At 43.2% G+C, this 240,419-nt stretch overlaps 7 protein-coding genes across 13 annotated transcripts; 4 read left to right on the top strand and 3 right to left on the bottom strand.

The window, feature by feature from the left end:
• Nucleotides 1–1,795: 1,795 nt before the first annotated feature.
• Nucleotides 1,796–4,509, bottom strand: LOC139415053 (gap junction alpha-10 protein-like). Its single transcript, XM_071162814.1, has 3 exons — nucleotides 4,426–4,509; nucleotides 2,816–4,200; nucleotides 1,796–2,702 (listed from the first exon to the last, which is right to left on the bottom strand). The coding sequence occupies exons 2-3, from the start codon at nucleotides 4,175–4,177 to the stop codon at nucleotides 2,664–2,666; spliced, it is 1,401 nt and encodes a 466-aa protein (XP_071018915.1). The 5' UTR covers nucleotides 4,178–4,200; nucleotides 4,426–4,509; the 3' UTR covers nucleotides 1,796–2,663.
• A 1,112-nt stretch (nucleotides 4,510–5,621) lies between these two features.
• Nucleotides 5,622–32,471, bottom strand: LOC139415051 (CASP8-associated protein 2-like). 3 transcript variants are annotated; one of them, XM_071162811.1, is made up of 11 exons: nucleotides 31,992–32,471; nucleotides 31,582–31,671; nucleotides 31,177–31,254; nucleotides 30,937–31,040; nucleotides 30,729–30,803; nucleotides 29,142–29,257; nucleotides 26,219–28,950; nucleotides 19,513–21,526; nucleotides 18,685–19,467; nucleotides 17,614–17,713; nucleotides 5,622–6,632 (listed from the first exon to the last, which is right to left on the bottom strand). In XM_071162811.1, exons 2-11 carry the CDS (start codon nucleotides 31,634–31,636, stop codon nucleotides 6,570–6,572), a joined length of 6,120 nt encoding a protein of 2,039 aa, XP_071018912.1. In that variant the 5' UTR covers nucleotides 31,637–31,671; nucleotides 31,992–32,471; the 3' UTR covers nucleotides 5,622–6,569. The 3 variants fall into 3 exon arrangements, with proteins under 3 accessions (XP_071018912.1, XP_071018911.1, XP_071018913.1); XM_071162810.1 differs by having other exon boundaries at nucleotides 18,685–21,526; XM_071162812.1 differs by lacking the exons at nucleotides 31,177–31,254; nucleotides 31,582–31,671; nucleotides 31,992–32,471 and having other exon boundaries at nucleotides 18,685–21,526; nucleotides 29,142–29,334; nucleotides 30,937–31,034.
• A 45-nt stretch (nucleotides 32,472–32,516) lies between these two features.
• Nucleotides 32,517–93,746, top strand: LOC139415050 (midasin-like). Its single transcript, XM_071162809.1, has 101 exons — nucleotides 32,517–32,778; nucleotides 33,132–33,358; nucleotides 33,652–33,876; nucleotides 34,084–34,191; nucleotides 34,384–34,576; nucleotides 34,830–35,039; nucleotides 39,321–39,452; nucleotides 39,577–39,680; nucleotides 39,766–39,880; nucleotides 40,166–40,359; nucleotides 42,422–42,503; nucleotides 42,981–43,076; nucleotides 43,436–43,548; nucleotides 44,080–44,228; nucleotides 44,333–44,393; nucleotides 44,511–44,725; nucleotides 47,196–47,299; nucleotides 47,404–47,548; nucleotides 47,745–47,841; nucleotides 48,224–48,337; nucleotides 48,492–48,639; nucleotides 50,050–50,157; nucleotides 50,299–50,450; nucleotides 51,281–51,459; nucleotides 51,577–51,785; nucleotides 52,009–52,155; nucleotides 52,261–52,402; nucleotides 52,605–52,739; nucleotides 53,774–53,912; nucleotides 54,609–54,747; nucleotides 55,176–55,306; nucleotides 55,486–55,624; nucleotides 55,801–55,930; nucleotides 56,166–56,423; nucleotides 56,606–56,803; nucleotides 56,990–57,198; nucleotides 58,718–58,840; nucleotides 59,055–59,252; nucleotides 59,344–59,451; nucleotides 59,892–60,080; nucleotides 60,177–60,266; nucleotides 60,439–60,702; nucleotides 60,823–61,090; nucleotides 61,409–61,568; nucleotides 61,779–61,895; nucleotides 61,980–62,188; nucleotides 62,342–62,490; nucleotides 62,715–62,914; nucleotides 63,067–63,296; nucleotides 65,505–65,618; nucleotides 65,758–65,887; nucleotides 66,069–66,175; nucleotides 66,302–66,435; nucleotides 66,552–66,712; nucleotides 66,977–67,097; nucleotides 67,329–67,542; nucleotides 67,630–67,873; nucleotides 68,110–68,233; nucleotides 69,172–69,339; nucleotides 69,575–69,789; nucleotides 71,548–71,953; nucleotides 72,753–72,865; nucleotides 73,002–73,671; nucleotides 73,797–73,958; nucleotides 74,134–74,416; nucleotides 74,635–74,873; nucleotides 76,067–76,162; nucleotides 76,497–76,591; nucleotides 76,826–76,950; nucleotides 77,172–77,330; nucleotides 79,620–79,803; nucleotides 79,955–80,138; nucleotides 80,377–80,530; nucleotides 80,753–80,899; nucleotides 81,022–81,148; nucleotides 81,715–81,820; nucleotides 82,015–82,130; nucleotides 82,339–82,743; nucleotides 83,294–83,520; nucleotides 84,454–84,591; nucleotides 84,906–85,096; nucleotides 85,343–85,504; nucleotides 85,717–85,851; nucleotides 86,048–86,186; nucleotides 86,429–86,607; nucleotides 86,716–86,850; nucleotides 87,034–87,172; nucleotides 87,333–87,607; nucleotides 88,675–88,827; nucleotides 88,906–89,007; nucleotides 89,161–89,359; nucleotides 89,502–89,669; nucleotides 89,762–89,916; nucleotides 90,004–90,093; nucleotides 90,217–90,332; nucleotides 90,533–90,707; nucleotides 90,917–90,990; nucleotides 91,101–91,215; nucleotides 91,397–91,463; nucleotides 91,951–92,093; nucleotides 92,310–93,746. Exons 1-101 carry the CDS (start codon nucleotides 32,683–32,685, stop codon nucleotides 92,493–92,495), a joined length of 16,614 nt encoding a protein of 5,537 aa, XP_071018910.1. The 5' UTR covers nucleotides 32,517–32,682; the 3' UTR covers nucleotides 92,496–93,746.
• A 156-nt stretch (nucleotides 93,747–93,902) lies between these two features.
• Nucleotides 93,903–97,037, top strand: LOC139415049 (LYR motif-containing protein 2-like). Its single transcript, XM_071162807.1, has 4 exons — nucleotides 93,903–93,999; nucleotides 94,599–94,709; nucleotides 96,169–96,309; nucleotides 96,396–97,037. The coding sequence occupies exons 1-4, from the start codon at nucleotides 93,937–93,939 to the stop codon at nucleotides 96,405–96,407; spliced, it is 327 nt and encodes a 108-aa protein (XP_071018908.1). The 5' UTR covers nucleotides 93,903–93,936; the 3' UTR covers nucleotides 96,408–97,037.
• On the bottom strand, nucleotides 97,028–129,548 carry LOC139415048 (ankyrin repeat domain-containing protein 6-like). 2 transcript variants are annotated; one of them, XM_071162806.1, is made up of 16 exons: nucleotides 129,349–129,548; nucleotides 116,111–116,447; nucleotides 109,093–109,191; nucleotides 107,639–107,737; nucleotides 106,985–107,083; nucleotides 106,371–106,469; nucleotides 105,808–105,906; nucleotides 105,234–105,332; nucleotides 104,552–104,629; nucleotides 101,410–101,514; nucleotides 101,188–101,292; nucleotides 100,754–100,915; nucleotides 100,295–100,447; nucleotides 99,797–99,910; nucleotides 99,314–99,608; nucleotides 97,028–98,932 (listed from the first exon to the last, which is right to left on the bottom strand). In XM_071162806.1, the coding sequence occupies exons 2-16, from the start codon at nucleotides 116,234–116,236 to the stop codon at nucleotides 98,292–98,294; spliced, it is 2,373 nt and encodes a 790-aa protein (XP_071018907.1). In that variant the 5' UTR covers nucleotides 116,237–116,447; nucleotides 129,349–129,548; the 3' UTR covers nucleotides 97,028–98,291. The 2 variants fall into 2 exon arrangements, with proteins under 2 accessions (XP_071018907.1, XP_071018906.1); XM_071162805.1 differs by lacking the exon at nucleotides 129,349–129,548 and having other exon boundaries at nucleotides 99,314–99,611; nucleotides 116,111–116,339.
• A 39,731-nt stretch (nucleotides 129,549–169,279) lies between these two features.
• Nucleotides 169,280–205,961, top strand: LOC139415045 (ubiquitin-conjugating enzyme E2 J1-like). Of its 4 annotated transcripts, none has more exons than XM_071162801.1 (9): nucleotides 169,294–169,558; nucleotides 190,347–190,412; nucleotides 192,077–192,150; nucleotides 193,401–193,532; nucleotides 194,179–194,263; nucleotides 197,312–197,417; nucleotides 199,603–199,729; nucleotides 200,189–200,305; nucleotides 204,452–204,904. In XM_071162801.1, the coding sequence occupies exons 1-9, from the start codon at nucleotides 169,528–169,530 to the stop codon at nucleotides 204,734–204,736; spliced, it is 1,023 nt and encodes a 340-aa protein (XP_071018902.1). In that variant the 5' UTR covers nucleotides 169,294–169,527; the 3' UTR covers nucleotides 204,737–204,904. The 4 variants fall into 4 exon arrangements, with proteins under 4 accessions (XP_071018904.1, XP_071018902.1, XP_071018905.1 ...); XM_071162804.1 differs by having other exon boundaries at nucleotides 169,357–169,558; nucleotides 190,313–190,412; XM_071162803.1 differs by lacking the exon at nucleotides 190,347–190,412 and having other exon boundaries at nucleotides 169,280–169,558; nucleotides 204,452–205,961.
• Nucleotides 205,962–206,537: 576 nt separating this feature from the next.
• LOC139415044 (gamma-aminobutyric acid receptor subunit rho-2-like) lies at nucleotides 206,538–239,827 on the top strand. The gene is made up of 10 exons (XM_071162800.1): nucleotides 206,538–206,777; nucleotides 208,191–208,300; nucleotides 233,051–233,118; nucleotides 236,140–236,363; nucleotides 236,574–236,656; nucleotides 236,767–236,907; nucleotides 237,189–237,341; nucleotides 237,521–237,729; nucleotides 237,927–237,950; nucleotides 238,076–239,827. Exons 1-10 carry the CDS (start codon nucleotides 206,656–206,658, stop codon nucleotides 238,388–238,390), a joined length of 1,449 nt encoding a protein of 482 aa, XP_071018901.1. The 5' UTR covers nucleotides 206,538–206,655; the 3' UTR covers nucleotides 238,391–239,827.
• The last annotated feature ends 592 nt before the right edge of the window (nucleotides 239,828–240,419 follow it).

The following is a 240,419-nucleotide window of genomic DNA, read 5'->3' as shown; positions in this document are numbered from 1 at the left end:
TTGTATATCGTCTCAGGGTGCCGAGCATTTTATTTCTCCATTTCTGAATCTGTAGCAGACTTTTGTACTTTAGCTGGTTTCTGGTTGTGTTTGAGTGTCTGAAAGTTTAGCTCACTTCTAACCTCTGGTCTTATACTCCTGAAGCTAATTTCTACAAATGCGGAATAATAAGCTTTGCACAATACAGATCAAAGTCATTAAGAGCTGCAGAGAGAGTACTCAATACATTGGAGTAAACATTCATATATATTGGAATTCTGTTTTGGTAGTAAATACAATTTATTTTTCTCTCTCAAGTTCCTTACCTCTGCAGTTTTTTACAAGCCAAAACTCAAAAAACAGTAATGTTATTTGATTTGTTAGCTGGCTATGGTAATTAGTTGGTGGATATTTGTTGTAAAGCTAGATGCATTGAATTCATTATCTTTTTGAGAGGCTTTTGTGCTGTATTCATTTCTCGTTTTGTTTCACTGTTTTGTTTGTTTTAGTTGTTTTTGTGTGCTGCTTTGAAAGAAAAAACACTGTCTCTCCAACTCCAAAGGTTGTTCTTTTGAAAAGATGAACAAAGCTTGCCTTTTTCACAAATTGCTCAACTTTATAATATAATATACTGGTATCCTGATTGAATGCACAGGCTGAGATCATTTTAGGAGTAAAAGAAAAGTTTGAAATGTTTACAAAACGGTATCACATGTCATGATGTGTTTATTACATTTGTCATGTAAATAGAATTTGCTAGGTTAAAATTGGACTGAAGGTTAGTTTTCTGTAAACAAAAAATGATGTGTTTTCTCAACTTGTCTTTTCATTCAACTGGGGATGTTTCAGAGTTACATGGATACAAGTGCACCTCCAATTTTTGCCTTAGAACTTGCAGAGGTCATAGTTCACATTCAAGTGAAGTGAGTGTATGCAGGGGCCTACCCCCCCCCCCCCCCCCCCCCCCCCCCATCCCTGAGTCACACCCAGTGCAGACCTTCTCACACTTATCTACCTGTGAAATCCTTCATACCTCTCATTACTGGTCAATGACTGTATCAGCCAACTTCATCAGGTGTTTTTTCTACATGCTTTTTACACAGATTATATGGATTATTGTATTAGTAGATTTTGGTTCATTATTTTTCATGTAAAAGCTCTTTTACATAATTTTTTCTCTCGTTTTTCTAGAACAGTTTTTTGTTAATATTGTCATTTTGAAATAGCTGTAATTTGCTTATTCTCTATTAAGAGTTCTTACCCTTTTCATTTTGAAATGCTACACGACCCTAATGAATTAAAATGACTTATTAACCATTTTAAACACGGTATTGTGCAAACCCCATTTTCATTCATTTCAATTGCTAGCGTTATATAAAGGACATTTTTGTCTAGACACCATTTCTGTTTATGAAATAAAGAAACATATCATGTGCATTATATGGTCATTTTTATATCTGCAAATGCAAAGACATTTGGTTTCCTTCATCATATATATAACACTGTACAACAGTATGTCATACAATTTTATACACTCATACTTGTACTGTACACTGAGTGTACAAAACATTAAGAAAAACTTCCTAATATTGAGTTGGCTGGATGTCCTTGGGGTGGTGGACCATTCTTGATACACACGGGAAACTGTTGAGAGTGAAAAACCCAGCAACGATATCAAGCAAGATGACAAGTGTTGAAGATAATGTATTTAATAGAAAAAACATCCATAAAATGGTTCATTAATAAATTCACATTTAGTTGAATTTGAAGAGCCATTCTATCTCCAACTTTATCATCATTCTGTACAGTAAACAATATCAAAGTGCTTCCAAAAATCATTCTTACATTTTGAGATAAAATATTTTGTATAGTGGAGGTTATCATATCCCAGTGTTTTAAGTGTATTAGCGATCACAAGCCATGAATCTTTTAAAATGTAAGAATTTCCTTAGAAGGCCAATGTCTCATCATTTGAACATGCTCACTTTAAGTCAAATGTCATTTTAATGTGCTTTCACTCATAAATTCCACAAAAATGATCTGAAATGTGATACCGCAAAGATAGCATGTGACAAATAAAAAAATAGAAATTAGAACTACCCATGCCAACATAATTGTACTAAAGCATTTACTTCTCGTCCACAATAGAGACATAGTAATGGCGTCTTTTTGTAGGAACTAACTCCGACATGGCTCGTTGGCCAAAGCCTTTTGGAAAAACATTTTATTGTTGTTGTTGAGGCATTTTGGATAAATGCCCGAAAATAAGGTATGTATTAAACACAAGCTTAGTAGGTCTAAAACGTTTTCTTCTATGAGATCATCTTCAACAGCTGTCACTTTTTGTGAATTTCAAAGCATTTATGTAATCAAAACAAGCACATAAAGGGTTCATAATTCATAAAGGTCATGTTAACTGACTGATATTATCTCATAGAACAAAAACGTAGAAGAGCTACGAAGACCTTATTTTCGGTGTTCATCCTAAAGCCCCATTCTTTCCCTATTCAATTCCCCCATTGGAATGGCTGAACGAAACAGTGCTAACTAATTTTCCAGTTTTTAGGATTACAAACTTGCGAGCTCTATACATATGTTATTATGAATACAATTAGGCAATTAGAAGGAAGTGTCGCTTTGCGATCAGGGTCCCCACCAGATCCTTCTGGTCCCTCAGCCAGTTCTCACTTTTTCATGATTGAAGACAGTTCCAGAATCATGCTCTGAAAGAGTGAAAACATGCAGTTATTTCATCTGAATCTTTAGAAATACATGATGAGAATCATACAATACATCCTCAATTTTGAAAAGCATGTTGCATAATGGCTGTAGTTACCATTGACATTCTTCGTCCACTGGCTGGAGGTGGGGTCATAGGTGGGCTCTCTCCTTGGGCGATACGCTTGGCCTCTGTGTCCGCCCCACTCCCGGAGTTCGGGCTATCAGAAGGACTGGCCAGGTTGGTCTGAGAGAGTCCCCGGGACATGAAACTAGCCTTCCTCGCCGTGGGATAGTGGTCACTGTCAGGTGAATCACTCATGTCACTGAAGTCCTGCAGAGCGCTGACCCGGCTCTGTTTGCGCAGCTGGTTCTGCAGGGCTGCTGGTATCTCCATATGGCTGGCCAGGAGTGAAGGAGGTGGCTGTGCTCCATTGTGCCTAGTTTGGCCTGAGCCTTTAGGCCTGTTGGAGTCATCACTGCTGCATGAGTGGTCCCTCTGGTCCAGGGTGTAGCAGCGCTCCACGGCCCCCAGCTGTCTAGGGTACTGCTCTGAACCGTTGGTGCCACCACCATCGTTGTGAGGAGCTACTGAAGGCATGTACAAGGGGACAGCATCCATTGTGCAAGATGTCTGAGTGAACTGCATCATCTTTTGGGGAGATGAGTTTGTAAGGACACACACCTGCTGGACCATGGAGTTTTTCTTGGACCTGTATACTATGCTGTCATCATCTGCACCTTTATTTCCATACAGACTTTGTTTGACTTTCTTCACTCCCAGGTGGAATATCTCGAGGAGATTCAAGAACAAAGAAACCCCAGCGATGACGAGCATGAAGATCATGAAAATGTTCTTCTCAGTTGGTCTGGACACAAAGCAATCCACACTGTTTGGGCAAGGCAATCTCTCACATTTGTACAAAGGATCTAGCCCAATGCCATAGAGTACATATTGTCCGACTATGAAGCCAACCTCCACCACCGACCTCGTCAAGATATGGAAAACATATGTGCGCAACAAGGAGCCCCTGAGTGGAGCTTTCCTTACTCTCTTCTGTTCCTCCAGCTTCCTCAGCTCCCTCTCTATCCTCTGTCTGTCTTCATGAACGGGCTCAGCGCCCTCTAGCTCTGCTTTCAGGAAAGCTTTTTTTTTGTGTCTTTCTTTTTCAAGGGCCCTCAAACGGTACAGTGCATGTCCCATGTACACCAGAGAGGGAGAGGACACAAAAATGATTTGTAACACCCAGTATCGGATAAGAGAAATGGGGAATGCATCGTCGTAGCACACATTCTTACACCCAGGCTGGTCCGTGTTGCAAACAAACTCACTCTGCTCATCGTCCCAAACATCCTCTGCTGCCACACCAAGTACGAGCATCCGGAATATGAAAAGGATGGTTAGCCAGATTTTTCCCACAATGGTTGAATGAATATGTACCTCTTCTAAGATACTCCCCAACAAGTTCCAATCCCCCATCTTCTGTTTCACATATCCTTATGCTGTAAAAAAATAAATAATAATAATAAAAATAACAATTTAACATAAACTTCCACGGGGCCATAGTATAACATAAATATCTTACAGTATAAGCAATTATTTCATAAAGGTTTACTGTGTATATTTTTCATGATTGCAAAACAATTGCTTTTTACTAAATTGATTGATCCAAGAAGGCAAAATAAAATAAAACATCTCAAAGGATTTAAGAGTTAGAATTAACTTACATTTCAACTAGGTTGTGTGTTCCACTTGCTTCAGAAAGAGCGGATTATTTGGTAGAATTAAACTTTTGTTTCCACCGATTGAAGAGATAGGCAACCCATCTCTGAGCATAGCTACAGTGAGTGTCTCTCCAATCTGTTGCAAGCAGGACTCATAAAATGCGAGGATCGATCCACCAAGCGACTGGACAATGACCTGGGGCTAGTTTTACCACACAATTGTTGACAGCAGGACACCACACAGACACAGTAGGACATGTTACCAATACTGCCAACCATCTCATGGCCATGCTCTGGACATCAATACATGTCAAATGCGTGCTACTTAAACTTTTCAAATATTTGTACTATAGGTTGTGATTATGTTTGAATATGATATAAATCTGCATGTGTAGTACAACTAATTGTATTCAACTGACCAAGTCAAAGGGACCAATCAATTGGGCCAGAAAGAATGATCAATGAGTCATGTCCCAAGTTAACTATTTCAGGTATTGGACTAGTCTCACCAAGCCTGCTGACCAAGTTCTGTTAATGTAATGAATTCCATCCTTATCAGATGACACAATTTGAACAAATTCACATTGTTGCCATTGATATTTAGGAGGCCATTTAGATTCCTGAAAATTAGTTAACCATTTAATAATTTTCAGTTATTAGAAACAGGAAAATAAATCCTTAGGGAATGTATGAAACACTTAATTTGACATTGCATGGTACTGTGTAGTTGCAATAGCCACCTTTAATAATACACCCAAATGGGATTCTAACCTCATGATCCCATTCCATTACCATGAAAGAGAATGTGTCCTCACAATCACTCTGAAATAAAGTTGAATGAAGTTTGAGGTTATAGCAGCTCACCACTAAGGCAAGTAAACCCTTAGGCAGTGACTTCAATTCCCATAATAGTTTCTGGATATGTATATTAGAGCATGTACTACTTTGAAACATTGCCCTCCAGAAGGATTCATTATTAATGAACTCTCCCATGACAGCTATAACTGTGAGAATAGGTGTGTTGAGCTATGACCATTAAGCTTTTCGTTTTAGCCGGAAGATATGCTGCTCTTTTCTATAAAACATCAGTTCAGAATGTGTCTAAAATATGCTGTATTCATTTGGGTGGTAAGTTAAAGTGAAGTTATTGAATTTGTGTGAAATAGAACATTTTCATTAATCAAAACCATGTTAAATAAATAAACTTTATTTTCAAAACCAAAATATGTACAATATAGGCTACACAATGTATATTTCTTAACCATGTCACTTATTCACAACCATTCAAAACCAAAATCAACCAAATAAAAATCTAAGCGGTCAAGAAATGTGTACTTGGTAAAATCCTTCATTTCTATAAACGTAAAAACTTGAATCATACCTAAAATGGAACATCTGTGGCTTATTTTTTCATTTAACTGAACATCTTGAAGTCAATGCAATATATAATACAGTAAAATGCACTTTCTGCCATGTGACAGAGTAAAGGTCACTAATTGTAGTTCCAATCTTCATTTCCAAACACTCCCAGATTATGTTTAAGTAGAAAAGCACACGTACAACATTTGTACTAAAGTTACAAGCAGCACAGGCTGCAATGCTCCATAAAAGCATTAGAGGTCATTCACCATTCTGTTATTCATAACAAAAATGGGTTAATTACTTGATTAAATATATGATTGCAGAAGTGTTTAACTCCTCATATGGTATAACCTTGCTAAGGCATATTAAGAGTTGTGAAGTTGAGATGGGATATTGCCCAGGATAAATATGGTAGATTAAACACAAAAAGGGATGAACAAAATCCAGTGCATTGAAGTCTGCTAAATCAACAGACGTATCAAAACAGTTTATACAAGTTGTATTCATTTAGGATGTGGGGCGATAATATTGAATATTGAAGCCTGTGTGGATTTTACCTCATGGATATTCAGATCCTTACTGACCACAGCACAAAAACACATTTCATTTGGAGTTCTAGTTGACTGTGTTCATTAGTTCCAAGTCCATTAATTACAGGCTTCACATTCAGATCTGCTTCCACTCATTCATCAAATGGGACATTCAAGTCTTGACCTTGAAACGTCTGAGAGTATAAGGAGCCTGGTAAGTGAAATCTTCATCGAATTAAAAAAAACATTCAGAAGTCAGTTTGCCATCTTCTCCTTCTTCTTAAAAAGCTTCATCAGTTGGGAAAATCGCTTTGCAATCTAAAGATTAAAAATAAACAGAACTGACATCAATGCTCAGCATTAACTACTAGTATCTTATATCAAAAACATAAAAATGTCATTATCAAAAAGAAACTCCAGTGGCATAATGGCCACAGCCTCCGGTGCACATGTACTGCTGCAGCATGTGTTCGAATCCGGCCCACTGCTATTTCAGCACACTCTCTCCTCTATCAAATAAACATGCAAATAGACTTTCAAAATATACTAAAGACAAAAAAAACGCTCTATGAATATACAGAACTGGGTTACAATTCAAAAGGGTTCATATAAAAAGGTTTGGAATTACATGAACAGTTATTTAATATTTGTAAATGCATTATAAACCATTAATAAATGGCTTATAACAAATTGGTCAAAATAGTGCCATAGCCTGTCAGTGTTTGCCAAGCAGTGAGACACTATTTACCTCGGGGTATTAACCATTTATAAATGCACTTACAAACTCAGATAATATTGAACCCTTATGCATCATCATGCAACCTTATTTTCAAATGGTTGGACAGTTAAACAATAGTTATTTTCTCACTTTTTGGTGTGATACACTGTTGTTCTGTCCCAGGAACATAAATTGTTGGTTTTCACACCAATGGTCAACTCCCATGATGTGTCATGCCCCACATTTGAAACAATGGATGATGCATTGGTACACTTATGTATTCCAGGAATGAAGGCCTCGTCTGAACATCTCAAGCCATATTATTGGGTCGCTGGTTTCGGAGAACTGCCCAATTTTGTGAGATCTGCCCATCTGTGAAACACACTTGAAATAAAGACAACATGGAACATACCCAGAATGTGTTGACACTGACGTTACAGTGCGTCGTGTGCAAAGCCCAGACGGAAAAGATTGTGCGAAATAAAAAACTGTTCACAAGATGAAAATGACGACAGAGAGAGGATAAATTCTCTATGCAGTTTGTTTCACTTTTGGATACAGAAGTTCTGCTGGATGATTTAGCAAACTGCTCAGCTAGCAAAGTAGCTAGCTATCTTGCTAGCACGTCTGTCCTAGCTAGCTAGGAAATGTTAGCTAGTTAGCATTAGGTAAAACTTTCTGCTAGACGATTTAGGACAAGATAATATTTGGCATAATATAGTTAGCTAGCTAAGTAGGTCACGCTTGATGGATAGTTAGCTTCGCTATAGCAGGCAAACTGTAGCCGCTAGCTAACATCAACATGGCAGAAGTTCCCTGGAATTTGTTTAGCTAGCGTTTTTGGATTAACACGCTAGTTAGCGAGTTGTCCCTAGCTAGGTAGATGGTAAATGAGCTAGCTTGCATCCTTTGTTAGCACACGTGACTCCAATTGTAAAGCTGCAATATGCATTTTTGGGGAGATTTGGGCGACCCAGGCTTGGTGTTGCATACAAACTCACTCTGCTCATCGTCCCAAACATCCTCTGCTGCCACGCCAAGTACGAGCATCCGGAATACAAAAAGGATGGTTAGCCAGATTTTTTCCCACAATGGTTGAATTAATATGTACCTCTTCTAAGATACTCTCCCCAACAAGTTCCAATCCCCCATTGAAAGCAAGTCTAAGAAGCTGTATATCTGAGGTCATTTTATGATTCCTGTTCTTAAGTTTCATTTTCGCGTCTTTTACTTTCGGTTTTGTACACCAACTTCAAAAAACAGCTGAAAATAAAATGTTTGGGTTTTTGAAATATATTTCACAGCAGTTTAGATGGTACAATTATTCTCTACACTATACATTGTATGCCTTGTCACAAACGGATATTAGGCAAACTATTAGAATTTTAGCAACCAGGAAATGGCGTTGTGATTTCTGCATATTGCACTTAAGACTAATTTACTAGTAGCTAGTGTATTAGCAACATTTTTGATAACACCTTTAATCTGTGGAAGTTAGATATTAGTGTTAGCAAGTAATGTTAAACACTAGCTAGCTATTATAACAATAAAAAAATATATATACACAATTCAGGGGGTAGATCAGCTTCAAAATTACAGATAGATTGTGGCTTCCATCAATGTAATAGTGTGCATTATTTCCAATCCAACATGATTATTATATATTTTTAAAATAGATGTTATTTTATTATTTTCCCCTAACGCTACCACCCCACCCTTAACTGGAGTAAACAAAATGGACAACACTTAGGCTTCTACTTCCAGCTTTGACATACATTTCACAGACACAGTATATTTTACAATAGTTATCTTTTGTTTGTTTTTAATCCCATCCTTCAGCTCCACTCAACCCCTGCCATCGATCTATGAACACAATCCAGCTGATTTCTAGTTTCCATATATTAAAAAAAAAAACTTTGCTGTTTTACAAAAGTTCTGAACCTTTCTATTCTCATAGATTCTACATACTGTAAATTAAAGAAACATTATTGCTAAACGTATTATTCAATTAATTGACTGACTTTTTAAAAATCACCCAGCAGTGCTATTTGCAGAGTTAGCTCCAGGTAAAAGTTGCAATTCTTCAGCGGTTCCTGAACCTGCAACCAAAAACAAGATGGTGCTTCGGAGTCCTTAGGAAACTATGTAGTATTTTGTTATGTATTATTTCTTACATTGTTACCCCAGGAAATCTTAAATCTTATTACATACAGCCGGGAAGAACTATTGAATATAAGAGCGACGTCAACTTACCAACATTACGACAAGGAATACGACTTTCTCAAAGCGGATCCTGTGTTTGGACCACCACCCAGGATAATGGATCTAATCTCAGAAGCCGACCCAAAACAAGAAGGGGAAGCCTCCTGGTCAGGCTCCGTAGACGGGAGCGGTGGGCGACGTGCACAAGTATATTATTCGCCAATCTCCAGTCTCTTGACAACAAGGTAGATGAAATTCGAGCAAGGGTTGCCTTCCAGAGAGACAGAGATTGTAACATTCTCTGTTTCACAGGTACATGGCTCTCAGGATATGTTGTCAGAATCGGTTCAGCCACCGGGCTTCTCCGTGCATCGCGCCAACAAAGAGTGTATGCAGGAGTGTATGCTTCATGATTAATGGCTCATGGTGTAATCATAAAAACATATAGGAACTTCTACTCACCCGACCTAGAATTCCTTACAATCAAATGCCGGCCATATTACTTCCCAAAGCGAATTCTCATCAGTTATCGTCACAGCTGTGTACATTCCCTCTCAAATAGACACCAAGACAGCCCTTCCTGGAACTTCCCTGGACTATGTAAACTGGAAACCATATATCCTGAAGCTGCATTTATTGTAGCTGTGGATTTTAACAAAGCAAATTTGAGAACAAGGATACCTAAACTCTATAAGCATATTGATTGCACTACGCGCAGGTGTAAAACATTCAATCACTGCTACTCTAACTTCCGCAATGCATACAAAGCCCTCCCTTCGGCAAATCCAAACACAACACTATCTTGCTCCTATAGGCAGAAACTCAAACAGGATGTACCAATGACTAGAACCATTCAACGCTGGTCTGACCAATCGGAATCCACGTTTCAAGATTGTTTTGATCACGCGGACTGGGATATGTTCCGGTCAGCCTCAGATAACATCGATCTATCCGCTGACTCAGTGAGTGAGTTTATAAAGAAGTGCATTTGAGATGTTGTACCCACTGACTATTAAAACCTATCCTAACCAGACACCGTGGATTGATGGCGGAATTCGTGCAAAACTGAAAGCACAAACCACCGCATTTAACCTTGAAAAGAGGTTTGAGAATATGGCTGAAAATTAACAGTGTAGTTATTCCCTCCGCAAGGCATTCAAACAAGAGAAATGCCAGTACAGAGACAAAGTAGAGTCGGAATTCAACGGCTCAGACACGAGATGAATGTGGCAGGGTCTACAGGAAATCACAGATTACAAAAAGAAAAACAGCCACGTCACGGACAACGCTGTCACGCTTCCAGACAAACTAAACACCTTCCTTGCCCGCTTTGAGGATAATACAGCGCCACCATCACGGCCAGCTAACAAGGACTGCACGCCTCAAACTCAATCTTTAAGTTTGCAGACGACCCAACAGTAGTGGGCATGATTACCAACAACGACACAGCCTACAGGAAGGATGGGAGGTCATTCGGAGTGTGGTGTCAGGAAAACAACCTCACTCAACGTCAACAAAACAAAAGGAAATGATTGAGGACTTCAGGAAACAGAAGAGGGAGCCCCCCCCTATCCAGATCGAAGGGTAAGTAGTGGAGATGGTGGAGAATTCCTTGGCGTACACATCACAGACAAAATGAAATGGTCCACTCACACACACACAGTGTGGTGAAGAAGGCGCAACAGCGCCTCTTCAACCTCAGGAGGCTGAAGAAATTTGGCTTGTCACCCAAAACCCTGACAAACTTTTACATATGCACAATTGAGAGTATACTGTCGGGCTGTACTACAGCCTGGTACCGCAACTGCACCGCCCTCAACCGCAAAGCTCTCCAGAAGGAGATGCACAACGCATCACCCGGGGCAAACTACCTGCCCTCCATGACACCTACAGCACCCGATGTCACAGGAAGGCCAACAAGATCATCAAGATCAGACGGCGAGGTCAGTACAGGTGCATCAAAGCTGGGACCTTAGAGACTGAAAAACAGCTTCTCTCTCTCAAGGCCATCAGACTACTAAACAGCAATCACTAAGTCAGAGAGGCTGCTGTCTACATTGAGACCCAATCACTGGCCACTATAATAAATAGATCAGTCACTTTCAACAATGTCACTTAAATGTTTACATATCTTCCATTACTCATTTCATATGTGCAGTTGAAGTCAGACGTTTACATACACCTTAGCCAAATACATTTAAACTACTTTTTCAACAATTTCTGACATTTAATTCAAGTAAAATTCTGTGACTTAGGATCACCACTTTATTTTAAGAATGTGAAATGTCAGAATAATAGTAGAGAATTATTTATTTAAGCTATTAATTCTTTCATCACATTCTCAGTGGGTCGGAAGTTTACATACACTCAATTAGTATTTGGTAGCATTGCCTTTAAATTGTTTAACTTGGGTTAAACGTTTCGGGTAGCCTTCCACAAGCTTCCCACAATAAGTTGGGTGAATGTTGGCCCATTCCTTCTGATGGAGCTGGTGTAAGGTGTGTAGGGCCACCTTGCTCGCACACACCTTTTTCAGTTCTGCCCACAAATGTTCTATAGGATTGAGGTCAGGGCTTTGTGATGGCCACTCCAAAACCTTGACTTTGTTGTCCTTAAGCCATTTTGCCACAACTTTGGAAGTGTGCTTGGGGTCATTGTCCATTTGGAAGACCCATTTGTGACCAAGCTTTAACTTCCTGACCGATGTCTTGAGATGTTGCTTCAATATATCCACAGAATTTTCCTCCCTAATGAAGCCATCTATTTTGTGAAGTGCACCAGTCCCTCCTGCAGCAAAGCACCCCAACAACATGATACTGCCACCTCCGTGCTTCACGGTTGGGATTGTGTTCTTCAGCTTGCAAGCCTCCCCCTTTTTCCTCCAAACATAACAATGGTCATTATGGCCAAACAGCTCTATTTTTGTTTCATCAGACCAGAGGACATTTCTCCAAAAAGTACGATCTTTGTCCCCATGTGCAGTTGCAAACCGTAGTCTGGCTTTTTTATGGCGGTTTTGGAGCAGTGGCTTCTTCCTTGTGAGCGGCCTTCCAGGTTATGTCGATATAGGACCCATTTTACTGTGGCTATAGATACTTTTTTCCCCGGTTTCCTCCAGCATCTTCACAAGGTCCTTGCTGTTGTTCTGTGATTGATTTTCACTTTTCGCACCAAAGTACGTTCATCTCTAGGAGACAGAACGTGTCTCCTTCCTGGGCGGTATGATGGCTGCGTGGTCCAATGGTGTTTATACTTGTGTACTATTGTTTGAAGAGATGAACGTGGTACCTTCAGGCGTTTGGACATTGCTCCCAAGGATGAACCAGACTTGTGGAGGTCTACGATTCTTTTTCTGAGGTCTTGGCTGATTTATTTAGATTTTTCCATGATGTCAAGCAAAGAGGCACTGAGTTTGAAGGTAGGCCTTGAAATACATCCACAGGTAAACCTCCAATTGACTCAAATGATGTCAATTAGCCTATGAGAAGCTTCTAAAGCCATGCCATCATTTTTGGAATTTTACACGCTGTTTAAAAGCACAGTCAACTTAGCGTATGTAAACTTCTGACCCACTGTAATTTTGATACAATGAATTCTAAGTTAAATAATCTGTCTGTAAACAATTGTTGGAAAAATTACTTGTGTCATGCACAAAGTAGATGTCCTAACCGACTTGCCAAAACTATAGTTTGTTAACAATACATTTGTGAGTGGTTGAAAAACGAGTTTCAATGACTCCAACCTAAGTGTATGTAAACTTCCGATTTCAACTGTATTTTCTACTATCTTTTACACCTTGCCTATGCCGCTCGACCATCACTCATCCATATATTTATATGTACATATTCTCATTCACCCCTTTAGATGTGTGTATTAGGTAGTTGTTGGGAAATTGTTAGATTACTTGTTAAATATTACTGCTCTAGAAGCACAAGCATTTCGCTAAACTCACATTAACATCTGCTAACCATGTGTATGTGACCAATAAAATTTGATTTGAAGTTTTGAACAGTACCAAAACAAAATGATTTAATGAGTGTCTCTTTGCAGCAAAATCTGCAGAGTTGGGATGGTTGTATCTCCCATATAACATTATATTGGTTGCAAGAATGTTGTATAATAATTTAAATAGAAAAACAAAGTTCTGAATCCAGTGTCGTTTTGTGTATTAGTTCATCGAATCGGTACATCGAAAATCTCTTCCCAACTACTTTGCAATCTATATGGCACAGCTGTCAGTTTCTTGGTCCTTTCATGTAACTGGTATACTTTTTAATTCATCACAATTTTCTTTAACCAATTGTGGTCTTTAATGTAGGGCCGACAGACAAGTTCCTTACGTTCTCCCCCTTCCACTTGCCTCTTCTATTTTTGCAGTAATTAAACAGACATGAAAATAGCAATATTTTGAAGATTTCATTTTCAAATAATCAAAGTGAGAGTTTGTAATCTGAATAAAGGGAAAAAGGCCATTCTTGAACATGGGGTGAGACATTCTTACTAATCTGCTAGAGAACCAGTTTGAATTTAAGTATAACATTTGAAGCCTTTAGTGAGAGGTCTAATACTTTAATATTTAATCATTTCTGCCCTCCGAATCCATATTCATTATATAACTAGGTCTGTTTAAATTGTCTGGCTTGCCTTTCCAAATAAAATTGAATATTTTTTGCTCAGATAGTGAAAAAAACAAACACAAAAAAAAGTTGCTAGGTGTAGGCAAGGCCATAAGCAAATAGGTAAACTGGGATATGACTAAAGAGTTAATCGGGGTGATTTTTCCACAAATAGACAGGTATTTTTCCACGCTAGCAAAATCATATCTATTTTTGCTAACTTTAAATTAAAATGTATGGGAGTGAGATCATTGAATACTGAGTACGCCCACATATTTTCATACAATGTAATACATTTTTTTATCTCCTGTTTCAGGAAGTTACATATATGACCTTCCACCCCCACCTGGGATATGGAAGCCTGCTGAAACGTAAATAAATATCACCTGGAAGCAGGAGCAACAGTGTGCAGCATTTTCCTTTCTGTTCTCCATGAGTTTGCCTACAACTCCAGCACCTGCGGAAAGTACCTGGATGTGCGCATGTTCTTCAGCTTTTGTCCACTTCACCGTCAGACCATTTTATTGGTAAACTACCCGGTAATGTAAAAGTTGGATTCTTTAGTGATCCAATACGTAATATAGTACATTTTTTGTAATTTCGTTATAATCCAGAGAGGTTAGAGAAAGTATCTGGATCCTCTGAGGCTGTGGAGAGATCCAGCTTGTGGATTTAAACGAAAACATGAATCATCAGGGTACAATGACACTTTTGTTTTTAGGCCCTTGGATCTGACTTTAATAGCTAACATTTAAATGGCCATAATAAATAGATATGGCGATAGTGGACAACCTTTATTTAATCCCATTGACAGTTTAATACTTTCTGAGAAGTAGACATTATTTACTATTTTACACCTAGGGTTACCATCCATCCATACACAACTGTTCAAAAGTTTGGGCTCACTTAGAAATGTCTTTGTTTTTGAAAGGAAAGCTTTTTTTTTGCCCATTAAAATAACATCAAATTGATCAAAAATAAAGTGTAGACATTGTTAATGTTGTAAATGACTATTGCAGATTTATTTTTTATGGAATATTTACATAGGCCCATTATCAGCAACCAGCAACCATCACTCCTGTGTTCCAATGGCACGTTGTGTTAGCTAGTCCAAGTTTATAATTTTAAAAGGCTAATTGATCATTAGAAAACCCTTTTGCAATTATGTTAGCACAGCTAAAAATGGTTGTTCTGATTAAAGAAGCAATAAAAAAAAAAACTGTCCTTCTTTAGACTTGTTGAGCATCTGGAGCATCACCATGTGTGGGTTATGAATTCTATGAATTCCAGGCCTGGTCTCCCATATTTTTCATAGTGTTCTATTGTTTCCAGTACTTGTCTTATATTATCGCCAGTGTATCGTCCATGTAAAAAACCTGTCTGATTAGGATGAAAAATATTTGACAATACCTTTTTAGTTCTATGTGCTATGCATTTTGTTAGAATTTGTGTGTAAGAGGCCTCCAATTTGTTTAATGGACTGGATCTTTATATTTACCACTTGGGTCCTGATTCAGTAATAATGAAATCAGAACCTGTTGAGTATCTGATAATCTACCATTTTTATAGCAATGGTTAAAACATTCTAAAACGGTCATCTGAGTCCACCAAAAAAGGTACAGTATAACTCAACTGGTATGCCATCCAGCCCTGGAGTTTTTCCTCCTCTGTAATTTGGCCTTCACATGAGTATTTCTGTACAGCTATTAATTTTACATTATTAATAGGACAAAAATCCTAACAATTAACTTTGGTTAGTGGAGATGGAGGAGACAAATGAAAATATATGGTTAAGCTACTTTGCTTCCTCTTTCAAAATATTGTTTGGTGAATCATGGGTGACTCTGTAATTTGTAGCAAGTTTCAGTACATAGTACTATGTTGAAGATTAAAAATTGTTTGGGGCATTTTCCCCCATATGCCATACAGTTCGCTTTATTTGTATAAAATATTACACTTGATCTTCTTGAATAAGTTCCTCCATTTCTTTTGGTTTTTATCTATGGTACAGATTGTATTGCTATCTGTACTGTTAGTCCCTCTAGTTCCTTTGTTAATATGAATTATTTTGACCTAAATTGCTTTTGTTTTAAAGATGAGTATCGAATTGCATGGTCTCTATTATTATTTTTTAGCTAGCAGTGGATAACATAACTAGCTAAGTATAAATCATGATAATGATAGTAGAGTTGTGTAGCTAGAGTGTCTATGCTAAATTGTCAAAATTCCTCCTCTCCAACACAAACGAACAGATGAAGACACAGAAGGGGACCATTGTATTTTAAATAGTTAACTGTTATCAATTTCTATTCTGACTTGTAGTGTTAAAAAGGGGAGAAAAAAAGACATCCCCTGTTAATCCGAATTAGCCTGGCTAATCAAATCAAATGTACTTGTCACATATACATGGTTAGCAGACGTTAATGCGAGTGTAGAGAAATGCTTGTGCTTCTAGTTCCGACAATGCAGTAATAACCAACGAGTAATCTAACAATTCCAAAACTACTACCTTATACACACACAAGTGTAAAGGGATAAAGAATATGTACATAAAGATATATGAATGAGTGATGGTACAGAGCGGCATACGCAAGATGCAGTAGATGGTATCGAGTACAGTATATACGTATGAGATGTGTATGTAAACAAAGTGGCATAGTTTAAAGTGGCTAGTGATACATGTATTACATAAAGATGCAGTAGATGATATAGAGTACAGTATATACGTATACATATGAGATGAATAATGTAGGGTATGTAAACATTATATTAAGTAGCATTGTTTAAAGTGGCTAGTGATATATTTTACATCAATCCTTCCATTAAATTACATTTTGTTCTTACTATACTGAACAAGAATTTAACATGCAACAATTGCAAAGATTTTGCTGAGTTACAGTTCATATAAGGAAATCAGTCAACTTAAATTAATTAATTAGGCCTTAATCATTTATAGATTATTTGAGAGTTCACTCAGAGCTTAGACATACTTACAGGCAGTCTTGGGTACTCATCACTACATACATGAGAAGATTCAACACTTTGTTAAACATGTTAAGTCAATGAATGGTGGGTGTGAAGACCAAAACACTCAACATTGTGAGAGGATACCTCCTCCAATGATCCACCAACCAAAGGTATTACGGTTACCATTTCACACCAGATCGTTCAACATACTTGGACTATCACAGAGAAGTGGTAAGTGTGTTGATATCATCTGTTAAATGGCAATATGTTAGAAATTATGATTGAATAATGTCCTGGATGTAAATCTGACCAGGGCATCAGGGTTTCAAAGGTGGGTCAAGACAAATCATGAAAACCAACCTCTTCTGTTCCTGAGACAGAGCACCAATGCATCACACTCAAGTGAGGAAATAACTATTGTTCAACTATGCAACTATTGAAAATAACATTGCATGATGATGCATAAGGTTTAATCTTATAAGCATTTGTAAGTGCATTTATAAATGGTTAATAGCTGGAGGTAAATATTTGCTCACTAATTGGCAAACACTGACCAGTTAGTTATTGCACTATTTTGACCAATATGATACTGTTTATTAACAGCTTATAATGAATTTACAAATTATTCAAAATGGTTAATAGTGTGAATAAAACCCCTTTGTAAACCCTTTACAAATGGAACCTTACTGTAAAGGGTTCCCCAGAATTGACATCAATGCTCAGCATTAACTACTAGTATATTATATCAAAAACATAGAATGCCATTACTATCAAAAGTACATTAGTAAAGACATACCTGAGCGGGTGTCTTGTTCAATTTCTCTGAAAGGGCAGAGAAAGTATCTGGAGAGGAACCTTTCATCTTCAGTGCGAGGAGAATATCTCGGTCTTCATCCCTTCAAGAAAAACAATTATTTTAGTGGCAATCATGACACTTGACACAGAGACTCTCCAACAGCTAACATTCAAATGGTACATAACAAAAAGGCATGTATTTAAAACTTCACTAGGGTAGGGGGCAGCATTCGGAATTTTGGATGAAAAGCGTGTCACAATTAAACTGCCTGCTACTCAGGCCCAGAAGCTAGGATATGCATATAATTAGTAGATTTGGATAGAAAACACTAAAGTTTCCAAAACTGTTAAAATAATGTATGTGAGTATAACAGAACTGATATGGTAGGCGAAAACCCGAGGAAAATCCAACCAGGAAGTAGTATTATTTTGAAAGGCTGTTTTTACATTGAAAGCCTATCCACCATACAAAGACTTAGGACCCAGTTCACTATCTCTATGGCTTCCTCAACATGAGACCAGTCTGTAGGCATTGCTTCAGGCTTTTACTCTGAAAAATTAGGGACAGTGGAAATTCCCAGACATGAACCAAGCACGTGATCGGGAGCGCGCATTTCTTGTTTACCTTTTCCATTGACAAAGATTTTGTCCGGTTGAAATATTATTGATTATTTATGACAAAAACAACTTGATTGATTTTAAACATCGTTTGACATGTTTCTACTATCTTTTATTGTACTTTTTTTAAACTTTTCGTCTTGGTGTTAAGAGCGCCCATTGTGCCTTTGGATTTCTGAACTAAACGCACCAACAAAACGGAGGTATTTGGACATAAAGATGAACTTTATCGAACAAAACTAACATTTGTTGTCTAACATGGAGACCTGGGAGTGCCACCAGATGAAGATCATCAAAGGTAAGTGATTAAAATTAATGCCATTTCTGACTTTTGTGACACTCTCCTTGGCTGGAAAATGGCTGTATGGTTTTCTGTGACTAGGCGCTGACCTAACATGCGCCCTGCAATTTCACTGGCTCCCACTTGTACCAGATAGGTTAAAGACCAACTCACCTTGTCCACGTCACCATCACTTCACCTTTTTTTACTATGATATTCTTGGCAGACAGGCTGTTGGGTGATGGGGTAGATTGGGGTGGAGTAATGACTTCACTTCTCTCCCTCTTGGAGCTTCCAGTCCCCTTTCCTTTGGGACTTTTTGAGGACTTCTTTTTATGCATGCTCCTCTCTGGGATCACCTCCCTTTTAGCCCGCTTTGCTTTAGTTTCCACATGGTGCTTTGTGCGCTTTTTCCCGGTCTTACCCTTGCTGTGGTCTCTCTCTGGTGTGTCTTCTATGATGGTGAGGCATGGCGAAGATAGCGCAGATGCTGTTTCGGTGCTTGTGGAAAGGCTGGAAAGGTAGAAAGGAGGACTGGCCTCTGAAAAAGGGGATTTTGAAGGAGTTTTTTCTGGGGGCTGATCTTCGTCTTTACCATGTTTTTCTTGTCCTGGTGGTGTTTGAGGGCTCTCAGCACCCCCATGATTGATGTCTGCACTTGTGGGGCTGATGCCTGGGTTGGTAGAAATTACTTCTGGGCTTGTGAAGTTGACACATGGGTAGGCACAGTTATTTTCTGGGTTGGTGGCATTATTTCCTGGGTAGGTAGAGTTGACACTGCCTGGGCTTGAAGAGTTGACTTCCTGGCTTGAGTTGATTCCTAGGTTGGTGTAGTTGACCACTTGTTTGGTGGAATTGATGTCTGGGCTTAAAGAATTCACTACTAGGCTTGATGAATTAATTCCTAAGCTTGTGGAGTTGACACTGCCTGGGCTTGAGAAGTTATTTCCTTGGTAGGTAGAGTTGACGCTGCCTGGGCTTGAGGAGTTATTTCCTTGGTAGGTAGAGTTGACACTGCCTGGGCTTGAGGAGTTGACCCCCGAGTTGGTGGAGTTGGTGTTTGCATGCCGTATCCTCACAATGAAATGATCATTTGACTTCTCCATCACTACTGCCTGCATGGGCAAGTGAGGCTTAAAGTGAAATAAGGGGTTAACAGGAGCCTCCCTGGTCCTGCCACCACCGCTTGATGCACCGCTGGAGTTGTCCGTGTCCAGGGCAAGGTGAATGTCCTGCTCTGTAGCGTCTTCCCCATCCATAAGAGCATCCTCACTGAAGTGTGCACTGATGACACTGTCCGGAGCAGACATGGGCTCGCCGCTGGCTGGGTGCAAAAAGCTGAGGTGATTGTCAGACTTGAGAGGTGAGGGAATTGTGAGAGACCCAGACAGATCTTCTGCCAAGATGGAATATGATCTATGCGAGAACACACTGGACTGTGGTGTCCCTCTGATTTCTGGTAGGCCGGAGGGCACCTCTAACATGCAACTCTCATCCAACAAAGATGGATTTAATGGAATTTGGACTTTTGAATTTGGAGAGGAAAACTTGATAGGTGAAATAGCTGACCATGTGGCAATGAGTTTAGAGGGAGTACCAACTTTACTTGGGGTACCAACGCCTAGGAAACGCTCCCTTTCTTTCAGAGGAGTACCAAGGGACCAGCCATGATTGTCCCCAGCTGAGACACTCGTTTCTAGCAGATCAGACCCTTGTAAAAGACACTTGAAGATCTCTCCCATCTGAGAGTCCGTTACCAGGTTGAACGTTAGGCTGGAGGCTTGCTGTTCTGTGAGGATTTCAAAGTCAGGCTTGTCATGGAGTGAGCCATTTTGAGACAGCCGGCGAACATAGGTTGCTGTTTTCTCAGCAGATGAAGAGCTGTTTGATGGTAAGATCTCTACCACGTTTTGCAAAGGAGGTTGGATAACAGGAGGATCTGAGGTTTGAGGCACCGATTCCATATCCTCTTCGAAGGACATTTTAATATTTTTGCCTCTTCCAAGACCTGTTTTGCAAGGGGGGACAGTCCGAGACCTGGTTCTTTTCATGCTGGTTTCAACACACTCAGTGAATTCCTTTTGCAGTCTTTTTGGTGCAGAAGTTCTGGTTATGGTCACTCCCTGCTGCATTTTAAGTTCAGTGGCCACAGATGGCTTGGGGGACTTCACAGGCAGCTTGGGTACACCCTTTCCAGAGAGACTGTCTCTTTTTTCTGCTCCTGCCGACTGGCTTCCGTTTGAGGATTTGCAAACACTTCTCAGTGCAGTTTGAATCTCCTTGAATAAGAAGTCTAACTGCACATCCACAAATTCCCACAGTTTCAACTTCATATTAAGTGGTTCTTGGTCAAAGATGCGGTTGACAATGCCATTATTTGATAACTTACTCAAAACAGAAATGATGATGTTCTTCAGTTTAACTTTGAGGTAATCTTCTTGGCTGCATAGTTTAGTAAAGCTTACACTATCAACAAAGTCTGTAAAAGAGGGAAAAAAGGACATGTCCATAACACCGCAGAAGGTTTTCTTAGGGAATGTTGAATGAAGCTTCATGTACTTTTTTCTGCACTCATAGCGAATCTTTGCAAGCATGGCCATAACCTCCTCCACGGTAGACAAGGCAGCATTGGGTAAAGGAGGTTGAACAGTTTTGTAGCGGGTTTTGTTTGATGTGGGGCTTCCAAATGGTGAAGTCAAGGTTTTACTTCCGAGTTTAAAATTTTCTTTGGCCGGCTTCTTTGAAAGTCTAGGGGATGACTTGAGAGTTGGTTGATTTTTATTCGTTCTTGTGGGCCGAACCGTCATGGGTGGAGAACTTGGCATGACTGGAGTTTCTTCCTCTTCACTTTCACTAACAATTTCACCCTCTTCCAGTTCCTCAAGGCTGGAAGGATGGACAGATGTCTCATCCACATCTCGTTGTGCAGCATGTGTGACAGAGCAGCCAGGATTGTTGTTCTCCTGATTCACTTCCAACTTCTTTGAATTAGAATCTCCAGTAGCACTGGGAAAATCTGGTCAAATACAATACATAGATTAGCTAATTAAAAGCATACCACGTCTACACAGTACAGTCAGTTTCATGGCGTTAAAGCAGTTGATTAGCATGTGTATACCTATTAAAGTTTAGACATGTACTGCCCTAATTGTTATAAGTGGATATAAAATGAAAGATTAATCTCTCATGTGAAGTTCAATCGTATCCACAGAGATCAAATGTGGACTTAGGCTTTTGCTCTTGCCAACCAGTACACATCTGATTTAACTAATCATAGACTTCAATCATGATGTTAAATCAGGTGTGTTATTGCTTGGTTAGAACACAATCCTGCACCCACACCAGCCCTCTGTTGATAAGAAGCCTCGCAACATAGAACACAACACACAATTCAATGAATTATCTGAAAGCCGATTCACATTTGCTGTACTGCTATTCTTGTTAATTAGTTTGACTTGTCTTCCTAAAGCCTATCTGAAGACATTTGAAATGTCAATCTACTGTGTATTAAATAAGGTTCAGGTGGTGGACCAACAAACAGAATTACCTGGATGAATGACGACAATATGACAATACCCCCACCTAAAAGTGCATGAGCCCAATAGTCATCTTCGTGTCTCTCTGATATCACTCAACCCTGATCTTGTGCTTCTCTCCATACATCAACAACTACCTGTCCACTCCAAACATCTTGGGAGAGAGTATAAAGGTCTCTAATTGTTTGTAATCTTGGTAAAGGCAACATGGTGAACCCATAAAACGCATAACTGTAGTTTGTGTGTTTTAATTAACTTAAAAATCAACCCAAAATTATTTATAAGAAAATTACTTAATGTCTTAAAGTAATGATTATATATATATATATATATATCTTTTTACTGTTGTATTATTTCTTTACTTACCTATTGTTCACCTAATTCCTTTTCTGCACTATTGGTTAGAGCCTGTAAGTAAGCATTTCACTGTAAAGTCTACAACCGTTGTATTCGGCACAAGTGACAAATAAACTTGATTTGATGGACTGTCATTTCTATTGGCTTATTTGAGCTGTTCTTGCCATAATATGGACTTGGTCTTCACACAAATAGGGCTACCTTCTGTATACCACCAGGACCATGTCACAACACACCGGATTGGCTCAAATCGCATTAAGAAGGTAAAAATAAAGAAAAAGACGTTGAATAAGTAGGTGTGTCCAATTTTTTTACTGGTACTGTGTGTCATGTACAGTTGAAGTCGGAAGTTTACATACACCTTAGCCAAAAACATTTAAACTGAGTTTTTCACAAATTCCTAGCATTTAATCCTAGTAAACATTCCCCGTCTTAGGCCAGTTAGGATCACCACTTTATTTTAAGAATGTGAAATGTCAGGAAAATAGTAGAGAGAATGATTTATTTCAGCTTTTGTTTCTTTCATCACATTCCCAGTGGGTCAGAAGTTTACATAAACAATTTAAAGGCAATTGAGTGTAACTAGAGTCAAACGTTTCAGGTAGCCTTCCACAAGCTTCTCACAATAAGTTGGGTGAATTTTGGCCCATTCCCCCTGACAGAGCTGGTGTAACTGAGTCAGGTTTGTAGGCCTCCTTGCTCACACACGCTTTTTCAGTTCTGCTCACAATTCCAGTAGGTCACACGATTACATACATTAAGTGGACTGTGCCTTTAAACCGCTTGGAAAATTCCAGAAAATGATGTCATTAATTTAGAAGCTTCTGATAGGCTAATGGACATCATTTGAGTCAATTGGAGGTGTACCTGTGGGTATTTCAAGGCCTACCTTCAAACTCAATGCCTCTTTGCTTGACATCATGGTAAAATCAAAAGAAATCAGCGAAGACCTCAGAATTTTTTTTTTTACACCTCCACAAGTCTGGTTCATCCTTGGGAGCAATTTCCAAACGCCTTAAGGTACCACGTTCATCTCTACAAACAATAGTACGCAAGTATAAACACCATGGGACCACGCAGCCGTCATACCGCCCAGGTAGGAGACGCATTCTGTCTCCTAGAGATGAGCGTACTTTGGTGCGAAAAGTGCAAATCAATCCCAGAACAGCAGCAAAGGACCTTGTGAAGATGCTGGAGGAAACAGGTAAAAAAAGCATCTATAACCACAGTAAAACAAGTCCAATATCGACATAACCTGATAGGCCGCTCTGCAAGGGAGAAGCCACTGCTCCAGAACCGCCATAAAAAAGCCAGACTACGGTTTGAAACTGCACATGGGGACAAAGATACCTTTGGAGAAATGTCCTCTGATCTGATGAAACAAAAATAGAGCTGTTTGGCTTGCAAGCCGAAGAACACCATCCCAACCGTGAAGCACGGAGTGGCAGCATCATGTTGTGGGGATGCTTTGCTGCAGGAGGGACTGGTGCACTTCACAAAATATATGGCATCATGAGGGAGGAAAATTCGGTGGATATATTGAAGAAACATCTCAAGACATCAGTTGAAGCTTGGTCGCAAATGGGTCTTCCAAATCGACAATGACCCAAAGCATACTTCCAAAGTTGTGCAAAATGGCTTAAGGACAACAAAGTCAAGGTATTGGAGTGGCCATCACAAAGCCCCGACCTCAATCCTATAGAAAATTTGTGGGCAGAACTGAAAAAGCATGTGCGAGTAAGGAGGCCTACAAAAGTGACTCCATTACACCAGCTCTGTCAGGGGGAATGGGCCAAAATTCAACCAACTTATTGTGGGAAGCTTGTGGAAGGCTAACCGAAACGTGACTCAAGTTGAACAATTTAAAGGCAATGCTACCAAATACTAATTGAGTGTAGTTGTAAACTTCTGACCCACTGGGAATGTGATGAAAGAAATAAAGGCTGAAATAAATCATGCTCTCTATTATTATTCTGACATTTCACATTCTTAAAATAAAGTGGTGATCCTAACTGACCTTAGACAGGGAATGTTAACTAGGATTAAATGTCAGGAATTGTGAAAAACTGAGTTTAAATGTATTTGGCTAAGGTGTATGTAAGCTTCCGACTTCAACTGTATGTATGTGCTACTGCTCGACTATTTTTTTTTTATATAATAATCTCGGTCGACCAAAGACCTTTCAACCAAACAATCGACTAGTCGAATAATTGGGGTCAGCCATAACAAACTCATCATTACACTATTGTCTTTCTAAATTAAAAATCAACCTCTTCACCCTCATCATTCAGTTCAGCCTAATTTCAATTAAACTGTGAAGTAAAGTGCACAATTATCGCCCATTCATCTATTTGTCATTCAGTGAGGAGAGATAGATGCATTAGCACCTGGCTGGGTACCAACATCCTACAGAACATTTTCTTGGAATAGGTGTGAAAGAAAAACAACTAAAAAGGCTCCAAATACTTCTCTGTTTGTGATTTCAAAATTCAGACAAATGAGCACTATTTTTTGGGGCAGATCGTTTTTGTAACTAAAAACAAACGTCAGTGGCCGTTGGGCAATGGCGGTTCTGGTGTTAATAATTACGCTTACCCTACCTAACAACTAATGCTCAGGTCTGCTGAGTGCAAACTTGTGAAAATTCTGTGCAACTTCCGCCAAGCGTTTACTGTGAACACTGAAGCTGTACCTGCTTTAATTTACTGTTTTAACAGTGGCCAAGTAGGCTACTGTGGTAAAAGGCCTCACATAACATTTTAACATGGAAATAGCTGTTCTATCATTCAGTCTACAGTAGCAGCCAATGTGTTGTATTCAATGTAGGACTACATTCCATGAGACTTTTGAAAAAAAACACGCAGGGCTTGACATTAACCAGTTTATCCAGTGGTCCTTGAGACAAGGAGGTGACTTAACATGTTGTGTTGTTTGATGCAAGAAACAACTTTACAATTTAAAAAAATATATTATTATTCTCTTACCATTATTACAGAGAATCAGACAAATTATGCTGCCCTCTGTCTATTGGCTACTTAGTTTATTCAAGCCTGTCTCAAAATACAACACCGGCCATTTAAGACATAAAAAAAAGCTCTGACTCGATCTTGGAAGATGTCTAGAAATGTTCAAGTTGTGCGCTCTTTCAGGAAGAAATCACTCCCACATTTCTGACTACAAATTAGCTAAAAATGCGCTAATAACACACTATTTAGCAAAGAATACGAACAAATGTGCACACGTGGCCACATGCAGCTCTCGCTTTGATCTCAAAATAAGAGCACAATAATTGTGACTGCTCATGCTGTAAAATAGTCCAGTTAAAAGTGAATGGCACTACTCCATATACAGCAATGGTTATTTGCATATAGGCCTACTGGAGCTCCGATTGGTTATGGCGCAGCAGTCTGTGTAGACTAGAGTATGGGCCTGAGTCGTGCAATAGAATCCTACTCTGATGTGCTCTGCCTAAAACAAAATATATTGCATAGTTAACTATGCAAGACTTAGTATGCAAAACTTTTGTTTCGGTATGTTGCATTGAAAGTGGCTAATACTGCGTTGATTCGGTCACAATTCCCACAGTAAAGAGAAACATTGATAGTGTTACCTAACGGGGAAAACTCTATAAAAGTTGAGGGAAGTTCAATCTCGTGCTTCTCTGTGCGGGCTGATATTTCTTCTGCTCTGCAGTTCCCGGGGGAGCTGTGCACAGCTTTGAGGGAACATTGCTAACAACGACATACCTTTGCATCTTCTTAACATTTAGCATAGAACAGAAATTGTTCAACTAAACCAAACCAAGTGATGCTTACCTTTGCAAAGACTCTTGAAGTAAGCAGGTTTGCTGTGACATGGCAGCTGCTGGCTTTTCGTCTTCAGGCGGACTGGGCTTGTGAGTGGGCTTATGGCATGTGGAATGACTTTTAGATTACTCAGTGTGAGCATCATCGAGTCCTCATCATGGGCCATCGGAATGGAGCTGGAGGGCTCAACATTCTCCTCTTCATTCTCTGTGTAGCTTGGCTCAGAATTTAGGTACTTCTTTGGTGTCTCTGCCAAACCACAGTTGTACTGCTCAGATGGTGCAACTTCTCCTGTGGTGCTACTCACCTTAGACACCCCAATACTGCTCAATGGTGAACTTTGTTCCACAAGAGTTTTCTCCTTCTCACACTCCACAGGGATCTCTGTAACATCAGTAATGACCTCAGACGTGATGCCGATATCTACCTCCATGCTAATCGTACTGGACACAGCATCCTTGGAAACATCTTGCCCCTCTGTCACATTTTTCTCCAGACTAGAATTAGTAATAATGGAAGCAGGCAGTTGTTGAAGGCCCTTAGGTTGGACAAAAGGTGTGCATTTCAGAGATTCTGATTGTTTTCCTGGACTACCTTCAACAGCAGGATGTCCCACACAGACAGCAGCAGGTGGATCTTGTGTCACAGTTTCAACAGCTTGGCTTTTACAGACCAAAGCACTGGGAGTTTCACTGTTGGACTTGTCAGTAATAATAACCAGTGAGTCTCCAGTTGAATGTTCATGGGTAAGTCCATTAGCAGATAGGCCAGTGTCGGTATTTGAATTGTTTCCACAATTCTCAGTGACAGTAGTAGTAGTCGCAGAGACAGCAGCAGCAGTCAAATCCTTAGACGTGCCAGTTTTTCTTTCTGAGTCACATTTTTCAAGTCTGCTCTCCAGTGGAGTTTTCAAAACAATGTCACAGTCTGGAGCTGAAACACAATCCTCCCTGAGAGGTTCTGGTGTGGTGGGTTTAGTCCTCTGACCCTCCATGGCCTCGGGCAGCTCAGGTCTTCCTTCGGAGCCATCTTGGACAGTACTGTCTTCTACTTCTAACTGGCACTTATGTCGCTCTTTGGCTACTGTGGCTTCAGACAGAGGCTTTTCAGCATCCTGACAAGATTCTCTCTCTGTATGTCTACTCTCCATACTTTCAGGTTGTGGAGGCTTTGAGATTTCTGAAGAGGGCTGTATAACTGGGTTCTCAAAGACCTCATGGGTGTCTACTACACTACTGTGGATTTTGTCTACTACAAGCAATTCTCCAAGATGAGGTTGTCCACTGTCTTCTGCTGACTGATCTTCAGGCACCTCATCAGGTGGTGTGCCCTCCTCCTGTTCCTTGACTTCAGCAGACTGTCTTGGTGTTTTAACTGGTGACAGGGTGAGGTTCAGAGTTTCCATGAAACTTAACTTTCTGTTGGGACCGTTTTCCTCTTTAGAGCTTTTCTCAGCCACTTTGGCCTCAGGTGGAAGCACTTCCGATTCCTCATGTGTCTTTTGCTCCCTGACTTTACCATTGACCATGTTCTTGTCCTTACTGACGTCCGCACTGCATCGGTTATGTTCCTTTGTTCTTTTTTCCTCGCGCTCCTTTCCTCTCTCTGTACAACTGCTTTTTCTTTCTCCTGACTTGTTTTTCTCTTTTCTGATCTCATCCTCTCTTTTTCTCTCTTTTTTCCTTCGATGGTCCCTTGGAGGACTTGTCCCTCCCTTGCGATTAAAATATTCACTGGATCGTTTAGTGAGACTGGCTTGATTTGAATAGGCATGCATTCTGTTTTTAGAGGAAATGTCTTTAATACTTATACTACGCTTATCGTCATCCTTATCAAAGCTAAGCACCTTATCATGTCGACTAGACCCTGTTGATAGAATGTCTGCACTGACTTTAGACAATCCTTTAGACGTACGGTAAGAGGAAGCAGTGCAATGCAAAATGTCTGAGTGTGGGCTTTTAGACTTATCTGATCTCCTGTGTACCTCAACATCTGAGGGATGAGGGTATCTGCTTTTGTTTGACTTAGAATCATATTTTCCAATATCTTTTTGTGCTCTGTGTGACCGGTTCCTCTCATCTGAATGAGATTCCTTATTTACATCTGGACTGTTTTTATGTCGCTGCTCCTTTGACTCAGACAGCCTGGGACTTTCACCTCTGCCTTCTCTGTGCTTGGTTTGTTTCGGCTTGTCTGACAGGCCTAGTTCACGTGTATGGTGTCTTTTTACGGAGTCCTTACTGGAACTGCTAACAGAAGAATATGTGCCTTTCACTGAAGCTTCTGAATCGCCTCTAGAGGTGACAGGAAGAGGTGGTCTGAAATTTCTTGCGTCAGATGGGGGTTGGGGGAGGACCACATCTCTGTCTTGACAGTGCAGCTGATGAAGATCCTTTACAACACAACCCTTAGATCCTGGTAGTTGAGTTGGTGGAGGTGGACCCGTATGATTCAGTCTGGTTGGAACTTCTGGTGGATAAGGCCCTGTAGGATTCAGTCTGGTTGGAACTTCTGGTTGATAAGGCCCCGTAGGATTCAGTCTGGTTGGAACTTCTGGTTGATAAGGCACCGTATGATTCAGTCTGGTTGGAACTTCTGGTTGATAAGGCCCTGTAGGATTCAGTCTGGTTGGAACTTCTGGTTGATAAGGCCCCATAGGATTCAGTCTCATTGGACCTTGATTTTTCAAGCAGTTCATCTGAGATTGATGGTGAGCAGCAGGACCTCTCTCTGGCCTGAAACTAAAAGTTAACATAAATTACACACATGCCTAGATTCACAGAGACCACAGCAATTATTCAATTGACCATATCTAATGGATACATAGAAAACATGTGTAGGCCCCTAAATAACTGTTTATTTGATGTACCCTGCCAACTACGAGTTACCGCTTCACAGGTGTATATGAAATATGAATGGTCAAGACACTTACCTTTGGCTCAACCTATTTATCTCCTTGTCCTTCCGCACAACCTCCATTTTAGCTGTTTTGATGAGCGCACAGATGTTCTTCTTCAGACGGCTGTTCTCAGTGTTCAGCGTTGTATTCTTCAAAATGACAACAACATCTCAACCACATACAGTAAGTGGTTATACTAACTGCAAGTCGCTCTGGATAAGAGCATCTGCTAAAATGACCAAAATGTAAATAAGAAACAGAGAGAACCAATGCAATCATTTGTCAATGTAGCCTTTCCGTCACCCACTAGTGCTGAACAATTAGTGCTTTTTGAGGTCGGTTAGGTTTTGGTTCGATTATTAAAAAATAAAATCACGGTTTTCAATTTCTATAATTTTTTCCGTGCATTGTGGGTTGAATGCTGTAACACAGAATAAAACGATGAATAAAAGTCCAATGATGGTAGTGACTGCCCATTACTGCTTATTAACCATCATTTATTCACATTACTTTGATCAAATATTTCAGTTGTGTATATTACATTTGTTTTAGTTGATGACTTATTATTACTATTTCATTCCAAGTCATAATCTCTATAGTGCTGCTGTCTATGCTGTCTGACAAAATCACTATTTTAGTAGTTCCTCAAAGTAAATAAGGCATACTTTTAGGAGGGGTTGAATACTTTTAGGAGGGGTTGGGGTCCAATCCTGCCTGAGGGTGGTTTGAGTAAAAGAAAACCTCAATATACTTTAAAATGACTAAACCTGAATCGAAACGGTATAAACATGATAGACTTCTATTCATACAGTTTCTTGACTGTCCAGTTCACTACAGTCAGGGAGCTTCGAAAATTAAAATAAAGATGGATCGAGGACTATTTTTTGCCAAATTTGAGGCAAGGAAATAACATTTTCAGTGTGGCCCTCCGGATTCGGAAGAATTCGGAAAGACCGAATGCGGAAGACCGAATGCGGCCCCCGGGGCAAAATTAGTTTGACAACACTGACTTAGATAACGCAATTTCAGGTAGAGATAGCTTGCGAAGCGAATGCTCTCTATCCTGCATTCTTCTGTCTCTTCTCTCTCTCGCTCAGTGTCTGCCCCACACTAACCTAATGTAGCAGGTGGAAAAGAAACACAGACTGGACAAGGCACTCAATTGATTATGGTCATTGTACTTAATACTGACGTTTTCTACGCTAAACTACGTAGAATAATGGCCTATTGGAAACTACAACATCACACAGTTCAGTCTTGATCTGATTTATCTGTGGAAAAACAATGTGAGCATTGAGCTCACAAACAAACAAAAAAACAACTAAATGGAAATAATTCAAATAATTGAACCACGGTCTGATCACTTAGTAATTTTTTAAGGTTTATAAACAACTAACATTTTGGTTAATCGCTCAGCACTATCACCCACAGAGAATAACAAAGGATTTTCAGAGGGAAATACATTCTTCTTTTTTTTAATCTAATGTTCAAATTCAAGTAAATGTTAATTGATTTATCCAATCTATTTCTGTAAAAAATATTTAAAGTACTTTTCCGCTCCTTGTATTTTAAGGGGTACTACTAATACATGATTGATACTTGATACTTTCTGTTACAAACCTTTGTTTCAATCTGCTGCAACCGCCTAAGTAACTCTTCAATTTGGCTTTGTGCAGCATTGTATCTTGTCCTCAACTGTAATGAGACATGGTTAGTTATTCCGTTCTAACAGGACCTGTCTATCAGTGATGAACAGCATTCCATTTTAGACAAAGCAAAGAGAAAAAGAAAATGCACACATGAATTGGATAAGGATTATAGTACAAACCTCATTGTAGGAAGAGTCTTTATCCTGTTGTTCCTCCGTTATGATTTCTTCATATAAATCCATAGAGCTCAGATTCTGTGGTGAGAGGAGTGTGCAGTTTCTTTCTGTAATAAGATTACACAAGCATGAAGCAGGCCATATTATCAGTTAGAACATGGATATCTTTTCTACTTCTAAAAATATATATCTGACTCAGACCATCTTGTGAAGAACCAATGTGTATGTTTGAGTGATATTTACCTGCATTTGGATAAATCCTCGGACTTGCCAAACCAGAATAAATATCCATAGAATCATCATCGATTGCTGCCACCGTATCTGTGAGGTAGAAGTTTTGCAAAGATACACAGCTGTTTTATTTATTTATTTATTTTTTTAACCTTTATTTAACTGGGCAAGTCAGTTAAGAACAAATTCATATTTGTTGGAAAAGCATTGCAGGTAAAGATGGTTGAGAATGCCAAGAGTGTGCAAAGCTGTCAAGGCAAAGGGTGGCTACTTTGTAGAACCTAAAATATATTTTGATTTGTTTAACACTTTTTTGATTACATGTGTTATTTCATAGTTGATGTCTTCACTATTATAGAAAATAGTACAAATGTAACTTTTGACTGGCACTGTATACATGTATAGCATTGTACTCACTGCAGTTGTCTTGACTGAGATCACCATACACTTCGTCCATCAAATCCCCCTCCATTCTCCCGATGCTCAATCAATGGCTCAGAGATGTACCTGGAAGAAACAATGCATAATTATCTAGTATGTTTGTATGTGTGTGTGTGTAGCTAGCTAGTTCATTGCGGAATCTAAATTAGCTACGTCGGCTCCTTGTACATGCACCAACGGATATAATGGAAAGCACAGCCCCAAGCATCAGCACATTTTAGCTAGGTAACAGAAACAAGCTAGCAAGCCAGTTAGTTTATTTAGCTAGCTAACGTTCGTCTGAGACCTACAAACCTAACTAGCTAGCTACAAACTCAAGACATGGATGAACATTGAGTCTGAAAATAGATTGCAATGTGAATTGAAAAATAAATAAATCCACTCACCATATGAAAATAGATTCGATGAATGTTGTTTAGAATTGTATTATTATCATCTGTTTACAATCACTGTCGCGCCAACCCAACGACAACCTTTTTCAGGGAGCAGGAAATAACGACATTTTCCCGCGGTCTGCAAAACAGATGCCAGCGACTCTTCCGGGACTCTCAGACATTCAAAGTAAAATTATCATATCAAATGATTTAGGCCAAAATCATACAAAGCCAAATTAGCTAGATTATTTCAGATAAAACACCTTATCTAAGGAAACCACAGCTTCTGACTTCAAAAAGTTTGCAATTTATCTAGCAAGCTGTCTGGTCTAACTAAGCTAGTTCGAGACCCGAGGCGTTTCACTCCGTAAATATTGTGCTGTTTGGAGAAAAAAAACTAGGTGTCATAGGTTATATTTGACTTCAAAAGCGTCAACTAACGTATGACTGTCGCTTCCCAACGCGTCATGTAAGCGACATCATTTGGACATTCGACCCGGAAGTGTTTCTGATTTACTCACATGTGGACTGGATTTTAACAGTGACGGGAACGTGCTTACTGTGTTGTGATACAATCTAGACAGACAAGCAAGTGATGCACCTCACGATTTGGTCAACGAAGAATATAACAACACATTACAGTCTTTATCGATTATCGCAAATTTCGCTGTGCATCTCTCTTACCTAAACGACAAATGGTACGATGGAAAATTTAGAATTGAGCCTGTCATCACTGGGTACCATATCCAGACATATTGACAAAAGTCACAACGAACTCAGCAAGTATTTAGCAAAACAGGTAAGATACATTTCTCCTTACGTGTTATAAACACAATAGTGTGTCATATGTTTCTTTTGACCTATTGATAAGTGATGCACCCTATATGTGCACGTGCATATTCCACCCTCTTAAATATGCATTTGTCTATTTACAATCCAAACAATTGCACTGCACCTACACCCCCATCTTAATAAATACAAACGTGACCTAATTACAATTTTGCTCAGAACGCTATTTACATGACATTGATGGATCTCCCTTCAGATTGGAGGGTGTAGACATAGCCCACCCATGCCAATAGTTGCCTGGCATGTCCTAATGAATTCAAATGTCAATCTTGACTTACCCCTGATATGTCTTTCTGTCTGTAGATATGGAGCCAGCAGGACAGACAGTGCATTCTGGCTTGTTTGGCTCAGCTTCTGTTGGAGAAGGACTATACTCTGCTGCTCGCCCGCCACCTCCGGCCCCTGATCCTTGACCTGCTGGAGAGGAACGCAGAGAGGATCAAAGCAGATGGCAGGATCAACCATGATCTCCACGAGCGCCTGTGTGTGGCGCTTAGCAAACTCCTCGGTGTCAGTCCCGATGCACAGGCGTAAGTAGTGAACCCTGCATGATCACTGATCATTAGACATGATGGAAAAACACTTCATAAACACTAGCTATTTTTTCCATTCTCTTCTAAGGGCTTGAAGTGGCATGAAAAAACTGCCAATACTCACTTTATATTTTACTCTGTCAGGGTTTGTATTTTTCGAGGATTATTATTAGTATTCTATGAGAAAGGCCAGTATTCAAGCAGTAGAAAATAATCTCTACTACCGATCAGCACTGGCCCACATCAACCACTACTTCTAACAACCTCTGTTGCACTTTCCTCATTGTCAGGTTTGCTGCGAGGTACTTCAATGATGCCCCTCCAGTGTTCCAGAGGCTCTTCTTCACCAGTGAAGAGTCCTCGTCTGTCCAGTACGGCCCCAGGAGGATGAAACTGCGGGACTTGATGGGCGCTACTCTCCGCTTCCTCCAGAGTGACTGTACCAAGTTCCGAGTCCTCTGGGACTGGAGTGCCTGCGTGTCTCAGCTACTCACCAGCGACGTCATGGTTCGAGGGTGTGTATCTACCTTGTCTACCATTCCCTCAGTATCTATTCTCTCTCAGGCCCTACGACAGACTAGCGTCCTGTCCAGGAGTGTACTTATACATCAAGCTGCCTCACGCTACAGAAACAGGCTGGATGCTTTGATTGATGTTTTTACAGCTGTCTGTATTCATATGAAGTCAAGCTTTAGTGATCTTCTGGATTCTTTCCCATTTAGTTACACTGCCCAGTGTCTGGCTCTGGTGTCTCACATGACTGATAATCAGAAAACCATCTTCTTGAGAAAGGTGCTGTCGAGTGACGAGATTCTGCACATGAAGATAAAGTACGTACATTTCTATTGGACTGATTTTGAACACTGTTGACGATTGGTGGACGTTGATTGAGATGGATGAATAAAGTTTTTTTGCATGTTATTATAATGCTCAAATGTAGACTTGCATGTCTTCACAGATTGCAGATATGAATACAATGTTCAGTTTATAACCTTTGCTTTTATCGGCTTATAAACACACAGGTCACTGGAGGAGACTCAGCAGTTGGAGGTAGAGAAGGCCCTGGTGCTTGCTAACCAGGGCACTGTAATGTGGCGCCAGGAGAAGGTAAACAAGTTCACCCGGGGCCAGGTGGTGTCAGAGGACCTGTCCCAGACCGTGGTGGCTGTCTGTGGGGTGGTGTTACCTAGGATCGCCCCAAAACAGACAGAGCAGGTAAGACTTCCTATCCTGGTCCCAGATCTGTTTGTGCTTTTGCCTACTCCATTGTTATTGGCAAGCTATTTGGCATGGCAATTCCATTAGTAGTTGGCAGGAGAGCAGGAACAGACTGGCAGCCAGTCTAATGACTTCCTGCTTAGATTTAGAGATTGATTGTTTGTGAAAGACTATGGAATATATGGTTCAAACTACATCAGTGGTGTTGATTTGATAGGTGGCATTACATTTGTTCTCTTACTAACTCTAGGGTAACCTAAAACATCTGGTGCTAGTGGACTCAACCTGCCGCAACCTGCGGAGACTGGCCATGGCCGTGGCATCCCAGAAGGCTGTTCTTTTGGAAGGGCCCATTGGATGTGGTAAAACAGCCCTGGTGGAATTCTTGGCTGCAGTGACCGGACATACCAAAACACCAGAGATTCTCAAAGTTCAACTTGGGGATCAAACTGACAGCAAAGTAAGTGCAGTGATCCAATGTAGCAATCTATAAAATATACAGTACCAGTCAAAAGTTTAGACATTCAGTTGAAGTCGGAAGGTTACATACACTTAGGTTGGAGTCATTAAAACTCGTTTTTCAACCACTCCACAAATTTCTTGTTAACAAACTATAGTTTTGGCAAGTTGATTTGGACATCTACTTTGTGCATGACACAAGTAATTGTTCCAACAATTGTTTACAGACAGATTATTTCACTTATAATTCATTGTATCAAAATTCCAATGGGTCAGAAGTTTACATACGCTAAGTTGACTGTGCCTTGAAACAGCTTGGAAATGGCTGTAGAAACTTCTGATAGGCTAATTGACATAATGTGAGTCAATTGGAGGTGCACCTGTGGATGTATTTCAAGGCCTACCTTCAAACTCAGTGCCTCTGCTTGACATCATGGGAAAATCAAAAGCAATCAGCCAAGACCTCAGAAAAAACGTTGTAGACCTCCACAAGTCTGGTTCATCCTTGGGAGAAATTTCCAAATGCCTGAAGGGACCACGTTCATCTGTACAAACAATAGTACGCAAGTATAAACACCATGGGACCACACAGGCGTCATACCGCTCAGGAAGGATACGCGTTCTGTCTCCTAGAGATGAACGTACTTTGGTGCCAAAAGTGCAAATGAATCCCAGAACAACAGCAAAGGACCATGTGAAGATGCTGGCGGAAACGGGTACAAAAGTATCTATGTCCACAGTAAAACGAGTCCTATATCGATATAACCTGAAAGGGCGCTCAGCTAGGAAGAAGCCACTGCTTCAAAACCACCAGAAAAAAAGCCAGACTACGGTTTGCAACTATATATAGGGACAAATATCGTACTTTTTGGAGAAATTTCCTCTGGTCTGATGAAACAAAAATGGAACTGTTTGGCCTTAATGACCATTGTTATGTTTGGAGGGAAAGGGGGGAGGCTTGCATGTCGAAGAACACCATCCCAAACGTGAAGCACTGAGATGGCAGCATCATGTTGTGGGGGTGCTTTGCTGCAGGATGGCCTGGTGCACTTCACAAAATAGATGGCATCATGAGGAGGAAAATGATGTGTATATATTGAAGCAACATCTCAAGACATCAGTCAGGAAGTTGGGTCTTGCAAATGGACAATGGCCCCAAGCATACTTCAAAAGTTGTGGCAACATGGCTTAAGGACAGCAAAGTCAAGGTATTGGAGTGGCCATCACAAAGCCCTGACCTCAATCCTATAGAACATTTGTGGGCAGAACTGAAGAAGTGTGTGTGTGTGTGTGAGCAAGGAGGCCTACAAATCTGACTCCATTACACCAGATCTGTCAGGAGGAATGGGCCAAAATTCACCCAACTTATTGTGGGAAGCTTGTGGAAGGCTACCCAAAATGTTTGACCCAAGTTGAACAATTTAACGGAAATGCTACCAAATACTAATTGAGTGTATGTAAACTTCTGACCCACTGGGAATGTGATGAAAGAATTAATAGCTTAAATAAATCATTCTCTCTACTATTATTCTGACATTTCACATTCTTAAAATAAAGTGGTGATCCTAATTGACCTAAGACAGGGAATTTTTACTCAGATTAAATGTCAGGAATTGTGAAAAACTGAGTTTAGATGTATTTGGTTAAGGTGTATGTAAACTTTCGACTTCAACTGTACCTACTCATTCAATTGTTTTTCTTTATCTTTACTGTTTTCTACATTGTAGAATAATAGTGAAGACATTAAAACTATGAAATAACACGTGGAATCATAAAATACAATTTAAAAAACCTTTATCTAGGCAAATCAGTTAAGATCAAATGTTCAATGATGTCCTAGGAACTGTGGGTTAACTGCCTTGTTCAGGGGCAGAACAACAGATTTTTACCTTGTCTGCTCGGGGATATGATGTAGCAACCTTTCGGTTACTGGCCCAGTACTCTAACCACTTGGCTACCTGCCGCCCCATATGTATCATCAATCATGTAGTAACCAAAATAGTATTTTATATTTGAGCTTCTTCAAAGTAGCCACCCTTTGCCTTGATGACAGCTTTGCACACTTTTGGCATTATCTCAACTAGCTTCATGAGGTGCATTTCAATTAACGTGTACTTTTTTAAATAATTGATTTTCTGCTTAATGCGTTTGAGCCAATCAGTTGTTGTGGCAAGGTAGGGGTGCTATACAGAAGATATCCCTATTTAGTAAAAGACCATGTCCATAATATGGCAAGAGCAGCTCAAATAAACAAAGCAAAATAACAGTCCATAATTACTTTAAGACATGCAGGTCAGTTAATCCGGAACATTTCAAGAACTTTTCAAGTTTCTTCAAGCGCAGTTGCAAAAACCATCAAGCTCTTTGATGAAACTGGCTCGCATGAGAACTGCCACAGGAAAGGAAGACCCAGAGTTACCTCTGCTGCAGAGGACTCTACTCAGCAAACTGGATGCAGTTTATCACAGTGCCATCCGTTTTGTTACTAAAGCACCTTACACCACCCACCACTGCGACCTGTATGCTCTAGTCGGCTGGCCCTCGCTACATATTCGTCGCCAGACCCACTGGCTCCAGGTCATCTACAAGTCCATGCTAGGTAAAGCTCCGCCTTATCTCAGTTCACTGGTCACGATGGCAACACCCACCCGTAACACGCGCTCCAGCAGGTGTATCTCACTGATCATCCCTAAAGCCAACACCTCATTTGGCCGCCTTTCGTTCCAGTTCTCTGCTGCCTGTGACTGGAACGAATTGCAAAAATTGCTGAAGTTGGAGACTTTTATCTCCCTCACCAACTTCAAACATCTGCTATCTGAGCAGCTAACCGATCGCTGCAGCTGTACATAGTCTATCTGTAAATAACCCACCCAATTTTACCTACCTCATCCCCATACTGTTTTTATTTATTTACTTTTCTGCTCTTTTGCACACCAATATCTCTACCTGTACATGACCATCTGATCATTTATCACTCCAGTGTTAATCTGCAAAATTGTAATTATTCGCCTACCTCCTCATGCCTTTTGCACACAATGTATATAGACTCTCATTTTTTCTACTGTGTTATTGACTTGTTAATTGTTTACTCCATGTGTAACTCTGTGTTGTCTGTTCACACTGCTATGCTTTATCTTGGCCAGGTCGCAGTTGCAAATGAGAACTTGTTCTCAACTAGCCTACCTGGTTAAATAAAGGTGAAATAAAAAATAAGTTCATTAGAGTTAACTGCCTCAGAAATTGCGGCCCAAATACATACTTCACAGAGTTCAAGTAACAGACAAATCTCCACATCAAATGTTCGGAGGAGACTGCGTGAATCAGGACTTCATGGTCAAATTGCTGCAAAGAAACCACGACTAAAGGACACCAATAAGAAGAAGAGACTTGCTTGGGCCAAGAAACACGAGCAATGGACATTACACCAATGGAAATCTGTCCTTTTGGTCTGAGTCCAAACTTGAGATTTTTGGTTCCAACCACTGTGTCTTTGTGAGATGCAGAGTAGGTGAATGGATGATCTCTGCATGTGTGGTTCCCACGTGAAGCATGGAGGAGGTGGTGTGGGGGTGCTTTGCTGGTGACACTGTCAGAGATTTATTTAGAATTGAAGGCACACTTAACCAGTATGGCTACCACAGCATTCTGCATCGATACGCCATCCCATCTAATTTGCGCTTAGTGGGACTTTCATTTGTTTTCAACAGGACAATGACCCAACACACCTCCAGGCTGTGTAAGGGCTATTTGACCAAGAAGGAGAGTGATGGAGTGCTGTATGTATCAGATGACCTGGCCTCCACAATCACCCAACCTCAACTCAACTGAGACGGTTTGGGATGAGTTGGACCGCAGAGTGAAGGAAAAGCAGCCAGCCAAGTGCTCAGCATATGTGGCAACTCCTTCAAGACTTTTCAAGACTTTTTTGGAAAAGCATTCCAGGTGAAGCTGGTTGAGAGAATGCCAAGTGTGTGTAAAGCTGTCATCAAGGCAAAGGGTGGCTGCTTTGAAGAATCTCATACAATATATTTAGATTTGTTTAACACTTTATTGGTTACTAGATGATTCCATTTGTATTATTTCATAGTTTTGATGTATTCACTATTATTCTACAATCTAGAAAATAGTACAAATAAAGAAACCCTTGAATGAGTAGGTGTGTCCAAACTTTTGACTGGTACTTTATATTTTTCCTGGAACTCTAGTGTCGTCCTCTGAGCGCATTCTACTGTTTTTGAACGGTTGATAGGAATGATCTAATCTCTTTGCTGCATTATTGCAGATGTTGCTTGGGATGTATCGCTGTACTGATATCCCAGGGAAGTTTGTGTGGCAGCCAGGTTCCCTGACACAGGCTGTCTCTAAAGGACATTGGATCCTGTTGGAGGACATTGACCATGCTCCTCTGGATGTGGTGGGTTTTTGCACAGCTGAATCACGCATGGAATTACATGAAGTGACCTGTTAATGTAGTTATTACTGTAGTAGTAGGTTCAAGGCTACAAGGTATTTTATCAAATGAGTTGTATGCCTTGCAGATATCTGTACTCCTTCCCTTGATGGAGAATAAACAGCTGATGATCCCAGGACGGGAGGACTGCATTGAAGTGGCTCCAGGCTTCCAATTCTTTGCTACGAGAAGGTAAGAATGTCATGTGGCCCATGTGTGACCCTATGAATATCGTCCTCCTTTTACACAGAAAATAACTGGGATGTTTTGTGTGTAGAATGTTCCACAGTGCCGGAGGCTGGTACAGGCCACAGAACACCCACGCAGCTCTCTTGGACAAGTACTGGACTAAACTACAGATTGGAAACATGACACGAGAGGAACTGAAGAAGGTGAGACGACTGAGGACATGATCCAATGGAGTCCACATCAATTCCCTGTGGTCTATAAAATGACCAGTGTATCCTCTGTTTCAAGTGTGTTTTTTTTCTAGCATGATGTACTACAGAATCCTAATCGCACTGTACTTTATAACCAGTTTTATCTTACTAATGAAGTTCATGAAGCTAACAGTCGTGTTGTTCTTTGCCTTTGGAAACTTGGATATAATTAGCAATTTAAGCATTGTTTTAATTATCTTTAAATCTCTCTTTAACTGTTGTTCTTTGCCTGTTCAGGTGCTGGTGAACCGGTACCCTAACCTAACGGTTGTGGTGGAGCGCCTCCTCGACATCTACTGCCAGCTGACTGGAGAGAGGCACCCTAACCCGGTGGCACTGGGCCACACAGACAGTATTCATGCACCAGAGGTGTCTCATCACAGGCTGGAGGACAAGACCACATCCCTGGAGGGGAGGGGACTGTCACTGAGGTAATGGCATGCTATGGCTGCTACCATGTTGTTATGTTGTGTTGCTACCATGCTGTGTTGTCATGGGTTGCTGCATTGCTATGTTGTTGTCTTAGGTCTCCCTTTATGTTGTGTTGTCTCTCTTGTTGTGATGTGTGTGTGTGTGTGTGTTGATCTGTATATATATTGTGTTTATTTTTAATCCCAGGACCCCATCCTCGCAGGAGGCCTTTTGGTAGGCCGTCAGTGTTAATAAGAATTTGTTCTTAACTGACTCACCTAGTTAAATACAATACAAATATATGCTCTTATTTTCAGCTCCCCCCTTTTATTTACCTTTAGCTTTTCTGTCTCATTTTGTAGCAATGAGCAATTTATTCATGTTCAGTTCTCATGGTTTATCTGATTCCCACCATAGGTGTCTATACACAATATTTTTTCCGCTGCTTTGAAAGATGACACTGTCTCTCTGCCAGTATGAACTGGTGATGAACTCATTGTCATGATTCCCTAGCTGCTCAGATCTACAGTAATGGTCAATCCCCAGATACAGGTAAACCCAGTGGCCCCATCCATCCCACCACATGCGTCCCAGAGCAGAGGTGGGTTGTGGGGTTTACATTAGGATCTGCACTGGCCCACTGGGAGATGAAATGACCAGGCAGCTAGCCCTCAGGACTTTAATTAGCTTTCCACTGGGTGCTGCTGCCTGCGCTCGATGGCCCATCGATTGGACCGTTATTTTCTATAGAGCTGGATCCACAGATGCTAGACGTTACACCAGGACAGCCCTTATCATTAGGTAACCAGTTCAGACCTGATCCTCTCATTTTGTGGAGGCCACTTGTTTTTCACCCATTTGTAAGGGTTCATACTGGGAATACCTGTGTGTACGTGTTGGGCTCAGGACTTTTCCCTTGGTGTAAAATCAAAATGTGAGCATGTTGTTCCATACGCCGCTGTGGGCCACTTGGATAATTATTATTTTAGAGCTGCATGCATCACTGCAGTTAATGTACATAATGAATGTTGTTTTCATTTGAGTTTGCAACCTGGCCTGCTAAGCTCTTATGTAGGTCAGGACAGAATGTAGGTCAGGACAGCCCTATTGGATCAACTGTTTCTCAGCTGAATCTTTTCTCCAATCATTGATGGAAAACTTAACCTGGTCCTAAATCTGTGTCCTTAAGCCAACTCCTCTGTTTATCATTGCCATATTTATGTAACCCAGGGCTCTTCAACCCTGTTCCTGGAGAGTAACCGTCCTGTAGATTTTCACTCCAACCTTAATCTAGCGCACCTGATTCTAATAATATAGTGGTTGATAAAGTGAATCAGGTTAGTTACAACTGTGGTTGGAGTGAAAACCTACAGGAGAGTAGCTCTCCAGGAACAGAGTTGGAGTGAAAACATACAGGCGGGTAGCTCTCCAGGAACAGGGTTGGAGTGAAAACATACAGGAGGGTAGCTCTCCAGGAACAGAGTTGGAGTGAAAACATACAGGAGGGTAGCTCTCCAGGAACAGAGTTGGAGTGAAAACATACAGGCGGGTAGCTCTCCAGGAACAGGGTTGGAGTGAGAACCTACAGGAGGGTAGTTCTCCAGGAACAGGGTTGGAGTGAGAACCTACAGGAGGGTAGCTCTCCAGGAACAAGGTTGGAGTGAAAACCTACAGGAGGGTAGCTCTCCAGGAACAGAGTTGGAGTGAAAACTTACAGGAGAGTAGCTCTCCAGGAACAGGGTTGGAGTGTAAACCTACAGGAGGGTAGCTCTCTAGGAACAGCTTTGGAGTGTAAACCTACAGGGGAGTAGCTCTCTAGGAACAGGGTTGGAGTGAAAACCTACAGGAGGGTAGTTCTCCAGGAACAGGGTTGGAGTGTAAACCTACAGGAGGGTAGCTCTCCAGGAACAGGGTTGGAGTGTAAACCTACAGGAGGGTAGCTCTCCAGGAACAGGGTTGGAGTGTAAACCTACAGGAGGGTAGCTCTCCAGGAACAGGGTTGGAGTGTAAACCTACAGGAGGGTAGCTCTCCAGGAGCAGGGTTGGAGAGCCCTTATGTAACTTCTACTCTATATTTTACAGAGACCTGCTGAAATGGTGTGAGAGGATCAGCAGTAACTTTGACAGCACCTCGTCTGCCACCGCTCAACATGTCTTCTTAGAGGTGAGCCTCGAGTCACAGCAGCACAGGCTGTCATTGCAATGTTGTCACCCTCCTGCCATTGTTTACTATGTTAAAGAAGCTTTCGGGCTTGAACTGTTGTTCACCACGGATAATTCTGAACTTGTCTCTTAGAACTCTGTGGCTACGTAGAACTGGCAAGGTTAGACCCTGTTAAGGTTATTACCTAATCTATGTTAGGATGGAAAATCCTTTAGCCGTAATAGGGCTCGATGTGTTCAACACTTTTTTCATGGCTCTTTAGGGTTAGCCTCCTGAACCAGGACTGACTGTGGATTGGGTTGGTTGAACAAAGCTAGTTTAGTATGAACTGCGAATAGATTCATTGAGTTAGCACAATCCATATTTGAATGGAAAATCAATGTAGCTGTAACAGTGTCAGAAACTTTTAACAATTTGCCGCCCAAAAAAAGAATGCTCTTGTTAACTGTACTGTTTTGCGGCTTTCCTCCCTTTTAGGCCCTAGACTGCTTTACAGCTATGCTATCCCGACCAGAGAGGAGGCTGTGCATGGCTGAGGTCATCGGGAGCAAGCTCAACATCTCCAAAGAGAAGGTAAGTCCAGCATCACTGGAAATGATGGGCCTCTGCTGACAGTATATCAAAACCAGTTCAGTACTGATGTACAAGTTTGTCGTACTTTAGGACATGATGTATGATCTACAGTCTCCTGACATAGAGCTAGTCCCAAATGGCACTCTATTCCCTATATAGGGCACTACTTTTGACCAGAGCCCTTTGAGTGCCATTTGCCACGGGTGCTTTATTGGACTCAGACATGGTGATGGTTGTTGACTGTTGACATGATGGTTGTGTGCATAGAAATAAGAATACATGAATGAATTCTTATTTCTAAGGTTAGAACTTCCAAGCCATTCTATTAATTCTTATTTCTATGGTCGTTTGCCTCTCAGGCTGCACATTTCTGCCAGATGTACCAGCCTGGCATCTCTGTCACAGAGCTGGAGGCCTTGGTGGGCAGAGTGACCCTGGAACGGAAGCAGAACGAAGTGGTCCGCATCTGCAAGTAAGTCAGCAAAATGTGTGACCCTAAATCGAATTAGTTGCCATCTGATGGACCGCAATTTGTTAAAGTCAATTAAGTACCCGGCCACATAAGGGTTAGTAGTCCGATATTTGCCTGGCAGCTGTCGCTTATGGAACACACTGAGTCAGGCTGCCAGCCCTGCCAGTCTGTGCCCGTAACCTGTCTGTTTAGACAATATGGACGTTACTGTCGCTTTGCCAGGCCCAACACTTACCCAGCCAAATAGACTCCCGCTGGTTGATTGAATAAACATTGAATTGATCCCTAACTACACACTTTGATAAACCAGCAAATATTCCAGTCCTCAGCATATGACTAAAATCAAAAACCCTACAGCAGAAAGGCACCTTTGGAAATCTACAATTGGGGGGAACAAAAAAGTATATTTGTTGATGAATGTATTATTAATAGATATTTTGACCTGGTTTCAAGTATATGCATTTTGAAATTGTTGTAGGTAAAATTTGAGTAAAAGTGTAACCTAACCTATGTGTATCTCAATGTGCACAGTGAGAAGCAGACATTTGCTGCCACGCGGCCCTCTGCAGTGCTTTTGGAACAGCTAGCAGTGTGTGTTACCCAGGGCGAGCCCATTCTGTTGGTCGGAGAGACGGGCACGGGCAAGACATCCACTGTGCAGTACCTGGCTGGAATCACTGGTGAGACGCAACACTCTGCCAGAAAGCTTCTCTCAGACAACATGGTATAGTGGGTACCCACTAACCAACACCTATGTTCCCCTTCTCTCTCGCTCCCTCTCTAGGACACAGGTTACGGGTGGTGAATATGAACCAGCAGAGTGATACAGCTGACCTGCTAGGAGGGTAAGGGAATTAGTCATTTTCTTGTATGAACTTACACCTATACCAGCATATTCAGACAGGGATATTACCCTGGCCTGCATTGGTACTGAGTAGGCATATTCTCTTCTCTGATCTAAGGTATAAACCAGTGGACCACAAGCTGATCCTGCTGCCCCTGCGTGAGGCCTTCGAGGACGTGTTCTCCCAGACCTACTCCCGCAAGCAGAACCTGACCTTCCTGGGCCACGTGCAGACCTGCTTCAGGGGCAAGCGCTGGCAGGACCTCCTTAAGCTCATGGACCACGTTTGCAAGTCGGCCCTCAGCAAGTCGGAGCTGCAGGAAAAAAACAATGGTACCACCACACTCTTTAGATATTGTTGGCATCCCCAAATGACACCCTATTCCCTAATGGGCGGCATGATAGCCTAGTGGTTAGAGCGTTGGACTAGTAACCGGAAGGTTGCAAGTTCAAACCCTTGAGCTGACAAGGTACAAATCTGTCGTTCTGCCCTTGAACAGGCAGTTAACCCACTGTTCCTAGGCCGTCATTGAAAATAAGAATTTGTTCTTAACTGACTTGCCTGGTTAAATAAAGGTAATATTTTAAAAAATGGCTTCAAAGTTTTCATACCCCTTGACTTATTCCACATTTGTGGTGCCTGAATTCAGAATTTATTACATTTTTTAAATAATGTTTTTATCTGCGTACAATACCCCATAGTGACAGTGAAAACATTATTCACATAAATAGTCACACCCCTGAGTCAATACTGTAGAAGCACCTTTGGCAGTGATTACAGTTGTGAATCTTTCTGGGTAAGTCTCAAAGAATTTTCCACAACTGGATTGTACAACATTTGCCCATTTATTCTTTTTAAACTTAATCAAGCTCTGTCAAATTGGTTGTTGATGATTGCTTGACAACCATTTTCAGTTCTTGATTTTTTTTTGTTCTCTAGATTTTCAGGTACAGTTGAAGTCGGAAGTTTACATACACTTAGGTTGGATTCATTAAAACTCTTTTTTCAACCACTCCGCACATTTCTTGATAACAAACTAGAGTTTTGGCAAGTTGGTTAGGACATCTACTTTGTGCATGACACAAGTCATTTTTCCAACAATTGTTTACAGACAGATTATTTCACTTATTCACTGAATCACAATTCCAGTGTATCAGAAGTTTACATACACTAAATTGACTGTGCCTTGAAACAGCTTGGAAAATTCCATAAAATGATGTCATGGCTTTAGAAGCTTCTGATAGGCCAATTGACATCATTTGAGTCAATTGGAGGTGTACCTGTGGGTATTTCAAGGCCTACCTTCAAACTCAGTGCCTCTTTGCTTGACATCATGGGAAAAGCAATCAGCCAAGACCTCAGAAACAAAATTGTAGACCTCTGGTTCATCCTTGGGAGCAATCCTTGGGAGCAATTTCCAAATGCCTGAAGATACCACATTCATCTGTACAAACAAAAGTACGCAAGTATAAACAGCATGGGACCACGCAGCCGTCATACCGCTCAGGAAGGAGACGCGTTCTGCCTCCTGGAGATGAACGTACTTTGGTGTGAAAAGTGCAAATCAATCCCAGAACAACAGCAAAGGACCTTGTGAACATGCTGGTAGAAACAGGTACAAAAGTAACCTGATAGGCCGCTCAGCAAGGAAGAAGCCGCTGCTCCAAAACCGCCATAAAAAAGCCAGACTACAGTTTGCAACTGCACATGGGGACAAAGATCGTACTTTTTGGAGGAATGTCTTCTGGTCTGATGAAACAAAAATAGAACTGTTGGCCATAATGACCATCGTTATGTTTGGAGGAAAAAGAGGGAGGCTTGCAACCTGACTGGGAATGTGATGAAAGAAATAAAAGCTGAAATAAATCATCTCTACTATTATTCTGACATTTCACATTCTTAAAATAAAGTGGTGATCCTAACTGACCTAAGACAGGGAATCTGTACTAGAATTAAATGTCAGGAATTGTGAAACACTGAGTTTAAATATATTTGGCTAAGGTGTATGTAAACCTCCAACTTCAACTGTATATTTTAAGTCAAAACTGTAAGTCGGCCACTGAGGAAAATTCAGTGCCTTGTTGCACACAGGATGCATGTTTTGGAATATTTTTATTCTGTGCAGGCTTCCTTCTTTTCACTCTGTTAATTAGGTTAGTTTTGTGGAGTAACTACAATGTTGTTGATCCATCCTCAGTTTTCTCCTATCACTGCCATTAAATTCTGGATTTGGCCTCATGGTGAAATCCCTGAGCGGTTTCCTTCCTCTCCGGCAACTGAGCTAGAAAGGACGGCTGTATCTTTGTTGTGACTGGGTGTTTTGATACACCTTCCAAAGTGTAATAACTTCACCAAGTTCAAAGGGCTATTCATTGCCTGCTTTTTAAAAAACAGTTGCCCTTCTTTAAAACCTCCATGGTCTTTGTGGTTGAATCTGTGCTTGAAATTCACTGCTTGACAGAGGGACCTTACAGATAATTGAATATGTGAGGTACAAAGATGAGGTAGTCATTCAAAAATCATGTTAAACACTATGAATGCAATAAGAGTACATGAACTTTAATTAATTTTAAATCCAGACTGTAACATAACTCAATGTGGAAAAAATCAAGGGGTGTGAATACTTTTGGAAGGCACTGTAGTGCATCATATAGATAATAGTGTTGCCATTTGGAAAACAACCAAAAGAAGTACCTTCATTCCTTCTTGTCTTGAATAGCTTACTCCTACTCTCACTGTGACAGAAATGTGAGTGTTGCCTTAGGCTGTTCTCAGTCTGTTTTTGTGTGCTGGTTTCCCCAGCCGCCTTGCTGCAGGAGCAGTGGGAAACCCTGGCCGTGAGGCTGGCTCAGACACAGCAGCAGATCAGAGCCTGTGAGACGGCACTGGTCTTTGCCTTTGTAGAGGTAAAGGTTTACCTAAATTGTCTCACTCTCTCACACACACACACACTACATATCCCTGTTGACCACCAACCTGCTGTGATTTTAAACCGTGTGTGTCTCTACAGGGGACTCTGGCCCAGGCGGTGAAGAAGGGAGAGTGGATCCTGCTGGATGAGATGAACCTGGCTGCAGCAGAGACTCTGGAGTGTCTGAGTGGCCTGCTGGAAGGCACCGCCGGCTCTCTGGTGCTGCTGGACCGCGGAGACACTGGTGAGGCGCCCGCTGCTCTCCATAGCATGTTATGACATGTTATAACACTTTATATCACTGTTGCATTACATGTAATAAATTGCATATTGTTATTGTCATGGCTTTGGTCATGAAGGTATTAACTGATTATGACCTTGGAAATATGATCACTTTGATGCTGCTACTGGAATTAAATGTCTTTTTTTTTGTTGTACAGAGCCCCTGGTTCGCCATCCAGACTTCCGTCTCTTTGCCTGCATGAACCCAGCGACTGACGTGGGGAAGAGGAACCTGCCCCTGGGCATACGGAACAGGTTAGAACAAGGGCTGAGCTGGCCTGGTGTTTGACTGAAATGTCTTTAACTTATGAGCATACTGGCAAACCTACTACCTTATCAGGATCTGGCAGCCCAACTAGCTGTTCAGGATCTGGCGGCCCAACTAGCTGTTCAGGATCTGGCGGCCCAACTAGCTGTTCGGGATCTGGCGGCCCAACTAGCTGTTCAGGATCTGGCGGCCCAACTAGCTGTTCAGGATCTGGCGGCCCAACTAGCTGTTCGGGATCTGGCGGCCCAACTAGCTGTTCGGGATCTGGCGGCCCAACTAGCTGTTCAGGATCTGGCGGCCCAACTAGCTGTTCGGGATCTGGCGGCCCAACTAGCTGTGGTTTGACATGCTGCTCTCTTTCTTTCCCAGGTTCACTGAGCTGTATGTGGAGGAGCTGGAGAATGAAGGAGACCTGCGCATCCTGGTGTCTGACTACCTGAAAGGCCTGAACCCCAATAAGAACGTCATCAACGGGATTATAAGGTCAGGGGTCAGATTAAATACTGTCCTCTGTCATATGCATCACGTGGCTCATCAAGTTTCCACAAAGTCACGTTGAATATCATGTCATATTGATTGCTGATTTGATTGATTAATTGATAGATTTGAATAAAAAAACATGTATTTGCTGCTGCAGCTTTTACCTGACGGTGCGTAAGGAGGCTACCTCCAAACTGGTGGATGGGACTGGACACCATCCCCACTACAGCCTGCGTACCCTCTGCAGGGCACTGAAGTATGTGGCAGCCAACCCCTGCTACAGCGTCCAGCGCTCTCTCTACGAGGTAGGAGGCCAGAGCTCTCCCAGCATTGATTTCGACATCCTTTATATTGACTAAATAAGCATACAGTACATTCGGAAATTATTCAGGCCCCTTGACTTTTTCCACATTTTGTTACGTTACAGCTTTATTCTCAAATTGATTAAAAAAACAACATCTCATCAATCTACACACAATACCCATAATGACAAAACAAAAACAGATTTTTATTTATTTCTGCTAATTTATTCAAAATAAACAACAGAAGTACCTTATTTACATAAGTTTGGAACCACCAAGACTCTCCCTAGAGCTGGCTGCCTGGCAAAACTGAGTAATCGGGGGAGAAGGGCCTTGGTCAGGGATGTGACAAAGAACCCAATGGTCACTTGGACAGAGCTCCAGAGTTCCTCTGTGGAGATGGTTGCCCTTCCGGAAAGTTCTCCCATCTCTGCAACACTCCACCAATCAGGCCTTTATGGTAGAGTGGCCATACATAAGCCACTCCTCAGTAAAAGTCACATGACAGCCTGCTTGGAGTTTGCCAAAAGGTAACTAAAGGACTCTCAGACCATGAGAAACAAGATTCTCTGGTCTGATGAAACCAAGATTGAACTCTTTGGCCTGAATGCCAAGCATCACATCTGGAGGAAATGTGGCACCATCTCTACGGTGACGCATGGTGGTGGCAGCATCATGTTGTGGGGAGGTTTTTCAGAGGCAGGGACTGGGAGACTAGTCAGGATTGAGAAAAAAATGAACATAGCAAAGTACACAGAGATCCTTAATGAAAACCTGCACCAGAGTGTTCAGGACCTCAGACTGGGGTGGAGGTTCACGTTCCAACAGGACAACGACCCTCAGCACACAGCCAAGACAACGCAGGTGTGGCGTCTGGACAAGTCTCAATGTCCTTGAGTGGCTCAGCCAGAGCCCGGACTTGAACCAGATCAAACATTTCTTGAGAGACCTGAAAATAGCTGTACAGCTATGCTGCTCATCAAACCTGACAGCGCTTGAGAGGATCTGCAGGGAAGAATGAGAGAAACTCAGGTGTGCAAAGCTTGTAGCGTCATATCAATGACGATTCAAGGATGTAATCGCTGCCAAAGGTGCTTCAACAAAGTAAAGGGTCTGAATACTTAAGTAAAGGGTAAAGGGTCTGAATACTTATGTTGATGTGATTTAAAAAATAATAATTTTTTAACGCATTTGCAAAAAATTCTAAACCAGTTTTTGGCTTGTCTGTATAGGGTATTGTGTGTAGATTGATGGGGGGAATATTTAATCCATTTTAGAATAAGGCTGTCATGTGGAAAAAGTCAGGGTCTGAATAGTTTCCTGAATGCACTGTATATTGATATCCTTAGTAACTTCATTGATTGGAAAATAGGTTCAGATGTGACCAGATTCTCCATCGGTCTCTTTTTCCAGGGCTTCTGTTTGAGTTTCCTTACCCAGCTGGACCGCAGCTCCCATCCAATGGTCCAGAAACTGGTGTGTCAACACATCATGGGGGGAAACATCAAGTGTCTGAAGCAGGTAATACTGCAGGCCTGTAATATGACTTTATTGATTCCATATTTGTATTAATTGAGATCGATGGATAATTAAGAAAAAGCTTAATAATTCCTCAATATGAGATTCCTCAGTAGACATGGTTCTCCCTGTGTTTCCCCACAGCCCATCCCGGAGCCCACGGGGCGGCCCTGCATTCAGATGGAGGGCTACTGGGTATCCCAGGGGGAGATGGAGCCAGCTCTGGACCCCAGCTACATCCTCACCACCTCCGTCAAGCTTAACCTGCGTGACCTGGCCAGGGTGGTGTCTGCTGGGTAGGAAAACTGAGCTCCCCTTTCTGTTGTCCCCCGTCCCCCTGGATCTATCAGTCAACCTAGTCAATACCTGTGGTACAGTCCTAGTAGCCACTGTCTGTTGTATCGTCAACCTGTTGCTGGCACAATGAGCGTCACATGAGTTGTATTGGCTAATATTGGTTGTGTCATCACTGCTGCCATAAAGATGACATGACTTTCTCACGTTGCTGCTGTTGTCGTGGTGGAGAGTAGTTGCCATGACCTCACCACAGATCAATCGTTCCCAGTGCTCAATTGTTTCTCTGCCCTTCATTACGAGGTTAATTTAGTCTTATCTGGACACATGGGCTGTGTCCCAAATGGCACCCTATTCCCTACACAGTGCACTAATCCCTAGGCTCTGGTCAGAATTTGTGCACTAGGGAATAGGGTGCCATTAGGGATGCATACATGACCTCCACACTTCAGTCCAAGGAAAATCAATTGCACAATTAAAAACAGCTAAAAACAGACACTACCCAATTCTACACGACCTCACCACAGGTCAATTCTACACGACCTCACCACAGGTCAATTCTACACGACCTCACCACAGGTCAATTCTACACGACCTCACCACAGGTCAGTCGTCCCCAGTAAGTACTTGATTGTTTCTCTGCCCTTCTTCTCTGGACACAGTCGGCGTCCCAAATGGCACCCTAGTAGTGCACTAGGGAAAGGGTGCCATTTGGGACACGTCCATGACCTCTACACTTGAGGTCAGCCAATTCCTCTTCCACTAAGTGCACATTGAAACACAGACACGAACCGGCTCTACTAGAAATATTCTATATTTGTTTGTTCTTCAGGAGCCACCCTGTCCTGATCCAAGGAGAGACCTCGGTGGGAAAGACCAGCCTGGTCAGGTGGATAGCAGCGGCCACGGGGAACCAGTGTGTCAGGATCAACAACCACGAGCACACAGACATCCAGGAGTACATCGGCTGCTACTCCTCTGACGGCAAGGGCAAGCTGATCTTCAAAGAGGGTACGGCCAGTTCTACACTGTAGCCCTGCAGTCAGTGTCTCACACAGACTGTTCTGTTCATGATCACGGTGTAATGTCTTCGTTTTGTGTGTGTGCCTCTGTATGTTTCCCCTGTAGGCGTTCTGATTGACGCCATGAGGAAAGGATACTGGATTATTCTGGATGAGTTGAACTTGGCCCCTACTGACGTCCTCGAGGCCCTCAACAGACTGCTGGACGACAACAGGGAGCTGTTTGTCGCAGAGACACAGGAAGTGATCAAAGCGCACCCCCGATTCATGCTGTTTGCTACCCAGAATCCTCCTGGTCTCTACGGAGGCAGAAAGGTACGTGTGACTCGGGCCATAGTGGGTTATTAGGATTATATTGGGATAGTGTAGTTTGGTTATTTCACAGCCATAAATAGTGCAAGACAAGCAAGCACACATTTTCTACGCTCATTGAGCACCATGGGATCTGTTCCTTCGGGCACAGGAATTAGGATGGTGATGAAAGTGTAGTTTGGTAGACCAGGTCTCAGCGAGTGCAATATAATTTCTCTCCCCTCAGGTGCTGTCCAGGGCCTTCAGGAATCGTTTTGTGGAGCTTCACTTTGACGAGTTGCCTAGTGATGAGCTAGAGACCATCCTCTGCCAGAGATGTAGTCTTCCAACATCCTACTGCTCCAAGCTGGTCAAAGTCATGCAGGATCTCCAGGTGACTGTCTCATATTTAATCTCCTTTCATATGTTAACTCATTGCCATTGGCAATAAGGTAATGGTGTGTTCTAATTTTATAACTCACTGTGTGTGTGTGTGTAGTCTCTTCGCAGGGGATCTACGGTGTTTGCTGGGAAACATGGCTTCATCACCCTGAGAGATCTCTTCCGCTGGGCTGACCGCTATCGACTGGAGGAGCAGACAGATGCCTCCCGCGATTGGCTGCAGCATTTGGCTGATGACGGTAAGGCCCAATAGGATCACAGCAGCAATTTTGTCCCATCTTATACGACAAACTATCATCTGCTTTTGTCTCTATTGCTTTCTCTGTCTGTTGTTTTTCAGTGTGACTTATGTGTGAAATCATGTTCTACTTCACTTCAATGGTAATGTCTTTTCACCTAAGTATTTAGGATTGTTGAAGTGTGTGTGTGTGTGTGTCTCAGGGTTCATGCTGCTGGCTGGGCGGGTCAGGAAGCCAGAGGAGGCCTCCACTATCCAGTCCATCCTGGAGAAACACTTCAAGAGGACGGTGAACTCTGACACCCTGTTCTCAGTGCAACAACTCACCACACAGTTTAGTAAGTAGAGCCTGGTTCTCTCTCGCACACACACACACACCAACATGCCCTTTTGCCCCCGACCCAACTGTGTGCATGACCCTGCTCACTCACAAACAGTTCATATTGGGGGAGTGTGTCAACAATACAGGAAAGCACTACTGTGACTACAACTGTTCTATCACAATACAGAATGTGGTATGGAGAATGTTCAACATGAATGGAGAATGTTCAACATGAATGTGGAATGGAGAATGTTCAACATGAATGTGGAATGGAGAATGTTCAACATGAATGTGGAATGGAGAATGTTCAACATGAATGTGGAATGGAGAATGTTCAACATGAATGTGGAATGGAGAATGTTCAACATGAATGTGGTATGGAGAATGTTCAAGATGAATGTGGTATGGAGAATGTTCAACATGAATGTGGTATGGAGAATGTTCAACATGAATGTGGAATGGAGAATGTTCAAGATGAATGTGGTATGGAGAATGTTCAAAATGAATGTGGTATGGAGAATGTTCAAGATGAATGTGGAATGGAGAATGTTCAAGATGAATGTGGAATGGAGAATGTTCAACATGAATGTGGAATGGAGAATGTTCAAGATGAATGTGGTATGGAGAATGTTCAAGATGAATGTGGTATGAAGAATGTTCAAAATGAATGTGGTATGGAGAATGATGAATGTGGTATGGAGAATGATGAATGTGGTATGGAGAATGTTCAGTGTGAATATGGTGTCTTATAAGGGCATGTAGGGAATGAGAGAAACCTCACAACTCTTGGCTGCATATACATAAATATGTACTTTAGCTGTTGAGACAACAAGGTACAGTGTATCACTATTCCCCATTATGTGGGGTCAATGGAGTGTGAACATGAATATTGAGTGTGAAGTGGATGGATTGTCCATCATGTAGTGTTGTTCTGGAATGATACCACCTCCCTTTGTAACATACTTATCTGCTAATGACTTTGATCAAGTTTAGTAGGCTATTTGTATTGGCCAGTGTGTCAGAGTTAATCTGGTTTATTGTGAATGGCAGGTCCGTTCGTGGACAGCTTCGCGGGCGTGCCTGAGGAGTTTCGTCACGTGGTGTGGACGCGGGGGATGAGGAGACTGGCCGTGCTGGTGGGACGGGCCCTGCATTTCGGGGAGTCTGTTCTATTGGTGGGAGACACTGGGTAGGATTCATCCTAAATTCCTGATTGTGGAAATCTCTCCAATTGTCAATTCAATCTGTAAAGCGAGCAGTAGGTGAAGTGAATGGGTTAGTACGTACTACAGAAAGACAACGCTCTCCTAACTGTCCACTTCTTGAAGCCAATACAGTAACGTAGTGGTTCCCAAACTGTGGGGCACGCCCCCTGGGGGGAACTCAGTCTGGGGTTCAACTTACTCTTGAAAGTTGTAATAGTATAATGCACAGGGGGCGATTTTGAAATTGAGTATTGCAGCATCAGTTTTCCTATTGTCATGTCAGTCATTGCAGACCTTAGAGAGCTATTTAACTTGTCAGAAAAATGTATTGATCAATGTGTCAGCTAACATTTTATAGCTAGGTTGTTTAGCCCGTAGATTTTGTAGATGTTCGAGTCACTCTAATCAAATTAGACATGACAAGATGTATGGAATTGCAGGAAATAAGCTGTAAACCTGCTAAATGTTATCTCCGCCAACAAGAGGGGTGTGAACAGTTTGTGTCATGAACAGTGCTTGTGCCCATGGAAGTAGATGTGCGCACGGAGTGGGGCGTGCGATTTTCCCCAATGCTGGAAGAGGAGGCCTGAGTAAAAAAGTTTGGGAACCCCTGCACTAACGTACTAGCCTAAACCCCCAGAAAGACAGATCAGTTAGAACATACTTTCTCCTCCCCCCAGGTGTGGTAAGACCACCATCTGCCAGCTGTTTGCTGCGCTGGCCGGACAGAAGTTCTTCTCCCTCAACTGTCACCTGCACATGGAGACGTCTGACTTCCTGGGGGGCCTGCGTCCTGTCAGACATACTGGGACACACCAGGTAGATACTACACCGTTAATGGTCACAATTTAAATGAACTGTAAATTATGAACCCTCTTTTTTTTAAACTTTTTTTTAACCTTTATTTAATTAGGCAAGTCAGTTAAGAACAAATTCTTATTTTCAATGACCACCTAGAAACAGTGGGTTAACTGCCTTGTTCAGGGGCAGAAAGACAGATTTTGACCATGTCTGCTCGGGGATTCGATCTTGCAACCTTTCGGTTACTAGTCCAACGCTCTAACCACTGGGATACCTGCCGCCCCTAAACCCTCATAAACCCTCTATAGGGCATTAAGGTTCTTCATCATTTTAAAACTCACAGTAATTGAGTAAAATAAAAAATGCTTAAAGTAAAATTATATTTTAGTATATGATACAGATGGCCAGTCCCACTGACCCCCCCCCGTCTTTGTGTGTTGGTACAGGCGGATGCTGAGGACGGCAGGTTGTTTGAGTGGCACGACGGGCCCCTAGTCCTGGCCATGAGAGAGGGGGGGGTGTTCCTCATGGACGAGATCTCCCTGGCTGACGACTCTGTGCTGGAGAGACTCAACAGGTACACACACGCTGACTATGTTCTAATATCCTCACTAGTGTACTGCTTAGAATCCCTGCCCAATACATCACTTCATTCTGAATGGTATACTAGTGTGGATATGGTAATAGAGCCGCTTTCTCACAATAGTTAGCGTATAACACTTCATTAGATATCGTTGACCTGTGACCCTGGTTCAGTGTCCTAGAGACGGAGAAGTCTCTGGTGTTGGCAGAGAAAGGAAGTGGAGATGATGATGACGTGGAGCTGATCACAGCAGAGCAGAACTTCCGCCTGGTTGCCACCATGAACCCTGGAGGAGACTTCGGCAAGAAAGAGGTAAACCATTTCAACAGACGAACCAGCAGGGCCAGAGTCTAAACCCTAAAATTACATCCTATTCTATTTCTGCCTCTGGAGGGTCATACAGGGCCACAGCCACTTCTGTTTGTTATGTAGATGAACAGTCCAACTTGTTAACATATCTCTGTGTGTGTGTGTGTGTGTGTGTCCAGCTCTCTCCTGCGCTGAGGAACAGGTTCACAGAGATCTGGTGCCCTCAGAGTAACAGCCGCAGTGACCTGGTGCAGATCATCCAGCACAACCTGAGGACCAGCCTCTCATTGGATGACAATGACCACCAAGGTACTCCTCTCCTCCACACACCACAGACAGAATACATCTCCTCATCTAGGAGTAGCATTTGATAGGCTAGAATAGTCTCCCTACCTGTACATATCTCATTTGAGTGTAAATCTTCTTAGTCTCAAATGTGTTCATAGGTACACACCGTACCTCACTGTATTATTAAGTTCATCCATTTCTATTGTACTTCCTTGTTGTAGCTATCTCTCACTATGACCTTTGACCCCCAACCCAGGAAGAGACATTGCCGAGCTCATGCTGGACTTTATTGACTGGCTGACCAACCAGGACTTTGGGCGGCGCTGCGTGGTCAGCGTCAGGGACATCCTGTCCTGGGTCAACTTCCTCAACTTGGTGTGTGAGCGTGACGCCGACAGCTTCATGACCATGGGGGACGAGGGCGAGGAGGAGGCTGAGTGGGACCTCCGGCTGGACACGGTCACTGCCTTCATCCACGCCGCGTGCCTGGTCTACGTGGACGCCATCGGCTCAGGTCAGACACCGGGACACTAGGTCACAGTACACTGCTTGTTGTTGATAGTGATGTTCTGGTGCTTTCGTAAGGACACCAAATTCCTAAGTTGTGCATGTGTAGGATGCTTCATGATGCTTAGTAGGCCTCAGTGCTACAATCACATGATCTCACGTCTTTCTCTCCTTCTTGGGATGTCACAGGGACAACAGTATCTGCTGCGGAGAACGCCCTTGTGGCGCGCAGGGCCTGTCTGAGATTCCTGCATACCAAGCTGGGTGGGATCACCAAGCTGGACCAGGAGATGCTAGACGCACTGAGGGTCTATGACACCAGCCTGCTCAGGGAGCCCCAGTGGGGGGATGACTTTTTTGGCATCGACCCCTTCTACATCTCCTCAGGTGGGGACACTTTGATCCTAGATTAGAACATGAAGCATCCCAAATGGCCATTGGACCCTGGTCAAAGATAGTGCACTATATAAGGAATAGGGTGCCATTAAGAACCCAACCCTAGACTAGAGCATGTTGTTTATAATGGATCTGTTTTTGTAAAAATGGAACTGAATGTTTCCTGTGTTCTGCCAGGCCCGGAGAGTGAGAGCAGGAGCCTGACGGACTATGCCCTAGCAGCAGGCACCACAGCAGTTAACGCCCAGAGGCTCCTGAGGGCCCTGAAGCTGCAGAGACCTGTGCTGCTGGAGGGCTCCCCTGGCGTGGGCAAGACCAGCCTGGTGGCCGCCCTGGCAAAGGCTTCAGGGAACCACCTCGTCAGGATCAACCTCTCGGAGCAGACTGTAAGAAACTGTTCAAACTTTCACTGGGGCTCTTTACTATGATAATGCAAATGTTGGATGTTATTGTCTGGATTACTATTTATTTGCATGTGTACACCTCAGGAGGTTGGTGGCATCTTGGGGAGGACGGGCTTGTGGTAATGGCTGGAGCATGATAGGTGGAATGATATCAAACACATGGTTTGATGCCACTCTATTTCCAGCCATTGTTATGAGCCGTCCTCCCCTCCGCAACCTCCACTGGTGAATACTATGTTGTATTGTTACATAATGTCTGAACTTTTTAAACTATACTGAACCAAAATATAAATGCAACATGTAGAGTGTTGTTTCATGACCTGAAGTAAAAGATCCCAGAAAATGTTCCATATAAACAAACCATTTATTTCTCTCAGATTTTGTGCACACATTTGTTTACAATCCTGTTAGTAAGCATTTCTCTTTTGCCAAGATAATTTGACAGGTGTGGCATATCAAGAAGCTGATTAAATAGCATGATCATTACACAGGTGCACCTTGTGCTGGGGACAATAAAGGGCCACTCTAAAATGTGCAATTTTGTCACACAACACAATGCTACAGATGTCTTAAGTTTTGAGGGAGCATGCAACTGGCATGCTGACTGCAGGAATGTCCACCAGTGCTGTTGCCAGAGAATTTAATGTTAATTTCTCTACCATAAGCCACCTCCAATGTCGTTTTTAGAAAGTCTAATACTGCCTCACAAATACAGACCATGTGTATGGCGTTGTGTGGGCGGGCAGTTTGCTGATGTCAACGTTGTGAACAGAGTGCCCCATGGTGGGGTTATGGTATGGGCTGGCATAAGCATCGGACAATGAACACAGTTGCATTTTATCGATGGCAATTTGAATGCACAGAGATACTGTGACGAGATCCTGAGGCCTATTGTCGTGCCATTCATCCGCCGCCATCACCTCATGTTTCAGCATGATAATGCACGGCCCCATGTCGCAAGGATCTGTACACAGTTCCTGAAAGCTGAAAATGCCCCAGTTCTTCTATGGCCTGCATACTCACCAGACATGTCACCCATTGAGCATGTTTAGGATGCTCTGGATTAATGTGTACAACAGCATGTTCCAGTTCCCGCCAATATTCAGGAACTATGCACAGTCATTGAAGACAAGTGGGACAACATTCCACAGGCCACAATCAACAGCCTGATCAACTTTTTATTTAAAGGTATCTGTGATCAAAAGATGCAGATCTGTGTTCCCAGTCATGTGAAATCCATAGATTAAGGCCTAATGAATTTATTTCAATTGACCGATTTCCTTATATGAACTGTAACTCAGTAAAATCTTTGAAATTGTTGAATGTTGCGTTTTATATTTTTGTTCAGTATAGAATTTATAGGTACATGTTATTGTCATATTGTACTATTATTGTTTTAATTGCATAATATTATGAAATGAAAAGCACCATAAGGGAGGAATTAAAAACACCAGAGATAGCACTCTAAACCGATGTATGATGTAATTTCCTTTCCTGACAGGATGTGACAGACCTGTTTGGGACCGACCTGCCTGTGGAAGGAGGGAAAGGGGGAGAGTTTGCATGGCGCGATGGCCCTCTCCTGGCTGGACTGAAGGCTGGACACTGGATTGTCCTGGATGAGGTATGGAATCATGTTTTTTTTATATTAACTCACCAGTTAATAGACATGTCAACTTGAGAGGGAATTTGCATTGTTTCAGATTACATCAATTCTTGAGTGGGACTCCAGAATAGAATAAAGCTTTAGGAGAAAAATATTGTATGGAGAAGAATACGATTTTGTATGACACAATTATTGGATAATGACGTATCTATTTTTCTCTACTTCTGTGCAGTTGAACCTGGCCTCTCAGTCCGTGCTGGAGGGGTTAAACGCCTGCTTTGACCACCGTGCTGAGATCTACATCCCAGAGCTGGGCATGAGCTTCCAGGTACAACACGAGAAGACAAAGATCTTCGGCTGCCAGAACCCCTTCACTCAAGGAGGGGGGCGCAAGGGCCTGCCCAAATCTTTCCTCAACAGATTCACTCAGGTAAGATATATAGTATAGTATAAATAGTATGGTTGAACATATATTTGAGTATTTTTGTGAAATTGTATTGGAATTTCAACTGTTTTCTCAGGTGTTTGTGGATCAGCTGACCAGTGAGGACATGGAATTTATAGGAGACTCCATCTTCCCAAACATTGACAATCAGATAATCTCTAAAATGGTGCAGTTCAACAACCGGGTAGGTAGAGGAGTCCTTTTACATTGGCTTCCATTTTATTTATTTCAAAACAACTGGTTGTTACTTGATAGGCTTTTTTGTTCTGTGACCATTGACTATTGGGAAGATTACATGTGTCCAATTTGACCCCGCTGTTCCAGCCAATGACACTGGCCACCAGCCTGTAGAGCAGCAGCTGATGTTCCTCACATTTATAACCATTAGTGGGGGGTGGGGGTTTACCACAGTCACTCTGGTTTATTTTGGGGACTTTTAGGTTTTAGGACTCCCCCAAATTCAGTGTTGGCCACCATATTTAGTCAACTAGTCATTTTTTGCTGTCTTAAACACCATTTTGCCCAGCCACTAACATTGCTTACCACTGTTCCCCTAAAAAGACAGTAAAAAGAACAATTCAGTTTCGATGGACAATAAAGTTGTATTCTATTTGATTTTGTAAGCTGGTCCTTGATGTATCTGTGGAGAGGAAGTGGGGTCAAAAAGGAGGCCCCTGGGAGTTCAACCTGCGCGACATGTTTCGCTGGTGTCAGCTGATGCAGACCGACCAATCACCAGGGTTCTTCAACCCGGGTCAGCACGTGGGGTTGGTGTACGCTGACAGGATGAGGACCAAGGCAGACAAGGCCCAGGTATGTAGACTACAACTCCTGTACATATGCACTATCTTTACTCAGTGGGTTTGTGTTCAAACTTCCTGTTTATCTCATCACATGTTTTGTCTTCAGGTGCTATCTGTGTTCAGGAAGGTGTTTGGGGAGGCCTTTGAGCCTTACACCGGATCAAGACAATTCCACATCACTCCACTCAATCTGCAGGTCAGTCATGTTGCAAACTCCATCCAGTTTTGGGTTAAAATATATTATCAAGTAATCCTTTGAATTAATCATATGTACTGGCTGTACATTGTGTCATATCTTTCATTCAGATCTAGCTATCCACATAGTGAATTAACCCTTGTCTTCATCCTCCTCTCTCTCTGTCATCCAGGTGGGATTCTCTGTCCTCCAGCGTAGCGGTGGATCCCCCGTGGCCCTCGACCCCCCTCTGTCTATCACCCACCAGGCACTGCGGCCCCTGGAGTCCCTGATGAAGTGTGTGGAGATGGGCTGGATGACGGTGCTGGTAGGCCCCACGGCCAGCGGGAAGACCAGCCTGGTGCGCCTCCTGGCCCTGCTCACTGGACACCGCCTCCGGGTCATGGCCATGAACAGTGCCATGGACACCACCGAGCTGCTGGGAGGGTTTGAACAGGTAACTACTCAAAGAGAGACCAAACTGGTAACTAAATGTAGTAATCCTTTGGGATTATTAACACTCTTGATATCTTAATATAGAGGGTTGTATTACAAGCTGGTTGGGTCTGTTTTCCAGGTTGACATCGTGCGGCCATGGCAGCAGGTGCTGGAGAACGTGGACTACATCGTTGCCATGGTAACGCGGCGAGGTCTGATGTCATTGGACGGGGCAGGGGTCCAGGACACAGAGTTCCTGCTGAAGACCTGGAGCCTGTTCTGTCGCTGGCTGAAGGAGGAGGGCCTGGAGAGGACCGGCGGGACGGTGACCTCCGAAGCCCTCAACAAACTGGAGGTCATCATCCTCCTGCTGCAGAAGCTCAACACCAAACTCAAGGTGTTCACAGGTAATGTCAGGAACAGGCAGCAACCTGAGGGTGTAGCTCTCTCTGGAACAGACAAACACTAGGATCATAGTGGTGGTGTATGAGTAGGGGATTTATGGACTGTTTGACGTTAAGAATCACAAACTTTTTGGTGCTAATGGGTAATTCTACGCTAGGTCATTCTACGCAGGAGCTGTGAGCAAACTAACCATAACATTTTGCTCACAGCACATGTCATTGCGAGAGTAAAATGTTTCCCTATATCTTCATGTGATAAACTCTGAATGAGTAGTATAAACACCATGTACTGTGTCCCTCACCCTGCCTCCCTTCCTCCAGACATGTCCAAGCTGCAGATGGACTTCACCTTGTTGAAGGAGCGTCTGGCCCAGCTGCAGGATGGCTGGAGTAACGGAGGCTTTGAGTGGCTGGACGGCATGCTGGTCCAGGCCCTGCAAGCTGGGGATTGGCTGCTCATGGACAATGTCAACTTCTGCAGGTGAGGAAAGCAGCCAATAGCAGGACCTGCATCTTAAATGATCACAATATAGCTAATTATACCACTAAATGTGTCACTGAAGGTAGTTGAAGATCTTGGTACAGTGTCAGTAAACAGGTCTTCTCACTTGTGTGAGGCTGGATGGCACCAGAGTGTGTTGCAGATGGTAAATGTAAGGTTAATGGGTGTTGTGTTTCTGTTTGTGTTAAGCCCCTCTGTGTTAGACCGTCTGAATGCCCTGCTGGAGCCCAGTGGGTGTCTGACCATCAACGAGCGTGGGGTCATCGATGGAACCACTCCTTCCATCACCCCACACCCCAACTTCAGGTACAATACAAAGCTTTGTGCACACACACACACCAACTCTGTTTGGACAGCCTAGTCTCAACTCTTCATCTCGCCTGACACTAGGCTGTTCCTGACTATGGACCCCGTGCACGGGGAGATCTCCAGAGCCATGCGGAACCGAGGGGTGGAGATCTACATCCCAGGGGAACACGAGGGGGTCTGTTGGGACACTCTGGACCTGAAGACTGTTCTCCACACCGCTGGTGTGACCGGAGACTGTGTGTGTGACCTGCTGATTGAAATACACACTGACATCAAAGCTACCATTTGGGGTGAGCTCTGAGGGAAACCTCTCCAAAATGCGTAGGATTTCAGTTGGACATCAGCAATGGTTTGCATGTTTGATTATTCCGATAAAACAAAGGTATCTATAGATGGTATGACTCCTCCAGTATGAATCTCTTCCTTTCTCTCTGTCTATCCAGATTCCCCTGCATCATGTGTCTCCTCCCTGCTCCATGCTGCAGCCCTGCTGTCCTGCCAGTTGCAGAGAGGAGTGGACCTGCCCAGTGCCCTGCAACACGCCTGTGGGGAGGCCTACTCCCTCTGCCAGCGCACTACCTCCATCCAACAGGTACCAACCAACACCACCTTGTCTATCATAGAACATCCTCTACTCCCACTGCTATAACCTCAACTAGCCCGTCTCTGTGATGTAATATACACTGACAACCAGCCTATATCTATCTATACAGTGATATCTCAGTCCAAGACCGTAGTTCTGTTCATATTATATTATGTTCCTAGTAGATTAATTGAAGTCAGTAATAAAGACTGGCGTTTTACATGTGGTTGCAGCAAGCCCAGGAGGTGATTGAGCGCCACCTGTCCATCCTGGACACAGAGGACTGGGGCAGCGGGCTGCTGTGTGCCGGGGTGTGGCCCGACGGCTTCCCCTCAGCCCTGCTCTCCACCGAAGACTCCTGCTTCTCCTCGGTCCTCCGCGACGGACAGGTCCTCTCCTTCTGCCTCAACACACTCAGCATGCAGGGCAAGAGGTGAGACTCATAGATCACAGGTTGGACATAGGTGTTTTTCCTGATCATGTGACCAGACCTGGAAAAACAGATTATAACTAAGCCCCAGAGTTGTACCCGGTCTTATTGCAGCTGTAATGCTAACGTTTAGCTTGACCTGTGTGTGTGACCAGGAGCCGTCCTCTGAGCCTGAGTGACCTCCAGAGGGCTCTGCAGAGCGGGGCAGCGCTGCACGAGGGCCTGGTTTTCTCCGGCGGCGTGGTGGACCTGGAGGAGGATGGTGACACCCTGCGCTTGCTGCCTACCGCCGTTAGGCTACTCACCGAGAGGGCCTCGCACTCAGACTGGATGCTCCGCACCGCCTGGCTCTCCAGCCTGGCCAAGAGCTACAAACACGCCCCTGGTACGGAGCTCATTCACTGCCCTTCCTTCAGCTTTTTATCTTTTTGGAGCTTTGTTACTCCCTACCAAATCAAATTGTATTTGTCACATGCACCGAATAAAACAGGTGTAGACCTTACCTTGAAATACTTACTTATAAGCCCTTAATCAACAAGGCAGTTCAAGAAATAAAGTTAAGAATACATTTACTAAATAAACTAAAGTAAAAAAAATGTCATAAAAAGTAACACAATAGAATTATATAACAATAACGAGGATATATACAGGGGGTACCGGTGCCGAGTCAATGTGTGGGAGAACAGGTTAGTTGAGGTCATTTGTACATGTAAGTAGGGGTAAAGTGACTATGCATAGATCATAAATAGTGAGTAGCAGCAAAACAATGGGGGGGTCAATGTAAATATGCCGGGTGGGTGCCCATTTGATTAATTGTTCAGGAGTCTGATGGTTTGGGGGTAGAAGCTGTTAAGGAGCATTTTGGACCTAGACTTGTCGCTCCGGTATCACTTGCTGTGCGGTAGCAGAGAGAACAGTCTATGACTTGGGTGACTGGAGTCTTTGACCATTTTTTGGGCCTTCCTCTGACACTGCCTAGTATATAGGTCCTGGATGGCAGGAAGCTTGGCCCCAGTGATGTACTGAGCCGTACGCACTACTATCTGTAGCGCCTTACGGTTTGATGCCGAGCAGTTGCCACACCAGGCGGTGATGCAACCGGTCAGGATGCTCTCGATGGTGCAGCTGTAGAACCTTTTGAGGATCTGAGGACCCATGCCAAATCTTTTCCGTCTCCTGAGGGGGCCCTCTTCATGACTGTCTTGGTGTGCTTGGACAATGTTAGTTTGTTGGTGATGTGGACACCAAGGAACTTGAAGCTCTCAACCCGCTCCACTACTCGATGTGAATGGGGGGCCTGTTCCGCCCTCGTTTTCCTGTAGTCCACGATCAACTCCTTTGTCTTGCTCACATTTAGAGAGCGGTTATTGTCCTGGCACTACACTGCCAGGTCTCTGACCTCTTCCCTATAGGTTGTCTCATCATTGTCTGTAATCAGGCCTACCACTGTTGTCATCAGCAAACTTAATGATGGTGTTGGCGTTGTGCTTGGCCACACAGTCATGGGTGAACAGGGAGTACAGGAGGAGACTAAGCGCACGCCGCTGAAGGGCCCCGGTGTTGAGGATCTACCCTTACCACCTGGGGGCGGCCCGTCAGGAAGTCCAGGATCCAGTTGCAGAGGGAAGTGTTTAGTTCCATGCTTGGCCCCAGCATTTAGTTCATCTGGTAGGCTCGCGTCACTGAGCAGCTCGCGGCTGGGTTTCCCTTTGTAGTCCATAATAGTATGCAAACCCTGCCACATCTGACAAGTGTCAGAGCCGATGTAGTAGGTATTCAATCTTAGTCCTGTATTGACGCTTTGCCTGTTTGATGGATTGTCTGAGGGCATGGATTTCCGGCTGGATTAGTGTCCCGCTCCTTGAAAGCGTCAGTTCTAGCCTTTAGCTCGCTGCGGATGTTGCCTGTAGTCTATGGCTTCTGGTTTGGATATGTACGTACGATCACTGTGGGGACAACGTCGTCAATGTACTTATTGATGAAGTTTGTGACTGAGGAGGTATACTCCTCAATGCCATTGGATGACTCCCGGAACATATTCCAGTCTGTGCTAGCAAAACAGTCATGTAGCGTAGCATCCGCGTTATCTGACCACTTCCCCTTGGTGGGATAGTCTTGACCGTAGATCATCCAGTTAGTTTTCCAGTGATTGAACGTTGGCCAATAGAAGGGTATTGGCGGTTTACTCACTCGCCTATGAATTCTCACAAGGCACCCCGACCTTCGCCCCCTGTATCTCTGTCTTTTCTTCACGTGAATGATGAGGATTTGGGCCTGGTGTCCGGGAAGCAGTATATCCTTCGCGTCGGACTCATTAAATAAAAAACGTGTTTATTCACTGTTCTGATGTCTAGAAGCTCTTTATGTACAAAATAAGTTACAAACAATGCGAAAAAAACAAACAAAATATTACAGTTGGTTATGAGCCCATAAAACGGCAGCCAACCCCTCCGGCACCATTATTCAACCAGGGCCATGTATGTTACTGTTTATGTCAAGGGACTGCTCTGTGGTCAGTGGAGCTTTGTTGCTGTCTGTGTATTTGGTGCGTGTTACTCTTAAGGACTGCTTTGAGATCCGCTTGTTGTTACAGAGGTGGCACTGGTGCAGCTGGAGGCAGGGAACAGAGCTCTGAAGGCCATGTTCAGCAGCAAGCTGACTGTGAAGGGAAAGTGCCTCACTGAGCTGCTGCAACCACATAGCACAGGTAGGCTAAACTAGTCACTAAACTATTTTCTAACACTCTCTCCAGCTCTTTTACACAAATATTACATATCATAACTCCCGTCAAAACAATCACTTTTCACAAGTTAAGAAATTGACATTAATGTTCATGTCGGTATTAGATGACTACAGGATTCTGGTGGACATGCGTTGGAACAAGCAGTACCTGGACATTCTGGCCAACACGTGTAACTTTGAAGACGAGGAGAGGTACATGGAGTTCATGGAGGCTCTCAATGCAGTGGCCAACAGGTATGTGTCTGGCTGTGTCCCATATGGCGCCTTATTCTCTGTATAGTGCATTTCTTTTGACCAGGGCCTATAGGGAACAATTTGGGATATATCCTCTGTCCGGTAGTCTGGCTGTTTAGTAACTGGGGTTACGTGGTGGCTGTGGTGTTGAGTAACCTGGGTGTGATGTGTGTCTTTACAGGATCATACTGTTGATGGACAGAGAGGAGAGGGCTGCAATCGGGAGCTGTGCTATCAAGACATCAGCACACAACAGTGCGCTGAGGCTGGCCACTGCTTTCTCCAAAGGTACATACTGTCGCTGTGCTGCTTCCGTACAGCTCGACTTGGTGACTGTGTGCTTGCTGAAATGTAAAGGTTAATGCTAATATTGCTGGTGTTATAATGTTGCATATGTTTTTTTGACCATTAAAGGGACGGTGGACATTGGTCATCTGCCCCACCCAGTGCTGATGCACCTGCGCTCCTTCTTTGACCTGTGGGACACCTTCACACTGCAGGCCGTGCAGACTGGACAGCCCTACATATCTGACCATCTCATGTTTGAGGTTAATACCTTAGTAATCATTGTAATTCCATTTTAGTTGATGTCTCTCATTCAGTAACCGTCATCAACCTGGGCTTAAATTCTGTTTGTAATAAATAGTATCTATGGTGTCCACAGATCCTGCAGCTGCTGCAGTGGAGAGACCGGTTCTGGCAGGTGTGTAACTCGCTGCCTGCTGACTCCCAGGGAGTGTCGGTCCTCTCGCTACACTGGCAGTGGGTGCAGAAAAACCTCATCCTCCGGCTTCCACAGCTACTACTGGGAGATGGCACCCATGAGTGAGTAACACCTTCCTTTTTACCCAAGAAGTAATATTAGAATCCTCCAAAAGACCTGGCCAGTAGAATCAATGAAATTTACTTTATTGTAAAAGTGGTTTTGGTTGCGTCCCAAACGGCACCCAATTCCCTACATAGAGCCATATGGGCCCTGGTTAAAAGTATTGCACTATATAAGGAAAAGTGTTCCATTTGGGACACAGACTTTGTGTTTTCTACCTGGAAATGTAATGATAGCAACCCTTTGTTATTGTACTGTTCCAGTGGCCAGCAGGAGCTCCAGACAGTGTCAGCTGCCATCCAGACTGTCCTGTCCACCTCTGTCACTGTGGCTACTGCCCTGAAGGGCATCCAGAAAATATTGGGGAAACCCCTTCCATTCAAGGTAGAGAGAAAGAGACGGAACATTTAAACCACTGTCTCAAACACCCACCTTACTCGGCGAGAGAGCATTCAACACACTATCCGAAACAAGCACCTATACTGGAAACTCTTCTATCAGTTATTGATTGGCATAACCAAGCCTTGATTTCCAGGCTTCCTCATGTTTAAGACTTGAGAGTATGGTAATACAAAACTAATGTTAACCCGTCTGACTCATCGCTGTCTCCCATAGCTGGAGTCTGTAGCCGAGTGTGCATCCCGGCTGAGAGTCCTGAGCAGGACCCTGGACGTGGGCGACCTGAGGCTGGACAACACGGCCTCCCTGTGGAGACAGGAGCTGGTCCGCCTGCAGGGAGCCGCTCTGGGCCTGGACACCAAGGAAAGCCTGCTAGAAGCCTGGGGCCTGGTCCTGCTGGCCAATAACCAGCTAGAACCCCAGAACTCCGGTAACCTGGTGCTACATACTAAAGTTGTGTCAGTGTTGATGTCATCCCTCTCCAACTATTCATTATTCAATTATATCCTGATCCCAGGTGTCCTAGAGAGGCTGTTGTCGTGCGTGCAGCAGCAGCAGGGTCACATGACCTCGTGCGGCCTACTGGAGGTGCGCTCCTCTATGCATGACGAGGGGGAGCAGGGAGACAGCGCCCCTCCCTGTAGGGAGGTGTTACAGCAGCTCAGCCGCAGGGCCCAACTCTGGCCTCTCATGGAGGAGCTGGCCGTACTCAACCAGCTCAGGCTCAGCACCGACCTGCTGCAGCTGGCTCTCACACAGGGGTAAGAGATGGCTACAGTGAGTCAATGAAGGAAATACATGAAGGATGGAGGATTATCGAGCTTTAATTAGTGCTTCAAATAGCTTAATTGTCTATCTAATTTACTTTAAACAGAAAAGTATCTTTGGCACATTAAAAACATCACACAAAAGCACCAATAATTACATAAAACGTTTCACAATACCACATGTTTTTATGTTGTATAGATAACTAACTACTGTGGACGTTTCTCCACAGTGACAGAGAGTCCGTGGACAGCCTGCGTCGCGAGGTCTCCCAACACCTGCGCTTCTGTCTCCAGTCCACCCCCATGAACGTCAGCCAGCTCCAGCCTCTCTGGTTCCTCCTCAGCAGTGACCGGGTCAGTTGTTCAACCAGTTTACCCTCGGTATAATTGGGTTTTTTTGTCCTTCAAGAGGACAATCCTGTATCTGTGCCTCAAACATAAAGGAGAAGATCTGGTTGTGTCATGTAGGCCAGTGGTTCCCAACCTTTCTTGAACCGTGGCACAACTTGGTGGGCTAAAAAAATTCTGCGGCACATCTAAAATTCCCTATGAATTTATTTAGTGGCAATGACCTAATCAGATCCATACTACAAATTATATATTTTTTCTGTGACAACCGATTAAATGGGGTGTATTTGAACCATTTTCATAGTATCTTACTCATGATGATTAATTTAAGAGCTTCCTGCAAATCTACGCTAGAAATATTTAGGTAAAATAGTTCTGAAAGATTTGGCTAAAGACCGTGGGTTTCTGCATTGTAAAGGAGTGACCATGCTCAGTTTGTTTCTATGGCAGAGGATGTGGTACAGCTGAAAGTAGTCAGACTTTCCCGTGTTGATGGTTCTCACAGACCAAGTCAAATTATACACATTCATTTGCTCGTGATGCGCACCTCTTAAATGATAATGAAATGTAACAACAACAGCCTGAGCGTACCCGACTTGAAACGATAGCTGTAACCATGTGCCATTCAATGTTCTATATGACCGGATCTGATGCTCGCAAGTCAAAAGTCCACGTGTATTCCACAGGTCACAGGTTTATACATGAGTGTTCCAAAACATTAGAGATTAGGAGATGTTTCACGGCACACCTGAGAGTTCCACAAGGCACCCCAGTGTGCTGCAGTGATGTAGTCTGATTTTTTTCACTAATTGGTCTTTTGACCAATCAGATCAGCTCTGAAAAAGATCTGATGTGATTGGTTATAAGGCCAATATCAGAATTGGGCTGCCTGTGTACACGCAACTGTATTGACTTGACTGTAGTGCCTGCATTTCTCCTCCCAGCCTGCAGAGGAGCTGCAGTTTGTGTGGTGTGATCTGCTATCAGAGGCCCTGGCGGCCCTGTGGAGCAGCAGTGTGACCTCTGACCCAGAGCGCTGGCTGAAGTGGGACCCCCTGTGTTCCGAGGGACAGATGACATCATCCAAGACACCTCTGTCACCTGAAAACATGGTAGGTTCGGTAGCTACTGTAACATCTATGTGATGTGAGAGGCTCACAGCTTGCCAACAAGCTCAATGTATGTTGTCTATGAAGATATGCATCAGGATTTTGGATCAATTCACATCACTGAAATGAATTTCCTGCTATTCCGTTTTCAATCAGTTATTTCTTGATTTGAATTTAAGTGTTCCAACTAAGTAATTCTAACTGAGGAGTTCACTCACTCTTCCTGTGTCTCCTCCAGGGTCCTGGCATGCTGAGCAAAGCAGTGTGGTCGAGGTGCATGTTGGGGGTTCTTAGCAGCAGCGAGATGGGGGGTCAGTGGGACCCCACGGGGACATCCCTTCTCTCTTCATCCCGGGTCACCCTGGGGGAGTGGAGGGAGCGGACCGAACAGCTCCAAGACGTCACCGCCGTGCTGTGGGACAACATGGCTGTCCCTGCCCTGGCTGAGTTCAGGTACGCTCACTGGAGATGCTACCTCAAGCTTACGGAGAGGAATCACCGTACACAACATACAGAACACTGGCACTATAATTAGGGAAATAGCCCTTGCCCTACCTATATCAAATGACAGAATGATGCACATAATTTGGGGGCTTGCACTGTACAGTACCAGACAAAAGTTTGGACACACCTACTCATTCCAGGGGTTTTTCTTTATTTTTTACTATTTTCTACATTGTAGAATAATAGTGAAGACATCAAAACTATGAAATAACACAGATTAAATAATATAGTAACCAATAAAGTGTTATACAAATTAAAATATATTTTATATTTGAGATTCTTCAAAGTAGCCACCCTTTACCTTGACAGCTTTGCACACTCTTGGCATTCTCTCAACCAGCTTCACCTGGAATGCTTTTCCAACAGTCTTGAAGAAGTTCCCACATATGCTGAGCACTTGTTGACTGCTTTTCCTTCACTCTGCGGTCCAACTCATCCCAAACCATCTCGATTGGGTTGAGGTCGGGTGATTGTGGAGGCTAGGTCATCTGATGCAGCACTCCATCACTCTCCTTCTTGGTCAAATAGCCCTTACACAGCCTGGAGGTGTGTTGGGTCATTGTCCTGTTGAAAAACAGATGACAGTCCCACTAAGCGCAAACCAGATGGGATGGCGTATCGCTGCAGAATGCTGTGGTAGGCATGCTGGTTAAGTGTGCCTTGAATTCTAAATAAATCAGTGACCGTGTCACCAGCAAAGCACCATCACACCTCCTCCATGCTTCACGGTGGGAACCACACATGCGGAGATCATGCGTTCACCTACTGTACTCTGCGTATCAAAGACATGGCGGGTGGACCTAAAAATCTCAAATTTGGACTCATCAGACCAAAGGACAGAATACCACTGGTCTAATGTCCATGGCTCGTGTTTTTTGGCCCAAACAAGTCTCTTCTTCTTATTGGTGTCCTTTAGTCATGGTTTCTTTGCAGCAATTTGACCATGAAGGCCTGATTCACGCAGTCTCCTCTGAACATTTGATGTGGAGATGTGTCTGTTACTTGAACTCTGAAGCATTTATTTGGGATGCATTTTCTGAGGCTGGTAACTCTAATGAACTTATCCTCTGCAGCAGAGGTAACTCTGGGTCTTCCTTTCCTGTGGTGGTCCTCATGAGAGCCAGTTTCATCATAGTGCTTGATGGTTTTTGCGACTGCACTTGAAATGTTCTCGAAATGTTCCAGATTGACTGACCTTCATGTCTTATAGTAAGGATGGACTGTCATTTCTCTTTGCTTATTTGAGCTGTTCTTGCTATTAATATGGACTTGGTATTTTACCAAATAGGGATATCTTCTATATACCACCACTACCATGTCACAACAGAACTGATTGGGCATACCAGTTAATTGAGGCATACCAGTTAATTAAAATGTATTCCAGGTGACTACCTCATGAAGCTGGTTGTGAGGGAATGCAAAGAGTGTGCAAAGAGTGGCTTCTTTGAAGAATCTCAAATATACAATATTTTGATTTGTTAACACTTTTTTGGTTGTTATTTCATAGTTTTGATGTCTTCACTACTATTCTACAATGTAGAAAATAGTAAAAATAAAGAAAAACCCTTGAATGAGTAGGTGTGTCCAAACTTTTGACTGGTACTGTATATACAGCAGCTGTTCATATCTATTTGATATAACTATTTTAACTTTATAGCTTTAGTGCTCAGTCTCCCACTCTCGCGCTCTCTCTCTCGGTCCTCTCAGGGCTACTGACCTGCGGCTGCAGGGCGTGGTGTTGCGCCGGCAGCTACAGTCCATATCAGAGCTGTTGCCTCCAGGGCTGCAGGAGAGCTACACAGAAACCTGTGAGAGCCTGGTGGAGGACCAGGACCCTCTGGTGGCCGCCCAGGAGGTCCAGACCACCCTCACAGACTTCCTGCCCCCTAACCAGCTCCCCGAAGGCCTGCTGGACGCCCTACTCACCTGCCTTCAGCAGTTTGTCCAGAACAGGGTCCAGGGCTCCATTCGCGTCCAGGGCTTCAGCCAGCTGGTCCGCTCTGGGGTCTTCTGGGTCAACATGGGCCTGCTGCAGATCAAGACCTGGACCCCACAGACCATCTTTGACCCGGCCGTGAAAAGGGCCTACAAGCTGGACTACGCCCAGGAGGAGGTGGGCCACTGTCAATGCTGCGGTCTCTTTTATCTTGTTAACACTGTTACGAACCCCTTTGGCCCTGCAGTCTAGGGAGATGGAAATGAGACCCCTAACATATCTCATGCAAATCATAACAGTGAAAAGGAACAGTGAGAACTAAAAGAAACAGACAACCTAGATCTACCATCAAGCACTGGGGTTTATTGTTCAAACACACGGTAATGGGGGGGCTGAGCTGGACCCAAGAGAATAACTAATAAGTATCCCCAAAAGAACCCTAAGCTAGTCTAGCCTGCTTCACGAACAGCTAGTTAACTAACCAATAAAATACAGTGGGTGGTCCGCCCAGTTCTAACTAGGGTACTTAGACAAAGTTTTCCTACGGGTAATGTATTCCCATGGGCGACTTGGCTTTGTACCCCCTTTTCCCACCAACAAACAAACAGTCATACACCACAACAATACATACTCACATAATAATGGACAAATGTGACATGTAGGTGCAAAATCAAAAGAGATAGCTCAATCCAAAGAGAGAGAGAGAGATTGGGAAAACAAGGGAAAGGGGATGTGATTGGGTAAGGGAAAAGGAGCAGGTGTGTCTTCAGTGGCGACTGATTGGCGACTGATGACTGCCACCTGTGACTAGGGCAGAAGGAGAGAAAACAAATACACACAGGATACTTGTATCCATAACACACTGTATGGTAGTAGGGGAGATATCAACAGTCTCTTCTCTTTAAAACATTGGAATAGAGTGTCATTCTCTTCCCCTATATGTGAAGTTGAGGTTGCCTCTGCCTCTCTTTCCCAGCTGGCTTTGCTGCAGGAGGAGTGGAGAGGACGCAGTCTGTCCTCTCAGTTGTTGACTGGAGCTGAGCTGGAGGAGAGCAGCACCACTGATGGCTTCCAACATCCTCGCATCAGGTGAACAACATACACAATAACAGAAGAACTCACTGTTATGTATTGGCTACAGTTGTTGATCAGATAGTTCTGGTTGACAGTTTTTTTGCCAGACAGGGTCTTTCTAAACTTCATTGTCTCTGTGATGATTCTGCAGGTACCTGTGGATCCGTATGCAGCAGGTGAAGGAGCAGATAGCAGAGCTCTCCAGAAAGCAGGCCTGCAGGCCCAACGAGCCCCAGTACGGCAGGCTGTTCCAGGAGCTGCAGCACTACCTCTGCAGCATAGGCCAGCCGGCCTCCATAGAGGATCTGCTCTCTCACCTGCTCAAGGCCCTCCAGGGGAGCGGCACCAAATCCAGGTCGGGAGCTCAGGGCCTGCTGAAGGAGGAGGCAGTGTGGCAGGCCTCGCAGCACCGCTTCGCCCAGAGGCTGGCGGAGGAGTACCCGCTTTACCCTGATGTAGTGGGGCCCCTGAGGACTGCCATCCTCCAGCTGAGGCATGGTATGAGACTGGTGGCATCCCAGGTGGCCTCTTCCCTCACCCCGATTCCAGGCCTGCCCAAGCTGGTGTCCTGCCTGCTGGCCTTCCCCTCTGTGTCCCCCAGCATGCCTTCCTACCTAGCCAGGGCAGACTACCTGTGCTCCAGGGGCTGCATGGATGTTCTGAGGGGCCTAGGGAAGCTCTTACCCCAGCAGGACCTGGATCACGTGGTCCCAGAGCCAGGGACGTTACTCCTGAATGCTCTGTTGTACCTGCAGTGCCACGCCCTCTCCACTGGTCAGCTCAACCAGGACACACTCAAACTCTTCAGACACATCTGTCAGGTGAGTGTCACACGTTTTGATTGGATAACATGGGATGTCAACTTTTTGATTGGTGTTTGTGGTCTGATCCTATTGATTGACAGGTGGCCCAACCAGTGTTCATGTTTGTCGTGTGATATGTCCAGGCTCTGGTGAATGAGTGGGACGAGCAGGAGAGGCGTGCGCAGGAGAAAGAGCAGCTAGAAGCCAGTCTGTATCGCCACCGCAGCAGACTCCACGGAACAGGTTTGAATGAGGACGAGCAAGAGGAGAGAGACTTCAGACGCTGCTTCCCCCAGTTCAACAAGGTACACTACAGGACAGTCTTTTCAGGGCTAGCCAATGTAATCTCGCTTTGGTTTATCACATTTTACAAAGTTGACTCACCTGTTCAACTTTGCAACCATAACTCAGCTGCCTCTCTGTCTCTCTCTCTCTCCTTCTCTTCCTCTCTCCCTCTTCCTCTCTGCTCTCTCTACTTAGGACTTTGCTGACATCACCACCCAGCCCAGTCTGGAGGGACCAGCAGACAGAGGAGAGCCGGAGGAGGAGGAAGTGACAGAGGATCCCAACGAGGCTGGCTTCCTGTCTCCAGCCTGTATGAACACTGTGGTACAGGTTCATCAGCGCCTCTGTCTGGGCTACACCCAATCACTGTGGTACCAGACCAGCACTCCAGCCAATCACAGCAAAGATCACATCCGGGCTCTGGTCTCCTCCTATCAGACCACAGCCCCGGTGATGTCACGCTTCTACCATCTCATGGGTGGGTAGTACACTTAGTCACGCCATGTTTGAATTCATTTCTATAAAATTACACATCTGAAAATGAGATATGTTGGGACTTTTAAGCCCTACCTACAGAATGATATCATGTAACTTAATCCTGTTTTTGTCTTTAGGATATTTCCAAAGCTCTACTGTTGGCTGTGTTAAAACATTATGACTTTGTCTAAAACCATCTGTCCCCCTTGTGACCCTCAGACTCTGAGATGGACCAGCAGCTGACAGGCACCCAGCTGCTTCTCAGCACCCTGCTCCAGAACACTGTCCAGGGGACCCCAGGCCCCGAGAGCCTGACCCTCCAACCAGACGGGCCCTATGACTTCTACCAGCAGCCCAACATGAGTGAGGCCCGCCTGTGTCTGCCTGTCCTGGAGCAGCTGGCCCTGGCCGTCGGACAGAGGCTGGAGGAGTGGCCCGAGCACCCCGCCCTAGTCCAGGTGAGAACCATGCAGAGTGGACGCTTCCACCAGTGCCAAATCAAATTTCATTTGTCACATGCCCAGAATGCAACATAGATCTTACCGTGAAATGCTTACTTACAAGCCCTTAACCAACAATGCCTTTTTAAGAAAAATAAGAGTTAAGAAAATATTTACTAAATAAACTAAAGAAAGAAACAATAAAATTACAATAACAAGGCTATATATACAGGGGGTACCCAGTCAATGTACAGGTTAGTTGAGGTAATTTGTACATGTGGGTTTGGGTAAAGGGACTATGCATAGATAATAGACAGAGAGTAGCAGCAGAATAAAAAAAGGGGGGTGGGGGGTCAATGCAAATAGTCTGGGTAGCCATTTGATTAGCTGTTCTGGAGTCTTATGGCTTGGCGGTAGAAGCTGTTAAGAAGCCTTTTGGACCTAGACTTGGCGCTCCAGTACCGCTTGCCGTGCGGTAGCAGAGAGAACAGTCTATAATAGGGTGGCTGGAGTCTTTGGAAATTTTTAGGGCCTTCCGCTGACACCACCTGGTATAGAGGACCTGGATGGCAGGAAGCTTGGCCCCAGTTATGTACTGAGCCGTACACACTACCCTCTGTAGCGCTTGGTGGTCGGATGCCGAGCAGTTCCCATACCTGGCGGTGATGCAACCAGACAGGATGCTCTCGATGGTGCAGCTGTAGAACTTTTTGAGGATCTGAGGACCTATGCCAAATCTTTTCAATCAATATCCTAAGGGGAAATAGGCGTTGTTGTGCACTCTTCATGATAGTTTGTTGGTGATGTGGACACCAAGGAACTTGAAGCTTTCAACCTGCTACTCTACAGCCCCGTTGATGGGAAAGGGGGCATACACGGCCCTCCTTTCCTGTAGTCCACGATCATCTCCTTTGTCTTGATCACGTTGAGGGAGAGGTTGTCATCATGGCACCATACTACCAGGTCTCATCGTTGTCGGTGATCAGGCCTACCACCGTTGTGTTGTCAGCAAACTTAATGATGCTGTTGGAGTCATGCTTGGCCACGCAGTCGTGGGTGAACAGGGAGTACAGGAGGGGACTAAGCACGCACTCCTGAGGGACTCTCGTGTTAAGGATAAGCGTGGCAAATGTGTTGTTGCCTACCCTTACCACCTGTGGGCGCATTCAGGTGATTTAGTGTTGCTGAGTCTGCCTATCTCTCTGTTCCAGTTGACGGTGGTGATGGAAAGGATCATGGCCTTCAGTCTGGCCAGCCCACTGGCCAAGTTCCTCAACGGGCTGGAGATCCTGCTCAGCAAAGCCCAGGTGAGTCCTGCTGCTGCTCTCCCTTTCCAAGCCTGGTCCTAGAACAGTTTGTGCTGTCGTGACAATGACCAAAGGAGTTGACAAGACAATACAAACTGATCTGGGACCAGGCTAGCTATCCTAGGGAAGTCTCCACGCACACTCCCTTGGGATACGTCCCAAATGGCACCCTATTTCCTCTATAGTGCACTAGTTTTGACCTGGGTCCTGGTCAAACGTAGTAGGCTATGAAGGCAATGTGGTGCCATTTGGGACGCAAGCCCATGTTTCCATCCATGGCCCTAACCCTGTTTAACCTAACCCTGTTTAACCTAACCCCCTTTACCCTCCTCAGGAGTGGGAGAACAACGCCAGCCGCAAGGTCTCTCTGAGGAGGGAGCTGGAGCCTGTCACTAACCTCATCATCCAGTGGCGCAAACTGGAGCTCAAGTAAATAACAGAAACCGCAGGCTGGGTTATAATCCTGGTTAAGATACTATTGTGTATTTCAATGCAATATACCTTTTTATAATGTAATATCATTTCAGATTATAGTCATTGGAGTGTCGACAATTGGTGACCAACTAGCATGCATTTTGAGTGACACTATGGGATAAAATGGGTCTGGTTTCATACGACCCACTAGAGTTGGTTAACCTTTTCTTTCTTCCTTGGCGTCAATAGCTGCTGGTCCAGCAGTCTGGACAATGCCTTGAAGCGGCACACGGAGAGATCCACCAAGCACTGGTTCTCCCTCTACCAGCTGGTTGAGAGGTACCAGGAGGAGCAGAGGATGGGCACCAGCGCAGGTAACTATTGCACATTGCTGATGACCCTAGGATGTCTTTGTTAGGCATCAAACGGAAGAAAACAGACTAGAACAGGAAGGGACTACCTGGACTAGTCCAATAAAAAACACATTTTCGTTCGTTGAATTTAAAAAAATAATTGTTTTCCATTACATGCCCTAATGAACACAACACACAGGGTTCACCATGCTCCATTTCTTTGTCCTGTTTGTTCTGTCCAGTAGAGGGCGATGGTGTGGAGAGTCTGTCCCTGTCCACGGTCTCCTCCACGCTGCAGGCCTTCATGGAGGGCTCCACCCTGGGAGAGTACCACACCAGGCTAGTCATGCTGCTCAACTTCCACTGCCACCTCCTCCTGGCCCCCAGCCAGCATGGACAAGGTGGGACACACCGCAACACCTTCTCACATAGTCATACTTATATATATATATATATATATATATATACACTGCTCAAAGAAATAAAGGGAACACTTAAACAACACAATGTAACTCCAAGTCAATCACACTTCTGTGAAATCAAACTGTCCACTTAAGAAGCAACACTGATTGACAATAAATTTCACATGCTGTTGTGCAAATGGAATAGACAACAGGTGGAAATTATAGGCAATTAGCAAGACACCCCCAATAAAGGAGTGGTTCTGCAGGTGGCAACCACAGACCACTTCTCAGTTCCTATGCTTCCTGGCTGATGTTTTGGTCAATTTTGAATGCTGACGGTGCTTTCACTCTAGTGGTAGCATGAGACGGAGTCTACAACCCACACAAGTGGCTCAGGTAGTGCAGCTCATCCAGGATGGCACATCAATGCGAGCTGTGGCAAGAAGGTTTGCTGTGTCTGTCAGCGTAGTGTCCAGAGCATGGAGGCGCTACCGGGAGACAGGCCAGTACATCAGGAGACGTGGAGGAGGCCGTAGGAGGACAACAACCCAGCAGCAGGACCCCTATCTCCGCCTTTGTGCAAGGAGGAGCAGGAGGAGCACTGCCAGAGCCCTGCAAACTGACCTCCAGCAGGCCACAAATGTGCATGTGTCTGCTCAAACGGTCAGAAACAGACTCCATGGGGGTGGTATGAGGGCCCGACGTCCACAGGTGGGGGTTGTGCTTACAGCCCAACACCGTGCAGGACGTTTGGCATTTGCCAGAGAACACCAAGATTGGAAAATTCGCCACTGGCGCCCTATGCTCTTCACAGATGAAAGCAGGTTCACACTGAGCACGTGACAGACCTGACAGTCTGGAGACGCCGTGGAGAACGTTCTGCTGCCTGCAACATCCTCCAGCATGACCGGTTTGGCGGTGGGTCAGTCATGGTGTGGGGTGGCATTTCTTTGGGGGGCCGCACAGCCCTCCATGTGCTCGCCAGAGGTAGCCTGACTGCCATTAGGTACCGAGATGAGATCCTCAGACCCCTTGTGAGACCATATGCTGGTGTGGTTTGCCCTGGGTTCCTCCTAATGCAAGACAATGCTAGACCTCATGTGACTGGAGTGTGTCAGCAGTTCCTGCAAGAGGAAGGCATTGATGCTATGGACTGGCCTGCCCGTTCCCCAGACCTGAATCCAATTGAGCACATCTGGGACATCATGTCTCGCTCCATCCATCAACGCCACGTTGCACCACAGACTGTCCAGGAGTTGGCGGATCTCTCTGGGAGGAGATCCCGCAGGAGACCATCCGCCACCTCGTCAGGAACATGCCCAGGCATTGTAGGGAGGTCATACAGGCACGTGGAGGCCACACACACTACTGAGCCTCATTTTGACTTGTTTTAAGGACATTACATCAAAGTTGGATCAGCCTGTAGTGTGGTTTTCCACTTTAATTTTGTGTGACTCCAAATCCAGACCTCCATGGGTTGATAAATTTGATTTCCATTGATAATTTTTGTGTGATTTTGTTGTCAGCACATTCAACTATGTAAAGAAAAAAGTATTTAATAAGAATATTTCATTCATTCAGATCTAGGATGTGTTATTTTAGTGTTCCCTTTATTTTTTTGAGCAGTGTATATATACACACACACACACACACACAGTCAGATTTACACACACACACATATGGAGGCACGTACATAGTCAGACATCCAGTACATGTGTAGTCTGCACTTATACAGTCGACTGGCTGTCTTGTAATAAATCAAATCAAATCAAATTTATTTATATAGCCCTTCGTACATCAGCTGATATCTCAAAGTGCTGTACAGAAACCCAGCCTAAAACCCCAAACAGCAAGCAATGCAGGTGTAGAAGCACGGTGGCTAGGAAAAACTCCCTAGAAAGGCCAAAACCTAGGAAGAAACCTAGAGAGGAACCAGGCTATGTGGGGTGGCCAGTCCTCTTCTGGCTGTGCCGGGTGGAGATTATAACAGAACATGGCCAAGATGTTCAAATGTTCATAAATGACCAGCATGGTCGAATAATAATAAGGCAGAACAATTTAAACTGGAGCAGCAGCACAGTCAGGTGGACTGGGGACAGCAAGGAGTCATCATGTCAGGTATTCCTGGGGCATGGTCCTAGGGCTCAGGTCCTCCGAGAGAGAGAAAGAAAGAGAGAATTAGAGAGAGCATATGTGGGATGGCCAGTCCTCTTCTGGCTGTGCCGGTGTTGACCTTTCAAACATGCGGATGTAGTTCTGAACAGGAAATCCTTCCTGCTTTCACAGAACCTCTCTGCCGTCTCCTATGGAATTTGAATAAGTACTATACACAGTTCTCAGAATGCATCCAGACCAAAGTCACTCAGCTCCGCCAGCCCATTGAGAAGGAACTCAAGGACTTTGTGAAGATCTCCAGGTGGAATGACGTCAGTTTCTGGTCCATTAAACAGTCAGTGGATAAGACCCACCGGTAAGGCTACCTGCCAAAACATATCAAAATTTTATTGTAAAAAAAATAAAGTTATACCAAACCTTTTGGAGCTTGAACTCAATACAGTAAGCACAATGTCTCCCACTACAACAAGTTCATTACAATATCTACCACTCTTCTGGTTTTCCAGAACCCTGTTTAAGTTTGTGAAGAAGTTTGAGGCGGCGCTGAGCGGGCCAGTTGCTCCAGCGCTGATGGAGCAGGGCAGCAGTGCCAGCCTGGACAGTGTGGATGCCAACGAAGAAAACACCCCACTCCACAGGGTTCACCATGCCCTGAAGAACACCCTCCCTGGCAGGACCAGAGACCTAAAGGTACAGTACAGCCCTCTGTAGACACAATCACTTTCATCAGTGTCAATAATGCACAATGTTAATATGGCATTTATACCATGGTATCAATGTTCTGTTCCGACACAAAAACATTCATGTTCTGGCTCATAAAATGACAGTTTGGACCAGTATTTCTATCCACAAAGAGCTTCTTCAGTACATTCTCATGAAATTTGCAATGACTTTGCTTGACATACTGTATCTGTGATGTGTGTTCCAGAGTGAGTCCCCAGAGGAGGGACCGGCGGGTGTGGAGCCCTCGTCTCTGCAGGGCCGCCTGGCCCTCCTCACCAGGAAGATGAGGAAGATGTGTGTGACACTGGTGAAGAAGAACCCTCTGCCAGAGCTCTCTGAGGACCTGGATGTCTTCACCGGTAAGGGTTGGAGAAAGCCTGGTGTCACAGGTTTTAGATGAAGAACGTCTGCTTGTGCTGCCTCATTGAGAATCCATCATGAATGACGATGAGAAAAACAAAGGCATCAGGTTTTGGATGAGAAATGTTTTCTTAAGATGTACTACCTCCGATGAGATTGTGGGGGGGAAAGGCCCCTCTATGATTATAGCTTTGACTGTAAGATATTTGTCTTTATTTCAGGGGAGATCATCAGCAACCTGCGCGACCTCCAGAGCCTCACAATCGACCTGAAAGCCGAGAAGGAGAAGCAGAAGTCAGAGGTCAAACACATCCTCCAGCAGAAGCAGAGAGCCCTGTCTGACCTCTTCAAGATGCTGGCTGAGATTGGTGAGTCTCTAAAGAGAACTGTTTATCCCAAGTATAGCCAATGTCATTGTGGTAACACTGTCAGTCTACACTGATATTGTGCAGTATTTTAGTTTACTGACGGTGCTGCTGTCTTTCTGCAGGTCTGTCCTACCGTAAGGGCCTGAACTGGAACAGGACAGCGGACCCAGAGGAGACCCTGTGTCTGCAGCCTCTGGAGCTGCAGACCGCCCTGGCTGCAGTCTGGACCCAGGAGCAGGCAGAGAAAACGTAAGACAAGACACACCCACCTGGCTGCTACAGACACCACACCTGGAATATTAGACAATACACTTTAAGATGCTGTTTAGTAGGTCATTAAATAGCTGTGCAGTATGTCATTAAATAGCTGTGCAGTATGTCATTGAATAGCTGTGCAGTAGGTCATTAAATAGCTGTGCAGTAGGTCATTGAATAGCTGTGCAGTAGGTCATCAAATAGCTGTGCAGTAGGTCATCAAATAGCTGTGCAGTAGGTCATTAAATGGCTGTGCAGTAGGTCATCAAATAGCTGTGCAGTAGGTCATCGAACAGCTGTGCAGTAGGTCATCAAATAGCTGTGCAGTAGGTCATCAAATAGCTGTGCAGTAGGTCATTAAATAGCTGTGCAGTGGGGCATTGAATAGCTGTGCAGTGGGTCATTGAATAGCTGTGCAGTAGGTCATTGAATAGCTGTGCAGTGGGTCATTGAATAGCTGTGCAGTGGGTCATTGAATAGCTGTGCAGTAGGTCATTGAATAGCTGTGCAGTGGGTCATGGAGTAGGCGGTTGACTGTGGCATGGAACTGTCTGTTTCAGTTTGTTTACTGAGATGAGTGCTGCGTGGGACGGCTGTCAGAAGTACTTCTACCGCTCGTGGGCCCGCAGAACAGCCATGATGACTGCCCTCCAGAGCGCAGCGAAGGTGAGAGACTGAAAGGAAATGACCAATTGCAATTGAGAAATGTTACTGTGTTTCTAAATGGGGTCTAAACCGAATATTTATGTGCCATTATCATAGAATCTCAATGGTCTTAACGGTGTCTGGCGCAGTAAATATAACTGTGCTGCAATTGGAAATTGTTGTCTGACGTTTTGAAGTGTTTGCTTGTTTTCCAGGAGCTGGGGATTGGGAACATTGATCGTTGCCGAGGCTTCTCCTCCCACCTGTTCAAACTGCTGCTCAGACAAAGGCGACGCCTGGCCAAGCTCACAGAGCAGTGGGTCCACCTCAGGTGAACCTTAACCTTTAACCTATGACCTTTAAGCTTACACCTCAGAGCTTACCATCTGGATAGAGTATCTCTGAATATAGCTGCATCTGACAAGGCACTCTGTTCCCTACAACGCCTTATAATATTTAGGATACCGCCTGAGTATCTGGAACTGTAGTTGTCTTTCTCACACTCGTTTTGGCTTCTATCCTCTCTCAAACACATACAGGAGGCTAACAGCCAGCGTGCAGGGCATCCAGGCTCACCTCCAGTCCCACAGTGAGAATACGGGTGGCCTTCCCCCCCAGGCTTCCCTCCAGGGCTGGGTGATCAAGGCCCAGGGCCTGGCAGGGCAGTGTGCCACCCTCCTCCAGCAGCTATCCTGGATGCTGCAGTGCTGCCCCGAGGGCCCCCAGCAGACGGAGGGGGTAGACGGGCAGAGGGAGCCCACCCTGAGGTGCCTGTCCCCCATGGCGGCTCAGAGGCAGCCCCCTGGGTGTCTGCTGAGGAGAGGAGACCCGGCCTGGAGCCAGCTGAGTCGGCGTGTGGTGGACATGTTGGGTCAAACCCAAATCCTGAAAGAGGAGCTGGATGCAGTGGCACTGCAGTCCACACAGGGGGCGCTGCACTCCTGGTAAGGCCTAGGAGCACAAGATAGCATTACACAGGAATACTGATAGCATTACACAGAAAAGAGCATTGAGCTTTTGTCTTCATTACTTTTCTTTTAAGATATCCTCTATATTGAAATCAGTTGTTCATTTTATCTTGTTAGATTTTTTTTTAAATAATTTGAAGGTGCACTATGCACCGCCATTTCCTGGTTGTAAAATTAGAATAGTTTGCATAATTTCAGTTTGTGACAAAACAAGCAAGTATAGTGTAGAGAAACATTATACCATCTAAATCGCTGTGAAATACATTTTCCATAACACAAAATATTGTACTTTCAGCTGTTTTAAGCTAGTGTACAAAACCGAAAGTAAAAAATGCATAGAAGTAGAGCACATAAAAGTTCTACAGCTTCTTTGACTTGCTTTCAATGAGAATGAAAGATCTATAACACACATTTCTATGAGAATTTGGTTAGGTCGCCCCAAAAGTTACATATTGCAGCTTTAAGCATAACCTTGCTGTTCATGCTCTATTCATTTGCTAACCCTCCCTTCTCTTCACCTCCTCAGGAGCCACTTCTCTGTGTGTTGCTCTGGCTATGACCGGCTGGGTGCCGTGGCGGCACAGATGCCCGTGGTGGAGCAGCTCTTCACCCCCAACGCCCCAGAGGGCACGGCTGACACCCAGCCTGGTCTGACCCGTGGCCTGCAGTACGTCAGGGGAGAGCTGGAGTCTAGCCTGACTGAGTTCACCACCTGGAAGACACAGCTACTCTCCCTGGGCCACGGACACACAGGTGAGAACAGACCGACCATCCTTTATGAATCAGTCCAATGTATTTTATAAAGCCCTTTTTACATCAGCTGTTGTCACAAAAAAGCTTTAAAGCAGTGGTGGAAAAAGTACACAAGTGAAAGTCACCCAGCAAAATACTACTTGAGTAAAAGTCTAAAAGTAGTAGTTTTAAATATACTTACGTATCAAAAGTAAATGTAATTGCTAAAATAGGTTATATGTTAAGTAATATGTTAAGTAAAAGTATAAATAATTCCTTATCAAACCAACCAGACGGCACAATTCTCTTGTTTTTGTTTATTTATGGATAGCCAGGGGCACACGCCAACACACAGACATAATTTACAAATAAAGCAATTGTGTTTAGTGAGTCCGCCAGATCAGAGGTCCGCCCTCCTCTCCCCTGTAACTATTCCCCAGGTAGTTGCAGTAAATGGTAAAATAAGTGTTTAAATTGGACAATTTTTCCTGTGCTGCTAAGTATTGCAGCAAAAAAAACGACTTAAGTAGTACTTTACACCACTTCTTTAAAGTAACCCATTCTAGACCCCATCATATAAACATTTGTATTCCAATGGTATTACACTGTTACAATTCTATTATACTTCCATTCCAATGGTATTACACTGTTACAATTCTATTATACTTCCATTCCAATGGTATTACACTGTTACAATTATATTATACTTCCATTCCAATGGTATTACACTGTTACAATTATATTATACTTCCATTCCAATGGTATTACACTGTTACAATTCTATTATACTTCCATTCCAACGGTATTACACTGTTACAATTCTATTATACTTCCATTCCAACGGTATTACACTGTTACAATTCTATTATAGTTCCATTCCAATGGTATTACACTGTTACAATGCTATTACAGTGTTATTACATTGGCAAAATAATTTTCCCTCTCTTTCTGCAGCTTACCAGCAAAAATTCCATTCCGAGTTCTCTGCTGAGCTGGAGAAGGCCATCAACACTGTGCTGGTTGCCGTGCAGACCCTGGTGAAGAGAAAGGATGGGGAGCAGCCGAGAGAACAGCAGACAGACACCAAGAGAGGTGAGGAGTCACCCCTGCTGTCTGCCTCCAATAACACACCTGGGTTGTATTCACTAGGCACCAAATGGAAGAAAACAGACTGGAACTGGGAGGGACATTCTGAACTTGTCCATAAAGAAACGCTTGTTTAATGCCTTGTAGTATGCTTGTGTGGTTATTGTTGGAGAACTGTCGAAGAACTCGCTGTCAAATAAAGCTATCCCAAGAATGCCAGAATACGACTGGGCCAAGATGCGTTAACATGATCAATCCTAGTGTTCTGCGAGTCGCGACCATTGATGAAGAATGATGTAATTTCCTGTTGTATCTGCCAGTTCCAGAAGGTGAGGAGGAGGAGGAGCCCCAGGAGGACTTGCTGAAGCCTGGTCACCTGAGCCGTCTGCTGGAGGAGGAGTTGGGAGCAGAGGTGGCGTCTCTCTCCCTGGGGGAGGTCAGCGACACGCTGGAACAGCTACTGGAGAGACTCCGAGTCCACCGAGACTCCTGTCCACCTCAGCAGCTCCAGGTACAGTAGTCACACAGCATACACTGTAGCCTATACCACCCTCTAGTGGAGTGGAGATACACAACCACCACTGAAACACCTTGCATCTCGACGATTTTGTCGGTAATGCCAATGAGTTCATCATTCTTTCTCCTGAGTTCTTCTGAACGATGATGTCCTGCTGTTTCAGATTGCTTTATCATGATATTCAGAATATATCACCAGTGACCCTCTGTCTTCCTTCTTTGTCCTGCGTGTTGTGTTTAGGAGCTGAGTGAGGCGTGCAGGCTGCTGGTGCGTCTAGACCCCATGCTGGGGCTGTACTCAGAGCTGGTATGCTACTACCTGGCTGTGTCAATGGGAGCCCACAGGAGTACTGGGAAACTGCTTTCTGTCCTGGCCGGCATCTTCACTGAGTTAGCCCAGAAGGTACTGTATGCAACCCCTGTACTTGGATCTGTTTTCTAACACAAGCACAAATGCATGTTGAAAAAAACGATAGTAGTGAAAAATGTTAGAACAACCTGTAGTTTCAGTAGCTCTTTATTTCTACTGTTTGGGTACGTCACCTAAGCTGCAATGGTGCTACTGTACAGCCACTGTTTTTCTTTTCTGATTTGCCTTATTGTCTTGTCCTGCAGGGCTTCTGCCTCCCCCAGGAGTTGGAGGGAGGGGATGGAGAGGGGGCCACAGAGTTCCACGACTACGAGGGCGGTGGCATCGGCGAGGGAGAGGGCACCAAAGACGTCAGCGACAAGATCGAGAACGAAGAACAGGTGATGCTTCCTACAAGAATTGCATGCAATACAGTGCAGACACTAAGATCTATGTTATTTGGGTAGCATTGCTCATGAAGGGGTGAATCCTAACTTGCACTTAAGTTGAATTTTCACTTGGTCACCTACTGACATCAATGCATTACTCAGTAAAAATGTATAAAGTTTTGCAAAAATGTTACGTTTTCTGTCGTAGGTGGAGGACACTTTCCAGGAAGGCCAGGAGAAGAAAGAGGAGGAACCTGACAAGAAGAACATTGACGAGGAGGATAACGCTATCGAGATGTCTGAGGACTTTGACGGCCAGATGCATGATGGAGACCAGCAAGAGCCAGGTGGGTGGACAGAACTCTTAACACACAGCCTCATGGGAGTCTGATCACGCTCCTGGGTTATGTTCATTAGGCACCAAATGGAAGAAAATAGACACAGGGAGGGCCTACCTGGAATTTGTCCAATAAGAAACACTCATTTTCATTGTCTGTTGCAAAACATTTCAAACCGTTTTCCATTGCATGCCCTAATGAACCCTACCCTGGTCTCACATCTCAAAGCGCTCTTGGTTGTGCCTTTTCAGGTGAGGATGACGAGGAGGATTCTGACAAAGAGGAGGATGAAGATCTGGATAAGAAGATGGGCGACCTGGGCGAAGGCCAAACGGACACGCTGGATGAGAGGATGTGGGGTGATGATGAGGATGAGGAAGAGGAGGAGGGCAGCGACAAGGAGGAAGAGTCAGGCCAAGGAATGGACCAGGTACGGAGAGGAAGGATCAGAAAAGAAGGTTCAAATGTCAGAAAGGGCCGTATCTGCTGCTTCTAGTAGGACCATTTCACAAATTATGCTCTTTTGTGGTTTCTTCAGGGGGAATCAGAGCTGGTAGCCAAGGATGACAACCTGGATGCAGCGGACCCCAATAAAGACAACAAGAACAAAGACGACAAAGACCAACAGTTGGACGAGGAGGAAAAGGAGAAGATCCATGAACAAGGGGACGAGGTAAGCTTTCACTGAAAATATATGCATATATACTTTACTGAGCGCATCAATGTTGCGTCACAGATTATCCCTGGAATTGCAAGGGGCTTTTTTCTGCACGTTACTCAACACATCTCAGGCTGTAGTTGGGTGAGTTTTAGCAGGAGTGCTAGATAGTGTCTGATTTGAGTATCTGTGTTCCAGCGGGAGTTTGATGAGAACGAGGTGGACCCGTATCATGGGAAGCAGGAGAAGAAGCCTGACCCGGAGGCCATGGACCTGCCTGATGAACTCAATCTGGACCAGGAGGAGGACCAGGCCGGGGACGAGGGAGCGGGAGACGGTGAGGCCTCAGGGGTCAATTGTATATCCGGAAGAGGAAACTCTTTTTTTTGTCCTGTTAACTTGTCACTAAATAAAATAATTAAAGAATAAGGGAGTAGAGGAACTGGTGGAGACACCGGAGAATTAGTGTGTAACAATTTAGATTATTTCTCCTCCAGAGGAAAACCCGTTTGACATTGACGAGAAGCCAATGGAGCTGGATGAGAAGGAGGGAGCGGAGAAAGAGGGAAAGGAGGAGGGTGAAGCTGAGGACATAGCTGAGGATCAGACAGACAAACAAGGAGAGGAAGAAGGCCAGGAACCCAAGACTGAAGAGGAAGAGGGAGGAGGAGAACAAACAGAGCAGGAGGATGAGGAGGAGAAGGACAAAGGACAAGAGGCAGGGAAAGAGGAGGATGTGGCCATCCCTACAAACGAAGGCCAGAAACCAAAGGTAGTTTGACTTCTTTTCTCTTGAATCATAATGATACTTTGCTTCTTGAAAGTCCAATATCTTGAACTTGACTGCTGACATGCAAATCATTATGGGTCTGTGTCAACAGTGTACTATTGAAAAAAATATACCAAAATATAGTTTTTGAGTGGTAGGATTGTCAAACATTTGCCTGCCGACAGTACTTAGACTGTCAACACTGTTCAGAGGTGCTATCTTTTTTGTGTTCATACAACAAAGACCTTGGACTTCATCAGCCACTCAGCCTTGTTAAAATACTCCAAACCAGAAGGTGGCAGTAGCATTGTTTGGCAATGCATATCCTTGCGTGTTGCTTATGGTCTAAATTTCAAGCTCTCTGCGCTAATGTTGTTATTTTGTGGGAAACAATTTTTGGTACTAGCCAGATGGCCACAGCTAGATGACTCCTTACGAAGATGACAAAAAAAACTATTTAATTCACACTCCATAATCCCATACTGTCAGTGCCAGCCCATAGCCAAATGTTTAGCTAGCTAGCTAACGTTAGCATATTCGCTAGCGTAACAGTGCAGTGTCCTTAGCTAGCTAGCTATCTCGGCAGCTAACACAGGCAGCTGTTTCATGGAACGTAGCTAATCCATTGGGATCTAATTGCAATATCAATACTAGCTATGGTGGTTAGCTGACTTGGTGGAAGTATTTAGTGTTGTGTGCACTTAGCTAGCTTCTGCCCCATAACCTAATTTGCATATGAAGTGTGACTGGCTCATCCACGGATGTAGGAGAAAATGCCATATTTTTTCCTTTTTTTGTGTTGCGTCCCCCACGTGGGGTTTCGTGCTCTCTGATTGGCTCGAAGTCAAGTTGTTGGCCACTGACAAGCATTGGGATTCTACAAGTAGAATCGGTAACCTACCGGTTCAGGTACCGCTTTTGTTCTAGCAAGAGAAGGAACTGCCTCCCACTGTGAAAAGTGAGATTATCAGTGTGTTTAATGCTTTAAGCACCTTGTGGCACCAGATGTACCTAGAACAGAATGCTTTGCTAGTTGAGTGTTCAAAGCCTTTTTTCTTCATTGCCCACAGGAGGACGAAGAGGAGGGTAAGGATGAGGAGCAGCCAGAATCGACAGAGAGGAAGGAGCACAACACAGACGGTCAGACAGGAGAGGAGAACGTCCAGAGTGAGACCGCTGTGGAGCTGGCAGGGGATGCATCTGAGAGAGACCAAGCTAAAGAGGTAGAAACACACACCCATTTAAAGCCGAGGTAAATTTGTTATTTGGCTGGCACACATTGACCCTCTTGTGTTGTCCAGGAGCATGGTAGTGGAGCGGCTGATGCCAGCCAGTCGGAGGGACATGAGTCCAAACTCATGGCAAGGATGTCCTCTCAGAAAGCGAGCCAGAGCAAGACACAGGTATGTCTGGTCTACAAATCTCTACCGTGTGTTTTTGAGTTAATGTTTTCTAGTGAATCTGAAACATTTTAAACCGTAATCAAATTCTGTTTTGTGTTTTAAGATGAGCTATATATTTCTAAATGTGTTCTTATGCTGACCTGGCTGTTCCAGAGCTTCAAAAGGAAGCCGGGGCAGGCTGACAACGAGCGTTCGACGGGCGACTACAACGAGCGAATCAACAAGCGTCTACGCACGGTGGAAAGCACTACGGAGAAGACGTTGGAGAACAAACAGACTCCGGCCCAGCAGGAGTCAGACCTGTACGAGCATATCAAACAGGGAGAGACGGCCTACGACACACAGACATACGGTCAGGCACCAATCACACCACAGAGCAGATATGCCATACCAGTTCACCCCCCTAAGAAGATGATAGTCCAAGATAAGAAGCCTTTGCTTCTAAGCTCTTATAAGAGCCCTTTCACTGAGCCGCTTGCCTCTGCTGTTGACAGATGTTGCCAGTGCAGACCAGCAGAAACCAGACAGAGCCCCACAAGATGAGGACCAAGAGGACGACGACATTGCAATGGATACAGAGGAGCAGGAGGAGGACCTGCGGGCTGTTGAAGCCCAGGAGTTGAAGCCAGAGCAGCTGGACTCGACCAGAGCGTCACAGAAAGGTTCTCTATCCATCTCCTCTCACTGTCTACACCTGTGTGGGTGCTTGTTTGTTTGCCTGTTGTTTGTCTTACTGTGTAATTTCCCCCATCAGGTCTGGACAGTGGAGACCAGGAGGCTCTGAGGCAGCATGAGGAAAATGAGGAGAGGCCAAAGGACACACAGGGTCACAGTGACGAAGAGCGCCCAGAGAGGAGCACAGAGTCTACCATCCACACTGTTCCAGAGCTGCTAATGGACACACTGCAGGTACCAGAGACCTGACCAGAGATCTGCATAGGGCTATAGTACTGGAGCACTCTGTATAAGATTAGCTGAATGTGTGTGTCTGTCCAGAACCCAGTCCGCGACCCAGAGGAGCTGAGGAGGGAGATGGAGCTGCAGCTGGAGGCCTGGATGAAACAGGCCCCTGGAGACCAGGAGGAGGTACCAACAGCTAATACATAAATATTACTGTATACTATTTACCCTGTCTTGCGTTATTCCCATGACCTACCTTCAGAAGTTCAGATCTCTGTGTGTTGCTCCTGCTAATATCTTGCCCTATAGGAGAGTGCAGCGGCAGCCATGTGGCACCAGTACCAAACGTTGACCTCGGCCCTGTCCCAGCAGCTCTGTGAGCAGCTCCGCCTCATCCTAGAGCCCACGCAGGCGGCCAAGCTCAAGTGAGTACCTACCGCAACCCCTAGAAGATCATTCGTGGAGCCTGGCCTCTGGTCAGCCATCAGACAAAACGCAGACCAGAGCAGGAACAGGGTTTTGTAACCTTTCCTATAAATTCATTTATTTTTTCATTTGGAAGATCCTTTTTAATTTCACAACAAATATTAGCTCATCTCTTTATGCTGTTTTCTCTCTGTCACAGAGGAGACTTCCGCACAGGAAAGCGTCTGAACATGCGGAAGGTGATCCCCTACATCGCCAGTCAGTTCCGTAAAGACAAGATCTGGCTGAGGAGAACCAAGCCCAGCAAGAGAGAGTATCAGATCTGTCTGGCCGTGGACGACTCCTCCAGCATGGTGGACAACCACTCAAAACAGGTAGGTCGCTTCACAGAGGGATGAGTGGAGACAACCTTGCAATCAGTGCTGCAGGAACTGTGTGTGAATTCTAAACGGCACGCTATTCTCTTTAGAGTGCACTAGTTTAGGCCCGGGGCTCAAAAGTCTCTGGTCAAAAGTACGCATAGGGAATAGGGTGCCACATGGGGGAAAAACACTATCTCACCTCTGTCTCCTGTGCCTCACAGCTGGCCTTTGAATCCCTGTCTGTGATCGTCAACGCTCTAACTCTCCTGGAGGTTGGGCAGGTGTCTGTGTGCAGGTGAGAGGAGCAGTCACTGAAAATACATTAATATGGATGTCCAGGTGTTTCTCTTCCCCTGACAGTGAGATAACAACATGATGTGTGGATTGTTTTGGTTGTCCCCTCAGCTTTGGAGAGACAGTGCAGCTTCTCCACCCGTTCCAACAACCGTTCAACGATCAGTCAGGTGCTAGGATACTGAGGCTCTGTCAGTTCCAGCAGAAAAAGACCAGGATAGCCCAGGTGGGAGTCCCTTTCCTTCTTCCTTCATTTTTACACTCTTTTTCATTTTGATGATTTGAACCACTTTCAGGCCTGTTCTTTACTGTGATATTGTTCAACAGATCTCTCCCCAAAATATTATTTGAGACAGATTTATTTTCTTCTGAGACTGACTCCCACATTGTGCTCTAATATCCTTTAGTTCCTGGAGACCTCAGCCAACATGTTTGTAGCAGCCAAGCAGCACAGCCTTGGATCCATGAACACAGGTACTCTACTGGGTGGAAGGTTTAGTATGATTACTATAAGCGAGAATGGCTTCCCCTAGTCCCCTAGATCCCACTATTCCTTACAGTAATGGGTTGAGACATATGCAAGAATGTCAGCTGATTACATCATCCTCTGATGCTTTGGGGTCCATGCCCCGATAGTATCTGATGTCCAACAAACAAGCCCTGAGTGGAGCAGTGTGTTGGTAGGGAGCAGAGCCCCAGTACTGTTAGTCAAGGCAGAGTATTGTTCCTGCTACAGTGCCCCTGGTGAAGCTAACATGTCCTCTGTGGAGCCGCTCTGAGGATCACAGTGCAGAGCTGGTATCAGGGCTCTCACTGCTCTCCCTCTGCGGCCCAGAGGACTAGAACCTGTAAGCAGACACCCAGGGCCATTGTGGTGCCAGTGTAAACTGACCGCCTCCCCCTCATCCTGTGCTCTTTTTTTCCCTCCCTCTCACTCTCTTCCCCCCCCTCCCCTCAACAGACACTGCCCAGCTGCTGCTCATCGTGTCGGACGGCAGGGGGCTCTTCCTGGAGGGGAAGGACAGGGTGACGGCTGCCGTGCAGGCGGCTCGCAGCGCCAACATCTTTGTCATCTTCGTGGTGCTTGAGAACCCCAACTCCAGGGTAAAGGACTTAGTTGATTTAGATGGAATCCATGTTATGTAGCAAGGATTGTGGATAGTAAATGCAAGGTTTTACTGTCATTTACATGATACAGTCCAATAGAAGTTGCATGTGTTTATGTGAATGGTCAAATCACTGAGATATGATATTCATATTGAAATATCCTGGAAATATTCCACAATATTCCTTTTGACATTTCCTGTAATTTTTCTACAGGACTCCATTCTGGACATCAAGGTGCCCATCTTCAAAGGTCCAGGAGAGATGCCTGAGATCCGCTCCTACATGGAGGAGTTCCCCTTCCCCTTCTACGTGATCTTGAGGGACGTCAACGCCCTGCCAGAGACCCTGAGCGACGCACTGAGGCAGTGGTTTGAACTCGTCACGGCAACCGACCAGTAGGCCAATGAGAAGAAACCATCTGAGAGGGCAGCAACCAACCGCACAACGCCACTCTGCTGCTAGCCTCTCGACAACACACAGACTCAAAACAGGACTCACAAAGGAAGACGGACTTGCCACTGTATATGTGCCTTTTTTTCTTATTTTTACTCTAATTTTAGTAGACTGTAGAGTTTGATAGCAACCTCCGCTGTTTAGTCCTTGTCATCAGGCCAGGGGAATTCTGGAAGTTCTTTCGTAATGTAATTAGCATTGCTTTATCTTGCACGTCTATAAAAAAATGTTTGAAAAGAAACAAAATGTGATTCCCTTCCGTGTGAACAAGATACCTCTTTTCCCTGTGTACTATAACCCCCTTCATGTTGTATGGATGTTTTCAGTCTAACATGCTCATCAAGACATTCTGCTTTCATGTAAACACATCAAATGACCATGTATAGAGCTGACCGTTGTGATGTTAATGCACTGTTTGTAAAATAAAAAATAACAAGGAAAAAAAGCACCCCCTTAATTATATCATGGCAAAAGAAAAGCATGCTGATATGGGCTTGATCCATTTAAAAAAGTAATCCCAAAATTGTGCCTTGACAAAATAATGTTTCTGCATCTCACTTTATACTATGTGCTTCAGAAAATGCATCCGTTGTTTACTTGGAAATGATCATTCTGCCCAAAATAATGTGGTGTTATTATAAAGCTTCCCTCTCTTTTTCTCTCCCTCTCTTTCTCTTTCTATTTTAGTCAATGTTTTTGGAAAATGTGGTTCTTGTGCACTTTGAAGCTCAAGGACTGCTAATAACAATTTTGATAAATGCTCCAATTGGTTCCATTTCTCTGGTCTTAGGCTATGTTTAGACAGGTAGCCAAATTCTGATCTTTTGACCAATCAGATTGGCTCTGAAAAATATCTGTCAAAAGATGTGATGTGATTGGTCAAAATACCAATTTGGAAGTTGTGCTACCTGTCTAAATGCAGCCTAAGCGACATCACAACTACATCTGTTTTGCACCTCGACTGTACTGTAGATAAGGTTCATTCACTGACACGTCATTAGAAAATACCATTGCTGTGACATTAGGAAAACAGTGGTTGATGATTGTGCATTGAAATGTTTATCGCCAAGGTGTTTTGTAATGTGGAAATAACTAAGCAAACAAATGATATTCATGGTAGTTGTTCATACCATCTATCAATCACATATGACATGATACATTCTATGATGTTAGGGTTAATAAACTTTTTAAACTGTTTATGAGCACATGTTTTATCATGTATGGTAGTAGTCTACAGTATAATTATTTTATGGCCCCTAAAGAGATTTGGATTTTCAATAAGTACTCCACCCCACAAGAGGGTGACATTGATCTTGTTAATCATCGATGTTGAACCAAGATGGACCAGCCAAAACAGTGGATCAGCTGTAGAGCTGCCTCTATAACCATGTTTGCTACTGTCCGCATGGCTAGCTCAAGGTTACCCGTGGCAGCACTTACATTAAAACAGGTAATACAAATATATGTTGGTAACATGAACAGTAAACCATGGGGTTAGTGTAGTGCCAACGAGGTTATGTTCTCTGACATCATGCTTGCCTTGGGAAATAGCCAGGGCAGCATGAGCTAGCTAGCTAACATTAAAGGTCATGATCAGTCAAAATCATGTTTTTCATGAAATTGGATGATATTTGGTTTATATCCCAGATCAAAGAATGAAAAATGCCTGTTGCTTTTACATAACGTTTTATCAAAAAGTTATTGGTCCCTGCTTGATGTCAAACACTTGGATACATCTGGATTATTAAGGCATCACCCACCCTAACTCAATTTAATTCCCCAATGGTAATGTGATATTATCTTACCTAATTTAAAATAAGTACTGTCTTGTAACCTGCATTGGAGAAGGCAATGTTGTGTTTGCAGTGGGGCATGGTTTATATATACTGAACAAAAATATAAACGCAGTATGCAACAATTTCAAAGATTTTACTGAGTTACAGTTCATATAAGGAAATCAGTCAATTGAAATTAATTCATTAGGCCCTAATCTATGGATTTCACATGATCAAGGCCCAGCCAATCTGAATTTGTTTTTCCCCACAAAAGGGCTGTATTACGGACAGAAATACTCCTCAGCACCGCTCCTCAGACGATCCCGCAGGTGAAGAAGAGGTCCTGGGCTGGCGTGGTTACACGTGGTTTGCAGTTGTGAGACTGGTTGGATGTACTGCCAAATTCTCTTAAATGATGTTGGAGGCGGCTTATGTTAGAGAAATGTACATTAAATTCTATGGCAACAGCTCTGTTGGACATTGCTGTAGTCAGCATGCAAATTGCACGTTCCCTCAAAACTTAAGACATCTGTGGCATTGTGTTGTGTGACAAAACTACACATTTTAGAGTGGCCTTTTATTGTCCCCAGCTCAAGGTGCACCTGTGTAATGATCATGCTGTTTAATCAGCTTCTTTATATGCTACACCTGTCAGGTGGAGGGATTATTTTAGCAAAGGAGAAATTCTCACTAACAGGGATGTAAACAAATTTGTGCAAAACATTTGAGAGAAATAAGCATTTTGTGCTGATGGAAAATTTCTTGAATCTTTTATTTCGGCTCATGAAAAATGGGACCAAAACTTTACATGTTGCGTTTATATTTTTGTTCAGTAGGGCTAGCTAGATAGCTACTATACTGGTGCAACATTTTGATTGTAGGGTGTTTGTCAGCAAATATAATTAAAAGTTTACACTATTCATCTATGGCAAAGATACTTATTATACTTATATTATATTATACTTATTATGTTTGCCCTTTCATCTGTGTCTGGTGTTCGCTAGTTACTGGCTAGCTAGGTCTTCATCTGTGTCTGGTGTTAGCTAGTTACTGGCTAACTAGGTCTTCATCTGTGTCTGGTGTTAGCTAGTTACTGGCTAGCTAGGTCTTCATCTGTTTCTGGTGTTAGCTAGTCAACACATCCGTCAATGCTGCTGTGAACCAGATCACAAGAGACATGGAAAACGGGAGAGAGACCAAAACATTGACATCATTGATGCAATTTCAATGTCGTTTGAGTTGCTTTGTGTATCACCAAGTTTTCTTGAGAAGATTTTACTGCAACACTGCTCACTGCATCCAAGTTTCTTAACATAGGAGTTTCAAAGAGCTGTCAATCAATGCGAGCTCATGAATATAAGCTCCGCGCCCACGCCTGTCTTTTCAAACTTCCTGTTAGCCATGAGAGAAAAAATTATAATAGCATTTCTATCCCCCAAAAATATTATGGGAGATAGTTTAGTCTCTCAAAAGGCTATTTTACATGGGATTCAGAATGACTATTCGGGACCTTTAACATGGAAGCAGTGATCAGTGTTATTTCCTGATAACAGCTAGTTCTCGGTTTTCCTCTCCCCACTCAGACCACTCCCAGAGAGTCCTAACAAAATTTGTGCTTTGTGCTTGAGAAAAACCTATTTTTGCACATTTGAATGGAAATCTATTACAGTTAGGTACTTATTGTTTTCCTCAGCATATTGCTCTGCTAATTCCATATGACTGTTTATAAATTAGCCAGATAGCCAGTTAACTTGCTAGCAAGATTGCTTGTTTGCTTCCACTGCTCTAGCCGCACGGCTACCTCTACTGTAACTTGTGTTTGAGTGCTTATTCTCTTTCCACAGTTTTTACAGAGACAGAACGTGTTGGGCCTGTACAGAAACATGATGCGGACCATAAGGCAAGTGCCAGACGAAGGAGACCGAAAAGACTTAAGATATTGGGCGAGTGATGAGTTCAAGAGAAATAAAAATGCCACAAATCAGGTGAGATATGGCAAAGCCAATGTCTGAAATTGTTTCATATTTTATGTTGTATCCCTTTTCTAACCATTGTCTCTCCATATCCCTAGGACGCCATCTGAATGATGATCACACAGGCAAACATGCACCACGATGAGCTGCAGTCATCCCTTGCATTGGCTAACATTAAGAAATAAGGATGACATTTTTTCGTTAGGTCTTAGGCCTACATAGAGCCATTAGCATTGCTGCGTCAATTCAAAATAGACTAAAACCTGTCTGGAACTGTGGGACTGAGGTAATCCACCCATTCATGCTGGAGGTGAATGCCAGCAACTTTGCTATTCTGCCTCAAATGTAGCTAAGGTATAACTCTGTCAGTGTCCATTATTAGGACACTGCCAGAGTTAGATACCTCAAATGGACTGTGTATGTGCAGCATGAAAGCCATATAGGAGTCAGGACCTTGTCACACTTGCCATGGAAGAAATCTTAGCTGTACCAGCTCCTCTACTTTCTTCTCGTTGAATCCCTGACACTGCTCGTGTCTGATACAGAATGTTGTTTGGCGTGAGCACAACCATATGAGATATGTCATTGGGAGTCCCCTATCAGTTCGGTTGCTATTAAAATGTCTAGCAGTGGTGACACTTTCCCAGATCGCTGAGTCTAGTTCCCTTTTGGAGCAAAGCTGTGCGAATCATGTATGATATGCCATTTGCAATAATGTGAAATAACACCATAGGTAAGGATTTATTTATTGGTTATAACTAGTATTCCAGGGCTCATGTTGGGCTGCTCTTGGGTAGCTCTTAGCGTCTACCTCTTGAATATAAAACAGACGTGCCATTTTTGTAGTTTCTCTTTAGTTTTTTACAAAATACACTTGACATCATCTGACTTCATTAGACAGAATGTATGTTCATATCAGCAGAGACATCAATGTACAACGACCTCACATGAACAGAACAAGTGTCACCTATGAGCACGGTAACACATTTACAGTAGTCTACTTGACTTTTCATCATGCCAACATGGTCTTCCTAACAGTAACTCATTTTAGTGCTGAGGATAAACATTAGGGTGTTATGGAGTTTTTACCATCAAAGAAATAGTGGGCTGGAGCAGAAGTGGATGAGTACTAAAGTTATGAAAGCACAACTTCTCTTCAGTTAAGACATTTTCAGTTTGGCTGTATTCTTGTGAGCTCTGTTGCCCTTGTAAGTCACATATGAAAGCTTGCAGTAGTTTATTCTACTGATATGTTAAGCATCCTGGCTAACTCAAAACTATTCCTGAAGCTGTCTGCTCTCGTTTTCCTCTACTCTCTCATTTAATTTATTTTTTTACAATGTTACTAAAAATGACCCACATTTTCCACAAACCCCCAGAATCATTCTCATAACAGGCTTTCGCGTCACAGGATAAAAAGCACTGGAGTATTGGCATGTTGAGGACAAGCTATCAATATGCCAGTATGTGTAGGTGTTCCAGTTCAATAATGGCACTGTGACAGATCCATTGTAACCAGCAGTACAAAGCACAACACACAGGAGCTGCCCAGGTGTATACAACAAAACACATGATTAACAAGACAACATTAAACTGAATTGTCTGGCATGCCATAACATTTCTCATTTATAAGTTACCATTACAAATGGATTCTTTTCTACTGTTGCATGACATTATTAGATATAAGTATGAAATTCTGTAGAGAATGTGCATGGTCAATGACAAATGTATGGCCAATTTATGGTCAAGTCTACTAGTGGGTCCACTAGATCCAGGTTGCCATCTGTAATGACCTCAGAAGGTTGTTGCCGTTCTGAAGGTGTAACTCTAAACCACAGGAGGTTGGTGGCACCTTAATTGGGGAGGATGGGCTTGTGGTAATGGAGTGGAATTAGTATACCATTCCATTCGCTCTATTCCAGCCATTATTATGAGCCGTCCGTCCTCCCCTCAGCAGCCTCCACTGCTTTAAACTCTGTAGTGGTATGTCTGTGTTAGCTGTCGTCGTGCCTGTTAGTCCTGAGCATGCGTAGCTCGTCCTCCAGGTAGGTGATCCTCTCCAGCAGGGCAGCCCTGTCTGCCTGGGCCCTCTGGTCCGCCTGCCACCTGGCCTCCTGGATCTTCCTCTCATACCAGTGTTCCATCTGGGTCGACACCGCCTCAAAGAAGTACTGTGTCACCTCCAGGGCGTGCATGTTCTCCCTTTCCTGGGCAAAGGAGCTCTCCCCTCCGTCTCTCTCCACGGCTCTTTCCTCAAACACCTCCAGAGTCTGAGTCCCCTCGGCCTGCCCCACCGTGGCCCCCTTGGCCTTAGTCCTGCCCTGGGAGTGCCTCTTGTGGTGCTTGCCCTTGTCCCTGCCCCGCTCCCAGTCTCTTTCCCTGTTGCGGTCCTTGTCCTGTCTGCTGCTGCGGTGGCGCTCTGTCGCTGGGGACAGACTGCTGGCCCGGTTGTTGTTGCTTCTGCTGCTCGGTCCCAACTCCAGCAGCGCCACGTCCTGCAGTTCCTGATACGGCCTCCGGTGTTCAGTAGCACCTAGCAAGCGCTCCTTGGGTCGCACTACTTGGGGAGACTGTGACAGGAACTTGGCAGTAGTTGGGGAGGAGATCTCCGCTTGCTTGGGATGTTTATCACTGTCTGGAAGATTTCCAAGAAGCAATTATTGAACAAATTATAATTAAAAAGTCAACCTTAGAGCATGGCACACAAATAATTTATGATTATTCAAATTAGTTCCAGTGAGATTGCCAATCTTCAAATGCAATCTGATAGTTAAGGATGATATTTTAATTAGCCTCCCATAGGCAACAATAATTTTTCAATTTCTGTGAAAATGTTATATTTGGGCCACATTCAATCTTTATTTACTTAAAAAGAAAAAGAGGGTATGACCTAAGAATAATAAACGTAATAAACTTAGATTACGTAACGCTTGAAATTAATTCCCACTCTGTGTATGTGCATAAGCATAGTAATTCAGAGCGCTGGCTATTTCACAGAGTTCTGTTCGAACTGTACCTGGAGAGCTGTCCACCTGAACAGCAAAGCAGTGGTTGGCTGAGGGGTCCTCTGTGGCGGCGGTGTTGCGGTCTTCCTCGGTGACGTCAGTGATGTGGGGGGTGAGACACTGGGCGCTGTCCCCAGGCCCCCCAGCAGGCAGCACGGTGAGGCCCCCAGGGTCCACCTCACACAGGCCCTCAGACATGGACGAGGACCGGCGCAGCTTGGTGTTGCAGGGGTCTCCTGCTAAGCGCACCTCGATGTTCTGGAGCTTGGCCATGCACCAGTTCTTCAGCTCGTTCACCACTGATGCCTGCTTGAAGGGCAGGCCAAGGCATGAAGGGGTTTAATGACAGAGGAAACATTAGCGTACAATAGTATTCATCGTAAGTGTAAATGCATTGTTGAAATGTCTGAGCTAAACCTCGAATGAAAAAGTGATATGGCATAGACCACTTTCTCCTGCTGTGTTGTGTGAGTTGACACTGCTGTTCATATTACCTGTCTCTTTTCCCCCTCCTGTCTTTCCTGCATGGCTCTCTGGTTGATCCTGTGTTGGCACTCCGTCCTCTCCGCTGACACCCTCTCTACTGTCATCTTATCCAGAGCACGGATCTAGAACCACACAATCACAAACCAGAGTTAAATGCCTGAACCTGACAGAGCTGTCATGATTAATGCAAGACGCCGGTTGTGTCAAAAGCTCAGAGCTGTTTTTGACTTTAGCAACATTACACTTCATTTCATTAATAGGCTATGCAAAATCAGCACAAATTATACATGCATGGATTTCCCGCCCCACATCCACCAGCACTGCTGTGACTTGAGAGACTGGTGTGGTGTAGGTAGTGTTCATTAGGCACCAAACGGTAGGGAATGGACTGAAACTGGGACTGATCTATCTGGACTGGTTCAATAAGAAATATTCCTTTTAGCTTTTTGGTGCAAAACATTTTACGTTGCCTTCCCTAATGAACACCACCCTGGTCTAGTCCGTACCTGATGTTTGTTCTTGCGGTCCAGCTGTCCCATCTTGTTGTTCATCAGGTCCTGCACCGTGTGGATCTCCGTCTTCATCTCCTCCTTGGTGGCCTCCAGCTGGTTCTCCAGCTTGTTGATCAGAGGCTCACAGCGACAGCCGTTGATAGGGGCCTGGGACACAGACAATAACCATGAGCACTGAGCCACTTGACAGTGGCTTAACAGAACTAAACATGTTTTTGAAGCATGGGCCATACTCAGACTGAAATATATGTTTCTAAATAGCAGAATACAGTAGCAAAGCCTCTTACAAGGTTTCAACATTACAGAAAATATATGATAGTAGCTCCATTCACAGTGCTTTAAAGCTACATTAAAAGTGAATTTGGTAAGCGTAATAAATCATAGCATCACATGAAAATGTTCAAACAAAATAAGTCATTGTAGAGACAGTGAGCATGTACTTTTTATATCTACCTGCATGACCTTGCCATCCTTGCCTCGGTACAGAGTGTACAGCTGATAGGCCTTGTAGTTGTGTGGGGGGAGTGGGGGCTGGGGGGAGGAGCCTCGTAGTTTGCCCCGCCTCTTCTCTCCATGTTTGTTCTCTCTACGACGGAGGGGTTCTGAGAGCGATGGCTGCAATGGCACGACAGCACAGCTCATCACATGTTCCACGTGTTTAATATTAATGACATATTTCACCTGGGTAAACATGTTTTGTTGTTAGAAGAATAAGGAAATAGCGGACCTTCTCATGTGTTGTTGATAGAAGGTTACGGTAATAGTTAACCTTCTCGTGTTGTTGTTAGAAGGTTACGGTAATAGCTGACCTCATGTGTTGTTGTTAGAAGGTTACACTAATAGCTGACCTTCTCATGTGTTGTTACAAGGTTACGGTAATAGCTAACCTTCTCTCTGAGCTCCCTGTCTGTGCTCTTGCTCGCCTCAATCACCTCATGTTTGCAGGCGACGCGGTCGCTGCTAGGAGTGTCGTCAGCAGCAGATGCGCTGTCCTGTAAGAAACGACAGAAAATGTGTCTTTCAGGCGAACATCTGAGCATCTATGCTATCATATTCTGACACACACAGAGACAGTAGGAGTAAGATGAGGAGCTGTACTGTAACTGTACCTTCCTGGGCAGCATGTCATCCCTGGGGACAGACTGTGCTCGGCGATCAGCCTTCAGCTTGTCCCTCCTCTTCCTCACACTCCTGCCTCGGGTAAACCTCTGGACCTGAACATACAGAGGGAGAACAGGTTACGAACTAAAGGCCAGTGTATTATTTACTGAGGCTTCAAGTTTACTGATTGGTTCGCAGTCCTGAATTGAATTGACTTTAGCTTATATTTCTTTATTTAACCTTTATTTAACCTTTTTGGGATAGGGGGCAGCATTTTCACTTTTGGATGAATAGCGTGCCCAGAGTGAACTGCCTCCTACTCTGTCCCAGATGTTAATATATGCATATTATTATTAGTATTTTATAGAAAACACTCTGAAGTTTTTAAAACTGTTTGAATGATGTCTGTGAGTATAACAGAACTCATATGGCAGGCAAAAACCTGAGAAAAAATCCAACCAGGAAGTTGGAAATCTGAGGTTTGTAGTTTTTCAACTCAGCCCCCATTGAAGATACAGGGTGATATTAGTTATGTTTCACTTCCCAAGGCTTCCACTAGATGTCAAAATCTGTTTTGAGGATTCTACTCTAAAGGAGGGGCTCATGAGGGCTCTTTGAGTGAGTGGTCTGGCAGCGCGCTCACGTGAAAGGTAGCTACTTTCCACTTCATTTGTACAGACAAAGGAATTGTCCGGTTGGAACATTAAGGAAGTTTTATGTTAAAAATATCCTAAAGATTTATTCCATACTTAGTTTGGCATGTTTCTACGGGCTGTAACAGAACTTTTTGAACTTTTCGTCCGACGTTCTTCGCGACCTGAACGCGCTTTTGGATTTGTTTACCAAACGCCATAACAAAAGAATATATTTGGACATAACTGATGGACATTATCGAACAAATCAAACATTCATGGTGGAACTGGGATTCCTGGGAGTGCATTCTGATGAAGATCATCAAAGGTAAGTGAATATTTAAAATGCTATTTCTGAGTAATGTTGACTACCCAATATGGCAGGTATCTTTTTGGCTGCTTGGTTGTCTAAAGGCTGTACTCAGATTATTGCATGGTTTGCTTTCTCCGTAAAGTTTTTAAAAAATCTGACACAGCGGTTGCATTAAGGAGAAGTTTATCTAAAGTTCCATGTATAATAGTCGTATCTTTATCAATGTTTATTATTAGTATTTCTGTAAATTGATGTGGCTCTCTGCACAATCACCGCATGTTTTAGAACATATAAATATTAACTTTATCAAACAAAACATACATGTATTGTGTAACATGAAGTCCTATGAGTATCATCTGATGAAGATCATCAAAGGTTAGTGATTCATTTATCTCCATTTCTGCTTTTTGTGACTCCTCTCTTTGGCTGGAAAAATGGCTGTGTTTTTCTGTGGCTTGGTGGTGTAAATCCTTTATGAAATCAGACACTGTGGCTGGATTAACGAGAATTGTATCTTTAAAATGGTGTAAAATACTTGTATGCTTAATTATGAGATTTTTGTTGTTTTGAATTTGGCGCCCTGCACTTTCACTGGCTGTTGTAACTTGAACAAATTCTCATTCACAACTGCGACCTGATCAGGATAAAGCAAAGCAGTGCGACAAAAACAGCAACACAGTTACACATAAACAAACGTACAGTCAATAGCACAATAGAAAAAGCTATGTACAGTGTGTGCAAATGTAGAAGAGTGGTGAGGTAGGCAATAAATAGGCCATAGAGGCAAAATAATTACAATTTAGCATTAACACTGGAGTGATAGATGTGCAGATGATGATGTGCAAGTAGGGTGCAAAAGAGCAAGAGGGTAAGTAATAATATGGTTGGCTGTGTTCAGGTACAGTGATTGGTAAGCTGCTCTGACAGCTGATGCTTACAGTTAGAGAGGGAGATATAAAACTCCAGCTTCAGTGATTTTTACAATTCGTTCCAGTCATTGGCAGCAGAGAACTGGAAGGAAAGGCGGCCAAAGGAAGTGTTGGCTTTGGGGATGACCAGTGAAATATACCTGCTGGAGCGCGTGCTACGGGTGGGTGTTGCTATGGTGACCAGTGAGCTGAGATAAGGCGCGGCTTTACCTAGCAAAGACTTATAGATGACCTGGAGCCAGTGGGTTTGGCGATGAATATGTAGTGTGGGCCAGCCAACAAGAGCATACAGGTCGCAGTGGTGGTTATTATATGGGGCTTTGGTGACAAAACAGATGGCACAGTTTTCTGAGTAGAGTGTTGGGGGCTATTTTGTAAATGACATCGCCGAGGTCAAGGATCGGTAGGATAGTCAGTTTTACGACTATCCTAGCTAATTACAATGGATCAAATTCAAATGATGTCACGACTTCCGCCGAAGTTAGTCCCTCCTTGTTCGGGCGGCATTCGGCGGTCAAAGTCACCGACTTTCTAGCCATCGCTGATCCTCTTGTCATTTTCCTTTGGTTTTGTCTTGTCTTGTATCACACCTGGTTCCAATGCCATCAATTACATGTTGTGTATTTAACCCTCTGTTCCCCCTCATGTCCTTGTTGGTGATTGTTTGTTAGTAAGCAATGTGCAAGTTATGTTCTGGTGTGCGACGGGTTTTGTACTTGTACCCACTCACAGCACTTGTACCCACTTATATTATTTTGTATATTTTGGTTTTCGGGGTTTTTGAGCACTTATTAAACTGCTCCGTTTATACCAAGTTCGATCTCCTGCGTCTGACTTTCCTGACACCAGCACGCACCCTCTTTCAAATGATCAAATCAGTGATGGTTGAATCAGTAAGTAGTTATTGTTAATCAGTGATGGTTGAATCAGTAAGTAGTTATTGTTAATCAGTGATGGTTGAATCAGTAAGTAGTTATTGTTAATCAGTGATGGTTGAATCAGTAAGTAGTTAATTGATAAATCAGTGATGGTTGGTATCTATGGTCGTCTCCCAAGGACTCTGCCCATACTTGCACTTGATGCAGGAACACATTTAATGCCAAACCACAGGAATGAAGTCAGATACACACCTGAAGTATCGTAACTCAAGTCCAAACACAGTTGGCAGCATGAGTGTTTCTATATAAATATACAGCGAGATAAGGCTGGCGTGTGAGGTGGTGATAAACACTGCTTGGCTGCCCCTGCTTGTCAGACTAGGTGAACCTGTACTCACCTGAGGCGCTTTGGTCAGGAGAAGGGCTACGTCTGGGTTGTTGTGTTCTCTGGCCTGGTCCAGTGCAGTCTGGCCTGCCTGCACACACACAGACAGACAAGAGGTCAATCAACACCTAGATTGTGTCCCAAATGGAACTATTTTCCCTTTATAGTGCACTACTTTTGACCAGGGCTCTGGTCAAAAGTAGTGCACTATATAAAGCAGGGGTATTCAACTCTTTCCCTATGAGGCCTGGAGCTTGCTGGTTTTCTGTTCTACCTGATAATTAATTGCACACACCTGGTGTCACACGCCTAAATACGTCCCTGACTAGATGGGAACAATGGAAAAATGCAGTGAAACTGGCTTGGAGGTCAAGAGGTGAGTTTGAAGGATATAGAGAATAGGCTGTCATTTGGGACGCAGACCTACTTAGGGATGAATGATTCAACTGTATATGGCACTGAGTTGAGGACGAATATACAAATGTATTTCCAAGTAGCTATTTCAGTTGTCAGTATGCCAAAATGTTTCTTGAACAGTATACTATTACTCATCAAAGTCTGTGTGGCTTTAACTGAGTGAAAAACTACACCACTGGCTCGAGAGTGGTGACATTAGTCAAGATGAAGAGGGCCTTTAGAAGTGCATGACTGCTCCAGAGCATAGTGAACACAGTAGGGCCAGGCACTTTACTCACGTTGTTGCGGATGCTGCTGTCTGTTCCTGCCTCCAGCAGAAGCCGCACTGTTTTCTTATGATTCAGCGCAGCTGCAACATGCAGTGGTGTGTCCCCAGCCTTGCCCAGAAAAGAGAGAGAGGGGGAGAGAGAGAGAGAGACTTAGCATACTCAATGTTCCGTTGGATTTTTACGCATCAACAAACAAATACAGAACAATGTTATACGGTCCCTGCTCTGTGCTATTAAAACCTAAATACAGACATATATTTACTATATCCAGTAGGTTTACTGCACAATGCTAAGACTAAGTTAGGATAAATCAAGGGAAGGACCTTTGACAAAGATATGATTCACACGACAATTATATTTTACATTAAAAGAATAAAAGCTACTAAAGTACATTCACATAGTAGTTGTACATGCATCACAATAGCATTTTACAAAAAAATGCTAAAGACATTTTAAAAGACATTCTCAGAAAGCAGAGAGTGTCAGCAGGGTCTCGAGCTGGATACACAACCCCTTCAAATGTCCCAAAAACAAGGTAAAGGCCTCTGTGTGGAAGTAGTGTCAGTCACATGCTCAGACTAACCTGGTTCTTCTCTGCCACGGAGCAGAATGCTCCCAGGAGGATGCGGAGCATGGACACATGGTTGTAGCGGGCCGCTACATGCAGACACGTGTCACCTACCTGGAACACAATGAAGACAGACCACCACCACACACAGCTCGAGTTTCCATTCACGCAGATGTTAGGAAAGCAATCAAAGACAGAAGCGTTTTTAATGGCACAGGGAAGTGACTCGAGGACAAATGAACGACACTGAGAGCTACTTCCTCTGTTCTTGTTGACTGAGAGCAGTTCACCCATGAGGGGAGATTAGGTTTGAAGTGCAGAGTAGAGCACAGAGACATACGTAGTTTCATAATTAAGTGACTAATTAAGCATGCAAACTGCTCTGCGGTGGTAGTTAACTGTAGAAAGGCTTCTGTGTCAGCATGGATTTCTTACGCAGTGGTTCAGATATACCATGAGAAGAGTACTGTGGGGTTACTAGCAACATTTTGTGCCACAAAATTAATCTTTCACACAAAATACAGCAGGTTACAAACGACGCCCCGTAGACTAGCCAACCATAGAGGAAGAGGACTTACATGGTTCTTGCTGTCAGGCCTGGACCCACCCAGCAGCAGGACCTTGGAGCTCTGAGCGTGCCCATTCTGACAAGCAAGGTGGAGGGCTGTGTTCCCTGCCTACATGGACAGAAAGACAGACAGACACCAGGGGTTGTGTTTGATAGTAAGATAACGTTTTGGAACATATTTCCATTTGCAGCTATATTCACAGGAGGTTGATGGCCAGAATAGAACAAATGGAATGGCATCAAACACATGGTTTCCATGCCATTCCTGTTTCCATGTATTTGATGCCATTCCATTTACTCCATTCCAGACATTATTATTTTATTTAACTAGGCAAGTCAGTTAAGAACAAATTCTTATTTACAATGACGGCCTATCGGAGAACAGTGGGTTAACTGCTTTGTTCAGGGGCAGAACGACAGATTTTTACTTTGTCAGCTCGGGGATTCAATCCAGCAACCTTTTGGTTACTGGCCCAACGCTCTAACCACTAGGCTACCTGTTGTGCCCTATTGAACACTAAAAGCTCTCCAGTCATATAATAGTCTGCTGTCACAGCACAGGACCTACTGGAACACTGCCTGTTTCATAACCAATCACATCTACAGTATTTGCAATAGACTTACCTTGTTTTTTGCGTGAACGTTGGCTCCGGCCTTAACCAGCAGTTTGACAGACTGGCTGAAGCCGTGCCACGAGACCTCATGCAGAGCAGTGTTACCGTCCTGCAATAACGAACACAGTCAAGAGCTTTACACATCTACCACCTGACCTCTGGATTATCATACTAGACAACCCTGTTATTGGTTTTCATTCAGTCAAAATAGCTGACATAGCAGGATAAGTAGGAGGTTATGTGTTGAGGCCTACAGGGTCTGGTTTCCTTTAGAGGGTCAGTGTGGCTTTGCTTTTGCTCTACCAGGTGTGGCAACTGGAGAGTGGCTGTTACCTCTGTAACAATATACACTCTTTCTATCCGCATGGACTTCCACGGGGCTGGTACTGCATCCCAAATGGCACCCTATTCCCTTTTTAGTGCACTATTTTAACCATGGCCCATAGGGAATAGGGTGCCATTTGGGACGCATCGTATTTCCTTCTCAGGGAATGAATGAGGGTTAAGCCAATTACAGGCAGTATTTTCTCTACAGATTGTCAAATAGCGTTAGTGCTGTCTGACAGTTTGTTGGGGTTTAAAATCCCTCTACGCCATTGAGTGAGTGCATTGGGGCTCTGCTTTCAGCCCTGTGTGAGCTCTGTTGTGTGTGTGTGATATGTACCTTGTCCTGTCTGTCCAGAGCACACCCTTCCTGGATGAGGGCAGAGATAACGTCACTGTTTCCCACCACGGCTGCCCGATGTAAGGCTGTCTGCTCACCCTGCATACACACACACACACACACACACACACACACACACACACACACACACACAGAGCTCAGTTAGGGGGGTATTTTCCCATCCACACATCAACAATTAGTTCAGAGGTCAATGATGAATACAATATCAAAGGCAGTAGTTAATTCCTTCTGACTTCAATATGATGGCTCAACGTTTTAGTAGGCTCTCTCACAATGAGTACATCATCCATCCAACAAAGTGTCAGGTTGTTATTAACACAAGGAATAACAATGATGTTACAACAATCATCCAACACTGCAGTATGACATCAGATAAGCCTTCATACTATCACAGTATACTACAGTGGGCATCCTCCATACAAAGCAGTGAACACAACCACAGAAGCAGCAGGCAAAAGCACTCAGTTCAGCCCAGCTCTCATTTATGTTCTACCATAAATGGAATTCCTGCAAACATAGAGAACCCTTCTCACAGCAGCTCAACATAGTGATGTTTAGCAGGCCAGGTTTGACATATCATGAGAAGGGTGGAAGAGAGAAATCAAAAAGAAGCGCTGCTTCCTGTGACCGGAGGAGGATGTGGGGTTTAGTTTGGTCATTCCAAGCAAGATAACTAAGAGGCGTGCTGAAGAGCTTTTCTCTAACCTCCTTCTTCACTCTCCCTGATCTCCCAGGCCCAGTCCCAGCAGCTTTCCTCCACTGCCGTCTCTCTCTCCCCTCCTCCTTCTCGGGGCCACTCACCCCATTGGTGGCTGGGGACACGCTGCGGCCCATTCGGGATCGGGAGCTCATTGACCAGATGGAGAGAATTTGGGAGTGCCAGAGGTTTGGGCCGTTATCTGTGGGTGTGGGACTGGGAAGGGCTAGGGGGGACGACCTCCCCCCAGGGGGTGAGCCCCGTAGAGGGCTGCTGTATCCCTCAACATGGCAGTCCAAATAATCCCACTCTAGGTCACTGGAGGTCATTACAATACTACTGTGACAGTCTTAGAGAAATAGAAAAGGTGTCCGCACGCAGGAGAAACCACACTGCAACCAAACAGACCAGCAACCAGACTCAAAACCTTCATACAATTGTGTCATTTGAGTGTTTAAAAGGTGACCTCGCACACATTTAAATGTCTAAGTTAAACATTCTGGAGTTTGTTTGCGTGAATGTATAAATATTACATGGTGTAATATTGGTATAAATATTACATGGTGTAATATGGGTGTGATGTTCATTTGGGAAGATTCTGAGCGACACTAATGCAACGACAGAGAACACAAAGCAATGGTCCACACACACATTCCTTTTCACAGTCATGACTGCAGTGCAAGCTGGAAACATGGAAAGAGCAAATGAAAGGCAGCATATAAACAGACAGTCTTACGTCGTCCTGGATGTCAAGATCGCAGCCGGCCTTCAGCAGAATGCGCAGAACCTCGATGTGGCCCTTGTAGGAAGCCAAGTGCAGGGGACTTCTGCCGTACTGCGGACACAGAACACACACTCTCAAACACACACACAGAAGAGAGGGGCACAGCAACTGAAGAGAGATACAGCAGGTGAAGCCAACCAGACAGAATATCAGTGCCCCCAACTGAAGCCAACCAGACTGCATATCAGTGTCCCAACTGAAGCCAACCAGACAGAATATCAGTGACCCCAACTGAAGCCAACCAGACTGTATGTCAATATCCCCAACTGAAGCCAACCAGACTGTATATAAGTGTCGCCAACTGAAGCCAACCAGACTGTATATCAGTGTCCCCAACCAGACTGTATATCAGACACAGAGAGACTGACAATGTGTCTACAGGGCAATCGTATTCATTAACACATGGCTCTGTCATCATGGCACAGCAGTTAGCCGCACGCAATCTGTCCCATTTGAATAATGAGTCGCCAGTAAACAAACAAATGTTTAATCCACAGATGGTTTAAAAGAAGCTAGGATGGAGAGAGAACCTCTACAGCTGCTTATGGATTAGCTGCCCACATCCTCCGGCTCTAAGGCCAACAATTATGGGACCTGCAGCCTGCTATGGAGCAAATGTGACTTTACAGTTTTTGGAGGTTTATCTTTATCTTTCTATAGTAATAATGGATTGTTTGCCAGGCTAAATCAGTGATGCTACTCGACACCACGATCATATGCTGTATTGGATTAGGTAAGGTTAGACATGGCAGATACTCTTCATGAAATGTGCCTTTTCTTATAACAACTGAAAAGGAATATAAAGTGTACTTAAGAGATATCTGGAGTTAAGTTAATGTAAACAAATGATCTCAGTAAATCCTAAAGCCTTATACCAAGATACATAACCCTATCTCTCCCCATAGGCTACAGTAAAGCACAGTAACTATCTGGAAGTGAGAAAATTAAATGCAACTGTGTGCTAACCAGCAGTGATGCGTGGGTAAAATCACTAGGGAACCTATGTGTTGTAATAATTGTGTTGTTTGCTCTATAACCTGTTAGTTCATATGCCTTGCGACCATGATATATACTGTAGGCCTAAAGTCCAAGACAATAAGAAGAAAAACCTTTGTTTCATATCAAAACCGGAGGGCAGCTTCTGTCCGGTAAAATCCACAAAACATATTGCATGTAACAAACAGTTACTGTGCATGACCTACGGCATGGTCAAGCAAGTTAATGTTTCCAACATTTTGGGACTACCTAACAACTACTGATTTAGAACCACGGAGAGTTACCGCAAGTCGCAAAGATAACAGGGGCTGCCTCCACATTTCCAACACAATTTCAACTTCAACATCATCAAATCACCTATGCTTAGTCTTATACAGTGACAACTAAATGATACCAAAAACGATTTAGTCCAATCAACGTAAGTTAAATATGATGTGGCTGGCCATTTTTCTGATTTGTGTGCATTTTCATTTGTGCAAGTAGAAAACACATGTTGACTCCCCCATACTTGTGAAAAAACGCCAATACCATCCTCCTCGCTTTCATGTTGACAAAATGCTCTATCACGCTGTCATACAGTAATACGCTTTTATTTTTTGTTGTCTTAGGCTACCTGGCTAAAATGCTTGCTCGCTAGCCTTAGCTAGTCAACATTAGCCTTCTATGTTTAGCTACATAATTGAACTTCCATCCTCTTAGGCCAGGGGCACAATGTATTAATTAATGGTTGGCTTAGAATCACCGTTATAGTCATTGGCGAGTATGGAGAATGAAGTAAAACCACAAGTCCAAATCCCTATCTCCATCCATGGTTCATTTAGGAAAGGGCCCATTTTAACTAGCTTGGTAGCCACCGGAGGACAACAACACAACAAGATGCAACAATTCAAGTTGTTTCTGTTAATGACGTATGCGCTCGATGCGATTTGATAGGAGTGAAGCCAAATCCCAACAGGCTTCCCTTGACACTTTTTGTTGGGTGCGCCAGGACCATTCATAGTTGAGCACACTCAATTTAGCTTAATGCTGATTGGCTATTATTTTATACTGTTTTTTTATCAAGGGGAGGCCAAATACTTGCTGGCTTCTCTTGCATTCAATGCTACGGGTGGCAACAATGTCATACTCTTTTGGACCAGACTGCCCTCACCCACCTAGATAAGACGAATACTTATGTGAGAATGCTGTTCATTGACTACAGCTCAAAACCATTGTTCCCTCCAAGCTCGTCACCTTGCTTAGGACTCTGGGTCTGAACACCTCCCTCTGCAACTGGACCCTGGACTTCCTGACGGGCCGCCCCTAGGTGGTGAGGGTAGGCAACATCAACTCCGCCATGCTGACCCTTAACACAGGGGTGTATGCTTAGTCCCCTCTTGTACACGACTGTGTGACCACGCACGACTCCAACACCATTTTCAAGTTCGCTCACAACACGATAGTGGTAGGTCTGATCACAGGCGACAATGAGTCAGCCTACAGGGAGGAGCAGTGACCTGGTCGTGTGGTACTGGAGTAACAACCTCTCCCTCAACATCAGCAAGACCAAGGAGCTGATCGTGGACTACAGGAAACGGAGGGGAGAGCTCACCCCCATCCACATCAAAGTGGCGGTAGTGGAGCAGGTAGACAGGATTAAGTTCATCGGTGACCAAATCACTAAAGACTTAATATGGTCCAAACACACACACACAGTCGTGAAGAAAGCGCGACAGCGCCTTTCCCCCTCAGGAGGTTGAAAAAGTTTGGCATGGGTCCTCAAATCCTGAAAAGGTTCTACAGCTGTATCATTGAGAGCAAATTGACTGGCTGCATCACCGCTTGGTATGGCAATAGCACCGCCTTTGATCGCATGGGGCCGAGCTCCCTGCCATCCAGGACCTCTATATCAGGTGGTGTGAAAAGAAGGCTCGAAAAATTGTCAAAGACTCCAACCACCCAAGCCATAGTCTATTTTCTCTGCTGCCGCACGGCAAGAGGTACCGGTGCATCAAGTCTGACACCAACAATCTCTTGAACAGATTCTATCCCCAAGCAATACGACTGATAAATAGCTAACAAAACAGCTACACAAACTATCTGAGTTGATCTTGTATCTTTTATTTCAATATTTGCACTAAGCACACTCTCTTAGCACACTCACAGGGCCCTACACAGTCACACACACTGTCAGTCCAACACACACACAAACCCTCACTCCATCATCTGCTCACTTACACATAATATGCACAGAGTCAGTATATACATTTATACTGACTCTACACACCCACACACCCACTCACATACTAGCTGTTGTTACTCTGTTTATTTGACATCCTGTTACCTAGTCCCCTTACCCCTATACATATCTACCTTCATCACTCCAGTATCCCTGCACATTGTAAATATGGTATTGGAACTGACTTTAAAAAATATATTTCCTGTATATAGTATGCTTATTTGCTTACTTACTTTATTGTGTATTTCATATTTCCTATTCATATTTTTTGTGGAGTTTTTTTCAAGTAATACATTTTTATTGATTATTGCATTGTTGGGTTTTGAGTTTGCAAGAGAGGCATTTCACTGTATTTGTGCATGTGACATTAAAACTTGAACCAGACAGCATCAGATAGATGGCCTCTACATACAGAGACAGGGGGGCACTGTTACACTTGCTTTGATGCTTTTTCCTGCAAGATACATTCAGCCTCTTCAGTATTGAAGGAAAATTATGAAATAAAGAGAGACGAAAGATAAATTATTTTAGATGTTTTTCTTGGTCCATTATTAGCCTTGACATCCATGAATACTGGTGCTGTCTGTGTGCTGCCTGTGTGCTGCAGAATTCCTCTCCAGAAACATGCAGCTGGCAGCCATTTTGAATTATCTGTCTGAGTTAATACAATGTAATTAGAGGTCAGGTGTGCATTGACAGACTGCAATCACAAAGAACTACATCAACGCAACCCCCTCATTAACACCTCACCCTCACAGCGCTCCATTAAACAGAGAGACAGGAGAAGCCACAGTTCCTTCAGCAGGGGAAGCTGGCGTGCTACATGGGTGCGGCTTGACACTGGTATTCACTAGGGCCAGGCAGGGGTTGAATTTCACTGGGCCAGGCTTGGAGGGCTGCCATGGAATTGTCTCAGGTAAACACCAGTCATAGGCCCAGGGTGAGGTCTGTTATTTTATCCCAGAAGACTGTAGCTGGACATGGACTGAGCCTGCTCTCTATTCTCTGGCCTGGTGTGACCTCAGAGAGACACACGACTGGTTATTTATTTTTATCTTACCTTTATTTAACTAGGCAAGTCAGTTAAGAACAAATTCTGAAGTTCTAGGAACAGTGGGTTAACTGCCTTGTTCAGGGGCAGAACGACAGATTTTTACCTTGTCAGCTCATGGATTCGATCTTGCAACCTTCTGGTTACTAGTCCAACGCTCTAACCAGTAGGCTACCTGCCGCCCCGTTATATTCTAACTCCTCTTTTTCTCATTCTCAAAACAGTTTTTTATCTTCCTGAGGAACTAAACCATCCATCCAGCACTTGGCACTTTACCTCACACTCCCCACTACTACTCCCTTCCCATGAAGCAGAGGCATTTCCAACTGAAATGTAATCCTCATGTTCCTGGGCTTAGTATTTATTAGGGCTCACTGCCAAAAAATAAAAATAGAGCCAATCACAATATTATCAAAGAATCAGAGAGGCCTAACAAATGTAGCCATGTAAGATACATGGTCATATTTATTCAGTCATTTATTCACATTTCACTAAGTGCTGCGCATTTAACAATGTCCTCCATATAAAGAATTATGAATTCATTTCCTGAAACATAATGTGCAGCAGCTTGATACATTTAAGAGGAATGAAAGCAGAGAAGAAAAGCTTCTGCCAAGAGACGTGTCCTGTTATTGAGGAAGTAAATGTATTAGGCCCAAGAAAAAATGCCTCTGCCTGCCTTATTGACCAGTATCACATTGCAGTCTATAAAGATAAAGACTGGATATTAGAGGAAGATCTCCCTCAACACCTCAGGTCTGTACCAGAGCTGCTCTGACAGAGACACAAAGGAAGACCATTCACTTCACAGACAGACAGGACTACTACTGTAGCGCATGACTTCAATCAATCACTTCTAGCTGTGACTCTCTCAGCAAACACCCCAAAACTGACAGCTCAAGATAGATTCACTGTCAAATTGACAGCACACATTCCGTAAAGCCAAGTCATGCAATGATGATACGTTATTGTCATATTGCGGTAACACTGTTGGTTCCAGCTGAACATACTGAATTTCATCGGTCTATATTAAATGTGTCACTCTTGCATTTGTACTGCACTCCTCCTCTGGTCCTTTAAGGGCACAAGCCTGTGGCTCCATGGAATGTGCATGACGTGACACACACACGGTTAAGGTCAGCCTCAGACAGAGACCCTCACGGACCTGTTCATTGGTCATCAACGCCAATGCATTCCTATTCCTTTCCAAATACTCCAAATTCCAACAGCTCCTTCCTGTAAAATAGACCTACTGACATTCTGTGGTGAAACATGGTAGTTTTACACACCGACCAGTATAACAGGCATACACTGTATATGCCTATTAGTGTATCCAAGAATCAGTTAGGATTATAATATGGTCATATGCTCCTCCAGTCCCACTAACCATTTTACATTGTGATGTAGAGGGGATCTAATCAGAGCATGAAATACAGATACAACCATACAATACACATAAATCTGCCCATGGTCGTTGCCCTGGTGGCCCAATGAGGCAGCAGTTGAGTGAGACACAGTACCCACACAAATCCACCCATATTGGCGAATGGCTACACACAGACACAGTACCCACACAAATCCACCCATATTGGCGACTGGCTACACACAGACACAGTACCCACACAAATCCACCCATATTGGCGAATGGCTACACACAGACACAGTACCCACACAAATCCACCCATATTGGTGAATGGCTACACACAGACACAGTACCCACACAAATCCACCCATATTGGCGACTGGCTACACACAGACACAGTACCCACACAAATCCACCCATATTGGCGAATGGCTACACACAGACACAGTACCCACACAAATCCACCCATATTGGTGAATGGCTACACACAGACACAGTACCCACACAAATCCACCCATATTGGTGAATGGCTACACACAGACACAGTACCCACACAAATCCACCCATATTGGCGAATGGCTACACACAGACACAGTACCCACACAAATCCACCCATATTGGCGAATGGCTACACACAGACACAGTGCCCACACAAATCCACCCATATTGGTGAATGGCTACACACAGACACAGTACCCACACAAATCCACCCATATTGGTGAATGGCTACACACAGACACAGTACCCACACAAATCCACCCATATTGGTGAATGGCTACACACAGACACAGTACCCACACAAATCCACCCATATTGGTGAATGGCTACACACAGACACAGTACCCACACAAATCCACCCATATTGGTGAATGGCTACACACAGACACAGTACCCACACAAATCCACCCATATTGGCGACTGGCTACACACAGACACAGTAACCACACAAATCCACCCATATTGGCGAATGGCTACACACAGACACAGTACCCACACAAATCCACCCATATTGGTGAATGGCTACACACAGACACAGTACCCACACAAATCCACCCATATTGGTGAATGGCTACACACAGACACAGTACCCACACAAATCCACCCATATTGGTGAATGGCTACACACAGACACAGTACCCACACAAATCCACCCATATTGGTGAATGGCTACACACAGACACAGTACCCACACAAATCCACCCATATTGGTGAATGGCTACACACAGACACAGCAACCACACATCTGACGGGAAAAAAGGATGACGACTACAACTTATATACACATTAAAAAGTCAAACGTGTAATAAACACACAAGGAGACCACCTCCTCTGCTCCACTCACCTTGGTGACAGCTACTTTGGCGCCCTTGTTGATGAGCTGGACCACATTGTCAGCCTGGCCCTTGTGGGAGGCTACGAGGAGGCGCTCGGACAGTGCGAGGACCGCAGCCTCATCCTGCTGGCTCATGTAAGCAGGGTAAGTGAAGCACTGTCTCCAAGACACGGTGCTCCAAGGAGAGGGTGGGGTGGGGTGGGGTGGGGGCTGACACCCACACCCACACTAACTCATCACCGACACACACAGGGGTAGTGGGCAGAAAGAGAGGAGAAGAGGAGAGACGAGAGGGCTTGGACCTCTGGACACTCCCAGGTTGGCTCCCTCATGTCATCCTCAGTGCCTGCAAGAGAACAGGAAACACATGTGGTGGTAACAAGCTAGCACATGTCACATGGTAGTGTAGAAGACTAGCAAACAGGAAGCCAGGAGGGAATGGGGGGAATAGATTGAGATTTCAATAGTGATTGCATCATTGCTACTAGCTACCTAGCCCACTATATCCAGCTGTGGGAATTGGGAAAACAGACCATTTCCTGTTGGGGAGACAGCAGCTGTAGAATAGCTATGTCTTTTAAATTAGTTTATACATGTTGAAAAGGAGTGATCAACAACAACAGAGGAGAGTGCCATCCATACAAACACTTTGGTTTTCACTGTTTATGTCATACCATCAGACACAATGCCATAGAAAAGCTAATAAAAACAGCCATAACCAACCACAGGAGTCAGACTTATGCAGTAAGTTGAGTGAGAGTTGGTGTGACCGCAGGCAGAGTGACTCACTGGAAAAAAGGCTGTCTTTCCAGGAGCTCCTACCATCATTACAACCCATCAACGTTTTGAGCTGTCAAATCTGTCAATGTTTCTACCTGACTCAGAGGAACTAGCTCACGATTAACCACGCCAGCAATTGGTGAAACGCAGTATAAGGTACTCAATGTAGCCTATTAGCTAAATTATAAGACTGAGCATCCTCCAGGCTGTATTCCGTCATGCTTGTTGAAACCGAGTAAACTGCAGAGGAAATGGTACATTGTCATTTTAGACTAAGTATGTGTGCTTTTTGAAGTTACTAATGGTGGTCTGACAGCTTGTTATGCGTTTGTTCCATCATTATGACAGGTGATGAGGTCACCTAGCTATCTTCTCAAGTATCAGAGGACACAGCCACATTAAGCAATATGACAAAATAATGATTTCTTCCATTCAGCCCCATAGACATTATATGGGTTTGTAAAGATATACCAGAGAAGGCTATACCAAGACAAAAGGATGTGCGCATAATATAGCACGTCAATGCATACTTTCAATGCAGGCCTATTGTTTTCCCCCCCCAGTCTTAGGAGTGGTTAGGAAGCAGTCCTTATTTACATGTCTTAACATGGCTCACTATCTGGTTACAGTGCTTCAAGTGTATTAGTCGTATGTACAGGATACACATGGCATACACCGCCATTCCTCGACAATCCAACAACAGTAATAAATAACAAAATATAAGAATAGAAACATAAAGTAAATGGCTCAGTAGAATAAAATAAAGATTTTAGCATAAGTATAATACACGAAGACACAAAGTATCGTCCAATATTTACACGTGTATCATTGCTTCCGTTTCAATATATATGTGCTATCAATGGAGGCAGGTGAATGAAATGCAATGATCCAAGAAGTTAAGTTAATGGGCTGGTAAATCTAAAACGTTACATTCCAGGGACAGCTGAATATATACCAAGGAGAAACAGCATTACATTATGATATAGCCCACCATGTAATCCTGTAAAGTACAGGTCCTAATTATGTAATGCTAAGGAATCTCAGTCTACCGCTTGGTCCAGCACACCAGGTTTCGGTCACACCTATTTCACAGGCACCACCTATAGCTAAGAGAGAACAGAGGGGGACAAAATAACCAAACAAGTCATGCTATGTCTTAATGATAGTTTGGTCTGTCTCCTTTAGCCCCACCTCCTATCAACTTAAACAGAGAGTCTAGATAAATCTCTTTGAAGGGCTAAATAACTTAGACAAGCAGGCTATACTGCAGCCATAGATCATAAGTCTGTTGAAACACTTTAAAACATCTGTTTCATCAGGGATATACGCTAGATACCTATCTAATCCCCATATGGTTGTTCTGGGTTCTGCTGGCTGGAAGCGAAGGTTTCATCTCTTCTCAGTGGGGGCTTCTGAGGGCTCAGAGGCCTTTTATCCTGGCCCCTTGGTGTAGAGTGAGAGAAAAGGAGCTGGCCTGCTCCTCTACCAGTGTGGCTTTAATGGAGTTTCTCACAGTCCCTCACACCTCCAATGCCTGGACCCAATTAACTGGATTAATGTTGGTGAGTCTGATACAGCGCTCCGATTAAAGATCCCTTTCAGGTGCCTCTAATCTGGGGGCCATCTGATCCGCTCGCTGTAAAGCATCAAGGTGGGCGCATCCTGACACAGCTAACGGCACTCAGCTCTGTGTAATCTCTGACTTCTGTCAACCATTACGGAAGGAAGGGAGGGGCCATGGCACAACTTCACCTATTAACTGTCAGTTCCTCTCTAAATTCACTTCAAATGTCACTGTCATAAAAAATTGTTGTTTGGGGAATTAAATTGAAAATCTAAGTGGGAATAATGGTATCAGACAGGGCTGTTCCATCTCGTCTCATGAGATTCTCTTTTTCCGAAGGCACCTTACATGTCCAAGGATACGACTCTGAAACATGACACCAACCTGAGCTCATTATTAGCTCAATTATCTCTCTTTCTAGAGGAAGTGAGAGATTCCGAACAAACAGTCAGAACTATTTTCCTGTGAACACTCATTGTTCAGCTCCGATCTGGAGAGGAAGAGGCATGTCCTATCAGATCCCCTGAGTCTAATCTACTTTGACAAAAGTTATGTAAAGTGATTAAGTAAAAATACTTTAAAGTACTACTTAAGTTGTTTTTGGGGGTATCAGTACTTACTTTACTATTTATATTTTTCACTACTTTTACTTTTATTTCACTACATTCCTAAAGAAAATAATGTACTTTTTACTCCCTACATTTTTCCTGACACCCAAAAGTAATCGCTACATTTGAATACTTAGCAGGACCGGAAAATGGTCAAATTCTCATCTTATCAAGAAAACATCCCTGGTCATCCCTACTGCCTCTGATCTGGCGGACTCACTAAACACACATGCTTCGTTTGTAAATCTCTGAATGTTAGAGTGTGCCCCTGGCTATACGTAAATTAAATAAACAAAAAAATGTTGCCATCTGGTTTGCTTAATATAAGGAATTTGAAATGATTTATACTTTTACGTTTGATACTTAAGTATATTTTAGAAATTACATTTACTTTAGATTTTTAAGTATATTTAAAACCAAATACTTTTAGACTTTTACTCAAGTAGTATTTTACTGGGTGACTTTCACTTTTACTTGAGGCATTTTCTATTAAGGTATCTTTACTTTTACTCAAGTATGATGATTGGGTACTTTTTCCACCACTGTTCCACAACTACTCTAATGGCTGTAGTGTGTTGAAATCATTTCTCTGCAAATAAAGTATCTCACACAAACATGCATGCACACACACGCTGTCAGAGATATGTGTATAGGTGGCAGGGAAGTCAGGTGCAGGAGAGTCAAACGGAGTGTAAAATGCAGTCTTTTAATAAATGTCCAAAGTAACATGCTCCATAACACTAATAAGAAAAATTAATATAAACAAATATGGGTAAAAACCCGTCGCGCACCTATACAAAAACACTACACTGACAATAAACAATCTCTGACAAAGACATGAGGGGAAACAGAGGGTTAAATACACAACAGGTAATGAATGTGATTGAAGACAGGTGTGTGGGAAGACAAGACAAAACCAATGGAAAATGAAAAATGGATCAATGATGGCTAGAAGACCGGTGACGTCGAACGCCGAGCACCGCCCGAACAAGGAGGCAACGACTTCGGCAGAAGTCGTGACACACGCACACACAAATACAGTTTTGCATGTGTGATGTACACTGTACACCATACTAACAGGGACAGACAGTATTATTGTTGGTTCACTGGAACAGTCATTTCAGAGTTCTGCATTGCTACAGGCCAACATCGTTAAGTCTATGAAAATATAAAAACATATGCATCTAGAAATTAAACTCTCTACTCTGGTTTGAATGACCCATTGCACAGTGAATGCATTGCAATGCTATTCATTTTCTATTCTTTGTAAAGATATTCCTGGATGTACCACAGTTGTCAGGTTAAAATAATAGAAAATTGAAGTCAGGTCCTTTCTATTGAACACCAGGGGACCTCATTGAAGGTAGTTAGTTACCACATGTAGGCTATAATTCTGATCAAACAGTACAGTAGCCGTCATGTGGAACTATGCTTGTCAGGCCAAGGGTGATCACGCTAGGATAAGCATTAACAAGTCTAACAAGCATAGCAGATCCAAAACTGCTGCGGTGTTTAGAAAACACTGTGCCTTTTCTATAACTCTTCATTAGTTATGATGCACAACTAGCCCATCTTACTGTCCTCTAATCTTCTGTCACTTTAAAACAGAAGAATAACAAATATTTTCGATTCCCAAATATGCCATGTTTCAATTTCAAATCTGAATAGGGGAATATCCTCCAGACAAGCATTCAACCTTAAATCTTTTAGAATCAGATAGAGAGCTCTGCTTTCATGAGGCCAATATGTAAAAGTCTGACTGGAGAGTCCAAGAGCAGATTTTCTTGCGATACTAACCAACACCTCATTCCACACACAGCTATAAAACTGTCAATGATTTCATCACACTGAAGCTTCTGAAGGAGGAAGCCAACTCCTCTGTCTGGGTCTAACAGGTAAAGACATTCCAGACCGCTTTATCTATACAGAGTCAAAATGAAAGGTCTTGAGGGGGGGTTAGTCAGTGTTGTATACACCCCACCCAGGGTGAGAAAAGCTATGTATTACACCCTTTCAATCTACAGAATGTCATGCATGGATACTTCAACACACAACTGAAGATGGATTGAAATGTTTTTCATTGACAAGGGACACTTTAACATGGACACTTCAACACACAACTGAAGATGGATTGAAATGTTTTTCATTGACAAGGGACACTTTAACATGGACACTTCAACACACAACTGAAGATGGATTGAAATGTTTTTCATTGACAAGGGACACTTTAACATGGACACTTCAACACACAACTGAAGATGGATTGAAATGTTTTTCATTGACAAGGGACACTTTAACATGGACACTTCAACACACAACTGAAGATGGATTGAAATGTTTTTCATTGACAAGGGACACTTTAACATGGACATTTCAACACACAACTGAAGATGGATTGAAATGTTTTTCATTGACAAGGGACACTTTAACATGGACACTTCAACACACAACTGAAGATGGATTGAAATGTTTTTCATTGACAAGGGACACTTTAACATGGACACTTCAACACACAACTGAAGATGGATTGAAATGTTTTTCATTGACAAGGGACACTTTAACATGGACACTTCAACACACAACTGAAGATGGATTGAAATGTTTTTCATTGACAAGGGACACTTTAACATGGACACTTCAACACACAACTGAAGATGGATTGAAATGTTTTTCATTGACAAGGGACACTTTAACATGGACATTTCAACACACAACTGAAGATGGATTGAAATGTTTTTCATTGACAAGGGACACTTTAACATGGACACTTCAACACACAACTGAAGATGGATTGAAATGTTTTTCATTGACAAGGGACACTTTAACATGGACATTTCAACACACAACTGAAGATGGATTGAAATGTTTTTCATTGACAAGGGACACTTTAACATGGACATTTCAACACACAACTGAAGATGGATTGAAATGTTTTTCATTGACAAGGGACACTTTAACATGGACACTTCAACACACAACTGAAGATGGATTGAAATGTTTTTCATTGACAAGGGACACTTTAACATGGACATTTCAACACACAACTGAAGATGGATTGAAATGTTTTTAATTGACAAGGGACACTTTAACATGGACACTTCAACACACAACTGAAGATGGATTGAAATGTTTTTCATTGACAAGGGACACTTTAACATGGACACTTCAACACACAACTGAAGATGGATTGAAATGTTTTTCATTGACAAGGGACACTTTAACATGGACACTTCAACACACAACTGAAGATGGATTGAAATGTTTTTCATTGACAAGGGACACTTTAACATGGACATTTCAACACACAACTGAAGATGGATTGAAATGTTTTTCATTGACAAGGGACACTTTAACATGGACACTTCAACACACAACTGAAGATGGATTGAAATGTTTTTCATTGACAAGGGACACTTTAACATGGACATTTCAACACACAACTGAAGATGGATTGAAATGTTTTTCATTGACAAGGGACACTTTAACATGGACATTTCAACACACAACTGAAGATGGATTGAAATGTTTTTCATTGACAAGGGACACTTTAACATGGACACTTCAACACACAACTGAAGATGGATTGAAATGTTTTTCATTGACAAGGGACACTTTAACATGGACATTTCAACACACAACTGAAGATGGATTGAAATGTTTTTAATTGACAAGGGACACTTTAACATGGACACTTCAACACACAACTGAAGATGGATTGAAATGTTTTTCATTGACAAGGGACACTTTAACATGGACATTTCAACACACAACTGAAGATGGATTGAAATGTTTTTCATTGACAAGGGACACTTTAACATGGACACTTCAACACACAACTGAAGATGGATTGAAATGTTTTTCATTGACAAGGGACACTTTAACATGGACACTTCAACACACAACTGAAGATGGATTGAAATGTTTTTCATTGACAAGGGACACTTTTACATGGACATTTCAAATGTGAATAGGTGAAATGGTCGTAATCAAAAGAAAACGTATGCCTACGCCCAAATTACTATTCTATGTATCAGGATGGAATGTGCTAGAAATAGTCAAAGAAGAGTCCTCTGCATACTTTTGAGAGACCATTTCTTTGAGTTTAAATGGTTGCTAAATGCACTATGGTAACATTTGAATGACTCCCTCCTGCCAGCTGAGAAATGAATAAAATTAAGCAGGGAGAAAGTTTCTCCCCCTCTGCATTCTTGTGGGTCTCCATAAGAGGTCTGTTCAGCCAGATAGCCACACAAAAAGGCTGGCAGAGCAGGGCTACTCACATGCAGCTAGGCAACTGGGCTTTTGTGCGAACCTTTCAGGAACTCAGGGCTCGGTTCAAAACTTTAAAAAAATGCCAAGCTCCCTTTGTTTTTCAGACCAGTTTTGAGAGTGAGGAGGCCCTGGGGACATGTTTTTTTCTTCAAAATCAGACGAACTGAAAAACAACTTATTTTCATACAGGCATGTTTTACGACTGCTAGATTTAACCCTCTCCTCCCTCAGTGTAGTGTTATCTATTCCTGGATTGGCAGCGAGGCATCTAGTGAATCTGAGGGAAAGTCAGGTCTTCAGAAGGTCTCCATCCACACCAATGAGAAGATGGGTGGGCTTGTCTTGGACACTGAGGTGATACAGGGGTCAAACTTATTAAAGGAGGCTGGTCATCACCAAACTAGCTTGAACATGTTGGAATGTTTTAGAATGCCGTTTATTCCTTAAACTGTCAAATAGCAACAACAAGAGGTAAGACAAAATACTCCCAGGCATAACTCTCTAAACCGTGGGTCACTGCCATGCATTAGCCTATGCTGTTGTTCTGACATCAGACATGTATCAAGACTCTAGGCTACATTTGTTTAGAGATAGAAGGAAACCTTGTGAAAGCGAAGAGCTGGGTGGCTGAAATTGTCCATACTTTGGGTATTTTGACCCACAGAAATGAACAAATGTCACATCTGATTAAACTATTGACCAAGTTCATGTCTACACCAACTGTATGACTATGTTATTACACAATGAAATGAATCCTTCTTGAACTGATTTAAATTATATTAAAAATAGTGCAATATGGGATGGTGAAGATACTACAGTGCCTTCAGAAAGTATTCATACCCACTGACATATTCATATTAGTTACAGCTGGAATTTAAAATGGATTAAATAGATGTTTTTTTCTCACCCATCTTTAAACAATACCCCATAATGACAAAGCGAGAACATGTTTTTAGAAATGTTTGAAAATGTATTGAAAATGAAATACCTAACTTCCTAAGTATTCACACCCCTTAGTCAATAAATACATGTTAGAATCACTGCCTGTATGTAGCAGCCTACAGACCTAAATATACTACATAGTGAAAAAGTCTCAAGTTTTAACACTCCTAGCTATATATCTTCCTGCTCTTAATCATCAATGTAACTTTGTCAGAATTAAAGGGTCAGTTGTCAGCTGCCAAGAAGTGAGAAAACGACACACCTGAGTAAGTGCACAGTACTTGATATTCATGAATCATGTCAGGAATTCTGCTGGTCAAAGGTTCTCTCAGTTCTAGACTCCACTGAAGTTGTTGGTAAGTGTGAGGATTTCAGGACTGCTGTATGACAATTGTTGGAGATTTTAAGAATATCGAACAAAAATGTAGGATCAATATAGCTAGTGTTGCTATGGCATCACAACACCCAACTTCTACTACTATTACATTACACGGTGTGCTTTTAAGCGTCACAAACCCCACAAACACTATTCTTGTTGACAGAAACAAAGGATTTCCCAGGGGGGCGCAATATTTTCAGACACCTGGCAACAGAAACAGTATGGGGAGCCAGCCAATGCTGCAGGGCCTTCATTTACTGGAGAGTGAGTCAGGGTGATGCTCACCTCCACCTGAGACATGCACATAGCAGAGCACAGGATAGAGTCGTTCCAAACAACAACATTACATCCACACAATGTGACATAGAACCAACATGCTAGAATGAACATACAATTGTGCTCTTAGATTTCTAAGCTGCCGGCGGTTGTCTAACATTCCCATTAGTGAGGGCATTTTCTCCCTTCATTTGTTTAAGCTCACATCCATCCACCTCATCACAACAAGAGTATGTATTTCTTTAGCACGCTCTGGGGCATAGCCTAGCCTCACACAGGGAGTTAACCTTTCGTGTTCTGGACCAGCTGTACCTCTACTGTACCAGAGATGATCTCTCTCTACTCTTACATAAACCTTCCAGAGCTAGCGCCCGTGGGGACACAGGGGGTTACATAAGAAGCCATACAGCCACAGAAAGATGAGATGAGTCTCTGGATTGGAAGAGAAGACCATGCTTGTCTGTGTCAGGGTATCTGCTAGAGCAGTTTCACTAACTCAGTGAGCTGCCGGGCCGGCCGGGCCCCCTTTGGGTCAAGCAGCTTTGTTGTCTGTAATGAAGTTAGCAGAGACAAGAGTCTGACCCCAAAAAATAGTGATCTATCGAATTATCTGGCATGCTGGAGGGGTGTTCCCCAGTGGGTTTTGGAACAGGGATCAGTGACGTGATTGGATGATGACTGAGAAGAGTGTTCAGTGCAGAGCGGGATTGGCTCCCCAGCCCTGGATTTAGTCAAACTCAGCCATCTGTCTTTCCCCACACCACCTCCAGCAGAGAGAGAGAGAGAGAGAGAGAGAGAAGAAAGAGAAGAGAGGAGAAAGAGAGCGAGAGAGCGAAAACCAGATTAAATCAAAACTTTGACCCGTTCGCTAATCCCCAAATCTATTTCAGGGCCTTTAGCCCTGGTCCTTCCAGGGTTGGCGCCTCAGGAACCGTTGACATAGTTTAAGGAGTTCATTTCTGAGGGGAGGATCTTTTGATTGTTGTCATGGTGTCACTCAAAGTTGTATGGTAACAATCATGTTAAAAAAAAATATCAAAATAATCACTCCAAGATCATATCAAATACTATCAAACGAAGCAATTCTGAATGTATATTTTGGGCAACTTGTGAGTGTAGCCTAAAAGGCGCTGCACGGCAAATCCGATGTCTGCATTTACGGTGATATGTCCTCTGCAGAAGTCATGGCATTCATACTTCGCATGCCACAATGTTACAAAATCTGAGAGGTGCACGGCGATGCGATACAAAGCGCAATTTGGCCTCTGTGTGCCCCTGAAGATCCCGCAATTGCATCATACCATCCATACGGATCCTCCAACAACATTTTCGGATAAAGCATAAATGGGCTCTAAGCCTTGATGCAGGGATGGGCAGGCCCTCAGATAAACCCCCCCCCCCCCCCAAAAAAAATCAGTCGGTCTCAACATACTGTTGCGATTTAGAATACACCAGGTGCACTTTCTAAATGGTGTTGTGCATCAGCAGTTGTTATCTGGTTGTCAGTCACTGACAGTCAGTCAATTAGCCCATGTCAGCCTGCGAGCAACTGCAGTCCCTCATGATGAGTTCAGATTTTTGTGGTTCCGACCCCCATCAAAGTTGCCCATCCCTGCCTTGAGGCAAGAACATGCTCAAGGCTAGCTAGTGTGCTGTTGTTACTCTGAGGCCGTTGGACAGTGATAATGAAGCTGTTCTGTGTGTGATTGATGGCTGCCAGATGTGAGATTGGAGATAATGCTGGGGTCATGTTGTATGGCTCCTGAGTGGTGCAGCAGTCTAAGGCACTATATCTCAGTGCTTGAGGTGTCACTACAGACACCCTGGTTCGATTCCAGGCTGTATCGCATTGGGAGTCCCATAGGGTGGCGCACAATTGGCCCAGTGTCATCCGGGTAGGCCGTCATTGTAAATAAGAATTTGTTCTTAACTGACTTGCCTAGTTAAATAAAGGTTACACATGGCAGTAAAGCTATTTACCTCTACAATAGAACATCCCCCTTTAACACCCCTCAGATAACGATGGTATCTTGATGGAAAGGGTTCTAGGTTGACAGTTGGTCCTAATCCAAATTAAAGGCCAATGACTGATCTCCTAGTGACCTTCTAGTTTTAGGACTATTTCCTTCCAGATACAAGGTCATAAGAAAACCTCCTTATCTTGGTCATCATATAGCACTTATAATCTCAACATCAAAGGTATTACCAGCAGACACTGACAATGAATAAGTGAGGTTTAGGATGTTGTCGTTACAAGACCAGCACTGCCACAGTAATACACACACACACAGACACAGACACACACACACAGACCAAAGACTCTAGACTGGCCAATCAAGTCATCATAATCATCTGATTTGGATTCATTGTCCTGGACCACTGAACAGAAAAGGCCCCCTGTGTTAGTCAGATGGAGGCTTTCCTTTTAGTGCTTTAGTCTACAAAGATTTTCTTCACCCATGAGTTACATTAAATACACACTCTCTCTCTCTCACACACACACACACACACACACACACAGCTCTCTCCTTCGGTCTCCTCACATACAGACACAAAGGCACAGACACACACACACACGATAACAAGTGCACAGCAAGGGGGACTGCCAGCCTTTCCAGCCAGTCTCCAGCTGGAGAGGACTAATGAATGTTAATGTGTGAGCTGAGGGGCAGCCCACCCTGCTCCCCAGAAGAGAACACTCACTCCCCCTGCTACCACTGCTTTGTTAACAGCTTCTCTGTTCAGTCTGCCTCTGAAAGGAAGGACCAAACATCAATATTTTCTCTATTCTTCAGTTATCTGCGCTAAAACACTTAATGATAGCAGATTTGACTGTGCTGAAAGAGCAAGGAGCTGTGGGTAATGACAAGCATTTATTGTTTCAAGAAACCAATAGAGGTTTAGATCCCCTGCTAGTCAAAAGACTGAAGAAATCTTTCTTTATTGTGCCACCAGGCTATTCACTTGCTCCTTCAATGGCCCACAAGGCAGCTTGAGCTCCTATTAAATCCCAAGTAAAGACCAATTTACAAAATGATTTATGTCTAAAAGTGCACTTCTGTTTTACAATCTCCCCATTAGACTTGCATTCCCTAAAATGTCAATTAAAAAGACAAAACATCAAGCAGTAGTTGGCTAGTAGCCCATCATAAAATGGCTCCTTCCTTAGCACTTATCTTGTACGCTGATAATAGGCATTGTCTCACCACCTGGGAAGAAAAACCATAATCAATGTAAAAAATTATCTCTGGTTTCCTGATCTCATATGAGTTGTATGGGCCCCCTTCCATTATGAGTAATAATTTCCCCATTACACACCAGGTGCCCTACTGACCTCTAAATCACACTGGCCCGCTAATCAGCTCCCCAGGGAACCCAGCAGAAGGCCAGGCGAGGGAGACATCTAGGCAACTCCTACACACACAGACTACATGCATGAACGCTTTCATGATAAGCACAAGACTGAATAGTGAAGTCAAGACACTAGACCTATTCAGCACCCTCAGAAAAACAGAATTCAAATCACTCATTCTGTATTAACATTGATTGGGATATTATTTACAGCTAAATGAAAACCATATTATTTCCTCTGATATGAAATCCAGAAGAAAGCTATGATCCCTCTATGATGGCGAATGTCAGAAGTTTAAGATGGTTGAGGGAAATTCTGAGTAGCCTCCTTACAGAGTGAGCAAAACTGCTCAAAGTAGTCATTGTGCAGAGAGTTATATGGTTTGTTTAAGTTTCAATCATTGTTTTTTTGTTTGACACACATACAGTGTCACTCTGTTACAGTGGAATTTCCCCTTTACATTTATATAAACGTTCTATTAAAGGGAGTTCTGTACAGCCTAGAGGGATTTCTGCTCATTATTAATTACCTTCGACCTACAATTTATAATGATAAGGCCCTTACTTATACAAGCTCCTCTTACATTCCACTGATAAGCAAAATTAGGTCATCTCTACGTGTTCCTTTGATATACCTCCTAGCTTCTTCAACTATCCACTCTGAAACGTTCTCCCTTTCTCTCCACCCAATGTAAGATAGGGCATTCACGTTCTGAAATAGATCAACTATTTTATTCATTTGGATTTATATGACATGGTGGCAGGTAGGCTACCCATAGGCACGTGGAATTCTACTAGGGAGGCTACCCATCTAGGAGCCAGACAAGGGTGGTCCCCTTCTGCATAAAACTGTTGAAAAGGCATACATTTCTGTCTCAAATTGTCAATAATACAAATGGCAATTTTTTTTAATTTGATCAAAAACAGCCTAGACTACACAGGTCTCAGATTGAACATGATTAAAAAGAAACCAAATATTATATTTATTAATGAATTTCGAGAATAGAGAATACGCTAGAAAAACCCATCATCAGCCTACACAAAACTGAAAAAGTAGCAGATATTAAACTCATACCAAAATGTTCCCCGCGTAATTCCCCAGACGAACTCTCGGTCCGATTACAAATCCTTTGGAGATAAACCCAATTCCAAGCACGAGACGCGGTGCGGGGTATGTGCGGGGTGTTTAAAGGTAACAAGAAACTTGAGGCGACGTCGATGGCTCCGTTTATCCAGGCAGAGAGTAAAAACATAGGGTCCGCAGCGAGGCGCACTGAGTCCCAAGTAAACTCCGTCCGAGTATGTCTTGACACAACCGCCCGTTCAATCCAATTTACATATCAATAGCTCGTGACAGCCTCTGTTTATGAGGTGAAATGAAGGAGCGCTGATAAGATTCAACTGTTTGGAAAGAGACACAGTCCAGTCCGCGTCAACCAGCCTGTGGACAGCAACTGGCCAGTCACTTTATTTCCTACTAGAAAGTGAAAGGCAATCCCTGTCATTTCGATTGTATGCTCAACAGGCTCCTCATGCTATGAAATTCCTTACTGTCTACACTCTACAACCCTAGTTCTTTATTAACCAGCCATTAACAACTGTTTCTCTGGGTCTGAAAGAGGGTATTTCATTAACCAACAATCAGTTTTGCAAAATCCTACTGAACAAGCACCTAAATTAGGTAATTGGGGCATGCAAGATTATCCAAATCTGGATCATAATGTTTACTTGAACTACAAACTGAGGTAGCAGATTGTTACATGGGTGGCTTTCCAGCACATTTGACATTATCCTACACAAACACTAAATGATAGCCTATGTATTTAAATGTCTCTATACTGTATCATATATCATATGATATCCAATTTCATAAGGGAATGAAATGGATATCTGTTGCTCAATAAGAAGTTGTTTACTAAACTCCCTACTCAGATGTGTGTATAGTAGGTTACTTCAGTAGCTCAGGGATGATCCCTGTCAGGGGTCAGTGAGGGGTTACAGCAGTAACAGGGCTTGGCCGAACTCTGGGGAATGTTTACATGTTGCCACACTGTCATCATGGCTTAGGAATTCTCTCATTCCAGGTTCTATGTCTCACAGTCCCAGTTCAGAATTCCCTGAATAATACGTCTTAATTCATCAAGTTTTTATTTGAGGGTTTGTAAAGCGGTCTTGTGACTTTAAAACACTTATTTCATGAGCTGAATTAAAAGATGCTCAAAATGTTTCATATGTACAAAAAGCGTATTTCTCTCAAATGATGTGCACAAATGTGTTTACATCCCTGTTAGTGAGCATTTCTCATTTGCCAAGATACTCCATCCACCTGACAGGTGTAGCATATCAAGACACTAATTGCTTAGACAATCCTAATACTTTGAAGATGCTTCCTTTTCTTAGCTCTTGTCCTTTACCCTCATTGCCTGTTAGTTGTTGCCTATTGTGTAATTCAGATCAGTGAGAATGAGGGATAGTAAACAAGGTGAGAACGTATTGAAATCGACCACAGTTAATGGGTGTCACTCTCCGATCCTCTGTGTCATGCACGCTGGACAACGCATCGGCCTTGACATTCATAGATCCCGGCCAGTTGGGGAGGGTAAAGCCAAACCTGGTGAAGAATAGGGCCCACCTGGCCTGACGCGGGTTCAGCCTCGTCACTGCTTGAATATACTCTAGGTTCCAGTGGTCCGTCCAAACAAGGAATGGTTGTTGAGCAACCACCAGCCAGTGCTGCCATGTTTTCAGATCATTCTTGACGGCCAGCAACTCACAATCCCCCACATCGTAATTTAGCTCCGCGGGAGACAGCTTCTACTCACGGAAGGTGCATGGATGGAGTTTAGGCGGCGATCCAGTGCGTTGGGAGAGAACAGCCCCTACTCCAACCTCGGAAGCGTTCACCTCCATAATGAAGGGCAGAGACGGGTGAGGAGGAGCCAGAACAGGTGTGTTCGTAAAATGTTCGTTGAGCACACGGAAGGCTTTGTTGGCCTCAGTCCAGCGCAGGTGTCTAGGACCTCTCTTCAGGAGGGAGGTGAGAAGGGCCACCACTGTGCTGAAACCCCTAATGAAGCACCTGAAATAGTTGGAAAAACCTAGGAAGCGCTGCACCGCCTTTACGTTGGAATGATGGAACAGGCCACGACCATACTGCACTGACCCTATTCTCTTCCGTCTCCACTCCCACGGTGGATATCCGATGGCCCAGGAAGGAGACCGCCTACTGAAAGAAAAGGCACTTCTCCACCTTGGCATACAGGTGATGCCCTATCAGCCTATCCAAAACAGACCTGACATGAGACATGTTGCTCGCGTGTAGTTGGGTATACCAAGATGCCGTCAATGTACACCACTACACAGCGACCCAACATGTCTCTAAACACCTCGTTAATGAAGGATTAAAACACAGAGGGTGCATTTGACAGGCCGTAGGTCATTACCCTGTATTCATAGTGCATGGTGCTGGTACTAAAGGCGGTCTTCCATTCATCCCCTCTGATGTGCACCAGGTTGTAGACACTGCGCAAATCCAATTTGGTAAAGTACAGTGTTCGATCACAGTGGGTATGAGAGGCAGGGGATAACTGACTTTAACAGTTGCCTTATTCAGTGTCCGGTAATCGATACAGGGGCGGAGACCTCTGTCCTTCATGAAAAAGAGCTGGAGGAGGCCGGAGAGGTGGACGGACGGAGGAATCCTTGGGCCAGTGTCTCCTGGACATAGACCTCCATGGCTTCGGTTTCTGCATGCGAGAGAGGGTATATGTTCCCTGCAAAGCCACCTGTAGGTCGCGGTATTCCTCTGGGAAAGGGATGTGGGTGGTCTGGTACGGACTTACCACGGAGGTGGCACAGATGGACAGAGACAACGCCCCTGACACTCCTGCGACCAACCCAACAAACTCCTCTCTGTCCACGATATCCTGGGATTATGCAACTGTAACCAGGGGAAACCTAAAACTACGGGGTGTGCAGGAGAGTCTAAGATGAGGAAAGTGATGCATTCATGGTGGTTGTGAGCAACTGTGAGGGAAATGGGAATCGTGTACTGGCACACAAGTCCTGTTCCTAGGGGACGGTTGTCAAGGGCATGGACTGGGATAGGGGGTTGTAAAGGGACTAGCGGAATGCATAATGATAAGGCTACTGACCAGCCTAGGAAATTGCCTGCAGAACCTGAGTCCACTAGGGCAGGACAAAGTGGGGTGCCAGGATAGTCCGGGAAGGTGACAGGAAGGAGGAAGGGCTGGGTGGACAGAGAGGAGCAAGGCATGTTCACGCATACCTGGGAAGGTACAGGAGCGCTCCACGGCATGTCGCTTCCTCGCATGGTTCTCCTTCTGGGACAGGTGATCCAGGGGTGGTCCAACTCCCCGCAGTAAGAGCAGAGACCCTGTTGATGGTGGGCTCAGTCTCGCTGGAGGTTCCTGGGAGAAACCTGAACCCCCTGGATGGGCGACGACGGGCACGCAGGAGATTATCCAGGCGGATGGCCATGGTGATGAGCTTTGTCCAGCGTGAGGTCCTCATCGCGACAGACCAGCTCAGTCTGGACGTCCGCCTGTAGCCCGCTGCGGAAAACCGTCAACAGGGCCTGGTCGTTCCAGCCAGTGGATGCAGCCACCTTCCGGAAATCCAGAGCGTACTCAGACGCTGTCTTGGACCCCTGGCGTAGACGGAGGAGACACTCACCTCTCGGCACTCTGTAGGGTGGTCAAAAACAGCATGGAAGAGTTGGATGAAGCACTCATAGGACTGCACTTCTGGACCGTCCCTCTCCCAGATGGCATGTGCCCACTCCAGAGCCCGGCCTGTCAGCACCGAGATCAACAAGGCCACCTTGTCCCTAACGGAGGCCGTCCCAGCATGATGGGCAAGGTGGAGGTCACACTGCAGAAGAAACCCCCTACAGTGAGCTGGGGTTCCGTCAAACCGCTCCGGGAGGGGCAGGTGGACGTTGCTGATTGGACCGGGTAATGTAGATGGTGATGGGGTGGCTGGATCGACCGCGAGGAGCTGGGAAGGTGGTTGTGTAGCCTGCAGCTGGTGTACGATCTGGAGCACCTTGTCAATGGCAGTCCTAAGGTGCTCCAGGGATGAGTCGTGCCCACCTTCATGGACTCTTCTGTATAGCGGAGGGGTCGGGATGTCCAGCTGGACAGGAGGGGTAGCCAAAGCGAAGGCTGGTGTGACACTGAGTATAGAGAGAGGGAGGTGTTCCCTTAGCCGCTTCAGAGATGAGAAATTAGGGATTCATTTTATACACTAAATAAAAACATAAACGCAACATGTAAAGTGTTGGTCCCATGTTTCATGAGCTGAAATAAAAGTTCCCAGAAATGTTCCATACGCACAAAAAGCATATTTCTCTCAAATGTTTTGCACAAATTTGTTTACAGCCCTGTTAATGAGCATTTCTCCTTTGCCAAGATAATCCATCCACCTGACAGGTGTGGTTTATCAAGAAGCTGGTTAAACAGCATAATCATTACACAGGTGCACCTTGTGCTGGGGACAATAAAAGGCCACTCTAAAAAATGTGCAGTTGTGTCACACAACACAATGCCACAGATGTCTCAAGTTTTGAGGGAGTGTGCAATTGGCATGCTATCTGCAGGAATGTCCACAACCGCAGACCACATTTAACCACGCCATCCCAGGACCTTCACATCCGGCTTCTTCATGTGGGGGGACATCTGAGACCAGCCACCCAGACAGCTGATGAAACTGTGGGTTTGCACAACCAAAGAAATTCTGCACAAACTGTCAGAAACCGTCTCAGGGAAGCTCAACGTTGCCCCATGGCGGCTGTGGGGTTATGGTATGGGCAGGCATATAGTAAGATACGGACAATGAACACAATTGCATCTTATCGATGGCAATTGGAATGCACAGAGATACCATGAATAAACCCTGAGGTCCATGCCATTCATCCGCCGCCATCACCGCCCCATCCGCCGCCATTACCGCCCCAAGGATCTGTACACAATTCTTGGAGGCTGAAAATCTTCCAGTTCTTACATGGTCTGCATACTCACCAGAACTTTCACCCACTGAGAATGTTTTGGATGCTCTGGATCGACGTGTACAACAACGTGTTCTAGTTCCCACCAATATCCACCAACTTCGCATAGCCATTGATGAGGAGTGGGACAACAGTCTGATGAACTTAATGCAAAGGAGATGTTTCGTGCTGCATGTGGCAAATAGAGGTCACACTAGATATGGACTGGTTTTCTGAACCACACACCTACCTTTTTTTAAGGTAGCTGTGACCAACAGATGCACATCTGTATTCCCATGCATGTGAAATCGATTGATTTCCTTATATGAACTGTAACTGAATAAAATCTTTGAAATTGTTGCATGTATATTTTTGTTCAGTGTAAATCCATTTTAATCCCACTTTGTAACAGAATCCAGGGACGTGAATACTTTCTGAAGGCACTGTATGTGATGATTTATGTGAGTGACATGACGCTTGCTAAATAAATACCAGAGGAAAGTGGAAAGCTCGCCTTGAGCTTTGTGCGTTGTGCCCGGCCCACGTGACCTGCAATTCCGTGAATCTGATTGATCAAGACATGCAAAGACAGTGAAAAAGACAGTGAAATAATAGCGAGTTGACAAATCATGAGGCAAATTTGTCTAAAAAACAGCACTTTATCCCTCTTTAACGCTTTGCGTCAGTATATTTTATTAAACTAAATCAAAAGTGGTGTGGCGCTGCAACACCTGATTGAAAAGTGCTGTGGCAAATGCTGCCTCTCCACATGATTTCCTGCGGCCCTGGATATCGGTGTCTGAAAACCGGGATGTCTCATTCCTCCATGCTTTGTGTTATGTCTTTACATACTGGAAGATTAAGACTATGGCTTCCTTGAGAACGCAATTTGATATTGAAGGAAATACTTACTTTGATCAAGAAAAGAAAGCACACTTTACTGTAATCACATTTCTACAGACAAAACTATTATAATCCCATGAAATTGTTCAATAACATGATGATTTTGCCTTCTAAATAATGGTTGATCAAAAATGACTGCAAAGTCCTCAAAAGTAGCCAAACATTTACATTAGACCTCACCACATGAGTGAGAATCTGGACCTCTTTGTACTGCTGCTGTGTGGCCCAAAGGGCTTCATCTGATCTAACCACAAAGACATGAGCCACAACCAAACCTGATAAATGGGTCTGTCAAACTAGTTATTTTATTTCCAGAGAGAAGTAAAATATGTGTAGATTTTCACTAGATAAAAATAGACCAATAAGAGGTTGAGAAAGTATCAGTGAGGGAAACAATTTAACTTGAAAATCACCTGGAGACGTTTTGTACCAATTAACAAATTTACCTGGAGAAAAAAATCATAATTACACTATTCATCAATTCACTGGTATTTCGTTTCTGTTTTTTGTCAGACAAAATAGACCTTCCTTACATTTAAAAATAAAGTTTATTTCAATCAAACAGCTTAGTGGCTGGAAAACCACCCAAACCCTCTTCACTCAAGTGTCACAATACAATGTAGGCTTACGTTGTCAGTGATTGGTCTTCTGAACAGTGGCAAACACATCAACATGGTATGAACATGGGTCCCCACATACTGTCAGGTGTCTTCCTACAGCACAAGCCCAGCATTCCCCTTGAGGAGGATGAGTAATGGTCTGTGTCCCAAATGGTCCTGGTCAAAAGTAGTGCACTGTATAGTGTGTCATGACTCATTTGGGACCAAGGTTATTATAGTAAACGAAAACTGAAACTATAATAAAAACAAAAATTGGAAAAACAATTTAATTTAAAGCACTGAGGCATTGAAGCAGAGAACATTAAAATAATAATTTAAAATCATTTGGGAATCATCCAAAGTGATATGCTACTACGCCAAGTCTTCCCAGAACCACCAGTCCAAAGCTTTAAGAGATGTCCAACCCTAAATTACAAATTAGTCCACAGCTATCTTCCTGGTGACACTCAAAAAACTTGACTAGAGCACAAACCCAGGGGCTCTTTTAAATGCAACCAGTGCAACCATTACAGAAATATTGCACAGAAAAAGTATTTTTTTGACACAGCTTCTAAAATGGAGTACCAAGTCAAGCATTTAATTAACTGCAAAAACCCTCATGTCATCTACAGATTGTAATATCCACAGTTCAAAGTGTTCTACATTAGAAGGACAAAGAGACGCCTTCAAGACCGCTTAGCAGAACACAAGTACGCCATACGGGTAGGCAATGAAGACTACCCCATGGCAAGGCACTACAAGTCCTTATACCATGGCGACCCTACCTCCATACAAGGAGGATCATGTTCCGGCCTCAATTAGAAAATGGGACCATCTTAAACAGCTAAACCAAAGGGAACGTTTGGGATTTACAAACTACAGGCCACTAAGTACCTTGTGAGAAATCCATATCTTAATTTAAACCATTTCCTGTAGGGTCGTGAGAGGTCCCTTTGTGAGAGGTCACTTTGTTGTCATCTAGTGGACTCTGCTATGTTTAGACTGTTATGGTCCATGTTTGCTGTGTTCTAGTGAACTATAAAATAGATGACTCTCCTATTCTTACCATCTTGCACAGTCATATTCAACATTAGAACTACCTTTCTAGGGGTTCTAATACTTCTAGCCTTGCTTAGCATTTGATAAAATATCTACAGTATTTCTCATTTTAAATGGGTATATTATTGCTTACTAGGTGCTGTCCAATGAATTCGGTAACCTCTCCCTCTTCAAATCAGGGTTGATTGGAAAAAGCTGTTCAAAAGAGGACATTGTATTAATATATCTTTGTACTTCCCGACGAAGGTCATGCAGCCAAAACGTGTCAGAGTTTTTAAGCCAGTCGCTCTCTGATGTGGTGCCATGCCTTTTCAACCTTGAGGCACACTTGCAGTCAAGTACTGTTGCAAAACAGTTGAAGACACTGTGTGAGCGCTTCGCATGCATACGGAATCTTCTGGCTGCTAACTTTGTTCCAACCCCTGCAGCAGCTTGCCTGATGGACCCAAGTGCGTCTCTGGCACTTCACTCAACAGTGATGGAGCCACTGATTAGGGAAGCACTTTTGTACTTCAGCAAATCAGAGAGTACTGTCGTGGTGTAGCGGTACCCCAGGAAGATGCAGCAATCCAGCAATCATCTTGACCACAGTGCTTCAGAATTATAGCTCAAACAAAAAAGATTTTGTTTGAGGTCACTGTCTAGAAGTAGGGTCAACCTAGCAGGGCATTAAGTACCTGTGTGAGCTGCAGAAATACCTGGAAGAGGTAAAGTGGAGCATGCTTACATAGTCACCTCTCCACTTCTGTCAGGCAAGTATTTGTCTATCCAAAGCTGTGCTCTATGGCACTGGATCCTGACCCTGCATCCCAAGATGTCGTGGAGAGAATATTCTCTGTGGACAACTGTCATCAGGCTTCTTGAAGATAAATTGTGTTCGGTTGAACAGAACACACACAAGCTGCCTGGCTGTGAACTGATAGATGTGAAAAATGTTGAATTGCTTATGTTTTTATTAACCCTATTTGAAGGGGTTAGTCAGTGATACATAAACATAACATGTCAAATGTGCCATGACTTCATTTGTTGTTTTTTCCTTACTCTTTCTGTTAAAGGTATTTGATTATTCTTACTACTAAAGTTAAAAAATCTTTGTGATTGGTTAAAACATGGGCAAGATAGTTTCCGTCCACCATATTTCTTCAAACCAAATTGTATTTGTCACATGAGTCGAACACAACTGGTGTAGACTTTAACATGAAATGCTTGCTTCTGTCACGATCATTGTAAAGAGGAGACCAAGATGCAGCGTGGTAAGTGTTTGTCATTTTAATGGAAAAACTGACCACTACACACCAACACCGTGCCGCTAACAAGCAACATAACATAGACAATAGCCCACAATGACAAAACAGGCTACCTAAATATGGTTCCCAATCAGAGACAATGACTAACACCTGCCTCTGATTGAGAACCATATCAGGTCAAACACAGAAACAGACAAACTAGACATACAACATAGAATGCCCACTCAGCTCACACCCAGACCAAACAAAACATACAAACATAGAAAGCAAACTATGGTCAGGGCGTCACAGCTTCGGAGCCCTTCCCATCAATGCAGAGTTAAAAAATAATAATAGAAAATGATAACATCAGAAGGATCAAATAAAATACACAAGAATGGAGCTATATACAGGGAGTACCAGTACCAGATCAATGTGCAGAGGTACTAGGTATTTGAGGTAGATGAAGGCAGGGTAAAGTGACTAGGCATCAGGAAACATAAGAGTAAAATAAAGAACAGAGTAGCAGCAGCAAATGATGAGTGTAAAAGTGTATGTGTGCGCGTGTGTGCGTGTTATATGTATATACAGTATGTGCATGTTGTGTCGGTATGCGTGAGTGTGTTATGTGTGTGCTTATGTACTGTATGTGAATGTGTGTGGGTTTTGTGTGGGAGTGTCAATGTAGTGTGTGTGAACACCTTCTTGGAGGATAATACAGTGCCACCAATGCGGCGGGCTCTCCTTCTCCGTGGCCAACGTGAGAAAGACATTTAAACGTGTTTACACTTGCAAGGCTGCCGGCCCAGACGGCATCCCTAGCCGTGTCCTCAGAGCATGCGCAGACCAGCTGGATGGTGTGTTTACGGACATATTCAACCTCTCCGTATCCCAGTCTGCTGTTCCAACATGCTTCCAGGTGGCCACCATTGTTCCTGTACCCAAGAAGGCAAAGATAACTGAACTAAATGACTAAATGAAAATCGCACTCACCTCTGTCATCATGAAGTGCTTTGAGAGACTAGTCAAGGATCATATCACCTCCACCTTACCTGTCAACCTAGACCCACTTCAATTTGCTTATCACCCCAAAATGTCCACAGATGATGCAATCACCATCACACTGCACACTGTCCTATCTTATCTGGACAAGAGGAATACCTATGTAAGAATGCTGTTCATTGACTATAGCTCAGCATTCAAAACCATAGTGCCCTCCAAGCTCATCATTAAGCTTGAGGCCCTGGGTCTCAACCCCACCCTGTGCAATTGGGTCCTGGTCTTCCTGATGGGCCGACCCCAGGTGGTGAAGGTAGGAAACAACATCTCCACTTCGCTGATCCTCAACACTGGGTGCATGCTCAGCCCCCTCCTGTACTCCCTGTTCACCCATGATTGTGTGGTCATGCATGCCTCCAACTCAATCATCAAGTTTGCAGACGACACAACAGTAGTAGGCTTGATTACCAACAACGACGAGAAAGCCTACAGGGAGGAGGTGAGGGCACTCGGAGTGTGGTGTCAGGAAAACAACCTCTCACTCAACATCAACAAAACAAAGGAGACCCCACAACGACGGGATAGCAGTGGAGAAGGTGTAAGGTTAAGTTCCTCGGCATACACATCACGGACAAACTGAAATGGTCCATTCACACAGACAGTGTGGTGAAGAAAGCGACCCGAGCCACTGCCTGTTCACCCCACTACTATCCAGAAGGCGAGGTCAGTGGAGGTGCATCAAAGATGGGACCGAGAGACTGAAAAACAGCTTCTATCTCAAAGCCATCAGACTGTTAAACAGCCATCACTGCCTACATACAGACTTGAAATCATTGGCCACTTTAATAAATGGATCACTAGTCACTTTAATAATGCCACATTAATAATGTTTACATAGCTTGCATTACTCATCTCATATGTATATACTGTATTTTATACCATCTATTGCATCTTGCCTATGCCGTTCTGTCATTGCTCATCCATATATTTATATGTATAATTATTATATGTATTATTCCCTTCCTTTACTTAGATTTGTGTGTATTAGGTAGTTGTTGTGGAATTGTTAGATGACATGTTAGGTATTGCTGCACTGTCAGAACTAGAAACACTAGCATTTCGCTACACTCGCAATAACATCTGCTAACCATGTGTATGTGACCAATACAATTTGATTTGAGTGAGTGTGTGTGTATGGTGTGCATATATAGAGTAGCTGTTACGGATACAGGTATCCTGTGTCTGTGTGTATCCTGTGTCTGTGTGTATCCTGTGTGTGTTTCTTTTCTCTCCTTCTCCCCTCACAGGTGAAAATCATCACTCCCCAATCAGTCAACAATCAACCCATCAATCAGAAGACACACCTCCTCCTGTTTCCTACCCTATCACAGTTCCTTCCACATGGTTTAAAAACCCCATCATTTGTTTGTTCAAGAGCTCAATCTTTGTAATGCCATGTTGGTAGATCTCTGCTCTTGATAGATTTCAGGAGAGCTCAATCTTTGTAATGCCATGTTGGTAGATAGCTGTTCTTGGTAGATTTCAGGAGAGCTCAATCTTTGTAATGCCATGTTGGTAGATAGCTGTTCTTGGTAAATTTCAGGAGAGCTCAATCTTTGTAATGCCATGTTGGTAGATAGCTGTTCTTGGTAGATTTCAGGAGAGCTCAATCTTTGTAATGCTATGTTGGTAGATCGCTGTTCTTGTAGATTTCAGGAGAGCTCAATCTTTGTAATGCTATGTTGGTAGATCGCTGTTCTTGTAGATTTCAGGAGAGCTCAATCTCTTTGTAAATGCCATGTTGGTAGATCTCTGTGTTTCACTCTCTCGTTGTGTCTTAACCTCTCTTTTGTTTGAGCACCTCCAAATCACTTTGTCATCTCCTGTGAGTATTGTTTTTGCTTATGGTGTTTGCTGGTGGGAAAAGGGGAAACCAAGACAAGTCGCCCATGGGCATACACTACCCGTAGGTAAACTTTGTTAAAAACACTAGTTAGAACTGGGCGGACCACCCACTGTATTTTTGGTTAGTTAGTTAGCTGTTGTTAAAGTAGGCTAGTCTAGCTTAGGGGTGTTTTTGCATATTTGTTTCTTTCCTTGGGTCCAGCTCAGCCCCTTTTCCTGCTCCCCCCATTACCGTGTGTTTAGAAATAAACCCTGAGTTTGACGGTATTATTTCGGTTGTCGTGGTTATTTCGTTCACTTTTACTTTGTCACTGTTATAATTTACATGAGTTATGTTACGGGTCTCACTACCATCCCCCCTAGACTGTCGGGCCAAAAGGGATTCGTAACATAAGTGGGGGCTCATCCGGGATATGTCTTTACTGACACCCATGCCGCTCATGTAGATTGTTGAAGTGGTATAGTTCAGTGTTGAGCGTCATAGCTGAAGTAGCATTAGTGTTTGCTATTTTCGTTGGCTCTTGTGAAGTAGTGTAAGATGGCTACTTTTGATTTGAAGTCCTTTTTGGATAATCCTTCGTGGGAGGTTTTTGATAAATGTCGTAGAGTTGATTTAATGACCTTGGCTGACCATTACTCAATATCGATTCCGCAGAGTGTAGTTAAGGCGGAGGTTAAACAGCTAGTATTAAATGTATTGTTGGAAGAGCAGGTGCTTGTGTTACCGCTGCCTGAGCATACTACCACTGTAGGGGATGTTGCTGCTCCTGTAAGCCCATTGGTGTCTGATAATGAGGGCGAGGCTAAAACACCAGCCACATTGTCCCATTTTGATCCACTCTCCCCACTGTCAAACAGTGATGCCAGAAGGGATGTCTGTTTAGCACAGTTCCAACTAGAGGTGGAAGAGAGCCCAAATTAGGCGAGAGACTCTCCAGTTGGAGATGTGTAAAATTGAGGCAGAAAGAGAACAGCGGCATTTAGATTTGGAGATGGGTAAAATTGAGGCAGAAAAAGAACAGCGGCATTTAGATTTGGAGATGTGTAAAATTGAGGCAGAAAAAGAACGAGAACAGAGGCAGATGATGTTTAAAATGCGCCAGATGGAACTGGAGGCAGAGACAGCGAGGCTAGCCTTCGTTCCTGCTGTCACTGTTAGTGAGTCGTCCTCACCAGCTGTGTCCTCAAACACGTTTGACATTAGTAGGCAGATTGCCTTAGTACCTTTGTTCAGAGAGTCAGAGGTTGACTCCTATTTTTGTGTATTTGAGCGTATAGCCGTAGCATTGAAGTGGCCTGAAGAGGTATGGTGCCTATTACTTCAGTGTAAATTAACTGGTAAAGCCCAAGAGGTTTTGTCAGCGCTACCTCTGGAGGACAGTTTGAATTATGAAGTGGTCAAAGCTACTGTTCTTCGTGCCTATGAGCTTGTGCCTGAGGCATACCGACAGAGATTTAGGTCTCATAGAAAGTCTTCTAGTAAGACTTATGTGGAATTTGCTAGAGACAAGGGAAATCTGTTTGATAAATGGCATGCTGCTAGTAAGGTAACTGATTTCAACTCTCTCCGGGAGTTAATCTTGTTGGAAGAATTTAAAAATTGCTTACCCGAACGCATTGTAGTTTACCTAAACGAACAGAAAGTATCCTCCCTGGCAGAAGCGTCTGTGTTGGCAGACGAGTTTGTGTTGACGCACAAGAGTGTGTTTTCGGCTCAAACTGAGAGTAGAACCACTGAGTTTCCTACCTTTAGCCCTAGTCGACCAGCAGTAGTATATCAAGCACGGCAGAAGAATGAGCGTTCCTGTTTCTATTGTCATAAAGTGGGACATATGATTAATGATTGCTTCCTGCTTAAACGCAAACAAGGGATGCCTCTTCGTGCCAAGCCGCCAACAGGTGTTGCTCTAATTCGTACGGTTGTGAGGTCTGCAACAAAACAGGTGCCTCAGGGTAACTGTAGTTTGAAAGACCCAGTCCCCGACCGCAGTTATGAACCATTCATTTTCGAGGGGTTTGTGTCCCTAACGAATGACGAAGCGTCTCAGCGTCCGGTTAAAATCCTTAGAGATACTGGTGCGGCGCAGTCGTTTATATTGTCTGATGTGTTGCCCTTATCTGACGATACATACTGTGGTTCCAGTGTGTTAGTGCAGGGTATTGAAATGGGTTTTGTCCCAGTGCCGTTGCACTTTGTGAAAGTACACTCTGAGTTAATCAGTGGAATATTCAGAGTGGGGGTACGTCCTATGTTGCCAGTGAAAGGTGTGACCTTTATAATGGGTAACGATATTGCCGGAGGAAAGGTAGTACCCGTATTGGAAGTATTGGATAAAAGTGACCACTCTCTCTCGAATGAGTTGGCACAGAGTTATCCACATGTGTTCCCCGCTTGTGCTGTCACTCGTGCTCAGGCACTACAAGAGGGTGACGTGATAGATTTGTCAAACACTGTTCTGTTCAAAGAGGATGATCAAGAGGATGGATTGTGTGATACCTCTGAGAAGCTGATCACCTCTGACAAACAGCCCAGGAAAGAATCAAAGTACGTTGAAGTTATTGCTGATGCAATACAATTACCAGTCACTCGTGAGCAGCTGATTGCTAACCAAAAGGTTGACAACAAGCTTGCTAAATGTTTTTCTAGTGTTGTCTCATTGGAAGAGGTGAAGAAGAAGAATGTGGCTTACTTCATTGATGGTAATCTCCTCATGCGTAAATGGAAATCCCATGTTGACGCGGGTGGAGATTGGAATGCTGTTTACCAAATAGTGATTCCTACAGCCTTTCGACAGAATGTGTTATCCCTTGCTCATGATCACCAGTGGTCTGGTCATTTAGGAATTACAAAGACGTATGATCGGATCCTTCGACATGTTTTTTGGCCGGGTTTAAAACAAGATGTGGCTCAGTTCTGTCGGACATGCCACACATGTCAGATAACAGGAAAACCAAATCAGGTTATTCCTCCCGCTCCTCTTTGTCCCATACCTGTCATAGGTGAACCATTCGAGCATGTGGTGGTTGATTGTGTCGGACCGTTACCGAAGACAAAATCGGGTAACCAGTTTTTGTTAACGATAATGTGTATGGCTACAAGATACCCCGAGGCTATTCCTCTGCGAAGGATTACAGCCCCAGTAGTGAGTAAGCAATTATGAGTTTTTGTCTCGTGTCTAATGATTGTTGTATGTTTTGCAAGGTTGTTGCTTTGTTGTTATGAGTATTCCTTTATACTGTAATCGCAATCCCCCCTAGGGTTGCTCTTTTAAGGGTGGGAGTGTTACGGATACAGGTATCCTGTGTCTGTGTGTATCCTGTGTCTGTGTGTATCCTGTGTGTGTTTCTTTTCTCTCCTTCTCCCCTCACAGGTGAAAATCATCACTCCCCAATCAGTCAACAATCAACCCATCAATCAGAAGACACACCTTCTCCTGTTTCCTACCCTATCACAGTTCCTTCCCCATGGTTTAAAAACCCCATCATTTGTTTGTTCAAGAGCTCAATCTTAGTAATGCCATGTTGGTAGATCTCTGCTCTTGATAGATTTCAGGAGAGCTCAATCTTTGTAATGCCATGTTGGTAGATAGCTGTTCTTGGTAGATTTCAGGAGAGCTCAATCTTTGTAATGCCATGTTGGTAGATAGCTGTTCTTGGTAGATTTCAGGAGAGCTCAATCTTTGTAATGCCATGTTGGTAGATAGCTGTTCTTGGTAAATTTCAGGAGAGCTCAATCTTTGTAATGCCATGTTGGTAGATAGCTGTTCTTGGTAAATTTCAGGAGAGCTCAATCTTTGTAATGCCATGTTGGTAGATAGCTGTTCTTGGTAGATTTCAGGAGAGCTCAATCTTTGTAATGCTATGTTGGTAGATCGCTGTTCTTGTAGATTTCAGGAGAGCTCAATCTCTTTGTAAATGCCATGTTGGTAGATCTCTGTTCTTCATAGATTTCAGTAGCTCAATCTCTTAGTAAATGCCATGTATGTAGATCTCTGTGTTTCACTCTCTCGTTGTGTCTTAACCTCTCTTTTGTTTGAGCACCTCCAAATCACTTTGTCATCTCCTGTGAGTATTGTTTTTGCTTATGGTGTTTGCTGGTGGGAAAAGGGGAAACCAAGACAAGTCGCCCATGGGCATACACTACCTGTAGGTAAACTTTGTTAAAAACACTAGTTAGAACTGGGCGGACCACCCACTGTATTTTTGGTTAGTTAGTTAGCTGTTGTTAAAGTAGGCTAGTCTAGCTTAGGGGTGTTTTTGCATATTTGTTTCTTTCCTTGGGTCCAGCTCAGCCCCTTTTCCTGCTCCCCCCATTACCGTGTGTTTAGAAATAAACCCTGAGTTTGACGGTATTATTTCGGTTGTCGTGGTTATTTCGTTCACTTTTACTTTGTCACTGTTATAATTTACATGAGTTATGTTACGGGTCTCACTACCATCCCCCCTAGACTGTCGGGCCAAAAGGGATTCGTAACAGTAGCGGTGCATTTGTACAGTGAGTACAGGAAGGGACTAAGTGTAAGGGAGGGACTAAGGGGCCCCCGCGTGGAGGGTCAGCATAGCGTAGGTGTTGTTGTCTACCCTCACCACCTGGGGCTGTACAGGATCCAGTTGCAGGAAGGGATTCAGTCCAAGGGTCTCTAGCTTGGTGATGAGCTTGGAGGGGACTATGGTGTTGAATGCTGAGCTGTAGTCTATGAACAGCATTCTCACATAGTTATTTCTCATCTTGTCCAGGTGGGAGGGGGCAGTGTGAAGTGCAATTGAGATTGCATCATCTGTGGATCTTTTGGGGCGACGTGAAATTGAGTGGGTCTAGAGTGTCTGGGATGTTGGTGTTAATGTGTGCTATGACCAACCTTTCAAAGCACTTCATAATTACAGGTGTGCTACAGGGCTATAGTCATTTAGGCAGGTTACCTTGGAACTCTTGGGAACAGGAACAATGATGGTAACCTTGAAACATGTTGGAATTACAGACTGGGACAAGGAGATATTGATAATGTCTGTGAAGACACCTGCCAGCTGGTTTGTGCATGCTTTGAGAACGTGCCCTGGTATTCTGGAGGACCAGTGGACTTATGGTTGTTAACCTGTTTAAACGTTTTTCTCACACACAGTCATCTGGAAAAACAAGGGCTTTCACGTAAGGCCCAGTGCTGTATTCCTCGAAGTGAGCATAAAAAACATTTAGCTCGTTTGGGAGTTCTGCATGGCTGGGCAACTCATGACTGGGTTTCCCTTTGTAATCCATTATCTTCTGCAAGCCCTGCCACATACGACAAGCATCGGAGCCAGTGTAATAGGAGTCCACTTTCCTCCTATATTGTCCTTTGCATGTTTGACGTCTCGTCGGAGATCATAGCGGGCTTTTCTTTTCGTGTCCTTTCCTTGTAAGTGGTAACTCCAGCCTTTAGCCCAGCATGCCTGTAATCTATGGTTTTTGGTTTGGATATGTTCTTATAGTCACTTTTGGGACGACATCGTCTAAGCACATATTGATGAAGCCCGTTACTGTAAACTCCTCAATGCTATTGGATGAATCACAGAACATATCCCGGTCTGTACTAGCAAAACAGTCTAGGCGCTTACCCTTTAAATCCAAGTCACATTAGGATTGATTTATAATTTAAATTTAACCAAACCTATGTCCTGGCCATGGAGTCTTATAGTGGCCAAAATCCTGTGTTAGCATTGGCACCGCCATTGAGGACTTACGCCATTTTGATTTAGTTAACTGGGAGAGACAACCAACTTCATTGGCTGATCCCTCCTGAAGACGCGGTTGGCATGACCTGATGACCCGGTTGGACTCGTGACTGCCGGGTCATCAGGAGGGATCAGACAATGAATTTTACTTGTGAAGAAGAAAATGGACTACGTATTTCAAGATGGAGATGGCCTCTCACAGATGCCATCGTGACACAGATACAGAGATGTTATGTCTATCCAAGTCTATGGTCCATCAATTTCTCTATTACTGCCCCCCAGTGGCAAGAAGTGGCATCATAAAACAACTATAAAACAAACTAGGCCTACAACACATAAATGGCTCCTAGCCACCGAAGCATGTCCTTAACACTAAAACGAAATATAAAAATGAAATAGAAATGTTTTTATCAAACTGAAACTAAATCAAATATAGTAAATCTAGTGTGAAAACTAACAAACTAAACAAAAACAAAATGATTCTAAAAAGTAAGGGAGTGAGGGAGTGAGGCACCAGGAAGTATCCAACACCACTGCTCTCTGGAGAGTCATAGGAGGGGAGGAAATAGGATAATATTACTGGAACTTGATCAACTGCCCAACAGCTTCTGTGAGAGAATGTGGCAACCACAAATTCTCCTTCCTTGAGAGGTGGTGGGTGTCCTCACATTCCAGATAAAAAGTTTGGGTGCCATACAGTTGAAGGGATACAGTTTCATACACAGAAACTACATCATGGAGAGTGGCACCCTAAGTGCTAGCCTATGTCATAGGCTTGCAACTACACGATGTGAGCTAAGGGTTCGGAGCCAAGGTTACCCAAGTGCCACTTTTAAGGAGTGTGCACATGCACAGATATCTCTGCCTGTGGGAGAGCGAGCCCTTTGTGAATCTTCTACGCCCTGGAGATGTGGATATGGTTGTAACCTGGACCTACCAGCTGCTGTCATCCACAGGGTTTTATGGGCGCTGTGAGAGATAGTTGTGAAGGTGGTGACCTGTAGCCGAGGCTTACGCTGGCACAGACATTTTGATGGCCCACATCAGGCAGGGTAACGGCTTAGGTGTATTAAACATGTTATGTCTGCATTAACTGTGATGTGTACAGTTATTAAAAAGAAAGCATACCCTGAGAAGTAATCATACAGGGAAGTGCTTTTCTATTATCTCATCACCCAGGTAACATAAGGGTATACATTGTAAATGGAAGAATCTGCGTAATTCCCTAACTGTGGAATTGCCGAAGATTGTCTGCAATACAGCATTGTTACTAACTGTACTTTGAGGGTAGAGTTGGAGTATCGCCCTAGGTTATCCTTCGGTGTCAGATTTTTGTGTGTTACTACAAAGTATAAATCCCCCCATTCTTTTGAGACATATGATATAGCGGACAATACCTCTCATAGAGTTTACAGTGGTTTCAATTTGATGCAGGTCATTAAGACATGCACGTCACTTAACAATACCCGAGGGTGACCATTTCAAAGCAGCGAGCAAGGTAGAACATTTTCAGATGACCCTCCAAACTTGTAAAGTGTAAACCTATCATCTGAAACTTGAACGGCCCGACAAACCGGAGGCTCAGCTTTTTGCAGGGCAGGTGGAGTGTGAGGTTCCTGGTAGAGAGCCAGACACGGTCCCAAGATTGGTACACGGGGGTCGCATTGCGGTGGCAGTCTGCCTGCTCCTTTTGACTGTGGACGGCGCGCTGGAGTCTCACGTGAGCATCACTCCACACTTCTTCTGCATGCCTGAACCACTCATCAACTGCAGGAGCTTTGGTCTGGCCCGGAGTCCACTGAGCCAGAAAACCCAGAACACACTGGAAGGGTGTCAACCCAGTGGAGGAGTGACGAAGCGAGTTCTGGGCATACTCCGTCCATGGAAGGAATCGAGCCCAATCTCTCTGCCGGTCCTCACAGTTACTCCTCAGGAACTTCCCCAGCTCCTGGTTCATCCTCTCCACATGCCGTTTGGATTGAGGCCTATACCCGGAAGTGAGGCTGACCGTGACCCCAAGCTTCTCCATAAGCTTCTCCATAAAGGCTCTCCATACATGTGATGTGAATTGGGGACCACGGTTTTAGACGATGCCCTCCGGAAGGCCATAATGCCGGAAGACCTGCTGGAGTAGTTCCTCAGCGACCTGGAGAGCAGTAAGGAGACCAGAAAGAGAGACTAAACGACATGATTTTGAAAATCTATCCACAACCACCAAATTGGTGATGAAACCGTCAGAGGGGAGATCAGTAACAAAGTCAATGGATAAATGGGACCAGGGACTAGTTTCCCTGCTGGCACGTTCTGAGGGGATTCGTTCTGGGCACATACGAAACAGGAGTTTACGTAGCGAGTCACATCCGGCGCCAAGCTGGGCCACCAGTACTTCTCAGAGATGGATTGGGTAGTGCGAGAAATATGTGAATGTCCAGCGACAACAGCTGTGTGTGCCCAGGTTAGAAGCCAATCCCTTATCCCTGTGGGAACGTAGATGAGCTCGGGAGGACAGTTAGTGGGTGCGGGCTCCCTCTCCAGAGCCTGGAGAATGTCCACATCTACGTCCCAGACCACAGGAGCTACGACTCGGGAGGATGGGATTATAGGTGCATTCTGGACAGGACCCTCTCCCGAGTCGTTGGTGTTCTTTGAACCTGGGCGATAGGTCAGCATGAAGTCAAACCCTGTGAAGAAAAGAGCCCACCTTGCTTGGAGCGGAATTCATCCTTCTCTCTGTCTGTATGTGCTCCAGGTTCCGATGGCTGGTGAGGATGATGAATGGTTCCTTGGCGCCCTCCAACTTCACCTCCAGGAGCTCTTGATCACCAACGTCATAATTCCTCTCTGCAGGAGTCAGTTTCTTAAAGTTATATGCACACAGATATAATTTCAGCAATAAAAAGATGCGTGTCGCTTGAGATAAGGAAGATCCTTAATACTACTCCTCAGTCAGTGTGGAGTCTGGCAGCAGTCAGTCTATTGCAAAGCAGACCAAGACAGCCCTATCTGTAGTTGAGACAGAACTGCCCCATCGCCCACCTCTGAAGCATCCACCTCCATCGTTGGATCTGGGTGTTTGAGCAATGGAGCGGAGGTGAAACGACCCTTGAGTAGACTGAAGGCCTCGTCAGCTGCTGGGCTCCACACCAAAGGCAGCGACGGAGCTAAAGTTCCTGATGAAACGGCATGCTGATTTGGTAGCCAAATATTTTTTGACACTTCTCAGCCTTGCCGAACAGGTGGTTAGCCAGGAGGTGTTCCAGGACTGCTCGAACGTGAGTGATGTGATCCTCCAGAGTAGCCGAGTAGACCAGGATGTCATCGATTTACACGACCACCTGTCGTCCGAGCATGTCCCTGAACACCCCATTAACAAATGCCTAGAACACTGACGGAGCATTGGCTAAGCCAAATGGCATCACCAAGTACTCGTAGTTGCCAGACATCATGCTAAATGCAGTTTTCCGTTCATCCACCTCCTTGATGCGGATGAAATTGTACGCACTCCGCATGTCCAGTTTGGTAAAGAACCGGGTCATTCGGATCTGTTCGATGGCTGCCAGCATCAACGGAAGAGGGTAACGGTACTTCGTGGTGATTTCATTCTCTGTAATCAATACATGGACGTAACCTTACATCCTTCTTGGCCACAAAGAAGAAACCAGCCGATGCAGGAGAAGTGGATGTGCGAACGAAACCTTGTTGGAGCACCTCTTGGATGTAATCCTCCATGGCCTAGGTCTCAGCCACCGACAGAGGGGCTGAGCGCATCTACACTCTACAATCCCAGGGGTGATGAGGAGGAAGACAGGTGGCGCAGGTCTTGGAAAATACCTCCTGCAGTTCCTGGTATACCTCTGGGATGTTGGGTTGAAGGGCAACCACAGGACTCTCAACTGACATGGAACCACAGGGGAAGGGGAAGCAGATCCTCTGGCATACGGGTGACCAATCTGTGATTCTCATCCTCGACCATGAGATGGTGGGGTTATGGCGTTGAAGCCAAGGGAGGCCGAGGATGATCTTGTGAACTGATGCACTTTGATAAAGGGTATCCTGTACTCCCTGTTCATCCACGACTGCGTGGCCACGCACGCCTCCAACTCAATCATCAAGTTTGCGGACGACACAACAGTGGTAGGCTTGATTACCAACAACGACGAGACAGCCTACAGGGAGGAGGTGAGGGCCCTCGGAGTGTGGTGTCAGGAAAATAACCTCACACTCAACGTCAACAAAACTAAGGAGATGATTGTGGACTTCAGGAAACAGCAGAGGGAACACCCCCCTATCCACATCGATGGAACAGTAGTGGAGAGGGTAGCAAGTTTTAAGTTCCTCGGCATACACATCACAGACAAACTGAATTGGTCCACTAACACAGACAGCATTGTGAAGAAGGCGCAGCAGCGCCTCTTCAACCTCAGGAGGCTGAAGAAATTCGGCTTGTCACCAAAAGCACTCACAAACTTCTACAGATGCACAATCGAGAGCATCCTGGCGGGCTGTTTCACCGCCTGGTACGGCAACTGCTCCGCCCTCAACCGTAAGGCTCTCCAGAGGGTAGTGAGGTCTGCACAACGCATTACCGGGGGCAAACTACCTGCCCTCCAGGACACCTACACCACCCGATGTCACAGGAAGGCCATAAAGATCATCAAGGACATCAACCACCCGAGCCACTGCCTGTTCACCCCGCTATCATCCAGAAGGCGAGGTCAGTACAGGTGCATCAAAGCTGGGACCGAGAGACTGAAAAACAGCTTCTATCTCAAGGCTATCAGACTGTTAAACAGCCACCACTAACATTGAGTGGCTGCTGCCAACACACTGACACTGACTCAACTCCAGCCACTTTAATAATGGGAATTGATGGGAAATGATGTAAATATATCACTAGCCACTTTAAACAATGCTACCTTATATAATGTTACTTACCCTACATTATTCATCTCATAGGCATACGTATATACTGTACTCTATATCATCGACTGTATCCTTATGTAATACATGTATCACTAGCCACTTTAACTATGCCACTTTGTTTACATACTCATCTCATATGTATATACTGTACTCGATACAATCTACTGTATCTGCCTATGCTGCTCTGTACCATCACTCATTCATATATCCTTATGTACATATTCTTTATCCCCTTACACTGTGTACAAGACAGTAGTTTTGGAATTGTTAGTTAGATTACTTGTTGGTTATTACTGCATTGTCGGAACTAGAAGCACAAGCATTTCGCTACACTCGCATTAACATCTGCTAACCATGTGTATGTGACAAATAAAATTTGATTTTGATTTGATTTAAATGGACTCCACGGTGAGGGTGAGTGGTTGGGTGATGAGATTGATGGTTTCAGAGTGGCCGATTATAGATGGCTTGAACCGGGAAAGGAGAGGAGAATGGATATGAGATGATGTTAAGAGAGGAGGCAACAATCTGGTCAATAAAGTTCCCCGCGGCACCGGAATCCACGCTGTAGACACAGTACGAGGGACTATCAACTAGTGTGGAAGATCACGTGACCGTCCCTCTGCTCTTGTGGATCCTGGAATAAGGAAGTGCCGGACACCGCTGGAGCTGGTGACCACAATACAGACAGAGCCCCAGCTGTCTCTGTCTGCGTTGCTCTGCCACAGGGAGGCGTGACCCCTACTTCCATTGGTTCAGGCTCTGATCCCATGGGAGGGAGAGAAGCGATGAGAGTACCAACGCTCCTGAATTAGGATATCCAGACGTATGGCCATCGCAATGAGTGTGTCTAAGGAGAGGTTGTCGTCTCGAAGGGCCAGTTCCGTCTGGACCTCCTCGCACAGACCTCTTATGAATAGCGTACGAAACTCCAGCTCATTACATCGGCTGGATGCTGCTACTGTCCGGAAGGTGAGCGTGTACTCGGCAGCCATATGGTCCCCTTGATGTAATTGGAATATGTGCTCACCCCCCTCTCTACCCTTTGGGGGATGATCGAAGACACATTTGAACAGAGCCATGAACCCCTCATTTGAATCTACCTCCTCCTCTTCTCTCTCAGCAGAGAAATAACGGGTGCATAAAGTAGAGGGAGTACTGAAGTAGAAAGCCACTGCATTTAGATGGTGTGCCATCATATTTATCAGGGAGGGACAAATGGGCATTGCTGACCTGAGTGGGTTGCGAATGGGCTGTTGTGCTGGCTCGCTGGGTCGACTGGTTGTAGAGTATCCTTTGCTAGTTGATCAAATCAAATCACATTTATTTATATAGCCCTTCGTACATCAGCTGATATCTCAAAGTGCTGTACAGACACCCAACCTAAAACCCCAAACAGCAAGCAATGCAGGTGTAGAAGCATGGTGGCTAGGAAAAACTCCCTAGAAAGGCCAAAACCTAGGAAGAAACCTACAGATGATCCAGGCTATGAGGGGAAGCCTCTTCTGGCTGTGCTGGGTGGAGATTATAACAGAATATGGCGAAGATGTTCAAATGTTCATAAATTACCAGCATGGTCAAATAATAATAATCACAGTAGTTGTCGAGGGTGCAGCAAGTCAGCACCTCAGGAGTAAATGTCAGTTGGCTTGTCATAGCCGATCATTAAGAGTATCTCTACCACTCCTGCTGGCTCTAGAGAGTTGAAAACAGCAGGTCTGGGACAGGTAGCACATCCGGTGAACAGGTCAGGATTCCATAGCCGCAGGCAGAACAGTTGAAACTGGAGCAGCAGCAAGGCCAGGTGGACTGGTGACAGCAAGGAGTTATCATGCCAGGTAGTCCTGAGGCATGGTCCTCGGGCTCAGGTCCTCAAAGAGAAAGAGAGAAAGAGAGAATTAGAGAGAGCATACTTAAATTCACACAGGACACTGGATAAGACAGTAGAAATACTCCAGATATAACAGACTGACCCTAGCCCCCCGACACAAACTACTGCAGCATAATTACTGGAGGCTGAGACAGGAGGGGTCAGGAGACACTGTGGCCCCATCCGATGATACCCCCGGACAGGGCCAAACAGGAAGGATATAACCCCACCCACTTTGCCAAAGCACAGCGCCCACACCACTAGAGGGATATCTTCAACCACCAACTTACCATCCTGAGACAAGGCTGAGTATTGCCCACAAAGATCTCCGCCACGGCACAACCCAAGGGGGGGCGCCAACCCAGACAGGAAGATCACGTCAGTCACTCAACCCAGTCATGTGACGCACCCCTCCTAGGGACGGCATGAAAGAGCACCAGTAAGCCAGTGACTCAGCCCCTGTAATAGGGTTAGAGGCAGAGAATCCCAATGGAGAGAGGGGAACCGGCCAGGCAGAGACAGCAAGGGAGGTTCGTTGCTCCAGAGCCTTTCCGTTCACCTTCACACTCCTGGGCCAGACTACACTCAATCATATGACCCACTGAAGAGATGAGTCTTCAGTAAAGACTTAAAGGTTGAGACCGAGTCTGCGTCTCTCACATGGGTAGGCAGACCATCTGGTTTTGCTGAATTTTGGGGTTGCATCATCTCTCAGTACGAGTTTGGCTATGAAGCCTTTTACTGTTCCCATCTGACCATTGAAAACTGCGTCGTATTTCTTCAGCAAGTGTTCCAGTGTTTGGTTTGTGCCTTTCCCTTTAGGCTGAGACGTGTGAAGAATTTTCCAGTTTTCCAATTTTCCACACCAGTTCAGCTTTATTTTTGGAAAGCCATCCACTGCCAAATAATGCAGAACCAGTTCCAGGCACCACATACAGTTGTAACTGCTGTGTTTGCTCCCCATAACTCACTCTGACCTGCTATGCCCCCATTGGGCTCAAACTCTCTCCAGTGAATGTCTTCCGCAACACATTTGTTTTCTTCAGTTTGATAGCCTTGAAGTGCTCATTGTAGACAGCCGTGGAAATTATAGACTGCAGATCCTGTATCCAGCTCCATTTTGAGGTCTATGCCTTTAATTTATGATGTCACCCATATTATGCTACTGCTGGGAGAATTGATTGTACCAATGAATTGTTCTTCTGAATGCCTTCACAAACAATTTCATTTTCTCAGTTTTTCTGTTGTGACTACTTTGCTCTGGATGCTCTTTGAATGTCTCCCTTCTATTGCATTTGTGACAAATGATGTCTTTGAAATGGCATTCTTCTGCTTCCCCATCTCTGTCACAACTGTTGCATTTCTTGGCCACATGGGGGCGCTGTCTGCGTAAAAACTTGTGAAGGGAAGTTGTAAGAGGAGGTCAGTATTGATTTTGCTTTGCAATTAACAGCCAATTTATGCTTGCTCCTTGAGATTCTGGATGCCAAATCGAACTCCATACCGCATCGGCATGCACCTCCCTAATTTTTTAACAATGGGGGGGTCCTGTATAAACACAAACTCACTTCCTTGACAACTTCCTTCACAACAGCTCTGTGAAGCTTAAGAAGTATGAACACTCTGACTTCTGCGGAGGCTGAGTAAATGCTGTACGACCACTGCAGACGTCAGATTGACCATAGAGAGCCTTTTAGGTCGAAATTTCCATAGCTACAGCAATTTCAACAGCCTTAGCAAAAGTGAGATCTGATTCTGTGAGCAAACATTTCTGAATGTGTTCATGTTTCATTCTACAGACTAATCTATCCCTTAAAGTGGCATTTAAGTTTTCTCCAAAATACCAATTCTCAGACCGTTTCTTCAACTCTGTTACACATGTACTAACACCCTTGTTCTGGTCTCTCTTGTGGAAACAAAAATGTTCTGCAATGAGGAGTGGTTTAGGTGATATGTGATTTCGCAATATATTCACAATCTCCGTGAATGTTTTAATGGAGGGCTTTAGAGGGGCAGTCAGATCTTTGAGCAAACTGTACATTTTTTGGGCCAATCAAACTCAACAACCCCTGGTACTCTCTTGTTATCAGTAATGTCATTTTGCAATGGAGTACTGTTCCAGGCGTTCAATGTAAGTTGGTTGGTTTTCTTGCATGTCATCAAAAACATCTATTTTCCAATCTCTTTACTTCAGGCTCCGCGGGACTTTGATCTACCGCCTTGTTCTCATCAGCACTCCCCTCGCCGTCACTGCTTGCTAGCTGCTGTGCTACAGTCAAAATCTTCCTCTCTTTCTACGAGCACCAAGCAAGTGAGCTTCCCTTTCTACAGCTCTGTTTCTACACCGACAAAGTCATAAACCCAACACAAAATACATCTACAACATAAAATACATGTGCACGTATGTTATTGTGTGTTTGTATGCATGTGTTTATGCCTGTGCTTGTGTCTCTTCACAGTCCCCACTGTTCCATGTATTTTTTTATTAGGTCATCAGAGGGATCAGCCAATGAATTATAATCATGAGCAAACATTCTAGAATTGCAAGTGGCAGTAAATCGCCAACCTTGGCTTTATACCTATTCAAACAATAGTCCCACTAATCCCAAACCAGATGGGATGGCGTATCGCTACAGAATGCTGTGGTAGCCATGCTGGATAAGTGTGCCTTGAATTCTAAATAAATCACAGACAGTATCACCAGCAAATCAACCCCACACCACAACACCTCCTCCTCCGTGCTTTGCGGTGGGAAATCAACATGCGGAGATCATCCGTTCACCTACTATGCATCTCACAAAGACACGGTGGTTGGAACCAAAAATTGGACTCATCAGACCAAAGGACAAATGTCCACCGGTCTAATGTCCATTGCTCGTGTTTCTTGGCCTAAGAAATTCTCTTCTTATTATTGGTGTCCTTTAGTAGTGGCTTCTTTGCAGCAATTCGACCATGAAGGCCTGATTCACACAGTCTCCTCTGAACAGTTGATGTTGAGATGTGTCTGTTACTTGAACTCTGTGAAGCATTTATTTAGGCTGCAATTTCTGAGGCTGGTAACTGTAATGAACTTATCCTCTGCAGCAGAGGTAACTCTGGGTCTTACATTCCTGTGGCGTTTCATCATAGCGATTGATGGTTTTTGAGACTGCACTTGAAGAGAAAGTTCTTGAAATATTCCGTATTGACTGACCTTCATGTCTTAAAGTATTGATGGACTGTCATTTCTCTATGCTTATTTGAGCTGTTCTTACAATGTGTTGAAGGTACCGAAATGTCTGTTCAAGCTGTTGGCACACAGTTCGGATACTCATTGGTACAACACAAGACATGCAACCAGAGGTCTCTTCACATTCTCCAGGTCCAGAACAGAGGCTGGGGAACACACCGTATTAAATAGAGCCATGACTACATTGAACTCTCTGCCACCCCAGTTAACTCAAGGTAGCAATAAAACCAGTTTCAAAAAACAGATAAAGGAACACCTTACTGCACAAAGGGGACTGTGAAGAGACACAGACATTTTATATATCTTGTATTGTAATTTGCACTATAATATGTATTAGACCTAGAGATTGTGTGTTTGAACTGATATGTAGGCTATGTGTGACGTTTAAAATGTATGTATTTCAGTCCTTGACTAATAATGTCCTGTACTATGTATTATGTCATGTTTCATGTGGACCCCAGGAAGATTAGCTGATGTTTTTGCAGCGGCTAATAGGGATGCTAATAAATACCAAATGCCGTTCGGCATGCTCCAATTGAAAAGTGCCCTTTGACAAAAACCCAAGGGTGGATAGCACTTGTGTTTGCCTTTTTAAAGTAGGTCTTAAAGCCTCACACAGATCCTACATGATTGGTTTTGGGAAACGGTATCTTATGAGCAAATCTGTACCCTCTGCGAAAAAGTCCCACCTGTCTCTAAAAACACGCTTTCTGCTAAATGCAGCGTGTGCCAAATCTTCCAACAGAGCAATATCAGCCATCTCTCATTTCATTTCCCATTATCTCAGTCTTTTATAGTATTTCAACAATGGTTTCACTTTCACATGTGCCCTGTAATTTAACAAATTACTGTACTTTATATGGATTATTATCTTAACAAATGCACTGATGTGGTGAAACTATATGTAGCCCGTCAAGATACAGTATGTTGCATAAATTCACAATGGAAATACACTACACGGACAAATTATTTGATTACTACTCTCACAATTTCACACATTTTCAACATTCTGTATACTTTCCCTATACACTTGACAAGCAGTTCCCTTATCCCTCAATCCCACCGACAGCGTCAGTGCATTTTGGTACACTACAAGTACATTCAGTTCCAATGGAACACTGGGTTTGCCTCGCAGTATTGCTGATCGTCCTCGCAGTGGCAGACCACGTGTAACAACACCTGCACAGGATCAGTACATCTGAACATCACACCTGCGGGACAGGTACAGGATGGCAACAACAACTGCCCGAGTTACACCAGGAACGCACAATCGCTCCATCAGTGCTCAGACTGTCCGCAATAGGCTGAGAGAGGTTGGACTGAGGGCTTATAGGTCTGTTGTAAGGCAGGTCCTCACCAGACATCCCCGGCAACAACGTCGCCTATGGGCACAAACCCACTGTTGCTGGACCAGACATGACTGGTAAAAAGTGCTCTTCACTGACGAGTCGCGGTTTTGTCTCACCAGGGGTGATGTTTCGGATTAGCATTTATCATCAAAGGAATGAACGTTACACTGAGGCCTGTACTCTGGAGCGGGATCGATATGGAGGTGGAGAGTTTGTCATGGTCTAGGGCGGTGTGTCCCAGCATCATCGGCCTGAGCTTGTTATCATTGCAGGCAATCTCAACGCTGTGCGTTACAGGGAAGACATCCTCCTCCCTCATGTGGTACCCTTCCTGCAGGTTCATCCTGACATGACCCTCCAGCATGACAATGCCACTAGCCATACTGCTTGTTCTGTGCATGATTTCCTGCAAGACAGGATTGTCAGTGCTCTGCCATGGCCAGCGAAGAGCCCGGATCTCAATCCCATTGAGCACGTCTGGGACCTGTTGGATCGGAGGTTGAGGGCTAGTGCCATTCCCCCCTGAAATGTCCGGAAACTTGCAGGTGCCTTGGTGGAAGAGTGGGGTAACATCTCACAGCAAGAACTGACAAATCTGGTGCAGTCCATGAGGAGGAGATGCACTACAGTACTTAATGCAGCTGGTGGCCACACCAGATACTGACTGTTACTTTGGATTTTGACCCCCCCCCCTCCCTTTGTTCAGGGACACATTATACATTATTCCGTTTCTGTTAGTCACGTCTGTGGAACTCATTCAGTTCATGTCTCAGTTGTTGAATCTTGTTATGTTTATACAAATATTTACACATGTTAAGTTTGCTGAAAATCAACACAGTTGACAGTGAGAGGACATTTATTTTTTGTTGAGTTTTCATATAAATATATGGATGAGCAATGACAGACTGGCATAGGCAAGATTCAATAGATGGTATAAAATGCAGTATATACATATGAGATGAGTAAGCCTTGGTTTCTCAAATGACTGCCTCGCCTGGTTCACCAACTACTTCTCAGACAGAGTTCAGTGTGTTAAATCGGAGGGCCTGTTGTCCGGACCTATGGCAGTCTCTATGGGGAACCACATTGTTCAATTCTCAGGCCGACTCTTTTCTCTGTATATATCAACGATGTCGCTATTTAAATAAAAAAACATTATTTATTACAAAAAACACAAGGAAGGGGTAACATTAAAGTATTAGAACATGAAGGACAAACAATACAGCATCAAGACACTATCAAACATGTATCAGTCTGTCCGCAACAGAGCCATCCTTATGTGTGAGGGTGCGTGTGCATGATAGTGATATAAAATATATGTCATAGTTTCCTTTTTCATGACCACAATCTTGTGAAACCCGAACCCACCCTGTCCCATGGAATAAGTACATCAAAAATATCTTCCTAACTATTTTGCAATCTGTATGGCACAGTTGTCAACATCCTGGTCCTCAAATTAAACGGGTATACTTTCCTATTTATGTTATTATATTCCTCTGACAGTTTTGCTCCTTTATATTGGGCAGACAGACCAGTTCCCTACCTCCTCCCACTGCCACCCGCCTCCTCCATTTTGGGGGCAATGCTGTAATCAATTGGTTGTACTCTTGGATTGAGCAGACCTTCCTGTACAATTCTGATAACTCCATTAAGGACATAACTCTACCATTACAATTTACAATGTCATTTAAGTACAAAATACCCTTTTTAAACATCTTTCTCATAAATACAGGTATTTTATCAACCAGTACATTTGAGTTCAGCCATAATATTTGTTGTAATATTTGTTCTATCTTTTCAGGGGGATGAAATTGAAATTGTAGCCAGCACTGCAATGCTTGTTTGAAAAAGACAGATATTTGAAAAAAGTATCATTTTCAATTAATCGAAAATGAGACATGGCAATCTGCACAAAGGCAAAAAGGCCATTTTTAAAAAATGGATGAGCTTTTCTTATTAATCTACTTGAGAACCATTTAGGGTTCAAGTAAAAGTTTTGAACGATTGAAGCTTTTAGAGAGAGGTTTAGTGATTTTATATTTAATAATCTCAACCCACCCAATTCATATTCATTATATGGATAGGCTTGTTTTATTTTGTCTGGTTTAGCATCCCAGATATAGCGAAATATTTTTTGCTCATATGATTTGCAAAACGAATCATCAGGAGTAGGCAGCGCCATAAGTAAGTGAGTAAACTGAGATATGACTAAGGAGTTAATCAGGGCAATTTTTCCATAAATAGACAGGTATTTACCTCACCATGGTTGCAGGATCTTGTCTATTTTTACAAGTTTTCTATTGAAATTCATTGTGGAGAGCTTATTTATATATTTTGTGATATGAATACCGAGTATGTCTACTTCACCATCAGCCCATTTTTTTAGGTAATGTAAAAGTTTTATTTTTTAAGGATCCTATACGTAATATTGTACACTTATCATAATTAGGTTTTAGTCCAGAGATGACAGAAAAGTTATCTAGATCTTTAATGAGACATTGCAGGGATCTAGCTTGCAGACTTAACATGATGACTTGAGTCATCGGCATACATGGACACCTTTGATTTTAAGCCTTGGATTTCTAATCTAATGTTGTTATTAGATCTGATTTTAATAGCTAGCATTTCGATGGCCATAATGAATTGATATGGTGACAGCGGACACCTTTGTTTAGCTCCTCTTGACAATTCAAAACTCTCTGAAAAGTAGCCGTTATTTACTATTTTACACCTGGGGTTGCTATACATTATTTTTTACCCATTTTATAAGAGAATTACCGAAATTGAAAAACATCCAGGCATTTATACAGTGGGGAGAACAAGTATTTGATACACTGCCAATTTTGCAGGTTTTCCCACTTACAAAGCATGTAGAGGTCTGTCATTTTTATCATAGGTACACTTCAACTGTGAGAGATGGAATCTAAAATAAAAATCCAGAAAATCACATTGTATGATTTTTAAGTAATTAATTAGCATTTTATTGCATGACAGTATTTGATCACCTACCAACCAGTAAGAATTCCGGCTCTCACAGACTAGTAGCGTCTCCTTCATCACCCTGTTTTCCCTTGGCTGTGTGTGTCTTGTTTCTCTTTGGAGCTTGAGAATTTCACTCTGGCTGAACTCCAAACTCCCCCTCAGCCCTGCTACCTCCTCACACAACTTTACCATTGTTGCATGGATTCCAGCCAGAGCACTAGCCTCTACCTCAATGGTAAGTAAATCGTCCGTGTCTGTAGATGAATCTGTTTTTCCTTTTTTTGTGGGGTTAAAGTTTTTTGTGAGGTGGTCGGATCTTTCCACGAAGAAGTATGTTGTTCCTCCATAACGTAAAGCTGTTGGTACTCGTCGATTTCCCTCGGGATATGCTTGGTATCCAGATTGGCTCTATCCTGCAACCAGTTGTTTTATGAAAAGATAACAATGAGTCTTTCCCACAACAACGACAGGTGTCTGTAGTACAGCCAGCTAGCACAAACAGGAACACAAACTTACAGTCCCAGCTGTAAAGGCTAACCGCGTTGTGGAATCCTTAGTAACAAAACTTTAGATCGGATTAAATTCCATTTAATGAAAAAGTTTTAATGTAAACAACAAACTGAATGTAGACAGAACAGTGTCCTGTTGCGCGCTCTGATGACGTCTCTCTCTCGATGTTGCTCTTGTTGCGGGTGATTCCCTGATCCACCTCTGCGCAGACGACACCATTCTGTATACATCTGGCCCTTCTTTGGACACTGTGTTAACTAACCTCCAAAAGAGCTTCAATGCCATACAACTCTCCTTCCGTGGCCTAAAAACTGCACTTAAACGCTAGTAAAACCAAATGCATGCTTTTCAACCGTTCACTGCCCGCACCCACCCGCCCGACTAGCATCACTACTCTGGACGGTTCTGACTTAGAATATGCAGACAACTACAAATACCTAGGTGTCTGGCTAGACTGTAAACTCTCCTTCCAGACTCACATTAAGCATCTCCAATCCAAAATTAAATCTAGAATTAAGCACCAGCTTTCAGAGCAGCTCACAGATCACTGCACCTGTACATAGCCCATCTGTAAACAGCCCATCTATCTACCTACCTCATCCCCATACAGTATTTGTTTATTTATCTTCTCCTTTGCACCCCAGTATCTCTACTTGCACATTTATCTTCTGCACATCTACCATTCCAGTGTTTAATTGCTATATTGTAATTACTTCGCCACCATGGCCTATTTATTGCCTTAACTTTGCACTCACTGTATATAGACTTTTTGTTTTATTTTGTTCTACAGTATTATTGACTATGTTTTGTTTATTCCATTTGTAACTCTGTGTTGTTGTATGTGTCGAATTGCTATGCTTTATCTTGGCCAGGTCGCAGTTGCAAATGAGAACTTGTTCTCAACTAGCCTACCTGGTTAAATTAAGGTGAAATAAAAAATAAAATAAAATCTATAAGTCTATGCTAAGTTAAGCTCCCCCTTATCTCAGCTCACTGGTCATGATAACAACACCCACCCGTAGCACGCGCTCCAGCAGGTATATCTCACTGGTCATCCCCAAAGCCAACACCTCGTTTGGCCGCCTTTCCTTCCAGTTCTCTGCTGCCAATGACTGGAACGAATTGCAAGAATTGCTGAAGCTAGAGACTTATATTTCCCTCACTAACTTTAAACATCAGCTACATGTATTTGAGCAGCTAAACGATCTCCGCAGCTGTACATAGCCCATCTGTAAATAGCCCACCCAATCTACCTACCTCATCCCCATATTTTTTTAATGTGCTTTTCTGCTCTTTTGTACACCAGTACTTCTACTTGTACATCACCATCTGCACATCTATCACTCCATTGTTAATTTTCTAAATTGTAATTACTTCGCTACTACGGCCTTTTTATTGCCTTACCTCCTCACGCCATTTGCACACACTGTAAATAGACTTTCTTTTTTTTCTATTGTTATTGACTGTACGTGTAACCGATGTGAAATGACTAGCTAGTTAGGGGTGGTGCGCGCTAATAGTGTTTCAATTGGTGACATCACTCGCTGTGAAACCTTGAAGTAGTGGTTCTCCTTGCTCTGCAAGGGCCTTGGCTTTTGTGCCGTGATGGGTAACAATGCTTTGAGGGTGGCTGTTGTTGATGTGTGCAGAGGGTCCCTGGTTCGAGCCCGGGGTGAGCGGACGGAAGAAAGCTATACTGTTACATACACTTGTTTATTCCATGTGTAACTGTTTTGTTGTTTGTGTCGCACTGCTTTGCTTTATCTTGGCCAGGTCGCAGTTGTAAATGAGAACTTGTTCTCAACTAGCTTACCTTGGTAAATAAAGGTGAAATAAAAAATAAAATAATTAAATAATGTAAGATATGTAAACATTATTAAAGTGGCATTATTATAGACTAGTGATCCATTTCAAGTCTGTATGTAGGCAGCAGCCTCTCTGTGTTAGTGATGGCTGTTTAACAGTCTGATGGCCTTGATATAGAAGCTGTGTTTCAGTCTCTCAGTCCCAGCTTTGACGCACCTGTACTGACCTCACTTTCTGGGTGGTAGCGTTGAGTGAGAGGATTGTTTTCTTGACACCACACTCCAGGTGCCCTCACCTCCTCCCTGTAGGCTGTCTCGTCGTTGTTGGTAATCAAGGCTACTACTGTTGTGTCGTCTGCAAACTTGATGATTGAGTTGGAGGCGTGCATGGCCACGCATTCATGGGTGAACAGGGAGTGCAGGAGGGAGCTGAGCAAGCACCCTTGTGGGGCCCCAGTGTTGAGGATTAGCGAAGTGGAGATGTTGTTTCCTACCTTCACCACCTGGGGGCGGCCCGTCAGGAAGTCCAGGACCCAAGGCGGGATTGAGACCCAGGGCCTCAAGCTTAATGATGGGTGTTGAATGCTGAGCTATAGTCGATAAACAGCATTCTTACATAGGTATTCCTCTTGTCCAGATGGGTTGGGGCAGTGTGCAGTATGATGGCGATTGCATCATCTGTGGACCTATTTAGGCGATAAGCAAATTGAAGTCTAGGTTGACAGGTAAGGTGGAGGTGATATGATCCTTGACTAGTCTCTCAAAGCACTTCATGATGACATAAGTGAGTGCTACTCATTTAGTTCAGTTATCTTTGCCTTCTTGGGTACAGGAACAATGGTGGCCATCTTGAAGCATGTGGGGATAGCAGACTGTGATAGGGAGAGATTGAATATGTCCGTAAACACACCAGCCGGTCTGCGCATGCTCTGATGACGCGGCTAGGGATGCCGTCTGGGCTGGCAGCCTTGCAAGTGTAAACACATTTAAATGTCTTTCTCACGTCAGCCACGGAGAACCCACAGTCCTTGGTAGCAGGCCGTGTCGGTGGCAGTGTACTATCCTCAAAGCGGGCAAAGAATGTGTTTAGTTTGTCTGGAAGCAAGACGTCGGTGTCGGTGACGTTGCTGGTTTTCTTTTTGTAGTCCGTGATTGTCTGTAGACCCTGCCACATATGTCTCGTGTTTGAGCCGTTGAATTGCGACTCCACTTTGTCTATACTGACATTTGGCTTGGTTGATTGCCTTGCGGAGGGAACAACTACACTGTTTGTACTATTCCCAGTCACCTGTCCATGTTTAAATGTGGTGGTTCGGCTGGGGAGGGCTTAATTGAAATGGTAGCAGAAGGTGAATGTTGAACTTTTGTTGCACACATTTCCAGATGATGCTGCAAAACCATTTTGCGGCCTCGATCACACCACACCGACAGCTTTAATGCATTTTGGTATACTAGAAGTACATTTATTTGCAATGGAACGCTGTGTTTGCATTGCAGCATTGTGTTGCAGAGGCAGTTGCAGTGCATTTTGTGTGGTGTAGATGATTGATTTATCGAAAGTATGTGTCAAACAGTATGCGTAGACGGTATAACAGAAACGGTAGCAGAAGTTGAATGTTGAATTTATTGCCAACTATCCAGATAAAGCTGGTCACATTTTGTGCAATACCGCTATCGAGCCTTTATTCCACAACTGTTCACTGTGTGCGCACATGGTCATGGCTGTTTTCAAATTTATGCACATTCTCAAGCAAGCGTTCATATTTATAAATCTCACACTTTGCTTGGAAATGATCCCACGCATGGTTTAAGCACAGATGTGTGCCTACTCGTGATTGATAAATGAGGCCCTGACTTGAAAGTTGGAGAAGCACACCTGTTGAGGTGAGAAGTGAGAAGTGAAGCTGCATAGGTTGAAGACTGAGGATGTCCTTAAATGGATTCTGTACAGTGGAATATCCCTCACTGACAGTGTTCTAGGACTGATGGGGTGTCTGATGTTTGGTGACCAATGTTTCCCATTATAGATTCTTATTCAAATTTCACACAGAATGCTTAAATTTCTCCTTTTACTTTTGAGAATGCCCCTATTCTTCTCACCATTGACAATTCTCCAGTTTCAATGCATCAATTTGGAATGTCCAAACAATGAATTTGCGGAGTGCAGACTGTTTTTGAGGTTTCTCTATGACGTTGGCTTAAAGGTCCAATGCAGACAGTTTTATCTGGGTATGAAAACAGCTGTATTTCTGGGTAACAATTAAGTGTCTTACTGTGATTTTGACCATTTTAATTGAAAACAAAGACAAAAATAGCTTCTGTCTGGTAATAGTGTGACTGGGGAGGGGAAAACTGAAAAATAACTCTTATAAGCTAGGTTTCCATCCAATTAGTGACAGATGTTTATGCGAATACATCCTCCAGGACACCCGATATCACAGGAAGGACAAAAAGATAATCAAGGACAACAACCACCTGAGCCACTGCCTGTTCACCCCGCTATCATCTAGAAGGCGAGGTCAGTACAATGGCATCAAAGCTGGGACGGAGAGACTGAAAAATAGCTTCTATCTCAAGGCCATAATATAGGCAAATCACGTTTTTGACTGCACTGGGCAGTTGACCTGTAAAATGCGATTAAAATCACAGCATTATTTTGCAGATTTAGGGCAAAACTAATAATACATTGACCAGTAGGTGTCAGCAGAATGCAAAGAAACATCATAGCAGCAGGGTATGAAACTAGCTGTTTGAGTACATCGGCTCTGTGCTGCATTGACTCTACTGAAGCATGACTTGGTGCAACGTACTTCATAATGCCCTCTGCGCCCATACATGACTAATGACATTGGCATAAAGGAGAGAATGTATGGGAAGCAAAATAACAAACACTTGCAATGTGAATTCATATGGAAAAACAAGAGTCAGTCAAGGGCCATCCCCTTTATAGCTCTATGCAAATTGATATGGAAAGATATCATTATCCAAACACTGCCCGGGTTTTCGCTTTCTTGTCAAGAAATTGACCTTGACACACCACTCAAGTTAAATATATAAAAAAAAACATTTACAAAAAAAAATCTGTGGTCTCCTTTGCAATAGAATATGACTGCTAAAGTACTGTCTCGTATGTAAATACAGGGCATGCTACTGTAGTGTTTCTCTAAAACACTGTTTTGTGTTTACTGTATTTATATTGTACATTCTGTATGTTGACTTTGTGTAAATCCCTCTGTCTGTATTTTGTCTGCACATTTGTCCATTGCTGGCAGCACCTGTTCACTAAGTAAAATTCCAGGTATGTGTACTTTTACTGTACTTGGCGAATTAAGTGATTCTGATTCCGATTCTGATTCAAAGTTTCTCTGGGTGAAGATACTGTAAATACGAAAATAGAGACAAACCAAATAGTGAGATCCAACTAGTGTACATTCAGTAGTGAGTGGTCATTTAATTTCATTGATTGATTGATTGATTCTGCACATAGTCTGTTTCAAGATGTTGGGGACATTAATCCGCCATTAAAGTAAAGGCAGACTTTGCAACTAGGCATGGCTAATGTTCTTATAGGGATATGTTTTTTCTCATCATATTTTCTGCCCCAGTTTCTCAGAGAAGTATTGAAGTTCTCTTCGATTTTTCTACAAGGGCTGCTACAATTTGATTAAATCCTCCACCTGAAAGACATTGGCTTATCCTGCCCAGACACTTCAATATGGTTTATTTAGTTATAAGCATATGAGATTTCAACCACAGAATTATATTATCATGGTAACCAATTTTCAACTTCGACAAACATTGTATAAAATGTGTTGAATTTGTGCCTTCGAAACAATGTCAGATCTTCAACGTTCTATCCACTATCAGAAAGAATAAACAATAGGCAGAGCAGCACCTCCTACTGGAGATTTGATCAATCTACAGCTACCGGTTTTTCGAAGTCCAGCCCTGCTCAGCTTTGATATTTGTCACGGACGGACTACTACGAATGTGCTATTGTGAGAATTATTATTGAGAGATCTCTTAATAACTAAATAGATTTCACTGTTGCTATCGAAGTCATTCCAAAAGGGTAGGTTTAACAGAGCAAATGAAATGTAACCATTTTTTAACACTTATATCATCAATGATATTAAATAATATGGTAAAATCAAATCAAACTTTATTTAAAGTGCATTTAAAGTTTGATTTGATTTAGTCCTATTCTTTAACTTATATTTTTTTAAACTAGTTAACAAATTATCTGTTTGTTTCATGTCTCCAACTAAACCAAATATAAAAGTTAAAGAATAGGATTAAGCCAGTGGCTCGGATGAAACTAACCAAGCATTAGATACATCTCCTTTAAATGTTGATATTTGGTTGCTTTGTCAACCTAACACAATTTAATATGACTGTTGTAATACAGTAAATGGCCTAAAGTTAAGGCTATCTTACAAACTAATGTAACAGTTTTTATTCAACCTTAAAATGAGTTCATCACCACTGGCCACATTGAGGTTACTGTAACTACAAAATGATTCTTATGTAATCATAGAAACGTACATATTTGAGATAGCATGCAAAGGTCGCAGGTCTGTGGAAATCTTCACAATATAAATAAATATATGTTCAGAATTTCACAGCACTGATCACTTAAATATGTACTTTTAATGTAATCTCAACTACAATCCAGGTCATTTGGTTGTGCTATTAGATGAAGCAGAGAGATAGCACATTAAGTTGTTGAAAAAATAAAATATATATTTTTTAAAAGTGGTTGAAAATGCAGTGGAGGCTGCCGAGGGGAGGATGACTCATAATAATGGATTGGCTTGATGAAACCATGTGCTTGATGTAACTGATACCATTCCGATAATTCCGCTCCAGCCATTACCACAAGCCCGTCCTCCTCAATTAAGTTGCCCAGGATGTGTAAATGTTGGGTTAATTTATACACGAAAGGGCTCATTTTTAGTAAGTCTACTGTCCATGAGCCTGGTTATGCATCCTCCTAGGTTTAGAGAAGTCCAATTCCCTTTATTCATGGTGAAAAAAATCACATCCTTGGGTGGTTCAAATTGAATTATAATCAACATGATCAACAAGCGCCATGCATGGCCATTGTGTGTCATCCAAATAAGGGATGACTTTTTGGTGGAGCCAGGGTTAGCTACATCTATGGTAAAAATATCTCAAGAGTTGTTATATTCTGTCTTTTATAATGATGTTATACATGGAAGGCAGTCATGGCGTGGTCGGGCTACATTAATAATGTACACACAGCTGGCAATTGCCTGCTGGGCAGTCATTGGTTTTGAGTGTGAGTCTCACACAAAATAACATAATTTGAAAATGTTATAATGTTTGAAAATATTACATCATATTTTGTGAATCATTTGTGGTGGATTTAATCAAATGAAGATTAATTACATATAATCCTGTGTCCTGTACTCGTATTCCCCTTGATGCAAGTTGGCAGGCTGAAGTGGAGGACAGCTGGCTGGCAGTACAGAGACAGAGTCGGCTGGAGGGTAAAGATGTAAAAGGGGAGGGTCCTGGGGTACTGCAGAGATTACATTAACCACAGCCGCAAAGCCCTCCCTTTAATCCTGTTTCACCATGGAGCTATGAAAGGCCACTGCAATCCCATTAAAAGTGTTTCTGGATAAATGGGAAAATATTCTGCATTGGCGCAAGTATGAATGCTCTCTCACTTACTCACACACACACACACACACACACACACACACACACACACACACACACACACACACACACACACACACACACATACACACACACACACACACACACACACACACACAGAGAGAGAAAGAGAGAACGAATGAAATAAAGTGTATTTTAATAAAGTTTTATTGTTCAAAACTTGACTTTTCTACTTCCTGTTTACGTTTTTCCAGTGACATCACACGACTAACATTTTTCTTCGAACAGGTCACCAACAGGTCATCAAACTTGTGCCACGTCAGGATTTACGTTGTAGCTAACTAATTGATATGACAGTTAGCAAACTAACTGCATACGACTTTTAGCTGTTGCTGAGCTTTACCGAATATACTGTTCGAATGTTTTGGACGTTTCAGAGGAAGCAAAAGTCAGTGTTAGCTAGCTAGTAAAGTCAGCTGTCTCTCGTAAACATACACCAGCTACATTTTCAGTCCAGTTGACTTGTTAAAATGGAGAACAAATACAACCTGAAAAGCCCAGGTAAGTTTGTAAATAAAACAGTTTTTACTCCTTTCAATATCTCGAACGAGCAAAAAACAGCGAAGGTGCTATCCTGGCTCGCTAAACTAATGCTAGCTAGCTTGGCAGAAATTATTAGGTTTGATTTACTTCCGCATTGGGTTTCCCATAATGATGGAGTGATGCCACCCTCATTCTATTCATTAATTTATATATCTAGCTACCTAAGACATGACATCACTTTCACTTTACAACCATGTTAGCTAGCTTGTTCCTGTATGTTTATCCAACTTCGTACCCAGTGATAATTTAAAACACAAATGATATGACAAATGATATGACATTAAGAACTAATCACACCGGCAATATGGCCTTTTACAGGCGTACTGTCAGTTAATAACAAGTGACTTCCATGACACTGACATATAGCACTCATTAACTGAAGTCATGATATAGCTTTGTCTATTTTTGTATTGCTGCTCATTTGATCAGACATCATGGATTCATTGAACATTGTTCAAATCCAAAGTTGATGTCTAAGTCTTGTAGCTATTTGCATTCACTAACACCTTACTAAAAAATACTATAATCTAAGCAGTGAGCCCTGGTTACTACCCGCTTCAAAATATTGAACGCGTTTCAGGCACATCTGACGTTGACATTGTTGTTCTGGCTTGTCTGGTCCAAGGAGATACACACGCACAAGAGCACACTACAGGCAGATGCAACATTTGTTTATTTGGATCCCCATTTGCTTTTGCAGAAGCAGCTCCTCATCCTGGGGCCCACAAAAAATATGCAACATGACAAGTAACAAAACACTGACAGACAAGAAAAGTCACAGACATTTTTAAATACGATATACAAACAATGCAACAAAAATAATACAAACAATACAACAACAAAAATAATATGCGTGTCCCCTCACACCCCCTGCAGTTCCTTGAGTTGTTTTTCATCTGTTTTTTAAGGTAATTTTGCTGTTTGATTGAATAATTGGAGATGGGCGTTCCATGGGTCTGTATAAAGCTGCATTACCGTGAATTTGTTTTGGACTTGGGGACTGTGAAGAGACCCCTGGTGTATGGCTGGGCGGTATACCGTATTTTACGATATACCAGTATTGATGCACACCGGTGTGGGTTTTTACTCTACATTCTATAATGGTATTTGAATGTTTGGTTTGTTAAATGTGATATGCCGTGTGTAGCTTCCATTTTTATAGTTTACTTCGCTACTTATGTAATCTCTCTCCACTCTCTCTCTCCATGCCGCTTTCCACACAGAACTAGCCTCGCTCCCTGTCACTCAAGGAGTACATTTGCTGTTCCTTCTCGACCACGAGTCTCTTGCGTTCAGTCTCTGCATGGTCAATGCAGCACATGCAACTATGTTGATGATAACGATGCTGTTTTCACTGCTTCTTAATATAAATCCAATAGTGTTCTGTAATTACACTATCAGTTTGTGTTTCTTACATCTGCAAACTGCTAGTTTGTCTTTTCTTAGTAAGCTAGTAAGAGAAAACGTAACTAGCTATACATGCATGAAGTAGCTAAGAGAGAACATTCAATGTAGCCAAAAATTATAGGATGCCTAGGGAACTTTTTGGTTTCTACTTTTTCACAATAACTCCTCCCTGGCATTTTCATTTGTTGTCATGTCAATCACTGTATTCAAAGTGCCCACAAATGTAACCTTTATTTAACTAGACAAGTCAGTTAAGAACAAATTCTTATTTACAATGACGGCCTAACCCGGACGACGCTGGGACAATTATGCGCCGCCCTATGGGACTCCCAATCACGGCCGGTTGTGATACACCCTGGAATCGAACCAGGGTCTGGAGTGATGCCTCTAGCACTGAGATGTAGTGCCTTACACAGCTGCGCACTCGGGAGCCCCACAGCTATTATATTCTAACTATAGAGTTAGAATAATTATTCTATTTCCATGATTCCAACAGTTCACCCAAGTGTTTCTCTCTAAATTCTCTCTAAAAGTCAAAGCCCATATTATGCAGCCCTTTTTATTTTTTTATTTTTTTTACCTTTATTTAACCAGGCAAGTCAGTTAAGAACAAATTCTTATTTTCAATGACGGCCTGGGAACAGTGGGTTAACTGCCTGTTCAGGGGCAGAACGACAGATTTGTACCTTGTCAGCTCGGGGGTTTGAACTCGCAACCTTCCGGTTACTAGTCCAACGCTCTAACCACTAGGCTACCCTGCCGCCCCCTACGTTTCAGTGTGGCAATGACCTCAAATGAGTGCAGGAAATGCAGAAATTGATAAATGCAGAACATTTATTTTGGTTGAATTGAACAGTATAAAACAATCAGAATGGAAAAATGCCCATTGAAATCACTTAGTGCATTCGGGAAAGTATTCAGAACCTTTCACCTTTTCCACATTTTGTTAAGTTTAATCATTTTTTCCCCTCGTCAATCTACACACAATACCCCAAAATGACAAAGGGACAACAGGTTTTTAGAAATGTTTGCAAATTTATAAAAATAAAAAATACCTTGTTTTTTAACATTTATTTCATTTAACCTTTATTTAACTAGGCAAGTCGGAATACTTATTTACATAAGTAGTCAGACCCTTTGCTATGAGACTCGAAATTGAGCTCTGGAGCATTCTGTTTCCATTGATCATCCTTGAGATGTTTCTACAACTTGATTGGAGTCCACCTGTGGTAATTCAGTTGATTGGAAAAGGTTTGGAAAGGCACACACCTGTCTATATAAGGTTCCACAGTTGACAGTGCATGTCAGAGCAAAAACCAAGCCATGAGGTCGAAGGAATTGTCTTTAGAGCTCGGAGATGGGATTGTGTCCAGGCACAGATCTGGGGAAGGGTACCAACAAATAATTCTGTAGCACTGAAGGTCCCCAAGAACACAGTGGCCTCAATCATTCTTAAATGGAAGAAGTTTGGAACCACCAAGACTCTTCCTAGAGCTGGCCGCCTTGCCAAACTGAGCAACGGGGCGAAGGGCCTTGGTCAGGGAGGTGGCCAAGAACCCGATTGTCACTCTGACAGAGCTCCGGAGTTCCTCTGTGGAGATGAGAGAACCTTCCAGAGGGACAACCATCTCTGCATCACTCCACCAATCAGCCCTTTATGTTAGAGTGGCCAGACAGAAGCCACTCCTCAGATTACTCTAAAAGGCGCATGAGCGCCCGCTTGGAGTTTGCCAAAGGCACCTAAAGGACTCTCAGACCATGAGAAACAAGATTCTCTGGTATAATGAAACCAAAATTTAAGTTTTTGGCCTGAATGCCAAGTGTCACGTCTGGAGGAGACCAGGCACTGCTCATCATCTGGCCAATACCATCCCTACTGTGAAGCATGGTGGTGGCAGCATCATGCTGTGGGGATGTTTTTCAGCGCAGGGACTGGGAAATTAGTCAGGTTTGAGGGAAAGATGAACAGAGCAAAGTACAGAGAGATCATTGATGAAAACCTGCCCCAGGACCTCAGATTGGGGTTTAGGTTTACATTCCAACAGTTCAAGGATCTTAAGAACAAAGCCAAGACTACGCAGGAGTGGCTTCGGGACAAGTCTCTGAATGTCCTTGAGTGGCCCAGCCAGAACCCGAACTTGAACCCAATCGAACATCTCTGAAGAGCCTGACAGAGCTTGAGAGGATCTGTAGAGAAGAATGGGAGAAACTCCCCAAATACAGGTGTGCCAAGCTTGTAGCGTCATACCCAAGAAGACTCGAGGAGTATTGTGTGTAGATTAAGCGGATAAAACAAACCATTTAATCCATTTCAGAATAAGGCTGTAACGTAACAAAATGTGGAAAAAGAGAAGGGGTCTGAATACTTTATGAATGCACTGTGTTGCCACCCTAGGTTCACAGACTACTCAAAGCAAATTTACATATTTTTAATTATTCAAAAACATAAAATACCGTCATAGCGTCTATTTTTTTGTAAATATTGTGATATGATATTTTGGCCGTATCGCCCAGCCCTACCCTGGTGGCATGTCTTATGGACCCGTGTTCGAGGTGAATGTTATTTTATTATGCAGACAATCTGGAATTTATGACAGTAATATATCTCATAACTAGAAAATAAGCAGTTCATCTCTTGTCAACCCTCAACCAGGAAAGACAGGTATGCATGTTGTTGTTGTTAGTTCTGTATGTCGGGTTAAGGGCAAGGGGTGCTGCTCAGTTTTGAGCCCGATGCAGTTTTGGTAGGTCTTTCTTTGCTGCACTTGACCATATTAGCAGACAGTTATCAAGGTGAGACAAGACCAGAGCCTGAACAACTAGTACAGTTGATTTGTGTCAAAAACACAGAAAATCTTTTTATAACAGACATATCCCTCCCCATCTTCACAACAACTTTGTCAATATGACATGCCCATGAAAATTGATCATCCAATGTTATACCTAGGAGTTTAGCTTCCTCAACTTCCTTAATGGTCACAGTTTATGTACAACTCCAGTTGAGATTTAGGTTTTATAGAATGTTTTGAACCAAATACAATGCTTTTAGTTTTAGATGTATTTAAGACCAATTTATTATGAATCACCCATTCCAATACTGACTGCAGCTCCTTATTTAGAATTTTAGTGAGCTCAGTGGCTTTGGGTGCTGACCTGTGAATGTGGAATCATGCGCATGCATAGTTATTCTAGCTTTGTCTATGACCAGTGGCAAATGATTTGTAAAAATAGGAAAGAATAACGGCCCAAGGCAACTGCCCTGAGGGACACCGCACTGTACAGTGCCCTCCACTAATATTGGCACGCTTGGTAAATATGAGCAAAACAGGCTGTAAAACAATATAGTTGTTGTTTATCCTCTTGGTCATTCAACTTTTAATTAAAGTAAAATAATTGAAAGAAAAAATACATTCCTAACATATTTATTTTTTTACGTGTGCCACAATTATTGGTACACCTTCATTCAATACTGTGTGCAACCTCCCTTTTTCCAAGATAACAGTTCTGAGTCTTCTTCTATAATGTGTAATGAGGTTGGAGAACACATGGCAAGGGATCGGAGACCATTCCTCCATACAGAATCTCTCCAGATCCTTAGGATTCCGAGGTCCACGCTTGTGGACTCTCCTCTTCAGCTCATCCCACAGGTTTTCTATGAGGTTTAGGCCAGGGGACTGGGATGGCCATGGCAAAACCTTGATTCTGTGGTCAGTGAACCATTTTTGTGTTGATTTTGAGGTGTGCTTTGGTTCATTGTCCTGCTGGAAGATCCAACCAAGACCCAGTTTAAGCTTCCTAGCAGAGGCAGTCAGGTTTTGATGTAATATCTGCTGGTACTTGATGGAGTCCATGCTACTATGTATCCTAACAAGTTGGCCAGAGCCTTTGGAAGAAAAACAGGCCCACAACATCAAAGATCCACCACCATAATTCACAGTGGTGATGAGGTACTTTTCTGCATGGATATCTTTCGTTCTACGCCAAACCCACCTCTGGTGTTTGTTTCCAAAAAGCTATATTTTAGTCTTATCTGACCATAGAACCTGGTCCCATTGAAAGTTCCAGTAACGTTTGGCAAACTGTAGGTGCTTGAGTTTGTTGTTTGATGACAGCAACGGCTTTTTTTATGGCAACTCTCCCAAACATCTTGTGGTTATGTAGGTGGCGTCTGATCGTAGTTTTGGAGACTTTCTGACCCCAAGACCCAACTAACGTCTGCAATTCTCCAGCTGTGATTCTTGGAGATTTTTTGGCCCCTCTAACCACCCTCCTCACTGTGCATGGGGTCAATATAGACACACGTCCTCTTCCAGGCCGATTGTTAACATCTCCAGTTGCTTTAAACTTATTTATTATTGCCCTGATAGTGGAAATGGACATTTTCAATCATTGAGCTATTTTCTCACAGCCATTTCCTGATTTGTGCAGCTCAACAGCCTTTTGTCGCACTGTATTCTCGGGTCTTTCCCAGAGTGATGGATGACAATGGGAGCTTGGCCTGTATGTCACCTCATGTATACCCCAGTGAAACAGGAAGTCATGGCTTACCACTTAAGTATTCCTAATCACTCAGGTGAACTTAATGTAAAATATGCATGGGAAATACTTCAGTTAGATTTTACTTAAGAATTTCTAGGGGTGCCAATAATTGTGGCACACATGTTTTGAAGAATAATATTTATTTAATTTACTTAACATTTATTTTTTTCAATCATTTTACTTCAATTAAAGGTTAGATTTTTTGTGAATATTTTGAATGAAAGACCAAGAGGATAAACAGCAAAGACATTTTTATTACAGCCCATTTTGCTCATATTTACCAAGGGTGCCAATATAAGTGGAGATCACTGTACATATCTGACATCAGGTTGTTTTTTTCTTCTAGTGATATAGATCTATGGCGCCCTCTTGAGGCATTTGTCTTATTTCATCAAATGATAAGCTGAAAGCTTCAGACAAGCTCAATGCATAAACTCAGCAAAAAAAGAAACGTCCCTTTTTCAAGACCCTGTCTTTCACAGATCTTCATTGTAAAGGGTTTAAATACTGTTTCCCATGCTTGTTCAATGAACCATAAACAATTAATGAACAAGCACCTGTGGAACAGTCGTTAAGACACTAACAGCTTACAGACGGTAGGCAATTAAGGTCACAGTTATGAAAACTTAGGACACTAAAGAGGCCTTTCTACTGACTCTGGAAAAACACCAAAAGAAAGATTCCCAGGGTTCCTGCTCATCTGCATGAACGTGCCTTAGGCATGCTGCAAGGAGACATGAGGACTGCAGATGTGGCCAGGGCAATAAATTGCAATGTCCATACTGTGAGACGCCTAAGACAGCACTACAGGGAGACAGGATGGATAGCTGACCGTCCTCGCAGTGGCAGACCACGTGTAACAACACCTGCACAGGATCGGTACATCCGAACATCACACCTGTGGGACAGGTACAGGATGGCAACAACAACTGCCCGAGTTACACCAGGAACACACAATCCCTCCATCAGTTCTCAGACTGTCCGCAATAGGCTGAGAGAGGCTGGACTGAGGGCTTGTAGGCCTGTTGTAAGGCAGGTCCTTACCAGACATCGCCGGCAACCACGTTGCCTATGGGCACAAACCCACCGTCGCTGGACCAGACAGGACTGGCAAAAAGTGCTCTTCACTGACGAGTCGCAGTTTTGTCTCACCAGGGGTGATGGTCAGATTCGTGTTTATCGTCAAAGGAATGAGCGTTTCACCGAGGCCTGTACTCTGGAGCGGGATCGATTTGGAGGTGGAGGGTCAGTCATGGTCTGTGTGTCACAGCATCATAGGACTGAGCTTGTTGTCATTGCAGGCAATCTCCCTCATGTGGTACCCTTCCTGCAGGCTCATCCTGACATGACCCTCCAGCATGACAATGCCACCAGCCATACTGCTCATTCTGTGCGGGATTTTCTGCAAGACAGGAATGTCAGTGTTCTGCCATGGCCAACGAAGAGCCTGGATCTCAATCCCATTGAGCACGTCTGGGACCTGTTGGATCGGAGTGTGAGGGCTAGGGCCATTCCCCCCAGAAATGTCTGGGAACTTGCAGGTGCCTTGGTGCAAGAGTGGGGTAACATCTCACAGCAAGAACTGGCAAATCTGATGCAGTCCATGAGGAGGAGATGCACTGCAGTACTTAACGCAGCTGGTGGCCACACCAGATACTGACTATTCCTTTTGATTTTGACCCTCCCCCCTTTGTTCAGGACAACATTATTCCATTTCTGTTAGTCACATGTCTGTGGAACTCGTTCAGTTTATGTCTCAGTTGTTGAGCTTTGTTATGTTCATACAAATATTTACACGTTAAGTTTGCTGAAAATTAAACACAGTTGACAGTGAGAGGATGTTTCTTTTTTTGTTGAGTTTAGTTGATTTTATTAAAACACATAGGGTGTCTTGGAAAAATACATGTTTAAAAATGTGGACTAATTGATTGGTCGAAAGAACAGATGACTTTCAGTCGACTCCAGAAATGTTTAATCTTAATCTTATTATCAATTTCCTTTAACAATCATCAGTGTCGGTGTGGTACAAGTTTAGTGCCCTTCTCTATATGCATGCTGAAAGTCAGTAGTTAACTTGTTACTGAGTGGGTGGGAAGAACATGCCACTTTCAAACAGTTCCAATCAGTTGCACTAAGCTCCATGTGTTCGCAGGTTCTGTGGTTTCACACCCGATCAAATTAGAGATGGTTTCTAGATTTCATTTTCTGCCTTCTGTGGCATTTGCCTTGGGCTCTGTCAAGATAATCGAAATGTACCGAGACCTTGTTTTAGCATGAAACACTAGATCAGGTATAGAGGTAGAATTCTCTCTGATCAGAATATTGATTAAAGCTGTCTTGTCCTTGCACACTTGGTGTTGGTTGGCAAGTGAGATGGATTTAAGGTAAGGACTTAAAGGAAGGGCTTACAATAAGACTTGGGTTAGCTAGAGTTTGGATTTTGAGAAATAAGTCTGAGGCAATAGTTGAGTTAGAGAAATTATCCAGTTTTGAAATGGGGTCAAAAGAAGGATAAGGCTGCAACACTTTGTAGTAGTTCAATTATATTATGGGGAACTAGAGGAATTATTCACATTGTAAAATAATGCAATTACAGTTTGCCCTCTGTGTGGAAAAGCAAATGAAGATCCTATGTTTAGAGTATCACTTTCCGCCTTTTGTCTCTGAGACCTGGCATTACCTCCCAGTTTGGAGAGCAGACAGCTGTGAACAAACAGCATTAGAAACCCACAACCAAAACATTGTTCCCGTCCCAAATGGCACCCTATTCCCTATATAGTGCACAACTCATAGGGCTCTGGTCAAAAGTAGTTCACTATATAGGTAATAGTTTCAAGTTTTAATGTCTTGTGCACAAGTGCTGTGAAATGTCGTTCTTGCAAGCTCTAAACTCAACAATTCAGTGATCAATATCATTGTAGTACTAAAAAAATGACATGGTAGAAGAAAAATACATGAGAAATAAAAATGAGTGCCATTTGGGACGTAGCCCTTCTCTACGTTTGGAAAGGGGAGTGGTCAGTAGTGAGCGCCAAGTTTTCCATCATCACCTATGTCTCTAAACCCTATCGTGTCTTCTTAAGAGTTTGGTTAAAAGTGGTTACATAACGGTGTCTCCCTGCTCACAGGACAAACCCTGCCTGAATCGCCCCCAGCTGCAAACACTAAAATGCGTTACGTAAAACGATTTTGTGTACAGGATTATAATCCTATCTCCCAGGGCCATTGACCGAAACCCTTCTCACCACTGGAGTCAGGAGGCCCATGTGGCAGCAGAGGCTTTTCTTCTTTCACTCCCACTCATTGTTATTATGAGACATGGCTAAAAAAGCATTCCACATAAAATGTGTCCCAAATGGCACCCTATTCCCAGGGCTCTGGTCAAAAGTAGTGCGCTGAGTGTACAAAACATTAGGAACACCTGCTCTTTCCATGACAGACTGAACATGTGAATCTAGGTGGAAGCTATGATCCCTTATTGATGTCACCTATTAAATCCAGATGTAGATGAAGGGGAATGGACAGGTTAAGGTGCGGGGAGCTGCCTTTATCGACATCCATGTCTTCTGCGCACTTTTAAGTGCCTTTTTAAAAGAGGTATGATAGTAGGTCTCAGGTGCACTGGTTTGAGTGTCAAGAACTGCAACGCTGCTGGGTTTTTCACACAACGAATTGAGTCTACTCTTAGGGTTAAAGGGGGTGCAACTCAATATTAGGAAGGTGTTCCTAATGTTTTGTAGTGCACTATAAAGGGAATACAGTTCCATTTGGGATGCAGCCATAGAAAACCAATGAGGGTTTTGGGCTCCTGTCAAAGTGCATCCAGGTGTTTGAGGAGGACCAACGGGCAGAGATCCAGCCCTAGTCTGTCTGTTCCTTTTTAGGGACAGTCACAGCATTGACAACTTCCATAGGGAGATAAGTGCTTCACATGTGTAGAGTTTTTATTTCACCTTTATTTAACCAGGTAGGCTAGTTGAGAACAAGAGTTCCACTCCGATGCTAACCAAGTCTCCAAGTAATGAGGCGTGAGGAACTTTGATTGTATTCAGCAGAGCAATCAACTGATCCAGTGAAGAAAAAAACGTCACTGTCTGTCTGCAACATCTGGTCCCTGTGTATCAGCAGTGAGTATCAGTATTGATGAAAAGTCTGTGAGCCGTGGTAAGAGCACTGTCATGTAAAGCTTGACATTACTGTTGTCCTGATCTAGTTTATTATATGATTTTGAACAGCTGGATTCTTACTGACAAAATTATGCAATACTGTTGTCAAGGATTTCTTTCTTATTATTTTAGCTCTGTGTCCTAACTTGTGAATTTTTACGATAACTCACCATGCTTAACCGATAGCCTGACTCTCACTTTCAAAAGCCCCTGATCCCACAGTGGCTTTAATGAGGGACGGCTGAGTAGTTTAGCCTATACGAGGGGGCATGTTCACTGTCGGATGAGGGGTCTGAGAACTGCATCTCACCTTGCTATCCCCCGGGAAACACGAGTGCAGACTAAGCTATATCAGACTACTCCAACACCATGCCGATTTGACCACCCACATGCGGGAAAAAAAATAACTAGGCTTTTTATTCTCTTCAGGCTTTTTTTCTCTCTCCCCGCCACAACCAGAGTGCCAAGTGCTTTTTTTAAGGCAGCTGCATCTCTTTCAGTAGTGGGAGCCAGTGCTTAATCCCCAAACCAAACGAATTGGACTTGAGGCCGGGTGGTTCTTAGAGTGCTTAGTGGCGCTCCAGGATAGATTCAGCTCAGAAGAACGGAGTGCTCACATGGCCATAACACACATTTTTACTTAACCTTACACTCATTATAATATAGCCCTTGAACAATTAGGCTATGCATCGAACTCCCCAGATTCAGAGTTAGAAGTTTACATATAGCCTATTTGCCTAGTAACAAATGGGCAATTGCAACTTTAGGACAAGGTAGGTAGGCTAAATGCACAATAGGAATAGGAAGTGTAAGCTATGTAGCCCTATACTGCATGTTCCCTCTCATGGCAGCTGTCTCTTCCAGATGATCATCACAGAGGGGGGTGGTGTGCACAAGCCGACCACACTGCTAGTGTTATCTGGAAATCAACCCTCCAAGGACCTGTCAAATCAACTCCCAATTGAAACCACTCAGTATACAATATTTTGCTCTTCATCCCACCAGCCTACTGTATTAAACCTGGTTAGTCCAATAGTGGGTGTTTTCTGTGAAATCTCAGAATATTAGTCAGCCAGCTGCTGAGAGAGACAACCACCATGCCGAAGTTGGAGTTGGAGGGGGACCCACATATTACCGGACAAACTGACAGCTGCCATGGCCCGGGGATCAGACCCATGACTGGAGAGCTTAGTGGCACAGGCAGTGTCTGAGTCGCCATTGGCCATGCCATCAAAGCCTGGTGCTGACAGACACCCAGTCATCACCGTAATCAGGCTGAATGAGACATGGAGCTGAGACACTCCAAGTGGCCCTCAACATAACAAGCCTGGCATGCCCACCTCTGATACCGTATCTCACCTCCGTCACAATCATTTCCCCATCGCTGAACCGCAAAGAAGTCCCAAGTGAAATATTTTGTCTGCCACCCCACAGCAGTAGAGATAGACGGGAGGTATCAACTTAAAAATGGTGAAAATCTGTATCCACACGTCCACATACAGTGCCCTCTGTAATTATTGAGACAGTGAGAAAGTTAGACACACAAATATCATACCCCCAAGACACCATTACAATAACATTACAATAACGGGAGGTTATCATTTTTGTGGGTGTAGGATATTTGTGCGTCTAACTTAATCGCTCATAATTATTCACGATTCATTCAGTACTATCCATAATCATGTTAGCATCTACATTAATGTAGAAGTGTTTAGAAATATATTCTATTCTTATTTACAATAAAAGTAACTCCAAAATGCTACAAAACATTATTTACCATTAATTTCTATTGGGTGCAAAATAAAATAGAACACAACCAAAACAAATAGCAAATGCATCCAACAAGTTTGTAGAGTCACAAGCTTGATATAATCATTGTGTGCTAGGAATACGGGACCAAATACTAAACATTTGACTACTTGAATACACATAAGTGAGTTTGTCCCAATAGTTTTGGTCCCCTTAAATGGGGGCAGGCGGTGGACTATGTACAAAAAGTGCTGTAATTTAATATGGATGAAGATACCCTCAAATTAAAGCTGACATTCTGCACTTTAACCTCGTAGTCATTGTATCATTTCAGATCCAAAGTGCTGGAGTACAGAGCCAAAAGAAGAACAAATGCTTCACTGTCCCAATAATTACGGAGGGCACAATATACTGTAGACTCCCTCACCTTTTTTTTTTAGACCAGAAAACAGAGTTTTCTGCTCATTATCACACATGGTCCTCCTCCACAATAGCTCCTCCTTTGTATGATTGCATCATCTGTTGCTGCTGGGGAGTGCGAGAGAAAGGATTGCTCGCTCTGCTTTGCAGGCTTGTTTTGTGAAGACCTGCTGGAGAGTTGTGCCCTAGTTTGGACAGTGCTAACTCACAGTGGCTGTCACTGTAATTTATTGCCCTTGCTGTCTCCTCCGGTCCAGGGTTTCTGTGGGCCCAATGCATTAGGGCAGAGGTTGTAGCGCACACACATGCAAACCATACACTGCATTCGGAAAGTATTCAGTTCCCTTGACTTTTTCCAGACTGATTCTAAAATGGGTTAAATTGTTTCCCCCCCATCAATCTACACACAATAACAAAGCAAAAACAGGTTTTTAGAATTTTTTTGCAAATTTCTACAAAATATAAAATGATACATTTACATAAGTATTCTGACCCTTTACTCAGTACTTTGTTGAAGCACCTTTGGCAGTGATTACAGAATCAAGTCTTGGGTATGACGCTACAAACTTGGCACACTTGTATTTGGGGAGTTTCCCATTCTTCTCTGCAGATCCTCTCAAGCTCAGTCAGGTTGGATGGGGAGCGTTGCTGCACAGCTATTTTCAGGTCTCTCCAGAGATATCCAATCGAGTTCAAGTCCGGGCTCTGGCTGGGCCACTCAAGGACATTCAGAGACTTGTCCCGAAGCCACTCCTGTATTGTCTTGGCTGTGTGCTTAGGGTCATTGCCCTGTTGGAAGGTGAACCTTCACCCCAGTCTTAGCATTCTGGAGCAGGTTTTCATCAAGGATCTCTCTGTACTTTGCTCCGTTCATCTGTTCCTCAATCCTGACTAGTCTCCCAGACCCTGCTGCTGAAAAACATCCCCACAGCATGATGCTGCCATCACCATGCGTTACCTTAGGGATGGTGGCAATTTACCTCCAGATGTGACGCTTGGTATTCAGGCCAAAGAGTCTTGTTTCTCATGGTCTGGGAGTCTTTTAGGTGCCATTTGGCAAACTCCAAGCGAGCTGTCATGTGCCTTTTTCTGATGAGTGGCTTCTGTCTGGCCACTCTACCATAAAGGTCTGATTGGTGGAGTGCTGCAGAGATGGTTGTCCTTCTGGAAGGTTCTCCCATCTACACAGTGGAACTCTGGAGCTCTGTCAGAGTGACCATCGGGTTCTTGGTCACCTCCCTGACCAAGGCCCTTCTCCCACGATTGGTCAGTTTGGCTGGGCGGCCAGCTCTAGAAGAGTCTTGGTGGTTCCAAACTTCTTCCATTTAAGAATGATTGAGGCCAGTGTGTTATTGGGGACCTTCAATACTGCAGACATGTTTTGGTACCCTTCCCCAGATCTGTGCTTCGACATAATCCTGCCTCGGAGCTCTGCGGACAATTCCTGTTTTGCTCTGACATGCACTGTCAACTGTGGGACCTTTAAATAGACAGATGTGTGCCTTTCCAAATCATGTCCAATCAATTGAATCTACCACAGGTGGACTCCAATCAAGTTATAGAAAGGATGATCAATGGAAACAGGATGTACCTAAGCTCAATTTTAAGTATTATAGCAAAGGGTCTAAATACTTACAGTGAGGGGAAAAAAGTGATCCCCTGCTGGTTTTGTACGTTTGCCCACTGACAAAGAAATTATCAGTATATAATTTTAATGTTAGCTTTATTTGAACAGTGAGAGACAGAATAACAACAAAAAAATCCATAAATACGCATGTCAAAAATTTTATAAAGTGATTTGCATTTTAATGAGGGAAATAAGTATTTGACCCCCCTCTCAATCAGAAAGATTTCTAGCTCCGAGGTCTTTTATGAGATTAGGAGCACACTCTTAAAGGGAGGGCTCCTAATCTCAGTTTGTTACCTGTATAAAAGACACCTGTCCACAGAAGCAATCAATCAGATTCTAAACTCTCCGCCATGGCCAAGATCAAAGAGCTCTCCAAGGATGTCAGGGACAAGATTGTAGACCTACACAAGGCTGGAATGGGCTACAAGACCATCGCCAAGCAGCTTGGTGAGAAGGATGGTGCGATTATTCGCAAATGGAAGAAACACAAAATAACTGTCAATCTCCCTCGGCCTGGGGCTCCATGCAAGATCTCACCTCGTGGAGTTGCAATGATCATGAGAACGGTGAGGAATCAGCCCAGAACTACATGGGAGGATCTTGTCAATGATCTCAAGACAGCTGGGACCATAGTCATCAAGAAAACAATTGGTAACACATTACGCCGTGAAGGACTGAAATCCTGCAGCGCCCACAAAGTCCTCCTGCTCAAGAAAGCACATATACATACATGCCCATCTGAAGTTTGCCAATGAACATCTGAATGATTCAGTGGACAATTGGGTGAAAGTGTTGTTGTCAGATGAGACCAAAATGGAGCTCTTTTGCATCAACTCAACTCGCCTTGTTTGGAGGAGGAGGAATGCTGCCCCAAGAACACCATCCCCACCGTCAAACATGGAGGTGGAAACATTATGCTTTGGGGGTGTTTTTCTGTTAAGTGGACAGGACAACTTCACATCAAAGGGACGATGGACGGGGCTATGTACTGTCAAATATTGGGTGAGAATCTCCTTCCCTCAGCCAGGGTATTAAAAATGGGCCGTGGATGGGTATTCCAGCATGACAATGACCCAAAACACATGGCCAAAGCAACAAAGGAGTGGCTCAAGAAGAAGCACATTAAGGTCCTGGAGTAGCCTAGCCAGTCTCCAGACCTTAATCCCATAGCACATCTGTGGAGGGAGCTGAAGGTTCGAGTTCCCAAACGTCAGCCTCAAAACCTTAATGACTTGGAAAAGATCTGGACAAAATCCCTCCTGAGATGTGTGCAAACCTGGTGGCCAACTACAATAAACATCTGACCTCTGTGATTGCCAACAAGGGTTTTGCCACCAAGTACTAACTCATGTTTTGCAGAGGGGTCAAATACGTATTTCCCTCATTTAAAATGCAAATCAATTTATAACATTTTTGACGTGTTTTTCTGGATTTTTTTGTTGTTATTCTGTCTCTCACTGTTCAAATAAACCTACCATTAAAATTATAGACTGATCATTTCTTTGTCAGTGGGCAAATGTACAAAATCAGCAGGGGATCAAATATTTTTTCCCTCACTGTATGTAAATTTGTTGTTCATTTTTTATACATTTGCAAACATTTCTAAAAACCTGTTTTCGCTTCGTCATTGTGGGGCATTGTGTGTAGATTGATAATGTTTTATTTAATCAATTTTAGAATAGAGCTGTAATGTAACAAAATATGGAAAAAGTCAAGGGGTCTGAAAACTTTCTAAATGCACTGTATATCTTCTGCCATGACCTCTTGGCTCCCTACAGTCTTTGTTCAATATTCACTGTACTATTCATTCATACTATACAAGGTCCTTAAGCTCTATCCACTGTTCTTTCTTCATACTAAACTAGGCAGTTGTATTCCTTATTGTTTTCTGGAAGAATATTATTTTAAGCACTGTGCAAATGTTAAGCACTGCAAATTAATATATATAATATTAAGCACTCTGTCAATTAATCAAATTGTATTAGAATGCAACACATTTGAATTGATACCCTGGTCGGTGTCAACAAAGAGGGTACATTTGAAAAGCCGCTCACTCTAGGAGCTCGGATGCAAAAATGTAATTACCAACGTTTCGACAGCCAAGCTGTCTTCATCAGGGTATGATCACAAACACTGCAGGATGACTCGTTTATGTAGTGTCAAAAGACACAGGTGTCTGTAATCATGGCCAAGAGTGGCCTAATATCATTGGTTAATTATCAAATATTAAAATGTCATACAAAGAACAGCATACAAACAACAAATGGATAGCATACGATCATATATTCATTTGACTACAAAAGCTTACAAACAATTACAATGGCAAAGTCACAATCACAAGAATGGCTTCAGATCAAAGTCTACGTTGAGACCGAAGGGCGCAAGGGTCTTTAAGTTAAAGATCCACGCAGCCTCTCGTTTTAACAATAAATTATCAAGGTCACCCCCTCTCCTAGGGAGGGTGACATGTTCGATGCCAATATAACGCAGAGACGAAATGGAATGGCCTGCCTCCAAGAAGTGGGCCGCAACTGGGTAAGTAAAGTTTTTACACCTAATGGTGCTACGATGCTCTGAGATACGTACTTTTAATTCGTGCTTTGTTTTACCCTACATAATTTTTACCACAAGGACAAGTTATAAGATAAATAACTGCCTTAGTGGAGCACATAATAACACCTTTGATTGGGATCGATTTCCTTGTTTGTGGGTGTTTGAAGGATCTACATTTATAAGTGCCATTGCATTGAGCACAGCCATTACATTTGTAATTTCAATCCAGTAGGGGCGCAAATAGACGTTGTTCAGGAATATCTTGAGTGTACCAATTGGTCTCTGAGATTTCTGCCCCGCGAGAATACGACCAGGGAAGGTACGAAAACACATTACCGAGACTATCATCGGATTTTAGGATGTGCCAATGTTTGTGAACAATTCCCTTAATTTGTTCAGAGCACTTTGAACAGCGGGTAGTTAGAACACAAGAATGCGTCTTTTTGCGAGACTGACCTTGAAAAAGGTCATGTTTTGTTTTGAATTTTCTCAAGGGCAATATTAATCTGATCATTCTTGTAGCCCCTCTCCTTGATTCTTTTGATTCGACAGAATTGGCTGTAGGGCAAACTATTTTTCAAGGGAAGTGGGTGACAACTATTTTTCAAGGGAAGTGGGTGACAACTATCAGCCCTCAACAAACTGTTACGATCAGTAGGCTTCCTGTAAAGATCAGTGTATAGAACATTATCTTCACACAAGATCAGAAGATCAAGAAAACTGATTTGACGTGTGTCAGATCGCATAGTAAATCTCAAATGATAGAAAAACATGGAATGCCTGGAGCTGTTTTGCATCACCCCTCCATAGAACACAAATATAATCAATATACCGTTTCCAAATAATGATGTGAGGCAAGAAAACATTTGAGAGGATTGAAAATAGACTGTTTCTCCATGTAACCCACATACAAATTAGCATAGTTAGGAGCCATGGGGGATCCCATAGCAGTAACAAAGAGGGTACAACCTATTGCACAATTCCACAGAAAATGATTAATATTTCCTTTGTAATGTGCTTGAAGTTGTGACTAGCTTGAGTGCTTACATACATTTCAGCTTTGTTGTATTGTGCCACTTCCCGTTGAAGCTTAGCATCTATTTGTAACAGATTTCCAAGCTGTATAAACAGAAATGCATCTGTCGGTGTCTGATAATATATCTGTCGCTAATAGTGAAATTATACAGTTTTACAGTATTACTTACCCGCCAGTGTTATGATTGGCTGTGATATTTGTATTTCTCCTTCCGGGGGAACATCTGTTGGAAAAATGATACTGGGAAAGCTGTTCTGACTTTGGCTGTGTTTATCAAGTGGATTTGCTAATTTCCTAGTTGCTACAATTCTACACTTTTCGCTCAATTTCAGTTTATGTGAGAAAACAGGCACTGAATAGTGTAAGGAATCTAACAATTTTTACAGAATGGCACAAATTCCCCGATATCAGGGTACTCATGTCAACATGTTTGCTTTCAGAGCATATTTGATCCCAAGTTATAAGGGGGAGCGATACCTCGGTGTCTCAGTACCATCTAAATCGCTGTGAAATATATTTTCAAATACACAAAATATCGTTTTTACAGCTATTTGAAGCTGGTGGACCAACACTACTGTTTGAAGCTGGTGGACCAACACTACTGTTTGAAGCTGGTGGACCAACACTACTGTTTGAAGCTGGTGGACCAACACTACTGTTTGAAGCTGGTGGACCAACACTACTGTTTGAAGCTGGTGGACCAACACTACTGTTTGAAGCTGGTGGACCAACACTACTGTTTGAAGCTGGTGGACCAACACTACTGTTTGAAGCTGGTGGACCAACACTACTATTTGAAGCTGGTGGACCAACACTACTATTTGAAGCTGGTGGACCAACACTACTGTTTGAAGCTGGTGGACCAACACTACTGTTTGAAGCTGGTGGACCAAAACCACTGTTTGAAGCTGGTGGACCAAAACCACTGTTTGAAGCTGGTGGACCAAAACCACTGTTTGAAGCTGGTGGACCAAAACCACTGTTTGAAGCTGGTGGACCAAAACCACTGTTTGAAGCTTAATTTGTTGTTATGGAAAATATATTTCCCAGCGATTTAGATGTTACAATGATTCCCTACACTATTCAGTGCTTGTTTTCTCACATAAACTGAAATGATCAGTTTAGTAACACTGTCATTCCACTATTAGCACCAGAAATATTTTAGAAATTTCCTGAAATTACGATGCACCTTTTAAAGCCACAGTAGAAACCATTCGCTTCACTAATTTAACAAGTCAGTATGTGAAAATAACTTTCTCAGACAGTATTTTTTGGGGGTAAATATTATTCCCCCATTTCTTTGGTCACACTGTTTGACCTGCATGTCATTCGCTCTTCGAAAGGTGCTTATTGATAATTATTAGCATGTCATAACTAGGGCTGTGGCGGTCACGAAACTTCGATTGTCAAGCAAATAACTGTTGATCTCACTGTAATTGACCGTTAAGTAACGAACACATTTAGCATCTCCTGGCTTCCACATATAGCATACAAGTCACTGATACCTTTGGAACGTCTACATTTTAAAAAGTCTAATAAATCCATGTAGTATAGCCTACACCTTCACAATAAATCCTTTTTTTTTTTAGACAGGTCTAAAGAAACATGATATGAAGAAAATGTTTTTATTTCAGAAAAACAGAATAGCATTGTCATTATGTTAGGACCTGATCTGGCTATGCCATATTGCTGTGGGCTACACTAGTTCATTTAGCAGACAAGATTTGCTTCGAATTCCATGGCATTATTTATATATTATTTCATAGTATGAATACAATTAAACAGAGCTGAATAAAATAGAAAAGATATTATCTCCAAATGATTTGAGGGAGTGTGGTTAAATAACTAGGTACTCCTATATGCTTAATTTAGAGTTATTCATGTATCTTTAGTTGTTCTACAAACATTGGGCTATATGTTTAGATTTTTAATACATTGTAAGGCTGCATGATGCGACTCTAATGATGGTTTGAAAAAAGTGTCTTGAAAGGCATGAGCTCTGCTTTGTTTTCTGCGCAGGCTGTACACACTTCATCACTCTCATTCACAATTTGACAAGCACTTGATAATGCCTCGAATTTCACAGTGGCATCCCCTTTGTGTGGCCGTAATGCACCCTAAAAAAATCCATGCCTTTTGTGGCCAGTGGCCATGGTGCCCTTGGCCCGGAGTGTTGCGTTGTGCCCTTCTCACTGAGTGCTGCGGGCTCTGAAGCACCTCTCACTCACATGGCTCTCCATCACGTGATCGGGTCTTTCTCACAGGCTACAAGTGAAGACCGACACACCGGGGACGCAACTGTGTCCTTATCCAATTCTGAGGTGCATATTTAAAATATTGGAAGAACTGTCCACATTTACTTTTCGTCAGCCAATAAGATGAGTAATTCTAACGAACAGCAAAAGCACTAGCCTATGTCAATCTACTATCCGCCATAGTACAAAAGTTTACCTATTATATTCTGTGCGAGAAACAAATATTCCAAACATAGTCTGGGACAGTTGTCGGATGCTATAGATCTCAAATGAATACAACCACTAGCATCAAAACCACTTTTTTACGCTATGTGGCTGACACAACAGATCATAACGTTTAGCTTAAAATGTTGATAAACTATTAGGCTATTTCTTCACATTATAAGCGCAGCAGTGCACACACAGCAGTAGGCTATAAGGGCCAATGTTCCATTAGCGGGATAACACCATTATCAAAAGTGACCGGAAATGCGATTATGCATGTGATGCTTTTATTATAAAGGTGCATTTTTATGGTAAATTTTCTTCCCCAAACTGGAAACTCGCACACTGCTAGGCTCTACACCTCTTGTAAAGTGGATCAATGTGCTTAATTTTAAGAAGTTATTTGGACACTTTCCTGTTTTGGAGGACGCATGGTTCTCGACCTTCGCCTCTCCCGAGTCTGTACGGGAATTGCAGCGATGGGACAAGACTAACAACCAATTGGATATCATAAAATTGGGGAGCTAAAAAGTACAAAAAACTACATTTAAAGAAAACATATAGGCCTATGGGCTATGCTACATGAGGTGTGATACTATTATTTGAAGAAGTTGCAAAAAAAGGCTTCGTTTCTTGCCTTATGCTGGGTGTCATTCACAAGTGATAGGCTAATATTGTCACCCATCAGACTATTCTTGATTTAATATTGTCTTTACATATACTAAATAATGTGTGAAATGTGTTTTGATTTAGAATGGACCATTATCATGCACCTGTCTCGATACAGGGGCAACGGAAAAAATACATAGCGCATGGAGGACGCTTTCCCGGGGTTCATTTTCATGCCAGCCAGGTAGGCTATACTCCTATTGTAAAGTTAAGCAATGTGCTTAATATTAGGAAAGTTGAGAAATAAATATTGTAAGCCTAGCCTATAGAAAGCTGATGGATCCTCCTCTTTTTAAAAGAGGCCATCATTGTTTTCTCGCGGAATTGTATAGCCTATAGAAATGTTGCACAACATGAGCTCTCATGGCCTCTTATGAAGTGTCTGATTAGATTTTCGAATAGATTTGCATTTATGTCAGAGTGATTTAAAGGGACCATGGAGTACCAGGCAGTTAATACGTTTGGTAGGCTACTAATGACCATCAGCAGCATCAGAGCTTGGAGAAGCCTAATTACACTGACTAAACGGCCATTTGGAATTCGACTGCCTTCATGACTCATAACCGCCAGTGTTTGGCGGTAATACAGTCACCGCAACAGCCCTAGTCATAACCTCATCTTTAGTTTATGCAAAAAAAAATTCCCCCAGAAAGATAAACTTGATCTTACCATCTGTGAGTAAACAGGGGGGTGGAGGGGGAAGAGTTTACTCAGCGCATTCTAGTTTCACACACCTTCTTCTCTTTTCAGTGTAGGATTACAGAATAGTACAGATAGTTAGATCTTTAGAGGGTCTGGCCCGAGGCGAGATTAGACCTGGAACACGTGCCCCGGGAGGCGTGTGGTGTCAGAGCCTCTCTGTTCCACTGCCTTCCTCCCCTGCCCTTCACCCTATAGTCATACAGGGGATGTGTCTGAAAACCTTACTAGCTGTCAAATCCTTGTTTCTCCTGTCCTTGTTTTTCTCAATTCCTCTCAAAGCAGGTTCAAGGGAGGAACCTTGGATCCTCTCCTTCAATGTGCTTTAAGAGAAATTTTGGAAACTAGAATGCAGGAAGCAAGGATTTGATTGCTGGTAATGTTTTCAAACATAGCCAGGCCAGCCAGGGTTTCTTTCCAACTGATGGTCCCCACTCCCACTCCTGAGCTCATTTCACAGGCTCACTTCTTCTAAAGGATTCCAAACCAATTCCGTTCATCTGAATACCCCTTAGTTCCACTTTCCTTTTCCAATTATTTTCCAATTTCGGTTCCATCTCGCCTGCTTTTCAACGGGTCGGTGGGTAAGCGTAACAACTCAATAACTGAACAAACATAGAGAACTCCATGACCTTGCGCGCTGACAATTTAAAATTTGTTTTCGATTTATCAGGGGCTGCTGCAGCACCCTCAGCACCCATACTTCCCGCAGCTATGAGGGCTGTGTACTTTAATTCAGGAGTCTAGCCTACTGTTGTGTCAATAGGGCTCTATAAAATCTATTATTTTTTGCCTGATTTCATTTAGTTTTTCCCAAAAATCATTTAATGCATTTTCTAGTAAGTTCAATACATTTTGTCGATTTCCTACTAAGTTCAACACATTTTTGAATATTGTTGAATTCTGTTTTAATGTCTGAATCCTGTGATTTTGTCCGCGTTTTCCACAACGCAGATTTTATAGGGCCCTATATTTGGCTGTGGATATGGGGATGTAGACCTACCGGTGGAGAGGATGCCTGGAACACCACATGCTAGTGGAAGTAAACTGCAAGCTTGGTGTCAGCTGGGATAAAGAATGAGTGGATGTCAGCTTTACCTGGCGCTAACTGTGATGTTTTGTTTGTTCTCTTCACCGGTTGGGTGCTAGCTGTGAAGAGGCTGATGAAGGAGGCAGCTGAACTGAGGCACCCCACAGAGCACTACCACGCCCAGCCACTGGAGGTCAGTCATACCTGGGGCCACCCAAACTCACTCAGGCTCATCATCAGATGACGCTTACCTGACACACTTGTCTAAATTGATGGTTCATGTGAAGGAAATGCTATAACTACCCCCAGTCACATCTAGCTAAGTGGATGGGTCACTATTGTCTAGACATGTACACGTTCATCAAATACAATAGATGGCCGAAATCACCCCCAGACATACCTGGCTAATTTGATGGGTCATGTAATAATTTGGCCGAAGTGGAGTCTTTTGTTTAGACATGTAGCTAGCTAGTAGGTAGCTAGCTAGCTAAACAATGAAACGGCATAATCCCAACTCATAAGACTAACCAATACAAACATTGTCATAGCTGTAGTATAAATTTGCAGGTAGCTAAAGCTAACAAACTAGGTTCAATGTTAGCTAGCTAACATTAGGCTATAACTAGCAATGCAAATGGTTTTTCTGATTCTAATAATATTACTACACAGATCATACACGTAACTTTAGCTAGCGAGCCAGCAAGTTAATGTTCCCTAACTAACAGAGAGATTGAACTTGCAATAAAAATGATTTTCTGACTAAATAAAAAACTTATATCAGAAAATGTAGCTAGACTCTTACCCGTATAACATGGATGAATTCTTCATGGCAGGCTGGAACCATTTAACCATTGTTTGTAGCTACATCTTGTTTGGCCAGCGTTGTGTCAAGTCACTCCGGTTCACATTGACCGTGGCATGTGCAGAAAGTAGCCCATCACTTTTTCCAACTGATCTGTCGATAGCGCCTGCTAAATTCAAGGCATCAATGTTGTTGAGAGAAGTAGCAAAACTTTTGTTGTTCTTGATGGCTAACGTTATATCTTTCAAAAAACGAAGCGTTAGAAAGGACTGTCAACACATACTGAAAAGCTCACATTACAAACTGAAGCATTCTACATGGCAGACCAATCCAAACTCATCTCCCAGCATGTCCAGCCCTTCCATTATCTCAGCCAATCATGGTTGGTGGGAAGGTTCCTGACTTTTTCCGTGGCTAAACCAATTAGGCTTAATTTAACAATTTTATTTGTATTTATGGATGGAATACAAGTTTGTTATTAAGGCACATGAAAGTTCACATGTTCCAGAAGGCATTTTAGTTAAAAAAATAAATGTTTACGTTCAAATGCCTCTCCTGTGTAGTAGTGATGTGCAACATATGCCTAGTTTCCTGAAACGAGTCACATATGTGTTTGTGACTGGCCTGTTGTGTACCTGCAGGATAATCTGTTTGAGTGGCACTTCTCTGTCCGCGGGCCCCCGGACTCAGATTTTGACGGTGGGGTTTACCACGGCAGGATCGTGCTGCCCCCGGAGTATCCCATGAAGCCCCCCAGCATCATCCTACTCACAGTAAGACCCCCAGCACACACACATATACACACACACTTATGAAGATATTCCCCTCTTTTGATCAATCACAGCCAATTATGTGTAAATTGAAGTAACAAAAAGCAACCAATCAAATTATCAAAGGCTGGATGATAGACAGCTATAGATGTCTTTTCTAAACCCGGAGCCATATCATATGACACACCGAGACACTATTGTCAGAACAAAGCCATGCCTGTCACTGCACTGTCACAGAAAACTTGAATGGTTCTGTGGGAAAGAAGCCGTAATGTGTTTTTTTCATGCACCAATCATAACCTGAAGAATCAATGACAGGCTGATAAAAGCCAGTGGATCAGACAGGTTGTGACAGTCTTTTTTTATGTCCAGAGTCTCTTTTTTTCTCTCTCTCTTAGCTCAGGCTGGCAGGTTTTACTTGGTCTTTGAAGGCTCACTCTCTTTCTTTCTCTTAATATCCCTCCCTTCAACCACCCCCCAGCCTCCACCTCACCTCAGCCTGTCTCACTGTCTCCCTGTTGCTTGTTCAACCTGGTTGTCATAGACCGTGATATGGTAATAGAGATCCTATCATCGAAATCCTATAAATCACTTATCTTTATTATACATGTATTCTATATGTAATTCTATGGATATGCTTCTCTGTCAGCCCAATGGAAGATTCGAGGTGGGAAAGAAGATCTGTCTGAGCATCTCTGGCCATCACCCGGAGACATGGCAGCCATCTTGGAGCAGTAGGTATCCCTTTGTAACTGGTGTCACTGTGCTTGCTTAACAGTACAGATACCTTCTTCATGAGCCCGCACTGGTACTCGATCTCAGATCCTCTGCCTCGCTAACACGTGACCACCACCGCTATTGAAAAGATGGCAGCCTGGCAGATAGTTTGGCTTACTTTAACCAAGAAACAAGTTAGAAAAGGCTAATTATCTTGATACATTTTCTGTGTAAGCAAAATCAAGTAAATGGCTTGTCTCCTCCAGCCTGGAGAGACACACACACACCCAGCTCACCACACAGTCCTTGTTCCCTCTTCCAGTCCTACTCATCCAGCTGCTGCACTAAACTTAGCCTAGCATCTCCACTCACTCGTTCTCTGCCTGCCAGGGACCAACACGAACAAACGACGGATTAAGACTTTTAATTTGAATTTAAATGAAGGCAGATATGCAAATGTTTTTTTGCTCAGGCATTTTTGTTCTATCATTGAGCTTTTTCCCCGCAATTTAAAGAGTGGAAACTGGAAGGGGCTGAAAAGAAGACTTCATTTCAGAACAAAGTAAATAAGAAGAAAGTGTGTCACTGGAAATGCATATTTGGCACGCACATCTTATTCGATCACAAAGCCCTGTATTGGCAGCAGGCAGCACACTATTTCCTACATTAAGTCTGATATTTCCATTATTTTCTGGCATGATTTCATTTACCACCGTTAAGCCATCCTATTTCTGAGTATTCCTCTCACGTTATTCTCTGTACCAAAAGCATGGAAATGTAATCAGATTGAATGGGAGAATCCCGCACTGCTTTTCTTTATATCACTTTCGGGGTATTTTAATGAGCATACAAAAGCTCATCTAAAATAACTCCTGCTTTTGTCCTCTGGGGTCACATGGCAAGCCATGCTCAAGGTCCTAAACGATATCATAACCTCCATCGATAAGAGACAATATTATGCAGCTGTATTCATAGACCTGGCCAAGGCTTTCGACTCTGTCAATCACCACATTCTTATTGGCAGACTCAACAGCTTTGGTTTCTCAAATAACTGCCTCGCCTGGTTCACCAACTACTTCTCAGATAGAGTTCAGTGTGTCAAATCGGAGGGCCTGTTGTCCGGACCTCTGGCAGTCTCTATGGGGGTGCCACAGGGTTAAATTCTCGGGCTGACTCTCTTCTTTGTAGACATCAATGATGTCGCTCTTCCGCTGGGGATTCTCTGATCCACCTCTACGCAGACGATACCATTCTGTATACTTCTGGCCCTTCTTTGGACACTGTGTTAACTAACCTGCAGACGAGCTTCAACACCATACAACTCTCCTTCCGTGGCCTCCAACTGCTCTTAAATTCAAGTAAAACTAAATGCATGTTCTTCAACCGATCGCTACCAGCACCTGCCCGCCCGTCCAGCATCACTACTCTGAACGGTTCTGACTTAGAATATGTGGGCATCTACAAATCTCACATTAAGCTTCTCCAATCCAAAATGAAATCTAGAATCAGCTTCCTATTTCGCAACAAAGCGTCCTTCACTCATGCTGCCAAACATACCCTCGTAAAACTGACCATCCTACCGATCCTTGACTTCGGCGAATGTAATTTACAAAATAGCCTCCAACACTCTACTCAGCAAATTGGATGCAGTCTATCACAGTCACCAAAGCCTCATATATTACCCACCACTGCGACCTGTATGCTCTTGTTGGCTGGCCCTCGCTTCAAATTCGTTGCCAAACCCACTGGCTCCAGGTCATCTATAAGTCTTTGCTAGGTAAAGCCCCGCCTTATCGCAGCTCACTGGTCACCATAGTAGCACCCACCCATAGCACACGCTCCAGCAGGTATATCTCACTGGTCACCCCCGAAGCCAATTCCTCCTTTGGCTGCCCTTCCTTCCAGTTTTCTGCTGCCAATGACTGGAACGAATTGCAAAACTCCCTGAAGCTGGAGACTCATATCTCCCTCGCTAACTTTAAGCACCAGCTGTCAGAGCAGCTTACTGTGCCTGTACATAGCCCATCTGTACATAACCAATCCATCTACCTCATCCCCATACTGTATTTTTTATTTTTTTGCTCCTTTGCACCCCAGTATCTCTACTTGCACATTCATCTTCTGCACATCTATCACTCCAGTGTTTAATTGCTAAATTGTAATTATTTCGCCACTATGGCCTATTTATTGCCTTACCTCATTTGCACACACTTTATATAGACTTTTTTTCTATTGTGTTATTGACTGTACGTTTGTTTATGTATAACTCTGTGTTGTTGTTTGTGTCGCGCTGCTTTGCTTTAGCTTGGCCAGGTTGCAGTTGTAAATGAGAACTTGTTCTCAACTAGCCTACCTGGTTAAATAAAGGTGAATTATTTTTATTTATTTTTTAAAGCCAATGAGTCCATGGCCCAGAGATTGAACATCCACCACTGGATTTTTGGTGTCTCAGCTCTCCACTACAGGCTCACTCCGGGGGGGGCAGTACCATGTGCCCACAGTTGTAATAATTTCTGGAGAGAGAATTCAGACAACCAAATCATTATCTGTTGAAACAGGCTTTCACTGTGTAGCAGGCCTCCTTAACCTCTCTCTTTTCTTTTCCCTGTAGCTGTTTTCTCACCAGCTGTCCATTCTTTGCCTCCAGTCAGCCTGCTACTTGATTTCATAGGTGTTTATAATGTACATTCTAGCCTTTTTACAAATGTCTTTATTCAAATCATCCATTGGTTTTGAGTTGTTAGAACTCCCTGAAGCAACCATGGACATGACAGAAGCTATCCCAATATTTTGCGAAAAGTGTCCCATCATGTCAGCTGGAGAATGCTATTTGAGGAGTTGCTGTGGCGAATGTCCTCAGACATGCTTTCTAAATCCAGGCTTACGCAGTATAAAACAAAGCATTACTCCCACAACGCATTACATAACATGGGTGGCGAACTTGACAGAATGTGCCGTGGTATTTCATGTGATTTAGCGACTCCCTTTATCCACTGCTGTTACGAGTCGACAGACAGTTTTTGGGGGGTTTTGTCTTTCATAATTTTTCTGTTTCTCCCTTTCAGTCAGAACGGCACTAATAGCTATAATCGGATTCATGCCAACCAAAGGGGAGGGTGCAATCGGATCCCTTGATTATAATCCAGAGGAGAGGAGAGGCCTGGCCAAAAAGTAAGATTACACAGATTAAACCCTCCACTCTTTCCACTTTACTCTCTTTCCAATGCAAAGATTAAGCCATGCAAGTCTAAGTACACACGGCTGGTAGGTACAGTGAAACTGCGAATGGCTCATTAAATCAGTTGAGTGTCTGCACTGAGGGAGGGATGGATGAATGGTGGTGATAACAATGACTGGGAGAGGCACAACACAACAGTCTGGGGTGAAATGTCTGTTTGCTGTTTGTTTCAATGTGTAATCCTTAAACGGTTCTTTACATGTATGGTGGATAATTGTATCAAGCACTAGCTTTACATACAATTAGATGGACTGTATTTATCACATGTGCCGAATACAACAGGTAGACCTTATCATTAAATGCTTACTTACAAGCCCTTAACCAACAATACAGTTAAGAAAAATAGTTAACAAAATATTTACTAAATAAACAAAAGTAAAAACATTTAAATAAAAGTAATACAATAAAATAACAATAATGAGGCCATATACAGGGGCTACCGAGTCAATGTGTGGGGATACAGGTTAGTCAAAGTAATTTGTACATGTAGGGGTAAAGTGAGAACATATAGTGATAGACAGGTGTTTATTTAACGAAGTTGAGAATAAAGTCATGCTTATGCAAGCATGTCATGTAATTAACACCTGGGCCACAGTGGATGTGCCCTCTACAAATAGCTATGGCCATTGCCAGGGAAACAAAGGCATGTCTGGGCATGTTTCTCATTCTTCTTCTCTTATTGTTATGGGTCTCTCCCTCTGAAGAAACATGCAAAAGCTCTGTTGGAGAAGGTTAAAAAATGTGTGGGGGGTCCAAGAGCTGTGTCCCAAATGGCAACCTATTGCCTTTATAGTGTGTTCCTTTTGACCAGGGCACTGGTTCGAAAATATACAATAAAGGGAATAGGATACCATTTATGACGCATCCCAGATGACTGTCTGTTCTATTAACACATACAGACAGGGGTCTTTAGCGACTGGCTGTTTCATTAACACATGAAGATGAGATGTGACACGGGAACATATCCTTGTCTATAAATACATACAGTGCACTGCCTGCCTGTTTATCTTCCTGATGAAAGAAAGGCCCATGTTTCACAAAGGGCTGTCGTGGCTGCGGTTGAGACAGCAACTTTGCTTTGATTCAAAAATTCCTTCTTGGTTGTCTCCGTACCCTATGGTAATTGTGAGAGCTGTCAGTCAACATCAGGGCCAGGGGCCCCTAGCAGGAAGCAGATAAACAGCAGCACAAAAGAAGAATTCAGAGTTGGCTCTGTTTCCTGACAGAAAAGTAAACTGCTGGAGAAGTTTTCCTGGCTGGCAGGCTGCTGTAATGACAAGTGTTAATAATGCAGAAGTTAGAGGAGGACATTTTTCAGATGGTTGTCTTTTCTGCCTATAAAAATAATGATATTGGTTGAGTGGGAAAGCACATTGGAAGAATAGAAACTCTTGGGAGGTGATGCTTGACTTCATTGATGGAATTGTATTTTATATTTATATTGGTGTAGCTGTCAATATTCACAGTTGAATGTTGTCTTCACATAATGAGTTTCAATCCATCCGTCAAATTGCCTTCAACTCACCCACACGAGTCATATTTGACAAACCAAATCTCTAAGAAGTTTGTACGTTTCTCTACGTTTTTTTGTGTGTTGTGATGGGAGCTCCTGTCTGACTCAAAGTAAACAGCCTTGTGATCAGAGAGCAGCCAACATACCTCAACAGGGTTTCTGTCAGAGGATATAGGCCCAGGTTGGCTCAGTAAGCCTAGGGCTGTGTCCCAAATTATACCCTATGCTCTATAAAGTGCACTACAGGTCAAAAGTAGTGCACTATGTAGGAAATAGTGTGCCATTTGCGACGGACACCCAGACTCTGGAAACTCCTCAGGTCTCCTACCTGGATCAACTTTAATACAGCTGTATAGGACTAGGAAACGGCTTTGACTTTTATCACTTAATGCCTCGTAAACGTACACTAATCCAGGCCCTCTTTTCCTTAGGGGGCTGCTAGGGGTGAATGATTTCCGCTCATTTGTATACTGGTTTTATTGAGTCATCTAATCTATTCTTTACCCTTCTTGTCAGATGAATCCATTGGGCTCCTGGAAAAGTCAATGGAAACCCTTTCTGCCCCTAAGTTCCCTAACGCTCCCTCCCTGCCGACCCACTGACAGATCCCAGGACTTCTGCTGTGAGACCTGTGGCTGCTCCTTGCGCTCTGCCCTCCTAGGTCCCTCCCCCACTAACCCCAGTCCAGATGACCAAGAGGACCAAGAGCTCGCCCAGCAGATCAACTTCAAGGTGTGCTTGTCGCTGCCAGCCACAGTCCTACCCCATCCACGTATTATTGTTTATTTACATTCTATTCCAGTGACTTCAGAAGTGTTACCAGTTGTCAGAATTGGATGAATTGTGTTTCCATGTCTTTACCCATTCGTGCTTCAAGCAGTCACAGACAGAAAAGACAATGGGCTTTTCACCCGAGGAATAATGTCTCTGGCCTGTGGCCAGAGCTAGAGTACATACTGTATTCTCCGACATTGCTCATCCAAATATTTACATATTCTTAATTCCATTCCTTCACTTTAGATGTGTGTATTGTTGTGAAATCGTTAAATATTACTTGTTAGATATTACTGCACTGTTGGAGCTAGAAACGCACACGTTACGGTTGTAGTGAAATGCTTATGTGACCATTACAATTTGATTTGAAAACATTGTGGGTGACAGCAGCCATTTCCTGTGTGTTGCTTCCTGCAGGCAGAAGCCAGGCAGGCCAGTGAGAGCACAGGGGCAGAGAGCGAGCCCCCCACAGACCCCCGGGGAGAGACGTCCACCTCGGGGGGACAGGAGGAGGAAGAGACCCACGCTGAGCAGGTGAGACTAACACCACCAGGGTTATGCTAGCTAGATTGTGATGGACTGAGAGATCCAACTGCAGTAGAATGCCAGCATCCCAGAGTCGCCTCTTCACTGTTAACGTTGAGACTGGTGTTTTGCGGATACTATTTAATGAAGCTGCCAGTTGAGGACTTGTGAGGCGTCTGTTTCTCAAACTAGACACTCTAATATACTTGTCCTCTTGCGCAATTGTGCACCGGGGCCTCCCACTCCTCTTTCTATTCTGGTTAGAGACAGTTTGCGCTGTTCTGTGAAGGGAGTAGTACACTGCGTTGTACGATATCTTCAGTTTGGCAATTTCTCGCATAGAATAGCCTTCATTTCTCAGAACAAGAATAGACTGACGAGGTTCAGATGAAACTTATTTGTTTCTGTCCATTTTGAGCCTGTAATCGATCCCACAAATGCTGACGCTCCAGATACTCAACGAGTCTAAAGAAGGACAGTTTTATTGCTTCTTTAAATCAGGACAACAGTTTTCAGCTGTGCTAACATAATTGCAAAAGGGATTTCTAATGATCAATTAGCCTTTTAAAATTATAAACTTGGATTAGCTAACACAACTTGCCATTGGAACACAGGAGTGATGGTTGCTGATAATGGGCCTATGTAGATATTCCATAAAAAATCTGCTCTTTCCAGCTACAATAGTCATAATGTCTACACTGTATTTCTGATCATTTTTATGTTATTTTATTCGACAAAAAATTTGCTTTTCTTTCAAAAACAAGGACATTTCTAAGTGACCCCAAACTTTAAGGTAGTGTACATGGGTAGAGAAATAACTATATACTGAAGATATTTGCTATGTTGGGGGATTATTCATTTATTTGCCATAGATGAGGTTGGCATGGTTGCACACGATTATTGTGCCTTGTCGCAGAAGACGTCCTGAAGTCTATTTTCTCCGGTAACGTCATCTGTATTATTCTCGAACCATTAAATAGAAAAAAGTGAATTATGAGAGGTATAGAAAGGAGCGGCGGGGGGTCCCTGGGCTCCAGAACAGAGGATAAAAGGGAGAATATGGCAATGTTGTTATCCCGTAAATCATCCTTCATCTCTCATAGTGCTTTATGTAATGTTGTGGCTCCGCTGTGCTACATCAGCCACTGTCACTCACTCAGTGAACATCCCTTTTTAAATCACTGTGTTTAATGGCTCGGTGGGTAATATTGTATGATGACGGTGCAGGCGACTCTCTGGCCCTACAGCTTCTCCAGGGTTCTCCAACTCCGTGTCAATGAGGCATGATGCCACTGTCTAGCAGTCACCTATGACAACATTAAAGATAACTGTGATAGGTGTTTTCTTATAAACCGATTATAGCTGGATATCATCGTTATAATGTATTATTTTAGTAAAAGGCATAAGCTGACTCGTGCCCAAAAATGTTGTGTAGAGCTGTACTCCCTGTTCACCCATGACTTCATGGCCAAGCACGACTCCAACACCATCATTACGTTTGCCGGCAACACAACAGAGGTAGGCCTGATCATTGACAACGATGAGACAGCCTATAGGGAGGAGGTCAGAGACCTGGCCGTGTGGTGCCAGGATAACAACCTCTCCCTCAACGTGATCTTGACTAAGGAGATGATTGTGGACTACAGAGAAAGGAGGACCGAGCACACCCCCATTCTCATCGACAGGGCTGCAGTGGAGCAGGTTGAGAGCTTCAAGTTCCAAGACAATTATGAAGAGGGCACGACAACGCCCATTCCCCCTCAGGAGACTGAAAAGATTTGGCATGGTTCCTCAGATCCTCAAAAAGTTCAACAGATGCATCATCAAGAGCATCTTGACTGATTGCATCACTGCCTGGTATGGCTACTGCACGGTCTCTGACGGCAAGGTACTACAGAGGGTAGTGCATATGGCCCAGTACATCACTGGGGCCAAGCTTCCTGCCATCCACGACCTCTATACCAGGCAGTGTCAGAGGAAGGCCCAAAAAATTGCCAAGGACTCCAGCCACACTAGTCATATAATGTTCTCTCTGCTACCGCATGGCAAGCGATACCGGAGCGCCAAGTCTAGGTCAAAAAAGCTTCTTAACAGCTTCTACCCCCAAGCCATAAGACTCTTGAACAATTAATAAAATGGCTACCCGGACTATTTGCATTGTTCCCCCCATTTTTACACTGCTGCTACTCTCTGTTTATTGTCTATGCATAGTCATTTTACCTCTACCTACATGTACATATTATCTTAATTACCTTGACTAACCTGTGTCCGCGCACATTGACTCTGTACCGTAACCCCCTGTATATAGCCTCGTTATTGTTATTTTATTGTTGGTCCTTAATTATTTGTTATATATATATATATATATTTATTTTTTATTTTTTTACTTTCAATGTAAGTTCTACCTACACCTGTTGTATTCGGCGCATGAGATAATAAAAATTTGATTTAGGTGCTGACTAACGGATAGTAAACTGTAAAAAATAAATAAAGTAACTAATTATGCTCCAAGACATTGAATGTGTCTAGCAACCAACATTTCAGCATGCAGTGCCTTCTTCTGCGTGCCAAAACGTTGGTTGCTAGCCCCATTAAATGTTTGGGAGCCTAATTAGTGTGCAACTTCATTTTTATAATGTATTATAAAAAAATAAATACAAAATATGACAGGAAAACATGGCCATTTCCAATCATGGTCAAATGAGTGTGGGTATGTCTCTTCATACTAGAAAGGGGCTATGTAGATTGGGATTAAATCTGTCTGAGCTGACCTGAGAGAGGGACAGGGAAAAATGTACTTGCCATCTGCTGCTGGATGCAGTAATAAACGGCCGATATAACCTCTGGCCGGGAGAGGGACCGACCAACTTCACCCCTATAGAAATAGAATAGATCATTCTGGTTCTGGGATTATCCCACCCATTAACTGCGTCGTCACTGCCTGTCTTCCTCTTCCTTTATCAAACTGAACAGAGTGATGTAGACAGGATTACAGCTCCCTGCTCTGTCCCAATGTCTCTCTCTGCATGACAGCCCTCCCTGTCCTGCAGCCATCCCCTAATTAGGAGTAAGATTCAGCTTTCTCTCTCGGTGTAAAATCTGAGCTGTACCCTATTGCTGCTTTAAAGAGTTCCCCCTTAAAATGACCGACTGTAGCATTTTTGTTAAATTCAACTGTGTTGGTTTGACTGCACTACAAGGACAGTTAGTCCCAAGCAGATTCATAGTGTATACAGTGCATTCGGAAAGTATTCAGACCCCTTGACTTTTTCCACATTTTGTTACGTTCCAGCCTTATTCTAAAATGGATTCCATTGTGTTCCCTCCTCAGTCCACACACATTACCACATAAAAAAATCAAAACTTGTTTTTGCTTTGTCATTAACAAATGTATTAAAAATGTTTTAAATGGAAATATCACATTTGCGTAAGTATTAATACCCTTTACTCAGTACTTTGTCTTCTTGGGTATGACGCTACAAGCTTGGCACACCTGTATTTGGGGAGTTTCTCCTATTCTTCTCTGCAGATCCTCTCAAGCTCTGTCAGGTTGGATGGGAAGCGTCGCTGCACAGCATTTTTCAGGCCTCCAGAGATGCTCGATCAGGTTTAAGTCTGGGCTCTGGCTGGGCCACTCAAGGACATTTAGAGACTTGTCCCGAAACCACTCCTGCATTGTCTTGGCTGTTTGCTTAGGGTCGTTGTGCTGTTGGAAGGTGAACCTTCGCCTCAGTCTGAAGTCCAGTGCACTCTGGAGCAGTTTTTCATCAAGGATCTCTCTGTACTTTTCTCTGTTCATCTTTGCCTCAATCCTAACTTGTCCCCCAGTCCCTGCCGCTGAAAAACATATATTGATTAGGGGAAAAAATAATTTAATCAATTTTTTAATAAGGCTGTAACGTAACGAAAGTGGAAAGTTGAGGGGTCAGAATACTTTCTGAATGCACTAAAGCCCTAAGCATGGTTGTGTGTGTAGTGTCTGTGTATTCGTAAAGTGTGTGTGTGTAACTGTTGTATGCACGTGTTTGGGTTCTTGTATTGTGGGTGTGTGTCTGCATGCACGTGTGCACCATGTTGAACGGAATGTGTGTGTTTATTCGTACTGTGTATGTTGGACCACAGTCTGATCCTGTGTATGCTATGCTGTGCTCCCAGCAGGCCGAGGCGGCTCCAGCTGCCAGTGAGGACGAGCCATGTCCCACAGCCCCAAGCAGCCGTTCTCTCAGCCCACGCCAGCGCCGGGCCCAGCAGCACCAGAGAGAGTCCCCCAGCAGGCCCACCTTCCCTGCCTTCCCCCACACTGCCACCCCCCAACCCCCTCAGGACGCCAGCCACACAGGCTCTGTGGTGCTCATCATGGTGCTCGCCCTGCTCCTGGCTGCCCTCATCTTCCGCAGGATCTACCTGACCAACGAGTACAAGTTTGACTACGAGCTGTGATGAAACTGACCTGAACTTCCCCAGACCACCAGACACCCTAGCTGGCAACAAACTGACTTTATCTCTTTACATTGCCAGCCTAGAGCCCTGGAAAACCTTCTGTTCATAGAGGGTTAGGCATAGCCTTGGTGACTGTTTCTCCCACTAAGTAAAGAGGGCTTGCTTTACAATGAGGGTAGCCTGCATTCCTGTGTAGGATGTGGTCCAACTCCAAGGTGTCTTTTATTACTTTGAATTGACTCTAAACTGTACCACATTTTAAAGATAGGTCCAAACCTTTATAGAACACACACTTTGGGCTGTATTCACAAAATGTCTGAGTAGGAGTGCTGATCTAGGATCAGGTGCCCCATGTCCATATAATATAATTCATTATGATCTAAAATAAAAATAGATCCGCACTCCTGAGGTGCTTTATGAATACGGCCTGTATCTCTACTTTTAATTTTGTCAGGCAACTGTTTATCATGGACTGCTGCTTGCTCTCATTTAAACAAGTTAATGCTGTATCATATGACTTGTAAACAATGAAGACTATTACATTGATTTGTTTGTCTCAAATAATTAATTGTGCACAGGGAATCAATATGCATAATAAATTGTATACAGATAAGATGCTAATTATTTCTGCTCAAATGTTACGCCATTGACATTTTCATTGGTTAGCCAATTCTCCGGTGGTTTCTACTTTATCGGCAGCAGATACAGTGCAGCCAACTATACACATAATTCTGTCAATCTTAGCCTGAGTGTCAGTTTGTTTCTGCTCTCTTGCCAATTCCATGCTGTTCATACCTGGCGTTATCACTGATTGGGTCCAAAGATAGTGAGACAGGGATGAGGCAATAAACCATTGTCAACACAAGCGCTTCAGAAAGGGAGATTATACAAGAAAGAGGCTGAATGACTTTAGGCCCACCTTTTTGAAGTTCTCACAAGAAATGGATTGGGGACTAATGCAAAGCTATTTAAATATTGTGCTTACATTGTACTTCAAGGAAAATAAAATGTCCAGAGTAAGTCCTCTCTCTAAGTTGTGTTCTCATGATATTTGAGCCATGTATAACAGCTTTGCTCATGTGAATACTGAATCCATTGCAGACAACTTAATGTCTTAAGATGGCATTCATCCATCGTTTGACCGTGTTTGAATGCTACATATGAACATTGTATCAGAAAATAAATGCCTTGAATAAAAAAATAAATGTTCCTGTGTCACAGTTAACAGATTCTGTAATGTTATTTATTTATTTTCTAGGTCCTGGTGGATGACAAAGTAACACTTAGTTATCCATCGCCACACAGATCACCATTAAGTGATTGTAGAACACATTTGATATGTGCATACAAAAGGGTCAGGTTACACCATCCAGTATGTGTTCTCTCAAATCTGTATTCTTAGGATATGCACTTACTGTTGATATGAGACTTGATTACAAGGCCTTTTACATTATCAGTATATGCAAAGAGCTTCTCCAGTTGTTGCAGAGACATTAATTAAGCACAGGATATATATATATATATATATATACTTTTTGGTTTTCGAAAGTGCCCAGAAAGCTGTGCGAATTCGGAGTATGTTACGTCACTTGATCGAGGATGCCCTGGAATGTGGTCATGTCATTATACTGTAGCTAAAACAGGGCTGCTGCTGAAGCTGCGCGCGCGGTGCCTTGGTTTGGAGTGCGTTGAAACCAACCGCTGTGGACCAATCAGGGAGCAATAAGCGGGACAAGCCGCTTGGAGTCGTAAACATATCTGTCGTTGTTACTTAATCAACCGACACACTGCCTCACTACAATGCATGTTACCACACATGTTCTGCTTTAGATCAGAATACGCTACAATGCTCAAACCATTGCGTTCGTCGATTAAAGGGATTTCTTCACTCACTCGACGACTTTTGAGTTTCACACATAATGCCTTATTATATTAAGTACCTGTTTTTAATTTTTTGCTTGATACTTATCGGGGAATGCCGAAAGCACAAAAGTCGGAAAAGGCGGTGGTCCGGGGCGGTAGAATCTCACAAGCATGGCGCGTAAGTACCTGGATCCTTACCCTTTTTGACAGTTCATCCAAATATGAGAAAATGGGCGTGTTACATTCGCCACATGTTACTTTCTTCCCATCTCCCCATTATGTTCTTGTTTCATTTGCACGTTCACTCTTTAATTTGCAATTTAAAGCAACTGGGGGTCATCATGACGTGACCCTCTTTCTTTGGTTAAATTCTGCACTTGTAGACGGACCCTTGCGTTCCGTTTGATTTTAATATTTATTCGATTCAATTTGTCACGTTCCAATCATTGATGGCTCGTGTCAGTAATGCAAAACCAGTTATAGTCGTTGACACTGAGACTATGTAAATATTAGCCTAGGGGTGGACTGGACTCGATGGGGATTGCGCAACGGGTAAACCATGCCGGTGCGTAAAGATGATCCAGAGCGCAGTGCGCATTGATGGGAAGGATGTAATGGGTGGACCCTGTCTACGCAGAGATGTCATGAATCATCCCTATCTGCAAGTTTCATCATCCATACAAATAATTTGAACCTTGCATCATTATTCTGCATCATACTCCACGGTCGGTTGGGCTGTGCTCTGCTTCAGATGACCCATGATGTGTTCCGTCATTATTAATAATCTTATCTGTGAAATGAGAGGCAATCCACATGTGAGGCTGTTTAATGACACAACGCTGTCAAGTTCACTTGAAATACAGTAAGGGCAGAACATGTTAATGTAATCTGCAAGATTTAACAGTCCCATGGTGACAACGGATGAACTGGGTTCTCCAGCCGGTTCTCAGGCTCCCTCGCTGTATTACAAATAGCCCACCAATGTCTGTTATTCTTGCATATTGAGTTATAACATGATACATTTTTATCCATTACAAAGTATAGGATTACAATTCCGAATCGACCCCTAACATGAACCGTGCGTTTCACTATTATTGGTCAAATAATTGTGTGGTGGTTTAATTAGCCAGCACCCACGCGTTCAATAATTGTCGTCGAAACTGGCATTGGCGCGCGTAAACGCGTAAATTAAGTCGGTTGGGGGTCTATTTGGAACAGAGTTTGCCCTGTCTTCACTGAACTTTATATCCAAGGAACATAATAAATACAGAGTATGGGAACGAACTTCAACCCATGTTATCCTCAACTAACAAACATACCACAGATGGGTTAGATAAAACCACCTTGACAGCAAAGCATAGTAGGTTTCTCTTGATTATTTGAGGGCATGCACTACACACACACACAAACACTTATGTTGTAAAGTCTGTGTTCTTACTCCTAATCGTTCTGTGCCTTTCATAATCTCACTGTTGTGGTTTGAGGGTCATTTTAAAGGTGGTTGTATGGTTCTCTGTAAGGAGTAAATGGAAACTTTACACTGTTATCTGCCAATATTTTCAGAAGTATTGATTGCTGTTTTCTTTTGTAGTCCACTGACTGGAAAAAAGATAGTTGATAACACCAAATCTCACAAGGTGAAGACAGACCACCTGCTGCGAGTTGATGACCATGATTTTACCATGAGACCAGCCTTTGCAGGTAAGGACATAGGTCTAAACTAATTGGCTGATGTTACTAAAGTAGACTTCAGTGCCCTCTAGAGCAGGTTTGGGCAACTGGCCTCCTCTGTGCCTCCTCTTTTGTAGGATCAACCTCGCAAGGTGGGACTGGGGGGGGGGGGGGGGACAATACAATTTCGCTTAAGGCCTCCAAAAGGCTAGGGCAGGCTCTGACTGCATGTGTGTTTAGAGATGTGGGTACGCAGACCCGCGAGCCACTCCGGCCCCTCATGATGAGTTCAGATTTTTTGTGGCCCCCACCCCCAACAAAGTTGCCCATCCCAGCTCTAGAGGTATTAGGCCTGGAGAAGGAGCACTGATATCACTGTTCAAATCAGGGGTGCAAAACTGTTCCTCCAGGGCCACAGCAGTGTTTCCATGTTTGTTCTCCTTGGGCAATCAGATGTTTCTAGTCTCTCTGAACAATCAATTAGTGGCATTAATGAATCAATTAACTGCCAGGATCAGCTAGCAAGGAATGTTCCTACTGGATAAAAACTGGTTGAATCAACATTGTTTCCACATAATTTCAACCACAAAACATCTACGTAATGATGTTGAATAAACGTGGGAAAGTGATTGGATGAGCAGAAAGTCATCAACATGACATTGTCTTTTTTTTCACTTTTTCAACTTTTAATATAAATCCAAAGACATGGTACATTTTTTTGTTGATTTCACATTGAAGTCACGTTAGTTGACATCTCAAAACAAATGTAAATCAAAACTAGACTTTGAACTGAAAGCTGGAAGCTACCAGTATGGACATTGTTTTGCGAACAGTAATTAACAGTTTTAACATTTCTGCATGCATTATTCAAGTGTGTTAACTTCTGTTCAGCAGGAGTGGGGAGAAGCTCGGACTCCAAGTGCAGGCTAGCAATGAATAAGTGGAGCATGGAGCAGGCACAGGATTGATCCGTGAGACACATTTGACAGAAGTACCGAAAGTAACAAAAATTCTAGTACTGAACCATTTTTCATGTTCTAGTATCGAAAAAGTACAGAAGTTTCAGTTTACCATGCACCAGTTTAGTTCTGAAGGATGTCAAACAAAGAAAATGACATCAATGTTCATTAGTAGTCTTTTCATATCAATAACAGGACCCCAGTGTCTGGTCTGGAGCGTGAAGTCAGTCACAAGCTCTGCTGGGTGACTACTGCGTAGCAACCTAGCTGTGCCAAAAGCCCTGGTCTGCCCTATAAAACCTATTTAAATTGCAATAGCCAGAACGGCCAAACCAAAAGAATGTAGTCGCCTGTTTTGGGCTTGAAAATTGGTTCATTATGATCAAGTTCGATCCCCACTGTGAATTATTTTTCAAGTTTTCTATGAATCAAGATATTTAATTAAATAGTGACCCATTCTGACTACTACATTTATCCTCACACCGGACCACGTGCTGACACAGACCAATCACGGGCCGGCAGGCTACGAGGAGACTCTGGTTGACTCTTTCAGGCAGGATGAAAATGGCTACATCGAATATGATCCGATGCTAGTTACAGCCATTTTCACCACAGATAGAACAGTAGGTTAGTTAATTTTTTTTATTGCTTTCACCATGATCTTTATCGATTTTTTGGGGGGCCATTCAGCCCCATTCAGCAATATGGCGTGCTTCCAATTCAAATATTTCCCGGTCCTACATAATAAATAAAAATCTATCTGTGAGTGGGACACACAGCCTTGTGTCCTGGAAGAGAGCGCTTTGTGAAATTCTAAAAGTATGTCTCATACAAACATTTTGAAAAGCTGACTCGTGTAAGCATCTGTAAAAACGCTATTCATTTGGGTGGGTGATGTGTAGTGGTAGCTGTGTTTTCTTCCCTAGCTTCAAAAGGAAGCGGCCGTACAGTGTTGCTAATGAAAGCCTCTTACACTACTGCTTCCCACTCGCTGGAGGAATGTTATCTGACTGTGTGACGCTGTGACATGCCAGCAGGGGGTTTCTCTCCACACTGGGGTGGAGAAATCCCACTGTGAAGGAGCAACTGCATTGTCCCATTGCTCATAATAAACAGCTTTGTGTGACATTGTTATCACAAAGAACAGGCATTTTCACAGAGAGAAAAGTTAATTGTTTGGTTAGAATTAGGACTGTGCAAATGTAGTTTCTGTGGATGTTTTTTCAGAGACAATGAGTGTGTGAGATTTTACATTATGCATACAGTGCTCTGCAGGTGGGAAGGCCTTTATGGGGATAAGCCTTCAAATATCCCCAGCATAAAGGTTAGAGCCGTTCCCATGTGTTTCAGGTTAAGACTGTAGGGAAGCACCCTGCTGCTCAATAATCATTTCAACTTTTATAAATAGCAGACAAAAGAAGATTCACTTTTATATCCATGCAAGTTGTCTGCATAAAATCACCAGGAATATTCAATTTTGCAGATCGTTGGAAGTTTCTGGTTGGTTCCTGGTTTAGAATCCACCATCTAAACAATGTTAGGATAGTGAGACAAAGAGTTTTCTGTTGTAGTGAATCTCATATTTGTCATACAATACATCAAGTTCCACTTTGCTGTTTTCACCTATAAACGGAAGTATTTAAAAAAAAATAATAATAATAATCTTCCACCGGGTATAAAACCCACCTGCGAAGTATATAGACCTTTCATGGCTTAATCACATTTGCATTACACAGATTAATCAAATTTGCATTATGGTTTTTGCATCCCCCCCATTTCATTCCTATGATTTCGAAGAACATCCGCCAAAGCCATCCCATCAATCGGATTTCTTTCAGGAGTGAGCAGCAGTGTCTAATGCATGGGCTTAGGTTAGTGATCTGGCCAGTGATAACCAATAGTAGACTTAGAGTTGCTAATCCATGCAAAGGGGAGCACTCCAGTGTTATTAGGTGAAATAGATATGGGCCATTTTTCATTCAGCACACTGTATATGTCTCTTCTAGACATTATATGACCGCCACATGCAACACTTGAATTTATATCTATTTAAATCAGACATCTAATCCAGTGGAGGCTGCTGAGGGGAGAACAGCTCATAATAATATCTGGAACTGAGAAAATGGAATGGCATCAAACACCTGGAAGCCATGTATAATGCATTTGATACCATTCCACAAACTCCGCTCCAGTCCTTACCACAAGGACGCTCTCCCCAAATAAGGTGCCATCAACCTCCTGTGATCTGATCTGTGATACTTAACATTTTGTTAAGTTAGAGCGTTATATAAAAATGTATTAAATATATAGATTGCAAAACAATCTACACACAATACCCCATAATGACAAAGCGAAAATAGTTGATTTTTATTTTTTGCAAATGTATTACAAATAAAAAACAGATACCTTATTTGCTTAAGTATTCAGACCCTTTGCTATGAGACTCTAAATTGAAATTGTAGAAACATCCTTGAGATGTTTCTACAACTTGACTGGAGTCCACCTGTGGTAAATTAAATTGACATGATTTGGAAAGGCACACACCTGTCTATATAAGGTCCCACAGTTGGCAGTGCATGTCAGAGCAAAAACCAAGCCATGAGGTCGAAGGAATTCAAATCAAATTGTATTTGTCACATGCGCCGAATACAACAGGTGAAATGCTTACTTACAAGCCCTTAACCAACAACGCAGTTTTAAGAAAATACAACAAAAAGTAAGACATAAGAATAACAAATAATTAAACAGCAGCAGTAAATAACAATAGCGGGGCTATATACAGTGGGTACCAGTACAGAGTCAATGTGAGGGGGCACCGGTATTGAGGCAATATGTACATGTAGGTAGAGTTATTGTCCGTAGAGCTCCGAGACGGGATTGTGTCGAGGCGCAGATCTGTGGAAGGGTACCAAAACATTTATGCAGCATTGAAGGTCCCCAAGAACACAGTGGCCTCCATCATTCTTAAATGGAAGAAGTTTGGAACCACCAAGACTCTTTCTAGAGCTGGCTGAGCAATCAGGAGAGAAAGGCCTTGGTCAGGAGGTGACCAAGAACCCGATGATCACTCTGACAGAGCTCCAGAGTTCAGTAAAATGCACATGACAGCCTGCTTGGAGTTTGCCAAAAGGCACCTAAAGGACTCAGACCATGAGAAACACGATTCTATGGTCTGATGAAACCAAGATTGAACTCTTTGGCCTGAATGCCAAGCGTCACGTCTGGAGGAAACGTGGCCCATCCCTACGGTGAAGCATGGTGGTGTCAGAATCATGCTTTGGGGATTTCTTTCAGCGGCAGGGACTGTGAGACTAGTCAGGATTGAGGAAAAGATTAACAGAGCAAAGTACAGAGAAATCCTTAATGAAAGCCTGCTCCAGAGCGTTTGGGACCTCAGACTGGGGGCGAAGGTTCACCTTCCAACAGGACAATGACCCTAAGCACACAGTCAAGACAACATAGGAGTGGCTTTGGGAAAAGTCTAATTTTTTTTCTCACCTTTATTTAACCAGGTAGGCCAGTTGAGAACAAGTTCTCATTTACAGCTGCGACCTGGCCAAGATAAAGCAAAGCCATGTGACAAAAACAACAACACAGAGTTACACATAAACAAACGTACAGTCATTAACTGTTATGAGAATTATGTTCTCAATGTTCATAAACCCAATTCAATTGACTACTCAGCCTGAAACCCAGAATTTGTAAGAAACTGGTTGAAATGAATCAGACGGAGGCCCAGCTACGATAGTCAGAAAGTTTATTTACGAGAGCGCTAGTTAGTTGTACAAAACCAGTCATTTTATACTAGCTCCTTACGCACATACTCTTGCACACAAACAGAATTCATACGCACATACATTTGCACACAAAGAGTAGGTATGCACACACTGTCCTGCTACCCAGCCGACAAAGATTAGGGACCGTGAAAATCACTCCCTGTCCTTTCCCAAATCTCTCAGTGGCCCCTAGCCAAGGTCGGCACCGAATTCTGCTCAGACAGTCTGTTTTTAAGATACTATAAAGACATAAACATTAGCTATATTGTTTTAGCCTAATTCTGACTAGAACTACACATTTATTGATTATAATTGTATACATTCTAATCAATTCCATACAATTATATGGTTTCAGGGTGGAATATTCTTATCATTCAATTAACAGATAAATCCCATTAACAATCCACCCTTAATGACTAAATAATACACACTGATACATCAATTGTACAGTATACAAGAATAATCCAGACCAATACATTGCTCCTGCCATATGTTACACAACCTATTGCAAGCCCCATGGTTTCTCCCCTCTCTGGGTGGGGAGACCTCCTTCCCTGTTATCAGATTCACAGTGGTCATAAGTTGTCTGCCATAGTTCCTTGTCTGCTATGATTCAAACACATTTGTTATACAGTGACAGGGTGGAATACTGTTAATTATTGCCTAAACATTAATTACAAAAATGTACACATCTATTTTTATTAATATTATCAACGTCACTCAAAATCAACCTCACAAAACCAATATATGTATTTTCATTCCTATCCATCAATGACTGTTATAGGCCTACATTAGGTATCCTAACACTTCCTGTTAGGATTTTTATTACAATCTTCATAAAAAAACAGTCTTAAAGATCAAAAATAGTATCATCCAACATTGGCTCCTAGTAGTTAAAAGAAATGGAGCCATCTCCTAGGCCTGGAGGCCTGTATTCGCCATCCCACTTGCCGGAGCTCGGAATCGGTCCATACCTCACCATCTGTTGCGTTATTGACCTCTCCAGAGTCCTGGTAATCAGACCTCTCATGCGCGGAATCAAACAACATCCACACAGAACCAAAACACTCATACAAGTTGCCCACAACACAGTGATAATGACATTTTTCCATTTCCCAAACACACTATCAAACCAATTTGTTAGAGCATTATCTACCCCAGAGTTCTCTGCTAATTTGTGAGCTAATGTGGTTAAACCAGACAGGGCCTTGGTCACTGATCCTTCTGGAGCTGTGTTATTAAAAAATAAACGTACAGCAATTAACCCCAATCATTCTACATACCTCGCCCTTTTCTGCCAATTAACATATCGAGAGTCAGTCTATTTTACCAGGTCATGAGGGAGGTGGCGGATAATTGGTCAGAGAACCCCTTTACTGCATCGCCAGTATCATTCACAAATCCCTGTTGATTATAATAGATGTCATTAATCCAATCCACATTTTTATTTATTATCAACCACCAAAAGAACGTAGTGGTAAAGTCTTCACCTATTTGATTCATAGCTTTGTATTAATCTGTAACTTCCCTGAGGATGCCAATAGCATCCATCTAGACAAAGCTACTCAAAGCTGGTCAAAACTCCTCCTGTGCTACTTTGGCCTCCTATAACTGGCCTCTGATGACTAACTCGAACTGGTTGGACCAATAACCCCGGGGCGCAAGTGCCTAACCACCCCTTCTGGTAGTTTCTGTCGTATGCGTCCTTTGCTGGTACGAGCCCATCCTACATCAGTTATAGGTTCTGTGAGGTTAAGAATTGTCTCCTGTACTTCCAAACCTAAGTCAGTCACATTAACGATTACCTTTCAGCCATTAAAATCATCTAAGTTCTCGGTGCCATTCTTGTGTCTATAACCCTGGTACTCATCAGGAGTTAAAGTGTACTGAGGTGGGTTGGCCTAGTACTTCAATCTGGCCAACCCAATCCCTGTAAAGTTATTTGCTTTCCTAGGGAATTGTTTAATGTTTACCTTAAATCCTACATCTTGATCTTCTTTGACTCCTTATTCTGTAAGTCACTCATCAGTGTATTATATAGTTGATCTTTTACTTCTTATCCAGGACAATTGCGTCATATAATTAGTACCGGCAGGTGGTGGATCTGGATGTATCAGACCAGTTACCAAGACTATGATGCAGCTCAGAGGCCCTACTCTTCCCAAAAACCGCCAACCCTTTGCTGCCCTTAGTCGGTCTGCTTGGTACCACCCCATACTCACACTTCTAGGATCACCCACAGTGATGAACGGTCGGGATAGGGAATCTTCATTTAAGGAGGTAACCCCCGGACCCTGTTGGTACTCGGTTCTTCTCCTAACTCTGTGTGTGATCAGCAGTGCTCATATGGGTACCTACCTTCTGGCAGTGGGTAACGTGGACCCAAGTGACTCTCTCAGCGGTTCTAACGGCAAAGGCGGTGGTTTAACAGAACCTGGTATGGGCCTTCCCAACGCGGCTGCTTCTAGTCTATTCTCCTCAGGGATGGATTCACCCTTGCACTATTGGTTAGAGCCTGTAAGTAAGCATTTCACTGTAAGGTTTTACACCTGTTGTATTCGGAGCACGTGACAAGTAAACTTTGATTTGATTTAATATTGGAGTGAACAAATCAAAATCAAATCAAAATTTATTTATATAGCCCTTCGTACATCAGCTGATATCTCAAAGTGCTGTACAGAAACCCAGCCTAAAACCCCAAACAGCAAGCAATGCAGGTGTAGAAGCACGGTGGCTAGGAAAAACTCCCTAGAAAGGCCAAAACCTAGGAAGAAACCTAGAGAGGAACCAGGCTATGTGGGGTGGCCAGTCCTCTTCTGGCTGTGCCGGGTGGAGATTATAACAAAACATGGTCAAGATGTTCAAATGTTCATAAATGACCAGCATGGTCGAATTATAATAAGGCAGAATAGTTGAAACTGGAGCAGCAGCACAGTCAGGTGGACTGGGGACAGCAAGGAGTCATCATGTCAGGTATTCCTGGGGCATGGTCCTATGGCTCAGGTCAGTTGAAACTGGAGCAGCAGCACAGCCAGGTGGACTGGGGACAGCAAGGAGTCATCATGTCAGGTAGTCCTGGGGCATGGTCCTAGGGCTCAGGTCCTCCGAGAGAGAGAGAAAGAGAGAAGGAGAGAATTAGAGAACGCACACTTAGATTCACACAGGACACCGAATAGGACAGGAGAAGTACTCCAGATATAACAAACTGACCCTAGCCCCCCGACACATAAACTACTGCAGCATAAATACTGGAGGCTGAGACAGGAGGGGTCAGGAGACACTGTGGCCCCATCCGAGGACACCCCCGGACAGGGCCAAACAGGAAGGATATAACCCCACCCACTTTGCCAAAGCACAGCCCCCACAACACTAGAGGGATATCTTCAACCACCAACTTACCATCCTGAGACAAGGCTGAGTATAGCCCACAAAGACCTCCGCCACGGCACAACCCAAGGGGGTTGATAGATGTGCAGATGATGATGTGCAAGTAGAGATACTGGGGTGCAAAAGAGCAAGAGGGTAAGTAATAATATGGGGATGAGGTAGTTGGGTGTGCTATTTACAGATTGGCTGTGTACAGGTACAGTGTTCGGTAAGCTGCTCTGACAGCTTATGCTTAAAGTTAGAGAGGGAGATATAAGACTCCAGCTTCAGTGATTTTTGCAATTCGTTCCAGTCATTGGCAGCAGAGAACTGGAAGGAAAGGCGGCCAAAGGAAGTGTTGGCTTTGGGGATGACCAGTGCAATATACTTTCTGGAGCGCATGCTATGGGTGCGTGTTGAAATGGTGACCAGTGAGCTGAGATAAGGCGGGAATTTACCTAGCAAAGACTTATATATGGCCTGGAGCCAGTGGGTTTGGCGACGGATATGTAGTAGAGGGCTAGCCAACGAGAGCATACAGGTCGCAGTGGTGTGTAGTATATGGAGCTTTGGTGACAAAATGGATGGCACTGTGATAGACTACATCCAGTTTGCTAAGTAGAGTGTTTGGGGCTATTTTGTAAATGACATCGCCGAAGTCAAGGACTGGTAGGATCGTCAGTTTTACGAGGGTATGTTTTTTAACAAAAAATGGTACCCCCTTTTTATCCCCAATTTCGTGGTATCCAATTGTTAGTAGTTACTGTCTTGTCTCATCACTACAACTCCCGTACGGACTCGGGAGAGGTAAAGGTCGAGAGCCAACCCAAAACACAACCCAAACAAGCCGCCCTGCATTTTAACACAGCGCGCATCCAACCCGGAAGCCAGCCGCACCAATGTGTCGGAGGAAACACATTCCGGCCAGAAGAAGAAGCGACCTGGTCAGCGTGCACTGCGCTCGGCCCGCCACAGGATTTGCTAGTGCGCGATGAGACAAACCCTTCCTAACCCGGACGATGCTGGGCCAATTGTGCGCCGCCCCATGGGTCTCCCGGTTGTGGCCAGCTGCGACAGAGCCTGGGCTCGAACTCAGAGTCTCTGGTGGCACACTGCAGTGCCTTAGACCGCTGCGCCACCCGTGAGGCTGCGAGGGTATGTTTGGCAGCATGAGTGAAGGAGGCATTGTTGCAAAATAGGAAGCCGATTCTAGATTCAATTTTGGATTGGAGATGCTTAATTTGAGTCTGGAAGGATAGTTTACAGTCTAACCAGACCCCTAGGTATTAGTAGTTGTCCACATATTCTAGGTCAGAACCGTCCAGAGTAGTGATGCTAGTCGGGCGGGAGGGTGCGGGCAGCAATCGGTTGAAGAGCATGCACTTAGTTTTACTAGCATTTAAAAGCAGTTTGAGGCCACGGAAGGAGTGTTGTATGGTGTTGAAGCTTGTTTGGAGGTTTGTTAGCACAGTGTCCAAAGAAGGGCCAGATATATATAGAATGGTGTATACATCTGAATGTCCTTCAGTGGCCCAGCCAGAGCCCGGACTTAAACCCGATCAAATACCTCTGGAGAGACCTGAAAATAACTGTGCAGCGACGCTCCCCATCCAACCTGACAGCTCGAGAGGATCTGCAGAGAAGAATTGGAGAAACTCCCCAAATACACGTGTGCCAAGCTTGTAGCGTCATACCCAAGAAGACATGAAACTGTAATCGCTGCCAAAGGTGCTTCAAGAAAGTATTGCATGAAGGGTCTGAATGCTTACGTAAATGTGATATTTCCAGTGTCGATTTTAGCATGTAAATCTTGGTGGGGGGAAAAAAATAAAATAAAGTAGGATGCACGCCAGCAAAGCCACTACACAACACAACATTAAACAATACATGAATTGCGCTATAACGGTGACAAACGGTGCCCACAAACTGTTAGGGCCCACATAAAGCTGTCCCAACAGCAGTCCCAACATCTTATCACTGCTACACCTGGCTATCAGCGGAGCCTTGTCTGGCGTCTAGCAGCGAAACAGTTCATTCAGCCTCATTTCCTGCCTTTTTATAAAACATAGCTGATATGCCTGACTTGCTTAAACAAATGTGGTTTCTAATGACAATTGATATGTGCAAACTATGGCATAAGGGCACGACAAGCTGTTAAGAGGCAATCTGTAATTTCGATTAAGACATTAATGAGCGACCTAGGATGGATGTAGTCAGTATAACTATTTGTTTAGAACTTTTTTATGTACAGCGATAGAATTCAGAACATGGGCTGTCCTTACAGTGTTCTCCCTGTACACCAAGTCAGAACCGTAGGATAAATAAACAGGGCATATAAGCAAGCAATGAAAGCTCTTACAAAACTTGATGATTACATTTCTCTAAAATAGGTTATAGGCTACATGTGCACCACCAGGTCAGAACAGTAGGCGAAATTAAGAGGGCTAAATAGACAAAATTATTAGGGTGAGGCACATGGGCTACTAACAGCTTACTACACAACATACACTTAGTATTACTTTCTTAGCTACAGTATACATATCTTCCTGGCATATTACATAATTTATGCAGCAACATACAATACATTTTTGGACTCACCTTGATGTGCTCTGCTCACTTGAACAGGAAGGTGGCACAGTGGTCCTTCGTGGGCAAATTTTGCCAGCAGTCTGGCATTCTCTGGCTTTATGGTGCTTCAAGACAACTGGGAACTCGGGGAAAAAAACAAGATCGAATCATGATGATGTCATTGATCTTCAAGTCGTAGCTCTAGAAAGAGGCCCGAGTTCCCGACTTACAATTCCTATTTAGATGACCGTTCTGGAATTCCTAGTTGTATTGAACTCACTAAAGTCAAGTTAACAGTTGTTTTGAGCATGGCACAAATCTTGCTTCATTGACAGCATGGCCAATGTTGAATGTTTATCATTTTAAACTTGGAAAAGAGACAATCCCAGATTTGGGACCATACAGCCACTCCACTGAATAGCAGGCTAGTGATTGCTTTGCAGTGCTTGCAGTTAGCTACTTTCACTGATTCCTTCCAAACCACTCATTGTTGAATTTGCGATTTCCAGCTTGTTGTGTAATGTTCATGTCCAATGGCCAATGAGCACCGATACGTTTTATCTATCATTTTCTCTTTATTATTTATCTTCATATGACAAGGATTAAAAAGTATTTGCCAGTAGATTGTCGACTTGATTCATGATGATGACTGCTAGCTAAGATTTTGAAAGTATGATGTTGACAGTCCAATCAAAGCTACTGTAGATATAACGTGATTTGACGTAATTTTATCTGTGGCCAATGACCTTAACTCTATGGCAGCACCCAATGGGCTTGAATTTTCAAGGTCTACCCTTAGACTTGGCGGTGATGTACTGTCCCGACGAGTGACAGAACACTAAGCTAATCATGGCGCAACTAGAGAACATTACCAACACCTACACTCAGTATTTTCCGCTAGCTGCCTCACCACCATAGAAAGCACTGACCTAGGCTGAAACACCTGCATTTTGGAGCTGCCTTACTCAAGAAAGAAAAAAAAGAGACCATGTTTGTATGCAGCTTTATTAACTTAGTGATTTGATTTATTTTTACATTGTTTGCAAACTGATATGTGACACTTATTAATGCCAAAATAACATGCAAAACAGGTAAGCTCAAAACAGGTGGGGAATGACGGGTCGCCACTGGATATTTCAGTAGTTTTTTTTAATACATTTGCTAAAATTTCTAAAAACCTGTTTTTGCTTTGTCATTATGGGGTATTGTGTGTAGATTGTAGAACAATTTCATCCATTTTAGAATAAGGCTGTAACGTAACAAAATGTGGAAAAGGTCAAGGGGTCTGAATACTTTCCGAATGCACTGTACATAGAATTCACACTGATATAGGACCAGGCCGACTGTAAACTGCATTATGGCTGAGCATGGACATGCCAAATGTTGTCAATAAGCAAGATTAAATTCACTAAAAAGAGAGCGAATAATTCAAATCAAATTCTAAAACGAAACAAACAAATTCTAAAACGAAAGGGAGAATGTCCACTCACAGTTATGCTGCTCCCAAATAGGCCTATGTTTTATGAACATAATCGGAACCATTTTACAGATCAGATCGCATTCACACATCTCCAGAAGTTGCATTGCAAGCGCGCCACGGACATTGTCACCATAAAACATTCTAATACGTTTGGTTGTAATAAAATTCTACGTAAAACAAGCAAATGTTTTCTTTATTGTGCATGTCCAAAATGGGACCTTAATAGCTAAAATAATGTGGGCCTGCCTACAATGCACAGATAAAAAGGGAATGTCAGCTCACTGTTTTACTCATCTTAAACTTAATATTTGAATAAAGCTTTGGTGATTAAGATTTATAACCAAGTGGTCTCAAGAGCCAAACCCTTTATCGACAGTCTTGACTACTTTGCAATTGCATTGGGCACGACAAAAAGCCTTCATTGAGAGGAGGCTATGCTTGGTTTTTAATCAAATTTTTTTTTTTGTAAAAAACATATATTTTTTAGTTTTCTAAATACGAAGTATACAGGCACCAAAAGCATGTTAGTCTACTCTTGTTTCATCTACATATGGGCAGTGTGCATCATGGGTGGATAGGCTGCGTTTCCACTGTCAAAATTCATGCCATAACCATTACCGCTAAATCCAGATTTTTGTTGGTCTTAAATATCCCTATTAGCGCTGCCTGAAATTAGCACTTTGGATCATGTTTAAAAGGACACACCTCAGATGTTTCCACCCCACCCATCTGAGCGCAAGCAAGTTGATATCAGACCGGTAAATTGCAGAATCGGACGTTAGGCCTGGAAAATGACAGTGCAGCAGTTTTTACATGACAAAATTGCAAACTAACGTGCTATTTTAATTAGAATTTTAGACCCCTTTAGGGGGTCACATTAGCCCATAGAAAACACATTGAATGACACATTCACACATGGAAAAACAGTCAAAAAACAAATACCCATTTTGTTTGGCAAAAAAACTACTTCCATATACAGTACCAGTCAAAAGTTTGGACACACCTACTCATTCAAGGGTTTTTCTTTATTGTTACTATTTTCTACATTGTAGAATAATAGTGAAGATATCAAAACTATGTAATAACATATATGGAACCATGTAGTAACCAGAAAAGTGTTAAACAAATCAAAATATATTTTATATTTGTCACGTCTATTCCTGCTCCCCCTCTCTGGCATTCGACATCGCCGGTTTACTAAATCACCGATCCTGGAAACCATCATTACGTGCACCTGCTCCTCATGATGACACACACCTGGACTCCATTTCCTTACTCATTACCTCCCTATATCTAGCACTCACTTAGGTTTATTCCCCAGACAGTATTGATGTTATTTCAGGTCTGTACACTACTATTGTTTCTTGTATTGTTCCATGTTTATCGTATTATTAAACTCACCACTTGAACTTGCTTCCTGACTCCCAGCGTCTACTTTACAGAATACAGCCTCGACAAATGGAAGCAGCATTCACAAGTGATAGGCTAATATTGTCACCCATCAGACTACTCTTGATTTCATCTTGTCTTTACATATACTAAATAATATATGTGGGAAATTTGTTTTGATTTAGAATGGACCATTGTCATGCAGCAGTCTCGAAACAGGGGCAGCGGAATAAAATACAGTTCATCTATACACTTAAATATCGAATGGAGGACACCTTTCCCGTGGCTAATTTTCATGCCAGCCAGGTAGGCTATACTCCTGCTGTAAAGAGAAGCAATGTGCTTAATATTAGGAAAAATAATTATAGTAGTCCTAGCCTATAGAAAGCTGATGGGATCCTCCTCTTTTTAATAGAGGCCATCACTCTGTTTAATCGAGCAATTGCGTAGCCTGTTGCGCAACATGAGCTCATGGGCTCTCATGAAGTGTTTGATTAGATTTTCGATTACATTTGCATTGATGTCAGAGTGATTAGAGGAACAATAGAGTGCCAGGCAGTTAGCAAGTTTGGTAGGCTACAAATGACCATGAGCAGCATCGGTGCTTGGAGAAGCCTAATTACCGTGACTAAACAGTCACTTGGAATTTGACTGCCCTAATGACTTGTGACCGCCATTGTGGCGGTAATACGGTCACCGTAACAGCCATAGGTGTAAGTCAATATTAGGAAAGTCTTCCCAATGTTTGGTATACTCAGCGTATACTTCCATTTTTTTTTTACTTGGTCCCGGACTACCTTCAGACGAGTCTTGTGAGGCCTGTGGGCATCCTAGAGCAAAACAACCAATATGCACGTGTTCGTGGGAGTCTCACCTTCCGATAGTGTGTAGCCCAAACAGTTTTGACGCTACAGACGTTTTTGTGAGAAGACTGATTTTCAGGATGTCTCCTGGTCTGACATACACCGCTGTAGCACTGCCACCTTCCACCACAGATGCGGAAGGCCGACATCAGCGGATGCAGTGGATTGAGATCTCTAGTTTAAATGGACAGATTTTTATGGGGATTTTTTTATTATGCTCTAGGCCTAGGGGACTTACAGATTTTGTGATCTTTCCTGATCTGCTGGTATTTTACAGCAACATTACATAATTGAGTACGTTTACATGCACAGTAATAATTCAATATTAAACTGATTATGGCAGTAGGCAGATTATGCAATAGTCATGTAAACACCTTACTCTGCTTATCATAATCGGCGTGAGGTCAAAATCGAAGTAAGAATACAACGTTTAAACACCTGGTGTCCTGAAATATCATTTAAATTATTAGGACACGTAAACACCATAACCTTTCGTTCTACCAGTGTATTTGATCTGCGCATTTGCTAGCACCAGCCGAGTGAGCCTCCCTCTTTAGCTCGATTGAAGTGAGTTCAGAAGAACTGAATGTATGCATCCTAGAAGTAGTTTTCATATACAAACTTTATATGTCCCAACTCAGAATCAAATATGCTTCCCAAAAATAACATGGTCGGTGTGGTAGAGCGTTTATTTTGATTGGTGATTTTCTGCATTTATCAGAGTGCCATCAGGTAACCTGATCTCAGATGTGTCCATGTAAACAGGATTATTAAGGAATTCATTCTTCTTGCAAAGCATGTAAATGTTTTAATCAAACTATTAAATTAATCTGACAGTCCACAACAATAATCACATTACTGTGTGCATGTAACCATACTCATTGTTCTGTACAGAGATCCGGATAGCTAGCGGTTGTCTTGACTCGTGTGTATGAGAAAACTGACTAAATTATGCCGATCAACCTGTTTGTTATTTTATTTTATCTGTATTTAACTAGGCAAGTCAGTTAAGAACAAATTCTTATTTTCAAAGACAGCCTAGGAACAGCCATGAGGTGTTGGTTATGTGTTCATTTTTTTTTGTAGTAGTAGTAGTTTCGTAATTTCTGTGTTATCTTTGAAGTCTTTGTAGCAGTCAGCTGACTGGGGAATTGCTTCCTCTGTCATCTTGACTTCCACAACAGAGACACTCTTGATGACTGAATTCATCAGCACAGGCCATAGTGTCTGGAGTTGTGTCCCCCATTGACAACTGTTTACCAGATCATAGTAACTAGGATCATAGTCTAGGGTTGCAAAATTCCGGTAACTTTCCCAAAATGTCCAGGTTATCTGGATCCCTGATTATTCACTCCTGATTCTGGGAATCTTCCAAACGGGATTCATAGAAAACCAGGGAATTCTGGGAAAGTTACTGAAATTTTGCAACCCTACTTAGGTCCCACTCTATGAAGAGACTGAAGAGAAAAATATAAGTCAGTCACACAGGGATTTGCTGTGATCTCATCAGAATATCTTATACGTGAGCTTTAACAAACAACTATTTTCTAGGGAACAGGAAAACCGATACGGAGCCTATAATGACCCATAATGATTGTTCTCAGGAGTGGTCTTCTAAGAAAAGCACACCTCCCACAGCCACAGCCTCCACACCTCCCACAGCCACAGCCTCCACATCTCCCTCAGCCACAACCTCGACATCTCCCTCAGCCACAACCTCCACACCTCCCACAGCCACAGCCTCCACACCTCCCACAGCCACAGCCTCCACACCTCCCACAGCCACAACGTCCACACCTCCCACAGCCACAGCCACAGCCTCCACACCTCCCACAGCCACAACCTCCACACCTCCCACAGCCACAGCCTCCACATCTCCCTCAGCCACAACCTCCACACCTCCCACAGCCACAGCCTCCACACCTCCCACAGCCACAGCCTCCACACCTTCCACAGCCACAGCCTCCACACCTCCCACAGCCACAGCCTCCACACCTCCCACAGCCTCCACACCTCCCACAGCCACAGCCTCCACACCTCCCTCAGCCACAGCCTCCACATCTCCCTTAGCCACAGTCTCCACACCTCCCTCAGCCACAGCCTCCAAATCTCTGTCAGCCACAGCCTCCACACCTCCCTCAACCTACACACCTCCCTCAGCCTCCACATCTCCCTCAGCCTCCACACCTCCCTCAGCCACAGCCTCCACACCTCCCTCAGCCACAGCCTCCACACCTCTCACAGCCACAGCCTCCACACCTCCCTCAGCCACAGCCTCCACACCTCCCTCAGCCACAGCATCCACACCTCCCTCAGCTTCCACACCTCCCTCAGACACAGCCTCCACACCTCCCTCAGCCTCCACACCTCCCTCAGCCTCCACATCTCCCTCAGCCTCCACATCTCCCTCAGCCTCCACATCTCCCTCAGCCTCCACATCTTCATCAGCCACAGCCTCCACATCTCCCTCAGCCATAGCCTCCACATCTCCCTCAGCCATAGCCTCCACACCTCCCTTAGCCACATTATCCGCATCTCCCTCAGCCACAGCCTCAACACAGCCACAGCCTCCACACCTCCCACAGCCTCCACATCTCCCACAGCCTCCACATCATAACCATGCCCTCCTGTGGCTCCAGATGGAGGGAGCCAATGTAATCACTATGAATTAAAGATATGTTTCTTAAATAACCACCCCAATCCCCCGCTAGTTCCGTCTAATCCAGGGGAAGAGGCTGCGGGAGTTCAGGCTGTTCTCCCAGCAGTTGGCAGGTGTGGCGAGCAGCATCATCCACACAGGTCCTGGGAGGGGAGGTGGTCCCGGGGGAGCTACTGCCTGGGAAGCTGGTGCCTGGGTCCCTGGGTCTCTGCCCAGTTAAGGATCTGATAGATGGCATATAGTGTGAGTGAGGAATGACAGGGCACCCAGCTGGCACAGGGCAATGAATTAATATCCTCTCTTCCAGGTAACAGGGTAGGGGAGGCTGAGTGACAAGAGGCTTTAGTTACTAGCGATTACATAAGAGGCTGGCACTACGGCAGCGCAGGCAGATTAGACAATGGCAGGCGATCAGGACACTACCAAAATGCAAAACAAACATACAGTTGAAGTCGGAAATTTACATACACCTTAGCCAACTACATTTAAACTCAGTTTTTCACAATTCCTGGCATTTAATCCTAGTAGAAATTCCATGCCTTAGGTCAGTTAGGATCACCACTATTTTAAGAATGTGAAATGTCAGAATAATTATAGAGAGAATTATTTATTTAAGCTTTTATTTCTTTCATCACATTCCTAGTGGGTCAGAAGTTTACATACACTCAATTAGTATTTGGAAGCATTTGCCTTTAAATTGTTTAACTTGGGTCAAACGTTTTGGGTAGTCTTCCACATGCTTCACACAATAAGTTGGTTGAATGTTGACCCATTCCTCCTGCTGGTGTAACTGAGTCAGGTTTGTAGGCCTCCTTGCTCGCACATGCTTTTTCAGTTCTGTCCACAAATTTTCTATGGGATTGAGGTCAGGGCATTGTGATGGCCACTCCAATACCTTGACTTTGTTGTCCTTAAGCCGTTTGCCACAATTTTGGAAGTATGCTTGGGGTCATTGTCCATTTGGAAGACCCATTTGTGACAAAGCTTTAACTTCCTGACTGATGTCTTGAGATGTTGCTTCAATATATCCACGCAATTTTCCTCCCTCATGATGCCATCTATTTTGTGAAGTGCACCAGTCCCTCCTGCAGCAAAGCACCCCAACAACATGATACTGCCACACCCGTGCTTCATGGTTGGGATGGTGTTCTTCGGCTTGCAAGCCCTCCCCCTTTTTCCTCCAAACATAACAATGGTCATTATGGCCAAACAGATCTATTTTTGTTTCATCAGACCAGAGGACATTTCTCCAAAAAGTACGATCTTTGTCCCCATGTGCAGTTGCAAACCGTAGTCTGGCTTTTTTATGGCGGTTTTGGAGCAGTGGCTTCTTCCTTGCTGAGCAGCCTTTCAGGTTTTGTCGATATAGGACTCGTTTTACTGTAGATATAGATACTTTTGTACCTGTTTCCTTCAGCATCTTCACAAGGTCCTTTGCTGCTGTTCTGGGGTTGATTTGCACTTTTCGCACCAAAGTACGTTCATCTCTGGGAGACAGAACGCATCTCCTTCCAGAGCGGTATGACGGCTGCGTGGTCCCATGCTGTTTATACTTGCATACTATTGTTTGTACAGATGACCGTGGTACCTTCAGGTGTTTGGAAATTGCTCCCAAGGATGAACCAGACTTGTGGAGGTCTACTGAGGTCTTGGCTGATTTCTTTTGATTTCCCATGATGTTAAGCAAAGAGGCACCGAGTTTGAAGGTAGGCCTTGAAAAACATCCACAGGTACACCTCCATTTGACTCAAATTATGTCAATTAGCCTATCAGAAGCTTCTAAAGCCATGACATAATTTTCTGGAATTTTACAAGCTGTTTCAAGGCACAGTCAACTTAGCGTATGTAAACTTCTGACCGACTGGAATTGTGATACAGTGAGTTAAGTGAAATAAACTGTAAACAATTGTTAGAAAAATTACTTGTGTCATGCACAAATTAAATGTCCTAACCGACTTGCCAAAACTATAGTTTGTTAACAATACATTTGTGGAGTGGTTGAAAAACAAATTTTAACCTCTTTGTGCTAGACGTGCCGCTAGCACCCCACCTCGACAACATCAGGTGAAATTGCAGAGCGCGAAATTCAAAATACAAAAATAGTATTATTAAACATTCATGAAAATACAAGTGTTATACATCATTTAAAATCTTAACTTCTTGTTAATCCAGCCGCTTTGTCAGATTTCAAAAAGGCTTTACGGCGAAAGCATAACATGCGATTATCTGAGGACAGCGCCCCGCATACAAAAGCATTAAAAATATTTTCCAAACCAGCAGAGGCGTCACAAAAGTCAGAAATAGACATAAAATAAATCACTTACCTTTGAAGATATTCCTATGTTTGCAATCCCAAGGGTCCCAGCTACATATCAAATGGTCGTTTTGTTCGATAAAGTCTCTTTATATCCCAAAAAAGTCAGTTTATTTGGCACGCTTGATTCAGTAATACACCTGTTCCCCTCATTCAAAATGCATACAAAGGAATCCCAAAAGTTACCAATAAACTTTGTCCAAACAAGTGAAACAACGTTTCTAATCAATCCTCAGGTACCCTAATATGTAAATAAACAATCAAATGTAAGATGGAGAATAGTGTGTTCAATACCTGAGATAAATAATGAAGTGTGCCACCAGACTACAGTCAAAATGAGAGCCACCTTGAAAAAATACAAATTCTAGCTCATTTTTCAAAAAACTACCCTGAAACCTAAAGACTGTTGACATCTAGTGGAAGCCATATCAATCTGGGAGTATTTCCTTTGATTTTCCCATAGACAGGCATTTCAATGGGTGGTCAGCTCCAAAAAAAATCTGGATGGATTCTCCTCTAGTTTTCACCTGCCATATCAGTTCTGTTATATTCACAGACATTATTTGAACAGTTTTAGAAGCTTCAGAGTGTTATCTATCCAATACTACCAATTATATGCATATCCTAGCTTCTGGGCCTAACAGGCAGTTTACTTTGGGCAACTCAGTCATCTGCCCCCTATCCCTAAGAAGTTTCCAACCTAAGTGTATGTAAACTTCCGACTTCAACTGTATGTATTATGCGTTACTTGTGCTTCTTATGTGAACCTTTAACATGGGTTAGATGAAACTGTGTGCTATATAATTGCATAGAGAACTGATTTATAGGATCTATGTGCTGTTTAAATAAAGATTACTTTATTTGGAGAAATTCTCAAATCAAATGTTATTTGTCACATGTGCTGAATACAACAGGTGTAGGTAGACCTTCCGTGAAATGCTTACGAGCTCTTAACCAACAATGCAGAGTTTAAAAAATAAAATAAAAAATAAATGTGCTAAATAAACTAAAGAAAAAATTGTAACACAATACAAACAACAATAACAAGGCTATATACAAGGGGTACCAGTACCGAGTCAATGTGCAGGGGTACAGGTTAGTCCAGGTAATTGAGGTACTATGTACATGTAGGTAGTGGTAACGTGACTATGCATAGATAATAAACAGAGAGTAGCAGCAGCGTATGTGAAGAGTGTGAAGGAATGTGAAAGTGTGTGTGTTGCGTCAATATCAAATCAAATTTTATTTGTCACATACACATGGTTAGCAGATGTTAATGCAAGTGTAGCGAAATGCTTGTGCTTCTAGTTCCGACAATGCAGTAATAACCAACAAGTAATCTAACTAACAATTCCAAAACTACTGTCTTATACACAGTGTAAGGGGATAAAGAATATGTACATAAAAAGATATATGAATGAGTGATGGTACAGAGCAGCATAGGCAAGATACAGTAGATGATATCGAGTACAGTATATACATATGAGATGAGTATGTAAACAAAGTGGCATAGTTAAAGTGGCTAGTGATACATGTATTACATAAGGATGCAGTAGATGATATAGAGTACAGTATATACATATACATATGAGATGAGATGAGATGAGATGAATAATGTAGGGTATGTAAACATTATATTAGGTAGCATTGTTTAAAGTGTGTGTGTTTGTTTTGTGTGTGTGTTGGAGTGTCAGTGTAGTCAGTGTAGTATGTGTGAGTTTGTGGTTAGAGTCTAGTGAGTGTACATCGAGCCTGTGCAAGAGAATAGGAAATAGGAATAGATAAGAATAAAATTAAGAATAAAATTACAGGGTCAATGTAAATGTAAATAACCGTTCAATGGCTTGGGAGTAGAAGCTGTTAAGGAGCCTTTTGGTTCCAGACTTGGCGCTCCAGTACCGCTTTCCGTGTGGTAGCAGACAAAACAGTCTATGACTTGGGAGGCTGGAGTCTTTGACAATTTCTAGGGCCTTCCTCTGACAGCCCCTGGTATAGTGGTTCTGGATGTCAGGGAGCTCGGCCCCAGTGATATATTGGGCCGTATGCAATACACCTTGCGGTCAGATAGATGCTGACTAGTTACCATACCAAGTGGTGCAGCTGTATAGAGGGCAATATGGTGTTGAACACTGAGATGTAGTCAATGAACAGCACTCTCACGTTGGTATTTGGCGTTCTTGGGCACAGGGACTATGGTGGTCTTCTTGAAACATGTAGGTATTAGAGACTGGGTCAGGGAGAGGTTGAACATGTCAGTGAAGACACTTTCCAGCTGGTCAGCGCATGCTCCGAGTACACGTCCTGATAATCCATCTGGCACTGCAGCCTTGTGAATGTTACCCTATTTAAAGGTCTTACTCACATTGGCTACAAAGAGTGTGATCACACAGTTGTCCAGAACAGCTGGTGTTCTCATGCATGGTTCAGTGTTGCTTCCCTCAAAGCGAGCATAGAAGGCATTTAGCTCCCCTGGTCAACTCATGTCACTGGGCAGCTCGAAGCTGGGTTTCCCTTTGTCATCCGTGATAGTTTGCAAGCCATGCCATATCCGATGAGCGTCAGAGCCGGTGTGGCAGGACTCAGTCTTAGTTCTGTATTGACGTGTTTTCTGTTTGATGGTTCGTTGTAGGGCGTAGCAGGATTTCGACATAGCGTGTCCGGATTAGTGTCCCGCTCCTTGAAGCGGAAGCTCTAGCCTTTCGCTCAGTGCGGCTGTTGCCTGTAATCCATGGATTCTGTTTGGAATATGTATGTACAGTCACTGTGGTCACTTATTATTGAAGCCGGTGGTATACTCCTCAATGGCATCGGATGAATCCCAGAACATATTCCAGTCTGTGCTAGCGAAACAGTCCTGTAGCTTAGCATCCGCTTCATCGGACCACTTCCGCATTGAGCGCATCACTGGTACTTTTTTGCTTGTAAGCAGGAATCAGGAGGATAGAGTTATGGTCAGATTTGCCAAATGGAGGGCAAATGGATTTTTGCTTGTAAGCAGGAATCAGGAGGATAGAGTTATGGTCAGATTTGCCAAATGGAGGGTGAGGGAGAGCTTTGTACGTGTCTCTGTGTATGGAGTAAAAGTGATCTATTTTTACCCCCCCCCCCCCCCCCCCCCCCCCCCAGTTTTCCTGCATTAAAGTCCCAGGCCACTAGGAGCGTCGACACTGGATGAGCACTTTTTTGTTTGCTTATGGCCTTATACAGCTTGTTAAGTGCGGTCTTAATGCCACCATCGGTTTGTGGTGGTAAATAGACAGCTACACTCTTAGAAAACAAATTGCCATCTGGAACCTTAAAGGTTATTTGGCTGTCCCCATAGAAAAACCCTTTGAAGAAAACTTTTGGTTCCAGGTAGAACCATTTCCACAGAAGGTTTTAAATGGAACCCCAAAGGGTTCTACCTGGAACCAAAATGTGTTTTCCCTGGAACCAAAAAGGTTTATCCTTGGGGACAGCCGAATAACCCTTTTGTAACCCTTTTTCTAATACTGTACGAAGAATATAGTTGAAAACTCTCCTGGTAAATAGTGTGATCTACAGCTTACAGGTACTCTAACTCAGGTGAGCAAAACCTTTAGACTTCCTTAATATTAGAGATCGCACACCAGCTGTTGTTGACAAAGAGACACACCCCACCCCCGATCTTACCGGAGGCTGGTGTTCAGTCTTGCCGATGCACGGAAAACTGAGTTAACTGTATATTATCCATGTCCTTATTCAGCCACGACTCGTGAAACATAGGATATTACTGTTTTTAATGTCCTGTTATTAGGAGTCTCGAACAGAGCACATCAAGTTTATTCTCTAGTGATTGCAAGTTCGCCAGTAGAACTGAGGGGGTAAATGTGGATTATCCACTCGTCGACACAGTCTCGCCAGGCATCCGACTCGCCAACCTCTGTAGCGGCAGCTCCTCTTCTTACGAATAACGGGGATTTGGGCCTAGTCTGGGAAGAGCAGTATGTCCTTTGCGTCCTACTCATTAAAGAAAAAATCCTTGTCCAGATCGAGGTGAGTAATCATTGTTCTGATGTCCAGAAGCTCTTTTCGGTCATAGGAAACAATGGCAGTAACATTATGTACAAAAGAAGTTCAAAACAACGCAACAAAAACACACAAAATAGCACAATTGGTCAGGAGTGCTGAAAACGGCGGCCATCCCCTCTGGCACCATTTTGAGTCCATATACTGGCAGAACCACAAACCTAACACAAATATATCACTCATGACTCATCCCCTGCAATCAAATGAATATTTGAAAATATGAGTGTGTGGGTTTGCCCTCAAACGGTTTTTGATATTAGCTGTAGATTATCTGTAGCTGTAAGATCATGTAGTAGTAATTGGAGTCTTGCTGGGATTGTGGTGCTGATCAAAGGAAAAGGATACCAGCGATAACGAGGAAGAAATACTGTATGTAGAAGATATGGAAATCCCATGAGCTCCAAGTTAAGACCTAAACTCAGACAAAAGGCTTTTTCTTCTACACTAATACAATGCAGTAAAATAGTTTCCACATTTTGTGGTCTGAAATGTTGACACTTTTAATGTATTTACATTCTTCTACTGATCTACACAACTTACTTCCCAGGGTTACAATTGAGAGTGTGAAAATGTCAGACTCTAACACAACAAAATGTGAAAACTGTGCAGGGGTTCACATGCATTTTCACTGCATACCATACACTGAGTGTACAAACATTAAGAACACCTGCTCTTTTCATGACATAGACTGACGAGGTGAATCCAGGTGAAAGCTATGATCCCTTATTGATGTAATTTGTTAAATCCACTTCAATCAGTGTAGATGAAGAGGAGGAGACAGGTTAAAGAAGGATTTTTAAGACTTGAGACAATTGAGACATGGATTGTGTATGTGTACCATTCAGAGGGTGAATGGGCAAGACAAAATACTTAAGTGCCTATGAACAGGGTATGGTAGTTGCTGCCAGGCGCACCGGTTGGTGTCAAGAACTGCAATGTTGCTGGGTTTTTCACGCTCAACAATTTCCGGTGTGTTTCAAGAATGGTCCACCACCCAAAGGACATCCAGCCAACTTGACACAACTGTGGGAGGCATTGGAGTCAACATGGGTCATCATCCCTGTATATTGCTTTCAATACCTTGTAGAGTCCATGTCCTGACAAATTGTGGTCAAGGGGGGGAGGGGTGCAACTCCATATTAGGAAGGGGTTCCTAATGTTTGGTATACTCAGTGTATATCAAGAGAAAGTAGCATTTGTATGTTTGATATCTGTCTCTGTGATACGCTTTCACACTAACTCACCTTAAACCATTTATGTCAACTCGTGTTTTCACCTGAAACCTTATCTGCTGAATATGAGGACACTAATTATCAGGAATATAATCAGAACAAAAATAATCTCACTATTGTTTTGCAGGCCCTGCTGTCCCCGTGGGAGTGGATGTTCAGGTGGAGAGTTTGGACAGTATATCAGAAGTGGACATGGTAAGTGAATTGATAAACAAACATTGAAAATGTTAACATTTCAATGAAGTCAATGTTAACAACTTATCACAGGTCAGTGGAACATCTGAAGTGGTCAGTGTGATAATATTTAAATTAATCAACTATTGGATGCAATGGGTCACTCCTACAACAAATTGAACCCCTGAAAATGAATGGGTCATTCACAATCTGCCAACAGGTGTTTTGCAGCTGATACGCTATAATCCACTATACTTGTCATGCTCATTAATCTCTTATTCACAGACGGATAATGAAAATGGATAATAGAAGCACAGTGCTAGAAATTATGTTTCATGTTCCACCACAGTAATATAATTAAATGGAACTTATTTTCTAAGCTGCAAATTGGAGTCCAAACAGCAGTCCTGATGTTCTGTAAGCCTCTGTGTGGGAGGATAACCAAGGATTACATTTCATTCAGATCTCAGTATTTGTATATAATTGTTTGAAAATAGACAGGGCAAATTATTGCTTTCAAACAATGACTTTCCTTAATGATATAATGTAAGAATGATGGAGGACAAGTGTGTTCAGTCAGACTTATCAGCCATAAGTATCATTATGCATTGTTACAGTGGTCTATATTTGTTAAATGTGTCTCCATTTGCTGTTATTCACGCATTCTATGTAATGACAAAGGTACTGAAGTGGGCACCGTTATTGTCATTATTATTTTAAGTCATTATTTCAGATCTATATGAGTTTGAGTCTCTTAAAACAGGTGTGATGAGTGCAGATGCATGAAGACAGGACACACCAAGAGAATTTATCAATGAAACAGACAGCATGGGGGGTGGGGTCATCGTTGTATAATCAGACTACAGTATGTATGGGTGGGACATCGTTTGTACTACATAGAAGGAAATAGAGATACAATAACAAATGCAAGAACACCTCTTGGGAAACATGTTTTTCTTCTTGGTGTAGTCGGGCATAAAATAGATCCGTTTGCCTATTAACAGATACAGATCAATGAGCAGATCGGGAGGAAAGGGATATGTGTGACCAATGCAACCTCTAACCCAAAGCTGTCATTACTGTATGTGTCTCATCATCACTAATGTCAACTCTGACGGCCCTCTCTGGACATATTACATAATATGTTCCCTACTTATACTGAGAACATATGTCTGATCATAAACCTACGCTGTAATCCAGGGACAGGGTGAGACCCTGGTAATCCCAATATACGGTGCATTTGAAAGTATTCAGACCCCTTGACTTTTTTCACATTTTGTTGTAGCCTTATTCTAAATTTGATTAAATTATTTTTCCCCTCATCAATCTACACACCATACCCCATAATGACAAAGCAAAAACAGGTTTTTAGATGTGTGCAAATGTATTAAAAAGAAATACCTTTCAGACCCTGACTCAAAATTGAGCTCAGATGCAACCAGTTTCCATTGGTCATCCTTGAGACATGTCTACAACTTGATTGGAGTCCACCTGTTGTAAATTCAACTGATTGTACATGATTTGGAAAGGCACACACCTGTCTAAATAAGGGCTCACAGTTGACAGTGCATGTCTGAGCAAAAACCAAGCCATGAGGTCGAAGGAATTGTCCGTACAGCTCCGAGACAGGATTGTGTCGAGACACAGATCTGGGGAAGGCTACCAAAACATTTCTGTAGCATTTAAGGTCTCCAATTCTTAAATAGAAGAAGTTTGGAACCACTAAGACTCTTCTAGAGTCACCACTAAGACTCTTCTAGCTGGCCGCCTTGCCAAACTGAGCAACAGGGGACGAAGGGCCTTGGTCAGGGAGGTGACCAAGAACCCGATGGTCACTCCAACAGAGCTCCAGAGTTCCACTGTGGCGATGGGAGAACCTTCCAGAAGGACAAGCAGCTCTGCAGCACTCCACCAATCAGGCCTTTATGGTAGAGTGGCCAGACAGAAGCCACTCCTCAGTAAAAGGCATATGACAGCCAGCTTGGAGTTTGCCAAAAGGCACCTAAAGGACTCTCAGACCATGAGAAACAAGATTCTCTGGTCTGATAAAACCAAGATTGAACTCTGGCCTGAATGCCAAGCATCACATCTGGAGGAAACCTGGCACCATCCCTACGGTGGGAGCATCATGCTGTGGGGATGTTTTTCAGCGGCAGCGACTGGGAGACTAGTCAGGATCGAGGGAAAGATGAACAGAGCAAAGTACAGAGAGAGATCCTTGATGAAAATCTGCTCCAGAGCGCTCCGGACCTAAGACTGGGGCCGAAGGGTCGCCTTCCAACAGGACAATGACCCTAAGCACACAGCTAAGACAACGCAGGAGTGGCTTCGGGACAAGTCTCTGAATGTCCTTGAGTGGCCCAGCCAGAGCCCAGACTTAAACCCGATTGAACATCTCTGGAGACCTGAAAATAGCTGTGCAGCAAAGCTTCCCATTCAACCTGACAGAATTTTAAAGGATCTGCAGAGAAGATTGGCAGAAACTCCCCAAATACAGGTGTGACAAGCTTGTAGTGTCAAGCCCAACAAGAGGCTGTAATCACTGCCAAAGGTGCTTCAACAAAGTGCTGAGTGAACAGTCTGAATACTTCTGTATTCCGTTTAAGAAAATATATATATATATATATATATATATATATATATATATATATATATATATATATATATATGTACAAACAAGCTTTTGCTTTGTCATTATTGGGTATTGTTTGTAGATTGATGAGAATTTATTTATTTTTTTTAATCAATTTTAGAATAAGTCTGTAACGTAAGAAAATGTGGAAAAAGTAAATGAGTGAATGCTTTCCGAATGCACTGTACATAGCCACGGGAAGATGTTTGGGGGCGGGGGTGCTGCTATTTTTTTTTCGTGACGGCTATATCAGTCCGTCAGCACCCCTACTTTCCACGGCAATGCCAATATATACAATGGTTCAATCTAGAACTCTCCGTCCAGAAAAGGGTTCAGAGGATTTATACAAGGCTGCAACCAACCAACAAGTTAATCCAAAAGCTATCTCTTTTTGTTTTGGTGACCTGCAGGACTTCACTATGACCCTTTATCTAAGGCACTACTGGAAAGACGAGAGGCTGTCCTTTCCCAGCACAACCAACAAGAGCATGACGTTCGACGGTCGCCTGGTCAAGAAGATCTGGGTGCCTGATGTGTTCTTCGTCCACTCCAAGAGGTCGTTCATCCACGACACCACCACAGAGAACATCATGCTCAGGGTGTTCCCAGATGGACACGTGCTCTACAGCCTTAGGTGAGGATGTAAGCTGCTGCTGTTCCTAGATTCCTTTTGTGTCCATCTCCACGTTCTTCAGAAGTGCAACAGCGACATTTCTATGATGCCAGCGCAGAACTCAGTTGATCCAAATTTTCCCAGCAGACATTTCCCCAATCTCATAGAGGATGTAGCATGTTGATGTGTTATGTTTGCGTCATCGTGGGTATGTTGTGTTTAAATCCCCAGGGTGACGGTTACTGCTGCCTGTAACATGGACTTCAGTCGTTTCCCTCTGGATTCACAGACCTGCACATTAGAGCTAGAGAGCTGTGAGTAGTGGGACTCTTACTGCCTAACACTGTGTTTAAAAAGGGATTTGGTGTGGTGGTACAAAAAATCTGGCAGATTTGAATTTGAAATCCATGTCTGTTATCTCCAGATGCTTACACGGATGAGGACCTCATGCTGTACTGGAAGAGTGGGGATGAGTCCCTGAGCACCGACGACAGGATCTCTCTGTCTCAGTTCCTCATCCAGAAGTTTCACACTACCTCTAGACTGGCTTTTTACAGCAGCACAGGTAGATCCACAAATCAGGATTTAGGGTCTGATGATAATATGTACTGTATACAAATCACACATACTGTACAAAAATTGACTCCATGTTGCAGGATATTAAGTCAACATTTTAATATATTGTAGCACAACAGTTTGTATGGATTTTTGCATGTGACACTTTCACTGTTTCCCTATACAGTACATAGTTGTACAAGTACATCTGCTCTTAGGTTCTTCAGAGAAACATAACCCATTTTCATATTTATGGTGATTCCTCACGTGTCTTTGTCCTCTTCTCTCCAGGGTGGTACAACCGTCTGTACATCAACTTCACCCTGCGACGCCACATCTTCTTCTTCCTGCTGCAGACCTACTTCCCTGCCACTCTGATGGTCATGTTGTCCTGGGTGTCTTTCTGGATCGACCGCCGGGCCGTACCGGCCAGGGTCTCACTAGGTAAGTTACACTCTTAGAAAAAATAACATTCAACCTAAAACATAAAACATCCTTCAGCTGTCCCTCTGGAGAACCATTTGAAGATCCTTTTCTCTAAGAGTGTGGAGTCATTGGTTCATATCTATATGAGGATACTTCCTTCAGTCTTGTGCTCACACAGATGTTGTACTGTGCTCCAGGTATCACCACGGTGCTCACCATGTCCACCATCATCACTGGAGTCAACGCCTCCATGCCCAGGGTTTCCTACATCAAAGCTGTGGACATTTACCTCTGGGTCAGTTTTGTGTTTGTGTTCCTATCGGTGTTGGAATATGCTGCCGTCAACTACTTGACGACGGTGAGGGACGGAAAAGATCGGAAGCTTAGGGAAAAGGCCAGAGAGCAGGTAAGGGCCCCCATCCTATCATACCACACTGTACTGCTGTTTTTTATGTCCTTTCAGCATTTTTCCTACTCTGATCTCTCTTTCTCTAATTAATAAATAAATATGCCTTTCAGCAAATGCTTTTATCCAAAGCGATTTAGTCATGTGTGCCTACATTTGTTTAAATGTCATCTCACTTTCTCTCCACTGCCCGACAGTCCCTGAGCCTAGCCAGAGAACAGGTAAGGATCCTCATCAAACCACACTGAACTTTGAGTCCTTTCAGCATTTTTCCTACTCTGATCTCTCTATTTTTATTGCTCTTTCCCTCAACCCCCACCTCTCTCTATTTCTCTCTGCCATACAGTCACTCCCCTGCACCTGTGGCATGTCCCACACCGGGACCGTGATGGTGGATGGCGACGGGACCTACAGCGAGGCCGACACCAACAGCCTGGCCGGATACACCAGGGCTGACGCTCCCGAGGACACCCCAGAGAAGCAAGAGCACATGGTGGTGCACCTATCCCTGGACAATGAGTCCACGGGAACCAAGAAGAAAGCGCGCTTCCGCAGCTTCAGCCTCATGCAGAACACCCACGCCATAGACACCTACTCCCGCATGATCTTTCCAGGATCCTACATTATTTTTAACCTCATATACTGGTCTGCATACTGCTGAGGCTCTCCCAGATGGTCCTGGTACAGTCAGCAGAGAGACAATCTACTGGTGTTTACTGTACCAGATAAAACAGGACAGCTATTGGACTCTGATAATGACTCAAAGTGGTAATGACCTCCATATCTTAACACCTGGGTGCATAACGGCAGATCTCACAAAGGATTTCCCAGATCTCTGGATGGATAACACCATACTATCCTCACACCATTAGCTACAACCATCTTACTACTTGACTCAACTGTACAGCTTTCCTACTTTCTCTATATAAACTATTTACACAACCATGCAGGTCCAGGCAAACAAAGTACGATGGACTACCTACCTGCTCTTCTCCTATTTATTTCAATTTGATCTCTGGAATCAATGCTGTTTTATCTTCATGGTACTGTCAAAGCAGGGAAACAATATCTGTAATACTGACAGTATATGTACATCTGGAATGGACTAAGTGTTGCCCAAGCTTGCCTCTTTAACCAGAAAACAGAAAAGCTTGCTCTATAATGCGAGGGTTTGACCTCTAAACCACGTTTATTTGACAGATCAGAGTGAGTGCAAGCACCAATTGCTAATGAGCACATTGAAACACAGCCACAGACTTGTCTTCTATGAATGCACCAAGTGTTATTATTTTTAACAGTTGATAATGATTGAGAAAACCACACAAAAATGTAAACCGACATAATACAAGATGGAATTATCATGAAAAATATTCACATAGATACAGTATTTCATTGTTTATTTCATTGTTTATTCATTATTAACCTATTTATTTATTCATTCATTTTTGGCCTTTCACTTTACTTACATAATTACTTTTTAGTGCACTGATAGACTCATATTCCATTATACCTTAAGATGTTAAAAACAATGAGACTGGATAGATTTTTCAGAGTGGCTGCAGTTCCCGAATTTCTTATGAGGTCAGTGGTCACAGAAATTATGTGAGGATGGATACCATTTATGAATGCTTATGTGAACTATCATGAAGCATTATCAGTGATGTAATGAACTTGAACAGCCTTAAGTGAACTGTTTTTTTTATGGCTGTGGTTCCACGCCACAGCTATATTTTTTCTGTTTGTTTGTTTGATTGACTGTTTGGATTACGAGTGACTACATATCGCTTTGTGCAAGTTTTCTAGACAGTATTCTAGCCAACCAATATATTAGTAAACATGGTACTGTATGTAGTAAGTAGGTAGCCACAAGCATGAGCTGGATTTACTAGGCTGTGATGTCACTCATCAGAACGCACGAAGCTCTTGCATCCATATTGCCGCTGTAGATATGTCAGCATGTTGGACAAATGCTTAACCAATGCAAACCACCTCATGCAGATGCTTGTCCACAAGCTGCACAACTACGGCTGATTATTGTTGCATCAAATATTAAGAATGTATCCTTTTTGGAGCAGATTTTATAAATAAAGGCTTTAAACTAAAAACAAGTTTGCAGTAAAAGTGTTTGAGAATAATTCATGACCATACAGATGCTGTCAGTCTAAGAAACATTTCATTTTAAATGCTGGAGGTAGTTAAATGCTGGAGGTAGTTAAATGCTGGAGGTAGTTACGGTAATTTTCCCCAAATTCCCAGGTTTTCCAAAAATCCCAGTTAGAAGATTCCCTGAATCAGGAGGTGATATGCAGGAAATCCGGAATTCTCCAACCAGGATTTCTGGAAACCCTGGGAATTTTGCAACCCTGGCTGGATTATGACATTGTTTCCTTATGGATGAGACAGCGTTACTCAGGACTAAGGACTATGAGATAATATTACTGGAAATCTTAACTTCTAAGAATAATTTATATCGGAGACAATCTTCCCATGTGACATACATCCGTCTTTCCGTAATATATATATTTTGGAACGCATTCAGAGAACATTTAAATCCCCAAACAAATCAAATTAAATTAGCCTCAGTGAGAACGTCTAAGCTGCCACCACCTACACAGCGCACTGCTGCCATATGTGCCTATATATTACAGCATATCATTACAACATAGTGGAGCTCACAGGAGGCTGCTGAG

This window comes from Oncorhynchus clarkii, chromosome 8 (genome assembly GCF_045791955.1).
Source record: "Oncorhynchus clarkii lewisi isolate Uvic-CL-2024 chromosome 8, UVic_Ocla_1.0, whole genome shotgun sequence".
Lineage (NCBI taxonomy): Eukaryota > Metazoa > Chordata > Actinopteri > Salmoniformes > Salmonidae > Oncorhynchus > Oncorhynchus clarkii.
This window is presented reverse-complemented; position numbering and strand designations above follow the sequence as displayed.

Coding starts and splice junctions, on each gene's coding strand:
- LOC139415049 (XM_071162807.1), top strand. CDS start 93,937: ATGTTTGCTACTGTCCGCATGGCTAGCTCAAGGTTACCCGTGGCAGCA. Junction 94,000..94,598: donor CAGCACTTACATTAAAACAG/GTAATACAAATA, acceptor TCCCCACAAAAG/GGCTGTATTACGGACAGAAA. Junction 94,710..96,168: donor GGTTTGCAGTTGTGAGACTG/GTTGGATGTACT, acceptor CTCTTTCCACAG/TTTTTACAGAGACAGAACGT.
- LOC139415050 (XM_071162809.1), top strand. CDS start 32,683: ATGGAAAATTTAGAATTGAGCCTGTCATCACTGGGTACCATATCCAGA. Junction 47,300..47,403: donor TGGTCTTTGCCTTTGTAGAG/GTAAAGGTTTAC, acceptor GTGTCTCTACAG/GGGACTCTGGCCCAGGCGGT. Junction 76,592..76,825: donor TGGCGCAAACTGGAGCTCAA/GTAAATAACAGA, acceptor TGGCGTCAATAG/CTGCTGGTCCAGCAGTCTGG.
- LOC139415045 (XM_071162801.1), top strand. CDS start 169,528: ATGGAGAACAAATACAACCTGAAAAGCCCAG. Junction 197,418..199,602: donor AGGAGAGGCCTGGCCAAAAA/GTAAGATTACAC, acceptor ACCCACTGACAG/ATCCCAGGACTTCTGCTGTG. Junction 199,730..200,188: donor CCCAGCAGATCAACTTCAAG/GTGTGCTTGTCG, acceptor TGCTTCCTGCAG/GCAGAAGCCAGGCAGGCCAG.
- LOC139415044 (XM_071162800.1), top strand. CDS start 206,656: ATGCCTTATTATATTAAGTACCTGTTTTTAATTTTTTGCTTGATACTT. Junction 236,657..236,766: donor CACATTAGAGCTAGAGAGCT/GTGAGTAGTGGG, acceptor TGTTATCTCCAG/ATGCTTACACGGATGAGGAC. Junction 237,730..237,926: donor GGGAAAAGGCCAGAGAGCAG/GTAAGGGCCCCC, acceptor ACTGCCCGACAG/TCCCTGAGCCTAGCCAGAGA.
- LOC139415051 (XM_071162810.1), bottom strand. CDS start 31,636: ATGGAGGGGGATTTGATGGACGAAGTGTATGGTGATCTCAGTCAAGAC. Junction 30,804..30,936: donor AAGACTCTTCCTACAATGAG/GTTTGTACTATA, acceptor GTCTCATTACAG/TTGAGGACAAGATACAATGC. Junction 29,258..30,728: donor TGCAGCAGATTGAAACAAAG/GTTTGTAACAGA, acceptor GTCATTTTGAAG/AATACAACGCTGAACACTGA.
- LOC139415048 (XM_071162805.1), bottom strand. CDS start 116,236: ATGAGCCAGCAGGATGAGGCTGCGGTCCTCGCACTGTCCGAGCGCCTC. Junction 105,333..105,807: donor CCGTGGCAGAGAAGAACCAG/GTTAGTCTGAGC, acceptor TTTCTGGGCAAG/GCTGGGGACACACCACTGCA. Junction 100,916..101,187: donor ACAGGGAGCTCAGAGAGAAG/GTTAGCTATTAC, acceptor GTGCCATTGCAG/CCATCGCTCTCAGAACCCCT.
- LOC139415053 (XM_071162814.1), bottom strand. CDS start 4,177: ATGGGGGATTGGAACTTGTTGGGGAGTATCTTAGAAGAGGTACATATT. Junction 2,703..2,815: donor GTGGACGAAGAATGTCAATG/GTAACTACAGCC, acceptor TCACTCTTTCAG/AGCATGATTCTGGAACTGTC.